Here is a 283,560-nt window from a genome sequence, read left to right as displayed (position 1 = left end):
TCTACCACTTGAGCCACTTCCCCCTCTGCAGTATTCAGTCAGACCCACAGAGGGAAAAATTACTCTTGTAGTATTTATTGACAAGTTCCAGGTAAGCCCTGCTTAATGATAATTCTTTCTTTTTTTTTTTTTTTTTGTCGGTCATGGAGCTTGAACTCTGGGCTTGGGCACTACCCCCTCAGTTCTTCAGCTCAATGCGAGCACTCTACAGTTTGAGCCACAGCGCCACTTCCAGCTTTCTCTTGGTTTTATTGGAGATAAGAGTCTCACTTTCCTGCCGGGGCTGGCTTTGAACCTCAAACCTCAGCTCTCAGCCTCCTGAGTAGCTAGGATTACAGGCGTGAGCCACCAGCGCCCTGTGCTTAACTATATTTCTATTGGATCTCCTTGTTGCTTCAATTAGAAATAAAAGGGGCAAGGCTCATTTGATCTGAGGATCCCAGTTTGAAGCTAGCCAGGCAGAAAAATGCCTCTGAGACTCTTTTTTTTTTTTTTTTTGGTCGGTCGTGGGGCTTGAACTCTGGGCCTGGGTGCTGTCCCTCAGCTCTTCAAGCTCAAGGCAAGCGCTCTACCACTTGAGCTACAGCGCCACTTCCGGTTTTCTGGTGGTTTTTTATTGGAGATAGGAGTCTCACGGTCTCTCCTGCCCGGGCTGGCTTTGAACCGAGATCCTCAGATCTCAGCCTCCTGAGTAGCTAGGATTACAGGCGTGAGCCACCAGCGCCCGGCTGCCTCTGAGACTCTTATCTCCAATCAAAAAGCCAGAAATGGAGTTGTGGCTCAAGTGGTAGAGTGCTAGCCAATGAGCAAAAATGTCAACTGAGAGAATCTATCCCAGCAAGGAGCACCTAAACCCCTGGGACAAAGCCAGTCCAGGCAAGGAGGGACTGTGGAGGGAAGTACCAGGAGATGATGTCATATCCTACATGGAGCTGCTTTGTACCTGCCCTTTCAAAATTAACCAGAGATCAAGAGAAATAGTTAATGAGAATGCCTAATGTTCACACTGAACAGGAACTTAAAGTGAGCCTTAAATTCCATTTGTCCTGGCCCCTTCCTAGGTGCCATCCATTTCTATAATCCAGGTATCCACCAAGGCCTCCTACTGGGCCCCTTAACTACTCTAATCCGGCCCCATCTTTTTTTTTTTTTTTTTTTTTTGGGTCCAGTTGTGGGGCCTGAACTCTGGGCCTGGGCGCTGTCCCTCAGCTCTTCAGCTCAAGGCTAGCGCTCTACCACTTGAGCTACAGCGCCACTTCCGGCTTTTTGCTTATGTAGTGCTGAGGAATCGAACCCAGGGCCTCATGCATGCAAGGCAAGCACTCTACCACTGGGCCACCTTCCCAGCCCCGGCCCCATCTTTTTTGTTGTTGTTGTTGGGGCTTGAACTCTGGGCTGAGCCCTGTCCCTCAGCTCTTCGCCTCAAGGCTAGCACTCTATCACTTGAGCCACAGTGCCACTTCTGGCCTTTTCTGCTTATGTGGCACTGAGGAATCAAACCCAGAGCCTCATGCATGCAAGGCAAGCACTCTACCACTGAGTCACCTTCCTAGCCCATGACTGCTTTTTCTTAACCAATCTACCCTGCTCTCCGTTACCCAGTCACTAGTATCAGAAGTAGTTAAGGGCATTTTCCACCAACTCAAAGACTACCTGGATATCAAATAGGAATGAGCCAATTCATCCAAGTTTTTTTTTTTTTTTTTTTTTTTTTTGTCGGTCATGGGGCTTGAACTCTGGGCCTGGGCACTGTCCCTCAGCTCTTCAGCTCAAGGCGAGCGCTCTACCACTTGAGCTACAGCACCACTTTCGGTTTTCTGGTGGTTTATTGGAGATAGGAGTCTCAGGGTCTTTCCTGCCCGGGCTGGCTTTGAACTGTGATCCTCAGATCTCAGCCTCCTGAGTAGCTAGGATTACAGGCGTGAGCCACGAGCGCCCGGCTTCATCCAAGTTTTAATTTTCTCCCTGAATCCTTCCTTCTGCCACTTGTGTGCCCTCTCATATTTTTCCTTGTTGCTCAGCCCCTGCCTTGTTAGATTTCTTTGTTTTTATACAAGTAAGCAAATACATGTTCACCACCAAGGAACAGTTGCCACTTCCTGCTTTCTTCCAGAACAGACAACTCCACTTTCTACCCCCTAAAGTTGATGTCCCTTGCTAGCAGGAAGTAGCCAAAGAGAATCAATGGCTTTTTATAACTATCAAAAGCCTGGAATGAGGTCAGCCTAGGAGAACAGCGCCTCCACTCTCCTCCTCCTCCTCCTCCTCCTCCTCTTCCTCCTCCTCCTCCTCCTCCTCCTCCTCCTCCTCCTCCTCCTCCTCCTCCTCCTCCTCCTCCTCCTCCCCCCTCCTCCTCCCCCCTCCTCCTCCTCCTCCTCCTCCTCCTCCTCCTCCTCCTCCTCCTCCTCCTCCTCCTCCTCCTCTTCTTTGTCATTCATGGGGCTTGAATTCTAGGCCTGGGTGCTATCCCTTAGCTCAAGGTGAGCATTCTACCACTTGAGCCACTCCTGGCTTTGAATAGCGATCCTCAGATCAAGTCCTTCTGAGTAGCTAAGATTACAGGTGTGAGCCACCAGCCTGCCAGCAAAGCAACAAGTTTGTTTTTTCTCAGTCGTGGGTCTTGAACTCTGGGCCTGAGCACTGTCCATCAGCTCTTCACCTCAAGGCAAGCATTCTGCCACTTGAGCCACAGTGCCACTTACCCCTTCCTTTCTCTTTACCGGCCTAAAACCAGTAATCACCTGGCTGTCAGTCACCTGACTGAGTCAGCAAAGGACTCCAGACTCAGGTCACTTCTTCATCTGCTGAGGTCACTTCCTAAACTGCCCTAGTCATGCCTCAGACAATGAGAGGTTCCCCAGGCTCTGAGGTCACAATCACTGAGCCTTTCCCTATATGATCCGGCTCAACACAAGTTCCTCCTCTTTTTTTTCTTTTTCCTTCCCTTTTCTCTCTCCAAACTTCCATCTTGTGTGGGCTGGCAGTTTTCTCTCCCCTCAGTAACTCTTTTCTGCCTGAACCATGTGGCGGTTTCCTTTCAGCGAACCTTACAATTCTTTTTTTTTTTTTTTGTCGGTTGTGGACCTGGGCGCTGAGCTCTTCAGCTCAAGGTGAGCACTCTGCCACCTGAGCCACAGCACCATTTCTGGTTTTCTAGTAGTTAACTGGAGATAAGTCTCACCTATGTTCCTGCCTGGGTTGGCTTTGAACTGAAACCCTCAGATCTCAGCCTCCTGAGTAGTTAGGATTACAGGTGTGAGCCACCAGGTCCTGGAGAACCTTACAATGCTTGCATTAAGAAAAACTGATTTGCTGGGTGCCAGTGGTTCACGCCTGTAAACCTAGCTACTCAGGAGGCTGAGATCTGAGGATTGCGGTTCAAAGCCAGCCTGGGCAGGAAAGACTGTGAGACTCTTTTTTTTTTTTTTTTTTGCCGGTCATAGGGCCTGAACTCTGGGCCTGGGCACTATCACTCAGCTCTTCAGCTCAAGGCTAGTACTCTACCACTCGAGCCATAGCTCCACTTCTGGCTTTTTCTGCTTATGTGGTGCTGAGGAATCAAACCCAGGGCCTCATGCATGCAAGGCAAGCACTCTACCACTGAGCCACCTTCCCAGCCCGACTGTGAGACTCTTATCTCCAATAAACCACTAGAAAACCAGAAGTGGCACTCTGGCTCAAGTGGTAGAGCGCTTGCCTTGAGCTGAAGAGCGCAGGGACAGCACCCAAGCCCAGAATTCAAGCTGCACGAACAACAAAAAAAGAAAAAAGAAAAAGTGATTTGAGGTCAAAGGTTTCTAAGAGAATTCAGTCTGCAGGGGGGAAAAAAGCAAAACTGGCAGCTTTGAAGAAACAGTCTGTGGGGCTGGGGCTGGGGCTTAGTGGTAGAGTGCTTGCCTAGCATTCATGAAGTCCTGTGTCTGATTACTCAGTACCATATAAACAGAAAAGGCAGGAAGTGGCACTGTGGCTCAAGTGGTAGAGCACAAGCTTTGAGCACAGAGAGGCTCAGGGACAGAGCCCAGGCCCTGAGTTCAAGCCCTAGGACTAGCAATAAAAAAAATAATAAAATAAAATAATTAAATAAAAGAACAGGCTCCAAAAGGTAAAGGAGGCTTACCTAGTGCCTCAAGTTACAAAGAGTTATTCAAAAATGCAAATGAATGCTAAAGTGAAGTGCTAAAGGACAGGTTGGTTAAAAAAAAAAAAAAAGCTTTGGAAAAAATTAAAAATGGGTTCCTGGATAAAGGCAATTTAAAAGTAAAATTTATATTTTTTTCAAAATGGAAAAAGAAAAAGAAAAAAATTAGGACTACCAAAATGATTGTTAAATTGCTGTTTTAAGTTTTTGCCTTTCCAGGTCTTCTGTGGCAATTACAGGCAGGCCCACAGAAAGACAGATGACCTTTTCAAGTTTGTCAGATGTAACTTTAGCTCTCAGTAAGTTCCAGGTAGGACCATGCTTAAGAGACTATTTCTACTTGTTGCTTCAATTGGAGAAGAGGGGCTTTGGTGAAGACTCAATTGATCTGAAAACTGCTATTTGAAGCCAGCCGGGGCAGAAGGGTCCCTATGAGATTCTGGTCTCTAATTGGCCAGTCTGGAGTAAATATTGCTCCTACTGACATCTGATCATTGCAACCCCTTGGTAAAATAGGCTAAGGATTTAGGTCCATGGCTAGGCAGGGTTAGCAACCCTCAGTCAGCTTAAAGAAGTTACAAAAGATGGATCTTCACCTATCCACTCCCCTTAAGATCCAGGGGCCAAAGTCATTTTTGGAAAATGAGCAGGATAGATTAAAGGAAGAGGCATAAGAAACAGTGGTTAGAAATACCCAAGTGTGGAGACTACTTGTGAAAGATGGTTGCAGACTCAAACCTTCTGTCTGCCCAGAAATCCTAGCCTTATTGGTTAGTAAAGTTGTTGCCCTGGTCAATTGCCCTGGGACACTGCCTGAAAAGTGCTTTCAAAACCAGTGGGGCACCAGTCTGCAGAGCCAGTGCACCCCAAGGAAACAACCTGGAGATTTCACTGGGAGATTTCACTGAAGCCAGGTTCCCACCTTAGGTTAAGTGTCTTTAACCTGTCTGGGTAGAAAGTTGCAGGCAACCCAGCAGGAGATGTGACAATCCATCAGACCTGGGATATGCTGCTGTAGCCCATCACTGTTAGGAAAATGGAGAACAGAAAAAGAATAGACCGGACTTGATCATCAACAGGTTAGGACTGTTTGTTCCCAGTGAAGGGCCCAAACTTTCCCTTGGATTTGGAGGTTATGCAACGGACTGGATTTGGGTCCAGGTTTATATGGTTCTTAAAAAGGAACCAGAAAATAAAAAATAGCCAATGATCTGTTGCAGGTCAAGGGTGGTGTCCTTAGCCAGGCCCAGAGTGGAATGGTCTGCCTGGGGTGAGGGGACTTTTGGCTGAGCCCAGATCAGAATGGCCTGCCTGTGGGCAAGCACATGAGGGTGTCCCTGGTACTATGGCTCAAGTGGTAGAGCGCTAGCCTTGAGCTGAAGAGCTGAGGGACAGCGCCCAGGCCCAGAGTTCAGGCCCCACAACCAACAACAGCAAAAAAAGACTTTTATCTCTCCTTTTTTTTTTTTTGTCAGTCATGGGGGCTGAACTCTGGACCTGGGCACTGTCCTTCAGCTCTTCAGCTCAAGGCTAGCTCTCTACCACTTCAGCCACAGCGCCACTTCCGGCTTTTTTCTACTTATGTGGTGCTGAGGAATTGAACACAGGGCCTCATGCATGCGAGGCAAGCACTCTACCACTGAGCCAACTTCCCAGCCCGATGAAGGTCTTTTGAGTCATGTTTCCATCCTGGCTCTTTGCTGGTTAATTAGGACATGGACTCTAGATCACCTCTTACTCCCAAGTAAAGCAATAAGGAGCTTAAATGGAAATACAATTGTTTTTAATTACATATAACACTAATATTACATGAGGTTAAGGCATTGTATGTGTCACTAGGCCTTTGTGATTACAATAATATAGAATAATGTAGAAATTGGTGTCCTTTTAGCTCTGTATCCAAGGTAGCTTACATATTAAACAGTTAAAAAAAAAAATGGTATTTGATGGGCTGGTAAGGTAGCTCAGTGGTAGAGTGCTTGCCTTGCATGCATGAAGTCCTGGACTGGATTTCTCAGCACCACATAAGCAGAAAAAAGCCAGAAGTGGTGTTATGGCTCAAGTGGTAGAGTGCTAGCCTTGAGCTGAAGAGCTGAGGGATAGCACCCAGGCCCAGAATTCAGGCCCCACAACCAACAAAAAAAAAAAGGTATTTGAATTAAAAGGTGTTCATTTGGGGTACCTTTCTGGTGGGAAGGAGGGGCGGGTCAGTCATAGGGCCTGAACTCTGGGCCTGCACACTGTCCCTCAGCTCTTCAGCTCAAGGCTAGTGCTCTACCACTTGAGCCACACCACCACATCTGGTGGTGCTGAGGAATCCAACTCAGGGTCTCATGCATGCAAGGCAAGCACCCTACCACTGAGCCACCTTCCCAGCCATAAACATTCCCTTGACATAAACATTTATGTGAATTTTGGTTTACACAATTACTTTTTTTTGGGGGGGGTCCAGTCGTGGGGCCTGGGCCCTGAGGGCGCTGTCCCTCAGCTCTTCAGCTCAAGGCTAGCGCTCTACCACTTGAGCCACAGCGCCACTTCCGGCTTTTTCCTTTTGTGGTGCTGAGGAATCGAACCCAGGGTCTCATGCATGCAAGGCAAGCACTCTTCCACTGAACCACCTTCCCAGCCCTCATGTATTACTTTTAAGACCATTTCGGTGAAGGAGTGACTGCCACTTGAAATCCCACTGTAAGGCCTTTGTTTTTTCCTAGGTGGTTGTCAAAGGGAGGGGTTTCTCCAAAGGGCCTATAGCAGCCTCCTAGAGGACTTGTGCCTTAGGGGAGAAATTAAGAATCCATAATCTAGAGTAGACTCAGGAAAGAGAAAAGAAGATTAGTGTCTGAGTCTCAAAAAAAACAAAAACAAAAACAAAGATCAAAACAAAACACTAGTTTTGGGTATGCGATCTGTCTAACTGCTACCATTATGAGGTTTTCAGGTAGGGAAAAAAAGGAGAGAAGTAAGAGAGAGAAGCTGGCCCCAGGGGGTTTGTGAGCCAGTCACTGTCAGTGAAAGATTAGTGAAGGTCCCAGAGCAGAGGCCATTTTGGTGGTAGTCTGGCATAAGGTGGCCCATTTTAGAGATTCTTGGCAGTCAGAGAATCCAGACCAGCTGCAAAGAGGAGGAATGTAGTTACAAGAGCAAGAATGGATAAAAGACTTGGGTTTACGGAACCACTGATCCAGGATGGCTAACCTTTAAGAGGGAATCTAAAGGGGTTCACTTTAGTGAGCCTGCGTCTCACTCTTAAAGGCACAAGTCAAAGGGTTGTCAGTGGGAATGGAGGCAATTTAATGGTAAATGATATTCAGGCATCAGAGGTCATCAGAGAGAGAGAAAGAAAGAATGGACAGAGAAGATGGAGCTTGCTACAAGACAGGGAAAGCTGCCTTTCTAGAGGAGAAAACTGGGAGGCTTATGGTAGAGGACTTGGTGAGCAGGACAAGAGAGCAGAGGGGGACCTCAGGAGTGGACTTCAGAGAAGGATGTGGTAGGCAGAACGGGGGTCTTTAGAGTGGAGGTAGAGGAGGGGTTGGGTGTAGGGAACCTCAGACCCCTCACCATTGGAGAATTGTTTCAGTCAGTGTAAGGAAACGCCCACCTCGCTGGCCTAATCTCTGCCCTGACAGTAGATGAGGCACCTCCCACTTCCTGCCCCCAATATAAAAGGGACCTCCAAAGAGCCAGATGGCGCCATTTTCTCCCTTTCCTCTGGAGAACTTGGCCTTGTCAGCTCTGCTGGCAATAAATCTTTCCTTCTACTTAACTTCTGTCCACGTGGTCTTTTGGGTTACTTTCTTTGGGTTACTTCCTACCCAGGTTTACATTTTCTCCTTCATTTTGGTGGCCCGTAAGGGGATGGGCTCCCCGATGGATTCACTCCCCCCGACTCCGGGACCTTACCCACAATTCTAGGCAGACCCAAAAGACTGCCGAGCTGGTTTCCTACTGACCAAATGCTTCCTACAGGTCTGCCGGTGGCTGATCAAGTCCTACCCTCCAGGTAAGTGAAGTCTAGAGGCTTAGATTTCACTGCAGGCTCCATACCTATCTCAGGGAGTTCAAGGCCCCCCCACCCACCTGAAAAACTTGGCCAAGTATCTAAGCCACATTTCTGAGGGCCTCCATGGCCAAGGGACGCCATGGAGAAAGTGAGGACATTTCCCACTGGTTGTTTGCCAATTTTTGAGCTAAATTGCACTGTGTAGGACGCTTGGCAGCAGCTTTTGGTTCCAGATCACTTACTACGGGTGGGACACAATCTAACATTCCTTAGGACTCCCCCTTGGGTTGTCTCCTAAATAATCTAGAAATGCTTAACCTTGAATCTGACATTGATTCACGGAGCTCATGCATTTCTGTACTGAGATCTGGCCCGAATATCCACTGGACAATCAGTCCACGTGGCCCATTCATGGCACACTGGATCCTGATATTATACAGCATCTATCCAACATCTGCGGACTGTCGGGCAAATTAAAGGAAGCTAGCTACGTAGATGCCTTCGCTTTCTTTCTCTCCTTCCTCCAAACTAAACTTCTTCCTGAGTCCTTACATGCGCCTGGCCACAAGGCCACCGCCTCATAATCCAGACTCTATCTGGCAGGAGAGTCGCTGCCCCTCCCCGTTGCACCAGAGGAGGTGTGACTTCCTCCAGAGGTGGCAGCCCTCAGCCCACCCGTCACCGTTCCCGCACCAACCAAGGCTAAGGCCCCCTTCTGTTGGCACCCCCACAACCCTCACAGGACAAAAACGGGCCTCGCCTAGCCACTGTGAACCAGCTGTCTCAGCTGAAAGATGCCCTGGAGGTTGTTGCGCCTTACAGAAACATTGAGTACCATCCTTACCCAGACCCAAGAGCCTGCTCCAGATCAGCGTTCTACCTCAGCTCATGTTCTCCCATTACATGAGGTGGCAGGGGCTGATGGTATAGTCACAGTGCACATGCCATTCTCATTAAATGACCTAGCACAGCTTGACAGGCGCCTGGGCTCTTTCTCACCAATCCCACTGCCCACATCAAGGAGCTGCAGCGTGTATTCCTATCCTATGAGCTAACCTGGTGTGATGTATACGTAATCTGGAGTAATACAGGGGAACAGCGGGATGTTTGGGAAAAGGCCTGTCGCTATGCAAGATGAGACCCACGGGACCACCCCTAATCACCCAACTGGGACTGAGGCAGTGCCTGACCAGGAGCCTCACTGGGATTACAATTCTCCAGGCGGCCACCAAAGGCAAAACCAATTTATTGCCTGTATAATGGAGGGACTCAAACAGGCGGGCAGCAAAGCCAACTAGGATGAAATGGCCACGGTCATAAAAGACAAAAATGACAACGTATCTGCCTTTTGGGCCAGACTGAATCAGACCCTCCTTCAATATACTAACCTAGACCCTGAGTCTGTGGACGGACAACGCTGTTAATGACTCACTTTATTAATCAATCCGCTGCAGACATCTGGGAAAATTTAAAAACTAGACAGGGGACCACTAACACCCACTAGTGAAGCTATGGAGGCAGCCTTTAAAGTATATCCTGGCGGGGAGGAAAAGGCCAAACAGCTCAAGTACCAGATGCTAGCCAAAATCTACCAGCCTCCGGCCTTGCAACCAACCCCTTCCGGAAGGGGTCCACCTGATTCCTGCTATTGTCTGTGGTTGGAAGGGGCACTGGATGGAAACCTGCCCCCTGAAGAAGCTGTGCTACCGATGTGGCCAGCCAGGCAGGCCATAGGGGCCCAGCCTGCTCACAGCCACGTGAACCAATCCAACCAGGCCCCAGGTGCAAAGCCTCAGGGCATTGGGCCGTGGACTGTCCATCATCCTCTGGGGTACGGCAGCCATCCTCTAAGGCCCCATCTCCCCCTCCTGGCACTCTGGAACTGGCAGCCAGGGAAGACAGGCAGACTGGCCCCAACCACTCCCATCACCGAGCAGGAGCCCAGGGTGACAATCATGGTTGCAGGTAGGATGACCTCGCTTTTGGTGGACACAGGTGCTATGTACTCTGTGTTCACTGAGTTCCATGGCCAGACCTACCTAGGTGATACCTCCATAGTCAGGGTGGAGGGAAAACCTTACAACCACCCCCCCCCCAAAAAAACTGTCATTTGTCTTTTTTCAGGAGTGACCTTCTGTCTCCTTCCTTGTTATTCCCCACTGCCCAGTTCCACTGCTGGGCAAAGATCTTTTGGCCAAATTTGGAGCCTCTATTACCCTATGCCCTTCCCAATTGGCACAATGTGATACTGACTCGGCCTTCCCCACAATCTCCTTGTTGATGGCTTTAGTTGGCTCACCTAGCAACCCCTCAGCTTTCCCTTTTTCACCTTCTGAGGTGGACCCCAAGGTGTGGGATACCCACAACCCCTCTATTGCTAAACACCACCCTCCTAATCATGTCTCTCTGAGGGACCCCCAGTGCTTCCCTTCACAACCCTAGTACCCCCTCCCTCGCCACAGTCTTCTGGGACTGCAACCAATTATAAGAAAAGGGCTGTTACGGGGCTGGGAAGGTGGCTCAGTGGCAGAGCACTTGCCTTGCATGCATGAGGCCCTGGGTTCAATTCCTCAGCACCATATAAGCAAAAAGCAAAAAAAAAAAAAAAAGCCGGAAGTGGCGCTGTGGCTCAAGTGGTAGAGCGCTAGCCTTGAGCTGAAGAGCTGAGGGACAGTGCCCAGGCCCAGAGTTCAGGCCCCACGACTGGACCTCCCAAAAAGAAAAGGGCTGTTACGCCCCACTAATTCTCCCTATTATACCCCCATCTTAGCAGTATGTATGGCTGCACATCTTTGCCTCCACGATTTCAGACCTTGGAATCCCCTTTGCCTCCCCCAACGCTGTCCTCTCTCCTTCAGCACCTGCGCACTTTTCTCTGGAAGTATGTGGACCAATATTAACCTAAGCCCTCCACAGTGCTCTCCAAGCCTTCCATCAAGGCTGGGACCTAGTGTACATTTCAAGAAATTACCTGCCAGGGGTACCTAGTTCCACCAAGCTCTCTGCTAAGTGGGAGGGACCCTACTCAGTAACTCTCTCTACTCTCACAGCTGTGCAGGTTCAGGGCTGTCCACATTGGATTCACATCTGGCATGTTAAACATCATGTGCCTAATGGACCCTCATATATGTCTGAGCCAACTGGACCCCTATCTCTACGGATAAAAACGATTGGACCTGGTCTTCCTCCAGTCATTGAGGAAACAGAGGACAAGTAACAACTTCATGTACAGTACCTGGCCCCCCTTCTCCCCTTATAGTGCCCCCTCTCAGCAGGCAGTAGCGACAAAGAGACCTTCGCCCATATTCCCTGCCCAGTACTCTACATACTAAGCCAAAAAGGGGGGAAATGTAAGGAAACGCCCACCTCGCAGGCCTAATCTCTGCCCCCATGGCAGCGCCTGCGCAATAGGTGAGGCACTTTCGGCCTCCAAAGAGCCAGACGGCACCATTTTCTCCCTTTCCTCTTGAGAACTTGTCCTTGTCATCTCTGCTGGCAATAAATCTTTCCTTCTGCTTAACTTCTGTCCATGTGGTCTTTTGGGTTACTTCCTACCCAGGTTTACATTTTCTCCTTCAATCAGTAAAAGTAAAATTGAAGGTTCCAAATTCAGGTCAATGGTGACCATTTGTAAGTGATATTGAGGCCAGATTTTGGTAGACAAGTCAGTTTTCTTTAACAGTAAATCAGACAGCTGGAGAGTCATAAGATCAGAACGGCCAGGCACTTGTGGCTCACGCCTGTAATCCCAGCTTCTCAGGAGGCTGAGATCTGAGGATCACAGTTCAAAGCCACCCCGGGCAGGTCTGTGAGACTCTTTTTCTTTTTTTTTGGAGGGGGGGTCCGGTCATGGGGCCTGAACTCTGGGCCTGGGCGCTGTCCCTCAGCTCTTGAGCTCAAGCCTAGCGCTCTACCATTTGAACCACAGCGCCACTTCCGGCTTTTTTCTTTTTGCTTATGTGGTTCTGAGGAATCGAACCCAGGGCCTCAGGCATGCAAGGCAAGCACCCTACTACTGAGCTACCTTCCCAGCCCCTGTGAAACTCTTATCTCCAATTAACCACCAAAAAACCTAGAAGTAGTGCTGTGGCTCAAGTGGTAGAGTACTAGCCTTGAGCTGAAGAGCTGAGGGACAGTGCCCAGGCCCAGAGTTCAGGCCTCACAACTGACAAAAAATAAAAAATAATAATAAATAAAAAAATTTAAAAATAGACCATGGGCAAGCCAATAGGATGTCTCTGGGAGACAATTTGAAAAACTTGGTGGGACTATGGGGCCTGTCACACTGTCGCAGGTACCCCCAGGGCTTTAGGAAGGCAAAGGGATGGAAACCAATAATTAAGAGAGGGAATCCCCACAGGTCCTAATTAAAGGGTATCAGGGGGGTCAGCAGAGCATGAGAGACTCCTGAGGTCTCTGGGGACCCCACAGACAGAAAGGGAGTCCACAGCTCCAGAGCAGGGAGCCTCCATCATTGACCAAGGCGGGTTACCTTGTCCTGAAGGCTTTTGGATGGTAGGTGGAGTAGGTCATCAAATAGCAAAGAGTCTCCTGCCTGGAAATTGGGAGTCGGGGGACAGGATAGGCAGAGAGAAAAGAGGGAGAGATAAGGACTCTTCTGGATTCATCCAGGGGGCAGCCGCATGGTGTGGCTGTCCAGGAGGCACGGACTGCTTATGTAGGCAACGGCTCTGAGGTCATTTCAGGCGACTGTTTAGCTCAAAGTAGGCTGAGAAGGATTTGTGTTCCCAGTGAGAAAGGCCTCAGAAAGAGAGGGAGTCTAGCAGAAAGGCTAGATGAGAGGCAGCCAGGAGGGGGTGGCCCCTCAGTGGAGGGGACCCAGTTACTCCTTGAGCTTTTCCTCTCCTGGGTCTTTTGGCACCATATGTTAGGAAAATGGAGGAGAATGGAAAAAGAATAGGCCTACAGGCTGGGACTGTTTATTGTTAGTGAGGGGCACAGACCTTCCCATGGGTTTGGAGGTTTGGGAGGGACTGAATTTGGTTTGAGCTTATATAGGTCTTAACAAGGAAGCAGAAAATGAAAAAAAAAAAAAAAAAAAAAACAGGCTATGGTCTCTTGAGTGAAAAGCCAAAGAAGAGCTAGATGCCCTGAGTTGAAACCCCAATAAGGGAGGAGAAGAAAAAGAAGGAGAAGGAGGAGAAGGAGTAGGAGGAAAAGGAAAAGGAAAAGCCGCTGGGCATTGCTGGCTCACGTCTGTAATCCTAGCTACTCAGGAGGCTGAGATCTGAGGATCATGGTTCAAAGCCAGCCTGGACAGGAAAGTCCATGAGATTCTTATCTCCAATAAAGCACTCAGAAAACCAGAAGTGGCACTGTGGTTCAAGAGGTGGATTGCTAAGCTTGACCTGAAGAGCTGAGGGACAGCACCCAGGTCCAGAGTTCAAGCCCCATGACCGACAAAAAAATAAATAAATAAAGAGGGAACAAATTAATTGAAACCCCTTTGTACACAACCTAAAGATAATAAAAATAAGTAATACTTTTTTCCTTTTTTTGGTTGGTTGTGAGGCCTCAACTCTGGGCCTGGGCACTGTCCCTGAGCTCTTCAGCTCAAGGCTAGCACTTTACCACTTGATCTACTGTGCCACTTCTGGCTTTTTCTGCTTATGTGGTGCTGAAGAATCAAACCCAGGGCCTCATGCATGCAAGGAAAGCACTCTACCACTGAGCCACCTTCCCAGCCCCATAAGTACTTTAAAAAAAAATAAAAGTGCTGCTGGCCAGGCACCAGTGGCTCATGCCTGTAATCCCAGCTACTCAGGAGGCTGATCTGAGGTTCACTGTTCAAAGCCAGCCTGGGCAGGAAAGTCCATGAGACTCTTATCTCCAGTTTACCACCAGATAACCAGAAGTGGCACTGTGGCTCAAGTAGTAGAGCACTAGCCTTGAGCTGAAGAGCTCAGGGACAGCACCTAGGTCCAGAGTTCAAGCCCTACAACCAACCAAAAACAAACAAACAAATAAAAAAAAAAAGTGCTGCTAGACACCGGTGGTGGCTGCTTTCTGATCACTGTTCAAATGCCTGGGTGTATGGTCAGAAAAGTCTGTGAGAATCTTTTATGTCCCCCCCCCAGACCTGGGGCTTGAACTCAGAGCCTGAGCACTGTTCCTAAGCCTCTTTATACTCAAGGCTAACACTTTACCACTTGAGCCACAGTGCCACTTCCAGCTTTTTCCATTTATGTGGTACTGAGGAATCAAACCCAGGGCTTCATGTGTGCTAGTCAAGCACTGTACCCCTAAGCCACATTCCTAGTCTTCCCTGAGCTTCTTTTGCTCAAAGCTAGCTCTACTACTTGAGCCACAGCACCACTTCCAGCTTTTTCCTGTTTTGTGGTACTGAAGAATCAAACCAACTACTTCATGCATGCTAGGCAAGCTCTCTACCACTAAACCACATTCCCAGCCCTCTGTGAGACTCTTATCTCCAACTAACCACCAAAATGCCGAAAGTGGAGTTGTAGTTCAAGTGGTAGAACACTAGCTTTGAGTATAAAGTCAGGATTGTGCCCAAACCCTGAGTTCAAGCCCTAGGACTGGCACACACACACACATACACACACACACACACACACACACATAATTTGCTTAAGGAGAAACTACATGTATCAAATTCTACTGCACAACTGATAGTAGGAATTCCACAATAAATACATTTAACAACTTACAATTGCTTGTATATTATTCATATTTACAGTATTTTCAGTTCTTTGCTATTGTACGTTCAGCTATAATAAGCATCCTGCGCCAGGTACCAGTAACCCGTATCTGTAAAGCTAGCTATTCTGAAGAATCAAAGTTTAAAGATAACTGGAGCAGGAATGGTCATGAGAGTCCATCTCCAATTAATCAGCAAAAAGAAGGTCTTCAGCATCAAGCGGTAGAACACCAGTTGTGACCAAGCAAGCAGGAGTCAGAGACCTTGAGTTCAAGCTCTGGTATAAGGAGATGATGTTAAAAACATCTAAATTTGAAAATGCTAATAAATGACGCTGAGGAATCAAACCCAGGGCTTCATGCATGCTAGGCAAGCACTCAATCACAAAGCCACATTCCCAGCACCTTATTGATTATATTTTGTATATTTGGTACAGAAAACATTTTATTCCTGTTTGGTTACTTACTTGGCTATGATTACAATTATATGCAAATATATTTTTAACTGAGGAGTTATTTTTGGAGATCAGGTAATGGCACACTTTTTTTCCCCAAAAGAATAAAAAAGTTTAAAGAACTGAGAGCTGGGGACTCATTCCTGTCCTACTCAGGAGGCTGAGATTGGAAGATGGTAGTTCAAACCCAGCTTGGGCAGGAAAATCCACGAGACTCAACTCCAGTTACCAGCTGAAACCTGGAAATGGAAGTGAGGTTCAAGTGGTATTTCACCAGCCTTAAGCAAAAAAACTAGGAGTGAGCACAAGGCCTTGAGTCCAAGCCACACTACCAGCATAAATTTTTTTTTTTAATCTTTAAAGAGAGTTCATTGTGAGCTGGGAATGTGACTTAGTGGTAGAGTGTTTGCCTACCATGTTTTCTGTACCAAATCCTCAAAATATAAACAATAAGGGGCTGGGAATGCGGCTTAGTGGTAGAGTGTTTCCCTTGCATGCATGAAGCCCTGGGTTTGATTCCTCAGTACCACATACACAGAAAAAGCTTGAGCTGTAGCTCAAGCTCTGAGCAAAAGAAGCTCAGGGACAGTGCTTAGGCTCTGAGTTCAAGCCCCAGGAGACTCTATAAACACACACATACACACACACACACACACACACACACACACACACACACACACACGGCCTTTTTGTTAGAACATTGCATGAGAAAAATAACCATAAAAAAACCTTTAATTGGGGCTGGGAAGGTGGCTCGGTGGTAGAGCGCTTGCCTTGCATGCCTGAGGCCCTGGGTTCGATTCCTTAGCACCACATAAGCAAAAAGAAAAAAAGCCGGAAGTGGCACTGTGGCTCAGGTGGTAGAGTGCTAGCCTTGAGCTGAAGAGCTGAGGGATAGTGCCCAGGCCCAGAGTTCAGGCCCCACGACAGGGCCCCCAAAAACAACAACAACAACAAAAAACACCTTTAATTCTGATAAATTCTGAAGTAAGCTCCTTACAATGAAGTGTGCAGAGAGTTTCTTTAGCAATACAGATAGTTGCTATTGTGTTTTTCAGTCAGGATTGCCACATAGTCCAGCTTGATCTCAAGCTCACACTCCTGCTTCTGACGCTACTCCCCTCCAGTGATGGAATTGTAGGTATTCACTAGCATGTTTGTCTGGTTCTGTGGGGGTTTTTTTTTGGGGGGGGGGTGTTTTTTTAAGCTCTGAGGGTTGAACTCAGGGCCAGGGTGCTGTCTCTGAGCTTTTTTATTCAAGGCTTGTGCTCTAGCACTTGAACCACAGCTCCACTTTCAGGCTTTTGATGGTTAATTGAAGGTAAATATCTCAAGTGACTTTCCTGCCACAGCTGGTTTTGAATGGCAATTCTTAGATCTCAGCTTCCTGGTAGGATTATAGGCAGGAGCCACCATTACTCAACCTGATACAAAACTTTAAAAGCAGAAACCCTGCCAAGCATAGGTAAACCTAGCTACTGAAGAGGCTGAGTCCTTCAGTTTGAAGCCAGGACAGAAAAGCCCAGAAACTGTCTCCAGTTAACCAGCAAAATGGGACTGGAGGAGCAGCTCAATGGTAGAGTGCCAGTCATAACCAGAAAAAGCTCTGCAGGAGCTTGAGATCATTAATTTAAGCCACAGTACCAATCCTCAACCTCCAAAAAAAGAAGAGAAACTATAGAAGTAGATAAATTTTACACATGAACTGTAAAAATTGTATACAATGTTAGAAAAATTATGAAATTGTCATCAGATTTTTCTTGCAACAAATACTAGAATATCTGCTGAATTTCATATTGTATTCAAGTTATAGGATTAAGTAGACTAATGTATTCCTTAATAACAAACTAGAAAAGACTCAGAATTGATGGTTATACTAGAACTATCTCATGTAAAAATAAAATAACATTATAGCTAGTCTAAAAAAAGTCATCATAGGGGCTGGGAAGGTGGCTCAGTGGTAGAGCGCTTGCCTTGCATGCACGAGGCCCTGGGTTCGATTCCTTAGCACCACATAAGCAGAAAAAAAAAAAGCCGGAAGTGGCGTTGTTGCTCAAGTGGTAGAGCTCTAGCCTTGAGCTGAAGAGCTGAGGGACGGCGCCCAGGCCCAGGGTTCAGGCCCACGACCAGACACTCCCTCCCCAACCCCCCCAAAAAAAAAAGTCATCATAGCCGGGCGCAGGTGGCTCACACCTGTAATCCTAGCTACTTAGGAGGCTGAGATCTGAGGATCACGGTTGAAAGCCAGCCTAGGCAGGAAAGTCCATGAAACTCTTATCTCCAATAAACCACTTGAAAACCAGAAGTGGCGCTGTGGCTCAAGCAGTAGAGTGCTTGCTTGAGCAGAAGAGCACAGGGACAGCGCCCAGGCCCAGAGTTCAAGCCCCATGACCACCACCAACAACAAAAGTCATCATGAGGGCTGGGAGTATGGCTTAGTGGTACAGTGCTTGCCTTACATGCATGAAGCCCTGGGTTCGATTCCTCAGTACCACATGAACAGAAAAAGCTAGAAGTGGCTCCGTGACTCAAATGGTAGAGTGCTAGCCTTGAGCTGAAGAGCTGGGGGATAGTGCTCAGGCCTAGCGTTCAGGCCCCATGACAGACAAAAAAACAAACAACAAAAAATAAAAGTCATCATGAGTAGAAATATGTAAGGTCTGCTCCTGGATGGCGAGCAGACTCCACCCTTCTCGCAGCAAAGTCTCCACCCAGTACCTGCGTTACCTAGGCAACTGGGACACCTGGAAGAGGTCACATCTGCATCCGCTGAGGTCACATCTGAATTTGATGTGGCCACACCTTTCCCCACCCATACCCTACATAAGGGCTAGCCCAGGCCCAGACTCTCCCTTTTTTCTCTCTCTGTTCGTTTCTAGCTCTAGCTGCTCTTTTCTTGCTCTCTTGCTCTCTCTCTTTCCCAGCCATGTGGAGTGCCAACCTTGCCGGGTCCCAGCAGGTCTACCCCTTACCTGAATACCACGTGAGTGCTACTGTTCTTACCCCTCTCTCTGCTCTTTTCTCTCTTTCCTCTCTTCCCAGCTCTCTCTCATTCCCAGGCCTTTCCCAGCCACGTGGAGTGCCACCCTTGCCTGGTCCAAGCAGGTCTACTGAATAAACCTACCCCTTACCTAAATACCACGTGCGTGCTGGTGCGGTTCTTACTCACCTACCTCTTTTTAAAAACCTAACAAAATACATTTGGGAAATGGACATAGGTGGGACACACGAATGGAGAAAGGAAGAGTGAACAAATGTAGTCATTATATTCAGAGTACATTATGTAAAAAATGAACTATATAATTTGGGAGTAGAGACTGGAGGGAAGAAATAAGGGAGAATGAAGGAAGGGTTTACATTGACCCAAAGGCATGGCACTCATAACTTATAGAATTGCAATCCCTGCCGGGCGCTGGTGGCTCACGCCTGTAATCCTAGCTACTCAGGAGGCTGAGATCTGAGGATCGCGGTTCAAAGCCAGCCCGGGCAGGAGAGACCGTGAGACTCCTATCTCCAATAAACCACCAGAAAACCGGAAGTGGCGCTGTAGCTCAAGTGGTAGAGCGCTCGCCTTGAGCTGAAGAGCTGAGGGACAGCGCCCAGGCCCAGAGTTCAGGCCCCACGACTGACAAAAAAGAAAAAAAGAATTGTAATCCCTTTGTACAACTACTTCATTATAATAGTTTAAAAAATATATTGGGAGCCAGGAGCTGGGAGCTGGTGGCTACACCTGTAATCCTATTTACTCAGAAGGGTGAGATCTGAGGATTGCAGTTCAAAGCCTGCCAGGCAAGGAAAGTCGATGAGACTCTTATATCCAATTAACTACCAGAAAACCGGAAGTGGCTCTATGGCTCAAGTGGTAGAGCACTCACCTTGAGCTGAAGAGCTGAGGGCCAGCACCCAGGCCCACAGTTCAGGCCTCATAACCAACAAAAATAAATAATGAAATAATGAAATAATATATATGGGATGAAGGGAATTTTATTTATTTATTTATATGTTTATTTATTTGTAGTAGTGCTATGTCTTGAACTCAAGGCTTGGGTACTGTACCTGAGCTTTTTTTTCTCAAGGCCATACCTCTAACCCTTGAACCACAGCCCCACTTTCCACCTGTTTTTTTTTTTTTGCCAGTCCTGGGTCTTGAACTCAGGGACTGGGCATTTCTTTTGCTCAAGGCTAGTGCTCTACCCTTGAGCCACAGCGTCACTTCCAGCTTTTTATACTTACATGGTACTGAGGAATCGAACCCAGGGCTTTATGCATGCTAGGCAAGCACTCTACCACTAAGCCACATTCCCAGCTCAACTTCCACCTTTTTTTACATGTTAATTGGAGATAAGAGTCTCATAGACTTTTCTGCCCCAACTGGCTTGAAAATGTGTTTCTCAGATTTCAACTTCCTCAGTAGCTAAGATTACAAGTATGAGCTGCCATATTTTCTTTTTTTTTTTTTTTTTTTTTTTTTTTTTTGAGTCCGGTCGTGGGGCCTGAACTCTGGGCCTGGGTGCTGTCCCTCAGCTCTTCAGCTCAAGGCTAGCGCACTACCACTTGAGCCACAGCGCCACTTCCGGCTTTTTTCTTTTTGCTTATGTGGTGCTGAGGAATCGAACCCAGGGCCTCGAGCATGCAAGGCAAGCGCTCTACCACTGAGCCACCTTCCCAGCCCTGCCATATTTTCTTTATCTCTCAATAAATGTATATTATATGTATTTGTTGAACCATTTGAAAGTAAATGTTAAGCATGAGCAGATTAGTGCCATACATTATTTTTGGTATTTGTTTTGGGGGGATTTTTTTTTTTTTTTGCTCATTTTGTTGTGGTTGTTGTTTGATTATTTTTGCCAGTGCTAGGGATTGAATTCAGGATCAAGACACTGACCCTGAGCATTTGTGCTCAAGCCTAGGGTTCGTGAGCTAGCACTTCACTTTGGGCTTTTTGGTGGTTAATTGGAGATAAGTGTTTCTTGGACTTTTTCTAGCCTGGCTGGCTTCATACCACAATCATCACATCTCAGACTCCTGAGTAGCTAGGCATGAGCCACTTGAGCTTGGTTTTTATTCTGATTTTTATTGTTATAAAATCTAGTGAGTTATCCATGCAAGAAAAGTTGAAATTCTTTCAATTATACATTCTTGTCTATTTTCCTATGTTTTGCATAGACTATTAACTGTGCAATGTTGAAGTATTTGAATTACTTTGAATGGTTTCTATTAAAGACAATACTGGTAAGAGTATTATGTGAGTCTTCTGTTACACGTGCTCATTTCTGTAAGAATGTAAAAATCTAAGTGCTGGATTTTTTTTTAGATGGCTATTTTACGAGAGGGAAAACATAAAAACAGTAGAATGAAGTATATAAAAATACTTTCCAGGATAATAGAGAATAATGGAAAGCACATAAATAAGCTCAGTGCTGACGGCTCACAACTGTAATCTTAGTTACCAGGAGGCTGAGATATGAGGATCATGATTCACAGCTAGGCTGGGCAAGAAAATCTATGAGGCTCTTACCTTTAATTAACCCATGAAAAGCTGGAAGTGGAGCAGTGGCTCAAGTGGTAGAATGCTATCCTTGAGGCAAAAAAGCTCAGGGACAGAGCCCAAGCCCTAGGACCAGCCCAAACAAACAAACATGTTAAATTAAATCCCTTATAAAACCATTTGATGTTTAAAATATACTGTCTGGTACTAGTGGCTCATGCTTGTAATCCTAGCTACTAAAGAGGTGGAAATTAGAAGATTCTGGTTCGAAGCTAGCCCAAGCAGGAAGAAGTCTGTGAGACTTCAATTAACCACCAAAAAGCCAGAAGTAGAGCTGTAGCTCAAGTGGTAGAGCACTAGCTTTAAGTACAAAAGCTCAGGGACAATATCCAAGCCCTGAATTCAAGCCCCAGTACTGACAAAACACACACACACACACACACACACACACACACACACACACGTAGAACATAAACAAATAAAAATATTTTCATTGTTTTATTAAATAGCATATGCTATTCCCTTTTTTTAAAAAAAGCATTCTGTTGAATAACAAGCAAGTATAAGTAGGGGTCTTTTGCTAAGTAGGCCATTAACTTCGAGTTCAGTCTATTCAAGTGTATTTGCTTTGACTAATCAATCAGAGGTATAAGGAATCAGGGAAAATGAGGATGAATATGCTGGGTCATTTGCTTTCATGCATGAAAATATGAAAGTAAAGCTGGTGTCAGTGGCTCACCCCTGGAATGCTTTATATTTGGAGGCCTGATGATGAAGGTTTTAAGCCAGCAGAGGCAGAAAAGCCATGAGACTTCTTTCTCCAATTAACTACCTGAATTGGAGTTGTGTCCCAAACCCTGAGTTCAAGCCCAGTACTGGCACCAAAAGAAGGAGGAGGAGGAGGAGGAGGAGGAGGAGGAGGAGGAGGAGGAGGAGGAGGAGGAGGAGGAGGAGGAGGAGGAAGAGGAGGAGGAGGAGGAAGAGCAAAAAATTTTAAAAAGCCAATAGAACAGTGAAACCTGTTCTATAAAGGAGAAGAGTAACAAGCAGGCATGGTAAGAAGAGAACAGTTTGATTGGGAGGCACAAGTTTGATTGGGAAATGACACAACTCTCCACTCTGCCACAGCTAAAAAAAGGCTAATGAAAGTTATAAAAAGAAAGAATAATTCATAACTTGTACCTATTCATGCAGAGGATTGATAGAATAGAATCAAATACCCATACATACATATATATGTATATATGTATAATAATGCATACATATACAGATGTATACACATAAACATACATTTATATGTACACACATATGTATGTGTGTGTGTATTACTCTCGCTTGAACTCTGGGTCTTGTGAGCTTACTTAAAGCTTTTTGATTAATTAGAGATAAGAGTCTCGTGGACTTTCTTGCTCAGATTGGCTATCAACCTTGATCCTTGGATCTCAACCTCCAGAAAAGCTAGTATTACAAGCCTGAGCTACTGGCACCTACCTAGAATCGTATTTCTATGAAGTATGAAAAAATTCCAAATATAGTAATATATTTTTAAAACATACAATATGCCTTAACTGATAAGAGTTGTCTGAGAAATTCAAAACTCTTTAATATTTAAAGTCATTTAATACAATTATATACATAATAATTTTTTTGTGTGGGGGCTGGTATTAGGGCTTGAATTGTGTGCCTTGAGTGCTCACTAAACTAGCTTTCTTAACACTAATGCTCTACCACTTGAGCGATACATCTAGTCCATTTTTGTTTGTTTGTTTGTTTTTGGGTCCAGTAATGGGCCTGAAATCTGGGCCTGGGCACTGTCCCTCAGCTCTTCAGCTCAAGGCTAGCACTCTACCACTTGAGCCACAGCGCCACTTCCAGCTTTTTTTTTTTTTCTGCCTATGTGGTGCTGAGGAATCGAACCCAGGGTCTCATACATGCAAGGCAAGCGCTCTACCACTGAGCCACCTTCCCAGCCCCATCTAGCCCATATTTTGCTGGTTAATTGGCGACAAGCTTTATTGCACAGGGTGGATTTTTTTGAAATTTTTTTGGAAATATCTTTAAGTAGTTGTACAACAGGATTTCAATTCAACATGTCAGATGGTGAGTACAAAGTATCTTTTTTTTTTTTTCAGTCATGGGGCTTGAACTCTGGGCCTGGGCACTGTCCCTGAGCTCTTCAGCTCAAGGTGAGCACTCTACCACTTGAGCCACAGTGCCACTTCTGGTTTTCTGGTGGTTTATTGGAGATAGTCTCACGGACTTTTCTGCCTGAGCTGGCTTTGAACTGTGATTCTCAGATTTCAGCCTCTGAGTAGCTAGGATTACAGGTATGAGCCACCAGCACCCCGGCTTTTTTTTTAAAGATAATTCTATTTATTTGGGGGGAGGGTCAGTCATGAGGCTTGAATTTTGGGCCAGGGTACTGTCCCTCAGCTCTTCAGCTCAATGCTAGCACTCTACCACTTGAGCCACAGCACCCACTTCTGGCTTTTTCTGTTTATGTGGTGCTGAGGAATCAAACCCAGGGCCTCATGCATGCAAGGCAAGCACTCCACCACTGAGCCACCTTCCCAGCCCTTTTTTTTTTTTTTTAATCTGGGGTCTAAACTCAGGATCTGACACTTTAACTCACAGGCTGGCACTGTCATCTGAGCCATGCCTTCAGATCCAGTACAATGCTTCTCCCACCCCCACCCCCACCAGTGCTGGGGCTTGAACTCAGACCTGGGCACTGGCCCTGAGCTTCTTTTGCTCAAGGCTAGCACTCCACCATTTGAGCCACAGTGCCATTTCCAGCTTTTTCTGTTTATGTGGTACTGTGGATCGAACCTAGGGCTTCATACATGCTAGGCAAGCACTCTACCACTAAGCCACATTTCCAGCCCCTCCTTACCCCTTTCTTAAAATAATTTCAACACCTATCATCACTCCATTTTTCCTACATGCCAATGCACATAATCGTCATCATTCATTCCTTTTGTAGCCCTCCTCTTCTGCTGCTACCCACCCATCATCTGAGGCTGTTGTACTTTCCTGACATTCTTTTTTTCATTGTATATTAATTGGACCTAGGGAGTTCACAATGATATTTTGAGATATGCATATTTTGAGATATATTATGTTTTGCTCAGAATAACTCACTCTGCTGCTCTCTCTCCTTCCACCCTGCTCTCTGAATTCTGTATTGATCAAGTTCTACCTGCTGTTTCATATATAGTTATTATGCATTTCAAATTATTTACTCTCTATCTTTCATTTTACCTTTGCGTTTCCTATCCATCCATACAGTCCCAAAGCTAAAGTCACATCCCAGGCATGTATTTTAGTTATTTATTTACTTTAGTGTTTTTTAAATTTTTATTATAAAGGTGATATATGGAGGGGTTACAGGTATATAAGTCAGGTAAAGAGTACATTTCCTTTTTTTTTTTTCCGGTTGGTCATGGGTCCTGAACTCTAGGCCTGGACACTGTCCCTCAACTCTTCATCTCAAGGCAAGTGCTCTACCACTTGAGCCACAGCGCCACTTTCAGCTTTTTTCTGCTTATGTGGTGCTGAGGAATTGAACCCAGGGCCTCATGCATGCAAGGCAAGCAAGGAGTCCATTTCTTTGTTTTTTTGGTTTTTTTTTTTGGTCAGTCGTGGGGCTTGAACTCTGGGCTTGGGCGCTGTCCCTGCACTCTTCAGCTCAAGGCAAGCACTCTACCCCTTGAACCACAGCACCACTTCCGGTTTTCTAGTGGTTTATTGGAGATAAGATTCTCAAGGACTTTTCTGCCTGGGCTGGCTTTGAACCGTGATTCTCAGATCTCAGCCTCCTGAGTAAGCTAGGATTACAGGTGTGAGCCACTGGCACCCGGCTTATAGAGTCCATTTCTTTTTGGACAATTTTACCTCTTCCCTTGCTCTCTCCCAGATTTCTCTCCCATCCCCACCCACAACTTGTATGGTTCATTTTCCACATAGTGTCTAGTGAGTACCACTGCTGCATTTGTTTATCCTTTGTCCCTCCATTTCTGTACCCCCCTTTACCATCCCAAAGTCAGATAAATGAACAAACAAGACAAAAAAGAAAAGAAAAAAAAACCCTTCTTTCCATTTCCTGGAGTTCATTTCAACAACTATTATTTTACATGGTCAGAGGCACATAGGTATTGCACACTGTGTTCCTCCCCTAAGCATATCCTCCTTTGGTCTCACAGTATATGAATGCCTACAGTCCTGTGTAAATTATCATGTCCCAGTGAAGTTTAGATCTAGTTTCTGCAGATGAGAGAAATAATGTGCTATTTGTCTCTCTGAGCTTGGCTTACTTCCCTTACCATGATTTGTTCTAGGTTGATCCATGTATTGTTTTAACCTAAAATTATATATCCTAGCAAGGTACTAATGACTTCTGCCTGTAATCCTAGGTACTCAGTAGTCCGAGATGTAAGAATTGAGTTTTGAAGCCAGCCCAACAGGAAAGAAAAGTCCATGATTCTTATTTCTAATTAACCACACCGTAGCCAGAAGTAGAAGTGTGGCTCAAGTGGTAGAGTATCAGCCTTGAGTGATAAAGCTAAGGGATAGCACCGAAGCCCTGACTTCAAGCCCCAGTACTAGCATACACACAGACACACATACATGAGCTATATCTGTGTGTGTGTGTGTGTGTGTGTGTGTGTGGCAACTCTTTGATATTTAGCCTAATCACTATCTTTGAGTGGAAGATGAAGTTCCCTCATTAGGATTCCATTTTCTCCAAGAAACAGATCTAGGCCAGGCACCCACAGCTCAGGCCTGTAATCCTAGCTACTCAAGAGGTTGAGATCTGAGGATTATGGTTCAAAGCAGCTTGGGCAAGAAAGTCCCCGTGAGACTCTAATCTCCGATTAACCACTCAAAACCTGGAAGTGGTGCTGTGGCTCAAATGGCAGAGCACCTAGCCTTGAGCTGAAGAGCTCAAGGATAGTGCCCAGGCCCAGAGTTCAAGCCCTATGACCGACAAAAAAAAAAAGTTTTTTTTTCCAGTTTATATTACTTAAACAGAACAACATTTTATGAACATTAGCTAATTAATCAGAGTCTCAGATTTTACACTTATTGTCGTTTTCATTTTTGCTGTGGCTATTTAATTTTATTACTTATTATTTTATGTATGTATGTATGTATGTATGTATGTATGTGTATGCATTTATGTATTTGTTTGCTTGTTCTCTAAGACATGACTTTATCTTGTAGTCAGACTGGCATGAACCTCCAAGATCTCTAAGTTCTGGAATTTCAAGTGTGGACCACCACACCTGCCTCTATATTCTTTCCCTAGATATAATTTTTCTTTACAGTTAGAAAGCAACTCTTGTTTTGTGCTGATCCTGGGGCTTCAACTCAAAGCCTGGGCACTATCACTGAGTTTATTTTTGCTCAAATTTACTGCTCTACTACTTGAGCCACAGCTCCAAGTTTGGCTTTTTAGTGGTTAATTAATTGGAGATAAGAGTCTTACAGACTTCCAGACTGGCTCTGAGCCATGATCCTTAGCTTTCAGCCTTCTGTTAGCTAGAATTACAGGTATGAGCACCGGCACCCAGCATTTATCTGTGTATGTGTGTACATGTGTACTTGTGCACGAGAGAGAGAGAGAGAGAGAGAGAGAGAGAGAGAGAGAGAGAGAGAGAGAGAGAGAGAGAGAGAGAGTGAAAGAGAGAGAGAGTGAAAGAGAGAGATAGTGAGGCTTGAACTCAGGGCCTGGGCATTGTACCTTAGCTTTTTTGCTCAAGGTTAGTCTATTACTTGAACCACTCCTACACTTAAACTTTACACATCAACTAGTAATCCTAGCTACTCAGAAGGCTGAAATCTTTAGATCGCACTTCAGAACCAGTCAAGGCAGGAAACTCCATGAGACTCTTACCTCCAATAAGCCACAAGAAAACCAGAAGTGGCACTGTGGCTCCAGTAGTAGAGTGCTAGCCTTGAGCTGAAGAGCTCAGGGACAGAGCCCAAGCCCAGAGTTCAAGCTCCATGACTGACAATAAATTAATGAATCGTTAAATTATCTTTTTTTTTTTTTGGTCTTTTCTTTTTTGGTACTGGGGATTGAACCCAGGACATTGCAATTGGTAGGCAAGCGCTTTGCCACTGAGCTACATCCCAGACCTAAATTATCTTATTAAACTCAAAGAGAGAGAGAGAGAGAGAGAGAGAGAGAGAGAGAGGGAGAGGGAGAGGGAGAGGGAGAGGGAGAGGGAGAGGAGAGGGAGAGGGAGAGGAGAGGGAGAGGGAGAGGGAAAGGAGAGGGAGAGGGAGAGGGAGAGGGAGAGGGAGAGGGAGAGGGAGAGGGAGAGGGGGGAAGAGAGAGAATCTTCACATCAGATCAAAAGGAAGAAGATTTATCTCCATTAGACTTGTTTGTTAGGTGGGGCAGAGGTGGCTCAAACACGTACTTCTAGCTATTCAGGGGGCTGAGATCCAAAGATCAAGGTTCAAACCCAATCTAAGCAGAAAAGTCCTTGAGAAGCTTATCTCCAGGTAACCAACAAAAAAGCCAGAAGTCAAGTTTTGGCTTAAATGGAGGAGCACTAGTCTTGAGTGGAAAAAGCTAAGGTACAGTGACTAATCCCTGAATGTAAGCCCCATAACGGACACAAAACAAAAACAACAATTGGGAAAAAACATAATTCTTGTGAGAAAATATGTAAGAGAAGAGAGGGTTCACATGTTAGAGCCATTGCCTAACGTGCTCAAGGCCCTGACTTCAATCCTCAGTATTGAGAAAGAAAGGTCACTAGAAGATGAATGAGAATTCCCCTCAGCCTTGCCTCTAAACTTTCACAAATAAATCACAGGTCCTTGAGACTCAATCATGAAAAGAACTTCAGGATGCCTCAAAAAATTGAGAGTTTCACAAGGTCAATATTTTCCCAAGGATTTATTTTAGTATAACAAGGTTAATGTAGGGAGAACTAGAAAAAGACAGTTCCTGCTCCCATGCAGGAAATGAGAGTTAAGAATCAAGATGATGGCTCCTATTAGTAGCTTTTATACTTTTCAAAAATGTTTTTACTATATTGTTATTATAAAGGTGGTATACAGAGGGTTAATAGTCACATAATTCAAACAAAGAATACATTTCTTTCTCATTCTTTCTTTTTCATTTTTTTGGTTTTATTTTGTTTTATGCCAGTCCTAGAACTCGAATTCAGGGCTTAGGCACTGTCTCTGAGCTTCTCTTTTGCTAAAGGCTAGAGACTCTACTTCTTGAGTAACAGCTCCACTTTTGGCTTTTTGGTGGCTTAGAATTAGAGATTTGTGGACTTACCTGTACGAGGTGACTTCAAACTGTAATTCTCAGATTTCAGCCTCCTGAATAGCTTGGTTTACAGACATGACACTAGCACCTGGCATTAATTTTATAGCTTTTCTTTCTTTTCTTTTTCTTTTTTTTTTTTTTTTTTTTTTTTGTCGGTTGTGGGACTTGAACTCTGGGCCTGGACACTGTCCCTGCGCTCTTCAGCTCAAGGAGAGTGCTCTACCACTTGAGCCACAGTACCACTTCCAGTTTTCTGGTGGTTTATTGGAGATAAGAGTCTCATGGACTTTCCTGCCCAGGCTGGCTTTGAACCAGGATCCTTAGATCTCAGCCTCCTGAATAGCTAGGATTACAGGCGTGAGCCACTCGCGCCATGTTCATAGATACACATTGACTGTTATGACTGCATTCCCTTGCCCTTCCTTTCTTCATTCATCTACCTTCCTTCCCTTGGCCTCACTACCCTGGACACCTCAAATTCCAGCTTCCTGGTATTCATTTTGTTAGACTGTAAATTGGCTGTCACCACTGGACTTCTTACCAGCATACCCCAAACTTTAGTTAATACATTTCTGTATATACACATACAATCCTGTATATGTTTACATATATATTTTAAAATTAGATCTCTATACATATGAGAAAAAACATGTATCCTTTGTCCCTCCAGACCTGACTTATTTCATATAATGTAATTTTTTTCAAGTCATCCATTTCTCTACAAATGACTTAGTATCATCCTTCCTCATGGATGAGTAAAATTCTATTTATGTATTTATCTTTCCTTTCTTTTTTTATTAATATCTTTAACTTGTTATACAATGGAGTTTTCATTTAACAAAACTGTTTATGAATACAGTATATCTTAATCCATGTCACCAATTTCAGCATTCTTACTCATTCCTCTCCTACGCTTTCCTCACTCTATTTAATTTTTTTTTTTTTTTTGCCAGCCAGGGGGCTTGAATACAAGGCCTGGACACTGTTCTTGAGCTTCCTTTGTTCAAGGCTAGCACTCTACCACTTGAGCCACAGCAGCACTTCCATCCAGCCTTTTCTGTTTATGTAGTATTGAGGAACTGAACCCAGGGCTTCACACATGCTAGACAAGCACTCTATCACTAAGCCACATTCCCAGCCCCAGACACTGAATTCTTGTCTACATTTTCCCTCTTGTCTTTTCATTCATCTATCCTTTTCTTCTTGACCCTACCTTTTATAAGTACCTACTTTCTGGTGTTTATTTTGCTTTTTTCTGGTGTTTTACTTTGATTTTGACTTTTTTTTTTTTTTTTTTTGAGTCCAGTCGTGGGGCCTGAACTCTGGGCCTGGGCACTGTCCTTCAGCTCTTCAGCTCAAGGCTAGTGCTCTACCGCTTGAGCCACAGCACCACTTCCGGCTTTTTTCTTTTTGTTTATATGGTGCTGAGAAATCAAACCCAGGGCTTCATGCATGTAAGGCAAGTGCTCTACCACTGAGCCACCTTCCCAGCCCCTTGATTTTGACTTTCTAAGGAATTGAGATTTCCCTTGAATGTACCATATTTCAGTTAATACATTTGTATACACTTTCATACCACTCAATGTATTTACTTACAAGTTTGTAAACTAAGTATAGCTTCCACATATAAGGGGAAATATGGATCCTTTGTTTCTCTGGGCCTGACTTACTTCACTTAACATAATTTTTTTCAAGACTTTACATATTAATTTTTCTTGATCCATTACTCCATTGAAAGGTATCTGGGCTGTTTCCAAAACATGGCTATGATTAATAGTGCAGCAATGAACATGGTTGTGCAAGTGGCTTTACTGTATCCTGACTTAAAGTCTTTTAGATAAATGCCCACTGGTATAACTGAATCATAGGGTAGTTCTATGTTTAGTTGTTGTATTATCGTTGTTTTCTTTTTAGCAAGTCCTGAGGCTTCAACTCAAGGCCTGGGTACTGTCCTTGATAATTTTTGCTCAAGGCTAATGCTCTACCACTTGAGATACAACTCCACATCTGGTTTTGCTTTGTTTTGTTTTGCCGTTCCTGGGGATTGAACACAAGGCCTGGGCTCTCTCCCTGAGCTTCTTTTGCTCAAGGCTAGCACTCTACCACTTGAGCCACAGAGTCATTGCCAGCTCTTTCTGCTTATGTGGTACTCTAGGGCTTCATACATGGTAGGCAAGCATTCTACCACGATGCCACATTCCCAGCCCCAACTTCTGGCTGTGTGTGTGTTGTGTGTGTGTGTGTGTGTGTGTGTGTGTGTGTGTGTGTGTGTGTGTACTTAATTAGAGATATGCATCTTATGGACTTGCCTGCCGGTGCTGACTCTGAACCGTGATCCTCAGTAGCTAGGGTTACAGGCATGAGAAACCTGCAGCCAGCTCTATGTTTAGATTTTTTTTTTTTTTTTTTTTTTTGGTCGGTCATGGGGCTTGAACTCCGGGCCTGGGCGCTGTCCCTCAGCTCTTCAGCTCAAGGCAAGCGCTCTACCACTTGAGCTACAGCGCCACTTCCGGTTTTCTGGTGGTTTATTGGAGATAGGAGTCTCACGGTCTCTCCTGCCCGGGCTGGCTTTGAACCGCGATCCTCAAATCTCAGCCTCCTGAGTAGCTAGGATTACAGGCGTGAGCCACCAGCGCCCGGCTATGTTTAGATTTTGAGGAATCTCTAAACTGCTTTCTATAGTGATTGGACAAGATTACATTCCTGCCAACAATTTATTAGAGTTCCTTCTCCTCTACATCAAGCCCAGCATCTGTTGTTATTTGTATTCTTTGTTTTTATTGTTTGGTCCTTGAACTCTGGGCTTGGATACTGTTCTTGAGCTTTTGTGCTCAAGACTACAACTTGAACCATAGCTCCACGTTTGGCTTTTTGTTGTTGTTGCTGTTGTAATTTAGTGGACATAAGAGTCTCTCGTGGAGGTTGAAAATGTGGCTTAGTGGTAGAGTGCTTGCCTAGTATGCATGAAGCCTGGGTTTGATTCTTTAGTAGCACAAAAACAGAAAAGGCCAGAAGTGGCACTGTGTCTCAAGTGGTAGAGTGCTAATTATGAGCAAAAGAAGCTCAGGAAGGGCTGGGAATGTGGCTTAGCATGCATGAAGCCCTGGGTTTGATTCCTCAGTACCACATAAATGGAAAAAGCTGAAAGTGGCGCTGTGGCTCAAGTGGTAGAGTGCTAGCCTTGAACACAGAGAAACTCAGGGACAGTGCTTAGGTCCTGAATTCAAGCCCCATGACTGGTAAAAAAAAAAAAAAAGAGTCACAGACTTTCCTGCTCTAGCCAGCTTTGAGCCATGATTCTCAGATCTCAGCCTCCTGAGTAGCTAGGATTATAGGCATCAGCTCCCAGCTCCCAGTGTAATTTGTATTCTGCATGATGGCCATTCTAATTGTGGTGAGGTAGAATCTCAGCATTATTTTTATTTGCATTTTCTTTATGGCCAGAGATGTTAACCTTTTTTTTTTTTTCTGTGTGTATTGGCCTTTTTTAACTTCTGAGAAGTTGCCATTCAGCTTGTTTGCTCATTTATTAGTAAGGTATTGATTCTTTGAAGGTTTAGTTTCTTTTTCTTTTCTTTCTTTCTTTTTTTTTTTTTTTTTTTTTTTTTTTTTTTTTGGTCATGGGGCGCTGTCCCTTATCTCTTCTGCTCAAGGAGAGCGCTCTACCACTTGAGCCACAGCACCCTTTCCGGTTTTCTGAATGGTTTATTGGCGATAAGAGTCTCACGGACTTTCCTGCCGGGTTGGCTTTGAACCATGATCCTCAGATCTCCTTGAGTAGCTAGGATTATAGGTGTGAGCCACCAACACCCAGCTGAGGGTTTAGTTTCTTGAGCTCTCTTTGTTGCTTGTTTGTTTGTTTGGATGGTCGTGGGGCTTGAACTCTGGGCTTGGGCACTGTCCCTGTGCTTTTCAGCTCAAGGCAAGCACTCTATCGCTTGAGCCACAGCACTTTGAGCTCTCTTTATATTTTGGATATTGGGCTATTCTGCACCTAAAACTGTCAAAGATGTCCCATGTTGTAGGCTGTCTTCTCCTTGTTAACTATTTCCTTTGCTGTGCAGAAGTATTTTAGCTTTATACAATAATATTCATCAATTATCTCTTATATTTACCAAGCCTCTAGAATTTTACTCAGCAATTTTATGACTTTTAAGAGGTGTGACCAGGGGCTGAGAAGTTGGCTCAGTGGTAGAGTGTTTGCCTTGCATGCATGAGGCCCTGGGTTCTATTTCTCAGTACCACATAAGCAGAAAAAGCTGGAAGTGGTACTGTGGCTCAAGTGGTAGGGCACTAGCCTTGAGCTGAAGAGCTGAGGGACAGCGCCCAGGCCCAGAGTGCAGGCACCACAACCAAAAAAAAAAAAAAAAAAAAAGAGGTGTGACCAGGTGACCAGGTATCTGTGGCTCACTCAGGAAGCTGAGACCTACCAATTGTGATTCAAAGCCAACCCAGGCAGAAACATTCCAGGCAGAAACATTCCTGAGAGTTTTGTTTTTTGTTTTTGTAAGGATGCTTTACAGAGGAGTTATAGTTACATGAATAAGACAATCAGTACATTACTTGTAGATCATTGTTACCCCTTTCCTTCCTTGTTGTTGTCCCACTATCCTTCCCCTCCCCCCAGCTCCCACACTCCTATCCTCCCTCCCCCACCTTGCCACCTGAAGTTGTAAAGTTCATTTCCAATATACTGTCCTGTAGGTATCTTCATTGCAATGGGTCATCCTGTATCCTTGTTTCAGGCTTTTGTTATTTCCCTTTCTCTCCCCAGATTAGACCTATGTATATACAAGATGCAGGATATCAAAATCGAGTACAGTGATAACAGGGGATATGCCATAGGGAAAAAAACATACAAAGGAAACAACAACAAATAATAATAATAATAAAATCACATGGTACATTTAAAACAGTAACTATAAAGACAGACTTCTTGTGTCCAAATCTTGGGATTCATTTCACTTAGCATCAACTTATATATGGTCATTTGTTCATGGTTTTGAGCTTTTCAGCTCATCTGATAAGATTATCCTATATAGATGCTAATTATTGTAAATAAGGGAAACCATGTGACCTAAATTTCTCTGGGACTGGGGAACTTCACTTAATATAATTTTTTCCAAGTCTTTCCATTTTTTAACAAATTGGGTGGTGGTGTTCTTTCTGATCGAAGCATAAAATTCCATTGTATGTATGTACACATTTTCTTGATCCACTCATATACTGAGGGGCATCTATGTTGGTTCCATATCTTAGCTATGATGAATAATGCTGAGATAAATATAGTTGTGCTAGTAGCTTTAGTATATAGCCTTGTTTGTGATCCTTTAGGTGAATGCCCAGAAGTGGGATTGCTGGGTCATAGGGAACCTCCATACTGCTTTCCAGAGTGGCTGAGTTTTATCTCCAATTAACCAGCAAAAAGCCAGAAGTGGAACTATGGCTTAAGTGTCAGAGGACAAACCTTGAATGAAAAAGCTAAGGGACCATGTCCAGCTCCTGAATTTGAGCCCCAGTACCAGGAAAAAGGGGGAGGAGGGGTTCCTGGAAAGAGTGAGAAGGGAGTTTATCTGCTTTTTCAATTTACTTCGTAGATTTGATTTTTATAATTACCCTATTTCCTCATCAAAAAGAAGAAGAAAGGAAGCAAGCAAGCAAACCAGAAAGAGAAACCAAAAAAAAAAAAAAAAAATCAGAGAGAGAGAGAGACAAAGGAAGGAAGGAAGGGAGGGAGAGGAGGGAGGAAAGGTGGGGAAGGGGGGCAGGGAGGAAAGAAAGACAGACAGAAAAGCCAGTGGCTCATGCTATAAAAGATTCAAAAGACACTTGTCTACAATTAGCAAAAAAGCTGGAAGTGTGGAAGTGGAGCTGTGGCTCAAGTGGTAGAACACTAACTTTGAGCAAAAAAGCTCAAGGACAGTGCCCAAGCCCTGACCTCAAACCCCAGGAATGGCACAAAGTAAAAACAGGAAGTGGATGGGTTGAGAATGTGGCCTAGTAGTAGAGTGCTTGCCTAGCATGCATGAAGCCCTGGGTTCAGTTCTTCAGTACTAAGGAGAAAAAGCTAGAAGTGCTGCTGTGGCTCAAGTGGTACAGTGTTAGCCTTGAACAAAAGATGCTAGGGACAGTGCCTACACCTTGAGTTCAAGCCCCAGGACTGGAAAACAAAACATAGAGGTCAGGGAAGGTGGCTCAGTGGTAGAATGCTGCCTTACATGCATGAGGCTCTGGTTTTGATTCCTTAGTACCACATAAGCAGAAAAAAACAGAAGTGGAGCTGTGGCTCAAGTGGTAGAGCACTAGCCTTGAGCTGAAGAGCTGAGGGACAGCGCCCAGGCCCCATAGTTCAAGTCCCACAACTGACCAAAAAAAAAAAAAAAAAAGATTTGCTTGCATGCAGATGTGCCAGAAGCCTGATCCAACAATTGCCAACAAATTGCATTTTAAGTTCCCCAAACCAATGCTACTCCATCATACAATTTGAAAGATTCTCAAAGGCATATGCTGAATGAACCAACCAATCTCAAAAAAATTTCATATATGATTTAATTTACATAGATTTTTTTTCTGGTACTGGAGTTTGAGCTTTCAGCCTTGTGCTCTTGTTTGGCTTTCTCTCCTTCCCCAAGGCTGAGGCTCTACCACTTGAGCAGCAACTCAACTTCTAATGAGTTTGATGATTAATTGGAGATGAGTCTCAATGATTTGCCTGCCCAGAAAGGGTGTCTGTGATTCTTAGAACTCAGCCTCCTGAATAGGTAGGATTACAGTCATGAGCTACTGGTACACACCTTGGGCTAGAATTCTTTTTGTGTGTGTGCCAGTCCCAAGCACTGTCCCTGAGCTGCTGCTGCTGCTGCTGCTGCTGCTGCTGCTGCTGCTGCTGCTGCTGCTGCTGCTGCTGCTGCTGCTGCTGCTGCTGCTTCTTCTTCTTCTTCTTCTTCTTCTTCTTCTTCTTCTTCTTCTTCTTCTTCTTCTTCTTCTTCTTCTTCTTCTTCTTCTTCTTCTTCTTCTTCTTCTTCTTCTTCTTCTTCTTCTTCTTCTTCTTCTTCTTCTTCTTCTTCTTCTTCTTCTTCTTCTTCTTCTTCTTGTGGTTCATGGGGCTTGAACCCAGGGCCTGGGCGCTGTCCCTGAGCTCTTCAGTTCAAGGCAAGCATTCTACTGCTTGAGCAACAATGCTACTTGAGGTTTTCCAGTGGTCAATTGGAGATAAGTCTCACAGACTTTCCTGCCTGGGCTGGCTTTGAACCAGGATTCTGAGATCTCAACTTCCTGAGTAGCTAGGATTACAGGTGCCCGGCCCCTGAGCTTCTTTTGTTTAAGGCTAGTGCTTTACCAGTTGAACAGTTCCACTTCGGGGTTTTTTTTTGGTGTTCAATTGGAGATGAGTCTTTCGGACTTGCCTGGGTGGTCTTCCAATCTCAATCCTCAGATCTCAGCCTCTTGACTAGCCAGGATGACAAGCATGAACCACCACCACCCAGCTAAAATCTTTCTTCTCTTCTTTTCTTTCTTTTTTAGCTGACTTAAAAAACTAGTGGGTTTTTTGTTTGTTTATTTGGTCGGTCATGGGGCTTGAACTCTGGGCCTGGGCACTGTCCCTCAGCTCTTCAGCTCAAGACAAGCACTCTACCACTTGATCCACAGTGCCACTTCCTTCTTCTCTCTTCCTCTTCCTCTTCTCTCTTCCTCTTCCTCTTCCTCTTCTTTCTTCTTTCTTCTTCTTCTTCTTCTTCTTCTTCTTCTTCTTCTTCTTCTTCTTCTTCTTCTTCTTCTTCTTCTTCTTCTTCTTCTTCTTCTTCTTCTTCTTTCTTCTTCTTCTTTTGATGCCAGTTCTAGGGCTTCAACTCAGCTCTGAGCTTTTGTGCTCGAGCCTAACATTCAACTACTTGAGCCATAGCTTGATTTCTGGCTTTTTGGTGTTTAAGTGGAGATAAGAGTCTCAGGGACTTTCCTGCCTGGGTTGTGCTAATGGGGATCCTCAGATCTCAGCCTCCTGAGTAGATAGGATTATAGATGCAAACCACAGGCATCTATCTTAGCTAAAATTCTTTTTTTTTCTAGTCCTGGGACTTGAACTCAGGGCCTGGGCACTGTCCCTAACTTTCTTTTGCTCCAGGCTCACACTCTACCACTAGAGCCACAGCACCACTTCTAGCCTTTTCTGCTTATGTGGTTCTGAGGAATTGAACCCAGGGCTCCATGCATGCCAGGCAAGCATTCTACCACTAAGCCACATTCCCAGGCTAGCTAAAATTCTTAAAATGACAAAAATTTGAGATGAATAAGTGGGTAGGTTGTAGAGATAGACTGGGAGTGAAATTATAAGAATGTGAATGGAGCCGGACGCTGGTGGCTCACGCCTGTAATCCTAGCTACTCAGGAGGCTGAGATCTGAGGATCGCGGTTCAAAGCCAGCCCGGGCAGGAGAGACCGTGAGACTCGATCTCCAATAAACCACCAGAAAACCAGAAGTGGCGCTGTAGCTCAAGTGGTAGAGCGCTCGCCTTGAGCTGAAGACCTGAGGGACAGCGCCCAGGCCCAGAGTTCAAGCCCCACGGCCGACAAAAAAAAAAAAAAAAGAATGTGAATGGAGAACTTGGGGCATGTATGTGACACTGGAACAGTTCAGTGTTTCATTGCAATGCTGGTGACACAAGCCACACAAAGTTAACATAGAATGGCATGCTAATCCCAAGTTCCTAGGCACCAGCAAACTTTGTAAAAAATGTTTCCTCTGTTTTTGTAATTTTTTGGGGGGGGGGGGTCCAGTCGTTAGGCCTGGACACTGGGCCTGGGCGCTGTCCCTCAGCTTTTCAGCTCAAGGCTAGCACTCTACCACTTGAGCCACAGCGCCACTTCCGGCTTTTTTTTTTCTTTTTGCTTATGTGGTGCTGAGGGCCTCAAGCATGCAAAGCGAGCACTCTACCACTGAGCCACCTTCCCAGTCCTGTTTTTGTAATTTTTTAAATAACAAATTTTATAGATATGTTAATAAGAACATAAAATAGTTTGCGATTTTTCAATTGGGATCCTCAGATCTCAGCCCTCTGGGGAGCTTCTAGAGAGGAGTGGAGGGAGGAAGAAAGGAGAGTGGAAAAGAAGGGAGGGGAGAAGTGGGGGGTGGAGGAGGGAAGGAGGGAGAGGTGAAGAGGGAAAAGGAAAAGAGGAGGGGAGGGAAGAAAAGAGGATGGAAGAGGAGAGAAGGAGAGGAAAGAAGAGGGAGGAAGAGAAGACAGTGAGAAGAGGGAGGAGAGGGGAAGAGAGGAGAAGAGAACAGGGGAGGTGGAGAAGGGAAGAGAAAAGGAGATGATGGGAAAGAAGAGGAAGGGAAGAGGGGAGAAGAGAGAAGGAAAAGATAGATTGAGAAAGGAGGAAAAGATTAAGTTGAGAAAACAAGAAAGGAAGAGAAGAAGGGACAGAAGGGGAGTGGAGAAAAAAGGAAAAGAGAAGAAGTAAAGGAAGAGAGAAAGGGAAAGAATAAAGAAAGGAAATACTTTATTACATGCTCCTGGGCAGGAAATGCTGAAATAACCCACACAATGGTGGAGATGGATGGAAAAAGGGAGTCATACTATCAGAGCATAAAGTCTTCTTTGCTCCATACCCTGCCCATGCCTCCATTTTGATTGTGTTAGATGGGAGGTGTCACAAGAGCTCAGACACGCAGTCTAAAGCAGTCACAATGCCCACATCCATTAAGAAAGGGACATGAAAACCATATCTGATGGTAGAAAGCTACGGATCCAGCTCAGTGTCTAATCTCCTGAGTAAGTACTAAATCTTCCCAAGAACAGGTAGTCCTATCCTTGAGCACAAAGAGGCTCAGGGACAGTATCCAGGACCTGAGTTCAAGCCTCACAACCAACAAAAAGATAAAATAAATCTTCCCAAGAACAGAAGCAAATTTCCTGAAAATTAAAGACAGGATTTAGGCTAATTCTCAATCTTTTTTTCTTTTCTCTCCCTTCCTTCCTTTTATTTATTTTTTGAACTCAGGGTTTATTACTTGAACTCAGGGTTTCAGTGAGGTCCTTTAGAGCTTTTTCCCTCAAGGCTGATGTTGTGTCCCTTGAGTCACATCTCCACTTCCAGCTTTTTGCTGGTTAATTGGAGATAAGAAACTCACAGACTTTCTTGCCTGAGCTGGTTTGAAACTGTGATCCTCAGATCTCAGTCTCCTAAGTAGTTAGGATTATAGATATGAACCACCAGCACCCAGCTATCTATGTTTGTATTACCTTTAAGTAGTTGTACAAAGGAGTTGCTTTAGACATAGCAGTTTATGATACAATGTATCTTTTTTTTTTTTTTTGGGTCCGGTCGTGGGGCCTGAACTCTGGACCTGGGCGCTGTCCTTCAGCTCTTCAGCTCAAGGCTAGCACTCTACCACTTGAGCCACAGCACCACTTCCGGCTTTTTTCTTTTTTTTTGCTTATGTGGTGCTGAGGAATCGAAGTCATGCATGCAAGGCAAGTGCTCTACCACTGAGCCACCTTCCCAGCCCCGATACAATGTATCTTGATCAATGTCATCCTTTCAACATTCTCACCCATCTTTCCCTACCCACCCCTTCCCTCATTTTTCTCAATTTTGTAGAATATGCATTCAATTTTTTACTGCATCCTTTTTTGGGAGGGAGGGGGAGTCAGTTGTGGGGGCTTGAACTCTGGGCCTGGATGCCGTCCCTCAGCTCTTCAGTTCAAGGCTAGCAGTCTACCACTTGAGCCACAGTGCCACTTCCAGTTTTCTGGTGGTTTTTATTGGAGATAAGAGTCTCACAGAGTTTCCTTCCCTGGGCTGGTTTTGAACCTCAATCCTCAAATCTCAGCCTCCTTAGTAGCTAGGATTACAGGCATGGGCCACTAGCACTGGGCTTTTACTGAATTCTTTTCCCCTCTTCATTCATCTATCTCCTCCCCTTGACAATATCCTACCCCTTTCAAATAGTGTTTCTGGTGTTTATTTTGTTAAACTATGATTTAGCCTTTCTAAGGAATCACACTGAGTTCTCCCCAGAATCTTCAGTATTTCCGTTAATATATTTTGTGTATACTTACATACCACCTATAGATTTACTTACGAATTTATAAACTAATTCTAGCTTCAAAGCATTCAATCTTTGTCTCTCTGGGCCTGACTTCACTTAACATAATTTTTTCCCAGGCCCTTCCATTTCTTTGCAAATGATGCAATATCATTCTTTCTAATGAATGACTAAAATTCAATTGTGTGTATATACTATTCTTTCTTTACCCCCCTTTTTTTTTGCCAGTCCTGGGGCTTGAACTCAGGGCCTGGGCACTTTCCCCTTTTGCTCAAGTCTAGGACTTTACCACTTGATTCACAGCACCACTTCCAGGTTTTTCTGTTTATGTAGTACTGAGGAATCGAACCCGGGGCTTCATGCACAGAAGGCAAGCACTCTACCACTAAGCCACATTCCCAGTTCTATATACTACTTTTTCTTGATCTATTCATACATTGAGGGGCATCTGAGCTGCTTCCATACATTTGTTACGATGAATAGTACTGTAGTAAATATAGTTGTGCGGGTAGCTTTACCATCTCTTATTGTATAATGTTGAGTGGAATTGCTGGATTGTAGGGTAGCTCTGTGTTTATAGTGTTTATAGTTTTGGGTTTTTGGGGGGGGTTAGTTTTTTGTTTTTTTTGTTTTTGTTTTTGTCTTTGTCCATTGTAGGACTTGAACTCTAGGCCTGGGTGCTATCCCTGAGCTCTTCTGCTCAAGGCTGGCACTCTACCACTTTGAGCCACAATACTACCTCAAGTTTTCTGGTGGATAAGAATCTCACAGACTTGGGCTGGGAAGGTGACTCAGTGGTAGAGTGCTTGCCTAGCATGCATGAGGTCCTGGGTTCCATTCCTCATCACCACATAAGAAGAAAAAGCCAGAAGTGGCACTGTGGCTCAAGTGGTAGAGCGCTAGCTTTGAGCTGAAGAGCTGAGGGACAGCGCCCAGGCCCTGAGTTCAGGCCCCATGACAAAAAAAAAAAAAAAAAAAATCTCACAGACTTTCATACCTGGGCAGGCTTTGAACTTGTGATCCTCAGATCTCAGCCTCGTGAGTAGCTAGGATTACAGGCATGAGCCACCAGCACCTGGCTATGTTTAGTTTTTTGAGGAATCTTCATATAGTTTCAATACAGCTTTCCAGAGAGGTGAATAAGTTTACATTCCCACCAACAGTGTACTAGGGTTCTTTTTTGCCCACATCTGTGCCAGCATTTGTTATTGCTTTAGTTCTCCATTCTGGCCAATCCTACTAAGGTGAGGTGGAGTCCAAGTGTCTTTTTTGTTTGTTTGTTTGTTTTTGTGTGTGCCAGTCTTGGGGCTTGAACTCAGGGTCTGGCACTGTCCTTGAGCTTATTTGCTCAAGGCTGGCACTTTACCACTGAAACCACAGCTCCACTTATACCTTTTTTGGCAGTTTACTGGCGATAAGAGCCTCCCAGACTTTCCTACCCAGGATTAGCTTTGAACGGTCATCTCAGTCTCCTGAGAAATAGGATTACAGGCATGAGACACCAACACTGAGCCTCAATGCTATTTTAATTTGCATTTCCTTTAGGGCCAGTGGTGTTGAGCATTTCGTCATGTGTCTATTGACCATTTTTATTTATTCTGAGAAGTCTCTATTTAGTGCATTAACCCATTTATTAATTGGATTGTTGATTTGTTGAGTTTACTCTTTTTTTGGGGGGGGGGGTTGGTCGTGGGGCTTGGGCGCTGTCCCCTGCACTCTTCAGTTCAAGGCAAGCACTCTACCACTTAAGCCACAGCACCACTTCTGGTTTTCTATTGGTTTATTGGAGATAAGAGTCTCACAGCCTTTCCTGCCCGGGCTGGCTTTGAACTTCCATCTTCAGAGCTCAGCCTCCTGAGTAACTAGGATTACAGGTGTTAGCTACCAGCCCCCGTGAGAGTTTAATTTCTTAAGTTCTGTGTATATTCTGGATATTAGGTCACTGTCTTATGAATAGCTGGCAAAACTCTTCTATTCTGTAGATTTTTTTTGGTTGTTGTTGATTTTGGGGCTTTAACTCAGGGCCTCAGGGCCACCCTGAGATCTTTTGTTCAAGGCTAGTGTTCTACCACTTCCAGCTATGGCTCTAATTCTGGTTCTCCTGGGATTAATTGGAGATTAAAGGCTCAAAGACTTTCTTGCTTGGGCTGGGTTTGAATTGTAATCCTCATAACTCAGCCTCCCAAGTAGCTGGGATTATAGATGTCAGCCACTAGCACTGCCAAAAATTTTTGAATTTTATCTTTTTTTTTTTTGGTCAGTCATGGGGCTTGAACTCTGGGCTTGGGCACTGTCCCATAGCACTTCAGCTCAAGGCTAGAGCTCTACCACTTAAGCCACAGTGCCACTTCTGGTTTTCTGGTGGTTAATGGAGATAAGAGTCTTATGAACTTAACTGTTCAGGCTGGCTTTGAATGGCAATCTTCAGCTCTCAGCCTCCTGAGTAGCTAGGATTACAGGCATGAACCACCAGCACCCGGCATTGAATTTTATCTTAATAAAGTATTCATTTAAGCCTAGCACTGGTGGCTTGTGTGTATAATCTTAGCTACTCAAGAGGCTGAAATCTGAGGGTTATCGTTTGAAGCCAGCTTGAGTAGGAAAGTTCCGCAGACTCTTATCTCCAATAGCTACTAAAAAAGCCAGAAAGGCCTCTGTGGCTCAAGTGATAGAGCTCTGGCCTTGAGCAAAAGCAGCTCAGGGATAGTGCCCAGGCCCTAAAGTCAAGCTAAAAAACAAAAGTAGTAATAACAATGTCCCCCTTCCTTGGGGTGTGTGTGTGTTGTGTGTGTGTGTGTGTGTGTGTGTGTGTGTGTGTGTGTGTGTGTGTGTGGTGTGTGTGTGTGTGGTGTGTGTGTGTGTGGTGTGTGTGTGTGTGTGCGTGTGTGTGGGGTGTGTGGGGTGTGTGTGTGGGGGGGGGTGTATGTGTGTGGTGTATGTGGGGTGTGTGTGTGTGTGTGTGTGTGTGTGTGTGTGTGTGTGTGTGTGTGTGGTGTATGTGTGTGGTGTATGTGTGTGTGTGTGTGTTTTAAGGCAGGGTCTTGCTATAGAGACCAGGTTGGCCTGGAACTCACAATGTAGGACAGGCTGTACTTGAATTCACAATCTTCCTACCCCCACCTTTCTAGTGCTAGGATTACAGGGATGCACTGTCATGCCTTCAATCATAATAGTTGCTTAATATGTAGTTTTCTTTTCCCCAATAATTACACTTTGAGAAGAATAGCACAATACAAACAAGATGCAGACATATACTTTATAAATAAAATTTAAAATGAGCTCAAGTGTTTTTTGTTTTTTTTGGCCAGTCCTGGAACTTGAACTCAGGACCCGGGCTCTGTCCCTGAGCCTCTTTGTGCTCAAGGCTAGCACTCAACCACCTAATCCACAGTGCCACTTCTGGCCTTTTCTGTTTCTGTGGTACTAAGAAATAGAACCCAGGGCCTCATGCATGCAAGGCAAGCATTCTACCACTGAGCCAACTTCCAAGCCCCTGGTCACACCTCTTAAAAGCATTCTTCCACTAAGTCAAACTCATGTGCTTTTTTTTTTTTTTTTTTAGCAGTTCTGCGTTCAAATGCTTCATTGGAATCAAAATGTAAGAGTATGCCAGATGTCATCTCAGGATTATGGCTGCAATCTAGCCAGGGAAAGAAAGTCTAAGAGAGTCTTATCTTCAGTTAACCACCAAAAAGCTGGAAGTGGACCTGTGGCTCAAGTGTTAGAGCTCTAACACTGAGCAGAGAACTCAAGCCCAGTACCAGCACTGAAATAAAAACAAAACAAAAAATCAGGGCTTAGACTTTCAGAAATCACCTTTAGCAAATGGACAAAACAAGGGTTATATATTCCACAAATGTGGCTCAAGTGTTAGGGTCAGCCTTGGGCAAAAAAAAAGCTAAATGCCAGTACTGTGATATATGCATACACAAAACAAATGAATAAATAAGCAATAAAATTTTATATGATTAATGAATGAGAGAGACATTATTAGTTGCTCAGCAACATGCATTGGAAATATAGATTATTTCATTTTGAATGAATTTATTCATGTTTAACTTTTTAAGTGAATGAGGATTTGAACTCAGATCCCTAGTACTTTTCCCCCAACATGTATAACACCTCTTACATAAAATCATTACAATCTGGGTGTGGAGGTTTATGCCTTTAATACTACTTACTCAGGAGGAAGAAGAAGGTTTATGGTTTTATGCCAGTGTAGGTAAAGTTAGTAAAAGGTTCTATCTGAAAAACAAACTAAAAACAGTGTTCAGTTGCAACGTAAAAGGTAAAGCATTTACCTAGCAAGAGTATGTTTCTGAATTCAACTCTCAGTACAAAGAAAAAAAGATTCTAGTACAAGACACTATGTTGAAAATGAACTTTACAACTGGCAGGGAGGAGAGGGAGGAGTTGGGGAGATGGGGAGGGAAAGGATGGTAGAGGGAAAACAAAGGAGGGGATAACAATGCTCAGTAGGAAATGTACTCATTATCTTATCTTACACATGTGACTGTAACCTCTCTGTACAGTATCTTTACAATAAAGAAAAATATATTTAAAAAAGAAAAAATTCCTTGGTAAGAAATGTATGCATTATCCTGCCCATGTAATTGTAGCCCCTCTGTACAGTATGTTCTCAAATAAAATAAAATACAATTAAAAAAAAAAAAAAAGAAAAAATTCCTTTCACTATATTTGATGTCAGTATAACATGTGGAGGAGATGGGGGCAAACAAGTCGTTTAAGGATTCAGGTGGACCTGTTGCAACAATGAGAAGTACAAAATGTCATGTCAAAACCAGCTTTACAATGTCGGTGGGGGAGGGGGAGGGGGGTATAATTGGGTGGGGGAGGGGGGAGGCTGGGAAGGGAGGTGAAGGGTAAACAAAGGAGGAGGCTGCAATGCTTGGTAAGAAATGTATGCATTATCCTGCCCATGTAATTGTAGCCCCTCTGTACAGTATGTTCTCAAATAAAATAAAATAATATTAAAAAAAAAAAGAAAGAAAAAAAAACAAAAAAAAACAAAAAACAAAAAAAAAATTCTAATTGTCACTATATAGCTAGACATAAAATCACAATAGCACAATGGGATACTGGGGATTACAGCTCAGTGGTATAAGTAAAATATGTACAAATATAATAATGTCCAAATTACTCTGCACTAAATTCTATGTGAGTAGCCAGGCATTGATGGGTTTATTCCTTTTGTTGTTGTTATTGTTGGTTGTGGGCTTGAACTTTGGGCTTGGGCGCTGTCCTTGCACTCTTCAGCTCAAGGCGAGCTCTCTGCCACTTGAGCCACAACATCACTTCCAGTTTTCTAGTGGTTTATTGGAGATAAGAGTCTCACGGACTTTCCTGCCTGGGCTGGCTTTGAACCGAGATCCTCAGATCTCAGCCTCCTGAGTAGCTAGGATTACAGGCGTGAGCCACCGGTGCCCAGCTGGGTTTATTCCTTATAATCTCAAGTTACATAGGAGGCTGAGATCTGAGGAACCAGTTAAAGCCAGCTGGGCAGGCAAGTCCACAAGACTTCTATCTCCAATTATCAGCAAAAAAAATTGAAAGTCAGCAGGGTGCTAGTGGCTCATATCTGTAATCCTAGCTACTCAGGAGGTTGAGATCTGAGGTGTTAAGCCAGCCCGGGCAGGAAAGTCATGAGACTGCTATCTCCCAGAAAACCAGAAGTGGCGCTGTGGCTCAAGTGGTATAGCACCCACCTTGAGCTGAAGAATGAAGGACAGTGCCCAGGCCCAGAGTTCAAGTGCCATGACTTCAAAAAAACAGAAGTTGAAAGTGGAAGTGTGGCTTAAGTGATAGAGCATCATCTTTAAGTGAAAAAGCCAAGTACCAGCACAGACAATAAATAAATAAGAAAAACGAAACAGCCAAGCAGCGTGCCAGTGGCTCATGCCTGTAATCTTAGCTGCTCAGGAGGCTGAGATCTGAAGATCAAGGTTCAAAGCCAGCCTAGGCAGGAAGGTCCATAAGACTCTTACCTTCAATTGAACACCGGAAAACTGAAAGTGGAGCTGTGGCCCAAAGTGGTAGAGCACTAATCTTGAGCAAAAGAGAGCTCAGGGATAACACCCAGGCCCTAAATTCAAGCTCCATAACATACACATATAATGCATATATACATGCATACATATATAGCCAGGTGCTGGTGGTTCACACCTATAATCCTAGATACTCAGGAGGCTGAGATCCGAAGATCAAGGTTCAAAGCCAGCCTAAGTATGAAAGTTCATTAGACTCTTACCTTCAATGTACCACAAAAGGTAGAAGTAGAGCTGTGACTCAAGTGACAGAATGTTCACTTTGAGTGAAAAAGCTCAGTAACAGTGACCAGCCCCCAAGTTCAAGCCCCAGAACCAACCAAAAACTAAATAAATATTCTATGTGATTTGTGAATGAGACACATTAGTTGTCCAGGAACACGCGCTAGAGATAGAGATTATTTCATTTTGAATAGATGCATTTATGCTTAATTTGTGTGTGTGTGCGTGCACACATGCACGCTTGAATATGTGTGTGTATGTGTGTGCGTGTGTGTGCGCACGTGCTGGGACTTGAATTCCAAACCTGGGCATTGTCCCTTAGCTTTCTCACCCAAGTCTATTGCTCTACCACTTTGAACCACCTGAACCAGAGCTCCATTTCTGGGGAGGAAGGGGGTGGTTAATTGGAGATAAAGAGTCTTACAGACTGCTGCCTGGGCTGGCTTCAAACCAGTCTTCAGATCTCAGTCTTCTGAGTAGCTAGGATGACAGGTATCGGTCACTGGCACCTGGTGATGCTTTTCTTTATTGTCAGTTATAGGGCTTGAACTCAAGGCCTGGGTGCTGTCCCTGAGCTCTTTTTGCTCAAGATTAATGCTCTACCACTTTGAACCACAGCTCCATTTCTGGCTTTTTGGTAGTTAATTGGAAATAAGAGTCTCATGGACTTTCCTGCCCAGGCTGGCCTTGAACTTCAATTCTCAGATCTCAGCCCCCTGAGTAGGTTACAGGCATGAGCCACCAGCACCTGGCTTTTTTTTTTTTTAATATTTATTCACATATAATTTTAGTATTTTGTCAGTATGTTTTTCAGAATGACTTCCTAAAGATAACAGATTATATTCTTGGACCTTCAAATCTGGTTCAACATTCATTTCTAGCCTTAGCTCCTACTGCCCACAGACACCCAGTGCTTCAGGAACACCAGGTTCATCTCTGAACCTGTGCTAATGTACCTCTCTTTGTTTAACAGTGCTTTGTCTCCCTTGCAGCTTTGCAGAGTCCTTCACCTGTCATGTGTAATCTCTTCGCTGGCTCTCTGAGAATCTGTGTTCTCTTCTATTCTTCAGGCTTTCTATCTGGTACATTTGTGGTTCCTATAAGAAAATACCAGAGGTTGGTATTTTATAAACAGTTTATCCAGCTTGGGCCCTAATGGCTCTTGCCTATCATCCTAACTCACTCAGGAGGAAACTGAGATCTGAGGGTCATGGTTTGAAGCTAGACCAAGTAGAAAAGTCTGTAAGAGTCTCATCTCCTATTAATTACTAAAAAGCCTGAAGTGAAGCTGTGGCTCAAGTGGTAGAGAGCTAGTCTCGAGCAAAAAACAACCTCATGGACAGTACTTTGACCCTGAGATCAAGCTCCAGGAATTATAAAAGTTAAAAAAAAAAAAAAAGAGTTTAGCCAGGCACTGGTGGCTCAAAACTGTAATTCTAACAGGAGGTTGAGATCTGAGGATTTAGTTTGAAACCAGCCTAGGCAGAAAAGTCTGTGAGATTTTTTTTTCTTTTTTTCTTTTTCTTTTTCTTTTTTTTTTTTTGCCAGTCCTGGGGCTTGAACTCGGGGCCTGGGCACTGTCCTGAGCTTCTTTTACTCAACGCTAGTACTCTATCACTTGAGCCACAGTGTCATTTCCAGCTTTTTCTATTTATGTGGTACTGAGGAATTGAACCTAGGGCTTCCTACATGCTAGACAAGCACTCTACCATGGAGCCACATTCCCAGCCCACTGTGAGACTCTTATCACGCTAAAGTACCAGTAAAATCTAGAAGTGGAGGTGTGGCTCAAGTGATAAAGTGCCAGCCTTGACTGAGAAAGCTAAGGGTCAGTGCCCCAGCCCTAAATTCAAGCCCCAGCACTCACACACACAAAATACCAGCTTCCACTAGGGATCGCTTTAATAGCTATTACACTGGAATCATTAGGAGGCATCCAGACTTTAATACTCCCCTCAACAGAACTAATGGATATCACCACATAGACATTGGGTTGTGTATTTTTTTTACTTTTCTTGTTATTTTTTCCATGTATATCAGATATTCTGAACCCTATCCAATATCTTGTTTCATTGGTTTTCAAACCTCTTCTCAATCTGGTGTTACCTATGGTATCAAAACTCAGAATATGGGCTGGGAAGGTGGTTCAGTGGTAGAGCGCTTGCCTTGCATGCATGAGGCCCTGGGTTCGATTCCTAGACACCACATAAGCAAAAAGAAAAAAGCCGGAAGTGGCACTGTGGCTCAAGTGGTAGAGCGCTAGCCTTGAGCTGAAGAGCTGAGGGACAGCGCCCTCAGGCCCCACGACCGGACCCAAAAAAAAAATTAAAAAAAAAACAAACCTCAGAATATGAAAAGTATTCTTTATCTGAGATGGCTTCTAGGCACTTTCCAAAGACTTCATGGTATTCCCATGAAAAGAATTTTCTCTTGGAAATCTCTGTTAAGAATGAAATAAGAGGGCTGGGAATTTGGCTCAGTGGTAGAGCGCTTCCCTTGCATGCCTGAGGCCCTGGGTTTGATTCCCCAGCACCACATATGCAAAAAGAAAAAAGCCAGAAGTGGTGTTGTGGCTCAAGTGGTAGAGTGCTAGCCTTGAGCTGAAGAGCTGAGGGACAGCGCCCAGGCCCAGAGTTCAGGCCCCACGACCAGACCCAAAAAAAAAAAAAAAAAAAAGAATGAAATAAGAAAAGGGGCAGTGGTGGTTCACCCCTATTTTTAAAAGATGTTTAATAATAAATAATGGCATAATAATAAGTAATGGCTCACGCCTGTAACTCAGGAGACTGAGATCTGACAATCAAGGCTTGAAGCCAGTCAAGAAAGTCCTTGAGACTCTTACCTCTAATTAACCACCAAAAAGCTGGAAGTGGAGCTGTGGCTAAAGTAGTAGAGTTTCAGACTTTAGTGAAAAGGCTAAGTTTAGGATAGCAGCACATACGCTGCACTAGCAATCAAAACCCCTTTTCTTTCTTCAATGTACTCTGCCCTCTGCTGACAAAACCCAGTATTGCTAGGAAAAAATATTGACACCATCCACGTTTATTTTCACATAGTTGGTAAGAAAGGGTGAGTTTAGAGCTGTTATACATTGATAGCAGACACAGTGGCATTAGCTGGATCCATCCATTATAGATTTTCCCACTAACACTTAACTGATGGTTTTCTTTTGTTGTTTCTGTTGTTTTGTGCCAGTACTGGGACTTGAACTCAGTGTCTTGTGCTTTTATTTTTTATTTTTTGTTTTGGCTCATGGCTGGTGCTCTACCAAGTGAGCCAAACCCTACTTGTAGCTATTTGGTGGTTAATTTGTGATAAGAGTCTCAGGAACTTCTCTGCCTAGGCCAACCTTGAACCTCAGTCCTCATATCTCAGCTTCCTGAGTAGCTGAGGTTATAGGTGTGAGCCACCAGCTCTTCTCTAGTGGTTTTCTTATCCATTGAATCTTATCTGCCTCATTATCACAGCATGTTTCATTTCGATGCAGATTATCTTGTGACTCTTCTCAAATTACTCTTATCCTTTTATTATTTGTGTGTGTGTGTGTGTGTGTGTGTGTGTGTGTGTGTGTGTGTGTGTGTGTGTCACTCAGGGTCTGGGTGCTATACTTGAGCCTTGTTGTGCTCAAGGCTCTATTACTTTGCCACAGCTAAAGTAATTAACTTGCTCATGTGATTGTAACCCCTCTGTACAGTATTTTCACAATAAAAAAATTATTAAAAAAAAAAGAACATTTCACAGGCTTTCCTGTCTGGGTTGACTTTGAACCACAATCCTCAGATCTCAGCCTCCTGAATAGCTAGGATTATAGGTATGAGCCACCAACATGGAATTCACATCATCATCATCTATAATTATTATTATCATCATCTATATATTAGTTGTGCAAGGGAGGCTCCCTCTTAACATTTCTTCTTCTTCTTCTTTCTTTTTTGCCAGTCCTAGAGCTTGAACTCAGGGCCTGAGTACTGCCCCTGAGCTTCTTTTTGCTCAATGCTACTACTCTACCACTTCAGCCACAGGGCCACTTCCAGCTTTTTTTGTTTATGTGTTACTGAGGAATCGAGCCCAGGGCTTCATGCATGCTAGGCAAGCACTCTACCACTAAGCTGCATTCCCAGCCCCAACTCCCCCCCTTAACAGTTCTACACAGGTATACAATGTATCCTACCAGCTTTCTCACTCTGCCTTATCACATTCCTCATTATCTCAAATAATTTTAACAAATTTCATTGTTTTCTGTGTGTGTGTGTGTGTGTGTGTGTGTGTGTGTGTGTGTGTGTGTGTGTGTATACCAGTAGTTTGTCTTGAGCTAAGGGCCTAGGCACTGTATCTTACGTTTTTTCTCTTTCTCTCAATGGGCCTACTTAAAAAAAATTTTATTTACTAAATTAACTTTATTACTCATCTTTATTTAATTCTCAAATATTTCTCATTTTTAAATGTGTTACAAAATTCCATTAAATCACTCAATTTCCTTATAGAATCTATGAAACTACTTATTTTCCTAATTTATAACATTTCAGTTTTACTTAGATGATTTTTGTAAACACCTTTGAAGAAAGTAGACTGCTTCCCAATGATAGGACTCATGATACTAAATACAACCACCTCAAAATTAGAGATGTGGCACAAAGGGTAGAGTGCTAAGCTTGAGCATAAAAGCCAAAGGGCCATGAGTTCAAATGAAACTAACAGCAAAATGAAAGGAAAAAGGTAAATGTCATCCTAGAATTTCATGAAACAGAAATTAGACATTATCATCTTCTTGTAGATCTCCCAATAGAGAATGTTAGAAATGGAACTTGAGAAATTTTAGAAGATGGACTTTCAGGGAAGAATGACAGAGTACTGAGAACTTTTTTGAAAAACTTTCTACATGTTTTACATTCCTATGATTTCTCCCGTGTATGTGTGTGTGTTCAACTACTTAAATTTTTTTTTAACTACTTAAAATTTAAAAAAAATTTTGTTATTATAAAGGTGATATACAGAGAAGTTACAGTTATGTATATCAGGTAAAGAGGACCTTTCTTCCTTTCTTTCCTTCTTTCATTCTTTGTTGGTTGTGGGGCTTGAACTCTGTGTGTGTGTGTGTGTGTGTGTGTGTGTGTGGTGTGTGTGTGTGTGTGTGTGTGTGTGTGGTGTGTGTGTGTGTGTGTGTGTGTATGTGTGTGTGTGTGTGTATGTGTGTGTGTGTGTACTGGAACTTTGTATTGAACTCAGGGCCTGGGCATTGACTCTGAGCCTCTTTGTGCTCAAAGCTAGTGCTCTATCACAGCAGCACTTCTGGTTTTTGAGTGATTAAGTTGGAGAAAAGAGTCTCATGGAGACTAGTCTGCTGCCCAGGCTGGCTTTGAATGTCAATCCCCAGATCTCAGCCTCCTCAATAGCTAGGATTATAAGTGTAAGCCATCAGCGCCTGGCTAGAGGACTTTTTTTTTTTTTTTTGACAATGTCACTCTTTTCCTCTCTTCCAGTTTTTCCCATCCCACCCACAAATTGTATAGTCCATTTCTGTGCTGCTCCCACTTCCCTTCCCAAAGACAAATAAAAGTACAAACAAGACATAAAGAAAACAGAAACAGCAACAGAGAACAAAATCTTCTATTTCATGTCGCTAAATATTATATTAGATGCATATAGACATTACACCTTTGTGTTCTCCTAAGAATATCCTCCTTTGTTTTCACTGTGTGTGATTATCTAGAATACTGTATGTATCTTGTCTTTTTCATTCAAGGCTGGCACTCTGCCACTTGAGCCACAGCTCTACTTCCAGCTTTTGGGTGGTTAACAGGAGATAGAAATTTCCTGGGCTAGGCTTTCTGTGACTTCCTGTGTAGCTAGGATTACAAGTATGAGCCACAAACACCTGGCTTTCATTGTACCACTTATACTCATGGAAGCAAACTATTTCTACCATATTCATCCTTCTCATTAGCCCTCCCCCATTCTGCTGATATCCACCCACTATTATTCTTTTCTTGATACAAATTATGTTTAGATTTTCCAACACTCAAAAGTGCTTTTACCATTTCTTCTTGAATTGTACTCTGAATTTTGTTTCAAATTCCTGCTTATTGAAATAAATTGATCCTTCATAGTTACAGATTCTGCATCTGTGGATTCAGCCAACCCAGACAGAAACCAAACTTATTAAATGTACTAAATTTACAGACCTTCCTTGTCATCACTCTCTACTAAATGGCACAGTATAATTATGCATTTATATTACATTGGCTATTGTAAGTCATCTAGAGCCAGAACAGTGGCTTAATGCCTGCCATACTAGCTACTCAGGAGGTTGAGATCAGGAGGATAGAGATTAGGACTCAGCCTGCACAGAACAGTCCACAAGACTCCCATCTCCAAATAAAAAATTATGAACAAAACCTAGATTGAGTTGGTGCTGGTGTCTCATGACTATAATCCTAGTTACTCAGAAGGTTGAGATTTAAGAATCATAGTTCAAATCTAGCTTGCTGGTAGATATACCTCAGGATATTGGGGTGTTGGGTAGGAATAAGGATACCAATTCAAAAGGAACTTGGCAAGGCAAAGTTTACTTCTGGGGCTGGGAAGGTGGCTCAGTGGTAGAGCCTTGCATGCATGAGGCCCTGGGTTCGATTCCTCAGCACCACATAAGCAGAAAAAAAAAGCTGGAAGTGGTGCTGTGGCTCAAGTGGTAGAGCGCTAGCCTTGAGCTGAAGAGCTGAGGGACAACGCCCAGGCCCAGAGTTCAGGCCCCATGACCGGACCGCCCCAAAACAACAACAACAACAACAACAACAACAAATCTGGCAAGCAAGCACACAGAACAGGTGGGCTGCTCTGTTTTTATCCCTAACACAGCAGGCCCTGCCCTTCTGCTCAGATTGGCCCAGCTCAGCTTCACAATCTGCTAGTTTGAAGAGGGTAAGATATACCCAATGTACAGTTTTACATATCTAGTTATAAAGTGACCAGTAAAAGACAAGCAATCCCAAAAAATATACATACCCTCTGCTACTTTCTTGAAAAATCTGAGGTGTGTCCTAACACCCTTTGCTAGTTTGGGACAATCAGTTAAAACAAAATTCAAAAATTCAAGCAGAATGCCAATGGCTCATGCCTGTAATCCTACCTATTTAGGAGGCTGAGATATAAGGATTGTAGTTCAAAGCCAGCCCTGGCAGAAGAGTTCCCATTACAAGCTATTGCACTATACTTGAACAAAAGAGCACAGGGACAGTGCTCAGGCCCTGAATTCAAGCCCCACGACCAGAAACAAACAAACAAAAAAAAACCCTTATCCCTTTCCCTTTTCTTGTCAGTCGTAGGTCTTGAACTCTGGGCTTGGGCGCTATCTCTCAGCTCTTCAGCTCAAGGTGAGCACTCTACAGCTTGAGCTACAACACTACTTCCGGTTTCCTAGTTGTTTATTGGAGGTAAGAGTCTCACGGAGCCAGGCACCAGTAGCTCAGGCCTGTAATCCTAGATACTCAGGAGGCTGAGATCTGAGGAACGCTGTTCAAAGCCAGCCCAGGCAGGAAACTCTGTGAGACTCTTGCCTTGAGCTGAAGAGCTGAGGGACAGAGCTCAGGCCCAGAGTTCAAGCCCCATGACTGACCAAAAAAAAAAAAAAAGTCTCACAGACTTTCCTGCCCGCGCTGTCTCTGAACTGTGATCCTCTGATCTCAGCCTCCTGAGTAGCTAGGATTACAGGTGTGAGCCACCAAGGCAGGCTTTTTTTTTTTTTTGCCTGTCATGGGGCTTTAACTCAGGGCCTGAACACTGCCTCTGAGCTTCTTTTGCTCAAAGCTACTGCTCTACCACTTGAGCCACAGCGCCACTTCAGGCTTTTTTCTGTTTATGTGGTACCGAGGATTTGAACCCAAGTCTTCATGCTAGGCAAGCACTCTACACTGAGCCACATTCCCAGCCCTTCTTTCCCTTTCTTTATTTGCTCATATTTGTAAGTCCCCTCCTAGAAAACCACATGGACATACAGGAGAAACAGTTTATTGCCAGCCGGGTTGACAAGGCCACCTCTCCCATTGGAAAAGGAGAAATAGCACCTGTCCTTTGTTCAGGGACAAATTTATATTCAGGCAGGAAGATGGGAAGTCCTCTGAGTGTGTTCACACTAAAGCTGGGTTTTCTGATTGCAACATTCCCTGATAGAGCTGGGGGTTTGGGTAAAACAAGGCTCTGGGAAGTAAAGTGGTAGGAACAGCCAGGACTGAAGGCCAGTTGCAGTTAGGCCTGGCCAGATCAACTGGTTTTGAGGGAGGCACCTGAGAAGGAGGGCATACTAACAGATACTGTCTTAGCAGAATAAGATATTCAACAAGAGCCAAGCCACCTGGCCAAAGCAAGCATTTTTCCGAAAAAAACAATACTCACAAGAGTGACAGAAAGGAAGCAACTCATTTGGATAGAAAAAATAGCTTTCTCAAACCACACAGGAAAATCTGTGATACTTGTTTCTAATTAATCATCAAAATGCTGGAAGTGGCATTGTGCATCAAGGGACATAGCACCAGCCTTGAGCAAAAAGAAACTAAGGGACAACTCCCAGGCCTTGAGTTCACAGCCCAGAACTGGCATCCACACACACAGGCTAGTCTGGAGGCATGGTTCAAGTTGTGTTCCACCAGCTGACCAAGTGAGAGATGAGGTCCTGCATTCATACCAGATACTGACAAAAGAAAAAAAAGTCATCTAGAGATGATATACACAAGAATGTACAAAATATACACAAGAATGTACATAAGGGGGCTGGGAAGGTGGCTCAGTGGTAGAGCGCTTGCCTTGCATGCATGAGGCCCTGGGTTTGATTCCTCAGCACCACATAAGCAAAAAGAAAAAAGCCGGAAGTGGCGCTGTGGCTCCAGTGGTAGAGCACTAGCCTTGAGCTGAAGAGCTGAGGGACAGTGGCCAGTTCTGAATTAAAACCCCAGGATTGGCACTGTGTATGTGTGTGTGTGTGTGTGTGTGTGTGTGTGTGTGTGTGTGTGTGTGTGTGTGTGTGTGTGTGTGTGTGTGTGTGTGTGTGTGTGTGTGTGTGTGTTAGTAAGGGAAGGAAAAGTTACACTGTCTCGCCGGGCACCAGTGGCTCACGCCTGTAATCCTAGCTACTCGGGAGGCTGAGATATGAGGATCATGGTTCAAAGCCAGCCCAGGCAGGAAAGACTGAGAATCCTATCTCCAATAAACCACTAGAAGCTGGAAGTGGAGCTGTGGCTCAAAAGGTAGAGTGCTCACCTTGAGCTGAAGAGCTGAGGGACAGCACCCAGGCCCAGAGTTCAAGCCCCACATCCAACAAAAAAAAAAAAAGAAGAAGAAGAAGAAGAAATTACACTGTCTTAATAACAACAGATGCTGGAGGGAATGTGGACAGAAGGGGACCCTACTGCATTGTTGGTGGGAGTATAAACTTGTTCAACCACTTTGGAAAGCAGTATGGAGGTTCCTCAAAAGACTCCAAATAGAGCTCCTCTATGACCCAGCAATCCCAATTTTGGGCCTTTACCCAAATGTTCACAAACAAGACCATACTAAAGCTACCAGCACAACTATGTTTACTGCAGCATTATTTACCATAGCTAAGATATCGAACCAATCCAGATGCCCTTCAGTAGATGAATGGATCAAGAAAATGTGGTAGTCTATACCTCCATTAGAAAGAATGACATTGCTTCATTTGTTAGGAAACGGAAAGACTTGGAAAAAAGTAAGCCAGGCCTAAAGAAACATAGGTCCCATGGTTTCCCTTATTTGCAATAACTAGTATATGTCTGAGACAAGCAGAAACGGTCAGATAACCCCAAGATAAGGATTCAAATTTTTTTTTTCTTTTTTTTTGGGTCCTGTCGTGGGGCCTGAACTTTGGGCCTGGGCGCTGTCCCTCAGCTCTTCAGCTCAAGGCTAGCGCTCTACCACTTGAGCCACAGTGCCACTTCCAGCTTTTATTCTTTTTGCTTATGTGGTGCTGGGGAATCGAACCCACGGCCTCATGCATACAAGGCAAGCGCTCTACCACTGAACCACCTTCCCAGCCCATCAAATGTTTTTTTTTTTCTTTCTTGTGATTGTTTCTAACATATTTATAAGATGATTTCTTTTTTTTATTGTAAAGATACTATACAGAGGGTTACAGTTACATGAGTGAGGTAATGAGTACACTTCCTATTGAACATTGTTACCCCCTCCATTGTTTTCCCCCACCAATAAGATGATTTCTTTGTTGCTTTGTATGTCCCTCCCCCATGGTATAACCCGTTTTCACTGTATATGATGTTGGTATAATTTGTGGAGGGGAAGGGAAAAAACAAATTGTTTAAATAGGGATACAGGTGGACCCATTGCAACAATGAGATGTACAAGACGTTATGTCAAAAAATGAACTTTACAACTTTTGCTAGGGGAGGAAGGGGAAGAAGGGGGGAGAGGATGGGAAGGGATGGGAAGGGGAAACAAAGGAGGAGGCTACAATGCTTGATAAGAAATGTACTCATTAAGCCGGGCGCTGGTGGCTCTCACCTGTAATCCTAGCTACTCAGGAGGCTGAGATCTGAGGATCGCGGTTCAAAGCCAGCCCGGGCAGGAGAGACCGTGAGACTCCTATCTCCAATAAACCACCAGAAAACAGGAAGTGGCGCTGTAGCTCAAGTGGTAGAGTGCTCGCCTTGAGCTGAAGAGCTGAGGGACAGTGCCCAGGCCCAGAGTTCAAGCCCCACGACCGACAAAAAAAAAAAAAAGAAATGTACTCATTATCTTGACCGTGTAATTGTAACCCCTCTGTATGGTATTTTCACAATAAAAAAAAAAAAAAAGAATTTACACTGTGGGAAATTTAGAGACTGATAGAATCTAAGGGTTTGCTTTTTATTATCATTTGGGAGAGAAATTTTAAACAATGTCTGTGATAAAATATTTCTCCCTGCAAAGTACTAAATAATTATTACAGGTATTATTGACTTTTGTAATCTTGTTAGCTCCAAGTTACATTTTTTATTACTTACTATCTAATGTTATTAACAATATTATAATTTATATTTTTCATATACGTTAAATTTAGAAAATTTCTTAGCTATAAAGTCAAAATCTAAAAGCCAGTTACCTGGTCCTGGAGATTCTACACTGAGCAAAAAAGATAAGTCTGTGTGGGTGGGAATAGGAGGGAAAAACAGAGAGAGCTAAGGAAGGGGTGACATTGTCCAAAAAGAAATGTACTCATTACCTGACTTACACGATAGTAACCTCATTGGGTGCTAGTGTCTTACGCCTGTAATCCTAGCTACTTAGGGGGAAGAGATCTGAGGACTTAAGTTCAAAGCCAGCCCAGGCAGGAACTTTGGTGAGACTCCATCTCTAACAAACTACTCAAAAAAACCAGAAGTGTAGCTGTGGCTCAAGTGGCTAGCCTTGAGCAAAACAAGTTCAGAGACAGTGCCCAGGTCCAGAGTTCAAGCACCAGGACCAGCAAAAAATAACGAAACATAAAATGGTAATCTCTCTGTATATCACCTTTATATGAATAAAAATATTAAAAATAAAACGATAGTCTTAACCAGTCACTGGTAGCTCAAGCCTGTAATCCTAGCTACTCAGGAGGCTGAGATCTGAGGATCGCGGTTCAAAGCCAGCCCAGACAGGAAAGTCGGTGAAACTCTTATCTCCAATAAAGCACTAGAAAACCTGAAGTGGCACTGTGGCTCAAGCAGTACAGAGCTCGCCTAGAGCTGAAGAGCGTAGGGACAGTGTCCAGGCCCAGAGTTCAAGCCCCACGACTGACCAAAAAACAACAACAAAAAAAAGATAGTCTTTTTTTTTTTTCCTAAGTGGTTTATTGGAGATGAGTCTCATTGACTCTCCTGCCTAGACTGGCTTTGAACTGTGATCCTCGGATCTCAGCCTCTTGAGCAGTTAAGATTACAGGCATGAGCCACAGATGCCAGGCCAGTCTGTCTTTATACTAGGTGTGTACACTTCTTTATCAAAAGTGTGTGTGTGTGTGTGTGTGTGTGTGTGTGTGTGTTCTGGGGCTTTATCTTAGGGCCTGGGCACTGATCCTTAACTTTTTTGCTAAAGGCTAGCATTCTATCACTTGAGCCACACATAGCTGTACTTCTGGCTTTTTGGTGCTAACTGGAGCTAAGTCTCATTGACTTTCCTACTCTGCCTGGCCTCTAACTATGATCCTCAGATCTCAACCTCCTGAGTGGCTAAAATTATAGGTGTGAGCAATGGGTGTCCAGATAACTTTGTCTTCTTGTTGCTACTTAATACTTAAACAAAAATATTTTAATTTGAACCTTGCAACATCCTATATTATCCTATTAGAAAACAGAATGTGAAACTGACAGAGGCTACCATGGATTTTAAGTAGGCAGCAAATAATGCAAGCCTGCCCTGGGAAGCTCAATGTAATGAAGGTACTTTTTTGTTTTTTTTGGTCAGTCGTGGGGCTTGAACTCTGGGCCTGGGCACTGTCCCTCAGCTCTTCAGCTCAAGGAGAGCTCTCTACCACTTGAGCTATAGCACCCCTTCCGGTTTTCTGAGTGGTTTATTTAAGAATCTCATGGACAAGATTTCTTGCCCAGGCTAGCTTTGAATCATGATCTTCAGATCTCAGCCTCCTGAGTAGCTAGAATTACAAGCATGAGTCACCAGTGCCCAGCTACATATTCTCTTTAGTTTGCTCTTACACTCAATTTAAATAACCCTGCTATCAGGCTTACATAAAGAAAATGTACCTGGGTGCCAGTGGTTTATACGTATAATCTTTTCTACTGAAGAAATTGAGATCTAATGAAAGAGGGTCAAAGCCTGCCTGAGTAGGAAAGTCTGAGATTAACCAATGAAAACGCCAGAAATGGAGCTGTGGCTCAAGTGGTAGAGTGCTAGCCTTGAGCAAAAAGTACAAGGCTTTATGGCACACATAAAACAACAAAATGTGTATGTGTAGGTACTAGAGCTTGAACTGAGAACCCTGTGTTCTCTTGGTTTCTCCCTCCTCCCACAGCTATACTTCCAGGTTTTCTTTACTAATGGAGGATAAATATTGGTTGAGTTTGCCCACGCTTCCTTAGAACCTTGATCTTCAGGTCTCAGCCTCCTGAGTAACTAGAATTACAAGCATGAACCACCAGAGCCCAATTTACTTTCTCCTTTTCTATTTCTTTCTTTTTTCTTTTTTTTTTTGTTGGTCGTGGGGCTTGAACTCTGGGCCTGGGCGCTGTCCCTCAGCTCTTCAGCTCAATGGAGCGCTCTACCACTTGAGCTACAGTGCCACTTCGTTTTCTGGTGGTTTATTGGAGATAGGAGTCTCATAGTCTTTCCTGCCCGGGCTGGCTTTGAACCGCGATCCTCAGATCTCAGCCTCTGAGTAGCTAGGATTATAGGCGTGAGCCACCAGCGCCCGGCCTCCTTTTCTATTTCTTGTTCTGTTTCTTTCTTTTCTTTGTGGTCGTTGGGCTTGAACTCTGGGCTTGGGTACTGTCCCTGCGCTCTTCAGCTCAAGGAGAGCGCTCTACCACTTGAGTCACTTCCGGTTTTCTAGCTGTTTATTGGAGATAAGATTCTTGCAGAGTTTCCTGTCTGGGCTGGCTTTGAACCTCGATTCTCAGATCTCAGGCTCCTGAGTAGCTAGGATTACAGGCGTGAGCCACGGGCGTAATATCTTTTTTTAAGTTTTTTATTGTGAAAATACTATACAGAGGGGTCACAATCACATGAGCATGGTAATGAGTACATTTCTTATCAAGCATTGTTGCCTCCTCCTTTGTTTTTCCCCTACCATCTCTTCCCTCCCATCTCCACAACTACATTCCCCCACCACCACCCTTAATTTTTTAAATCACAACACGAATTCTACCACTTTCAACCTTTTGCTGGTTAATAGGAAATAAGTATCACAGACTTTCCTGCTAGGGCTGGCTATGAACCTTAATCCTTAGATATCAGCTTCCTGAGTATCTAAGTACCTAGCACAAGTCAGCTTTCTGTTATATCCTACTCTGATTTTTTGGTCTAACAGACTCAGCTCACCAAAGGTCCTTAGGAGATTTGGCTCCCTTGATCATAGGACTCTACAGCCTACAGAACTATTAGCCAAATAATTTTCTATAGTTAATAATTTAATGCTTGTGGGGCTGGGAAGGTGGCTCAGTGGTAGAGCACTTGCCTTGCATGCATGAGTCCCTGGGTTCGATTCCTCAGCACCACATAAGCAAAAAGAAAAAAGCCAAAAGTGGCACTGTGGCTCAAGTGGTAGAGCACTAGACTTGAGCTGAAGAGCTAAGGGACAGTGCCCAGGCTCAGAGTTCAGGCCCCACAACCAGACTCCTCCCCCCCCCCAAAAAAATAATTTAATGCTTATGCTATTCTAGTGTGGCAGCTGAAACTCAAATCACAGCAGCATACTGGTGACAATTGCTACTGACAAATGACATTACTACACTAGTCATTATCAGGGAAAAGATGTCTTTCAATTTTTTTTTTCTGATCCTGGGACTTGAACTATGGGCCTGAGTGCTGTCCCTGAGATTCTTTTACTCCAGGTGAATATTCTACCACTTGAGCCACAGAGCCACTTCCAGCTTTTTTGAGTAGTTTATTGAAGATGAGAGTCTCAAAGTTTCCTGCCCAGACTGGCTTCGAATCAGGATCCTCAGATCAGCCTCCTGAGTGGCCAGGATTACAGGTATGCACCACTAATGCCCGATTATGCCTTTCAATTTTTATTTTTATTTTTTTTATTTTTTTTGGGGGTCCGGTCGTGGGGCCTGAACTCTGGGCCTGGGCGCTGTCCCTCAGCTCTTCAGCTCAAGGCTAGCGCTCTACCACTATGAGCCACAGCGCCACTTCCGGCTTTTTTCTTTTTGCTTATGTGGTGCTGAGGAATCGAACCCAGGGCCTTGAGCATGCAAGGCAAGCGCTCTACCACTGAGCCACCTTCCCAGCCCTCAATTTTTATTTTTAAATATGAATGCCTGAGATTTGTGGAAAATGTAGGACTCCAGAAAAATATAAAATATAAGGCTTTGGCCAGAGTTTAACATTTCAAGTAATCATTGTGAAGCCTTAGTTTACAAACTCACTGTGCCTCTGGCTTTGAATTTATATATGTTTAATAGAAGAGTATAATTATAACCTACAGTTTATTAAAATGTTGGTATTGCTTATTGCATGGATTTCCAACAAGTAATTGACTACTTTAAAAAATTAGTTGTCAAGCCAGGCAGTGGTGACTCATGCCTGTAATTCTAGTTAAACATAAGGCTGAGATCTGAAGATCATGGTTTGAATCTAGCCGGGCAAGAAAGTTCACAACTTTTTTAAAATCTTCAACAAACCACCAAAAAGCCGGAAGTAGAGGTGTGGCTCTAGTAGAGGTAGAGGAAGTAGAGGTATCATAGAGTGTTAGCCCTGAGTAGAAAATGCTGTAAGAGGGGCCAGGTTGTCAATTTGGAAGTGTTCATTAAAAAAAAAACACATTAAGCAGGGTGGCAGTGGCTCACGCCTGTAATCCTAGCTACTCAGGAGGCTGAGATCTGAGGTTCAGGGTTCAAAGCCAGCCCAGGGAAGGAAAATCCCTGAGAAGCTTATCTTCAAAAAACCACAAGAAAACTGGAAGTGGCGCTAAGGCTCAAGTGGTAGAGTGCTCACCTTGAGCTGAAGAGCACAGGGACAACGCCCAGGCCCAGAGTTCAAGCCCCAGGACTGACCCCCCCCCCCAAAAAAAAAAAAACCCTGAGAAAAACACAGAATTATATAATACAAAGTTGTGGGGCTGGGAAGGTTGCTAAGTGGTAGAGTGCTTGCCTTGCATGCATGAGGCCCTGGGTTCGATTTCTCGGCACCACATAAGCAGAAAAAGCTGGAAGTGGCACTGGTGGCTCAAGTGGTAGAGCACTAGCCTTGAGCTGAAGAGCTGAGGGACAGAGCCCAGGCCCAGAGTTCAGGCCCCAGGACCGACCCCAAAAGAAAAAAAAAAAAAAGCTATCCAGCACACTCCCACGAACTTTTGTCTCAAATTGTTTTGTCTGATAGTCATTGAATAGATCCTCACTTTTACCATAACTCACAAGAAGTGATATAAAGGGGATTTATTTTCTGTCTGTACTGGGGCTTGAACTCACAGCCTCGTTCTCTTGCTTGGCTATTTCACTCAATGTTGGCACCAAAACTTGGGCCATACCTCCATATATGAGCCTCACAGACTGTCCAGTCCCACAGGTTTTGAAGTCTAATCCGCAGCTCTCGGCCTCCTGAGTAGCTAGGATTACAGACACGTGAGCCACTACGGCCCGACAGATGTGTGGGTCTTTCATATTCTATTTTCACACACGGTGATGTGTGGGTCTTTCATATTCTATTTTCACACATGGTATAGCAATTTGGATTCATCAACGATTCGATTCAACACCTTCAGCTGCGATCTCAGCCAGCACTGCCAGGGCGAGACGCCGAGGCAGCGCTTTCATCTTTCCGTAGCCTGGGAAATAACAGGATCTCTGCCCCGGACTGAGCTGAAGACTTCGGGCCTCCCTCCCCGGGCCTCGGCGCCATTGGCAGCGGGCTGGGCTCCTGGGCGCGGACAGCGGCCCTCAGGGCCTCAGTGGCCGGGCGACGCGCTGCGATGGGGCGGGCGGCCGAGCGCGGCCTCCCTCAGCCGCCGACGACCCGGACGTGGCCGCGGGCGAGGCCGAGAAGGGCCGGCGTCAGGGCGGCGTCCGGGGGGCCCCAGCCTCCCCGGGACGCGAACCCCGCGCCCGGGAGCCCGCGGCTCCTCCATCTTGCTCGGTGTCGGCGGGGAGAGGCGTCGGTCCCCCCCGCCGTCGCGCCGCCCCCCCCGGGGCTCGGCGCCCCGCACGCCGGAAGCGGGGGGCCGTCCTCTGGGTCAGCGCGCAGAGCCCAGGAGAGGCTGCCCGGGGGCGAGCTTCCGGCCCCCCAGGACTGGTTTGAGCGGGCCCCAAGTTCCAGCAGCAGGTCCGACAAAATGGAGGACGGCGTCTCCTCCAGCGGCAGCCTTGGCGGGAGGTGGGGACGGCTAGTTCCCCACGGGGCGAGGCCAGGGCGGGAGCGCCTCCGCGGCCCGCAGGGCGCCCGGGAGCCCATTGTGGCCGCGGCCCCGACCGCCCCTTCGGCCTCGCTGCAGCCCGGGCCCGGCTTCGGCCCTCGCGGGGCGCTGCCAGGACTGGACAGGGAGGACGTTGGGACATCGAGGCCTCGTCTCTCCACGAGCAGAGTCGTTGACCGAGGCCGTGCTCGGCGCCGAGGCCCTAGGCTCTGCCTCAGTCACTCAGGAAGTCCACGCCCAAGAAGCTCCCAACTCCAGGGACAGACGGAGATATTCGCGGCGGTCCACGCCTATAGGGCTCCTGGCCCCAGCAGACCGGGCGGGTAGGGACGGGCTGGGCGGGGGCACGAAGGGGAAAGGACGCGGCGCTTTCGAAGGCCCGCGGTGGTAGTGGGGAGTGAAACCGCAGGGCTGGGGGGTGTGGCCTGCACGTGACGGACAGGCGAGTAGACGATCCTTCAGAGGAGGGGGTTCCTGAAGGAAGGCTGGCCTAGCCAATAGGTGTGCCCGAGGCGTTGCCGCCCGCATCTCCTTCCACCCAATGAGCGTTCGAAGGGCGGGGTTTGTTTGGGCTCGCCCGCACAGCCGCCCCCACAAGTCTTCCACCTCCTTTCAGCCGAGCAAAGCGGGCGCAGTACTGAGCGGAGTTGTGAGTGTAGTGGTAGGGGGGTGGGCCGGGGGGAGGGGAAGTTCGTTCTGCGGAGCCGCAGCCCGAACCGGGTAAGCCTATTCCCGCTGTCTTGTCTTTCCTGAGCAGGCCCGTGGAGAGTGGGGGGTGGCTGGGAATAGCGCAGCGTCGGGAGGAGGAGGAGGCGGGGAGGGTAGCCTCCCGAACCTCGCCCGGATCCGGACTTAGCCCACAGCGAGGCCTACGGTGGCCGCTGCGTGTCGGGGCCAAAGTCAGGTCAGGGGCGCCTTGGAGTGCAGCCTGAGTGCTGCCGGGGCCGTGCGGGCTCGGCCGACGGGACCGGCTGAGGCGGCCTTGGGGTGGGGGTGGGGGGGCCGCAGGGAGGTCGTCGGGTGTTTTCCTTTATCTCCTGAGGGGGACGGGGACAGGCCGAGCGGGTGCTCCCGCTCTGGGAGCTGAGCCGAAGGGCCCCATGTTTCCCGTGTCGATAACTGTGTTCCAGGGCTCCTCCGGGTCCTGCCCTCTTCTTCGAGGCTGGCTGGCTTCTGATATTTAGAACAGGTTCTAATGGCGGATCAGGAGCCATTCACCGACTGCCGAGGGACAAACCTCAGGCCCTGGGCAACTGCTTGCGGCAAATTATGCCCGGCGATGACGTGAGCCGCCCCCACTTACGTGTCCGAGCTCTAGTGGCCGAGATGAAGCTGGGTGGGCAAATGTTGAAGGCAATGTTAATTCCTTGTTGGCTTCGAGGCAGCATTTGCCCTTCCCTTACCGTCCCTGAGAACGGCTTAGACCCTGCTTGGCCAGTTTTGTAATTTGAAAAAACAAATTTGTCTCCCCATTGCAGCTACTATACGAGTGCGTGTGTATGCATACATACATACACATATATATGATTTCTACCCAGTTGAGGGGTAGTGGAAACTAGATTAGCGCAGGCACTTCTCCACTTCCTCAGGAACTGAGTTAGTACTGTGTCCAAATTGTTCATAACAAAATCTTTTTTTCTGTGTGAGACCTGGCTTGGCTTTTCCGCTCAAGACAAGCTCTCTACCACTTGAGCCACACCTTCACTTCTGGCTTTTTGGTGGTTAATTGAAGTCTGACGGATTTGTCTTCCTGGGCTGGCATTGAACCATGAGTCTCAATCTCAGCCTCCTGAATAACTAGGATTACAAGGTGTGAGCCACGAGTACCCTGCTACAAAATCTTTTTTTTTTTTTTCTTCTCTTATTCTAGGGCCAGAAATCACATTCAGACCATTCTATTGAAGCATTGGCAAAAATTAAGAAGGAAAACATCCATTGTGAGTTATACTTTGATTTCTTGTTTAAAACATGCTAGTAGAGTGTTCTCACTGTGACATTTGGTTTCTGTTACCTTACAGGCAAAGAATAACTGCTTGAGTGCTTACATACCCCCAGTCAAACCAGGATAATCCCTAGGAAGGAACTGAGAGTCCATACTGGCACTTAAAATCACTACTATTTCTTCTTTTTTTCCCCTCTCTCCCCCCTCCCTTTCTCTGTCTCTTTTTCTCTCTCTCTCTTTCTTTCTTTCTTTCTTTCTCTCTTTTGTGCCATCCTAGGGCTTTTGAAGTGAAAGCCTGCTCACTGTTTTTGAGTTTGTTTGTTCAAGTTAGTGCCACAATGCCACTTACAGCTTTTTGTTAGTTAATTGGAAATGTCTCACAGACTTTCCTGCCTATACTGTCTTGGAACTTTCTGAGTAGCTAGGATTATGGGCATTAGCCACCAGCACTTGTCTTAAACCACAACTACTTTTTAGAGTTCCAAAATAGCACTGAGTTCAATGGAATCTTATTTTTTGTTGTTTTTTTTATTTCAAACCTCAAAAACGTAATTAAGGGCTGGGAAAGTGACTCAGTGGTAGAGTGCTTGCCCAGCATGCATGAAGCCCTGGGTTTGATTCCTCAGCACAACATACACAGAAAAAGCCGAAAGTTGCATTGTGGCTGAAGTGGTAGAGTGCTAGCCTTGAGCAAAAGAGCCTCAGGATAGTTCCCAGGCTCTCAGGTCAAGCCCCATGACTGGCACCAAAAGAAAAAAAAAATGAGGCCAGGCTTTGGTGGCTCACACCTGTAATCCTAGCTACTAAGGAGGCTGAGACCAGAGGATCATGCTTCAAAGCCAGTCCAGGCAGGAATGTCCATGAAACTCTTAGCTTCAATAAAACACCAGAAATCTAGAAATGGTGCTGTGGTTCAAGTGGTAGAGCACTTGCCTTGAGCTGAAGAGCTGAAGGACAGTGCCCAGGCCCAGAGTTCAAGCCCCATGACTGACCGGGGAGGGGGGGGGGGGAAGATAAGCCTCTCATTGCACCACAGGACTGTTCCTCAACTATTCTGAGCTTAAGATTGAGAACACTGGGGCCACCCCCTTCTAATGAGAATTGTGGGGTGCTCTGTTAATTACAACTATAAGTGAAGTATAGATAGGATGATGGAAAGTAGAGGCTCTTCTGTGACAGGATTCTGGAGAGACTATAAAAAAAAATTCTGGGGCCTTGCTTCAAGTTATTGCCTAGCAAGCAAGCAGTAGGCAGTAGGCCCCTTTTGTACCACAAAAAAGTAGGCAGAGGCTGTTGGCTGATGCCAATGCCTGTAATCCTCACTTCTCAGGTGGATGAGATCTGAGGATCCTGCCAGCTGGACAAGAAAGTCTGTGTGTCTCTTATCTCTAGTGAACTGGAAAAGTGGAAAAAGCTGGAAAAGTGGAGCTGTGGCTCAAGTGGTAGAGTGAAGGGGACAAGGCCTTAGAGTTCAAGCCTAGTACTGTCACAAAACAAAAATGAATAAATATGTAAATGAAAACTACTCAATTATCTGTTTTAATGTTGAGAAAAGAGGTTTCTGTTATTAATTTCCACATCTTATATTTAAGGAAGACTATAATTTATGTACTCTAGCAATTTTCCAGGTAGCAGTAGCTCAAATAGTTATAACAGTATTCCAGTTGACCCCTGGTTTCTGATACTCCACTATGGTTAGTGAATTATTTTTTTCCTTTCTTACTGTAAAGTGTAAACTTACACCGTATTTTCTTTTTTCCCAATACACCCAGAGGGTTCAATTCAGGATCCTGTGAATGCTTACAACTGAAATTCACTTCATCCTTGCATTTATTTTCTTGAACATTTTTTCCAGACATGCTTTTTAAACTAAGGTATTTTATGTGTAGCTTTTTAAATTTTTGTTTTTTTTGGTGTTCTAGTCTCTGGGCTTGAGCTCAGGCCTGCGCTCTACCTCAGCTTCTTTTGCTCAAGGATAGCACTCTACCACTTGGGCCACATGCTACTTCCAGGTTTTTCTGTTTATGTAGTACTGAGGAATGGAATCCAGGGCTTCATGCATGCTAGGAAAGCACTCTACCACTAAGCCACATTCCCAGCCCATGCATTTGTGCGTTTAAAAAAAAAAAAAACTTTTATGCTGGGCACCAGTGGCTCACACCTGTAATCCTGGCTACTCGGGAGGCTGAGAGCTGAGGATGGAGGTTCAAAGCCAGCCTAGAAAGGAAAGTCTGTGAGACTCTTGTCTCCAATTAACCACCAGAAAACCAGAAGTTGCAATGTGGTATAAGCACTAGCCTTGAGCTGAGGAGCTGAGGGTCAGTGCCCAGGCCCAGAGTTTAAGCCCCTTGGCCGACAAAAATAAATAATAAAATTTTTTTTTTTTTTTTTTTTTGGGTCCGGTCGTGGGGCCTTGAACTCTGGGCCTGGGCGCTGTCCCTGAGCTCTTCAGCTCAAGGCTAGCGCTCTACCACTTGAGCGACAGCGCCACTTCCGGCTTTTTCTTTTTGCTTACGTGGTGCTGAGGAATCGAACCCAGGGCCTTGAGCATGCAAGGCAAGCGCTCTACCACTGAGCCACCTTCCCAGCCCCATAATAAAAATTTTTACACACACATGAATGGTAAAATTTATAATGATAGATGACAACAGATATCAATGTGTTCGCAGAGTATTCAAAGAGCTACAAGGATTCTGAATAAATTATAAATATTTGAAAAGATGAAATGAGGCATGGGTTAAGTGACATGTACAATGTCCTGGGTTCAATCCCCAGTACTCAAATATAAAAACAATAAAACAACAAAAATATTTTACCTAGATTTAAATATTATACAATATGTGTATGTATTAGAGCATTAAAAATGTTTTTTTAATGAAGTAAGCAGTGCTACCAGTGCCTATGTTCAACTTTTAAGTAGTCTATTTATAATATTTAGCATTTAATTGAATTAGTATTAAGCGAAAATTTATATTGGAAAAACAAATATTAAGCAGGGATCTGGTACCTCATGCCTGTAATCCTAGCTACTCAGGAGGCTGAGATCTGAGAATCACAGTTCAAATCCAGCCTGGGCAGGAACCTACAGTTGTATGTGTGGGCCAGCACTGGGGTACACTAACAGGGTTTGGGAACTGTCTCTTAGCTTTTTCACTCAGGGCTGGTGCTCTACCACTTGAGCCAAGTTTCATGGACTTTCCTGCCTGGGCTGGCTTTGAACTGCAATCCTGATTCCAGCCTCCCGAGTATAGGTGTAAGCCACTAGTACCTAGCAAACTCAGGTGACTTGATATAGCCAAACACTCAAAGAGTATGGCATAGGTAGATGACTAAATAAGGAGGCTGGAAGAAGCTAAACTCTTGTTTTTCTTCATGCTTTGGTGACAGGCCTTTCCTTACCCTAGCACAAGTTCTCAAATTTTGTTCTTTGGCAAGGACAGAACATAATGGGGGCAGACATGGGGACAGGGAGGAGGGATTATTTTTTATTTTTGAAGGCTTGAACTCAAGAGCTTGACCTCCCACCCTTTTTTTTTAATTTATTTTTTGGCTGGTGATACTTCAGTTTTTCAGTTTCAACTCAGGGCCTTGGTGTCTCTCTTTCTGCTTTTTTGCTCAAAGCTATGATCTGTACTGGAGCCATACTTCCACTTCCAGATTTTTGCTAGTTAAGTAGCGATGAGTCTCTCACTTTGTCTCCCCAGCCTGACTACAAACTGGGATCTTACAATCTCATCATCCTCCTGAGCAGATAGGATTACAGGTCTGAGACATTGGCACCTGGCAATATTTCTCTTTTTTAATAGGTAAAGATATAGAGAGAAATCAGATTAGTAATTGTCTTTTGAGGGTAAGGGGAGGATAGGAATGACTACTAATGGTTATAAATTTCTTTATTGGATGATGAATGCTTTAAATTGTTTGTGGTAATGGTTATATAACTCTGAATATGCTAAAAACTAAGAATTATATATTTTAAGTGGGTGAATTGTATGATGTAAATATATCTCAATAAAGCAAATTTTAATAAAATTAAAAACAAAAAATTTTTAAAAAGCAAATCTTATTTTTTTGTGCCAGTCCTTGAGCACTGTCTGTGAGGCTTTTTTGTTGTTTTTGCTAGTCCTGGAGCTTGAACTTAGGGCCTGAGCATTTTCCCTAAGCTGCTTTTGCTCAAGGCTAACACTCTACCATTTGAAGCCACAGTGCCACTTCCAGTTTTTTGGTGGTGATTTGGAGACAGTAGTCTTACAGACTTTGCTGCCAGGCTAGTTTTGAGCTGCAGTTCTCAGATCTTAGCTTCCAGAGTAGCTAGAATTACAGGCATGAGCCACCAGCACCCAGCTTCTGAGGCTTCTTTTGCTCAAGGCTAGTGGTCTACCATTTGAGCCGTAGCTCCACTTTCTGTCTTTTTAGTTGTTTTTCTTAATTTTTATTATTATTAATATAAAGGTGAAGTACAGAGAGATTACAGTTACATAAGTCAATATGTTTTAGACAATGTCACCTCTTCCCTGGCTCTCTCCCAGTTTTTCCCTCCTGTTACCACCTATAGTTCATTTTCAACAGTGTCTAGTTTTAGTAGTTTTTGATTGGAGATAAAAGAGTCTCAAATCCAAGCTGGCTTAGAACTGTAATCCTTAGATCTCAGCTTCCTGTGTAGCTAGAAGTAGGGATGTGAGCCACCAACACCCTGCCAAATTTTTGTTTTGTTGTGATAGAATGTGATCTAGGCTGGCTTGAAGTTGAGATCCTCATATGTCAGCCTCCTACATAGTTATGCAGTCATAATCCAATGGCACTGTACTTAGTTCTTGTGTGTGTTGCTGAGGATATAAGAATCTTACCATGGCCGGGCACTGGTGACTCACAACTGTAATCCTAGCTACTCAGGAGGCTGAGATCTGAGGATCACGGTTCAAAGCCAGCCCGGGCAGGAGAGACCGTGAGACTCCTATCTCCAATAAACCACCAGAAAACCGGAAGTGGCTCTGTAGCTCAAGTGGTAGAGCGCTCACCTTGAGCTGAATTGCTGAGGGACAGCGCCCAGGCCCAGAGTTCAAGCCGCACGACCAACCAAAAAAAAAAAAAAAAAAAAGAATCTTACCATGTTTAGCAATCTTACTGCTGACCTATACATCAACTTTACATTCCAGACTGTTTTGGGGTAGGTACTCAAGTACCGAACTCAAGGCCTGGGGCTTAATTGCCTCTAACCCTTTTATTCTTCATTATTTTCAGGTAGGTTCCTGCCTGGGCTTGCCTGCATTGTGATCCTACTTGTTCTTTTCCTTGTCAGTAGGAATTGTGCTCAATGAGAATTGTGCTCAGTGAGTGTCCTTCCCTATAGCTAGGATAAAAGGTGTGCATAAAAAGGTGTGCATCATTGTACCCACTCTTTAAATGTAGTCACATAAACTTTTATGTCCAGGCTCATCTCTTTTGCCCAAGGAGCTAGGATTATAATTGAACCATCTGCCTGACTCCTAACCCTTGTTACTTACCTTTGAAATAGCCTTATTAGAATATTTTTTAATTTTTTTTGGGTTCAGTCATGGGGCCTGAACTCTGGGCCTGGGCGCTGTCCCTCAGCTGTTCAGCTCAAGGCTAGTGCTCTACCACTTGAGCCACAGCGCCATTTGCGGCTTTTTCTTTTTGATTATGTGGTGCTGAGGAATCGAACCCAGGGCCTCATGCATGCAGAGCATGCGCTCTACCACTGAGCCACCTTCCCAGCCCCTAGAATATTTTAATTTGCTCACGTTAACAAAAGATAAATGAGCCAGTGCAGGTGGCTCACGCCTGTTATCCTAGCTACTCAGGAGGCTGAGATCTGAGGATCACAGTTCAAAGTCAGCCCAGGCAGGAAAGTCTGTGAGACTCTTATCTCCAATTAACCAACAGAAAACTAGAGGTGATGCTGTAGCTCAAGTGGTAGAGCATTTTCCCTGAGCTGAAGGGCTAAGGGACAGTGCCCAGACCCAGAGTTCAAGCCCCATGACTGCAAAAAAAAAAAAAAAAAAAAAAAAGATAAATGATTTGTATACATTGTACACATTACTCCCATATATTCAGTGGCTATGAGATAGCTTCTAGAGTTAGATTTCTTTGATACTTGAGTCCTGACTTACCCTTTCCAATATTGGACACTTGGGCAGGTTACTTTTATCTTCTAGTTTTAGTTTCTTTGTCAGTAAAGTAGAAACAGTAGTAGTAAAGCTTACTTATGTAAGCAGGTAATAGTTATAAGTATTTCATGGCATAGCACATATTAAGAATAAAAGTTACGGGGGCTGGGAAGTTGGCTCAGTGTAGAGCACTTGCCTTGCATGCTCGAGGCCCTGGGTTCGATTCCTCAGCACCACATAAGAAAAAAAGCTGGAAGTGGCGCTGTGGCTCAAGTGGTAGAGTGCTAGCCTTGAGCTGAAGAGCTGAGGGATAGCACCCAGGCCCAGAGTTCAGGCCCCACGACCGGACCCAAAAAAAAAAAATAAGAATAAGAATAAAAGTTACGGGCTGGGAAGGTGGCTCAGTGGTAGAGTGCTTGCCTTGCATGCATGAGGCCCTGGGTTCGATTCCTCAGCACCACATAAGCAGAAAAAGCCAGAAGTGGCGCTGTGGCTCAAGTGGTAGAGTGTTAGCCTTGAGCTGAAGAGCTGAGGGACAGTGCCCAGGCCCAGAGCTCAGGCCCCATGACTGGCAAAAACAACAACAACAACAAAAAAAAAGAATAAAAGTTACAGCTGGGCACTGATGGCTCATACCTATAATCCTAGCTACTGTAGGAGGCTGAGATCAAGTATCTCAAAGCCAACCTGAAACAGAAAAGTCTGAGAGATTCATAGCTCCAGTTAGACAACAAAAGGCTGAAAATGGAGGTGTGGCTCAGGTGGTCGAGTGCTAGCTTTGAACAAAAAAATAAGGAAAAACATAATGCCCTTCATTCAAGTCTCAAAACCCAAATTAAAACAATGAATGTTGCTGGACATGTTGATACACACTTGTAATACCATCATTAGAGGGGTTCAGTCAAGGACAGCTTGGGTTGTATAGGGAGACTATCTCAAAAAAAAAAAAAAGCAAAAAATAGGTACTTGGGAGATTCAGCTTGGTAGGATCACAATTCAAGGCCAGCTTGGATGGAAATGGACCCAAAACCCCTTCTCTTCAAAGAAGGGGAAGTGATGGTAAACACCTAGCCACTAGGGAAAGCTTAAATAGGAAGCAAAAAGAAACAAAGCACCTCCACTCAATTTGTTGTATCATTTGTAAATGACTCCATGTTCTTGACCACATATATGGTATATATATGTGCACATCTGAGGGAAGCTAGGAGGAGGGCACAGAATCAGAGGGAAATGGGAAAATATACAACAGAGGGGCCTGTCGGCTGCATTGGACATTGATGAAAACAAACTAAGCAGCAACTCAAGGGCAGCAATGGGAGGGAGGGAATGACAGGGAAAGAGGGAACAGCTTACACAAAGCAACAGGAAAAAAATGTACATAGCACCCGACGTAGAAGAAACAGTTATATTGTCAAAGCTCATAGAATTCACAAACATTATAGACCATGATAATAATTTGCCTTGTGAAGGCTAAAATGTGTTTATGACTTTGAAGTATCACTATCTCACAATACTGTGAAATTTATGTAATTACTTTATCTCAATTTAAAAAATCATTAAAAAAATAAGAAGCAAAAATACTTAGCACTAAAAAGGGCTGATGGCAAAAGTACCTGCCTGGCAAGCCATAAGGTCCCTGAGTTGAAACTTTGATAAAAATAAAAGGCTGGGAAGATGGCTCAGTGGTAGAGTGCTTGCCTTGCATGCATGAGACCCTGGTTTTGATTCCTTAGTACCACATAAGCAGAAAAGGCTGGAAGTGGGTGCTGTGGCTCAAGTGGTAGAAAGCTAACCTTGAGCTGAACAGCTGAGGGACAGTGCCCAGGCCCAGAATTCAGGCCCCACGACTAACAAAAAAATAAATAAATAAATAAAAATAAAACTTACTGTATTGAGGGCTGGGAAGGTGGCTCAGTGGGAGAGCACTTGCCTTGCATTCTCGAGCCCCTGGGCTCGATTCCTGAGCACCACATAAAAAAAAAGCCGGAAGTGGCACTGTGGCTCAAGTGGTAGAGTGCTAGCCTTGAGCTGAAGAGCTGAGGGTCAGCGCCCAGGCCTGAGTTCAGGCCCCACGACCGGACCCCAAAAGAAGAAAAAAAGAAAACTTACTGTGTTGAGATAGTAATAATGACATCATTGCACAGCAAGTAAATATTTACATAGCTAATGGGGAAAAAAAATGCCAGTCCCCTCCCTCCCCTACTTACTTTTTTTTTTTTTTTTTTTTTTTTGGGGTCCTGTCCATCTTGGGGCTTGAACTCTGGGCCTGACCTCTGTCTGTGAGCTCTTCTGCTCAAGGCTAGTGCACTACCACTTTGAGCCACTGCACCACTCCCGGTTTTCTGGTGGTTAGTTGGAGGTAAGAGTCTCATGAACTTTCATGCCCAGGCTGGCTTTGAACCTTGATCCCCAGGTCTCAGCCTTCTGAGTAGCTAGGATTACAGGCATGAGCCACCAGTGCCTGGCCCTCCTCTACTTTTTTAAACGTGAGGTTTATTATGGAATTTTAGCCATTTCCTTGAAAGTTTAGATAAGAAACCAGGCCGATGCCAGTGGCTCACGCCTGTAATCCTAGCTCCTCAGGAGGCTGAGAGCTAAGGATCATGGTTCAAAGTCAGCCTGGGCATAAATTCCCTGAGATTCCTATCTCCAATTAAGTATCAGAAAACCAGAAGTGGCACTGTAGTTCAAGTGGTAGAGTGAGTGCTAACCTTGAGCCGAAGAGCTGAGTGACAGTGTCCAGGCCCAGAGTTCAAACCCCATAACTGAAAAAAAGAAAAAGGGGGGTGGGGGCTGGGAAGGTGGTTCAGTGGTAGAGTGCTTGCCTTCCCTACATGAAGCCCTGGGTTCGATTCCTCAGCACCACATAAGCAGAAAAAGGCGGAAGTGTCGTGAAGAGCTGAGGGACAGCACACAGGCCCAGAGTTCAAGCCCCACGATGAGAAGGAAAAACAAAAGGGGGGGGGGAGTGGGAATATGGCTCAAGTGGTAGTGTAAGTGAAAAGGAAGAGAGAGAGAGCTCAAGGCTTTGATTTTAAGCCCCAGTACTGTCAAGAAAGAAGGGAAAGGGATTTTTTAAACACAGTAGAAGGGTTTGCACTCAGGGCTTTAAGTTCACTCAGTTTGTTTGCTCAGCTTGTGCTCTACTACTTGTGCCAAGCCTGCAGACCTGCCCTTTTTCTGTACAGTTCTAGAGCTTGAACTCAGGGCCTGGGCACTCTCTCAGGGCATTTTTGCTCAAGTCTAGCTCTCTACCACTTGAGCCACAGGTCCACTTACATCTTTTGTGCAGGTTAAGTGGAGAGAAGAATCTCATGGACAAACCCAGCACAGTGGTTCACACCTGAAATCCTACCTACTCAGGAGGCTGAGATCTAAGGATCAAGGTTCAAAAGTAGCTTGGGCAGGAAAATTTCTTGAGATTCTTCAATTAATCACCAAAAAATATTTGGAAGTGAAGCTGTGGCTCAAGAAGTAGAATGCTAAGCCTTTCAGGGCCAGTGCCCAGGTCCTGAGTTCAAGCCACAGGACTGTCATGCATGCACACACATGCATGCCTGCACATACACACAAAAAATGTAGACTTTCCTGCCTGGGCTGGCTCTGAACCTTGATCCTCAGATCTCAGACTCTCAAGTAGCTAGGGTTACAAGCATGAGCTGCTGCACCTAGCTTAGATCTGCTTTTTGATAGTTATCTTTGTTTTCTTTATTAGCTTTAAGTAGTTGTACAAAGGAGTTTTAATTCAGCATGTCAATTTATGAGTAAAGTGTGTTTTGATCAATGTCATCTCTTCCATCATTCTCCCCTACCTGTCCCCAACCCTACCTTATGGTTATTTTGAAAATAGAGTCTCAGGGATTTGAACCTTAATACTCCAGATCTTTGTCTCCTAATGGCTAGGCTTACTGGCATGAGCCACCAGTACCTGGCTACAAACTACCAAAGATTTGAAAATTTTACGAATGCTGTTTCAATGCAGTAAAATGAAAAAAAAAAAGTGTAATAAAACTTTTTTCTATTCTCTTACAGATTCTTTGGCATGGATAAGCATTCAGTGGGAGGATTAGAATTGACTGATCAGTCTGCTGATGTATTAGAGAATACAGCCATGGCAGCTGGTATCATGGACATAAGAAATTCATTTGGTCATCCAACTAGTCCTTTAGTCAATAGATCTATAAACACTTCAGTGGACGATGATGATGATGTTGTTTTTATTGAATCTATACACCCTCCTTCAATTTCTGCTCCAGGAATAGCCGATCAAAGAAACTTTTTGTTGGCATCATCAAAACATGAAAAGCCACAAGGAAATTATACTATAATTTTGCCTTCCTCAAGAGATTTACCTCCTCAGAAGGGAAATATATGTGACACAATTGTTATTGATGATGAAGAGGACATAGAAACAGATGAGGGGCAGGAGAAAAATTGTTCCACTTTTACTGAATGGGGACTTCCAGGAACTAAAACTAGTATCAAAGATTTGGATTTCTCCACTTCCAGTCTTTCAAGAAGTAAGGTAAATGCAGAAATGGGTAATAGTGTTTTCACTTCAGAATTGACTCTGAAATACATATTATTAATGGTACAACCTTAGAAACAGGTGTAAGCCCATATGATTACACACATGACATCACTATAGAATACCAACTTGGGAGATATCGCTAAAGGACTTCAGTCAAGTAATTTTGGTGTTAATATACAAACATACACCCCATCTTTAACTTCACAGACCAAGACTGGAGTAAGACCTTTTAATCCTGGTAGAATGAATATCGCAGGAGATGTGTTTCAGAATGGAAGATTTACAACTCATCATAATCCTGGTAAGCAGTAAATGATTTTATTTCACTTCTACTTTAAGCAAATTTATAGCTCTTCTTTTTAGTATTCAGATCTATTTACTTTTTTGTGTGTGTCCTGGTACTGGGCTTGAACTCAGTGCCTGGCTCTGTCCCTTAATTTTTGTGCTGAAGGCTAGTGCTATACCACAGTTTACCACAGTTTCACGTGCAGCTTTTTGCTGGTTAATTGGAGATAGAGTCTCATGGACTTTCTTGCCTAAGTTGGCTCTGAACCTTGATCTTAGTCTCTGAGTACCTAGGATTATGCATGAGCTACCACTGCCAGCTTATTTACATTTTTTTTGGCCAGTCTTGGGGCTTGAACATAGGGCCTGGGCTCTGTCTTTGAGTTTTTGCTCAAGGCTAGCACTACCCACTTGAGCCATAGCGCTACTTCCAGATTTTTTTGTTTATGTGGTACTGAGGAATTGAACCCAGGACTTCATGCATGCGAGGCAAGCACTCTCCCATTAAGATACATTACAGCCCTTATTACATTATTAATGAATTAATTTGTAGGGCCTTCAATTAAGACAGGATATTTAATATACCTGAACAGTATATTTGGTCTGAAGTTTGAGTAAGTTTACTTATCTAATATGGTTTATATTAAGTATTTTAATTGAAGATTTTTATAAGTACTATGATTATTCTTTCTTATTTTAATATAAAAGTGGTAGGACTGAGGGCATAGTATCTCTATGATAGAGCACACGCTTAGCATACCTAAGGCCCTTGGTCCAGTCCTTCTAGTAAACAAATAAGTTAGAATAGTGTCACAAATTATAAACTGAAAACATAAAGTAATATTATAGTTGGATTTTAATATTGTAAGTTTGGAATTTGACTTTTTTTATTTTTACTTTTTTGTGTGTGTTGTGGTGGTGGTGGTGGTGATACAGATGGTGCAGGTGGTACAGGTGTTACAGGTGGTGCGGGTCCTAGGGCTTGAACTGGGTACTGTCCCTGAGCTTTTGTACTCAACTTATCACTCTACCACTTGAGCCACAGCTCTGCTTCTGGCTCTTTTGATGCTTAATTGGAGATGAAAGTTCATAGATTTCCCTACCCTGGCTGGCTTTGAACCATGATCCTCTTAGATCTCAGTCTCCTGAGTATTATCAGATTACAAGTGTGAGCCACTGATACCTGGCTTTACTTTGTGTGTGTGTTGGAGGTGGTAGGGATGAATCCTGGGGTTTAAACTTAGGACCTTGGTGCTGTCCCTGAGCTTTTGTACTCAAGTCTTACATTCTACCCACAGCTCTACTTGGGATTTTTTTTTATTTTTGGTAGTTTATGGGAGATAAGAGTCTCACAGACTTTCCTGCCCAGAGTAGCCTTGAACTATGATTTCAGCCTTCTGAGTAGCTGGGATCATAGGTGACAGCCACCAGTACTTGGCTCATTTTTGCTTTTGTAGTGTTTACTTTGGGGGAACTGTCAGATTTTAGGTGTTTTAATTGTTGTGTTTTTTGTTTTTTCTTTTTGTCAGTCGTGAGGCTTGAACTCTGGTTCTGGGCACAGTCCCTCAGCTCTTCAGCTCAAGGCTAGCGCTCTACCACTTGAGCCACAGCGCCATTTCTGGCTTTTTCTGCTTGTATGGTGCTGAGGAATCGAACCCAGGGCTTCATGCATGCGAGGCAAGGACTCTACCTCTGAGCCACTTTCCCAGCCCCTTTGTTTTTGTTTTGTTTTGTTTTGTTTTGAACTGAGGTACACTATAGCACTTAAGCGTCACTCCCACCCACCCCCTCCCCCCTAGCTCTGTTATACTTTGGTTGTCTTTCAGATATGGTCTTGGGTTTTTACCTTGGACTACTATCTTCCTACTTGTATCACTGTGCTCAACTTACTTGTTATTATGGTGTTCTTAGTAACTTTTTGCCTTGGTGAAATCCTTTTGATCTTCATTCCAAGTAGCTGGCCTTAACAGCTGTGATCCTCTGGGTCTAGATCTAGTTTAAATTGCTTGATTTTAAAAGTTGAGTTTTTTTGGTTTTAAGTCAGAACTATACTGAAAAAAAAAATTATTTTTGGCCAGTCCTGGAGCTTGAACTCAGGGCCAAAGCACTGTCCCTGAACATGTTATTTTCTGAAGGCTAGCACTCTTACCACATGAGCCATAGCACCACTTCTGACTTTTTTTTTTTTTAACGTAGTACTGAGGAATCAAATCCAGGGCTTCATGCATGCTAGACAAGCAGTTTACTACTAAGCCACATTCCCAGCCCAATACTGAATTTGTTTAATGTGATAGTCTTGTTCTGATCAAATTGAAACAAAAAGTCAAGTCGGATGCTGATGGTTCATTTCTAATCCTAGCTACTCAGGAGGCTGAAATCTGAGGTTCTAGGTTGTAAGCTAGGTGGGGTAGAAAAGTCCAAGTGACTATTTATTGCCAATTAACCAGGCAAAAGTTGGAAGAGGTCTGGCTCAGGTGGTAGAGAACCAGCCTTGGGGGGGGGGGGGAAGCTAAGGAACAGTGTCCTGGCCCTGATTTCAAGCCCTAATACCAACACCCACACACCTACACTCGCATGTTTTGGATTGAATAAGAACAATTCCTAGCTGGGATGTGGTGAGACACATTTATAATTTCAGCACTAGAAGCGGGGGAAGCAATTGAATTATGAGTTTGAGACCAGCCTGGGCTACATAGTGAGACTATCTTAAAATTTTAAAAGATAGTCATCAGTTCATCTACCACTTGAACCATACCTCTATAGCCACACCTCTACTTGAGGCTTTTTGGTGGTTTCTTGGAGATTACAGTTGGATGGACTTTCCTGCCCAGACTGGCTTTGAACCTTGATCCTCAGATCTTAGTCTCCTCAGTAACTAGGATTATAGGCATGAGACACTGGTGCCTACCTCCTATAAAACTTGCCATTCAGTAAAATACATAAATTTTCACCTTTTTATGATTTAGTGTCATTATGAATTGATTATTTGAAAAATTATGATTTACTGAGAGAGAAACAGATTTTGTAAATGCCACCACTTTAGGAAGCTATCAAAGTCACAGTGATAGACACAAATTTCCAGAAATTCTCATTTTCATTTTTAAAATTTAAAATTTTATACTGATAAATAATGTCAAGTTTTTCATGTTACAGCTTTTTTTTTTTTTTTTGTGGGTCATAAGGCCTGAACTCTGGGCCTAGGCACGGTCCCTTAGCTCCTAGGGCTTAAATTTAGTTATCAGCACTGTCCCTTAACTTTTTTGTTGTTGTTTTACCACTTGAGCTCCACACCTGGTTTTCTGGGGGTTAGTTGGACATTAATTTTATTAAATGAATGTATCCTAGTAACCTAAGTTTAATCATTCTTTCAACGAAAGTAATATTTCCTGGTATGTGTGTGTACGTGTGTGTGTACATGTAGAGGGGCTTAACATGAGCCACAGCTCTGCTTTTGACTTTGGTGGTTACTTGAAGATAAAAGTCTTTCAGATTTGTCTGTCTGGACTGGCTTTGAATCAGGATCCTTAGATCTCAGCCTCCCAAGTACCTACGATTATAGGCATGAACCTTGCACTCAGCTTCTGCTGTTCCTTAAGATAACCAATCTTCTGGTGTTAGGATATCAGAATTGGTGGCTTGGCTTTAATGGTGGAATGCCAGCCCTGAGCAAAAATGCTGAGTGTGAGTACAGGACCTGGAATTCAAGCCTCAGTACTGGCAGAAAAGAAAAAAATTAGTATGTCATAAAAGGCTAAAAGTTAGTAAAATTAATAATTTTTACTACTTTGGGCTAAGGTATGTAGTTCTTTGTTAGAGCACTTTCCTACCATTATGAAGTTCACTCTCCAGTAAAAATGAAGGAAAAAGTTGGGTGTTGATAGCTTACACCTGTTATCTTAGCTACTCAGGTGGCTATTAATAAATGTGATTCAGAGATTGTAGTTTGAAGCCATCCTGGATTGAAAAGTATATAATACTCCCATCTTCAATTAACCAGCAAAGGCCTGAGCTAGTGGCATGGATTCTTGTTTGCTGAGCAAATTCAAGGCCCTATGTTGAAACCCTATTACTGACAAAAAAAAAAAAAAAAGACCATAAGGTGTTCCTCAGCACATGAAAATTGCCTTTGTTCTTGGTTCTTCAGAGGAACAATCTGATATATCCTTAGAATTTTCTGAGTACTAGAAATGTCTTTGCTGTTTTTTTTTTTTTTTTTTTTTGGGGGGGGGTCCGGTTGTGGGGCCTGAATTCTGGGCCTGGGCACTGCCCCTCAGCTCTTCAGCTCAAGGCTAGCACTCTACCACTTGAGCTACAACGCCACTTCCAGCTTTTTTTTCTGCTTATGTGGTGCTGAGGAATCGAACCCACGGCCTCAAGCATGCAAGGCAAGCGCTCTACCACTGAGCTACCTTCCCAGCCCCATGTCTTTGCTATTTTTTAGACCCTTGGACATATTTGATGATGAGCTGTGATTAAAGAGGTTGTAGCTCAAATTTATGGGGAGAGAATTGGCATGATTGAATTTAGTCATGTGGTCATTGATATCATCAGTTATGCCTATGAAATGGAATCCTGGAAATCTCTAGACATAAGAGCTCAGTGTATCCTCTTAGTTGTTGAACATATCAGTATGCCAAGAGGATGATGCTTGGAATCCTCTTAAGACCTTGCCCATCTCTTCATTTGGCAGTTCTTGGTTTATAACTTTTGCAATCAGTCTGTAATATAGAGCTTTCTTAGTTATGCAAGTCTTCTAGCATATTATCAAATTTTAGCAAGGGTGGAAGGTCTTGGAAATCCCTCAGATTTAGAGCCAGTTCATCAGAACCTGCTGGATCTAATGTTAATGCTGAATAGTTAGCCTCAGAATTATATTGTAATTGAAATTAGAATAACATCTAATAGTAAAGGTGACATTTTCTTCTTAGCGTGTATTGGAACAATTTGGGTTCACTGCTCAGATTACCTTTTTGTGCTGTCACCAACACAGTCAGAAATAAATCATGTGTTCTTGCCCCACGACTGACAAAAAAAAAAAAGGAAAAAAAAAAGAAAGCCTTCTATTTGTGAGGCATCTAGCAACTAATGAAAGATTCTTAGGAATCTTTGATTTTAAATATTTATATTAAGGGGCTGGGAAGGTGGCTCAGTGGTAGAGTGCTTGCCTTGCATGCATGAGGCCCTGGGTTTGATTCCTCAGCACCACATAAGCAGAAAAAGCTGGAAGTGATGATATGGTTCAAGTGGTAGAGCGCTAGCCTCGAGCTGAAGAGCTGAGGGATAGTGCCGAGGCCCAGATTTCAGGCCCCACAACCGACCAAAAAACAAACAAACAAAGCCAGCCGGCCAGGAAAGTAGTCCGTGAGACTCTTATCTCCAATTAACCATCATCAGAAAACTGGAAGTGGTACTGTGGCTCAAGTGGTAGAGCGCTAGCCTTGAACTGAAGAGCCGAGGGACAGCACCTGAGCCCAGAGTTCAAGCCCCACCACTGACATACAAAAAAAAAAAAAACTAAAATTTTAACTTTATCACCTATAATAATCACATTAACTTTTACTTTGCTTTTGGGGAGGCAGATTAAAATACAACTGGCACTAATGTGGTGCTGACTGAGTACTCCACATCAGCTGAGCTCCATAATGTCCAAAAAGTATTTAGTTTTTTTAATTTTTGAAGCTGGGCACCAGTGGCTCATGCTTGTAGTCTAGCTACCCAGGAAGCTGAGATCTGAATATTGTGGTTTGAAGCCAGTCTGGACAGAAAAGTCTTGTGAGATTTTTCTCCACTTAACCACCAAAATGCCAGAAGTGGAGCTGTGATTCAAGTGGTAGAGTGCTACCCTTGAGCAAAAAAGCTCATGAACAGCTCACTCAGGCCTTAAGTTCAAGTCCCAGGACTGGCACAAAAATAAATAATTAGAATTTCTTTTTTAAAATTTCTTTTGATTTTTTGATTTTTTGATTTTTTTTTAGTGCTAGTGTTGAGGCTTCCACTTAGCCTAGGTGCTATCCCTGAGGATTTTTTGCTCAAGGCTAGCACTCTACCATTTGAGCCACAGCTCCACTTGTAGCTCTTTGGTAGTTAATTGGAGATAAATCTGCCCAAGCTGGCTTCAAACTGCAATCTTCAGGTCTCAGCCTCCTGAGGTATATTATAGGTGTGAGCCACCAACACCCAGCTTTTTTTTTTTTGGGGGGGGTGGTCCGGTCATGGGGCCTGAACTCTGGGCCTGGGCACTGTCCCTCAGCTCTTCAGCTCAAGGCTAGCGCTCTACCACTTGAGCCACAATGCCACTTCTGGCTTTCTTTTTGCTTATATGGTGCTGAGGAATCGAACCCAGGGCCTCAGGCATGCAAGGCAAGCACTCTACCACTGAGCCACCTTCCCAGCTTTTTTTAATTTATTTTTTTTTACTCATTTCTTTCTTTTTTTTTTTTTTCAGTTGTGGGGCTTGAACTCTGGGCCTGGGTACTGTCCCGCAGCTCTTCAGTTCAAAGCTAGCACTCTATCACTGGAGCCATAGGCCACTTCTGGTTTTCTGGTGGTTAATTAGAGATAAGAGTCTCACAGACTTAACTGCTGGGGTTGGCTTTGAACCATGATCCTCAGATCTCAGCCTCCTTGAGTAGCTAGGATTACAGGAGTGAGCCACTGGCCCCTGGCTTTTTTACTCATTTCTTTACCACACATGGTCAAAACCACATTTAATACATTTTTTAAAACGGTTGTTTTTAGGGGCTGGGAAGGTGGCTCAGTGGTAGAGTGCTTGCCTCGCATGCATGAGGCTCCGGGTTCAATTCCTCAGCACCACATAACAGAAAAAGTCAGAAGTGGCTCAAGTAGTAGAGCACTGACCTTGAGTTGAAGAGCTGAAGGACAGTGCCCAGGCCCAGAGTTCAAGCCCTAGGACCGACAAAAAAAAAAAATTGTGTTTACTCTGTACATAAAGCATTTCAAAGTAATTGTCTGAAGTCACCAAATAGTTAATGTGATCTGGCTCGTCTATAGATCCAATATATATCCTTATATACTTCTGAAAAAGTACATTAGAATTAAGTGAGGCCAGGCATGGTGACACACAGCTGTTAATCCCAAAGATGCTGGAATCAAGAACTGGAAAAAGTTCAGAATTTTCTACCTGAAAAACAAACAAGAAAAATGCTAGGAACAGGGATCAATTACCTAAGTATTTTAAAGTGGAAATAACAAATATAGCACCTACTAATAGTCTGATGTCATGGGAAAGTAACATGACAAAGTCAAATACACTTTGTGTGTTTGTTGTAGGCCAGTCCTGAGGCTTGAATTCTAGGTCTGGGTACTGTCCCTGAGCTTCTTTTGCTGAAGGCTAGTACTCTACCATTTGAGCCACAGCTTCACTTCTAGCTTTTTTGGTAGCCTATTGAAGATAAGAGTTTCATAGACTTTTCAGCCCAGGCTGGGTTTATCTATGAACCTCAGATCTCAGCCTCCTAAGTAGCTAGGATTGCAGACATGAGCTACTGGTATCCAGCTCCAATTAATACTTTTTTAAAATTTAAAATATACTTTTTTTTTTGTTTTTTGGTCAATCCTGGAGGCTTGAACTCTGGGCCTGGGTACTGTCCCTTGTTCTTCAGCTCAACGCTAGTGCTCTACCATTTGAGCCACAGCCCACTCCCAGTTTTCTGGTGCTTTATTGAAAATAAAGAGTCTTATCGTCTGTCCTGCCGGGGCTGGCTTTGAACCACAATACTCAGATCTCAGCCTCCTGTGTAGTTAGGATTACAGGTGTGAGCCACCAGCACCTGTCTTTTTTTTTTTTTTTTTTTTTGGTCGGTCGTGGGGCTTGAACTCTGGGCCTGGGCGCTGTCCCTCAGCTCTTCAGCTCAAGGCGAGCGCTCTACCACTTGAGCTACAGCGCCACTTCCGGTTTTCTGCTGGTTTATTGGAGATAGGAGTCTCACGGTCTTTCCTGCCTGGGCTGGCTTTGAACCGCGATCCTCAGATGTCAGCCTCCTGAGTAGCTAGGATTACAGGCATGAGCCACCAGCGCCCGGCTCAGCACCTGTCTTAAAATGTAATTTTATTCCTAAGAAATTTACTTTACCTGAGTACCAGAGACTTGTGCCAGTAATCCTAGCTACTCAAAAGGCTGAGAGCCACAGAATGGAACTCAGCCCCATTATACAAGTCTTAGAGACTCTTACCACAAACTATAAAAAGCTGGAAGTGTTAGTGGCTTAAGCCTGCAATCCTAGCTACTCAGGAGTCTGAGATCGAAGGATCAAGATTCAAAGCCAGCTAGCTCGGGCAGAAAAGTTAGGGAGATTCTACCTTCAATTAAGCACTAAAAAAGCCAGAAATGGAACTGTGGCTCAAGTGGTAGAGCACTAAACGAGAAAAAAAATCAGTGATAATGTCCAGGCCCAGAGCTCCAGGACTAGAACAACAACAACAAAAAGCCTGTGAGAAGCAAGGGATTACTGGCTCATGCCTGTAATACTAGCTACTCAGGAGGCTGAGATCTAAGGATTGATTGCATCTGAAGCCAGCCTAGGCAGCAAAGTGTGAGACTCTTTTTTTCTTCTTTCTTCTTCTTCTTCCTCCTCCTCCTTCTTCTCTTCCTTCTCCCCTCTTCTTCTTCCCCTCCTTCTCCCCTGTTCCTCCTCCTTCTTCTCCTTCTTCTTTTTCTTCTTCTTCCTCTTCCTCTTCATCCTCTTCCTCTTCTTCCCCCTCCTCCTCCTCCTTCTCCTTCTTCTTCTTTTTGTCAGTCCTAGGGCTTGAACTCAGGACCTGGTACTGTCACTGAGCTTCTTTTGCTTAAGGCTAGCACTTTAGCCACAGCACCACTTCCAGCTTTTTCTGTCTATGTGGTACTGAGGAATCAAACCTAGGACTTCATACATGCTAAGGAAGCACTCTACCACTAAGCCACATTCTCAGCCACTCTGTGAGACTCTTATCTCCAATTAACCACTAAAAAGCTGGAAGTGAACCTATGACTCAAGTGGTAGAGTGCTAGCCTTGAACAGAAAAACTCAAGGATAGTGGCCAGGCCCAAGTTCAGGCCCCCAGAGCCATCACCAGAAAAAAAAAAAAAAAGGCTAGGAGAAGCCAGGAATTAGTGGCTTATGCCCTGTAATCCTAGTGACCCAGCAGCTCAGGAACAATACCCAGGATTTAGTTCATGTCCTAGTACCAGCAAAAACTAAAATCTTTATAGAAACTTAAGTACATTGTAAATTTAAGAACATAGGCAGTACGGGCTGGGAAGGTGGCTCAGTGGTAGAGCGCTTGCCTTGTAAGCATGAGGCCCTGGGTTCGATTCCTCAGCACCACATAAACAGAAAAAGCCGGAAGTGCTGTGGTTCCAGTGGTAGAGCGCTAGCCTTGAGCTGAAGAGCTCAGGGACAGTGCCCAGACCCAGAGTTCAGGCCTCATGACCGGCAAAAAAAAAAAAAAAAAAAAAAGAACATAGGCAGTGTGTATATATATATATATATATACATAAGTGTATATATATACATATGTGTGTATACTGTATAAGCACATACATACATTAATCTCACTTTGTTGCCCAGGCTGATCTTAAACTCAATCCTCCAGTAGGAGGTTGGTGTCACTGTACTAGCATTTTGTTTCATTTTTATGAATGGGTATTAAGGTATTAAGGTGAATTATTTAGTGCCTTTAAGTTCCCTTTTACATTTTCCCATCAATAATGGCTAAATGTTATCCATCACTCCTCCTTAAAGTACCTAACTTCTTTTAAAAGGGAATGGAGAGTCAAAGTCAGTCAGTGGCTATTTCTTGTTGGTGTAGAGAATAGGCCTTGTTCAGGAGTCTTTGCCCTTGCTCTTTGTCACTGTGACATCAGGATTTTCAGATTTTGTTTGATCCAGGGGTAGTTTTTTTTGTTTGTTTGTTTTTGTTTTTTTTTTTTTGGGGGGGGGGGAGTATATCCTTTGGAGATCATAATCAGTGGTAGTTGTGTTTAAGGAAGATAAACACAGAGAGCAAGAAGTTAGGACCAGCTGGGTAGGTAGCTCAGTGGTAGAGTGTTTGCCTTGCATGCATGAGGTCCTGGGTTCAATTCCTCAGCACCATATAAGCAGAAAAGGCCAGAAGTGGTACTGTGGCTCAAGTGATAGAATCCTAGCCGTGAGCTAAAGAGCTGAGGGACAGTGCCCAGGTCTAGAGTTCAGGCCCCACAACCAACAAAAAGAAAGGAAAAAGAAAAGAAAAAGGGGGAAATAGGTATAGGCACCAGAGGTAAGGGAAGCAAAAAATAAAAATAAAGTTAGGACCAGTGAGACAGCAGTAGTAAATTCAGCAAAAGAGTATGATTTCCCAGGCAGGTGATTTTATTTTATTTATTTTGTGACAGTACTGGGACTTGAACTCAGAGCCTAGACACTGCCCCTGATCTTTTGTGCTCAAGGCTTTTGCTCTACCACTTTGATCCACAGCTCCACTTTCCACTTTTTACTAGTTAATTAGAGATACAAGTCGGCCACTGGTGGCTCATGCTTGTAATCCTAGCTACTCAGGAAGCAGAGATACAAGGATGAGATACAAGGATCATGGTTCAAAGCCAGCCCAGGCCGGGCACCAGTGGCTCACGCCTGTAATCCTAGCTACTCAGGAGGCTGAGATCTGAGGATCGAGGTTCAAAGCCAGCCTAGGCAGGAAAGTACGTGAAACTCTTACCAGAAGTGGCGCTCACCTTGAGCTGAAGAGCTGAGGGACAGCACTCAGGCCCAGAATTCAAGCCCCATGACTGACAAAAAACAAAAAACAAAAAACCAGCCCAGGCAGGAAAAATAAGAAGTTGAGCTATTGCTCAAAGTGGTAGAGCACTAGCCTTGAACAAAGAAGCTCAGGGACAGCACCCAGCCCCTGTGTCCCGACCCGCAGGACTTCAACGAGGGCAGTGAACCTAAGCGAGAAGGAATGAAGGGACAAGAGACACAAAGAATGACAGCAAGACAGGGATTCTGATCAAGCTGCTACTGCTGCTAAATTTTATTTTTCACACAGCTGTATATATATGCTTGGAATCATTGGCCATTAAGGAAGCTTTTTCATTGGCCAAAGCAGCTGTAGGATGTTTGCTTAGGGCAAGGTGAAAAAGGTGGTCGGTCTTTAGCAGCTGCAGGGTGTTTACTTAGGGCATGGTGAAAAGGTGGTCTTTAGCACTGCAGGGTGTTTACTTAGGGTGTGATGAAAAGGTGGGATTCTGTAAACTCAGCCTTAAGATGTTCCAGTGAGATAGTTAAGCCTATTATGTTGAGAGACTCAACTTTTGGCTCCCAACACCCCTGAGTTCAAGTCCCATTACTAAAAGTCTCATGGACTTGCTTGCTGTGCCTGCTTCAACCCATGATCCTTACAACTCTGCACCCACCACAGATGCAGATGATAATGAGGAATGAGTAAAACATTATTGTTTTCTTTCCCCATATGAATTCAAAGGACCAAGATGACAGGAGATTCCCTGAGTTCATAGTACAGTCAAGATGTTGCATTGATCTGGGCTCAGCTACATTTGCTGAATTATCTGAAATGTGAACATATTTGACTATAATTATGGCATACATCTGGCCCTGTATCCCAGAATATTGAGGGCCATTCATTTTGAAGTATTGCCTATCTCAGAGAAATAGTTCTAGTACTTGAAGCTATGGTTTTCCTTGAGTTTATGTTCATTTCCCAAAAAATCTGCTGTGAAAGTCAAAGTATGTGCATGGGCGCATGCACACCGTTAATGGAACTTGAACTTAGAGCCTGGGCATGGTCTGTTTTAGCTTTTTCACACAAGACTGGCATCTACCATTTGAGCCACAGCTCTACTTCTGGCTTTTTGGTAGTTAATTGGAAATAAGAGTTTCACAAACTTTCCTGACTGGATTATCTTCAAATCAGGAACCTCAGACCTCAGTCTCCTAAGTTACAGGCATGAGCCACCAAGTGTCAGGTGAAAGTAGAAGTTTTGACAGATACATTGGGGCCTGAGAGAAAGTCATTGGTAGAAATTCCCTTAAAGCCTTTGAGTTAGAATGCAAACGTCATCCAGAGCTCAGATGAAGTTTTTCATACAAAAATAATAACCAGCATGTGTGAGACCCTGATTGTTGTTGTTGTTGTGTTGGGGTTTTTTTGGTGCTGAGGACTGATCTTAGGGCCTACACTTGGTAGGCAAGAGTTCTTTCACTGAGCTAAATCCCCGGCCCTGAGATCCTGGGTTTGGATTTCCAGTGCCATACATAAGCATATACTAAAAAGTAATCAGAAATAAGATGCAGTAAGGTCATATGGCAGAAAATCAAGCAGGGAAGAGGGGCAAGACAATAGGGTTATCAGGTACAAAATGTTAAAATAGAAAACAGTATGAGCCCAGGCATCAGTGGCTCATGCCTATAATCCTAGCTATTTAGGATGCTGAAATCTGAAGATTGTGTTTCAAAGGGAGACCAGGCAGGAAAGTGAATGAGACTCTTTAGTTAACTATCAAAAAGTTGGAAGTAGAATTGTATGTGGCTCAAGTGATAGAATGCTATCCTTGAGCAAAAATGCTAAGGTGAACATGAAGTTCTTAAGTTCAAGTACCATATGGCACATACATACATACATACATACAAAATCCTAGGTTCTTGGAAGACAGAATGGATTTTAAGTTCAGACTAGTAAGTAAAAGTTTTTGAGATTTCCTTCTCAACCTCATAGCTGACACAGTGGTGTCTGTCTGACATGCCAAACTACATTGTTAAATCATGATACCAAGCCAGTCTGAGCAGAAAGTCTGCAAGATTTGGTTTCCAGTTCTGACACAGTTATATAGGCTTGTGATCCCAGTTAAGTTGGGAATTCTAAAAGTTAAGCAGATCATTAGTTCCGTGGCAAGCGAAAACTTACCTTAAAAATAGCCCATGGTAGGGGGAAAACAATGGAGGGGTAAAAAAAAAAAAAAAAAAAAAAAAAAAAAATAGCCCATGCGAGCCAAGCACCAGTGGGTCATGCCTGTAATCCTAGCTACTCAGGAGGCTGAGATCTGAGGATTGTGGTTCAAGCCCCCTGAAACTCTTATCTCCAAATAACCACTCAACAGCCAGAAGAAGAGCTCTGGCTCCAGGTGGTAGAGTGCTAATCTTTAGCAAAAAGAACCCAGGGACAGTGGCCAGGTCATGAGTTCAAGCCCCACAACTGACAAGCAGAACAAAACCATGAGATCCACAAAATAGAAATATCCTTTGTTTTTGTTGTTGGATTTGGATTTTTTTGGGGGGGGGTATTCTTTTTTTTTTTTTATCAGTCCTGGGGCTTGAACTTGGGGCCTGGGCACAGTCCCTCAGCTCTTCAGCTCAAGACTAGCACTCTACCACTTGAGCCACAGCACCACTTCTGGTTTTCTGATGGTTAATGGGAAATTGGAGTCTCAAACACTTTCCTGTCCAGGCTGGCTTTGAACTGTGATCCTCAGATCTTAGGCTCCTGAGTAGCTAGGATTACAGGTGTGAGCCACCAGCACCCAGCTCTTTTTTTTTTTTTTGGTCTAGTCGTGGGGCCTGAACTTTGGGCCTGGGTGCTGTCCCTCAGCTCTTCAGCTCAAGGCTAGCACTCTACCACTTGAGCAACAGCACCACTTCTGGCTTTTCTTCTTCTTTTTTTTTCTTTTTTGCTTATGTGGTACTGAGCAATCGAACCCAGGACCTCAGGCATGCAAGGCAAGCACTCTACCACTGAGCCACCTTCCCAGCCCCTCTTTTTTTGTATTCTTAAGGAGGGGGGAAAGGGGCATAAAAATCAAAAAAGGAAGGGTAACATGCAGTTAGAATATTAAATATACAGCCGGGCGCTGGTGGCTCACGCCTGTAATCCTAGCTACTCAGGAGGCTGAGATCTGAGGATCCCGGTTCAAAGCCAGCCCGGGCAGGAGAGACCGTGAGACTCCTATCTCCAATAAACCACCAGAAAACCGGAAGTGGCGCTGTAGCTCAAGTGGTAGAGCACTCGCCTTGAGCTGAAGAGCTGAGGGACAGCACCCAGGCCCAGAGTTCAAGCCCCACGACCGACCAAAAAAAAAAAAAAAAAAGAATATTCAATATACACTATGTAAAAAACCATGGAACTTGTGGGCAGGCACAGGAGGGGAAAAATGGAGATGGAAGAAAGCAAAGGAAGGAGTGACATTGTCCTTATACTCATTACCTGATTTATGGAATTGCAATCCCTATAACAAAAAATGATGAAGGATTTAACACTCCAAAAAAGTACATATATATTCTATGAGAAATGCTTGGAGACATGGCTCAGCAGCTTTTATTTGAGATCATTAGTCTCTTGCTACATGCAGTGTAGATGAACCTGAGTAGCCAGGATTGGAAGAGATGTAAGCTACTTGCTCTGCTCCTGGTCTTTTTTTTTTTTTTTTTTTTTTTCCTGTCCTGGGGCTTGAACCCATTGCTTGGGTGCTGTCCCTGAGCCTTTTTGTGTTCAAGGCTACGCCACAGCACCACTTGAGGCTTTTTCTGAGTAATTTTTTGGAGATAAGAAAGAATCTCATGGATGGGGCTGGGAAGGTGGCTCAATGGTAGAGCACTTGCCTTGCATGCATGAGGCCCTGGGTTCGATTCCTCAGCACCACATAAGCAAAAAGAAAAAAGCCCGAAGTGGCACTGTGGCTCAAGTGGTAGAGAGCTAGCCTTGAGCTGAAGAGCTGAGGGACAGCGCCCAGGCCCAGAGTTCAGGCCCCACGACCGGACCCAAGAAAAAAAAAAAAAAAAAAGAATCTTATGGACCTTCCTGCCTGGGCTGGCTTTGAACTGTAGTCCTCACTCAGATCTCAGCCTCCTGAGTAGCTGGGATTATTGGCATGAGCCACTGGCAACTGGCAGCTCTAATCTTTTTTCATGTGTATGCATGCTGGTACTGGGGCTTGAACTTAAAGCCTAGATGCTGTCCTTAAGCTTTTTTACTACTTAAGGCTAGCACTCTACCACTTGAGCCACAACTTCACTTGTGGCATTTTGCTTGTTAATTGGAAATAATAGTCTCCTGTAGTTTTCCTGAGTAGACTGGCTTCAAACTAGGATCCTCAGCTCTTAGCCACCTAAGTAGCTAGGGATTGATTACATGCTTGAGCCACCAGCACCTATGCCAATCTGTCATTCTTAAAAGAGGACTGGGAATGTGACTCAGTGGTAGAGTGATTGCCTACTATGCATGAAGCCCTAGGTTTGATTTCTCAGTAACACATAAACAGAAAAAGCCAGAAGAGGCACTGTCACTCAAGTGGTAGAGTGCTAGCCTTGAGCAAAAGAAGCTCAGCAACAGTGCCCAGGCCCTGAGTTCAAACCCCAGTACAGGCAAAAGACAGCAACAACAAACTTTTTGTTCATTCTGATTTGATTTAAACTGTAAAAAAAGAATTTGACAATGTTCAACAAGAAAGGTACTCATTACCTTACTGCTGTAACTGTAACCCCTCTGTACAGCATCTTTATAAGAAAATAGAAAAGAATTTGAAGCTCTGGCAGAAGTTAGAAACAATAGATGACACTTTGAAGTGAATATGATGCTATTTGTAGTATTATATTTTACATTACATTTCTTAAACTATTTTTTGTATTTTTCTTTATTGGTACTGGCGATCAAACCCAGGAACTCAGAGCTGAGATTATGGTTATAAACCCTAGCAGGGTGCTGGTGGCTCACGCTGGTGGCTTGAACTCTGGGCCTGAGCACTAACTAGCCCTCAGCTCTTCAGCCCAAGGCGAGCACTCTACCACTTGAGCTACAGCGCCACTTCTGGTTTTCTGGTGGTTTATTGGAGATAGGAGTCTCACAGTCTTTCCTGCCCAGACTGGCTTTGAACCTCGATTCTCAGATCTCAGCATCCTGAGTAGCTAGGATTACAGGCGTGAGCCACCAGCGCCTGGCTAACACTTCTTTTTGTTGTAGTGCTCAGTTGTGTGTTGCTAAGTAAGCACTGAACTACTTAGCTACAATCTTAGCCTGCCTTATCTTAGTTTTCTCAGATATAAATTACAATTATGTCTAATTTACTAGTGTTAATAGGCAATAAATAAGATAATGCTGTGCAAGTGCATTGCTACTGAGCAACATCCCAGCCCATATTAATTTATTTTTCGTGCTGATATTAGGGCTTGAACCCAGGATCTCATGCTCTCTTGATTTTTTTTTTTTTTTTTTTTTGCTCAAGGCTAGCACTTTATATTGAGCCACAGTACTACTTCCAGCTTTTCTGTTGTTAGTGGTGATGGTAGTGATTGTCATGGGGCTTGAACTTGGCCTGGGCACTTCACCTCAATGCAAGTACTCTACCACTTGAGCCACAGTGCCACTCTTGGTTTTCTGGTGGTTAATTGGAGATAAGAATCTCATGGACTTTTCTACCGGGACTGGCTTTGAACCATGATACTCAGATCTCAGCCTCCTGAGTTGCTAGGATTACAGGTGTGGGCCACTGGTGCCCAGCCACTTCCAGATTTTTAGTGGTTAATGGAAGATAAGAACCTGATAGACTTTCCTGCCCAACTGGCTTTGAACTATAATTCTCAGATCTCCACCTCCTGAGTAGCTAGAATTATAAAATGTGAGTTATCAGTGTCTGCTTATCTAAAGCATTTTGAATGAAAAGTGTAATGTTACAGTTTTCTCAAAATACACAAAGCAGAAAAATTGTTGGTTTAGAGAGATGAAGATGTGGAAGGAAGTTATGAGGCAAAAGCAGTAAAATAGTGTCAGTTGGTACATATATGGATCTTACGTGTAAAAGTTTCTCAGCGTCTTCATTTTACATTTTTCATAATGCTCATGAAGTAAGTAGATAGCATACACACACTACCAGTATTCCTCAAATGTTCTAGATAGCTATTCTTTCACTACACTTATCTATTTATTTGCATTATCCTTTGCTTCATTTTATAAATGTATAACTTCCTGTTAGGAAGAAAAAGTTTAATGTTTTGAGTGTGCCATCTAACAATCTACTAAATTCAGAGATAATGTTTTTTCGGGTTTTTTGTTGTTTTTTTTTGGGGGGGTCTGGTCATGGGGCCTGAACTCTGGGCCTGAGCGCTGTCCCTCAGCTCTTCAGCTCAAGGCTAGCACTCTACCACTTGAGCCATAGCGCCACTTCCGCTTTTTTCTTTTTGCTTATGTGGTGCTGGGGAATCGAACCCAGGGTCTAAGGCATGCAAGGCAAGTGCTCTACCACTGAGCCACCTTCCCAGCCGCAGAGATAATGTTTTAAATCTAAGAAGCTCAACTAGCTAGTGGCCATCATGTTTCACAGTTCTAGGGGCCATTTATTAGTGGCACATAGAAATATATGATGCCTTAGAACGCAAAGTGCTTATGTTTCTTGGATTATAAGACTGGCTGGCTGCTTCATCTCTGGATTCTTTTTTTTCTTTCGTTTTTTGTCGGTAGTGGGGCTTGAACTCTGGGCCTGAGCACTGTCCCCGAGCTCTTTACCTCAAGGCTAGCATTCTACCACTTGAGCCACAGTACCACTTCTAGTTTTTGATAGCTTATTGGAGATAAGAGACCCACAGACTTTCCTACCTGGGCTAGCTTTTTGCCGGGAACCTCAAATGGCAGCCTCCTGAGTAGCTGGGATTACATGTGTGAGCCACCAGCGCTGTCTCTAGATTCTTAAAACCTTAAAATTTAAACATATTCCCAATGTGTATTTGTATTCTATAACTTTTTCTTGTGTTTAATTTTTAAGATTCTTGGATCTCCCAGTCAGCATCATTTCCTCGAAATCAGAAACAACCAGGAATGGATTCCTTATCACCAGTGGCCTTACTTCCTAAACAGAATTTCCAAACTACAGCCCAACAACAACTTAAACCAGCTAAAATCACTTGTGCAAACTGCAAAGAGCCTTTACAGAAGGGACAGACAGCTTATCAACGAAAAGGATCTCCTCACCTTTTTTGTTGTACTACCTGCCTTTCTTCTTTCTCACGTAGACGTACTCGAAGGACACGGAATATAATATGTAAAAAGTAAGCAATACTTTTCAATGTTTCTTTGTTTCACTGAATACTAATAGTGAGCTTGAAGGATTCATGAATAGAATTGTTTTAGGGATGTTTTCAAGCCAAGTGTCAGGGCACGCCTGTAATCCTCCCTTCTTGGGATGCTGATATCTGAGGATTCTGACTCAAAGCCAGTTTGGGCAGGAAAATCTATGAGACTCTTATCTCCTGTTAACCATCAAAAAACCAGCAGTGGGCTGGGAAGGTGGCTCAGTGTTAGAGTGCTTGCCTCATATGCCTGAGGCCCTGAGTTCGATTCCTCAGCACCACATAAACAGAAAGGGCCAGAAGTGGCACTGTGGCTCAAGTGGTAGAGTGATAGCCTTGAGCTAAAGAGCTCAGGGACAGCGCCCAGGCCTAGAGTTCAAGTCTCACAACCCAAAAAAAGAAAGCAGTGGAGCTATGGCTTCAGTGCTAGAATGGTAGCCTTGAGTAAAAAAGCTAAGGCTCTGAGTTCAAGACCCAGTATTGCACGCAAACACACACACACACACACACACACACACACACACACACACACACACACAAAGGTGTGCTAGAGCTAGCTGTAGGCTCATTTATGCTGTACTTAATCTTGGTAGGAAAATGTTGCCTTTGCCTCTGCCATTTTTCTTAAACCTTAGTTCTGCTAAGTGGCTTTTGCTATGTTCAAAAGTTATAGCTGTTTCCTAGGATTGAATAAAAGGAAAAATGTCATTGTTTATGTAAGTATGACTTACTAATATGCATTTTTTCTAAATTGCATGTCTTTTCCTTGTCTTTCAGAGATACACCAACAAAGAAAGCTACTGTTCTTCCAGTAGAATCAAGCAGATCCTCCCAAGGATTTTATAGCACACCTTTGTCTCCCTATGAAGACAACCAGAATATTAGAAAAGGAATTTATATTAAGTCAAGATGTATAATCTGTAGTAAATTAGGAGAGGTCTGGATTTTTATACCTAAATTATTTGGGCCAATGGATAATTCTAATTGTTTTTGAAAGTTTTAGGAAGGATATATATATATATATATATATTTTTTTTTTTTTTTTTTTTTTTGGTCCAGTCGTGGGGCCTGAACTCTGGGCCTGGGCGCTGTCCCTCAGCTCTTCAGCTCAAGGCTAGCGCTCTACCACTTGAGCCACAGCACCACTTCCGGCTTTTTTCCTTTTGCTTATGTGGTGCTGAGGAATCGAACCCAAGGCCTCAGGCTTGCAAGGCAAGCGCTTCTACCACTGAGCCAACTTCCCAGCCCAGGATATATATTTTTTATTTATTTATTTTTGTCGGTCATGGGGCTTGAACTCTGGGCTTGGGCTCTATCCCTCAGCTCTTCAGCTTACAGCAAGCCTTCTACCACTTGAGCCACAGCACCACTTCCAGTTTTCTAGTGGTTTATTAGAGATAAGAGTCTCATGGACTTTCCTGCCCGAGCTGGCCTTGAACCATGATCCTCAGCTCTCAGCCTCCTAAATAGCTAGGAGTACAGGCATGAGCCACTGTTGCTCCGCTTAGGAAGGATATATTTTAGTAAAATAAAGTAAGGAGAAATGGAGAAAGAGAACATTTTTTGCTCCCCAGCAGAAAATAGGAGTTAAAGACTCCGGTAATTTTTTAAGTGCTTCCATCTATGTAATGCACATATCCTAGTTGTACATCATGATGTGGAAAGGAAGAATAAGGATATGCTAGGTCAGGGGCTGGGAAGGTGGATCAGTGGTAGAGTGCTTGCCTTGCATGCATGAGGCCTTGGGTTCGATTCCTCAGCAGCACATAAGCAGAAAAAGTCAGAAGTGGCACTGTGGCTCAAGTGCCAGAGCGCCTCCTTGAGTTGAAGAGCTAAGGGACAGCACCCAGGCCTAGAGTTCAGGCCCCATGACTGACAAAGAAAAAAAAAAAAAAAGATTGCATTTGAGCCTTGCACTGCTGGCTCACACCTGCCACTAGCTACTCCAAAGGCTGAGATCTGAAGATTGGGGTTCAAAGCCAGTCTTGACTTGTGAGACTTTATCTCTAACCTCCAGAAAACAGGAAGTGGAGCTATAGCTCAAAATGGTAGAATGCTAGCCTTTAACAAAAAGATTCAAGGGCAGCGCCCAGGCCCTTTGTTCAAGCCCTCCTGAAAAAAGATTGCAGTTCAAGCTAGCCCAAACCAAAAAGTCTGTGAGACTTGTCTAGTTAACCAACAAAATGATTTGTCTATTTTATTAAAGAAGATACTACAGGAAGTGGCACTGTAGCTCAAGTGGTAGAGCGCTCGCTTTGAGCTGAAGAGCTGAGGGACAGCGCCCAGGCCCAGAGTTCAAGCCCCACGACCGACAAAAATAAATAAATAAATAAATAAAATAAAGAAGATACTACATTTAATTTTATTGAAAACTAGAGAAATGGTAGTTCATATATTTAACAAATGTCGGGTGGTTTTGTTTTTGTTTTGTTTTTAGATTCGCCATGAAGTCAGTGTTAATAATGTAACACATAAACTGTGCAGTAACCATTGCTTTAATGAGTACCGATTGGCCAATGGTCTAGTAATGAACTGCTGTGAACAGTGTGGAGAATATTTGCCCAGTAAAAATATTGGAAACAGCATCCTGATTGGGGGTCAGCAGAAGAGGTTTTGCTGCCAAAGTTGTGTTAATGAATATAAACAGGTAATTCTTTTTAATGTGATTTAATGGTCAAGTAAATAGTAGATTTATCCTGTTGGCATACATTAACTAGATTTATCATGAAACTTTAGTTCCATTTTGTCATTATGTCATTGAGTTGATTCAGGTAAATACTTCATTGTTGTATATTTGTTTTAAAGGTTTGCTTTTTGTTTAATTTTGCTTTTTTGTTAAAGACAAGAATGTTTTTCTCCTTTGTGCCATTTTTTGTTGTGTTCCTAATACCTTGATAGTTCTAGTTAATCCACATGCCAATCAAAATTTGATATTGTGGAAGTGTGGCTCAGAGTGGTAGTGCACTTGTCTGGCATGTGCAAAATACTAGGGGTCATAGCTTATTAACTGTCCAACATTCCTAGCAAACATAAGGCTCTGGGGGTTCAAACCCTAGTACTACCTTCTCCCTGCTTCCCCCGCCCCCCCCAAAAAAAAAAAAACATTAGCAAGGTGCCAGTGGCTTATGTCTAACTACTCAAGAGGTAGTGATTGGAAAGATTGCCATTTGAGGCCAGCCTAGGCAAAAAAGTTCAAAAGACTCTATCTCATCTAGATCTAGTTTCATAGTTTTTGCCTTTGTGCCTAGACTGTTATACTGTTTATGCCTGTGAGATGATAAGCATACATGACCATGCCCAACTTTTTTGTTCAGATGGGAACCTCTTTCCCAGTCTTCACCTTCAGAGAAGCTGTGAACCACTGTATGTGACCTAAATGATTGTGTGTGTGTGTGTGTGAGAGAGAGAGAGAGAAAGAGAGAGAGAAAATGTGAATATGTTGGTCCTATGGCTTGGACTCAGGGCTGAGCATTGTCCTCAAGATTTTTTGCTCAAGGCAACTCTGTTCTACTTGAGGCACAGCTGCACTTCTGGCTTTTTGCTAATTAATTGGATTTTTTTGCTAATTAATTGGATTTTCCTGTCCTGGCTAGATTCAGACTGTAGTCCTGAGATCTCAGCCTCCTGAGTGGCTAGGATTCCAGGCATGAGCCACTGGCACCCAGCTAAATAACAACTTTATTAAGGTATAATTAATCTACAATGTGTTCACTTACTCCAATAGAATCTTCTTGTTTTATCAATAGTCAGTCATGTCCATCTTTTTTTTTTTTTTTGGTGCTGGTCCTGGAGCTTGAACTCAGGGCATGGATGCTGTCCCTGAGCTTTTTTGCTCAAGGCTAGTACTTTATTACTTGAGCCACATCTCTACTTCTGGCCTTTTTGCTCATTGTAGATAAAAGAATCTTATCAACTTTCTTACTGGACTGTCTTCAAACCTTGGTCATCAACTCTCAACCTCCTGAGTAGCTAGGATTACAGGCATGAGCCACTGGTGTCCAGCTCATTTCTGTCCTTTCTTCTTCCAAAAGTCCTAGGCAGTTGCTAAGCAACTACCTTTTGTCACTATAAATTTGCCTGTTCTTGGGGCTGGGAAGGTGGCTCAGTGGTAGAGTGCTTGCCTTGCATGCATGAGGCCCTGGGTTTGATTCCTCAGCACCACATAAGCAAAAAGAAAAACGCCGGAAGTGGTGCTATGGCTCAAGTGGTAGAGTGCTAGCCTTGAGCTGAAGAACTGAGGGACAGCACCCAGGCCCAGAGTTCAGGCCCCACGACCGGATCCCAAAAAAAATAAATAAACTTGCCTGTTCTGGACATTCCAGCACAAATGGACTCATGTCGTTCCTTATCACTATCTTCTTTCACACTTCATACTGTTTTCAAGATTTGTCAGTCCTTCATTTGTTACTTCATATTTCTAAATGGAAAATTCAGCATTTTTATCTATTCATTTGTGAACAATTCAGTTCAGGATGTTTTCTATTGTGAATGATGTTGCTATGAACATTTATATATAATTGCTGGGGCAGGGGGCGCTACTGGAACTTGAACTTAAGGCCTATGTTCTTGGTCAGCTTTTTGTTTTGTTTTGTTTTGGTCGGTCGAGGGGCTTGAACTCTGGGCTTAGGTGCTGTCCCTGCGCTCTTCAGCTCAAGGCAAGTGCTCTACCACTTGAGCCACAGCGCCACTTCCAGTTTTCTAGTAGTTTATTGGAGATAAGAGTCTCACGGATTTTCCTGCCCAGGCTGGCTTTGAACCGCAATCCTCAAATCTCAGCCTCCTGATTACAGGCGCCTGGGTTGGTCAGCTTTTTGCTCATGGCTGGCACTCTACTTTTTGATTCACACATCTAGTTCATGTATATAATTTTTATATGAAAATAAATTTTAATTGCCCTTTTTCTTTGGCAGTTCTTGGGATTTAACTCAGTTTCACACTCATTAGGAAAACACTATACTACTTGAGCCTGATTGTTAGTCCTTAATTTATTTTGGGTATATACATTGGAGTAGAATTGCAGGGTCATGTGTAATTCTCCTGTTTCTTCTCAGATAATGGAAACAAAATCAAAAGCATTATCAACACCAGAAATCAGAAAAAGGAATTCCATTACAGAGGAAAATGAGACAAAATCATTTGGATCATCAGATGTGCTTTTGGAAAAAATAGATGAAATACCAGAAAAAAAGGAAAAGGCTACAGAGCTACAGGTTTCTGCAGAATGTAGTCCAGATATACTACTGAGTGAACAGAATGTGAATTTACCTTCCATGTCAGCTATAGCTGATAAATTTCAAAAGCAACTGGAAAACAAAGAATCTGAAGACCCCATTATACCAATTGTGCTTTCTGCAGATCCAGGTACATGGCCCCGAGTTTTGGACATTAAACAGCGAGATGCTCTTATTGAAAATGAGCCACCTCAAGTAAGAAATTTTAACTTTCCAAAAGACAATACAGGGAGGAAATTTTCAGAAACTTATTATACAAGAATTCTTCCAAGTGGTGAGAAAACTACTAGATCCTGGTTACTTTATTCTGCCTCAAAAGATTCTGTATTTTGTCTGTATTGTAAACTCTTTGGGGAAGGAAAAAACCAACTGAAAAATGAGAATGGGTGCAAAGATTGGCAGCATTTATCACATATCCTTAGTAAACATGAAGAAAGCGAAATGCACATAATCAATAGTGTTAAATATTCAAAACTAAAATCTGAATTGGAAAATAATAAAAGCAATGAAAGTGCAGAACACAGATTATATGAAAATGAGAAAAGTGATGGTGTGGTACTTTTGTACACATAATATCCTGATGTGTTTTTGAGATAACATTGACTTACATTACACAGAAAAAATCTGCACTCTAAGTCAGAACCTTTATGTTGTGAGACTCCTACAAAGAGTAACTTACAACAGCTATGAGCAATAAGTCTAGTAGCAAATAAATACCGTTTCTGTTCCAAATGCAAAATAATTCAATAGTTGTTATTACAGGTTTTAGTAAAGCTAATTTTTAATTTTCTGAACCTTAAAAAAAAGTCAATTGGAAACTTCTAAATATTGATTTGGAGGGGTTAGAGATATAATTCATTTAATAAAGTTAGCACTCGACCAGTGAGCAAAAGTAGCAGACACCAAGTTCAAGTCCTGGTCTTGACCCTTAAGAAAAAAAAATTTGATGTTTGAGATTTGCCATTTTAATAGAATTAGTTAATACTCTGTTGGTGAACAGAATGGGGTCTGAACTACAACTTTTTGCTATTAAACCAAATACTTATTTCTTTTGAGCAAAACATTTTTCTATTTGAGCAAAACAACTTCATTTGTTTTATAAAATGATTAAAATGGTTAATTTGCATTTTATTGGTTTATATTTTTGTTTTTAATTTAATTTGTAAATGTTTTTGCCTTTATTATTGTATGAGAACTTTAAGCATAAAGAATATATGCCTATTTTTATGTTGTTACAAATATAAGAAATATTAAAAATATATTGTTAACCTTTCAACTGTTGTAGATTTTTTTTCTTACATGTGAAATTTGAGAAATAATGTATCTAAATATTTAAATGACCAACCAGTTTCATTATCACTATAAATTTAGTAATTCTCCCTTTGTCTCCAATTTCTGATTCAGTTTCATCATGTATTGAATTCTTACATATACTTGGGCTTAATTCCTTTCAGGGCTTTTCGTATGAAACAAAGTAGTATATGACAATAGCTAAGTAGATGCAGTCTTCCAGCTGGGCTGAAATAGTAATACCTACAAATTCAGTGTTATACCAGGGCAAAAAACTATTTCTTGGAATAAACCTAAAACCATTCTCACTAAATTAATCATTCTCATAAAAATATCATGAGGATTTTGTTGCTTTTTTTTGTATGTGTGTGACAACTGGATCATTTAATCTTTCAGACTTGAATTTGAATATGGCTCTGAGATGTCTTTTAAAAATCTAAAGTGGCTGGGTTCTGGTGGCGAATGCTTGTAATCCTAGCTACTCAGGAGGCTGAGATCTGAGGATCATGTTTCAAAGCCAGCCCAGGCAGGAACATTGTGAGACTCTAATCTTCAATTAACCACCAGAAAACCAGAAGTGGCACTGTGGTGCAAGTGGTTGAGCACTCTCCTGGAGCTGAGGAACAGCACACGGGCCCAGAGTTCAAGCCCCACGACCAACTAAAAAAAAAAAAAGAGAAAAATCTAAAGGGTTTAATAAAAATGTCAAATTGATTCATTAAGAAAATATAGTTAGATCTTCACCTTAATTCTTTATCATACTACATGCATACAAGATCTCATAACTTCATAATACTGAGCTAAAGGGAGAAAACATGCGAAATCTTTCCTGGCACCCATGGCTCATACTGGTAATTCTGGGTACTCAAGAGGCTAAGATCGGAGAATCACAGTTTGAAGCTAGCCCAGGCAGAAAATACATCTCCAATTTATTACCAAAAGTCTGGAAGTAGATCTATGGCTGAAAGTGATAGAGCAGCACTAGCCTTGAGCACAAAAACTCAGTGACAGTGCTCAGGCCTGACACAAAAAGAAAAGGGACTAAAATTTCCAAAAGTGGCAGTTTCATAGGTATACTTCCTAGCTGTAGTTTTTAATGTGTTGAGCATAGCTCAGTAAAGCTCTAGGGGACAATATTCAACCCCTGAGATCAAGACCCCGTACTGGGACCAGGAAAAAAAAAAAAACAGCCAGGCTTATGCTCATGCCTATAATCCTAGCTATTCAGAAGGCTGAGATCTGAGGATAGTGGTTTAAAGCCAGCTCTGGCAGGAAAGTACTATTCCTGAGTGAGGTAGAGGAAATGTTTCCTAATTTCCCTACTTTAACCTTGTTATACTAAGATAAATCCTGGCTAAAATTTTCTTTTCTTTTTTTTTTTAAATCTCGTGGTTTTGATCTCTGGGCCTGGATGCTTCCCTCAGCTCTTTAGCTCAAGGCTAGCACTCTACCATTTGAGCCACAGCAACACTTTCCAGTTTTCTTTTTTTTTTTGGGGGGGGGGGGGGTCCGGTCGTGGGGCTTTTAACTCTGGGCCTGGGCTCTGTCCCTCAGATCTTCAGCTCAAAGCTAGCGCTCTACCACTTGAGCCACAGCGCCACTTCCAGCTTTTTTCTGCTTATGTGGTGCTGAGGAATCGAACCTAGGGCCTCGTGCATGCGAGGCAAGCACTCTACCATTGAGCCAACTTCCCAGCCCCCACTTCCAGTTTTCTAGTGGTTTATTTGAGATAGTTTCACGGACTTTCCTGCCTGGGCTAGCTTTGAACCGCAATCCTCAGATCTCAGTCTCCTAAGTGGTAGGATTACAGGCATGAGGCACTGGTGTGCCTGGCTGTGGCAAACACTTTTTTTTTTTTTCTTGGTCGTGGGGCTTGAACTCTGGGCCTGAGTGCTGTCCCTCAGCTCTTCAGCTCAAGGCAAGCGCTCTACCACTTGAGCTACAGCACCACTTCCGGTTTTCTGGTGGTTTATTGGAGATAGGCGTCTCACGGTCTCTCCTGCCCGGGCTGGCTTTGAACCGCGATCCTCATATCTCAGCCTCCTGAGTAGCTAGGATTACAGGCGTGAGCCACCAGCGCCCGGCTTGGCAAACACTTTTTTAAAAAAAAAATTTAGCTAACTTAGAGACTTGAAGGAAAATTTTTTTTGGGGGGGGGAGTCCGGTTGTGGGGCCTGAACTCTGGGCCTGGGTGCTGTCCCTCAGCTTTTCTGCTCAAGGCTAGAGCTCTACCACTGGAGCCACAGCGCCACTTCCAGCTTTTTTCTTTTTGCTTATGTGGTGCTGAGGAATCGAACCCAGGGCTTCAGGCATGCAAGGGAAGTGCTCTACCACTGAGCCACCTTCCCAGCCCAACCTGAAGGAAAATTTTGAGTGTAGTACTTGGAATTTACTTTTGTCTTTTTTGTGCTAGTTTTTTTTTTTTTTTTTTTTTTTTTTTGGGTCCAGTCGTGGGGCCTGAACTCTGGGCCTGGGCGCTGTCCCTCAGCTCTTCAGCTCAAGGCTAGCGCTCTACCACTTGAGCCACAGCACCACTTCCGGCTTTTTTCCTTTTGCTTATGTGGTGCTGAGGAATCGAACCCAGGGCCTCAGGCTTGCAAGGCAAGCGCTTCTACCACTGAGCCAACTTCCCAGCCCTTTTGTGCTAGTTTTAAGATTTAATTCAGGGCCTGGCTATTGTCCCTGATTTTTTTGTTCAAGGCTAGCACCCTACCACTTGAGCCACAGCTTCACTTTCAGCTTCTTGGTGATCAGTTTGGAGATACAAACTGATCTGGCTTAAAAAACTTGATCATCCTGAGCTGGCTTAAAAACTTGATCATCAGATCTCAGCCTCCTGAGTAGCTAGGAATACAGGGGTGAGCCACCAGCACCCAGGCTAATAAAATTATTTTATTTTAAAGCCAGGCACCTGGATTAATAAAATTATGTATTAATAAAGAATAAACTAGGTGTTCAGACTAATAAAATTATATTTAAAATGAATAAGCCAAATTATTTTTATTTATTTTTTTTTTTTTTGTCGGTCATGGGGCTTGAACTCCGGGCCTGGGCGCTGTCCCTCAGCTCTTCAGCTCAAGGTGAGCGCTCTACCACTTGAGCTACAGCGCCACTTCCGGTTTTCTGGTGGTTTATTGGAGATAGGAGTCTCACGGTCTCTCCTGCCCGGGCTGGCTTTGAACCGCGATCCTCAGATCTCAGCCTCCTGAGTAGCTAGGATTACAGGCGTGAGCCACCAGCGCCCGGCTCCAAATTATTTTTTAAGGGGTACATTGTGCCAGGTGCCAGTGGCTCATGCCTGTAATCCTAGCTACTCAGGTGGCTGAGATATGAGAATCACAGTTCAAAACCAACCGAGGGCAGGTAAATCGGTGAGACTCTTTATCTCCAATTAACCACCAGAAAACCAGAAGTGGCACTGTGTCTGAAGAGGTAGAGCACTTGCCTTGAGCTGAAGAGGTCAGAGACAGCACTCAGGCCCAGAGTTCAGGCCTCACGACCAGACCCCCTCAAAAAAAAAAAAAAAAGCTCAACTTCTCTTTTTCTTTTTGCTCTTAATTTATATTTTTATTGTAAAGATATTGTACAGGGCTAGGAAGGTGGCTCAGTGGTAGAGTGCTTGCCTTGCGTGCCTGAGGCCCTGGGTTCGATTCCTCAGCACCATATAAACAAAAAGAAAAAAGCCAGAAGTGGCGCTGTGGCTCAAGTGGTAGAGCGCTAGCTTTGAGCTGAAGAGCTGAGGGACAGCGCCCAGGCCCAGAGTTCAGGCCCCACAACCGGACACCCCCCCCAAAAAAAAAAAAGATACTGTACAGAGGGGTTACAGTTACATGAGCAAGGTAATGAGTCCATTTCCTATCGAGCATTGTTACCCCCTCCTTTATTTTTCCCCTACCATCCCTTCCCCATCCCCCAACCCTTCCCTCTCCTACCCCCCTCCAAAAGTTGTAAAATTCGTTTTTAACATACAGTCCTGTACATCTCATTGTTACAATGGGTCATCCTGTATACTTATTTCAGTATTTTGTTATTTCCCTTTCCCTCCCCAAATGAGAAAAATGTATATACAAGATGCAGGACACTGGAATCAAATACAGTGACAACAGGGGTTGTACCATGGGGGAAGATAGTACATTGTAAGTACATCAAAAAGAAAAACAAAAAATAAAATAAAAAGAAAAACAAGAAAGATAGAATCTCTTGTGTCCCTATCTTGGGACACACATATATATATATATAGCTTTTGACTTCTTCTGCTTGTACTAGACGTATACTAGTTATTGCATATAAGGAAAACCAACCCCAAAAAACAGAATCAACAAAACAAAGAATTGGTTCTTTGAAAAAATTAACAAAATTGGCAGACCCTTAGCAAATTTTATTAGGAAAAGAAGAGAACACACCCATATAAACAAACTCAAGATGAGAATGGAAACATAACCACCAAAACAACCAAGATTCAGAACATTATAAGGGAATACTTCTCAAACCTTTATGCTAATAAGCTTGAGAATGTGGAAGAAATGGATGAATTTCTAGCAAATACTGACATGCCCAAACTAAATCAAGATGAGTTATACCAACTTAACAGACCCATAGCAAGCACTGAAATAGAGACCTCCCACCCAAGAAAAGCCCAGGACCAGATGGATTTACAGCTAAATTCTACAAGGACTTCAAAGCAGAACTCCTCCAACTCTTCAATGAAACTGAAAGTTCACTACCAAACTCCTATGAAGCCATCATAACCCTCATCCCAAAACCAGGCAGGGACTCATTTAAAAAGGCACCAGTGCCTTATGCCTGTAATCCTAGCTACTCAGGAGGCTGAGATCTGAGGATCACGGGCAGGAAAGTCCACATGAGACTCTCCAATAAAAACCACTAGAAAATGGGAAGTGGTGCTGAGGCTCAAGTGGTAGAGCGCTTGCCTTGAGCTGAAGAGCTGAGGGATAGCACCCAAGCCCAGAGTTCAAGCCCCACAACTGACAAAAAAAAAAAAAAAAAAGAACTTCTCAACAAAATTTTGTCTGACTTCAACACTCATCAAAAAAATTATACACCATGATCAAACAAGACTCATTTCAGGGATGCAAAGCTGGTTCAGTATAAGCAAATCAATATAATTCATCACATCAACATGACCAAGGAGGGGCTGGGAAGGTAGCTCAGTGGTAGAGCGCTTGCCTTGCATGCCTGAGGCCCTGGGTTCAATTCCTCAGCACCACATAAGCAAAAAGAAAAAGCTGGAAGTGGTGCTGTGGCTCAGGCGGTAGAGCACTAGCCTTGAGGTGAAGAGCTGAGGGACAGCACCCAGGCCCAGAGATCAGGCCCCACGACTGGACCCAAAAAAACAACAACAAAAAGAAAAGAACATGACCAATGGGGGGGCTGGGAAGGTGGCCCAGTGGTAGCATGTTTGCCTTGCATGCATGAGGCCCTGTGTTCAATTCCTCAGCACCACATAAGCAGAAAAAGCTGGAAGTGGCATTATGGCTCAAGTGGTAGAGTGCTAGCCTTGAGCTGAAGAGCTGAGGGACAGTGCCCAGGCCCAGAGTTCAAGCCCCACTACTGACCAAAACAAAACAAACAAAAAACATGAGCAAGGATAAGAACCACATGATTATCTCAATAGATGCACAAAAAGCAACACCACTTTATGATGAAAGCTTTGGAAAAACTAGGAATTCATGGAACATTCCTCAATATAATAAAGGCTGTGTATGACAAACCTACAGCCAGCATTATACTTAATGGCAAAAAGCTAAAGCCATTTCATCTAAATTCAGGAACGAGACAAGGATGTCCACTCTCTCTACTTCTCTTCAATTTAGAATTAGAATGACTAACAAGAGCAATAAGACAAGATCCAAACATAAAGGGGATCCAAATAGGGAAAGATCAAGTAAAACTCTCCCTCTCTGCAGATTACATGATCTTGTAAAGAACCCCATGGACTCCACTCCCAAGTGACTTGAGCTGATTCGAAACTTAGGCAAAGTAGCAGGATACAAAATTAACCCTCAAGAATCAATGGCTTTCCTGTATGCCAACAATGAGAAGAATGTGGCTGAAATCAGGAAAGTAACTCCTTTTGTACTAACTGCACAAGAAATAAAGTATCTAGGAGTTAACTAAAGAAAGAAGTGAAGGACCTCTATGATGAAAATTTTAAAACCTAAAAAAGGAAATTAAAGCAGAAATGCTCAACTTCTCTGGCCATAAAAGAAATGCAAATCAAAACAACATTGAGATTCTACCTCACCCCATTTAGAATGGCTATAATCAAAAAATTTCATAATGGACTGGGAAGGTGGCTCAGTGGTAGAGTGCTTGCTTTGCATGCATGAGGCCCTGGGTTCGATTCTTCAGCACCACATAAGCAGAAAAAGCTGGAAGTGGTGCTGTGGCTCAAGTGGTAGAGGGCTAATCTTGAGCTGAAGAGCTGAGGGACAGTGCCCAGGCCCAGAGTTCAGGCCCACAGCAGACAAAACACACACACACACACACACACACACACACACACACACACACACACACACACAAATCTAATGACAGATGCTGGAGGGGAGGTGGTCAAAAGGGAACTCTACTGCTCTGTTTGGTAGGAGTGTAAACTTGTCCAACCACTCTGGAAATCAGTATGGAGGTTCCTCAAAAGACTACACATAGAGCTCCTCTATGACCCAGCAATCCCACTTCTGGGCATTTACCCAAATGATCACAAACAAACCTATACTAAAGCTACCAGCACAACTATGTTTATCACAGCATTATTCACCATAGCTAAGATACGTAACCAACCCAGAGGCCCCTCAGCTGATGAATGGATCAAGAAAATGTGGTATAAATATATATATAATGGAATTTTATGCTTCCATCAGAAAGAATGACACTGCCCCATTTGTTAGGAAATGTAAAGACTTGGAAAAAAATCATATTAATTGACCCAGTCCCAAAGAAATTAGGTCCCATGGTTTCCTTATTTGCAATAATAAGTATGTATATAGGATAATCTTATCAGATGAGCTGAAAAGCTCAAAAGCCATGTGCATATGACTATATAAGATGATGTTAAGGAGTTGGGAAAGTGGCTCAGTGGTAGAGTGCTTGCCTTGCTTGCATGAGGCCCTGGGTTCAATTCCTCAGCACCACATAAGCAGAAAAAGCTGGAAGTGGCATTGTGGCTCAAGTGGTAGAGCGCTAGCCTTGAGCTAAAGAGCTGAGGGACAGTGCAGGCCCCACAACTGGCCAAAAAAAAAAAAAAGGATGATGTTAAGTGAAATGAACTCCAAGATAGGGACACAAGAGGTCTTTCTTTTTTTTTTTTTTTTGGTTGGTTGTGGGGCTTGAACTCTGGGCCTGGGCGCTGTCCCTCAGGTCTTCAGCTCAAGGCGAGCACTCTACCACTTGAGCTACAGCGCCACTTCCGGTTTTCTGGTGGTTTATTGGAGATAGGAGTCTCACGGTCTCTCCTGCCCGGGCTGGCTTTGAACCGCGATCCTCAGATCTCAGCCTCCTGAGTAGCTAGGATTACAGGTGTGAGCCACCAGCACCCAGCTACAAGAGGTCTTTCTTACTGTTATTGTCTTAAATGTACCATGGTGATTTTATTTTTTGTTGTTGTTTCTTTTGTATGTTCTTTCCCCTATGGCATATCCCCTGTTGTCACTGTACCTGATTTTGGTACCCCGCATCTTGTATATCCTTATGTCTAATCTGGGGAGGGGAAGGGGAATAACAAAATGCTGAAACAAGGACACAGAATGACCCATTGCAACAAAGATACCACAGGACAGTATATTGGAAACGAACTTTACAACTTCAGGTGGGAGGGGTGGGGGAGAGGGAGAGGATGAGGAGGACTGTGGGAGATAGGGGAGGGGAGGGATAGTGGGACAACACCAAGGAAGGGAAGGGGTAACAATGGTCGACAAGTAATGTACTCATTGCCTTAGTCATGTAACTGTAACCCCTCTGTACAGCATCTTTACAAAAAAAAAAAAAAAAACTGCTAAGAAATTTTTTTAAAAAGCGTGAAAGGGATTGTGAAAATGGAACGGGCTCCAAGAAAAGATGGAGAGCTGGCACCAGTGGCTCACACCTGTAATCCTAGCTACTTAGGAGGCTGAGATCTGAGGATCACGGTTCAAAGCTAGCCTAGGCAAGAAAGTCCTTCAAACTCTTCTGGCTTTTTTCTTTTTGCTTATATGGTGCTGAGGAATCGAACCCAGGGCCTCTGGTATGCAAGGCATGCGCTCTACCACTGAGCCAACTTCCCAGCCCCTCCTTCAAACTCTTATCTCCAATAAACCACCAGAAAACCAGAAGTGGCGCTGTGGCTCAAGTGGTAGAGTGCTAGCCTTGACCTGAAGAGCTGAGGGACAGTGCCCAGGCCCAAGAGTTCAAGTCCCACAACCACAAAAAAGAAAAGAAAAGGAAAGAAAAAAAAAAAAGAAAAACACGAAAAGATGGAGAATCAGTGGAGGCAATTTCTAAACCATGAAAAATTGCAAACAAGTGTGGAGGTGGGAAAGGGACTGGGAAATGATGCAGTGTCTTTTGCTGCGGCTTTGCTCCTCTACTTTCTATGCCCTAGGATCAAGTTCACTGGTTATGGTGACGTGCAACACAGGAAGGTATAGGGAAGCAGCCTGACAGAACCCATTCATGTTCTCCAGGTGATCCCAGTTGTGTGACAGAATCCAGGAACGGTGACTTGTGAAACTGCACCTATCCAGCTAAATCCACCCTTCCTCCAATCAAACTGATAGGGTTCTGGTGGGGAGGGGCTGCAGGAGCAGCTCTTAATTGTGACTTTATCATTCATCTAATCAGGATCACAAGATTCTGGCCACACATCCTATTTTTCATGTTTCTCTCTGACCAATGGAATACAAGAATTGAGGCCATACCCACATTCCATGCTGCCTTCCCTCTATTGGCTTACACCATTACTAGCAGTTGAGGGAGGTAGAGGTGCTGAGTGGGGAGTGAGAGAATTGTGGTGATTTTGGAGATACTGTAGGAAGCAGACATGGTTTGGTGGTGATGGCAAGAATAGAGGTGATTTCAGAGAGCCTGGGAATGTGGGCCCCCCACTAGCCCATCCAAGTGGTGGGAAATCTGAGCAAACAAGATGGAAAAAAATTAGCTGCCAGAAATAAACTACTGCAAAAATATTAGCAGCGGCATTGTCCTGATAGACCTGCAGAACTCAAGAAAAAGAGAAATTAAAAAATAGGTAAGCCACCGGGCGCTGGTGGCTCACGCCTGTAATCCTAGCTACTCAGAAGGCTGAGATCTGAGGATCACGGTTCAAAGCCAGCCTGGGCAGGATAGACTGTGAGACTCCTATCTCCAATAAACCACCAGAAAACCGGAAGTGGCGCTGTAGCTCAAGTGCTCACCTTGAGCTGAAGAGCTGGGGGACAGCGCCCAGGCCCAGAGTTCAAGCACCACGGCCGACCAACAACAACAACAAAAAAAATAGGTACACCCAAGACAAACACCACTGGAGACTGTAATTCAACTGAGGGTATAGCCAAAGACCACATTGGCCCTGAGCCTTCTCCATCTTTGGGCACTGCCAGAGCTGCCAGGGTCAAGAGTGTCACAGATCCCAATAATGCTGACAACCTGGAAAGGCACTACCAACACTTGGTGCTTGCCCTGGACTCCAGCAGAATGAGAAACCAGCAGAGATCAAACAACTGAAGCAGGAAAAGAAAGACCTGTAGGATCAACAGAGCAAAGAGAATGAGAAGATGGTCTGTGTGCAGGAATCACTCACAACAGAGCTGGAGCTCCACAAGCTAGCAATACAGATTACTGGGTTCAGAAAATTTTGATTTTCTATCTGCTCTGGCCCATGTGCATCAGGTGGCCAATGAAAGAGAACTGAAGCATAAGGGTCTTGCCAGCCGCCTGCAAACTTCACAGCAGTGTGCTGCAAAGCCAGAGATGACACTGTCTACAGACTCTACTGCCACGGACCGGGTTCTGTCGGGACGACGGAGGACACCTAGGGGAGGAACCTGGAATATGATGGGGAGATGGCAACCAGACAACTCACACAACAGAGGAGTGGGTGCTGAGTGCGATTTAATGCAGAGGATAACAGACTTTTATAGCAAAAAATCTCCATAAGAAAGGGCAAAAGGTTACATAATCTTGCTGCAGGGCTTCATTCTTGGGCGGTTACCAGCTGGTCGCCTGAAAGGGCAAAAGGTTACACAATCTTGCTGCAGGGCTTCATTCTTGGGTGGTCACCAGCTGGTCGCCTGGTAGGCACTTGTTTCCGGCTTATCTCTAAGAAATATAATGGGTTTCGATGTTTGTCACCAACTAACCATTACCTTATTTCTATAGAGGCCTTAACTGTCCCATAAGATCTTTCCTGTTCCTTCTTTAATAGTAAACACCAAGGAGACCTAGATCTAGCAAGTCTCTTAGTAAATAAAAGAGAGTAATAGGAAGTTCTTTCTCCTAAGTAGTTATTTCAGCAATTGCCATACATTCTTTCTGTTCTAGCCGCGCCTATAGCTTCTTGTAAATCTCTTACAAACAATTCCTTCTGCTGAAGTGACTTTGTGAAACCCCCAATACTTTTATATTTACTTATGACTTGTCTACTAGCCTCCATAAGAGGGGTTTCAGGGTAGCACTTAACTCTGGTGAGTTAGTCATATTTTTTAAGACACTCATCAGATATTGGAGTCGTCAACACTCTTAAGAAAGAGCTTTGAATAAGGGAACATTGACAATGAGTAAGTACAAAGAGCAGTAGAAACAGTAAAAGATTAATAGGCACTCTTATACAGTGAGGAAAAGAAAGGCAGAAACACATCTTTCCCAGGGGTTTACCAGCCTTTCCAGGAGTAGGCCTCTTTGAAGCCCTATTCTCTGAGGTAGACTTCGGTGAAGTCCCAATACTCGGAGATAGGTCTCTGTAAAGCCCCATTCTCTGAGGTAGACTTCGGTGAAGTCCCAATACTCAGAGATGGGTTGAAGAACACAAAAACACACACACACACACACATATGACAGCACCTAACAGCCATTTTTGCTTCTGTATGAATTGCTTTGTACTGGATGATTGTATGGTTTTTGTATGATTTTAACTGTGACTGGTTTTAGTTACTTAGTAGTGGAATGTCAGCCTGGGAGCCTAGAGTTGCTTAGTAAAAGACTTCAAAGGGTTTACAGCCCTGACCAAGGGGGCAAAGTCCTCAGAATTATCCGCACAGCTGCAACGCCCCTCCTGGAGGCCGAGGCAGTAAGGCCCTAGGGAAGAATTATAATGTTTTAAGAAACCTAAGCAACTCCATTTTTGTTTAACACTCCATCTCAGTTCTGCGACTTGACTGTGATCCACTTTAGCCCCAATGCTAGGAATTTATGACAGAAAGCCATGCACAATTCTTGGAGCCATAGATGGCATTTGCTTAAGGCAGGTGTTAGCCCCCAAGTGGTGTTGCCCCCCACCCACCTAGGACTAAGAGTTGTTAACCAACCCATTCTTCAGAGCCCGGGGCAAGACATGCCATGCATTCTGTTGGTCCAGGTGTGACTCGCATCCTTTTTTCGGTCAAGCTATGGACCAAGGACATTTTTTCTGTAAAGGTCAACCAATCATTATTTGCCCAGTTTAGCTTGCTTTAAATGTAAATGTTAACCAATCATGTAATTTCTTAAGTAAAAGTTCCTTAAAGTTGTTTGTTCAATACTATAAAAACTGCACTGATTCTATGCTCAGGGCCTCTTAGCGTCACCGGGTTACCATGGGCGTGAAGGACCAAGCTCGAGCTTGCAATAAACCGGCTCTTTGTTGCTTACATTGATCGTGGTCTCTGGTGGTCTTCTGGGGGTCCCCGAATTTCGGTATAACAGGGTCTCTGAAGCCCCATTCTCAGGTCTGAAAGCTGGTTACCCATGCTAAGCAGACTCCACTGGAGTAGGCGTGGCACTCTACCATGCAGAATGAGACTGACAAGAGCAACCTAGAGCTCATTAAAGACCTGGATGATGTGAAGCTGCAGCTCCTAGGAAAGACCAGAAGCTATGATGACCTGGATGAAGAGAACACCAAACTGCGGGAGAGGCTGGAGGTGGTCCTGACACAGAAGGCTGATACGAAGATCAAAGCACATGAGTTGCTAGGCACTGGTCGCTCATGCTTGTAATCCTAGCTACTCAGGAGGCTGAGATCTGAGGATCAGAGTTCAAAGCCAGAAAACTCCCTGGGCAGAAAACTCCCTATGAGACTCATCTCCAATTACCCACCCAAAAACTATAAGTTCTGGTAGAGCACTAACCTTGAGGGCAAAGAGGCTCAGAGACTACACCCAGGCCCTAAGTTCAAGCCCCACCCCACCCCCACGCCAAAAAAAATGCATGAATTACAACAAGCACTAGGGGAGTGGGCAGAGTTGGAAAGACAACTAGACCACATGAAAGAGGTGGTGACAGAATTAAGTTGGAGAGAGATACTTGTACAGAGGACCTGAGGGTGGAGAATTCCATATGGAAGGAAAGGTCCAGTAGCTCTTAGAACAGATGAGCCAACTGAGAGAGGAGAAAGAGCAAGGGATGAGGGATGAGGCAATTGGATCTAGATACTGACCTGGTGGAATTGAGAAAGCAGCTGGTAGAGATGCTGGTTCCACAGCCCCCCTGAGGATCATCTCGGGCTGATCAGCAGCTGCAGGCCCAGGCCTACCAGATGCAAAGGAGCTAAAGAACTGGGAGGAACAACTTCCTATCCAGATATAGGAAAATGAGAGCCGTGGTCTCCAGAACCTGGAGCAACAGAAGCAGCTGTAGACACTGGAGAAGAAGGCTGAGGAATGGGATAAGCATGCCGAGGATTGGCACAAGATTCTAAAGACAATGGAGAGAGACCATGAGATGCACACTTGTGCACAACATGTTGAAAGATCAGCTAGCCCAGCTTCAGGATGCCTTCCACAGGCTGAGTGGTGAGGAGGAGCTCACCCAGCATTCAGAGCAGCAGGTGAAGAAACATCTGCAGGAGAAGCTAGTCCAGCTAGAGGAGAAGTTAGGAGAATGGAAAGAGAGGGTTGAGTTTAAGAGCCAAGTGGCTCAAAATTTGCATCACTAGTACCTGGCTCAGTTGCAAAAGCTCAGAGCCACCTGACAACAGCACATGGCTTCTAATCAGCAGCAGACCTCAGAGAAGGAGGCCCTGAAATGGCACCTGAGGCACACCAGTTGCTGGAGCAGCTTACGCAGGAGCAGGTAAAGAGCAAATTTAAGAACCAGATAGTGCCTCAAAAGTTGTAGGACTCATTGAAGTGCCTGGAAGCAACAAGACAGAATGAGCCAGGCACCAGTGGCTCGTGCCTATAATCCTAGCTACTCAGGAGGCTGAGATCTCAGGATCAGGGTTTAAAGCCAGCCTGGGCTGAAAAGTCCCCAATTAACCATTCAATAACTAGAAGAGGAGCTGTGGCTCCACTAGCCTTTTAAGCAAAAGAGCTCAGGGACAGTGCCCAGGCTGAGTGCAAGCCCTATGACCGACAAAACCAAACAAACACAAAACAAGAAAGAATGAACAACTGGGGGCCCAGCAGAGCTTCCTGGCTTTGTGTAGAGAAGGCGAAGGAGCAAACAAAGAAGAAGAAAAGAGTGAGGAGGTGGCTCCATCTGATGTGACTGTCCCAGAGGATGTAGACAATCCACAGTCGTGGGAATTTTTATCTTGAAGCACTATGAGTTGCTGAGTCAAAAAAGGTGAAATTCAGCTGGCATCTGTAGGAGCAGCAGGCTAGCTGAAGATGCAGCCCAGTGCCATAGAAAGCTGGAGCACCAGGCCCTCCTCCCCAAGAACTAGAACCATGGCATGTCTGGAGACAGGAAGCAGGACACACAAGTGCTCAAGGAGAAGCTGAAAATCAGCTTCACCCATGACCTGCCTGGCAAGGTGGATTACCAGAATCAAACATCGGTACAGCCAGCTATCCAAGCATATCATTGCCATTGAAGAGTCCACAGTTATCTATAAAGAACAGATGGGGGAGGGCGGACCTGGGAAGGTGGCTCAGTGGTAGAGTGCTTGCATGAGGCCCTGGGTTCGATTCCTCAGCATCACATAAGCAGAAAAAGCCAGAAGTGGCGCTGTGGCTCAAGTGGTAGAGTGCTAGCCTTGAGCTGAAGAGTTGAGCAACAGCCCCCAGGTCCAGAGTTCAGGCCCCACTACTGATGGAAAAAAAAAAAAAAAAAGAACAGATGGCAATCCAGAATGAGCTGCACTCCAGATGAGTGCATCAACCAGCTGTCCTAGAAGAAGAGGGAGAAGGAGCTGCAGGAACAGCTGTTGCACCATGCAGGTAAAGGTACTGAGTATCAGTACAAGATCCTGGCAGCCACCCACAGCCCAGCTGCTGATGTCACCTCAGACCTGTTAGGTTCCATGAAAATGGAAGTTATGGAGGAGCAGCAAAGTTTTGACGAGGTGCAATTTGGAGGCAATGTGCCTTAACCCCTTGGAGAACTCCAACACAGAGCAGATCATGCTGCTGCTGCCCAATATCCAGTACCACCAAGAGCCCTCCTCTCCTTACTTCTCCAGACTGATGCAAATGATGAGTTTGAGATAATTACTATCTAAAGACCTGGAAGCTACCACCTGGAGAGTGGGCTCCTATCATCTTTCATGTACCTTGGGACCTGGCAGCTGGGTAGCATTCTCTCAGGCCTTGTTATAATGGGCTATGGGAAGGAATAACTGTAGGCCAGACAGTGCAGAGGCTACTGGTAGGTGGCCCAAATGGTGCCCATGTGATGATTATTACAACCGGAGATGGGGAGTGATGGCATAGTTTTTTTCTATTAGTATATGTATTAATGATATTATCTTATAAACTACTCCCATATTAGCATACTCATATTTTCTATATATTCTTTTGTTGTTGGTGGTGGTGGTTATGGGGCTTGAACTCTGGGCCTGGGTGTTGTCCCTCAGCTCTTTAGCTCAAGGCAAGTGCTCTACCACTTGAGCCACAGAGCTACTTTTGGTTTTCTGGAGATGAGTCTCATGGACTTTTCTGCCCAGGCTGGCTTTGAACCACGATCCTCAGATCACAGCCTCCTGAGTAGCTAGGATTACAGGTGTGAGCCACCAATGCCCAGCTTCTGATATATTCTTATGCTGATTCATGGAGTAGTTTTCATAATTCTCTAGGTTTTTTTTTTTTTGTGCCAGTCATGGGGCTTGAACTCAGGACCTGTGTGCTGTCTCTAAGCTTCTTTTGCTCAAGGCTAGCACTCTACCACTTGAGCCATAGCAACACTTCCAGCTTTTTCGAACCCAGAGTTTCATGCATGCTAGGCAAGCATTCTGCCACTAAGCCACATTCCCAACCCTCTAGATTTTTTTGGAGGGGTGGGGAGGGTTGGTCACCAGTTTTCTGGGGTGGTTTATTGGAGATAAGAGTCTCATGGACTTTCCTGCCTAGGCTGGCTTTGAGCTGTGATCCTCAGATCTCAGCCTTCTGAGTAGCTAGGATTACAAATGTGAGCCACCAGCACCTGGTGCCCTCTAAATTTTTTTACAGAACAACTTATTTTCTCAAATGAGTTATTTCATTATTTAACTTTATATGTTGGTATATTTCATGTATTTTTAAAAATTGTACTCTGGGTCTGGGAAGATGGCTCAGTGGTAGAGCGCTTGCCTTGCATGCCTGAGGCCCTGGGTTCGATTCCTCAGCACTACATAAGCAAAAAGAAAAAAAAGCTGGAAGTGGCACTGTGGCTCAAGTGGTAGAGCGCTAGTCTTGAGCTGAAGAGCTGAGGGACAGCGCCCAGGCCCAGAGTTCAGGCCCCACGACTGGACTCCCCCCACCCCCCAAAAAAAAAATTGTACTCTGTACCAACAACACTGAATTTACTTGTTTGTGTTTTATTAATTTTTTTTTGACTGTCATGGAACCTGAACTCTAGGCCGGGGCGATGTCCCTCAGCTCTTCAGCTCAAGGCTAGCACTCTACCACTTGAGCCACAGCACCACTTCCAGCTTTTTCTGCTTATGTGATGCTCAGAATCAAACGCAGGGCCTCATGCATGTGAGGCAAGCACTCAACCACTGAGCCACTTTCCCAGCCCCATTGTTTGTATTTTAATACACCATGATGGTAGTACCTTAAGGTGAAAAAACAGTAAAAACTGTGTAAGAGAAGGTTATTAAACCTGACAGTTTGGAAAAAAGAAAAAACATTAATAGAACAAATGGAGACATCCTACAGTGGAAAACGTGCAGCATAGAAGTGTTGAAATGTAGTGCAGAATGATATAATACACAATTATAGAGCATCTATAGTGAGAATATCAAGCATCTCAATTTTTTTTTAAGCATCTCAATTTTTAACTTATGAATTGTTCAAGTTATAAATGTGGCATATTAAGCCAGGTACCAGTGGCTCATTCCTGTAATCCTAATTGCTCAGGAGATTGAGCTCTGAAGATCACAGTTTAAAGCCAGCCTGGTCAGGAAAGTCTGTAAAACTCTTATTTCCAATTAACCACCAGAAAACCGGAAGTGGCTCAAAGGGGTAGAGTGCTAGCCTTAAGTAGAAAAAACTCAGGGACAGTACCCAGGTCCTGAGTTCAAACCCCAGGACCATATTTCTGTTGAATCAACTAATATATTAAAGGTAAAAGAATGCATGGTGCTGTGGCTCAAGCCTGTAATCCCAGCTACTCAGGAGGCTGAGATCTTAGGATCATGGTTCAAAGCCAGCCCCAGGGAAGGAAAGTTTCACAAGACTCTTATCCCCAATGATCCATCAAAAAGCCAAAGTGGAGGTGTGGCTCAAGTGACAAAACCACTCACCTTGAGTGAAAGAGCTCAGGGACAGCGACCAGGCCCAGAGTTAAAAAATCCAGGGCTGGGAAGGTGGCTCAGAGGTAGAATGCATGCCTTGCATGCATGAGACCCTGGGTTTGAGTCTTCAGCACCACATAAGCAGAAAAAGCCGGAAGTGGCGCGATGGCTCAAGTGGTAGAGTGCTAGTCTTGAGCTGAAGAGCTGAGGGACAGCGCCCAAGGCCTAGAGTTCAGGCCCCATGACCGACCAAAAAAAAAAAAAAAAAGTAAAAGAATAAGCTGGGCTGGGCGCCGGTGGCTCACGCCTGTAATCTTAGCTACTCAGGAGGCTGAGATATGAGGATCTCGGTTCAAAGCCAGCCCGAGTAGGAAAGTCCGTGAGACTCTTATCTCGAATAAACCACTAAAAACCAGAAGTGGTGCTGTGGCTCAAGTGATAGAGCGCTCACCTTGAGCTGAAGAGCACAGGGACCGTGCCCAAGCCGAGTTCAAGCCCCATGATGAACAACAACAATAAAAAAAGAATAAGCTGGGTGCTTGGTGGTTTATGTCTGAAATCCTAGCTACTCAGTAGGCTGAGATCCGAGGATCAAGGTTGGAAGTCAGTCCAGGCAGGAAAGTTCATTAGACTCACAAATTAACCACCAAAAAGCTGGAAATGGAGTTGTGGCTCAAGTGGTAGAGCACTAGCTAAAAAGCTCAGGGACAGTATCCAGGCCCTGAGTTCATATCTTAGGACAGGCTCTCTCTCTCTCTCTCTCTCTCTCTCTCTCTCTCTCTCTCTCTCTCTCTCTGTATCTATAGTTATCTATATCTATTTCTATATAATTTTATTATTATTAAAGAGCTGTACAGAAGGGTTAAAATTCCATGAGTCAGGTAGTGAGTACAATTTTTCTTGGATAATATCACCCCTTTCTTTGCTTTTCCCCCCTTTCCTTCTCCTGTCCCAGCTTACAAGTTGCATACTTCATTGTTTACATAGTATATATTGGATACTGTGTATTCTGTGTGGTACTAGGGCTTGAACTCAGGGCCAGGGCATTTTTCATTAACATTTTCACTCAAAGCTAATGCTCTACCACTTGAGACATATCCCCACTTCTGGCTTTTGGTAGTTAATTGGAGTTTCATGGACAGCTCTGCCTAGGCTTACTTTGAACTGAAACTCTCCTATCTCAGCCTTCTAATAGGATTATAGGTATGAACCAACAGCATCTAGCTTAATTTTTTTAATAAGCTAAAAACTAAATCACAATATCAGGGTGAAATTCCATACCATTAGGTTAGAAAAACCTTGGAAGGCTGATTAAATTGTAAATTGAGAAATTCTTCTTGATGGGGCTGGGAAGGTGGCTCAGCGGTAGAGCGCTTGCTTTGCATGCATGAGGCCCTGGGTTCTATTCCTCAGCATCACATAAGCAGAAAAAAACAAAAGCTGGAAGTGGCCCTGTGGCTCAAGTGGTAGAGCACTAGCCTTGAGCTGAAGAGCTGAGGGACAGTGCCCAGGCCCAGAGTTCAGGCCCATGACTGGACCCCCCCCCCAAAAAAAAAATTCTCCTTGCTTACATTAGATTGGAAAGACTTTGTAATATGAACAAGGTATTCAGTAGAGAGCCCAGAAGTGTCACATTCTGGCAGTATGGCTAAATTAACTTTAAATCACTGTGTCATAAAATATTTTCAGGAAATCTGCAAGGTCAAAATATTTTAATAGGGGGCTGGGAATGTGATTTAGTGGTAGAGTGCTTGCCTAAGATGCATGAAGCCCTGGATTCAATTCCTCAGTACCATATACACAGAAAAGGCCAGAAGTGGTAGTGTGGCTCAAGTGGTAGAGCACTAGCCTTGAATAAAAGAAGCTCAGGGACAGGGCCCAGGTCCTGAGTTCAATCCCCAGGACTGGCAAAAAAATTTTTTAAAAAATATGTGTATATATATATACATATATGTATATATATTAATATATATACACACATATATACACATATACATATATGTATATATATACATATATATATAAAATATATATATATATATATATATATATATATTAATAGGGCTGGGAAGGTGGCTCAGTGGCAGAGTGCTTGCCTCACATACATGAAGCCCTGGGTTTGATTCCTCAGCACCACATAAGCAGAAAAAGCCAGAAGTGGCGCTGTGGCTCAAGTGGTAGAGCACTGGCCTTGAGCTGAAGAGCTGAGCAACAGTGCCCAGGCCTAGAGTTCAAGGCAATGACTGGCAAAAAAATAAATAAATAAAATATAATTAATTAATTAATAATGGCTCCAAGATATTGTTGACCTTTTGACTGGATATTTGCACTGATTAAAAAAAAAAAAAAACTATTGGTACCTTAGTTTGAATCAAGGAATTGAATGATTGTCATCATTGTTATCTTCAATGTTTGTACACTAGCATCCCAGTAGCTGGGAGGCTTGTAAAGAAGATCATGAAATTAGGGAAGAGGTAACACTGTTCAAAAAGAAATATACTCATTACCTGACTTTTTTTTTTTTTTTTTGGTCAGTCCTGGGGCTTGAACTCTGGGCCTGGGTGCTGTCCCTGAGCTCTTCAGCTCAAGGCAAGTGCTCTACCCCTTGAGCCACAGTGCCACTTCCAGTTCCCTATTGGTTAATTGGAGATAATAGTCTCAAGGACTTCCTGCCCAGGCTGGCTTTGAACATCCATCCTCAGATCTCAGCCTCCTGAGTAGCTAGCATTATAGGCTTGAGCCACCAGTGCCAGGCTTCATTACCTGACTTATAACTCCTCTATATCACCTTTACAGTAACAATAATTTTTTTTTAAAAAGAAAAACAAGAAAGGATTGCCCGGGCCCGGGGGGGGGGGGGGGGGGGGGGGGAGGGGTCGGTCAACAAGGGCTCGAAGAGGAACTGACCTGAATGAGAGACAAACCAGACATGAGGAAGGAGACCAAGACAGGGTTCTGATCAAGGTCTCAAACTTTATTTTTTACACAGCAGTATATATAGCACGCAGAGCAGGGTAATTAGCATCAGCAGGTCAATAGGGTTGCTAGGCACCAAAACTGCAAAGTATATCTTTTTTTTTTGGGTCCGGTTGTGGGGCCTGAACTCTGGGCCTGGGCACTGTCCCTCAGCTCTTCAGCTCAAGGCTAGCGCTCTACCACTTGAGCCCTAGTGCCACTTCTGGCTTTTTTCTTTTTGCTTATGTGGTGCTGAGGAATCGAACCCAGGGCCTCATGCATGCAAGGCAAGCACTCTACCACTGAGCCACCTTCCCAGCCCCGTGCAAAGTATATCTTGCAAAAGGTCATAGGTGGGGAATCTTCAGAAGGCTCCAAGCAATGTTGTCAAACAGGACATAGGTAAGTTGTAAGGCTTAAAGGCTCTTATGCAAAGTGGTGGCAGTTCTTATGCCAAGTGGTGGCTCCCAGCAATGTTGTCAAACAAGGTATCAATAGGCTCCAGGGCTTAACAGCTCTAATCGAAGGTAGTAGCTGTATTTTCTAGCAAATAGCACTTGGTTGAAGGTAGTAGCTGTATTTTCTAGCAAACAGCATTTGGTTCCCGGCAAAGGATCATGAGTTTGAAACCAATCTGGACTACATAGTAAATTTCAGGGCAGCCTAGTTTATATACTAAGACTGTTTTTTTTTTTGGGGGGGGGTCTGGTCCTGGGGCCTGACTCTGGGCCTGGGCGCTGTCCCTCAGCTCTTCAGCTCAAGGCTAGTGCTCTACCACTTGAGCCACAGTGCCACTTCCGGCTTTTTTCTTTTTGCTGAGGAATCGAACCCAGGGCCTCATGCATGCAAGGCAAGCGCTCTACCACTGAGCCACCTTCCTAACCTCACCAAGACTGTTTTAAAAAAAAATTATTAACTGGGGGCAAGTGGCTTAGGAGGCTGAGATCTAGAATCACAGTTTGAAGCCAGCCCAGGCAGACAAATCTGACTTATTTTCAATTAACTATCAAAATTCTGGAAGAAGCCGGGTAGTTCATGCCTGTAATCCTAGCTACTCAGGAGGCTGAGATCTGAGGATTGCAGTTCAAAGCCAGCCCAGGCAGGAAAGTCAGTGAGACTCTTATCTCCAATAAACCACTAGAAAATGGAAGTGGCACTGTGGTTCAAGCGGCAGAGTGCTTGCCTTGAGCTGAAGAGCTGAGGCATAGCACTCAAGCCCAGAGTTCAAGCCCTGAAACCGACCAAAAAAAAATTTTTTTTTTTTTTTTTTTTGCCAGTCTTGCACTGTCCCTGAGCTTCTTTTTGCTTATGTGGTACTAAGGAATTGAACCCAGGGCCGCATGCATGTAAGTATACCCTCTACCACTGTGCCACCTTCCCAGCACCCCGCCAAAAAAATTCTTGAAGAGGAGGTATGGCTCAAGAGGTAAAGTACAAGCTGGGTGCTGGTGGCTCACGCCTGTAATCCTAGCTACTCAGGAGGCTGAGATCTGAGGATCGAGGTTCAAAGCCAGCCCGGGCAGGAGAGATGGTGAGACTCCTATCTCCAATAAACCACCAGAAAACCGGAAGTGGCACTATAGCTCAAGTGGTAGAGCGCTTGCCTTGAGCTGAAGAGCTGAGGGACAGCGCCTAGGCCCAGAGTTCAAGCCCCATGACCGACCAAAAAAAAAAAAAAAAAAAGAGGCAAAGTACAATCCTTTGGAGAAAAAGCTAAATATTAAGCAAGGGCATGAGGCCTTAAGTTCAAGCCCTAGTACCGGAACGTATACACACACACACGTGCAATTAATATCAAATATTATATCTTCATAACATAAACAGTTGTTATATATAGTGTGAGGAAAAGGTATTTTAGTTTGATTTCTGTTGCTATACCAGAATCCCTTGGCCTATATAATTTATATTTAAAAAGCACATAGGAGGGATGACTAGTGTAGGGTTTTTGTTGTTTCTTTTGGTACTGGGGATAGAATCCAGGGACAGGTTCTCTACCACTTGAACTATGACCTTAGTAGACATAAATGACTTAAAAACTTATCTTTATTTACTTGCAGTGCTAGAAGCTAGGAGTCTCAGATCAAGGTGTGGTTAAAAGTTGTTTCATCTGAGTTTCTTGACAGTCTTTCCTTTGTCTTTGAATGGTGGTCTCCTTTGTGTGTATTTATGTCTTAATAGTCTTCCCTCTTCCTTCTCCCCATTCCTCTACCTCTTTCTCCACTACTAGAGATTGAATCCCTGGCCTCTGGAATGTTAGGAAAAGTTCTCTGCCATACTTGGAGTCTTAATCTTGTCTTTTTTGTTGTTGTTGTTGTTGGTTGTGGGGCCTGAACTCTGGGCCTGGGCACTGTTCCTCAGCTCTTCAGCTCAAGGCTAGCACTCTACCACTTGAGCCACAGCACCACTTCTGGCTTTTTCTGCTTATGTGGTGCTGAGAAATCAAACTCATGCATGCAAGGCAAGCTTTCTACCACTGAGCTACCTTCCCAGCCGCTTGTCTTCTTATTATGACATAGGTCATGTAAGTTTAGGGCTTACCTTCTTGGCTTTATTCAATTTCTTTTCTTTCTTTCTTTTTTTTTTTTTTTTGTTGGTGGTGGGGCTTGAACTCTGGGCCTGGGCACTGTCCCTCAGCTCTTCAGCTCATGGCTAGCACTCTACCACTTGAGCCTCAGCCCCACTCCTGGCTTTTTCTTTTTATGTGGTGCTGAAGAATTGAACCCAGGGCCTCATGCATGCAAGGCAAGCACTCTACCACTGAGCCACCTTCCCAGCCCTTAATTGTCTTTTTAGAGACCCACTTTCCAAATATATTTGCATTCTTAGGTCATAGGAATTTTGCATAGATATGTTAGTTTTATAAGAGTAGAAGCTGGACAATAATTAGTGAAGGGTTGATCCCGCCGTATTTCTCCAGGTCAAGCAAAAAAACCAGGTGTGCGCATGCACAGATGTGCTTGACCGTATACCTAGCCGAAAGTTCCTGCTACCCCTAACTGAAAGTATCCACACCTAAGCCTCTAAGTAACCACAGCCTGTTTTTCTATTTTCTTTCTTCATTAAGACAAAAGAAGCCTGACCCCAACTCCATCTCCTTGCAAATCCTCCATTCCCTCTGGGGAGGTTGCTGCCCCTTGCTGTGCTTTAATAAATGCTCCTTGCCCTTTGAAATAGAGTCCAGCCTGTTCTTTCTTCTTCATTTTCTTAACAATTAGAATAACAAATTATTAGATAGTAATTAGTAGTTATTAGGCAATAATGTTGTCTTAAAATGTTTGTGCTCAGGACATATTTTGAAAGAAAAGCCAATGTTTTTGCTGATTAGATTCCATGTGGTTAAAAAAAAATATGACCAGCCGGGCGCTGGTGGCTCACGCCTGTAATCCTAGCTACTCAGGAGGCTGAGATCTGAGGATCGAGGTTCAAAGCCAGCCTGGGCAGGAGAGACCATGAGACTCCTATCTCCAATAAACCACCAGAAAGCCGGAAGTGGCGCTGTAGCTCAAGTGGCAGAGCGCTCGCCTTGAGCTGAAGAGCTGAGGGACAGTGCCCAGGCCCAGAGTTCAAGCCCCATGGCCGACAAAAAAAAAAAAAAAAAAAACATGACCTACAGACTTTTTTGTCAGTCGTGGGGCTTGAAGTTTGGGGCTGGGCGCTATCCCTGAGCTCTTCAGCACAAGGCTAGCATTCTACCACTTGAACCACAGTACCACTTCCAGCTTTTTCTGTTTATGTGGTGCTGAGGAATCAAACCCAGGGCCTCATCTGTGTGATGCAAGCACGCTACCACTGAGCTACCTTCCCAGCTGATGTACTGGGGCTTGAACTCAGGTCTGAGAACTTACTACAGAGTCTGAGCACTACCCCTAATTCCTACCTTCCTCTTCTCCTCAATGATAACACTGTACCACTTGAGCCACATCTCCACTTCCAGCTTTTTGGTGGTTAAGAGAAGAGTTTCACGGACTTTTCTGGCTGGCTTAGAGCCATGATCCTCAGATTTCAGCCTCTTGAGTAACTAGGCTTACAGATATGAACCACCACTGACTGGCAGATTGTCTTAAAAATAAACAAAATCTTCTGAAACAAGTAGAAATAAAATAGAAATTTGGTACTATTATATATTAAATGTGCAATTTTTTTTTTCCGGTTGTGGGGCCCGAACTCTGGGCCTGGGCGCTGTCCCTCAGCTCTTCAGCTCAAGGCTAGTGCTCTAGCACTTGAGCCACAGTGCCACTTCTGGCTTTTTCTGCTTATGTGGTGCTGAGGAATTGAACCCAGGGCCTCATGTAGGCAAGGCAAGCATTCCACCACTGACCCACCTTCCCAATCTTTAAAAAAAATTAATTCTAGTATTGGGAGTTGAACTAAGGACAGTGTCCTTTAGTTTTTTCTGCTCAAGTCTAGTGCTTTTACTTTAGCCCCAGCTCCAATTCTAGATCGATCGATCCATCTATCCATCTATCTATCTAATTGAAGATTGTCATAGACTTTCCTGCCTGGGCTGGCTTTGAATCTTGCTCTTTTTTTTTTTGGTCGGTAGTGGGTCTTGAACTCTGGGCCTTAGCGCTGTCCCTCAGCTCTTCAGCTCAAGGCTAGCGCCCTACCACTTGAGCTACAGTGCCACTTCCGGTTTTCTGGTGGTTTATTGGAGATAAGAGTTTCACCGAGTTTCCTGCCCAGGCTGGCTTTGAACCGTGATCCTCAGATCTCAGCCTCCTGAGTAGCTAGGATTGCAGGCATGAGCCACCGGCTCCCCAGTGCCCGGCTTGAATATTGTTCTTATCTCAGTTTCCTGAGCTGCTAGAATTACAGTTACAGGTGTGAGCTACTGACTGATTCCTTCTTCCTCTCCTTCTTCCTCTCCCTCTCTCTATACACTCCCTCTCCCTCTCCTCCCCGCCCCCCTTGAGCCTAATTGCTGTTCTTGAGCTTCTGTACTCAAAGCTAGTCCTCTACCACTTGAGCTACAGCTCCACTTCCGGCTTAAATTTTTTTTTTTTTAATTTTTCCCCCCAGTTTAGTTGAGATAAGAATCCCATTTACTTTCCTGCCTGGGGTGGCTTTGTACCACGATTCTCAGATCTCAACTTCCTGAGAAGCTAAGATTACAGGTGTGAGCCACTGGCACTGGGCTCCCTTTCTCTGTCTCTCTATCTGAGACAGTCCTGGGGATTGAACTCAGGGCCTGGGCACTGAGCTTCTTATGCTCAAGGTAAGCTCCACTTCCTGCTCTGCTTATGTGGTACTGAGGAATCCAACCCTGGGCTTCATGCATGCTAGGCAAGCACTCTACCACTAAGCCATATTCCCAGTCAATCTCTCTTTTGAGACCACTTATTAGCAATGTAAGCTCAGGTTGGTCTGTCATTTACCACATTGCCTTGCCACACCTATACTTGTAGGTATTCGGGAAGCTGAGATCTGTGGATTGCGATTTGAAGCCAGCCCAAGAGGAAAATCTGAGAAACTCTTATCGAACTAATAAGCTCAGGGGCGGAGCCCAGGCTCTGATTTCAAATCCCAGAAAGGGCCCACACATAAACAACAATAACACAACATACGCTGCATTTTTCATAATCATTGAAAATAATCTTTAATTTCAGGGTTTTTTTTTTTTTTTTTTTTTTTTTTTTGCCACGGCAGTACTTCTAGTTTTCTGGTGGTTAATTGCAGGTAGGAGTTTCCCCGACTTTCCTGGCCAGGGAAGGTTTTGAACTGTGATCCTCAGATCTCAGCCTCCAGAGTAGCTAGGATTGCAGGCAGGAGCCACCGTCGGAGGGCTGAATTTTAGTAGCTTTAAAAAATAAAGAGATGTCACACAGTACTGCACGCAGCAGACGATTTATCTCGTAAGTAAAATCCGCACTCTCCTTTAAGGTAGGATGATAATCCGTATTACTCCAGACAACGCGGCACGTTTGGGCGGTAAAGCGCTCACCCTTGTGCGCACGCGCGTTACGAATCAACGTCTCCCGCCGCAGACCGGCCTGCGCAGGCGCGTCGCGGAGGGGCGGGACCGGCGTCGGCGTCTCTTCTTCCAACTGCAGATTGTGGCAGCGCCATTTTGAACCCGCGGCTGCTGAGGGCGTGAGTTTCGGGAGGCTGGGCTACGGCCTCGGTTACCGGGCGGTGTCTCCCCTCACTTTCTCTGGTGTGTTTCCATAGATACTTGTGGAGACGTATCCGTCTTTACATCTAGGCTGGTATCCAGTGTCGAGGCGGACTCGTGGAAGATGATGTTACGAGGAAACCTGAAGCAAGTGCGCATCGAGAAGAACCCGGCCCGCCTTCGCGCGCTCGAGTCGGCGGCGGGCGAAGGGGAGCCGGCGTCCGCGGCGGCCATGGCGCTGACGCTGGCGGGGGAGCAGGCCCCGCCGGGCCCCGCGCCCTCGGAGGAGCACGCCGAGGAGGAGGTGGGCTTCACCATCGACATCAAGAGTTTCCTGAAGCCGGGCGAGAAGACGTACACGCAGCGCTGCCGCCTGTTCGTGGGGAACCTGCCCACCGACATCACCGAGGACGATTTCAAGCGGCTCTTCGAGCGCTACGGCGAGCCCAGCGAGGTCTTCATCAACCGCGACCGCGGCTTCGGCTTCATCCGCCTGGTCAGTCCGCGCCCGCGCGGCGGCCCCGGGCCCGGGCCGGCTGGGGGGGCGGGGCGCCGCAAACGGCGTCGGCGGTCACAGTTTCCTTTTTCCTTTCCTTTCCTTTTCTTTTCTTTTTTTTTTTTTTTCCGTGTCCGGGTCTTAGGGCTTAAACTCAGGGTCTGGGCTGTTCCATGTTCCAGGGCTGCTGCTGCTGTTGCTTCCCTCCCCCCCCCCCAATAGCTAGTGCTCTACCACTTGAGCCCACACATCCACTTTCTGGCTTTTGAGTGACTAATTGGAGATAAGAGTCTTTTGACTTCCAACCCCGGCTGGCTTTGAACCATGATTCTCAGATCTTAGCTCCCTGAGAGGCTGACATTATAGGCATGAGCCACCTGCTCCCAGCTGTAGTGATCTCTCTTCCCCTCCCCTCCCCTCCTTCCCCTCTCCTCCCTCTCCCCCTCCCTCTCCCCTCTTGCCAGACCTGGGACTTGAACTCAGGGCCTGGGCGCTATCCCTGTGCTGCTTTTGCTCAAGGTTCTACCACTTGAACCACACTACCACTTACAGCTTTAACTGTTTATGTGGTACTGAGGAATCGAATCCAGGGCTTCATGTATGCTAGGCAAGTACTCTACCACGAAGCCACATTCCCAGCCCCCAGAGTGATATCTATATCTATATATTTTTTTGGTCGGTCGTGAGGCTTGAACTCTAGGCTTGGATGCTGTCCCTGAGCTCTTCAGCTCGAGGTTAGTGCTCCACCACTTGAGCCACAGTACCACTTCCAATTTTCTGGTGATTAATTGGAGATGAGGGCCTCATGGTCCGAGATCCTCAGATCTCAGCCTTCGAGTATCTAGGATTACAGGTGTGAGCCACAGGCCCTCGGCCAGGAGTGATAATTCTTTTTTTTTTTGGGTCTCCTCGTGGGGCCTGAACTCTGGGCCGGGGCACTGTCCCTCAGCTCTTCAGCTCAAGGCTAGTGCTCTGCCACTTGAGCCACAGCACCACTTCCAGCTTTTTTCTTTTTGCTTATGTGGTGCTGAGGAATCGAACCCAGGGCCTCATGCATGCAAGGCAAGCGCTCTACCACTGAGCCACCTTCCCAGCCCTGGAGTGTTAATTCTTGAGAGATAAAATTAAAAGTTAGAGCGAAAGCTACACTATCTAGCTCTAAATTTCACAGAATGTGAGATTCCAAGCAGCAGACCTGCTTCTCTTTGCTCTCCAGCAGAGCCGCCATGCCTTTGGCACTTAACATGGTTATTTCTTGCCTCCAGCTCACTGTGCTTTTTACCTCTTACCGCTCAGCTGCCTCAATCTCTGCCAGGCCAGTAATGGCTTAATGTTTGTTTGTTAAGGAATCTAGTGTTTTTTTCCTCGTGTTCTTGGGATTGTGAATGGGGGTAAAACAGGATGGATGATGATATACTACTTATGTACCCCAGAATTACAATATTGTGCAACCTACCCCTTCTAATTTGAACTTCAGAAAAGATGTCTAATAATTTGTGCCTGTTTAACCTTTCTGTTTTTGGGATAGAGGTAGTTTTGAGGTTCGAATTTAAGGCCTTGTATTTAGCTTTACAGGCTGATGCCCTGCCACAGGAGTCACCCCGCCCCCCCTCATCCCCAGCCCTATCCTTAACTCCCCCGCCCCCCAAGCCCTATCCTTAACTTTTTTTTTGTCGGTCGTGGGGCTTAACTCTGGGCCTGGGCAAGGTCCCTCAGTTCTTCAGCTTAAGGCTAGCGTTCTACCCTTTGGGCCACAGTGCCACTTTTGGCTTTCTATTGGTTTATTGGAGATAAGAGTCTCATGGACTTTCTTGCCCAGGCTGGCTTTGAACCACGATCCTCAGATCTCAGCCTCCTGAGTAGCTAGGATTACAGGCATGAGCCACTGGCATCCAGCTATCCTTAACTTTTCTATGTAGCATTTGTGGGGGTTATACTCAGGACAGAAATTACTTTTTAACATTTTCCTGTACACTTTGTGGTGAAGATTTTTTTTTTGTGTCGGTCATGTGGCCTGAACTCTGGGCCTGAGCACTGTCCCTCAGTTCTTCAGCTCAAGGCTAGTACCCTACCACTTGAGCCAAAGCACCACTTCCAGCTTTTTCTGCTTATGTGGTGCTGAGGAATCGAACCCAGGGCCTCGTGCATGCAAGGCAAGTACTCTATCACTGAGCCACTTTCCCAGCCCCAAGATTGTTGATTATACAGTGCTTTTCTTTTCCTTCCTTCCTTCCTTCCTTCCTTCCTTCCTTCCTTCCTTCCTTCCTCTCTCTCTCTCTCTCTCTCTCTCTCTCTCTCTCTCTCTTTCTCTCTTTCTCTTCCTTCCTTCCTTCCTTCCTTCCTTCCTTCCTTCCTTCCTTCCTTCCTTCCTTTCTTTCTTTCTTTCTTTCTTTCTTTCTTTCTTTCTTTCTTTCTTTCTTTCTTTCTTTCTTTCTTTCTTTCTTTCTTTCTTTCTTTCTTTCTTTCTTTCTTTTCCTGGTACTGGGGCTTGGACTCTGGGCCTGGCTGCTGTTCCTGAGCTTTTCAGTTCAAGGCTAGCTCTCTACCACAGTGCCACTTCTGGTTTTCTGGTGGTTAATTGGAGATCAGAGTCTCACAGACTTTTACTGCCTGGGCTGTCATGAACCATGATCCTCAGATCTCAGCCTGCTGAGTAGCTAGGATTACAGGCTTGAGCCACCTGCGCCTGGACAATCTACATTTATTTTTTATTTTTTGTCAGTCCTGGTTCTTGAACTCAGGGCCTGGGTGCTGTCTCTGAGCCTCTGTGCTCAAGGCTAGTGCTCTACCACTTGAGCCACAGCACCACTTGTGGCCTTTTCTTTTTTCTTTTTTCTTTTTCCTGGTCGTGGGGCCTGAACTCCGGGCCTGGGCACTGTCCCTTAGCTCTTCAGCTCAAGGCTAGTGCTCTACCACTTGAGCCTCAGTCCCACTTCCGGCTTTTTCTGCTTATGTGGTGCTGAGGAATCGAATCCAGGGCCTCATGCATGCAAGGCAAGCACTCTACCACTGAGCCACCTTCTCAGACCAAACTTGTGGCCTTTTCTGAGTAGTTGTTTATTGGAGATAAGAGTATTACAGACTTTCTTGCCTGGACTGGCCTTGAACAGCGATCCTCAGATCTTAGCCTCCTGAGTAGCCAGGATTACAGGCAGGAGCCATCAGCACCTAGTTACTATTTCATAAGTTAGATAATGAGTACATTTCTCTTTTTTTTGGACAATGTTACCCCTTCACTTTCCCCCTTGTCCTCCCTCCATTCCTGTCCATAAGTTACAAGTTTTTTGTGTTGGAAAGATTTGTCTATAAGAAATTAACATAGGGCTGGGAAGGTGGCTCAGTGGTAGAGCGCTTGCCTTGCATGCCTGAAGCCCTGGGTTCGATTCCTCAGCACCACATAAGCAAAAAGAAAAAAGCTGGAGTGGCGCTATGGCTCAAGTGGTAGAGCGCTAGCCTTGAGCTGAAGAGCTGAGGGACAGCGCCCAGGCCCAGAGTTCAGGCCCCACGACTGGACCCAAAAAAAAAAAAAAAAAAAAAAGAAATTAACATAGGGGGCTGGGAAGTTGGCTCAGTGGTAAAGTGCTTGCCTTGCATGCATGAGGCCCTGGGTTCAATTCCTCAGCACCACATAAGCAGAAAAAGCCAGAAGTGGCGCTGTGGCTCCAGTGGTAGAGCGCTCGCCTTGAGCTGAAGAGCTGATGGACAGCTTCCAGGCCCAGAGTTCAAGCCCCACAACCAGCAACAAAAAAAAGAGAAAAAAGAAATTAACATAGGTATGGGAGGAAAAAACTGGGAGAGAGCAAGGGAAGGGGTGACATTGACCAAAAAGAAATGTGCTCTTATGTAACAGCCCCTCTGTATATTGCCTTTATTTATTTTTTTTATTTTTATTTTTTTTTTTGTCGGTTGTGAGGCTTGAACTCTGGGCCTGGGCATTGTCCCTCAGCTCTTCAACTCAAGGCAAGTGCTCTACCACTTGAGCTACAGTGCCACTTCCTGTATATTGCCTTTATAACAACAATAAAAAATTTAAAAAAAGTCAGCACACAGGTAAATACATTTATTAATTTATTTTTGGTGTCAGTCCTGAACTCAGGGCCTGGTTGCTGTCCCTGAGCCTTTTTGCTCAAGGCCATCACTCTACCACTTGAGCCACACCTCTACTTTCTTTTTTTTTTTTTTTGGGTCCGGTCGTGGGGCCTGAACTCTGGGCCTGGGCGCTGTCCCTCAGCTCTTCAGCTCAAGGCTAGCGCTCTACCACTTGAGCCACAGTGCCACTTCCGGCTTTTTTCTTTTTGCTTATGTGGTGCTGAGGAATCGAACCCAGGGCCTCGAGCATGCAAGGCAAGCGCTCTACCACTGAGCCACCTTCCCAGCCCCTTTTTTTTTTTTTTTGGAGTCAGGTCATGGGGTCTGAACTCTGGGCCTGGGCGCTGTCCCTCAGCTCTTCAGCTCAAGGCTAGCGTTCTACCACTTGAGCCACAGTGCCACTTCCGGCCGGCTTTTTTCTTTTTGCTTATGTGGTGCTGAGGAATCGAACCCAGGGCCTCATGCATGCAAGGCAAGCGCTCTACCACTGAGCCACCTTCCCAGCCCCACACCTCTACTTTCCACTTTTTTACTGGTTAATTGGAGATGGAGTCTCTTGGATTCTTCTGTCTGGGCTAGCTTTGAACTTCAATATTCAGATCTCAATCTTCTGAGTATTTCTCAGCTTCCTGAGTAGTTAGGATTATAGGGGTGAGAGACACTTGTGTTAAGCTATTTTTAGTTTTCTGAGGAACCCTCCATATTGATTTCAATAATATAGTAATTGCTGTAGTTTCATCCCCACCAACAGTGTATTTTACCCCACTCCTCATCAGGATTTGTTTTCTAGCTCTCTGTGTGTGTACATGTGTACCTGTGTACGTGTACATGTACGTGTACTAGATCTCTGTTTCACTCAGCTTTTGTTTAAGCTTTTTTATTCATGATTGAGCTTTACCAGTTTGCCGTACCCCAAGTTCAGTTTTTTGCTGGTTAATCAGAGATAAATCTCCGGGATTCGTTTGCCCTGGCTGGCTCTGGTTTTACCCACTAGTAGGTAGTGTGCGTGCTTGTGCACGTGTGTGTGTGTGTGTGTGTGTGTGTGTGCATACACATGCGTGCGCGTGCACCTGTGCCAGTAAATGGGGCTTGAACTCAAGGCCCCCATTCTTTTTTTTAAGCGGTTGTGGGGTTTGTACTCGGCCTGGGAGCCGTCCCAGCTCTTCAGCTAAAGGCTGCCACTCTACCACTTGAGCCATAGCGCCACTTCCAGCTTTTTCTGCTTATGTGGTGCTGAGGAATTGCAAGCACTCTGCCACTGAGCCACCTTCCCAGCCCAAGGCCCTCACATTCTTTCTTGGCTTTTTTGATGATACCTAGTGCCCTACTGCTTGAACACCTTAAAAGCTCCAGCTTTTTACTGGTTAATTGGAGCTATGAGTCTAATGGACTTTTCTGCCTGATCTGGCTTTGAACCTCTGTTCTCAGTTCTTAGCCTCTTAAGTAGCTAGGATCTCAGTTGTGAGCCATTAGCACCTATCCTTGGTTTTTGTTTTGTTCAGGATTTAATTCTGGATCCTTCTGTCTCAGCCTCTTGAGTACTAGGATTACAAGTATACACTATCCTGTCTGCTAAATTTTGCTGTAGTTTTCACATTTTCTACCCATTTTCATATGTCAATTTGTGTGTGTGTATACAGACATAAGTATGGAAGTATATATGTGTGTTTGTGTGTGTATGTATGTGTGTGTACGTATATGTACACAGTAAACTGCACTTTTGGAGACAGTGGTAAGACTTAAACCTAGAGCCTTGTACATGCTGTGTAGGCATTCTGCCATTGACGTATATCCCCACCACCCAGAACTACATATTTTAATTGTACCAGTTGATAAGTTTTACATCTGTTAAACTTGAAACCCTATACAAAAATATATTTTAATGCCCCAAGAAATTTCCTCATGTTCCTTGCTATTCCCAAGTCTACCTGACAGCATTTTAATTCAAGCCTCCATTCCTAAAATCTAGCTTTCAGAATTGTTAGATTATATGGCAAATTAGGTAACAAAGTGCCTGACTTTTATTCATTAAATGCTTGCTATGACTCACAATGTTGAGTTAAAGAAAAAAAAAGATTATTTTGTTCATTTATAAAAATATTTCTATAGATAGATTGGTATTTGTTAAGGGTACTCATTTTGAGCCATTGTGAACATTTTAGGTACTGAATAAAGAGACAGTTTTTCATTGGATATTATTGTCTTTGTACTCTTCTCACATAAGCATATAAAGTTTTTAAGTCTTCTGGAAGCTGGGTGCCGGTAGCTCTTGCCTGCAATCCTAGCTACTCAGTAGGAGGCTGAGATCTGAGGATCACGGTTCAAAGCCAGCCTGGGCAAGAAAGTCTGTGAGACCCTTACCCCCAATTAACCACCAGAAAACTGGAAGTGGCGTTGTGGTTCAAGTGATAGAACACTTGCTTTGAGCTGAAGTGACGAGGGACAGCTCCCAGTCCCACAGTTAAAGTCCCATCACTGACCCCCCCCCAAAAAAAAAAAAATTGAATGATAAACCACTATTTTAAATTACTTATTAAAAAACTTTTTTCCTCTTAAAAAGGAATCCAGAACACTGGCTGAAATTGCAAAAGCAGAATTGGATGGCACCATTTTGAAGAGCAGACCCCTCCGAATTCGCTTTGCTACACATGGAGCAGCCTTAACTGTCAAGAACCTTTCTCCCGTTGTTTCCAATGAGCTTCTAGAGCAAGCATTTTCCCAGTTTGGTCCTGTAGAGAAAGCTGTTGTGGTTGTGGATGATCGTGGTAGAGCTACGGGAAAAGGTTTTGTAGAATTTGCAGCAAAACCTCCTGCACGCAAGGCTCTGGAGAGATGTGGAGATGGGGCATTCTTGCTAACAACGTGAGTTAAATATCTTTTTGTTCATTTAAATGTGAGTTCTTCCTGTTTACTTTCTTTTTTTTTTTTTTGTCTTCTCGGTTGTAGGGCTTGGACTCTGGGCCTGAGCATTCTTTTTTTTTTTTTTTTTTTTTGGGGGTCTGGTCGTGGGGCCTGAACTCTGGGCCTCTTCAGCTCAAGGCGAGCGCTCTACCACTTGAGCCACAGCGCCACTTCCGGCTTTTTTCTTTTTGCTTATGTGGTGCTGAGGAATAGAACCCAGGGCCTCAGGCATGCAAGGCAAGCGCTCTACCACTGAGCCACCTTCCCAGCCCCCTGGGCATTCTTTCTGAGCTTTTCAGCTCAAGGTTAGCACTCTATCACTTGATCCACAGTGCCACTTCCATAAATGTTAGTTCTTGTATCTTTTCTTGTAGTTCCTACTACTGTTTTAACATATGGTAAGTAGGTGTTGTGGCAATATTCAGTAAAAATAAGAAGTTTTTGTGTATTACTAGGAATCGTGAAGTAATCTTTTCGGAAATGTTAGCTTTATTGGGGTATAACTCATATTAAAAAGCACTCCTCTGTGTAAGTGCGTATGCTAGGACTGGGGCTTAGCTTTTTCCATTTAAGACTAGCTACAGCTGAGTGTCAGTGGTACACACCTTTAATCCTAGCTACTCAGGAGGCCAAGATCTGAGGATCGAGGTTCAAAGCCAGCCCAGGCAAGGAAAGTCCAGAGACTCTTATCTCCAATTAACCACCAGAAAACAGCAAGTGGTGCTGTGGCTCAAGTGGTCGAGCGCTGTTCTTGGGTGCTTGAGCACCCAAGCACCCAGGTACAACAGAGTTCAAGCCTCACAACTGACAAAAAAAAAAAAAAAGACTACACCTCCACTTCTGGCTTTTTTACTAGTTACATGAACATAAAGTGTTTTGGATTTATCTTCTCAGGCTGGTTTCCTTCCTCCCCCCCTCCCCCCTCCCCCCTCCCCCCTCCCCCCTCCCCCCTCCCCCCCTCCCCCCTCCCCCCTCCCCCCTCCCCCCTCCCCCCTCCCCCCTCCCCCCTCCCCCCCCCTTTCTGTGTCTAGGCCTGGCTGCTGTCCTTCAGCTCAAGGCTAGCACTCTACCATTTGAGCCACAACGCCACTTCCGGCTTTTTTCTTTTTGCTTATGTGGTGCTGAGGAATCAAACCCAGGGCCTCAGGCATGCAAGGCAAGCGCTCTACCACTGAGCCATGTTCCCAGCCCCTCAGGCTGGTTTTCTAACAGTGATCCTCAGATCTGAGCCTCAGTAGCTATGATTACAGGTTTGAGCCACCAGTGCTCAGCAAGTGTACCTTTTTAAATGTGCTCAATGAGTTTTAATATTTTTAGTATTACCACGATAAGCAAATTGGAAAATTCCATCATTCTACCTAAGTGGGTTTTTTTCTTTTTGGTTGGTTGTGGGGCTTGAACTGTGGGCCTGGCCACTGTCCCTCAGCTCTTCAGCTCAAGGCAAGCGCTTTACTACTTGAGCCACAGCGCCACTTTCCAAAGTTGTTCTGTTATTCCATTCTTTCCCTGTTATTAAAATTTTATCTAGAGTAGTATTAAATGAAATGATATACTGTACATTGTTGTGTCATATGGTTTCTGTTTGCCATAACAGTAATGAGATTTCAACCATAGTGTGTGTACAGTACTTGGTTATGTTTATGGCTCATTCTACTTTATGGAAATAACTATAGTTTCCCTGTGGCCTGTGTTAAGATAGTTGAGGTTTTTTTTTTTTTTTTGGGTCCGGTCGTGGGGCCTGAAACTCTGGGCCTGGGCGCTGTCCCTCAGCTCTTCAGCTCAAGGCTAGTGCTCTACCACTTGAGCCACAGCGCCACTTCCGGCTTTTTTTCTTTTTGCTTATGTGGTGCTGAGGAATCGAACCCAGGGCCTCAGGCATGCAAGGCAAGCGCTCTACCACTGAGCCACCTCCCCAGCCCAGTTTTTTTTTGTTTTTAAGGCTGGTCCTATGCTTGAATTCTGCGCCAGGGCACTGTACCTGAGCTTTTTTTGCTCAAAACTAGCTCTCTGCCACTTGAGTCACAGCTCTACTCCTGAATTCTCCGTGGTTAGTTGGGGTTTAGAGTCTCTCAGACTTCTGCCTGGGATGGCTTTGAATCATAATCTTCAGATGTCAGCCTCCTGAGTAGCTAGGGATGAGCCACCAGCACCCAACTTGTTCATATGTTTGATGATGGCTAATCTTACTGGGATGGGATAGAAACTAAGTGTTTTGACTTGCATTTCCTCTATGGCCATAATTATTGACCATTTCCTCCTGTGTTGACCTTTCTTTTGAGAAGTGTCTATTTAACTCCTTTGCCCATTTATTGGATTGATTTTTTAGGGGAGTTTACTTAATTTAGCTCTTTGATATTTGGTATATTAGGCCCTTGTCAGATGTCTAGCTGCTAATGATCCCCCATTCTGTAGGTTCTTTCTAGCCTTGTAACTATGTCCTTTGCTGTAAACAAACTTTTTAGCCAGTTGCAATCCCATTTGTATATTCTCAGTTTGCTGCTCAGAAAATTCCTGCCTTGATATTCATTCTCTCTCTCTCCTCTCCCTAACTTGCTTCTTGAATGTTCTGTTTTCTGCCCACCGGGTTTTCCCTTTTGCTGGCTGCTTTAGGTTACATTTTGGGCTTTAGCTTTGTGTGTTTGTGTGTGCACATTGTCCCTTAGCTTTTTGTTCAAGGCTTGAGCCATACCTCCACTTCTGGCTTCGGCTTTAACAAATACTATTCTGAACAGTGAGAGTGACAAGCAGAGATGAATGGTTTGAATTGAATTGTGAGATGTGATGTGATGATAGTGATTACATATATAGAATGTGGTAGATATACATTTAAAACTTAGTTGTTGGTCATGGGGCTTGAACTCTGTGCCTAGGCACTGTCCCTGAGTTCTTTAGCTCTTCTGCTCAAGGCAAGTGCTCTACCACAGCGCCACTTCCAGTTTTTTGGTGGTTAATTGGAGATCAGAGTCTCATGGATTTTCCTGCCCAGGCTGGCTTTGAACCTCAGTCCTCACATCTCAGCCTCCTGAGTAGCTAGGATGATAGGCATAAGTCACTGGTGCCTGGCCCCATTTAAAACATTTTATTCAACTTAATTATATTGGTTTTGCTGGCTCATAATTAGTGACTTATGTACTTCAGTGTTTATTCACCTATATCTGACTCAAAGTGTTTATTGACTGATTTTATGAATATAGAATACTTGCTGAGACATTTTTGTTAACCCAGACATTTTTCCAAGTATATATCTTTAACAGAAGATGTTTGGAAGAGGGATTGGGAATGTGACTTAGTGGTGGAGTGCTTACTTAGCATGCACAAAGCCCTCTGTTCAATTCTTCAGCCCCACATAAACAGAAAAAGCTGGAAGTGGTGCTGTGGCTCTAGTGATAGAGTTGTAGCCTTGAGCAAAAAGAAGCTCAGAGACAGTGCTCAGGCCCTGAGTTTAAGCCCAGGACTGACAAAAAAAAAAAAAAAACAACCAAAACCAAACAAAAACAAAAGATGTTTGGAAGAGATTATTCATGTTAGACGCTATATTGTTATTAATGCCTTTTTTCTTTTCCAGTACCCCTCGTCCAGTCATTGTGGAACCCATGGAGCAATTTGATGATGAAGATGGTTTGCCAGAGAAACTAATGCAGAAAACTCAACAATATCATAAGTAAGAATTGAATAATAAAGAATATTTGGGATGGGGGAGGACTTGGTGGGGAGAAGATGGGAAGGGATGGGAAGGGGAAAAAAGGAGGAGGCTACCATGCTTGATAAGAAATGTACTCATTGGGCTGGGAAGGTGGCTCAGTGGTAGAGCGCTTGCCTTGCATGCCTGAGGCCCTGGGTTCCATTCCTCAGCACCACATAAGCAAAAAGAAAAAAAGCCGGAAGTGGTGCTGTGGCTCAAGTGGTAGAGCGCTAGCCTTGAGCTGAAGAGCTGAGGGACAGCACCCAGGCCAGAGTTCAGGCCCCACGACCGGACCCAAAAAAAAAAAAAAATGTACTCATTATCTTGCCCATGTAATTGTACCCCCTCTGTACAGTATTTTCACAATTAGAATATTTGGATTTGTGCTATTATAATTGTTACCAAATATTATTGATTTTAAGGTGTTCTGTTTAGTTATATAATCTGGTCAGTAGAGTAGTTTGGAATAATTTATCCATTCCCTTCGTTCCTCTCTTCCCCTTTTACTTGCTTCTCTTCTTTTTTCCTTTGTTTTCTCGTTTCTCCCCTCCTTATTTGCTAGGCAAGCATTGTACCATTTGAGCTACACCCAAGCCCTTTTTTGCTTTGGTTACTCAGGGAATGAATGTATCAAGCTTTTACCTGGAGCTTTTATCAGACTGCACTACTACTTAAGGCTTTCTGTGTAGTTAGGACCACATGTACATGTCACCATGCGTGCCTTATTAATACAGAATTGAGTTCATTTGGATTGGCCTCCTGAATATCTGGGATTACAGGCTGTTATACCTGGCCTTTTTTTTTTTTTTTTTTTGGGTCCGGTTGTGGGACCTGAACTCTGGGCCTGGGCACTGTCCCTCAGCTCTTCAGCTCAAGGCTAGCACTCTACCACTTGAGCCACAGTGCCACTTCCGGCTTTTTTCTTTTTGCTTATATGGTGCTGAGAAATCGAACCCAGGGCCTCAGGCATGCAAGGCAAGCACTCTACCACTGAGCCACCTTTCCAGCCCAAAATAGTTTTTTTTTTTTTTTGTCGTGGTTTTTTTTTTTTTTTTAATTATATATAAGGCCTGGATGCTGTTCTTGAGCTTCTTTTCCTCAAGGCTAGCACCCTACCATTTGAGCCACAGCACCAATTCTGGCTTCTTCTGTTTATGTGGTGCTGAGGAATTGAACCTAGGGCTTTATGCATGGTAGGCAAGCATTCTACCACTGAGTCTTATTCCCAGCCTCTGCCTGGCTTTAAAAAAAGTATGAGTAAAATTTAACTGTTTGTTTTCATAACTGTAGCAGGGCTTGATGGGTAGGGGGAGATTCAGAAATCATTGAAATGTACATCATGTGAGTATAATTCTTCACTTTATATGCTTCAGGTGTACTGGAAATTAAAAGGACACTTTGGGTGGATGGGAGGAATAGAATGGGGTCTGACTAGTTAAATAACCTGGCATAGAGGAAAAACTCTTTTTGGAAATTAAAAAAATAGTTTGTCCTTGGCGACAGTGACTCACACCTATAATCCTAGCTACTCAGGAGGCTGAGATCTGAGGATGGTGGTTTGAAGCTAGCCTCGGCAGGAAAGTCTAGACTTTTTTTGTTGTCAGTTGTGGGGCTTGACCTCTGGATTTGATCGCCATCCCTGACATCCTCAGCTCAAGGTGTTCCCTCTATTGCTCTATCAGCTTTCCTGCTTATACTTGTCTCAAACTGGGATTTTCAGATCTCAGCTTCTTCAGTAGGTAGAAGTACAGGTGTGAGTAATTCACCTTGCTTTATCTTTTTTTATCACTAATAGAAAAACTGATTTTAAGGCAGTTAACATAGACGTGTGTGTGTGTGTGTGTGTGTGTGTGTGTGTGTGTGTGTGTGTGTGTGTGTGTGTGTGTGTGTGTGTGTGTGTGTGTGTGTGTGTGTGTGTGTGTGTGTGTGTGTGTGTGTGTGTGATTTATGGGGCTTGAACTTGAGGCCTGGGTGCTGTCCTTGAGCTCTGTGGCTCAAGATTACAGCTCTACTTCCAGTTTTTGAGAGGTTAATTGGAGATAAGAGTCTCATGGGGACTTTTCTGCCCAGGCTGGCTTCTAATAGCAATCCTCAGATCTCAGCCTCCTGAGTAGCTAGGATTACAGGCATGAGCCATTGGTGCCGGGCTTGATCTGTGTGTTTTAGACCCTCCCCTTCCTCCATGTATGTTGAATGAAATTCCAAAGGCTTTATCCATGCTAAGGTCATGGCATGTTGTAACATTAAATGCATAGGTTTAAATTCTGGTTCCATTACTCACTAGATAGGCATTCCTTAATCAGTTTCTCAAACTCATATTCACTGAATCCATATCTTTACCATGAAATAATTAATCTGTTGGATAGAATGCCTTGAATATAAAATAAGTGCTCAACAAATGGTAGTTGTTGTTATTGTTGGTTATTTTTCTTTAGTATATATTTCTTTTTTTTTTTTTTAATGTAATTTTAGGGAAAGAGAACAACCACCACGATTTGCTCAACCTGGGACATTTGAATTTGAGTATGCATCTCGATGGAAGGCTCTTGATGAAATGGAAAAACAGCAGCGTGAGCAGGTTGATAGAAACATTAGAGAAGCCAAAGAGAAACTGGAAGCAGAAATGGAAGCAGCTAGGCACGAACACCAATTAATGCTAATGAGGCAAGGTAAAAAAGGCCTTTCATACAGATGTGATTTTTTTTTCCTCTCCATAAAAGGATATTTGTGTTCGCCGGGCACCGGTGGCTCACGCCTGTAATCCTAGCTAATCAGGAGGCTGAGATCTGAGGATTTCCTTGGTTCAAAGCCAGCCCGGGCAGGAGAGACCTTATAAACCACCAGAAAACCGGATGTGGCGCTGTAGCTCAAGTGGTAGAGCGCTTGCCTTGAGCTGAAGAGCTGAGGCACAGCGCCCAGGCCCAGAGTTCAAGCCCCATGACCGACAAAAAAAAAAAAAAAAAAAGTATATTTGTGTTCTACTGATAGGTATTACTATTTGAACTACCTTGTAGGATTCCAGTGTTAGAAGTGATTATAGTAACAATAAATTTTTTTTAGCTAGTTCTGAGGTTTGAACTCAGGGCCTGGGCACCTTCTCTGAGCTTCTTTTGCTCAAGGCTAGCATTGTACCACTTGAGCCACCTTATTCTGTTTATATGGTGTTGAGGAATCAAATCCAGGGCTTTATAAGGCAAGCACTCTACCACTAAACTACATTCCAAGCCCCTCCTCCCCCTTTTTTAAAAAAATTAACGGAAGAGAGGTCCTGTTTATTTATTTTTTGTTGGGTGGGGCTTAGTGGAGGCGTGGACACTTGTTAACCCCCATTTCTTCTGCTCAAGGCTAGCGCTCTACCACTTTGCACTACAACATCACTTCTGGTTTTCTGGTGGTTAATTGGAGGTAAGAGTCTCTTGAGGGTTGGGAAGGTGGCTCAGTGGTAGAGCGCTTGCCTTGCATGCATGAGGCCCTGGGTTCGATTCCTCAGCACCACATAAGCAAAAAGAAAAAAGCTGGAAGTGGCGCTGTGCCTCAGGTGGTAGAGCGCTAGCCTTGAGCTGAGGAGCTGAGGGACAGTGCCCAGGCCCAGAGTTCAGGCCCCACGACTGGACCCAAAAAAACAAACAAAAGAGTCTCGTGACATTCCCGCCCCAGGAGGTTTTAAATCTCAGTCTTCAGATCTCAGCCTCCTGAGTAACTAGGATTATGGTGTGAGCCACCAGTGCCCAGTGGGGACCTCTTTACGAATACAAAAAAATCCCCAACAACCCAGAAACTTCTCATTGAAAATGTATGAGATCAGAAGTCTTTCATATTTTTGAGTTCTAGGTTTCAGTTTTTCTTTTTCTTTTTTTTTTTTTTTTTGCTGGTCTACCACTTGAGCCATAGCACCAATTCCGGCTTTTTCTGTTTATGTGGTACTGAGGGATTGAATGCAGGGCCTTATGCATAAAAGGCAAGCACTCTACTACTAAGCCATATTCCCAGCCCTATGCTAGACTTTCCTGTCCAGACTGGCTTCAAACCTCCATTCTGGTTTTGTTTTTTTTTTTGGTTGGCCGTGGGGCTTGAACTCTGGGCCTGGGCGCTATCCCTCAGCTCTTCAGCTCAAGGCGATCGCTCTACCACTTGAGCTACAGCGCCACTTCCGGTTTTCTGCTGGTTTATTGGAGATAGGAGTCTCACCATCTCTCCTGCCCGGGCTGGCTTTGAACCGCGATCCTCAGATCTCAGCCTCCTGAGTAGCTAGGATTACAGGCATGAGCCACCAGCGCCCGGCTCCTCCATTCTGTTTTTATTGTTGTGATAGTAATAAATTATAATATTAAATATAGATTATAATAATAAATTACTATTAATCCTGTGGCTTGAACTCGGGGCTTGGGCACTGTCCCTGAGCTTTTTTTTTTTTTTTTTTTGCCAGTCCTGGGCTTAAACTCTAGGTCTGGGCGCTGTCCCTCAGTTCTTCAGCTCAAGGCAAGCGCTCTATCACTTGAGCCACAGCACCACTTCTGGCTTTTTCTGCTTATGTGGTGCTGAGGAATCGAACCCAGGGCCTCATGCAGCATGCAAGCACTCTACCACTGAGCCACCTTCCTAGCCCCTCTGAGCTTTTTTACTCAAGGCTAGTACTCTTTTCTCATGGACTTTCCTGTCTTGCCTGTTTTGGAACCATAATCCTCATCATGTCTCAGCCCTCTGAGTAACTTGGATTATAGACATGAGCCACTGGTGTTTAACTATAGCTGTCTTTTGTTTTGTTTTGTTGGTGGTGGGGCTTGAACTCAGGCCCTGGGCACTGTCCCTCAGCTCTTCAGCTCAAGGATAGCGCTCTATCATTTGAGCCACAGCAACACTTCCCGTCTTCTAGTGGTTTATTCGAGATAAGACTTTCATGTGCTTTCCTGCCTAGGCTGGTTTTGAACTACAGTCCTCAGATCTCAGCCTCCTGAGTAGCTAGAATTACAGGCATGAGCCACCGGGGCCTGGCTAGTTGTCTTTTTATAGCCATTTATATTGTTGCAGCTTTTCCCTTGTCCTTAATTTTCCAAAATTTTCTTAGTTATTCCTATCACTGATGTTTTTCACTATATATATTTGTTCTTTTTTAAAATAAACATCTGATTAATTGCTACTTCGTCCTTACAGTTTTTGCTTTTTTGTCTTATTTTAGAAGGATCTTGCCATATACAGCAGACTCACTCTTGATGTTTATACTTCAGCCTTCCTAGTATATGTTGCTTTTTATTCATTTATTTATTTTTTTGGTCGGTCGTGGGACTTGAACTCTGGGCCTAGGTGCTGTCCCTCAGCTCTTCAGCTCAAGGCAAGCGCTCTACCACTTGAGCTACAGCACCACTTCCGGTTTTCTGGTGGTTTATTGGAGATAGGAGTCTCATGGTCTCTCCTGCCTGGGCTGGCTTTGAACCGCGATCTTCAAATCTCAGCCTCCTGAGTAGCTAGGATTACAGGCGTGAGCCACAAGCACCCAGCATTATGTTGCTTTTTAAAATTGTACATACCCCTGAATGATAGAACTGGGGCTTGAACGCGTGGCTGGTTCTCTGTCACTTGAGCCAGTTCTCAAGCCTTCATTTTCCCCTGGTGTTTTGGAGATATGAATCTGGGGGATTTTTCTATGTCTGCTGGCTTTTGAATCTCAATTCACAGATCTCAGCCTACTTAGTACCTAGGATTATTGATATTAGCCATAGGCACCTGCTTCTGTTTTGTTATATTTAAGAGATAGGATCTTACAGTGTTGCCCAGACAGGCCTCAAATGACAAGATTCAGATGATTTGCTGCTTGTCACCTGTTCCCATCTTTGGTACTGGGAACTCACGGTCCAGTTATCTCCCTAAGCATTTTTTTGCTTAAGTTAGAGCTCTACCACTTGAACCAGTTCCTGCTTTTTTGGTGGTTAATTTTGGAGATGGGATTCTTACGGACTTTTCCTGCCTGGGTTGGCTTTAAATAGCAACCCTTAGATCTCAGCCTCCTGAATAGCTTAGATACAGCATGAGTTACTGATGCTCTTTTAACTTTTGATCATTAATACAGAAGCTAGTTTTGTATTTTTTTTTTTCTTTTTATTTGGGTCCAGTTGTGGGGCCTGAACTCTGGGCCTGGGCGCTGTCCCTCAGCTCTTCAGCTCAAGGCTAGCGCTCTACCACTTGAGCCACAGCACCACTTCCGGCTTTTTTCTTTTTGCTTATGTGGTGCTGAGGAATTGAACCCAGGGCCTCATGCATTCAAGGCAAGTACTCTACCACTGAGCCACCTTCCCAGCCCCTTTTTTTCTTTTTTTTTTTTTATTGAACTTTACTGTTATTTTTTTTTGGTTGGTCGTGGGGCTTGAACTCCAGGCTGAGGCGCTGTCCCTGCACTCTTCAGCTCAAGGCGAGCGCTCTACTGCTTGAGCCACAGCACCACTTCCAGTTTTCTATTTATTGGAGATAAGAGTCTCCTGGAGTTTCCTGCCTGGCCTGGCTTTGAACCGCAATCCTCGGATCTCAGCCTCCTGAGTAGCTAGGATTACAGGTGTGAGCTACTGGTGCCCAGCTACACAGTGTACACTAACTTTATATCATTTTTTTTCTTGGGGTACTGTCATGGGGCCTGAATTCTGGGCCTGGTTACTGTCCCTCAGCTCTTCAGCTCAAGGCTAGTGCTCTACCACTTGAGCCACAGCGCCACTTCTGGCCTTCTTCTTTTTGCTTATGTGGTGATGAGGAATTGAATCCAGGGCCTCATGCATGTAAGGCAAGCACTCTACCACTGAGCCACCTTCCCAGCCCGAGCTATCATGTATTTTGTTACTACTTTTTCCCCTTCCATTATATTCTTGTAGATTATTTTGTTTGGAATACCTTTGTACTTATAACTCAAGTAATAGAAGTATGTGTATATACTTTAAGTGATAATTCCTAAGCAAAAGAAAATAGAGCTATGTTTGTTTCATCATTTTCCTTTTCCTCTCTTCTCTTTTTTAAAAAAATTTCCAGTCTGAGACTGAGACTCTTAACTCTGTACTTGACATTTTTGCTCATTGGTTAGTGTTCTACTGACTGAGCCATGTCTCTAGCACGTGTGCCCCCCACCCCCCCATGTATGCCTGGCCCACCCTGTGTATGCCTGGATGCTGTCTCTGAGCTCTTTGGTTCAAGGTTAGCACTCTACCACTTTGAGCCACAGTTCCACTTCTGGATTTTGAGTGGTTAATGGGAGGTAGTCTCAAGAGGACTTTTCTGCCTGGCTGGCTTCAAACCATGAGTAGCTAGGATTATATGTGTGAGCCACTGGTGCTGGCTTTTTTTTTTTTTTTAAATAGTGCTAGGTTTCAAACAAAGAACCCCCCATGCTGTAGTAGGCATGTGTTCAATACTCAACCACGCCTCATAACTTCTTGTCTGCTTGTCTCCCTTTCTCCCTCCCTCCCTCCCTCTCTCCGTCCCTTCTTCCTTCCCTCCTTCCCTTCATTCTTTCATTCTTTCACCAGTCATAAAGCTTGAACTCAAGGTCTGGGCACTGTCCCTTAATTTCTTTTGCTCAAGGTTAATCCTCTACCATTTGAGCCACAGTGCCACTTCAGGCTTTTTCTGCGTATGTGGTACTTAGGAATTGAACCCAGGGCTTCATGCATGCTAGGCAAGCACTCTACCACTAAGCCACATTCCCAGCCTCTACTTTCATTTTTCATTTGTTGGGATTTCTGACATTGATTTAGTATTTTTTACTGATAAGCCTCATACAAATTTCAGCCCTGTTTTTTTTGTTTTGTTTTGTTTCTGATACTGGGGCTTGCAAATAAGGTGCTGTCTCTGAGCTTTTGTGATAAATGCTAATGCTGTACCACTTGAGCCACAGCTCCACTTTGGAACTCTTTGGAAGCTCATTGGAGATAATAGTCTATGGACTGGGATTGTAAGCATGTCCCAGTTGGTAAGAGTGCCAGCCAACGAGTGAAAGTGGTTGCAGGTATCCAGTTCAAGTCCTAGTCTCGGACATGGGAAAGAGGAAAGAAAGAGTCCTGTGGACTTTGCTGCTAGGCCAGCTTCAAATCCAGTTCCTCAGATCTCAGCCTCCATAGTAGCTATGTTTATAAGTGTGAGCCACCAGTACCTGACTTCAACCCAGTGTCAAAGTAGGCTGAGGTATGATGTTTTTCTTTCTTTTATTTTTTTTTGGTCAGTCCTGGGGCCTGAACTCTGGGCCTGGGCACTGTCCCTTAGCTCTTCAGCTCAAGGCTAGTAGTGCTCTACCACTTGAGGTACACTGCCACTTCTGGCTTTTATTTGCTTATGTGGTACTGAAGAATTGAACCCAGGGTCTGATGCATGCAAGGCAAGCATTCTACCACTGGGCCACCTTCCCAGCCCATGATGTTTTTCTTGTTTTTCTTTTTGCCAGTCCTGGAACTTGAACTCAGGTCCTGGACACTGTCTCTGAGCTTTTGCTTAAGGCTAGCACTCTTATCACTTAAGTCATAGTACCTCTCTGGTCTTTTCTGTTTATGTGATACGGAGGAATTGAAACCAGGGCTTCATGCAGCTAGGCAAGCACTCTGCTACTAAACCACCTTCCTAGCTCTCAGGCATGATTTTACTGTATGTCTTCTCACTGATCTTTCTGATTTCTTTAAGAATAGCATACAAGCAGTATTTCTTGAGCTGTTGGATGTTTTAAATTTATAAAGTTGAAAGGTATAAAGTTCCTGTATTTTTTTTCCTTTAAGTGATTAATAGTTTTATTACCTTCTTGAATTAGTGTTTCTGCAGTGGTGCTAAAAGCAATCCTGAATTTGTATTGTACTTCATTTATTACATCATTCTGCCTATCTTTGTAGTTTATGTCTTGTTAATCATAATATCTCAAATTTTCCTTGATACTAACTAACCTTTCAATCTTTAGTTTCAGATTTTACAGATTAGAACTGTTAGATCAAAAGGTATACATTCTGTTTTCATGAAGTGTAAGATATTAAAAAAGAAATTTCTCATTCTAGGAAATCTGTTTTATTTTATCTAGACCAGTTTTTAAATATGCTTTACTGGTATCAGCCAAGGAAACTTTTTGGGCTTTGTGTTTGTTGCTAATTTCTTTCTTCTTCTAATTTTTTGTTTTGTTTTGTTGGTCACAGGCTTGAACTCAGGGCCTGTGTGCTGTCCCTGAACTTTTTTTTTGCTCAAGGCTGAGTACTGTACCACTTTGAGCCACACTGCCAATTCCTGTTGCTGATTTTTTGTGTATATTCCTTTCTATTCCCTTTTGCCTTTTTTATGTTTATGATATATTGAAATTTGTTGTGTAAGGATTTTAGATATTATTAACTAGTAACAAGTAATGATTGTACAACTAATGCCTTCACATCTGTGGATGCTTGTGAATTATTAATTTCCAACTTGTCGTTTTTCAGATTGTAGGATTAAAAACACCTCTGGTAACCATAGTCTATCCCCCCTTTTTTTTTTTTTTTTTGTTGGTCGTGGGGCTTGAACTCTGGGCTTGGGTGCTGTCCCTGCGCTCTTCAGCTCAAGGTGAGTGCTCTACCACTTGAGCCATAGTGCCACTTCCAGTTTTTTAGTGGTTTATTGGAGATAAGAGTCTCACAGACGGGGCTGGGAATGTGGCTCAATGGTAGAGTGCTTGCCTTACATGCCTGAGGCCCTGGGTTCGATTCCTCAGCACCACATAAGCCAAAAGAAAAAAGCCGGAAGTGGTGCTGTGGCTCAAGTGGTAGAGCGCTAGCCTTGAGCTGAAGAGCTGAGGGACAGTGCCCAGGCCCAGAGTTCAGGCCCCACGACCGGACCCAAAAAAAAAAAAAAAAAAAAAAAAAAAAGAATTGTTGCCCCCCCCTTTGTTTCCCCTTCCCATCCCTTCCCATCTCCCAACCTCCTCACCCCCCCCCCACCTTCCCCCTCTCTGTTGTTGCATTGCCCCAAGGATTGAATGAAAGGCCTTGAGTATGCTTGGCCAGAGCTCTCTTACTGAGCCAAACTCCAACCCTAATGCAGTTTTCTCAAATGGCTTGATTTAAAAGTGTACAATTTAGTCAGGAGTTGGTGGCTCACGATTGTAATCCTAGCTACTCTGGAGGCTGAGATCTGAGGATCAAGGTTCAAAGCCAGCCCAGGCAGGAAAGTTCATGAGACTCTTATCTCCAATTAACCACCAGAAAACTGGAAGTGGCACAGTAGCTTAAGTGGTAGAGCACAATCCTTGAGCTGAAGAGTTGAGGGACAGTGCCTAGGCCCAGAGTTCAAGCCCCACAGGTGACCCTCCTCCTCCCCCCAAAAGTATAAAATCTAGTTGTCACAAAGGACACAATTTATGTTCTTATTACTTTTCATAGAGGAATAAATATGTATTTTCATATTGTTGTAAATGGTAGATTAGTACAGAACAAATCCATGGATAAAATTGTTATAGGATGTGTTGTTTTAACTTTTTTGGATTGTTTATACTAATAGGACAAGTCTCATACTGACATTTGTTGAAGTATTTTCCTTTTGAGTGTGCAACTAAGTTGCAAATTTCTTTTTTTTTTGGTCAGTCATGGGGCTTGAACTCTGGGCTTCAGTGCTATCCCTGCGCTCTTCAGCTCAAGGCGAGCGCTCTACTGCTTGAGTCACACCACTACTTCCGGTTTTCTAGTGGTTAATTAGGGATAAGAGTCTCGTGGAATGCTGGGAAGGTGGCTCAGTGGTAGAATGCTTACCTTGTATGCATGAGGCCCTGGGTTCGATTCCTTAGCACCACATAAGCAAAAAGAAAAAAGCCGGAAGTGGCTCTGTGGCTCAAGTGGTAGAGCGCTCGCCTTGAGCTGAAGAGCTGAGGGACAGCACCCAGGCCGAGTTCAGGCCCTACAATCGGAACCCCCCCCCCCAAAAAAAAAAAAAAAAAGTGTCTCATGGACTGTTCTGCCCAGGCTGGCTTTGAACCGTGATCCTCAGATCTCAGCCTCCTGAGTGTGAGCCACCAGTGCCTGGCTTAAGTTACAAATTTCTAGTAAAATCACTAGGTTTCTCTAGCTAAAATCCATGATAGTTTGTGTGATTGATTCTCAGTGTTCATACACATAAAAAAATCTAGATACCATTGAGCATAAACATACTTGATCCATATTCCTGGAGGTTTTGATATGATTGGTCCTAGAATAAAAAGATTTTAAGTCATTCTAATGAATAGTTATTTGCTAACTAATCAATACATAATTTTAGCTGAGCACTGTTTCACACCTGTAATCCAGCTACTTAAGAGGCTGAGATCTGAGGATTGTGGTTCAAGCTCTACAACTGGCCTCCCTCTACCCCTTTTCCCTCAAGTGTGTGTGTGTGTGTGTGTGTGTGTGTGTGTGTGTGTGTGTGTGTGTGTGTGTGTGTGTGTGTGTGTGTGTGTGTGTGTGTGTGTGTGTGTGTGTGTGTGTGTGTGTGTGTGTGTGTGTGTGTGTGTGTGTAAAATTCCAATGTCAAAGGCCTATTGAATGCTTTTTTATCCCTTCCTGATCCTGGGGCTTGAACTCAGGAACTTGAGCCACAGTGACACTTCCGGCTTTTACTCAGACTAATTTGTTGGAGATAAGAATCTCACAGGGGCTGGAAAGGTAGCTCAGTGGTAGAGGTAGAGTGCTTGCCTTGCATGCATGAGGCCCTGGGTTTGATTCTTCAGCACCATATAAAGAGGAAGTGGCACTGTGGCTCAACTGATAGAGCGCCAATCTTGAGCTGAAGACCTGAGGGACAGCGCCCAGGCCTAGAATTCAGGCCCCACAACCAACGAAAAGAAAAACAACAAGAAAAGAATCTCACAGACTCTTGCCTAAATGGAGATCCTTAGATCTTAGCCTTCTGAGTAGTTTGGAATATAGGGGTGAGAAACTAGCTCCCAGCTCATAATTTAACTTGCATTTCACTTCTGAGTGTAAGAATTTATTTTAAAAACACTCTGTTGAACTAGGTGCTAGTGGTCTTTAATCTCAGGAGCCTGAGATTTAGTATTGCAGTTCAAAGCCAGTCAAGTTTTGAAAAGTTGCTGAGACATTTTTTTGTTTTTTTTTGTTTTTGTTTTTGTTTTTTTCTAATGCAGGTCCTGGGGCTTGAACTCAGGGCCTTACCTCTGTCCCTTAGTTCTTTTTTCTTACTTCTTTTTTGGTGTTGGTCATGGCCCTTGAACTCAGGGCCTGGGTGCTGCTCCTAAGCTACTTTTGTTCAAGGCTTGCACTTTACTTCTTGAGCCACAGCCTCACTTCCTGTCTTTTCTGAGTGGTTGATTGAAGATAAAGAGTCTCATGGGGTCTTTTCTGTTCAAGCCTGCTTTGAACTGTGATCCTTAGATTTCAGCCTCCTGATTAGCTAGGATTACAGGTATGAGCCACATATGCCTGGCTCTGAATTTATTTTCATCTTACTTTGGAACTCCTATTCTTGTTATGTTAGGGATTAATGATAGTAGTTAAAGCCTGGGGTATGGTATAAGATTTTGTCTCAAAAAAGCAAAACAAAAAAAAGTTGCTTTTCTTTGTTTTTTTTTGTGTCCAGTCGTGGGGCCTGAACTCTGGGCCTGGGTGCTGTCCCTCAGCTCTTCAGCTCAAGGCTAGCGCACTACCACTTGAGCCACAGCGCTTTTTGCTTTTTTCTTATGTGGTGCTGAGGAATCGAACCCAGGGCTTCATTCATGCAAGGCAAGTGCTCTACCACTGAGCCACCTTCCCATCCCTGCTTTTTTTAATATTAGTATTCAACCTTTTTTTTTTTTCTTTCAAGGATTTTTCTTCATTGCCCTTTGAATAACATTGATTAGTGTAAAAATGATCTTGTGCTGATTGTGTTGGGAGGGATTTTATGCCATGAAACTTTTTTTTTTTGCCAGTCCTGGGGCTTGAACTCAGGGCTTGAGCACTGTCCCTGAACTTGTTTGGCTCAAGGCTAGTCCTCTACTAATTGAGCCACAGCGCCACTTCTGATTTTTTTTTTTTTTTTGTTGTTTATGTGGTACTGAGGAATCAAACCCAGGGCTTCATGCATGCTAGCAGTCACTCTCCCACTGAGCTACTTTCCCAGCCCTGCCATGAAACTATTTTATTTCTGCTTTTTGTGGTTTCTTGGTTTTGTTATGTTTTGGTTCTTGTTTTATGTGGTATTGAGGTTTGAATTCAGGATTTGTCACTTGCTAGACAGGTGCTTTGCCACTTCAGCCTCCTATCTAGTTTTATTAATAGATCTGCTGACTGTGCTGATCCTAGTTCTTAAATAAGAACTAAGTATTTTTTTTTTTTTGGGTCCGGTCATGGGGCCTGAACTCTGGAATTGGGCACTGTCCCTCAGCTCTTCAGCTCAAGGCTAGCGCTCTACCACTTGAGCCACAGCACCACTTCTGGCTTTTTTCTTTTTGCTTATGTGGTGCTGAGGAATCGAACCCAGGGCCTCAGGCATGCAAGGCAAGTGCTCTACCACTGAGCCACCTTCCCAGCCCCAAGAACTAAGTTCTTAAGCTTTACTAGTGACACTTATGGTTAACATTTTGATTTTCGAGTTTGCTGCTAAAAATCATTGTGGTCTTAAAGTTGTAAATGAATGTGTTAATATAGCTACAATTCATAATTTTTGTGTGATAGTTTATTTTTCCTTCTCAGAGCGGATAGATTGATTGATTGATAGATAGGTCGATAGATAGAACATGCTAACTTGTAATTCATTATCTTCCACAGCCTATCTCAGCATTAGGATTATAGACACGTGCTGCCATGCCCAACCAAACCACAAGTGTTTTTCCCTTTTTTTTTTTTGTCAGTCATGGAGCTTGAACTCTGGGTTTGGGCGCTGTCCCTGCAGTCTTCAGCTCTAGGCAAGTGCTCTACTGCTTGAGCCACAGCACCACTTCCGGTTTTCTATTGGTTTATTGGAAATAAGAGTCTCAGGGAGCCCGGCGCTGGTGGCTCACGCCTGTAATCCTAGCTACTCAGGAGGCTGAGATCTGAGGATCGCGGTTCAAAGCCAGCCCGGGCAGGAAAGACCGTGAGACTCCTATCTCCAATAAACCACCAGAAAACCGGAAGTGGCGCTGTAGCTTAAGTGGTAGAGGGCTCGCCTTGAGCTGAAGAGCTGAGGGACAGCGCCCAGGCCCAGAGTTCAAGCCCCACGACCAACAAAAAAAAAAAAAAAAGAGTCTCAGGGACTTTCCTGCCTGGGCTGGCTTTGACCTGCAATCCTCAGATCTCAGCCTCCTTGAGTAGCTAGGATTACAGGTGTCAGCGCTGATGCCTGGCTACAAGTGTTTTTCTTTTCTCTTTCTGTGTGTATTTTGTGTGTGTGTTGGGGAGTGGGGGTATAGGAAACAAACTCAACAGCATAGTGGGCAAGTGCTCTATCATAGTTATATCCCTAGCATTTGTACCATGCTTTATGTTGAAACAATTAGTACAATTTCTAACATAAAGAAGAATTCTACTATTTTGAAGAAACTAGTGCTGAAAAGATAGTTTGATTTGTGTAGCTTTTATAATTAAAAGAGTTATAGGAAAAATGTTAATATTAAGTTACTAAGTATCTTGTCATTAATAGACTATACTTTTTGATATAATAGCAAAAAAAGGCAAAATAGTAATATACAGTTAATATTTTATAGATCTAATGAGACGTCAAGAAGAACTCAGACGCTTGGAAGAACTCAGAAACCAAGAGTTGCAAAAACGGAAGCAAATACAGCTCAGGTAAAACATCGTTTCTTGATCATATGTAGAAGATTTTGCCACAATTTAACACAATTCTGTGTTGTTCTTTGGATTTTTTTAGCTGGCAAAGGGCATTTTGATTGCATATAGTTTGAAATTAAATAATAACAATGGTAATAATTTTAGTGTAAGAATATTTAGTGATTGAAACCATTTTTCCAGAAATGTTTGAGTTGACATTAGTTTTTAATCTTTTCTCACATATAAAACTACTATGCCTTTATGCAATTTTACAATTGCTTAAAAATATTTGTGGTAGGGCTAGGATGTAGCTCAGTGGCAAAGCAATTGCCTAGCAAGTGCAACGTCCTGGGTTCAATCCCCAGTACCAAAAAAGAAAAGACAAGATTAGCCTGCTGTGAAAGTTAAGGAGATTTGAGAGTGGTTGATCCAAAATGTACAAATAAACACATGTTGACATTGACTGTTATCTCTACTTACCTCTACTTACATTCAAAATTTTCCTTTGTCTTCAGTATTTCATTCTGAAATATAATGGAATAAACATTACTCTCATAATGCTAAAGTTATAAGAAAATGTTCTAAACAATATACGATAGATAAAGCAAACTTATTAATTTTGGTTTTGAAAAGACAATAAAGTACCTAGGGTATAGTTGGCTCATGCCTAGTAATCTGAGCTGCTCAGGAGGTTGAGATCCAAGTATCAATCAAGGTTTGAAACAAGCTTGACAGACAAATCTGAAAGACTTTTTTTTTTTTTTTTTTTTGGTCCAGTCGTGGGACCTGAACTCTGGGCCTGGGCGCTGTCCCTCAACTCTTCAGCTCAAGGCTAGCGCTCTACCACTTGAGCCACAACGCCACTTCGTGCTTTTTTCTTTTTGCTTATGTGGTACTGAGGAATCAAACCCAGGGCCTCACCTCATGCATGTAAGGCAAGTGCTCTACCACAGAGCCACCTTCCCAGCCCCTGAAAGACTCTTATCTCTAAGCATCATAATTCTGGAAGTGAAGTGTGGTTTAAGTGGTAGAACTCTAATGTGGAGCCTGTTAGAAAAAGCTAATCAAGAGTGCAAGGCCTCAGTACTGGCACAAAATACATACATACATATACATACATACATATATACATACATACATACATACATCATACACACATACAGAAAGAATTATGAGGTTGGGTACTGGAGTTGGGCTCTTAGCTATAATTCTTACTCAGGAGGCTGAGATCGGATGATTTTAATTCCAGGCCAGCTCAGACAGGAAAGTCCATGAAAACTCTTACGTTTACTTAATCACCAAAAGAAGTTTGTAATGGAGTTGTGCCTCAAATGATGAGTGCTAGCTTTTAGTGCAAAAGCTCCCAGGACAGTCCCCAGGCCCCAGTATTGGTCAAAAGAAAGTTCTTGTGTGAAAAGCTGCTAAAGTAGGGAGTGGTGAGTAACTATAATGCCATCACTCTGGGATTGTAATTCCAGACTGAAAATTTGAAACAAGTCTTGGTTGTATAGTAAGATTTTATTAAAAAAAAAAAAAAAGTTAGCTGGGTGCCTGTGGCTCACATCTATAATCCTAACTACTTAGGAGGCTGAGATATGAGGATCATGGTTCCCAGCCAGCTGGGGCAGGAAAGTCCTTGAGACTCATCTCCAGTTAACCACCAGAAAACTGGAAGTGGTGCGCTTGCCTTGAGCTGAAGAGCTCAGGGTCAGTTCCCAGGCCAAGAGTTCAAGCTACATGACTAACCAATTAAAAAAAAAAAGGTCTTTGCTAATTGAAAATAAAAGTGAACAAAATGAAAAACCATAGGTAAGTCTAAGGTTTCCCATGGTCAACAGATATATAATATTCAGGGTTTCCTTTGTTTTTGTTTTTAAATTGGTTTGTTATATTTTATTATTTTGAGACATGTAGTCTTGGCTGCCTTGAGCTCCCTATCTTCCAGCTTCTGGGTATTGGGATTGCAATCATGTGCTACTAAGCTTTGTAAATATTCAGTATATTTTTGTGTCCTTTTTCCAAGTTTATACCTGAGAATATCAGTTTATGTGTATTTCTGTTTTGGAATTATTTTATTCAAGTCATTCTCAAATTCTAATTCTTAGAAAGGCATAGAAAATGTAAGCTCTCAAGCCTCCCTCCAGAACTACCAACCCAGAGAACTACCAACCCAGAAATTCTAGTGGTTGATTTGGAACTGTCCAGGTGTTCTGATGTATCCTAAGGTTTTAGAACAACTATTGTTGTTCTCGTGCATCTGAAATCTTGAGGTATATCTTTTACCTCCTAGGACTCTTCACCTTCTTCAATTGCTTGTTTGTATTTTTAGTCAGTGTTCAATCGTATCTCTTCTGCTTTTACAAATAGAAAGAAACCTTTCTTCCCTAAGGCACAAAGCTTTATTCTGAATCCAGCTTTATTTTCTTGTACCTCTACTTTGTTGCCAAGCTTTCTCAACAGAATATTGTCCAGGAATTTTCCCCTCCCAAATTTCTAGATAGTTAAAATCAAATACAGTGTGAGGAAAGAACCCAGAATAGGATATTAAAAGTTTAACTGAGTACTGTTTGCTGTTACTTACATTATTACCCTAGGAGGTTGTGGAGAAGAAAACGAAGAACGTAAATATTTTTGAAAAACAGTATTTTTACTGGTTATTCCCAAGAGTAAAGACTAAAACAACCATACATACTTTGTATAATTTACATATATGTATGAATTAGCAGGTGTCGTGTGTGTGTGTGTGTGTGTGTGTGTGTGTGTGTGTGTGTGTGTGTGTGTGTGTGTGTGTGTGTGTGTGTGTGTGTGTGTGTGTGTGTGTGTGTGTGTGTGTGTGTGTGTGTGTGTGTGTGTGTGTGTGTGTGTGTGTGTGTGTGTGTGTGTGTGTGTGTGTGTGTCACTTGAGCCCACAGTGCCATTTCTGGTGGTTAATGGGAGATACAAGTCTCACAGACTTTCCTGCCCAGGCTGAGGCTGGCTTTGAACGGTGATCTTCAGATCTCAGCCTCCCGAGTAGCTAGGATTACAGGCATGAGCCACCAGCACCCAGCTTCGTACGTACACATGCTGATCTTAAGGTTTGAATTTAGGCTTTGGGCTTTCTCTCTCTTACTCTGCTTATGTGTATCTCTCTCTGATTTTCCTAATTAGTCAGCAATTTGCCTAGGCTGACTTCAAATGAAGATCTTCAGATCTCAATCTCCTGGGTAGCTAGGATTATAGGTGTGAGCCAATGGTGCTCTGTTTCTAAAACTTTTGTGTGCTAGCTGGGCTTAAACTCAGGGCCATGAGCTCTTGCTTGGCTTTTTCTGAGCAAGCCATGCTTCTGTTTTTAGCTTTTTGCCAGTTAATTGGTGATAAGGTTATGTAGGTTTTGTCTGCAGAGGATTTGTCCACTGGGGTTAGCTCCAAATCTCAATTCTGAACTCTGAGCTTCCTAAGGAACTTGGATTATTGGAATGAGCCATCAGCATTCAGCTTCTATTTTTGTCATTAAAAAAATTATTATTGTAAATGTGATATACAGAGGATTTACAGTTACATAAGTGAGCTAATGAGTAAATTTCTTATTGGGCAGTGTTACCCCTTCCATCACTTTCTCCCAATGTTTTTCTTGCATCTCCACTTACAAGTTGTATAGTTCATTTTCAACATGGTGTCTAGTAAATATCACTACTGCATTTGTTTGCCCTTTGTCCCTCCCTTTCTGTGCCCCTCCCCCTTTACCATCCCAAAAGACATAAATGAACAGACGGAAAGAAAACAAAAACAACAACCAATAGAAACACCTTTTTTTTTCTTCTAGGATTTCCTGTGTACTCTAGGTTGTTGAACTTGAGGTATTCCTACTTTAGCCTCTTAAGTGCATTTGTGTGAACAAATTTTTATAATTAAGTGAACAAATTTTTAAGTGTAGATACTGAACCTTAGGTTTTTTTTATTGTTCCAGAAAGAAGTGTGTTAAAATTAAAATGGATCCTGTGGTGCTGGATTATACAGTATGACTTGTGTGGTTTTGTAATACTGGAAAATAGGTGGAGTTGGGCACTGGTGGCTCACACTTGTAAATTTACCTACTCAGGAGGCTGAGGTCTGAGGATCACAGTTGTAAGGTATGAAAGACTCAGGAAGGGGAACTGTGGTTCAAGTGGCAAAGTGCAGGCCTTGAGCAAAAGAAGTTCAGGGACAGTACCCAGGCTCTGAGTTCAAGCCCCAGGACTGCCAAAAGACAAAAACAAAAAAGGCAGTGTTCTGCCACTTTGAGCCACAGCACCACTTCTAGTTTTTTGGTGGTTAATTGGAGATAATAGTTTTATAGACTTTCTTGCCCAGGCTGGCATCACACTGCAATCCTCCCGAGTAGCTAGGATTATAGGAGTGAGCCACTGGCGCTCAGCTGTAACTTAGCTATTGTGACTAATGCAGGAATGAATATGGATATGCAGGTATCTTTACTATATCCTTATTTGAACAAGTTTTGGGTAGATGCCCAAGAGTGGTATGGCTGGATCATATGGAAGTTCTTTTTTTTTTTTTTAATTTTATTTTATTATTTTATTTTATTTTTTTATTTTTTACATATGGAAGTTCTATGTTTAGGTTTTTTTTTTTGTGTGTGTGGGGGGGTCCGGTTGTGGGGTCTGAACTCTGGGCCTGGGCGCTGTCCCTCAGCTCTTCAGCTCAAGGCTATCACTCTACCACTTAAGCCACAGTGCCACTTCCGGCTTTTTTCTTTTTGCTTATGTAGTGCTGAGGAATCGAACCCAGGGCCTCATGCATGCAAGGCAAGCGCTCTACCACTGAGCCACCTTCCCAGGCCCCCTCTCCCCTTTATTAGTTGGTTGTGGGGCTTGAACTCTAGGCCTGGGCACTTCCCTCAGCTCTTCAACTCAAGGCTGGTACTGTACCACTTGAGCCATAGTGCCACTTTCCGTTTTCTGGTGGTTTATCGGAGATAAGAGTCTCAAGGACTTTCCTGTCCAGGCTGGCTTTGGACCTCCATCCTTAGATCTCAGCCTCCTGAGTAGCTAGGATTATAGGAGTGAGCCACCGGCACCCGGCTGTTACTGTTTTTTTTTTTTTTTGTGTGTCGGTTGTGGGACCTGAACTTTGGGCCTGCGCGCTGTCCCTCAGCTCTTCAGCTTAAGGCTAGCACTCTACCACTTGAACCACAGTACCACTTTCGGGCTTTTTCTGCTTATTTGGTGCTGAGGAATGGAACCCAGGGCCTCATGCATGCAAGGCAAGCACTCTACCAATGAGCCACCTTCCCTTCTTTTTTTTTTTTTTGTCGGTCGTGGGGCTTGAACTCTGGGCCTGGGCGCTGTCCCTCAGCTCTTCAGCTCAAGGCAAGCACTCTACCACTTGAGCTACAGCGCCACTTCCGGCTTTCTGGTGGTTTATTGGAGATAGGAGTCTCACGGTTTCTCCTGCCCGGGCTGGCTTTGAACCGCGATCCTCAGATCTCAGCGTCCTGAGTAGCTAGGATTACAGGTGTGAGCCACCAGCGCCCGGCTCCACCTTCCCTTCTTGAAGTTGGCCACTCTAACCAGTGAAATGGAACCTCTAAGTTTTTTTTTTTTTTTTGCCAGTCTTGTGGCTTGAACTCAGGGCCTGAGTTTGTGCTCAATGTTAGCACTCTACCACTTTGGCCACAGCACTATTCTCTGCTTTTTCTGTGTATATGGTACTGAGGAATTGAACCCAGGGCTTTGTGCATGCTAGGCAAGCATTCTACCACCGAGCCACCTTCACAGCCCATTCCAAGTTTTTTTTTTCAAAGTTGTTTCAGTTTGGATTTCCTTTATATCCAGGGATTTTGAGTATTTTTGAGTGTGCCTGTTTTCCATTTGTGTACTTCTGAGAAGTGTCTTTTAAGCTCCTTTGCCCGTTATATTGATTGGTTTATTAGTTTAGAGGTGTTGTTAATATTTTGGGCTCCTTATATTTTAGATATTAGGCCTTTGTTGGATATATTGCTGTTACAGTCTGTTGCCTGTCTTTCTAGTTTACTATTTATTTTTATTGATTATTTATTTTTGAGCTGGGCTTGGGGCTTGAACTCAGGGCCTGGATGCTATCCCTGAGCTTTTTGCACAAAAGCTAGTGCTCTGCCACTTTGAGCCACAGCTCTACTTCCTGTCTTTGTAGTTTAGTAACTATGTTCCTTTTTATTTTTATGTTATTCCATTTGTCAAGTCTCTCTCATATCTGCTATGCCCATTGAGAGTCTTTTTAGAAAGTTTCTGACTATTCCTGTGAATTCTAATGTTTCTCCTACTCCATCTAGTTTCTGGTCTGATGTTTAGGTCTTTTAGTTTTCTATATATGAATATCCAGTTTTCCCAACATCAGTTATTGACAAGGCTATCTTTTTCTGTATAACTTTGTCTCCCTTGTCACATATCAAATAACTGAAGGTATATGCCTTTATTTCTGGTCTTTTAGTCTGTTTCATTGATTTTTAAAAAATTATTAATACTTTATTTTTAATTGTGAAAATACCGTACAGAGGGGTTACAATTACATGAGCAAGGTAATGAGTATATTTCTTATCAAGCATTGTTGCCTCCTCCTTTGTTTCCCCTTCCCATCCCTCCCCTTTCATCCCCCCCACCAAAGCTGTAAAGTTCGTTTTTCAACATAACGTCTTACACATCCCATTGTTGCAATGGGTCCCCCTGTATCCTTATTTGAACATTTGTTTTTTCCCTTCCATTCCCCAAATTATACCAACATGAAATACGATGAAAACAGGGGTTATACCATGGGGGAAGGACATACAAGGCAACAAAGAAATCATCTTATAAATATGTTAGAAACATTTATCTTGGGGTTCATTTCACCTAGCATCAACTGACTTTCTGCTTGTCCCATACAAGCAAATAGGGGAAACCATGGGACCTATGTTTCTTTGAGCCTGGCTTACTTCACTTAATATAATTTTTTCAAGGACTTTCCATTTCCTAACAAATGGGGCAATGTCATTATTTCTGATAGAGGCATATAATTCCATTGTGTATATATACCACATTTTCTTGATCCATTCATCTCTGAGGGGCATCTGGGTTGGTTCCATATCTTAGCTATGATAAATAATACTGCAATAAACATAGTTATGCTGGTAGCTTTAGTATGGTCTTGTTTGTGATCATTCAGGTAAATGCCCAGAAGTGGGATTGCTGGGTAATAACGGAGCTGTATGTGGAATCTTGTTTTTGGGGGCGGCGGGGGGGCGGGGTCCGGTCGTGGGGCCTGAACTCTGGGCCTGGGCGCTGTCCCTCAGCTCTTCAGCTCAAGGCTAGCACTCTACCTCTTGAGCCACAGCACTACTTCTGGCTTTTTTTTTTCCTGCTTATGTGGAGCTGAGGAATTGAACCCAGGGCCCTCATGCATGCAAGTCAAGCAAGTGCTCTACCACTGAGCCAACTTCCCAGCCCTCTATGTGGAATCTTTTGAGGAACCTTCATACTACTTTCCAAAGTGGTTGAACAAGTTTACACTCCCACTAACAATGTATGGTTCCCTTCTGTCCACATCCCCTCCAGCATCTGTTGTTATTAGAGTTCTTGATTATAGCCATTCTAACTGGGGTGAGGTGGTATCTCAGTGTTGTTTTGATTTGCATTTCTTTTATGGCTAGGGAGGTTGAGCATTTCTTCATGTGTCTATTGGCCATCCTTCTTTCCTCTTCAGAGAAGTTTTGCTGTAAGTCTTTAGCCCACTTATTTATTGGGCCCACTTATTATTATTGGGCAGTTGTTTTTTTGAGAATTTGTTGTTGAGGGCTTTAATTTTTTGAGTTCCAGGTATATTTTAGATATGAGTTCATCTCCATTGTATGGCTGGTGTGTTTCATTGATCTTTGGGCCTGTTTTTGTGCCAAGCTATTTGTGTCATTCTAGCTCTGTAATAGTGCTTGAGGTCTGGGATCATGATACTACCTGTTTGACTTCCTTTGGCTGGTCCTGGATACTGTCCCTGAGCTTCTTTTCTTTTCTTGGGTCCGGTGGTGGCGCCTGAACTCTGGGCCTGGGCGCTGTCCCTCAGCTCTTCAGCTCAAGGTTAGCGCTCCACCACTTGAGCCACAGCACTACTTCCAGCTTTTTTCTATTTGCTTATGTGGTGCTGAGGAATTGAACCCAGGGCAGCTCAAGGTTAGCGCTCCACCACTTGAGCCACAGCACCACTTCCAGCTTTTTTCTATTTGCTTATGTGGTGCTGAGGAATTGAACCCAGGGCCTCAGGCATGCAAGGCAAGCGCTCTACCACTGAGCCAACTTCCCAGCCCCCTGAGCTTATTGTTACATTTCATCATTGTTGTTAATCTCTTTTTTTTTTTTTTTTTGGGTCCTGAACTCTGGGCCTGGGCGCTGTCCCTCAGCTCTTCAGCTCAAGGCTAGTGCTCTACCACTTGAGCCACAGTGCCACTTCCGGCTTTTTTTCCTTTTGCTTATGTGGTGCTGGGGAATCGAACCAGGGCCTCAGGCATGCAAGGCAAGCGCTCTACCACTGAGCCACCTTCCCTGCCCTAGTGCTTTAGCTTTTTAATGCTGGTACTGGAATTTGTAGTGAAGAACCATGCTCTTAGCTTAGCTTGGTTTTCAGTCAATGCTGGCACTTTATGACTTGCGCCACCGTTCTGCTTCTGGTTTCTTACCAATTAATTGAGGAGACTCAGGATTTTTCTGTTGTGGCTGGCTTCAAATAGTGATTCTCAGATCTCAGCCTCCTTAGTAGCTAGTTTTACAGTTATGTGCCACCAGCACCTGGGTAAATATATAGAAAACCACTTAAACTACATCTTAACTTCCTAGCTTTAAGCTGTAGAAAATAACAATTACTTAAAGTAGAATTCCAGTTGATGAATGTACAAGTATTGAAGAAGAAAGTTACTGATAATAACATTGATGGGCAAAAGCTTGGGAAACAGGATTTTTTTGTTTTTGTTTTTTGTCTGTCGTGGGGCCTGAACTCTGGGCCTGGGCACTGTCCTTCAGCTCTTCAGCTCAAGGCTAGTGTTCTTCCACTTGAGCCACAGCACCACTTCCAGCTTTTTTTCTTTTTGCTTATGTGGTGCTGAGGAATTGAACCCAGAGCCTCATGCATGCAAGGCAAGCACTCTACCACTGAGCTACCTTCCCAGCCCGGAAACAGGGTTTTTAAAATGTAGTTTCAATACAAGTATCATATAAGAAATATATCCAGACAGATGGAAACATAAATTTAAAATAGAGAAACCTAGCAGATAACTCTATAACCAAGTGTTAAAATTTCATATCAACCATAGTGAAACTGTTTGCATAAGGCATCCCTTGATATTATCAGTGAGAAGAATATAGCATATAATATCCTTTGTGTGATATTCTTACCAAATATCCATAACTTCTTTTCAGTCATGAGAAAACATCCACAGAACTCAAATTCAACATTCTCTAAATAATTCTCCTTCAGTGAGATTTATGAAAGCTTGGAAGACCAACCTGTTAAGAGTATAAAAGATTACAAGACATGTGACAACTTGTCTTACAATTAAGCAGTTTTGTACCATGTATCAAAGTAAAGAAAAACAGTTCTGTTTAGGACTTAGTATATGCATTGTATGCAATGATGTGGAATTCTTATAAGGTCCTGAAACAGGTGGAGGCTATTAGTAGAGAAATGAATAAAACAAATGGGTCTGTAGGTATAATTTTGTACCCCAGTTAATTCTTGTTTTTCTAATTGAACAATGATTAAGTGTAGTTGATAAATGGACATAGGAATTTTTTTTTTTGGTCGGTCGTGGGGCTTGAACTTTGGGCTTGGGCGCTGTCCCTGCACTCTTCAGCTCAAGGCGTGCTCTCTACTGCTTGAGCCACAGCACCACTTCCGGTTTTCTAGTGGTTTGTTGGAGCTAAGAGGCTCACAGAGTTTCCTGCCTGGGCTGGCTTTGAACCGTGATCCTCAGATCTCAGCCTCCTGAGTAGCTAGGATTACAGGCGTCAGCCACTGGCTAGGATTTTTTTTTTAAACTGGTTTATAATCTTTCTGTAAATCTAAAAATGTTAAAAACTAAAGAAAAAAAGGACTTTGGTGTTGTAGAGATGTAAAGTAAGTTGTAAAAGAAGCAGATTGCACTGTGGAACTTATTTATTTTTGGCAGTCCTGGGGCTTGAACTCAGGGCCTGGGCACTGTCCCTGAGCTGCTTTTACTCAAGGCTAGCACTGTACCACTTGAGCCACAGTGCCACTTCTGGCTTTTCCTGTTTATGTGGTACTGAGGAATCCAACCCTGGCTGGTCTTCATGCATTCTAGTCAAGCATTATACCACTAAGTCACCTTCCAAGACTAAAATTACAAAATTTTAGGTAGACTTTAGAATGATCAAATTATTAGAAAGCCAAGTGCACAGAATATATACTTGAATTCTAATCCAGTCATACATTGAAGTATTAGTTGCCTGATACGATAAGTATTCTCTACATGTAATTAACTTTTTGGTAGTATTGGAGTTTGAACTCAGGGCCTTAAGCTTGCTAAGTACGTACTCTTTTTTCCCAACCCTTTTTGTTTTAGGATTTTGGGTGGGGTAGCCTACTTTTGCCTTGTCTAACCTTGAAGCAAGATTTTTCTATTTATGTTCCCAAATAGCATTCACTTTGTCTACCCTACACACCTACATGATAACTTTTTAGTACACTTGAAAAAAATTACATAATTGTACCTGCAGTAGTGTCAATTTCAAATTCAGTTAATTTGAGTCTGGGCATGACGTTGTACATCTAGACGAGTGAAATTTGGTCTCAACACTCTTCTCCTGTCCCACAAATAAAAATTCAGATAATTAAATATCAATAGTAAATATATTTGGAAAGAAGATAATATAGATAATTCAGTCATTTTATTTTTGGCTAAATTCTAGAAAATGTAGAAAATCTCATTATAATCTTCCTTTTACCTGGTGGCTGGTTAATTTCTTTTAAAATAAAACATCTTGATATAGGAAATGTGACAATTTGTCTTAAAATTAAATAGATTTGCACCATATATCAAAGAAAACAGTTCTGTCGTAGGACTTAGTTTTTGCTAATGATGGTAAATTATGTCTCATAATTTCAAGACAAAACAAATAAGGAAAATTACAATAATGTAATGGAAAAGATTTATGTCTTAGCCTGCTACCATGTGTAATACAACTTTATTTGTTGAATTAAATAAACTTTTTACCTTAGTGGGAAGATAGGAACAAACTGTCTTATGAAAGTATATTTTGAAAGAAATTAAAACATTTGCTTGTTTTACACAAATTTTTCATTTTTCTTTTAATGCTGCAAATAAACTACTTAACTTTTCATGGGTTATTTAATACTTTAGAGGCTGTGGTGGTACAGAAGGAAGACCAGGGCAAGGCACTAGGTGAGCTGTTTCTACCTGTGACATGACAACTTAGTAGTTGTTCATTTGTTTTGTTCACTCATTTATTCCTTCTCTTTTCATCACCGTACTAACCTGTCAGTCTGTGTACTTATCCATTTCCTTAAGTCATTCAATATAGTTATTCTTTATATTATTATAAAATCCTTATGACTTATTTGGTCCTATGATATATTTGAGGCTATATAATACAAGGCAACTTTATCCAGTAGGCATCATAGTTTTGTGCCTGGGAACCTCTTCATCTTTAATAGGTCATTTTATATCGACACAGTTGATTATAGGATACTGCCCCAGATTTTCACTGAGTAGTGGTGGTGGTGGTGGTGGTGGTGGTGGTGATGATGATGATGATGATGATTAAGAAGAAGAAGATGGAGTTATACAAAGAGGTTTCAATTCCATGTCAGATTTTGAATACAATGCATCTTGGTCAGTGTTACTCCTTTCAATGTTTTCCCCCATTTGCCCTTTTCCATCTCTACAATCAACTTATGTGGTTCAATTTTTACATAATATATTTTAGATGTAATGACTACTTTTGCTTACCATTTTTCCCTCCATTTGTGTAACCCTGCTCATTGTCCCCCTACCTCAAATATATTTCCTCTTTCACTAAGAATTTCAGCAATACTGTTTTACTGACCTTTTTCAAAATCAGGAAAGTTGACTTTGAAAACACATTTGGCCTTATGGTCAGTTGTGGCAAAATCTTGGTACATTTTGTGCAGTTACATGAATATGAAAGTATTTACTTAACAGTAAATTTTATCAATAATGTCAGTGTGTACCAGAAAGATATCAACACTTTTGCTTGAAGGTTATTTTGTTTTGTTTTGATTTTAGGCTTATAGGCATGAGCCATCAGTTCCAGAATGAAGTTTTTTTTTTTTAAGTGGACTATAATAGACCTACATTTTGGAGAGTTAGGCAGCAGTCTGAATATAATTCATATTTTGCTTGAAATCTCTTAGGAACAGTCTTTTTTCATGAGGTTTGATGTGAAGTTTTAATGATTGTTTTCACTCTGACTATGGAAGAAATAATTTAGTGTATTTGTGTTTACGGAGGGAGTTTTACAACAAATAGCACAGTATCTTGAAATTTGAGAATTACATTGTAATTCTTAATGTAGGAGTGTGTTTGTTTAATATGAGTAATCTAGAAGCTAGGTATTGTGGCCTATGCCTGTGAGCCCAGCATTTGGAAAACTTGAGGCAAGAAGGACTTGAATTTGAGGCTAGTAGTGAGTTACAGGCCAGCCTGGGTTACTTAAGAGAGACTATGTCTCACGAAAGAAAACAAAAAGACCTTCCAAAACTAGAAAATTAGGCCTGTTGAAGGTGTATCAACTTGATACAGCTTTTGCTGTTTAAATTACTATTATACATTTTGTGTGTTTGTGTGGACACATAGTTGACATTGCATTGACTTGTTTCCAGTATTGAGATTGTTTCTTCAGTGTTATTATGAACATTTACTCTCTTGATCATGTTATAACTTAATTTCTGATTTTTTTTTCCATTGTTCTGTTGCGGAGCTTGAACTCCAGGCCTGGGCGTTATTGAGCCACTCTGTGCTCCAGGCTAGTGCTCTACCACTTGAGCCACAGCACCACATCTGGCTTTTGAATGGTTAATTGGAGAAATGAGTCTCATGGGGACTTTTCACCTGGGCTGGCTTCGAACTGCAATCCTCAGATCTCAGCCTCTTGAGTAGCTAGGATCACAGGTGTAAACCATTAGTGCCTGGCTTAATTACTGATTTTATAGGGATTCTTTTTTTTATTAGAAATTTTGCTTGCTCTGGGACAGGGTACACTTTTTTTTTGTTGGTTGTAGGGCCTGAACTCTGGGCCTGGGCACTGTCCCTCAGCTCTTCAGCTCAAGGCTAGCGCTCTACCACTTGAGCCACAGCATCACTTCTGGCTTTTTCTGCTTAGGTGGTGCTGAGGAATCAAACCTAGGGCCTTATGCATGCAAAGCAAGCACTCTACCATTGAGCCACCTTCCCAGCCCCCACTTTTTTTTTTTTTTAAAAGAGGACAAAGTAGTAAATATTTTGGACTTTGTAGAGTTATATGATCTTCATTTCAACTTTTCAATTCTTTCTGCTGGAAAGTAGCATCCATAGATTGTAAATGACTGTTCTATTAAGTTACAAACTTATTGCACCAGTGGAACAGTGGGGTGATGATAAAGGGAGCCATATAAGAGTTCTGCAGGTAATCAAGTTTTGCTTTTTGGTTTTGTTTTGCCAGTCCTGGGACTTGAACTCAGGGCCAGGGCACCATCTCTGAGCTTCCTTGCTCAAGGCTAGCACTCTTATCACTTGAGCCACAGTGCCACTTCTGGCTCTTTCTTTCTTTCTTTCTTTCTTTCTTTCTTTCTTTCTTTCTTTCTTTCTCTCTCTCTCTCTCTCTCTCTCTCTCTCTCTCTCTCCCCCCCCCTCCCTCCCTCTCTCTCTCTCTCTTTCTTTTTTGGTCGATCGTGGGGCTTGAACTCAGCCTGGGTGCTGTCCTTGCACTCTTCAGCTCAAGACGAGTGCTCTACCACTTTAGCCACAGTGCCACTTCTGATTTTCTTGTGGTTTATTGGAGATAAGAGTCTCATGGACTTTCCTGCCCGGGCTGGCTTTGAACTGCGATTCTCACATCTCAGCCTCCTGAGTAGCTAGGATTACAGGCGTGAACCACCAGCGCCCGGCTACTTCTGGCTTTTTCTGTTTATGTGGTACTGAGGAATCAAGCCCAGGGCTTCATGCATGCTAGCTAGGCAAGCACTATACCACTAAGCCACATTCCCAGCCACATAATCAAGTTTTTATCTATATGATGTGCTCATGTTAGCTTAAGGCTGTGCCTTACCTCTTGAGCTATGCCTAATGTGGTCATGTTAAGTGGCTTTCTGGGTAAGTTTTGAGGGTCTTTGAGAAAAGAGCTTTGCCATGCCGGTTATAGGTCCCAGAATTCCCTTTTATAATGAGGAATATATATGTGTCATACACTTTTTTGGATTTTAGATTTCATTTTTACATGTATAAAACCTTTTTCAAATGTTTTACTGACTTTATAGTAGAATCTTAAACATTTGTAATAGCAAAGGGTTGTAGTGTAGGAGTAATTTTTGTAGAAATTTTGGTAGTAAAGCCACCCAACCAAAGAAGCAGATTGTTTTTTGTGTTTGTTTTTGTGCAGTATTGGGCTTGAACTTTGGGCCTCACACTTGGCTAGGGTTGGCATTCTCCCATTTGAGCCAGGTCTCTAGCACTCTGGATTTTCTTGTTTTAAATTCTGGGGATTGAACATGTTTTGTACATGTTAAATGCTCTGCTATTGATCTGTGTTTTTAGTTTGCAGTTTTTGAGATAAAGTCATGATATGAACCTCAAACTGGTCTTGAGTTTTCAATTCTCTTGCCTCCATCTCATTGCTTGGATTACATACAAATGAGCACCAATACATCTAGTTACATTTTTTAAAATTTTAATTATTTTTTTTTCCGTCGTGGTGCCTGAACTCTGGGCCTGGGCTCTGCCCCTCAGCTCTTTACCTCAAGGCTAGGTGCTTTTCCACTTGAGCCATGGCACCACTTCTGGCCTTTTCTGCTTATGTGGTGCTGAGGAATCGAACCCAGGGCCTCGGGCACTCTACCACTGAGCCACCTTCCCAGCCCACCTGGTTAGATTTTTTAATATAAGCATAGTTTATGTATGATTTGTATTTTGGTTTATTATAGTTGTTACTTTTTTGTTTATTAGGTTTAGAGCAAAATAGAAGAAAGATAAATCTAAGATACCATAATCCTTAGTCACAGAGTAGGCATAATAAAATTTATATAATTATTTTGTTTTCCATAAAGTAATGTTGCTGACAATGATGCAATTCTTATTTAAATAATTTTCAGACATGAAGAAGAACATCGTCGTCGTGAGGAAGAAATGATTCGACATAGAGAACAGGAGGAACTGAGGCGACAGCAAGAAGGCTTTAAACCAAACTATATGGAAAATGTAAGTAAAATATTAACTAAAATATTATCAAATGGGTGGTATATCTTTGGTAAATTAAAAATTTTTGTTTATATAATGTATTTTCTAATTTTTATGAATTTCATGCAGTTGCTAAACTAATGACTTTTCTTAATAGTAAATCTTGTTTTTGAAGTAACGTATTTTATGGAATAACTTAACAGTTTTTCTATTTCAATGGAGCTTTTGAAACTATACACTACCAAGTTTGAAAAGTTTGAAATCTTGATGTATGCATCATCATTACTTGACTAATTACCATATACTATTATTAACAAGTCTTTATTTGGGAAGATTTCAGACATACAAAAGGAGACTGGTATATGATCATCATTCAAACATAACAACTAAACACATGGCTGATCTTTTTCATCTTTTAAGTTCACCCATTTTCTTACTATTGTATTTGAAATAATTTGACTTCAAGTATTTTCAGTATGTATCACTTAAAGATCTCTCTCTTCTTTTGAATCTTAATCATTTCTTAGAATTGTCAGTATGTTAATATTATAATAAATTAATTTGTACAGGTGATTTTATTTGGTGCTGTCCTGGAGCTTGAACTCAGCATCTGAGTACTGTCCCTGAACTTTCTGAATTAAGGCTAGTTTAAGGCTAATGCTTTACCACTTAATGCTAATGCTCTACCACTTGAGCCATATCTCCACTTCCAACATTTTTGTAGTTAATTGGAGATAAGGGTCTCTTGGACTCTCCTGCCAGGCTGGCTTCAAACTGTGACTCTCAGCTTTTAATCTCCTGAGTAGCTAGCATTACAGCCACTAGTGCCTGGTATACAGTTGGTTTTGTTATGCTTAACTGTTTTATAGGTTTTTCTCTTTTTTTTTTTTAAATAGTTTTTTTCCCCAGGGTTAGGGCATCATTGTGTAGACTGTCACATCCAACATTTTGTTGGTTAAATCATGGCGTTTATTCATTTTTTTACCCCATCATTTCCTACAATCTAGCATTAGTTCAAAACAGTCTTGTCCAGACTTTCACTCTTAGGGGGTAAGATAGAATAAATCAGAATACATAAAAAATTAAAAGTATAACTTCTTAATGATAATTGACAAAAAGTTGCACTTTTCATCTTGAAAAAATGCCAGTGTAACTAATTATTTTGAAAAATACTTTTACTTTTTGATGTGGAAAGGTACCCCCTACCTCTGCGCGCCCCCCCCCCCCCCCCCCAGCTGCCCTGGCATTTAAGTGCTTAGTGCCTTGTATTTCAGTTGCTTTCTCATAGCTGGCACTCTACCCCTGAGCCTAATTAGAGATGTAGTCTGGCAGATTTTTCTGCCTTGGCTGACATGCCATAATCCTCCAGGTCTCAGCCTTCTGAGTAGCTCGGATTACAGGCATGAACCACAAGTGCCCAGCTAGTTGGTTAAGTTTTTAAGTTTTTTGAACTTCAAAGTTCTTTTCTCTTCCTTTCATACTAAATACAGTGTCATATCTTTGCTTTCATCATGAGTTTTTCAGCTATATGTGTATATCAGTCTGTTGTTTTTATCAACATAATATAAAACTGTTTTTCCAGGTCCATATTTAAAAATTAGGAAATAATCTTAGTGTTTTTATGTTCAGTAATTTCATGTAAATCATGTGTGATACATAAGGCAACTGCTATTGAGATTTAGGAAATTCTACCGATTCCTCTTATTTACCTGAATATTTATTGAAGGATTTACTTACAGTAAAATAATTCAAACATTCTGCATATTTTTTTTCTGACATGTGCTTTACAAGTTTTAGAGTGAGTGTATAGCTGTTGATGATGATGTATTTCTAAGTAATCACATTAGTAAACTAGAAGAAAATAATTAGGTAAAATCTATTCTTATGCTTAATTTGATTAAGTTGGTCATATGATAAATCTTAGAAATAATTTACAATTGAAAGTTAAATGAGTTTTTTTCCTCTTGTCTCCAATAAACCACTAGAAAACCAAAGTGGTGCTGTGGCTCAAGTGGTAGAGTGCTCGCCTTGAGTTGAAGAGTGCGGGGAAACCGCCCAGGCCCAGAGTTCAAGCCCCATGATGACAAGAAAAAAAAAAAAAAGAAAAAAGCTTATCTATCTATCTATTTATTTATTTTTGTGCCAGTCCTAGGGATTTTACTCAGTGCCTGGATGCTGTCCCCTGAGCTTTTTTTGCTACAGCCTAGTGTTCCACCACTTGAGCCACACTCCCACTTCTGGCTTTTTTGGTAGTTAATTGGAGATAAGCGTTTCATGGACTTTTCTGCCTGGGCTGGTTTTGACCTTGATCTTCAGATCTCAGTCTCCTGAGTAGTGAGATTGTAAGTGTGAGTCACTGGGGCCCAACCTGAATTTTATTGTTTTGTCTTAAAATGTATTTAGAAAGGAAATATGATAGCACCTGCCTGTAATCCTAGCACTTGAATGTTGAGATTGGAGGAATGTGAATGGACTTCAGTAACATTTCTGGCAACATTTCAGGCCAAGCTTCAACTATATAATGAGACATTGTCTCAAAACAACGAACACACACACACACACACACACACACACACACACACACACACACACACACACACACACACACACACACACACACACACACACACACACACACACACACACACACACACACACACACACACACACACACACACACACACACACACACACACACACACACACACACACACACACACACACCCCTATAGATAGCCCTTCTTATTATTTGGAAGTATTTTGCTTTCAAAATTTAGTTAATATAGCTACTCAGGAGGCTGAGATCTGAGGACCGAGGTTCAAAGCCAGCCGGGGCAGCAAAGTCCGTGAAGCTCTTATCTCCAATTAAACCACCAGAAAACCGGAAATGGTGCTGTAGCTTAAGTGGCAGAGCTCTAGCCTTGAGCTGAAGAGCTGAGGGACAGTGCCCAGGCCCAGAGTTCAAGCCCTAGGACCGACCAAAAAAAACAACTTTTTTTTTAGTTGATACATAAAACTTTATTAGTATTCACTGGACTTCAGGAATAGATGAATTTGATCATTTGTTGTTTTACAAAATTACACTGTTGAAAAGGATTAGATAATATACATAAATAGTAATATACCTTCTTTTCAAGTTTTTACAAAAGTATGTATTGGATACATTATGTAACAATGTAATTAATTGGGCTAGAGTAGAGCAAATTATAGCCTGGGACCACTGTCCATTACCCAAGTACAATTCTACTACAGAAAAAGGGATGGACATATGATTTTAAAAAGCTTATTGGCAACAAGACAAAAGGAAAACTGGGAATGGTTTTACTTACCTGTAGTCTTGGCTAAGGCAGGAAGATTAGTGAGTCCAGAAGTTTGATGCCAGTTTGAGCATGTTAGCAAGACCTGGTTTCAAAACAAAAATTTTAAAGATTATTTTTATTTTTTTATTTTTTATTTATTTATTTATTTATTTATTTTATTTTTTGGTCGTCCGTGGGGCTCGAACTCTGGGCCTCGGCGCTGTCCCTCAGCTCTTCAGCTCAAGGCGAGCGCTCTACCACTTGAGCTACAGCGCCACTTCCGGTTTTCTGGTGGTTTATTGGAGATAGGAGTCTCACGGTCTCTCCTGCCCGGGTTGGCTTTGAACCGCGATCCTCAGATCTCAGCCTCCTGAGTAGCTAGGATTACAGGCGTGAGCCACCAGCGCCCGGCTTTTATTTTTTTATTTTTATTTTTTTTTTGTCGGTCGTGGGGCTTGAACTCTGGGCCTGGGCGCTGTCCCTCAGCTCTTCAGCTCAAGGCGAGCGCTCTACCACTTGAGCTACAGCGCCACTTCTGGTTTTCTGGTGGTTTATTGGAGATAGGAGTCTCACGGTCTCTCCTGCCCGGGCTGGCTTTGAACCGCAATCCTCAGATCTCAGCCTCCTGAGTAGCTAGGATTACAGGCGTGAGCCACCAGCGCCCGGCTAAGATTATTTTTAATACACAATTAAAGAGCATTTGCTATCTGGTCCTTTATTTAAAAAAACTTTCTGGCTGAGCACCAATGCATGGGCTACAATATTTGCTGTTTTTTTCCCCATAAGTTAGTATTTATATTAGGCTGCAAAAAGGCTTATTAGTATAAACTAATCAAGCACTAAGAGAATTCTTAACAAAAGTTCTTCATACATCTCGACTGCTAATAGTAAAACATCTTGATAACATATGTACACTAAGGCAAGTTGTCTGAATTGTCCTTCATTTGCTTTGAAAGCTGTCTTTGAAAGAAATTGCGAACAATTTTTTTTTTTTTTTTTGGGTCAGGTCGTGGGGCCTGAACTCTGGCCTGGGCGCTGTCTCTCAACTCTTCAGCTCTCAAGGCTAGTGCTCTACCACTTGAGCCACAGTGCCACTTCCAGCTTTTTTCTTTTTGCTTATGTGGTACTGAGGAATCAAACCCAGGGCCTCATGCATGGAAGGCAAGTGCTCTACCACTGAGCCACCTTCCCAGTCCATTTGTGAACAATTTTAATCCTTGTTTAAAGCTTTGAAATGAGGTTTTCTTCATTGTTCAATTTAAAAGGAAGAATGAGTTGTAAATTCATTGCCCAAGTAATAAAAGTAAAGTTAATTTTTATGGCTAGTTAAGACTTCACCTCTCATTTATTATTCTTTTTTTTTATTGTGAACATACTGTACAGAGGGGTTACAATTACATGGGCAAGATAATGAGTACATTATCATTTATTATTCTTTAATATATTCTTACTCAGGCTGAGAATGTGGCTTAGTTGGTAGAGTGTTTGCCTAGCATGTATGAAGCCCAGGGTTAGATTCCCTAGTACCACAGAAACAGAAGAAGCCAGAAGTGGCGTTGTGGCTCAAAGTGGTAGAGTGCTAGCCTTGAGTAAAAGCAGCTCAGGGACAGTGCCCAGACCTTATGTTAAAGCTTCAGGATTGTTCTCCCCCCCCTCCCCCCTTGCAAAACTTGCTACTCAGGAAATTGAGTCCTAAGGATTATAGTTCAAAGCCAGCTCAGACAGGAAAGTCCATGAGACTCTCTTTAGCCACCAAAAAACTGTACATAGGGCTGTGGTTTAAGTGGTAAAGCACTAGCTTGGAGCACAAAAACTCAGGGACAATGCTCAGCCTCTGAGTTCAAAGGCCCACCCCACCATTGTGCTGGGATCAAAAACAAAACAAAGATTTGGAAATAAGGCATATTAAATGCTGTAGCATATTAAATGCTGTTAGAGATGCTACATTGTTAACATTTTGGAGTTTTTGATACTGTAGTAGCCTATGTGAGACCCTGGTTTCAATCTCTTGGCAAGGGTTGGGGAATAAATACCCAGAAGCTACGGAGTTTATGCCTCTTCCAAAAACTGTTTTTCAAACACCTAAGGAGCTTTTTAAAAATGTGAATCCCTGCTGGAGTGATGTTATGCACCTGAAATAACTACTACCCTGGAAGCTGAGGATGGAGAATCACAAATTCTAGATCAGTCTGACAACTTAAAAGAAGATTTCTCAAAATTAAAGCTTAACCAGGCACTAGTGACTCATGCCTATAATCCTAGCTACTTATGAGGTTAAGATCTTAGGATATCTATTTGAAACCAAACTAGGCAAGAAAGTTCATGAGATTCTTATGTCCAATTAACCTACAAAAAGTGTGATGTGGGCTGGGAAGGTGGTTTAGTGGTAGAGTGCTTGCCTTGTATGCATGAGGCCCTGGGTTCGATTCCTCAGCACCACATAAGCAGAAAAAAGCCGGAAGTGGTGCTATGGCTCAAGTGGTAGAACATTAGCCTTGAGGTGAAGAGCTGATGGACAGCACCCAGGCCCAGAGTTCAGGCCCCACGACCAACATAAAAAACAAAACAAGAAGTCTGAAGTGGAGCCTTGAGCATAAGAGCTCAGGGACAGTGCCTGGGCCTTGAGTTCAAGCTCTAGTACTGGTACACACACACACATACACATACACACACTCTCTCTCTCTCTCTCTCTCTCTCTCTCTCTCTCTCTCTCTCTCTCTCTCTCTCTCTCTCTCTCTCTCTCTCCCTCCTCTCTCTCTCTCTCTCTCTCTCTCTCTGGCAGATGACAGATCTCTCTCTCTCTCTCTCTCTCTCTCTCTCTCTCTCTCTCTCTCTCTCCCTCCTCTCTCTCTCTCTCTCTCTCTCTCTCTCTGGCAGATGACAGAGGCATAGTGTTGGAGTGCTTTTCTAGTATGCTTGAAGCCCACTCTTAGTACTGCTTCTCCCAAAATTGGATTTTTAGATATAATGCAGAAATTTAACTACTTTCATGTGTGATCAAAGTAGTTTCTGACGTGTTTTCTATTGATTTCTTTTTTATTCTTTTCTCCCCTCCCCTCCTCCCCAGTCCTGGGGCTTGAACTAAGGGCCTGGGCACTTATTTTGCTCAAGGCTAGCACTCTACAACTTGAGCTAAAACACCACTTCCCGCTTTTTCTGTTTATGTGGTACTCAGGAATAGAACCCAGGGCTTGGTGCATGCAAGGCAAGCACTCTACCACTGAGCCACCTTCTCAGTGCCCCCCCCCCCCCCGCTTTTTTTTTTTGGCAGTTATGGGGCTTGAACTCTGGGCCCGGGAGCTGTCCCTCAGCTCTTCAGCTCAAGGCTACGCTCTACCACTTGAGCCACAGCGCCACTTCCGATTTTCTGGTGGTTTATTGGAGATTAAAGTCTCACGGACTTTCCTGCCTGGGCTAGCTTTGAACCATGATTCTCAGATCTCAGCCTCCTAAGTAGCTAGGATTATAGGCATGAGCCACTGGCACCTGGCTAAGGTATATTAATTTTTAGTCTTATAATCATATCTGGGCCAGGGTCAACAGATAGTAGGGTAGCCTAGGCTTAATCTTATAGGCCTCTTTTTGTAAATACAATTTTTGTTGTTGTTGGTTATAGGGCTTGAACTCAGAGCCTGAGTGCTCTTCCTGAGCCTCTTTGTTCTCAAGGTTACCACTCTACCACTTGAGCCACTTCTGGGTTTTTTTGAGTGGTTAATTAGAGATAAGAATTTCCTGGGTACTTTTCTGGCCTGGCTGGTTTTGAACCATGATCCTTAGATCTCGCCTCCTGAGTAACTAGGATGACAGGTATGAACCACCAACACCCGGCTGTAAATACAATTTTATTATAACAGTAGTTAACATTAACATTATAATGACTTCTTTGCCTTACAAAGGCTGAGTTTGGTAGTTGTAACACAACTGTTTGAGACATACAAAACTATAGTATGTTTCCTGGCTTCTGATATAGAGCCAATTTAATAATTAGGAAAAGTCTGTTAAAAATGGCTGTTAAAAAATACTGGAGTTAAAATACAGGTGAATGAGTCTTGTTCGTTTTCTTTTTGTTCTGGTACTAGGCCTTTAACATTCTCCCTTGGTTTTTTTGCTGCAGACTGGCTGACATTCACTTGAGCCAGGCCTCTGTTTGCAGCCTTTTGGTGGTTAATTGGAAAAAGTGTCATGGATCTTTCTGCGGGTGCTAACTTTGAACTGGGATCCTACAAATTCTTTATCCCTTACAAGGCATTTTATTGTATTGTAGATTTGTGTGTGTGTGTGTGTGTGTGTGTGTGTGTGTGTGTGTGTGTGTGTGTGTGTGTGTGTGTGTGTGTGTGTGTGTGTGTGTGTGTGTGAAAAGATGGGAAATGACTTATTTCTGGTAAAACATGTCTAGTGTATTGATAATCTCACATTTTTTATTAGCACATATTGTACAGTATCAAGTTTCATTGTGTGATATTTCAATACATGCTTATAATGTACTTTGATCATATTTACCCTACTGTATTACTTTTTCTTATCCTCTCCTTTCATTACTCTTTTTTTTTTAATTTTTTTTTTTTATTTTTTGTCGGTAATGGGGCTTGCTTGAATACTGGGTCTGGGCTCTGATGCTGAGCTCTTCAAAGAGCTCAAGGCTAGTGTTCTACCACTTGAGCGGCGCCATTTTCAGCTTTTTCTGCTTTTTTTTTTTTTTTTTTTTTTTTTTTTTTTGGCGGTTGTGGGGCTTGAACTCTGGGCCTGGGCGCTTGTCCCTCAGCTCTTCAGCTCAAGGCGAGCGCTCTACCACTTGAGCTACAGCGCCACTTCCGGTTTTCTAGTGGTTTATTGGAGATAGGAGTCTCACGGTCTCTCCTGCCCTGGCTGGCTTTGAACCGAGATCCTCAGATCTCAGCCTCCTGAGTAGCTAGGATTACAGGCGTGAGCCACCGGCGCCTGGCCAGCTTATATGGTGCTGAGGAATCGAGCCCAGGGCCTCATGCATGCAAGGCAAGCACTCTACCACTGAGCCACCTTCCCAGTACCATCTTTTTATCTTTTTTATAATTCAGAGGACATTGTTTTTTCAAGATGTTTTTGTGGTCTTTGTCATACTGAGGAAATAATTGCAGAGCTATATGCTTTAGGATTTGTGTTTAGACATAGGTGTGATCTGTTGGTCATTTATTACCTATTACCTTAAACATGGCATTTTCCACTGGTTAGGAAAGTCAAAATATGTAACATTTATATTGCAGTGGTTGTATGTCCTAGTTGTGAATAGTCTTGGTTAATTTTCATTTACTCATTAATGTAATTGATAAATACGATGAACCAAGAATTTCTCTGAATACTTGACTGTAACTTGAATTTGGTGATCAAATGAAAACAGAATTTTTTTTTTAATGTTTACACATATTTTAGGGAATATTCTTTGATGATTGCAAATTTACATTTAAGGTTTATTGTCAGTGTTTCTTTTTCTTTTTGGTCAGCTTCCAGGGCTTTAACTCTATAGAGAATCAAGCTCCTTCTCCGATTTCTTGATAAGAAACTAGATATGAGTTCTCAGACTTTACTGCTGGGGCTATTTAACCACAATCCTTCAGTTCTCAGCTATCAGGACTCAGGACTCTACCACTTGAGCCACAGCACCACTTCCAGTTTTCTGGTAGTTTATTGGAGATGAGAATCTCATGGACTTTACTGGCCTGGCTGGCTTTGAACCACAGTTCTCAGCCTCCTGAGTAAGATTACAAGTGTGAGCCACCGGCTCCAGACTTAAATTACTTTCTAAGATCAAACATAGAATGGGCTTGGCTAGGCAAACCTGGTTATATGGTCAACCTAATCATACGTTATGATTTTAACATCTCATGGGTTTTGTGTTTTATTATGTCAGTCATTCCAGGGTATAACATATAAGTCTCAGTAATTATTTCACATGGAATTGATTAGTCTTTTACACTATATATTCTTATCTGAGGACTTTGTACTGGATTTTTCTAATAATTTTTTTCGGGGCGGGGGGAGGTGGGGTAGGTCTTAGGGCTTGAACTGTGGGCTTAGGTGCTGTTCCTGAACTCTTCAGCTCAAGGTAAGCTCTGTACCACTTGAGCCACAGCAGCACTTCTGGTTTTCTGGTGGTTAATTGTACATAGGAGTCTCATAGACTTTCCTGGGGCTGGCTTAGAACCACAATCCTCACATCTCAGCCTCCTGAGTAGTTAGGATTACAGGCATGAGCTACCAGCTCCTAGCTTCTAAGACTTTTTTTTTTTTTTTTTTTTTGGGGGGGGGGTCGGTCTTGAGGCTTGAACTCAAGGCCTGGGCACTGTTCCTGAGCTTCTTTTGCTCAAAGCTAGCACTCTACCATTTGAGCCACAGCACTGCTTCTGGCTTTTTCTGTGTATGTGGTACTGAGGAATCGAACCCAGGGCTTCATACATGCTAGGCAAGCATCTACCACTAAGCCACATTCCCAGCCTCCTAAGACATTTTTAAGATAGAGGACTCTAGTATCTTTTTTTAAAATTAGTTCTCCCTCTTTTAGTTTTTTGGAGAGGTTTCTAATCAAAAGAAAAATTTCCTTATCTCTTTTCCTGGAGAATATCTATATAGATGCAGTTCACCTTAATCTGAGTGCACAACTTATACCTGTGATCTTTTTCTTTTTAATATACTTTTATTACTCATCAAGTCGTGTTCTGGTCATTTTTTTTACTTCATTACCCACAAATTGTGCCCAGGGAGTTTTTGTGTGTCGGGAAATGTGCATTTATCCTAAATTAGATATAAATTAAAAGAATCAGGTAATTTTTTGATGTCTCTGTTTTTCAAAGGCCAGGACTGATAGAGGGATGTGGGTAAATTCCTATAATCCTAGCACTCGGGATGTGCAAGAGGAATGCGAATTTGAGGCCAGCCTGGGTTACAAATTGAATAGAGCCCAGTCTCACTTAAAAAAAAAATCAGCCAGGCGCTGGTGGCTCACTGTTGAAATCTTAGCTACTCAGGAGGCTGAGATCTGAGGATCATGTTCAAAGCCAGCTGGGGGAAGGAAACTCCCTGAGACTCTTATCTCCAATAAACCACTAGAAAACCAGAAGTGGTGCTGTCTCAAGGGGTAGAGTGCTCGCCTTGAGCTGAAGAGTGCTGGGATAGCACCCATGCCCAGAGTTCAAGCTCCATGACTGACCCCCAAAAAATAAATAAATAAAATGCCAGTTCAGCTCAATCATGATTTTTTTTTCAGTTTTCTTTATGGGCTACTATACTTGATGATTGAATAGTAATGTCATATGTAATAATTATTTGTTATTTGAAAAACAGTAGTGTTGAGGAATACTTATCTGTTTTTCATAGACTTTATAGTAAGTAATAAACAGTGAAATAACCAACAATTTTTTTTTTTTTGTGCTTGGTTTTCAGCACACCTAACTTTTCAATCTGAGGATCTCACTTGAATATCTCTTCAGAGTGTTAACACTTACAGGACTGCTTTCCATTACAGGAAGAGGTTTTCATTTAGGAGGAAAATCTTGTTTCCTGTTTCTGGTGTTCAAAACATAGTGCTGAGCATTATAGAGAGTATTAGGGAATATTAAGTATAGAGAACTTTACCCAGAGAACTGAAGAGATACAGCAAAATGATTCTGGGATTTTGGAGAAAAGAAATTCTCTACTGGAGAATGTTATATATTTTTGAGGAATTTTGATTGGTTTCTTCCCCATCCCCACCTTTTTATTATTCTGCTGTGTTGTAGGTCTACCTCATGTCTTTTCATATGAAATGGTAAGTTTAAAATTTTTGGTTTAGAATGGTAAGATCTTTTAGCCTAATATTCATGTTTTCTGTGGAAATGGAGGTGAGGAAAGTCAAGATTGCAGAAGTGATTAAGCTAAATATATTTTATGAAGTATCTAATATGTGCAACATACAAAAGGTTTGCTTATTAAGTAATATGAATTGATAGTGATTCCTGGAAGCTATTTATATTTTGTTATTTCTGCATTAGTACTTGAATTGTTTTACATGGTGATTATTATTTTAAAATGTTCTATACTTAAAATTTTTCCTGAAATGTCAGTTTTATTTTAAATTATATTAAATAAATGCATTATATTCATGTTTAATACCAACTGCTAACAGTAGGGCATAGGAACTTGTGGTCCTAAGCATGCTCTCTGTACTGATAAAATGCATTTATAAAGTGAGATTGCTGTATTATTGTAACAGATAACTGAAAGTATATGGGTAAGGTTTTTTTTTGTATTATAATGCCTTCTATTAATTGTACGATGTTTTAAACATTGTCTTCTTTGTAAACTTACCATAGTTTTTGTGATATAACTTCTTCTTTTAGCATAACATTGCCTTTTCGAAATCTTGATTTTTAAATAATGGATAGTGTGTGTGTGTGTGTGTGTGTGTGTGTGTGTGTGTGTGCGCGTGCGCACGCATGCACGCGCGCTCTTGGGCTTGAACTCTGGGCCTGGGCATTGTCCCTTATCTCTTCAGCTCAAGGCTAGGGCTCTACCACTTGAGCCACAAATGCCATTTCCTGTTTTCTGGCAGTTTAGAGCTCAGCCTCCTGAATAGTTAGGATTACAGGCATGAGCCACTGGCACCCAGCTAATGGATAGATTTTTAACAGCTTGTCTTATGGTTAAAAACTTTAAATATCTTTGCTTTTTTGCTTCCACCTACCACTTAAAAATTACACTTAATTGGTTATTTTGAATTATCTACCTAGAAAAAAAATATTCATTTTTCAAAATGTCAAGGTTCACTCTGAATATTTGTTGGTCAATTCTTTTTTTTTTTTTTTTTCTTGGTCGTGGGGCTTGAACTCTTGTTGGTCAATTCTTGATAAGAACCAGACTTTAGTCCACCTAACCTGTAACACAGACATCTTGAACAATTTCAATCGCCAATAAAGAACTATATCATTAAGAAACAGTGGGGTATTTTTAAGGAGTTGCAAGACTTACCATGAGTGTAAACTCTTCAAATAGTGCCACTGGTGATACTCAAAGATGGCAGCAAGCTTTCAACCCAGGAGCCTTTGGACCCTATTCATGCTTCCCAGATGAAGAAGATGACATAAAGGGATGGCAGAGATGTCTGGTTGCAGTCCTAATGGACCAGTTGATCAAATCAAGAGGACAGCAGAGATAGGGACTCAGAGCTCTAAACCCAAGGAGTGGAAGGATCTATCCTGGAACCATCCACTAACAGATTTTGGCTGAGTGAGAAGTTAATGTCTGCAGTGCCTAGCTGCTTTTATTGGGGATAGAATCATGCATTTGGGGCTGTAACGGAGGTGGGGGGACCTATGGAAGATGAGGCATAGAAAACATGCCACCTGCACATTGCAAAGTTCGGGCCAATGGCTCCTCTTTCTCCTCTCACTGAGAGTCAGCCTTTGGATGGTCGGCTGGGGAAGGAATATCCAGTATCACCAAAAGGCCAGAAAATCCCCAAGCCAAATCTCCTCTATCAGGCTGATTATTTTTCTTCCCATAACTAGCAGCAGGTATTTGGCTGTGTCCATTAAAAGCCATTTCATGTTCCCTTGACAAAGGAGATTTGTTTGTTTGTTTGTTTGTTTGTTTGTTTGTTTGTTTTGGTTCTGGTCGTGGGGCCTGAACTCTGGGCCTGGGCGCTGTCCCTCAGCTCTTCAGCTCAGGGCTAGCACTCTACCACTTGAGCCACAGTGCCACTTCCGGCTTTTTTCTTTTTGCTTATGTGGTGCTGAGGAATCGAACCCAGGGCCTGAGGCATGCAAGGCAAGCGCTCTACCACTGAGCCACCTTCCCAGCCCCATACAAAGGAGATTTTTATTTAGTGCTGTGAGATCAATAATGAAGCATCTCATGTGAACTATTAAAATGGGAAATGTTAAAAAAAAATGTCAAGGTTCTGGAAACTATTAAGATAACTTCTCTAAAATAATAATTTATGTAAAGCCTGTTAATCATAAAAATTATTTTCTCCTCTATGTGTACTTAATTTTTCATGCACTGGACATTTATGTGCTTTTTTTCTTCTTCCATTACTTCTTTTCATCAATCTCTGGTTCATCTTTTATATATTGATTTTGTCCATTATAATAGCTGTTTAACTTTGGTAAGAAATTTTTTTTATATGGAAAAGGATTATGAATAAGATGCAGACCAGTCACCAGTACTATCTGAGCTTTTATTAATGGTATTGTGTCATTTTCTCATGAGTTTGGAATGAACTCAATTAGATGAATATATCTGATGAAATCTAGGTATTAAAAGTACTGTTTGGGCTGAGAAGGTGGCTTGCCTTGCATGCATGAGGCCCTGGGTTCCTCGGCACCACATAAGCAGAAAAAACCAGAAGTGGCGCTGTGGCTCAAGTGGTAAAGCGCTAGCCTTGAGCTGAAGAGCTGAGGGACAGTGCCCAGGCCCAGAGTGCAGGCCTCATGACAGACAAAAAAAAAGTACTACTTTAGCTGAGAAGCAGCTAAAGAAGCAGCACTTCAGAGTTTGCCTTGATAGTTGAAAATGATAGTCAAGTACATGTATTAAAAATAGGATACTCAGCTGAATAAGTTTGTTTAAAGTTAAGCATTCCCTTTTGTCTTTGTATGCTATATCTTATGTAGTTTCTTTTCATAAGTACTCTATTCAAAAGCAGTTGTTAATTTTTCTACATACATACTGAGGATTTTCTTTCTTTTTCCAAGATTGGCTTCTTTCATTTAGCAATAGGTATTTATGTTTCCTCCATGTCTTTGTATGGTTTGATAGCTTATTTCTTTTTAGCACTCAGTATTCTGTTGGGTATACTGTAGTTTATCTGTTTTTCTACTAAAGGAATCTTGATTGTTTCCAAGTTTTAAGACTTATAAATTAAGATGCCATTAATATTCATGTGCAGATTTTGTGTGGACCGAAGTTTTCAACTGCTTTGGTAAAAAGCAAGGAGCATGATTGGTGGATCATATGGTAAGAATATAGTTTTGTTAAAAAGCAAGGAGCTTGATTGGTGGATCATATGGTAAGAGTATAGTTTTATAAGACCTGCCAGAGGGCCTTCTAAAATGGCTGTACCATTTTGCATTTCTCCCAGCAAGGAATGAGGATTCCTGTTGTTCCATATCCTTGCCAGCATTTGTGTTGTGAATGTTTTGGGACATTGGTCATTTGAATTAATATATAGCATTATATTGTTTTTCAGTGTGATATTTGTAAATAATATGATAGGATATTTAACAATTATAGAACAAAAAGACAGTATCCACATGGATAGGGGTAATTTGGAATGCATGTATTCAAATAGAGGTGGGAAAACATAGGTTATGATACTAAAAGACTGTCTTACATTTCATAAAATATTTTCCCTTTATCTAGCAATGAGATAATGTTCTAGAACTTGTTTTTAATTACTTTGAATTTTGTAAAGTTTGCATACTGCTACTTGCATCAATGGGGAACATGATTCTTAACTCCTTTTTAGTTAAAAATAATTTTATCTTTAAAAATTTAATATGCTGGGGCTGGGAAAGTGCTTCAGTGGTAGAGTGCTTGCTTTGCATGTGTGAGGCCCTGGGTTCCATTCCTCAGCACCATATAATCAGAAAAAGCCAGAAGTGGCACTGTAGCTCAAATGCTAGAACACTAGCCTCGAGCTGAAGAGCTGAGGGACTGCGCCTAGGCCCAGAGTTCAGGCCCCACAACCTAACCTCCCCCCCCCCAAATATATATATAATAGTCTGTTCAGTATCTTGATTTTTTTTTATACAAGTGAACAATTTCTTAGCAAAAAGATTTGTCTTTTGAGGTTTTCTTATTTTTTTGGTGGTCCAAGGGCTTCAACTTGGCTTGAGTGCTGCCCCTGTTTTTTTTGTCCAGAACTAGCATTTCTCACTTGAGCCACATTCTGTTTCCAGCTTTTGTGGGTGGCTACTTGGAGATAGGATTCTTGTGGACTTTACTGCCTGGCTTGCTTTGATCAGTAATTGTCAGACTTCAGCCTCCTGAGCAGCTAGGATTGTAGGTGTGGCTCATTTTGGTTGAAATGTTCAATGGGGAAATCTTTTTGCTGATAATTTAGAGAGAGAGAGGAGAGAGAGAGAGAGAGTGTCTAACTTGAAAGTCATGATTTTCAATTAGATTTCTTTAAAAATGTGGTCTAGATACTTTAAAACCACAGATTGGAATCCCAAGTATTAAATATTTTTTGGGGGGGATGCATCCCTTTTATTTTCTGAACAATACAGTATGCAACAATATACATTGTATTAGAGATTTACATTGTATTACATTGTATTAGAGATTGTCAGTCATCTATAGAGATTTAAAGTATGCAGAGAATATATATAACAGGTTCTATGTATATTAGTGGGTTAATAGCATTTTAGAAATGGGAAAAGAATCTGAGGAATTAGATAACCAAAGGGGTTCTAGAACAAATCCCTCACTAATCCCTTTCACCAAGTATTAAATATTAAAAGAAAAAAATGTCAGATGGCATGTTTACCACATATATATGCATATTCCTTTTTTTGAGGGGGGAGGGTCAGTCCTGGGCTTGAACTCACGGCCTGCGCATTGTCCCTGAGCTTCTTTTACTCAAGACTAGCACTCTATCACTTGAGCCACAGCTTTTTCTGTGTATGTGGTACTGAGGAATCGAACCCAGGGCTTCATGCGTGCTAGGTAAGCAAGCACTCAGCCATTAAGCCACATTCCCAGCTCTGCTTACCTTTTGAGAAGTAGGTTAATTTAGATTAGTAGTTTGTGTGTGTGCGTGCGTGTGTGTGCGTGTCTGTGTGCAGGCACACATTTGTGCATGCATGTGTACACTGGTACTAGGGCTTGAACTCAGTGCTTGGTGCTGTCATTAATATTTTTCATTCAATGCTAGTGCTTTACTGCTTGAGCCACAGCTCTCCTTTTTTCTTTCTTTCTTTTTTTTTTTTTGACTAGTTAACTTGAGATAAGACTCTTGGACTTTTCTGCCTGAGCTGGCTTCAAACTTTAGTCTTTAGCTCTCAGCCTCTTACAGTTGTGAGCCATTGGTACTCAACATTAGTTGAAAAATTTCTATTTTTAGTTTTCATTAAAGAAGACACATTAAAACTTTAATAAGGATGTTCCTCAAACTTTTTTTAAATTTTTCATCAGTCGTGGGGCCTGAACTCTGGGCCTGGGTGCTGTCCCTCAGTTCCTCAGCTCTTCACTTCAAGCCTGTACCTCTTGAGCCACAGCGCCACTTCTGGCCTTTTCTGCATATGTGGTTCTGAGGAATGGAACCCAGGGTCTCATGCATGCAAGGCAAACACTTTACCACTGAGCCACCTTCCCAGCCCTCCTCAAATCAAACTTTTTTTTTTTTTTGGTCCGGTCATGGGGCCTGAACTCTGGGCCCTGGGCACTGTCCCTCAGCTCTTCAGCTCAAGGCTAGTGCTCTACCATTTAAGCCACAGCGCCACTTCCGGCTTTTTTCTTTTTGCTTATGTGGTGCTGAGGAATGGAACCCAGGGCCTCATGCATGCAAGGCAAGTGCTCTACCACTGAGTCACCTTCCCAGCCCTTCTGAAACTTTTTGACTCACAGATTTCTTTACATTATTAAGAACACTGAGGACTTCAAAGAGGTTTTGTTTAGGTTATATCACTATTTGCTGTGTTAGAAATTAAAGAAAATTTTAAAGGAAGTGCATTGTAAATGGAGAAGTGTGATTTTTTTTTAACCACTATAAGGTCTTTATTATTTGACTTCAATGTAGTGAGTGGTATTGTTTTATGTGTGTACATTAAAAAAATGTTTAATTCTATTGAAAATGGTTGACTTCCCATATTTGCCTTTGTATCTTTATCTGGTACCAAAAAAAGTCTTTTGGTTAAAATCCATGAAAATTTCTCATTTGTGGATGAGTAGTGAATTAATATTTTTTAAGACAGTTGTAGGTAATCTACAATTTACATGTAATACTTAAGTAGTAATGACTTAAAAGTACTCTTTGCAGTAAAATCCATTGGTCTAACTTAATGTTTTAGTCAAGCATAATTTATATCACCATGTGCCAATTATTAGAAAACATAGTAAAATATGATAAATACTTTAGATAATTCAAATGTTAATGTATTAAATTTCACTACTTCTAGGTACTCATCTGAAAAGTACAAGTTGTATTTTAACTGTATATGTCAAATTCTCTGTCGGTTGAGATTCTCTATTTGTAGATCAGTTTTTTTTTTCTTCCAATTATTCCTTTGTGCTATTCAATTTTGGTCATAGTATTAGGTAGAGTTGTGGCTCTAGAGGTAGAGAGAGCACTTGTCAAATAACTGCCAGACCCTGAGTTCAGCTATCAAGATTAGTTCATCATCCAGACTAGTATAGTATTATATATAACTCTTAGTGTCAGTGAAACGGAACCATTGTAACTTTGTGTATTTCCCTGACAGAGTTGTGGTGTCTTCTAGCACTTTGAGATCTTTTGTTATTATGGGTTGTGCTTTGACATATGTTCTGTGAATCAACTATACTTTGCTTCCTTTTTTCAGTTGTCAATTTATAGTTCTTTTTAATCTGAAAGTACAGAGTTTTATAAATTCTGTAAGTTAATATTCTTAACTTTTACTAGGTTTCTACTGTTGGGATTCTTAAAGAATGAAGAATGCATCATGTGAAGGTGTAATTTTGTCAACTTTTCAATCGATAACTTCTATCTGTTAAACTTTTAATAACTCCGTGCCTTAGTTTTATTATCTCTGAAATGGGATAATAAGACCTTCTTGTGGGGTTTAATCAGTACTTTTAAACTTGAGTTTTCATCATTTATTTTATTGCATTGAAGTCTTTTGAAATGTTGCATACAAATTATTTTGGCTTAAACCACAACTCTTGCTTGATAGTAAGTGTTATCATTTATTTTTGAGAAATCTCATGGATCAATTCTAACTTAAAATATATTAAAGGTAATTCATAAGAGAAATCAGGGTCTTTTGGATGGCTACATAGTTGTGGATCAAGTGGTAAGATAGATCTGTCCATCTGAAAAATACTGCCTTAATTCTACTTTATAAAATCCACTTAATTCTACCCACTGTTTCATTTTAGTAGAAATATTAATAATGGTTGGAAAGTTGAACATATGACTGACTAGGAAGCTGCAAACTTCTTTTACTCCCTAAGTTGTTATAAAATGGTTTATCTATCATCAAATTACACTATATCTTCTTAAAGTTCAGAATAAAGCTTTGTAAATTAGGGTTCCTTAATTTTCCTTAATGTATTTGTTAACATTACTAAACACAAGTATTATATGTATACTAAGTGGACAAAACTATACTATTCAACATAAATGGGTGTTTTAGTACAGTGAGATGCTTTATTAATATGGAATCTAAAACATTCTGATTATTTAATCTAAAGAAAGGTATTTTAGGCCTTGAACATGTTTCTAATACAGCACAAAAAAGGAATGCTATTGTTACTCTGAGCACTATTAACTTAAAACACTTGCTTTCTTCAGGGTGTTAACATTTCTCAAGAAAATCTAATGATGAAAATGGAAAAGAAAGTAGTTTCCTTTTTGAATACTAATAGCTGGTAAACATTGTTATTACAGAAAGATACTTAGAACTCAAATATTAGAGCCGTATAAAGTCTGTCTCCTAATACTCATCCTTGTCACCCCTGTAATTTCATAAGCCTTGAGTTATAGTATTGAGTATATAATGGATATTTGAAAGTCTAAAGCAGTAAAAGTATCTTTCATTTACCAATACCACTGACATTGTATTCCTAACCTCTCATTGTAAAGACAAATCTAAAGAAACGTAAATTAAACCCATGCTCCAAAAAAGCAAAAATAAGATCCATGTATTTTACTGTACAGCACTTGTATGCAAATAGCTTTTCAATAACAGATAAGATACCTGATATAAATTACATATTGGAGATACTTGATATACTGGAATATTATTCCAGTAATTTGTAAGTAAGTTCTAAGTTGTGATAAGGAGTGTTTGATTTAGAATAGTTAATTTTTTTAACATATAATTTTATTGTTATTTTTAATGTTTTTGTCAGTCACTTTTGTCTTAGTCTGTGTTGTATTTTTTGTAGTTTAATAATAGTATCTATTAATACATGAGAGTTGTGAGAAGAAATATTTTTATGAAAGTTAAAAATAACTTTTAGAGCTGGGCTTGGTGGCTCACACCTGTAATCCTAGCTACTCAGGAAGCTGAGATCCAAGCATCACGGTTCAAAGCCAACCTGGGCAGGAAAGGCCATGAGACTCTTATCTCCAATAAACCACCAGAAAACTGGAAGTGGTGCTGTGGCTCAAGTGATAGAGTGCTAGCCTTGAACTGAAGAGCTGAGGGACAGCACCTAGGCCTAGAATTCAAGCCCCATGACCGACCCCCCCCACCCCCCCCAATCAAACTTTTAGAAAGATAAATCATGTGACATATCTTCCCGATAGTATTTTTATTATAGTGTACTCACTGTACCACGTATTTGCTAAAGATTACCTTTGGGTATGTTTGGGCAGTGTTTTAAATTTTCCGCTTCCTTGTTAGGGTCCAATGTCCAGAGCTTCTTTGAATGCTAAACAATACTACTGAGTTACATGCTCTTTTATTTTTAAAGGAGCCATTTGCTCTTTATGACTCTTAGGTTTCTATCACCAGATAGCTTTTTATGTCCTTTATTTTTAATTTCATATGTGCTTCTCACAAGTATTATATCACCAAATAGAATCTTCAGCATTTAGATTTTAGTAAAATGGCTTTAAGGTGTAGTAAATATGCTCTCATTAGATTTAAATATTCATCATTTTTTCTTTTGTGCTGGTGCTGGAACTTGTACTGGTACAGGGCCTAATGCTGTTGGTGAGCTTTTCCCCTTAAAGTTGGTGCTCCAGTCTCTTGAATCACACTTCAAATTATGGTTGTTTTTTTTTTTTTTTTTTTTTGTGCCTGTCCTGGGACTTGAACTCTGGACTTGGGCACTGTCCCTAAGCTTTTTTTGCTCAAGGCTAGCTAGCATTCTACCACTTGAGCCACAGATCTACTTCCAATTGTTTGGTAGTTACTTAGAGGTAAGCATCTCCTGAGCTTTACTGCCTAGACTGGCTTGGAACTGAGATCCTCAGATCTCGGCCTCTTGACTAGCTAGGAATGCATGTATGAGCCACCGTCATTGGGCCATTTCTGGCTTTGTGGTGGTTAATTGGAGATTAGCATCTTTTAGATTTTCCTGCCTGGCTTTACCTTAAACCATAATCTTCAGATCTCAGCTTCTTGGGTATTGAGAATTATAGCCATTGCTTCTTGGTTTAATTTCACTATATTTCATGATTACATTTAGTACATTTGAATAGAACAGTCATCAAATCAAGTAAAAATTGCATATGTTAATTTCACCCACAGAAAAATCTTTAGGTTAGTTAGTTGCATGTATTGTTTGAAGTAGTGTCTGTAATGATATTCAAAGGTTTTGAACATTTCTTTGACATGTTGTATTACAGTTATCCTTGATAATGTATTGTTTCAGAACCGTCCAAAGAGTAACACTTCATTCAGGTTTTAAAGAAAAGCAGTATGTATTCTATGAATATTCAGTATTTCTTGTATAAAGTCTTTTTTGGTATATAAATAGGCTGACAGTGAAATTTTACTTCTGTAGTTAACTAAAATTCAAGAATAAATTGCCAACTTTTAAACCATGGAAATTGTCTAAGACTTAGGAAACCTGAGATGAAAAAATATATTGGTCCTAACTTGTAATTTTTTTATGTTGTTGCTGTTTTTTGGCCAATCCTAGGAATTGTACTCAGGGCCTGGGCACTGTCCCTCAGTTTCTTTTGCTCACGGCTCGCACTCTACCACTTGAGCCACAGCACCACTTCCAGCCATTTCTGTTTATGTGGTATTGAGGAATCAAATCCAGGGCCTCATGTGTGTTAGGCAAGTTCTCTTACCACTAAGCCACATTTCCAGCCATAACTAGTGAATTTTTCTTGAGGTTTTAGGTATGTGTCTTTGAATAAAAATAATCTGTAATAGATTTTATGTAATGTGGATAATTTTGAATTTAATCTTACAATATAAATTAGGTATAATAAGCACTTGTATTAAGCCTAGGAGGCTGAACTTTTTTCATTTTTTGGTGGTATTATGTAAATAAGTTGGAAATTTTTAAAGATTTTAATGGAAAGTGATGTTGCAATTCACTCTTTTCTTTTTGATTTTAGATGAGAAATGTAAAGTCATAAAATCGATAGGTTGACTGTGACAACTATGTTTACTTACAGAGAGAACAGGAAATGAGAATGGGTGATTTGGGTCCCCGTGGAGCAATAAACATGGGAGGTAGGGATTTGAAGCAAAAGACTTTTGTAATTTACTTGTGATTCTTTGGGGGAATTGTATATGCTGCTTGTGATATCTATCTATGCACTACTAAGAAACTAAAATATGGAATGAATATTTTTGGAAATGAAACCTTTTAGAAGTTACTATTTTAAAATGAATGCCTAGGAAGACTTTGACAGCCAAAATACATATTATTCTTTGATAACTTCTATGGTAGAAGTCTATAAATTTAAATTTTGATATATACTGAAACTTGTTCAGTCATTGCATGATATAATACAGTGCTGTTGTACTTCACATATCTTGTTTTATTGGCTTTTCTAACCTTAGAAATTTATAGCTTTTGAGTTGTGTTTTTAAATGTTTTTAGAACATTTTATAAACTTTTCAACTAGTAATGCTACTTGAAGCTATTTTTCTACTTTCCAGTGTTAACTTTTTCCCCTTATCTCCAGTATATGTTGGAGACTATGGTGACTTGTTGAGGAAATAAGATGTCTTTTTAATACGCACCTTTAGAGTTGATATAAAAATTTCAAGAAAGTATATATACTAGCAATTTTAATATTAAATTACTGTACGAAAGTAGTAACACATAACTAAGGAAGGAAAAGTAAGTGGACTATTATAGGTCTTAATAAAATTTGGAATGTTATGCTTTAGAGATAAGATAATGAGTCTATATAGCTCAAATGTCTTTGTATTACTAGAACATCCACTGAATACCCATCTTATATATATATATATATATATATATATATATGTTCTTAAAATATGTGGTACATGAAACAAAACTTAGAATATGTAGCCTTGTTTTTTTTAAGCCTCTGGTACTAGTTCTTTTACTCTTTTAATCAGAATCTGGTATTGCTATTTATTGGTCACTTTGCTAATGAAAAGTAGTGAATTAACATCTCTGAAATATAAAAGAAGAATGAAACATGACCATTATTCAGAGAAGCCTTGATCATGATGTCAGTATATGGACACATGGAATAATTAAGAATATAAAAAATAAATTATGAATAGCTGAATTTATGATGGTGAAATAATTTAGTATTGTTTATTTTAGGTTCTGGGTTTTAAGGACAGTAAGAATAAGATTATTGTGGATTATAGAAAAATTTGAAGACTCCTGTAGTCATTAGATTGTGTTAATATCAGAACAAAACTTTGAAATGGTATAAAATTTACTTTATTTATTTATTTTTTTGGGTCCGGTCATGGGGCTTGAACTCTGGGCCTGGGCACTGTCCCTCAGCTCTTCAGCTCAAGGCTAGCGCTCTACCACTTGAGCCACAGCACCACTTCCGGCTTTTTTCTTTTTGCTTATGTGGTGCTGAGGAATCGAACCCAGGGCCTGAGGCATGCAAGGCAAGCGCTCTACCACTGAGCCACCTTCCCAGCCCCTGAAATGGTATAAATTTTAATTCAGCATAAATTCTAATACCATTTCTTGGGTTGCAGAAAGTCCTGAAAGTGTTCTTTTTGCTTGATGAGCAATTTTATGAGAATATTCCTTTCTGTTTTGTGTGTGTGTATGTGTATGTGCATGCATTTCTGTCCTGGGGCTTGAACTCAGGGCCTGGGTACTGTCCTTAAGCTTTGTGGCTTTACCACTTGAGACACAGTTCCACTTCTGGCTTTATTGGGGGGCTGGGAAGATGAGAATCTCATGGACTTTCCTGCTTAGGTCGGCTTAGAACTGTGTCATCTTCAGATCCCATCCTTGAGTAGTTAGGATTATAAGCCATCAGCACTGGGCTCCTTTTGTTAGGAATTCCTTTATGTTTTTTAGTTGTGAATTCAACTGACTAAAAGTTTTTATGGAATTTTATTCACCATATTTATATTTTAAGTACTTAGCTGTTCTAATGTCCAGTTCATTTAATAGTCTCTTCATCTTTAGTCTTCAGTGTGAGACTTTTAATGGTTTATTGGAGTTATCCAGTCAATTTGCTGTTGAGCAGGTGATACTGTCCTGTCCCATCAAGTTACATCCATGGTGCTGGAGTATGACCCAGTGGTAGAGCTCATGCTTAGTATGCTCTAGACTACCCTGGGCTTGGACTCAGCAACATCCATGCATGTCCCCCCTACCCAACTTACTAGTGGCATTTGCAGCAAATATTTCTGTTTATTGCCAGTGGGCAGACCATGTAAAATACAGATTATAAAACTTTTAAGATAGCCAGCTAATGGCCCAACAGTTCTTAGATTTAAATTTTATTCATTTATAGCTAGGCCACTGGACAATGTAAGTGCTAAAAGTCAGTGTCTTAGTCAACTACTTATAGTTGGAAATAAAATTTTTGAATTTTAAAATACTCAATGTTTTAGTTAGCATCCAGACTAGATAAGTGTAACAGTTATAGTTTCTTAAAGAGAAAGGAAGCCAGGTATGATCAGGTGTGGTGGCACATGACTTTGATCCCATACTGGGAAGGTGTGAATGTTGGGGTCAAGGCCTACTTGGGCTATATAACAAGGTCCCTTCCCCCAACACGGAAGGAGTAAAATAACACCCTTAATTTGTTCTTGTTAGGGTAAATTGGGTAAGATATCTGTATAAACTGTCTTCCATACTATTACCTTAAAATTATGTCTATTATACACTTAAAGTGAGAAAGTGAAATATTCTTGTTTAGAGTATAGGTTTATCAACAAGAATATTTTAGAGATTAAAGGAATTATTTCTTCCTTTGAAGTTGCTTGTTTTCTGGGACTGCATTCAAAGAGTAGTAAGTGAAGTCAGGCTCTGGCAGGGGTATAGTACCATTTCTTTCTTTGATTTGGTCATTGTATTTGACCACTGTGTAGACTTCAGTTGCTTTTATGTATTCTGTAGTGGGTCTGAATGAAAACTATTTCATAGTGTATTTTAGCCCTATGTGTTAAGAGAGTTGACTTACATAATGAAATAGCAGAAAACCCTAAATTGAGCCTATCTTAATTATAAGCAAGTGAATATTTTAAAAGGAAACTGATTATAAATAAAATGCCTAATAATATTGTGTTTAGAATTACCTGTAGTATTAACAATTCAAACACTGCTGCAATTAACATGAGGTATGGATACCTTCTTTTGATGAACTTGAAGTATATCTGAGTATTCCCTTTTTCAGGATGTCACATGCCAAAATATCCATGTAATGATTTTATCTGTATTTGAGTGCAGTTGTGTTCTAAAAATAAGTTTCAGATGCCTGTAATCCTAGTTACTCAGGAGGCTGAGATCTGAGGATCAAGCAAACCCAGGCAGACAAATTCTTGAAATTCCTATCTCCAGTTTACTGCCAAATTGCCAGAAGTGAGCTGTAGTTCAAGTAGTAGAGTGCTAAGTCTTGGGCACAAGAGGCTTAGGTGTAGTACTTTGGTTTAAGTCCCAAGACTGAGCCACATATGCCATATACACACATGTACCCTCTCCTCCTGACTTGCACAAAGTTTAATCATGATGTATCATTTCAATTTTTTTCTATTGGATAACTTAATCTAATGTGAAAAAATCCCACAATTTTGAAAGGAATTAACTACGTAAAAGACAAGATATTTATTTAGAGTCAACTTTGTATATATTCAGGGAATAGTTTATCCTCTTATAACTTAAGGTCTATACATACAAATATTTAGTCAGGACTTTAAGACAAGCAAGTGTCTCAAAGTGCTATTTCTTTGCTGTTCACTAAAACTGATAGAAGTGCAGTCAGACTCAAATGATTTGAAACTATTACAGTTTCAATTATCCTAAAATAGTTAAGATACCTCTTTTGTTTCATGTATATTTGTTTTAGGGATTTAAGTTCTACCTATAGGTAATAATCTGTTTTAGAATAGATAATTGAGTGTTCCATCTTCAAGGATGAAAGTGATTTTGATACTAATCTGCATATAGATTGCATACATTTTGTAAAATTGTTTTTGTTTACTATACTAAGATAGGACAGCTCTAAGTATAGATTGTTTTACATAGATGCGTTTAGCCCAGCACCTGCTGGTAACCAAGGTCCTCCTCCAATGATGGGTATGAATATGAACAACAGAGGAACTATACCTGGCCCTCCAATGGGTCCTGGTCCTGCCATGGGACCAGAAGGAGCTGCAAATATGGGAACTCCAATGATGCCAGATAATGGAGCAGTGGTAATGTATCACAAACATTATTTTGATTATATTTAGTAACATACTTCTGCCCCAAAGATAACTTCACACTTAACATAATTTGGCATCATTTGGTTTGGTGTGGTAGGTAGAGATGGACAACCAATGAAGAAAAAGTAATTAGTGACGTTAAGTTTTGATTATGAGACAAGTTTTAAATAGCCTAAGAGTTAGGATTAACATCCTTGGCATGCTTTTGTACTTCAGTGCGTGCATGTATACGCACACACACAAACACATACACATAGTTATTTTTGATCTTTTTAATTGGTATTCTCTTACCAGCAGTTATTATAGTGATTAAGTATTTGTGACTGTTCTTTTTCTGTTTGAACTCTTTAACTTTTGGAGACCGTAATACTCCAATTATGTGTGAAAACACAGTTTTCAGTAAACAGTTTTGATAACATTACTTGTGATTTATTTCAAAGTATTTTCACTGTGAACACTTTTGGTTTTTTCATCTGCGAGTGTGAAGATATCTTTGTATGGGTTAAATATTTTAAAAAACAAGGTTTTTCAGTTGTAATTTCTGTTATGTTTAAATGTTAAATTGTCAAGACTGATACCTTTTATTGTTTGCCACTATTTAAATGAGGCTTTTTACTAGGAAAATGCTTTCTTATGTGGTCTTTCTTTTCAATAGATTTTTTTTCTAAATGACATTTGTAAAGGAAAATTGATAGAAAATTTTGAATAATTATTATGGCACTGTTACTGGCTTAAAAACAAAGGAAAAACTATCAATTAAAATGAGACATTGCCATCATTTATATATTCATGGTGATTAAGAAGATACTATGCCAGATGCTGATGGCTCACACCTGTAAATCTGGCAACTCAGGAGCAATCTCAGGAGTCTGAGATCTGAGAATCACAGTTCAAAGCCAGCTGCAGGAAAGTCTGAGACTCTTTGTCTCCAATTATAACTACCAAAAAGTTGGAAGTGCAGCTGTTGCTCAAGTAGTAGAGGAGCCCAAGCCTTGAGTACAAAAGCTCATGGACAGCGCCTGGGCCCTGAGTTTAAGCCCTACGACCAGCACAAAAGAAAAAAAAAACAAAGGCATTGAAATTAAGACATTGTGCATCTTAGAATTGATTAAAAAAATCTTCAGAATTTAGAAAATTTGGACAGCTGGAGTTTTTTTTTTTTTAATGATAGTTTTTTCAGGGTGGTAATGAGGCAATGTTACGATACCCTCTATAAACAGATGGTACATAATTCAGTTTAGTGTATTTCCTCCTTTAGTAGATTCTATGTTTTTGTAGTAAAATGGCTGTGAAAGGTAATAAAAATATTTTGATTCAGTTTTTTTAACATGTAATCATCAATAGTAACATGGAAGTAAATTAACTCTCATGTTTCTATCCCATTTCCCAAAATTGTGAACTTCATTTAAAATATTATCCTTGGTGTTTTTGCACCTACATTTTACTGCTGTACTTAAGGAATATGTTATTGTGTAATTATTGCAAACCTTTTCAAAATAAGTTATTCAGATGTTCTATGTGTTATTATTAGTTCTAGTTCTATATTATTAGTAATCAGTCAATCTTAAAACCTAAGTCGATTTTAAAAGTGTCCATATTGAAGTAACCATTCATTATGTGTTGTTTGTACTAGTGCTCTGTTCCTTAAAAGTATTGATATTTAAGTTTTTAGAATGGTTGTGCTTTTTAGAATAGAAGGTGATGCTGGGTCCCCAGTTTTATTTCTCTGATTTCTTTTTAAAAAGTATTTTTGTTTCTGGGCATGGTAGCACATACTTGTAATCCTAGTACAGGCAGGCAGATTGTGAGTTGCGAGATGAGTTTGGGCTATATAATATAACAAGATTCTGAAACAAAAATCAACCAAAACCCCCAAAAAGGAAAGATTGATTCATTGTATTTTTGTTTTTTACAGCAGTTTTTTGTAATACAAACTTTTCAAAAAGGGATCAGAGCAGAATTAATATACTGATTAGGTTTAAGATGGCATTTGCTTATGTAAAAAATCAGGTTTTTTTTTTTCATGAAATTGGGGCATAGAATTAGTTTGTAAATCATCAGATGCTGCTTTTTTTTTTTTTTTAAACATAGTAACTAATTAAATTGCTCCTTTCTTCCTTCTATGTGTGATCCTGATTCTGCTGGACTTTCTGCTGAACTTCATGACACCACCACTTGGGATTTTGGCAATTTTTCTTGTCATTTAAATTTGGTGTGTTCCAAAATGGACTTGATATTTATTACTGTGGTATTATAGCACAATGATAGGTTTTCTCAAGGACCACCATCCCAGATGGGTTCACCTATGGGGAGTAGAACGGGTTCTGAAACCCCTCAAGCACCAATGAGTGGTGTAGTTCCTGTGAGTGGTGGGCCTGGTGGCTTTGGTAGAGGGAATCAAGGGGGCAGCTTTGAAGGTCCTAATAAGCGTCGTAGATATTAAATATTCTTTCATTCCTGGCTATTTAGAAGAGAATATTCAGTGGTATGCCTTTACACTTTTACCTGTTATCTGGAAGAAATAGTTTTATTGTTAACGTTCGTAGAGTTAAACTTTTTTCTTATGTAAACTTGAGGTTTTTGTATTTTTCTTTATTCATAAGCTTTGTAGATTAGAATGATGATGCTTATCATTGTGAATGTTAAAAATGTGTTTGTGATTTTAGCTAACTATAACTATGCCACAGTACTGTGAAATTTATGTAGTTACTTAATCTGAATAAAGAAATCTTTGGATAATTTAAAAATGTTATTAGTGGTATTCCCTTACAGTTTTACTAAACTTGCTGTAATAGTAATATTTTGGTTGCTCTAATCTCATCCATTTAAAAGTGAAAATGATTTCACTTTATAGTTTGCATAAGTAGCCCTGAAGATAGAAGCTTAATGAAGATAATGTCCAAGCAGTAGGTAGAGAAATATATTTGGGGGTGGGAGGGCATGAGAGATTAATTTGTATAAACACTTGCTGTTCTGTTAAATTGGAGTTGTTGCTTACTTTCAGAGATTCTGAGTATTCAAATATTCTTAGGATTATTAAGGGTATCTTTGTCCTGTGCTGATTTTCCAAAATAAATCTTTTGAATCTTGAAAAAAACTGTTTGAAGGCAAATCTCTTTGCTTAAAAAATAATGTTTTAATTTACCTGTGATCACTTACTTGGTATCAATATCCAGATCTTACCCATTATCACTATAGTTAATGTTAATTTTTAATTAAAAAAATCAAACAATATTGTTGTGTTAGCATGTAACTTCTCTAATGATCAGAGGACTGAATCTAAGAAATACAGTTCAAATGGGGCTTTTAAAAGCAGAGTTTACTTCAGGCTGATTATAATTGGAAGGCTGAGGCAGGAGATTTGTGAGTTTTAAGATAGTAGAGACCCTGTCTCAGAAACAGGCTAAAACAAAGAATTTAGAATGGTAGGATTGTTGGTATATGATTTATATCACTCTTCCTCAAAAACCTGTTTTGTATTTGATTTTTGATGTTAGGGGCAATGATAGTAGGATTGTTGGTATATGATTAGATCACTCTTCTTGAAAAACTTGTTTTGAAATTTGATTTTCAGTACCGAGGGAAAATTATTTTATTATATTGTAATATTTATTTCAAAATATACTCAGCTATATTTAAAAATTTGGTCATGTTGATCATGTATGTTTAAAATTACATGAAAGAATCTCATATTTGACCTGCAGTATCTAATTCACTATCTACTGATCATAGTAGTTATCATATACCTTTTCAGTGTGTTAAAATATCCTGCTTTTACCACAATTCTGAAAAATAACATGCAATTTTAAACTAGACAATATGTAAATAGTTCTGTCTTTTCTGTTTTTGGCAGAAGTGTATTTTGGTTGAGAATCTTTCATAAAAGCAGTTAGTTGTAAAACGTAATTGAAGTGTTTTCTTTTGTTCCAAATACTCTATTGTGTGTGTGTTTTGTTGTTGTTATTTAAGGTACAACAGTGGATAAATGGGATTTTTTAAAATTTGCTATTCACAGGCTTTTGTTTGTGACAATTCCTTGAAAGTCTAATTAGAAGATGATGGTAAACACAATAGCTGAAGACTTTTCTCATTACGTTTTCCATAATATAAGGTGATGGGAGTAAGGTTTGTTTTAATTTGTGACATTAATTTGGGTATGAGAAGTTTTAAGGTTCAGTGTATTTATTTCATTTAAATCTACTTTCCCATCATGTGTGTTTTAGGCATATAATCCTTTGGTATTTATTAGCATTGTATTTTATCAAAATCTGAGTTTTGATTGGGAGAAATAATGATTCTTTGATGTTAATATCAATTAGCCAAGGCTGTGAAATTTTGTATGCTTCATCCAAGAATATTTGAAAGTCAGTGCACAAAGAGATATCCCAATCTCCTGAACATCCTAGTGCCGGGGCTCAACTCTGTCTCCAAGAACAAATTTCTACACAACTTTTCCCCTGCATCAGGAAAATCCTTGTTCCAGTACTTACAAGTTTATCCTGGGAACAGTCAGCTTCTGACAGTCAAGTGGAGCATGTCTGAACTTATAGTTACTCAGTTTTAGTATTTTTGTATAGCTCAACAAGTTTGTGATTAGTTTACTCAGTATTTTTTCTTATGAATTAGTATAACAAGAAAGTTTTAAATGTCATTTGGCTAAAAATAGATTAAAAAATAGAGCAAATTTGTTAGCATTGGTTTTTCCAAAGTGTGAAGTTGTCATTACTACAAAAGGCAATATGAAACAGTATTAATATTACAATACCAACATCTTATATTTCTTATTGTGCCACAAGTTTAGGATCTTGGAGGATTTAACTTTCATATGCTATGAGTATATGTAAAAGAGCATTCATTTTTCTAAGTCATTTTTTCCTCCAACAGCATGTTTTCTTGATTTTTCTTTTTCCTTTTAAACAATTTTTAAAGTAAATACATTGGACTTTTTCTTGAGCAATGAAGTATTTTAAAAATTGGTTTGCCTGTGTTTTTAGTTTATTGCATTGAGGATTTTGGGTTTTCTATCTACAATCTATACTTGGTGTGAAGTATTTGGTAAAAGAGAAAAATATTATTTTGAATCCTAACATGTCAGCATATTGGTGGAAGCATACTTGTTGAATATTTCAGGAACTGATAAAAGGCTAGAAAATTGCTTAGCATCAATGTGAGTAATCAATAGTCACTAATACATCAGGGGCTGACAATTAGTGGAATATAGGTTATGAATGAGAAAAAAGAAAGAAATGTGTGATTGAAGTAAGATTTCATTTCATTGAAATGTGATCAAGTTTATGGTAAAAGCTTAAAAGGGTTGAAATTTTATGGAAATGGTACTTGTCACAAATAAATGGGCTATACTATTTTGGAAAAGTAGAGGAAGTTTCCTGGAGAATAGGATGGTATTCAAATGTTTTAAGAGTTTGATTAGATATTAATATATTAAAGCATTCTTACGGTCTCTGAAGGTAGTGATTTTTCAAAAACAGTTCTGGGCTTTTTGGGCTATTGCTCAATACGTGTTTGTCTATCATGTACAATGCTCTTTACCACAAGAAAATGAAAAAATAATTAGAATTTCCATAAGAATAAGGCACGAAATACCTGTCTCTTAGATTCAACAGTTATTATTTTTTTGAATTTACTTCTTAGATATTTGTAGGCATGGGCTTCTTCTAGAAGAGGTGAGAAAACTACTCACGTAACAGGTCTTATGTCATTTTTCCTCTAAAGTGTTTCAAGACATTGCTTTTTTTCTCACCACTGTCTACCACTTAGGACATACCTTCAGTTCTGCTTTTTTGCTGGATAATTGAAGGTAAATATTTCATAGATTTTTGTCTTTGACTGGCTTAACTTTGATCTTTATATCTCAACCTCCTGAGTAGTTAGGAATATTGGCTACAACTTTAAGAACACTTTTAGATAGTTTCATATTACAGAATGTTAATTTGCTCATTCACATCAAATATGCATCCCAGATTGGGAATGTTACTTACAGGTAGAACACTTGCCTTATATGTATGTTGCTATGGGGTCATCTTGAGCGCTGTCAGAAAAAATATCTCGCAGTTCCATAGTCCAATATGGTTTTATTTCGTTATATGCTAATACAAGAGTATGATTTCATTTCTAACAGTCTTTATTACTAAATTTCTTGATTACTAAATAATTTCATATTTGAAATTTGAAGCTTCACTTAACATTATGAAGGTTGAAGACTTAGCTCAGATCAGATTATCCTAAGTGTAAATACTGAAATGTTTTTTTAAAGGTTCTCTTGTAAATCTCAGTAAGAGATCTTTTCTTAGGATTTTACTCAGTTAATTGCGATTTTTTTGTAAACAGTGTCTGATTGAATATCTCTCGAAGTTCCTGTTTAGTAGTTGGTTATATTTTCATTTACATGATGAAATAACAATATTTATTTTCTCTGTTTTATATTTGTTTTTGACTAACAGAAGCCTATTTCCTGATTGAGGGTACTGAATAAATTTTTTATAGTTTATTTTTCAAATTTAATTTTATTGTCAAGGTGATGTATAGAGGGGTTTCAGTTACATATGTAAGGTGATGAGTACATTTCCTTTTGAACATTGTTCCCCCCCCCCCGTTTTTCTCCCGCTTTCCCTTCTTCCCAGCTCCCCCCACAAGTTGTAGTTTCCAACATATTGTCTTGTGAGTATTGCTGTTGCATTGGTTCACCCTTTGTCTCACCATTTTATTGTTCTCTTTTCCTTCCTCAAGTTAGATAAACATATATAAGACACAGGGTGCCAAAATAAAATACAGTGACAACAGGGGATAAGCCAAAGGAAAGAAAAAAAGAATAACTTCACACAGTACATGAAAAACAACAACTAAGAAAACCTGCTTGTTTCTGTTGTCTTTGGAGATCCTTTTGATTAGTATCATCTTATATGTTCATATATACATAGCTATAGAGCTATTGTAATCCTTAGCTAGGACTCTCCTAGACATATACTAATTATTACAAATAAGGGAAACCATGGAGCCTATGTTTCTTTGGGACTAGCTTACTTGACTTCATATGATTTTTTTTCCAAATCTTCAATTTCCTTATGAATGGGACTATGTCACTGAATGAAATTCTTAAAGAAATATAGCCAGATTTCAAATGTTACACATTGAAAAATATCCACAAATGTTGTTTTTTTGGAAGTGGGGGGGGGGTCTGGTCATGAGCTGTGGGCCTGGGCGCTGTCCCTCAGCTCTTCAGCTCAAAGCTACCACTCTACCACTTGAGCCACAGCACCACTTCTGGCTTTTCTTCTTCTTTTTTTTTTCCTTTTTTGCTTATGTGGTACTGAGCAATCGAACCCAGGGCCTCAGGCATTCAAGGCAAGCGCTCTACCACTGAGCCACCTTCCCAGCCCCACAAATGTTTTTATGTCTTGAATCACTATTATCGCTACCAGTTTGCTCTCCAGAAACAGATACTGTGTTTTTGTGACTATTACAAAACAACTGTCTAGTCAGGCATCATTGCTTAGAGATTGGCAGGGTAACAGTTACATTCTAGACTAAGTAAAATGTTTACAAGTCCTCCCATCTCACCTAAGCAGGATGGTGTTTATCCTAATGCAACAGGATTACAGTCCAAGCTGATTTGTACAAAAAGCAAGGCCAAAGCCTAGTAGTACTATTTAAAGTAAATAGGCTGAGTCAGTTAGAATTTTTCCTTTTCAATTTGTTTTTCAATTTTTCTCAGTGTACCTTGTTTAGTTTTAGAAGACAATATTCTGTTTACTCACGTGTATAAAATTTCAATTTTTTCTTAAAGGATATCATGCAAATTTCATGTGATGAACTTAAGAACTTTTCACCACAAATTATAACAAGAATTAGTAGAATTAAATGGGAATATGCTTATTTTTGGATATATACTTAATTCTTAAGTAAGGTCAATAAAAATTGTTTTGAGGTTGGAGGCATGACGCAGGTGTTTACGTTGCCTGCCAGTGAACGAACGCGTCAGATACTGAGTTTGAGTCCTGGTCTTGAACCAAAAAATATTGTTTCAGTAATGGATTTGGTACTTGCCTTGGTAAGAAACACCACTTGAATGACACTTCCAGCCAATGGAAAATTTTTATGCATTGTACTCAGGGTGGTAAGGTAAGTGGACCTTATATTTCTTCTTGCCTCGTGAGTATGCCTGTGTGTGTGCGCGCACATACGTGTGCATGTGAATGAATGTGTGCACACACACATGTGTGAGTGTGCCATTCCCAAGACTTGAACTCTTAGGGCTTCGTTGTTCTTTCTTTGCTGTCTCCTCCCCCCCCCCCCCCCCCCCAGCTCATCTAAAACATTTCAACACTCAACTTTTGTCCTTTTGGCTTGCATTATGTTACTTGAGCCATGCCTCCAGTGTGGGTATTTATTTATGTCTGTCATGGGATGTAAACCTTAAGCTCTTTTAATTAAGGCTAGTGCTCTACTTGAGCCACAGCTGCACTTTCAGCTTTGTATACGTGGGTGACAGTGGAGGAGGAAGTTAATTGGAGATACAAGTCTCACAGACTTTCCTGCCTGGCATGGCATACAACTTGATTCTCAGATTTTAGCCTCCTGAGTAGCTAAGATTACAGGGGTGAGCCACTGGCACCTGGCTTTCCTGTATTTTATTTTGTTGATTAATTGGAGATGAGTGTCCTGGACTTGTTAGCCTTGGTTGGCTTTGAACCTCAGTTTTCAGATCTCAGTCTTTAAGTAGCTATAATTATATAACCAGTGGTACTGGAGTTTGATTGGGGTCTCATCTGTGTTTTTATGTTTTAAATGTTATATGTAAGTGGCTTTTGGTGGTGTTGAAGATTTTTGAAATGATACTTATATCTAGTTTTTCTTCTAGGCTTTCCTAGCTCTTCAGTTGTTCTAAGTGACAACTTCACTATACACACACACACACACACACACACACACACACACACACACACACACACACACGTTGTACATCTCATGAAAGGTATGTGTAATGAGCTAATGTCAAAAACAAATAGTCTTGGTCATTCATTACATTTTATGCCTTTTCTTTTACTGAATCTCTGATATCTTTCCTCATATTGCCCTTTAGTCAGTTTGGCTTTTGTCAACATCAGTAGGATTTTATATGTTTTTCAGTTCTATGAGGACTATGTAAATATAAGCATGCCTATTTTGCCATGTTTAGACCATGAGTTATCTATATTTTTATTTCTATATACCTATATAATTTCACTTTTTTCTCTTAAAATTTTTAAAATATAATTATGAAAATACAGAAATTCTTTTACCTTAATGCATATTTTTTGTCAGAATAACTAGCTAATTTTTCCTCCAGGTATTTTTACATTGTTAGATCATGTTTCAAATTTCATAGGCTCCTTAGGTTTAAAAATATATGTTGCCTAGTGTTTTATATAATAAGAAAAAATAAAAATTATCCATAGTCATTCTAACTTTTAGAAATTCCTGTCTTTTTTGGTATTTAGAGGGTGTAGCAGTAATTTGCACAATGGTTATTTTATCTGTTAATTTTTTGAGTTGGTTACAATGTTTTACACATTCATATGAAGATTTTATACATTAGTATAGTTTAGGGCAGAATGATAGTTGGGATAACTTAGTCTTACAGGATTTTTAGTGAGCACAATCAGAATTTCACTACATCTGTTAATCTAACATATTGAAGTTTTGTACTATATACTCAGTACTCTTTAGGAATATGAAACAACATTGGGGAAAAAACCAATAGCAATAGATACCTAAAACAGCACCTCTCAAAATTTCAGCTCCATTAGACTCTCATGGGAGGCTCATTAAAACAGATTACTAGGCTCTCCATCCCACAATATTCCATACGTATTTCATTCCTGAGAATCTTTTCAAAAGAGGTCCAAGGCTGGGGTGTAGCTTGGCAGTAGAACATTTGTTTAGAATGTATGGTTTCAGTCTTAGTACCATTAAAGTTTTTTTGGAAAACATTTTTAGTGGTTTTTGTTGTTACTGTCTCATTTCCTGGTATCTTGAGGATTCCTAGTCACTTATTCAGTAGGTCTAAAACATCTCCAAGGATTTCTATCTATTGTTAACTGACAAGCACAGCAAAAGTTTATTTTTACTTGGAAGTATACTAAATACTTCTTTTTATGTAGTACATTGTATATATTATCCATTTTTATTAGCCAAACTTACTGTGTTCACAGACTTATATGATAAGAAGTAAAGAAAGATGATAGAAAAGTACATTTTGAAAATGGTAAAAAGTATTATACCACTGTAGTTATTTATGCTTCTTCCTGATGGATGATGGTGCTGGAAAACTGTCTTGATCTTTGTTTACATCCTATTAAATTAGCATAGAATGATAGCCTTTTGATTGGCTAAAAAAATGGCTTGACTTTTTTTGGGGGGTGGAGGGAGTGTCACTCGTGGGGCTTGAGCTGGGTACTGTTCCTGAGCATTACAGCTCAAGGCTAGCATGCTACTACTTGAGCCACAGCGCCACTTCCAGCATTTTTTTTTCTGTTTACGTGGTGCTGAGGAATCGAACCCAGGGCCTCATGCATGTGAGGCAAGCAGTCTACCTCTGAGCCACCTTCCCAGCCCCTGGTTTGACCTTCTATGTGAGTTTATCCTTTACTCCTCTAGATTGAATATAAAAAATTGATAAGATTATTCATAATCATTCTAAAAGGTAGTGCTCATTTAAGAGCTTGAACAAATGGAGATTAATAGTTTTATTATGGTCTGCCTTATGAGGCTTTCAGAGATTGTATGATGTATGTGTAATAAATAAATCCATTCATAATTATGTAGTGTTTAAAAAAAAGTTAAATTGATCAGTTTTGAGAACAAAACCCATCATTGCTATATTGACAGTATTTTCCCCAGAAATTTAACTATTATTGTATAAACAATTACCTGCTTTAACCCTTGTAATACTAGGTAGTTTCTGTCACATTGACTTTGTTGCATTCATGCTTAGAATATCTGTGTTCAGGAAATATTTAAGTGTTGAGATTTGTTTCTAGTTTGAGTTGTAATGCAGATATCATCTAAGGGACCTCTTCTCAAAGAATATCATGCTTCTCAAAGATTATAACCATGTTATAAAACATACTGTATTTTCACTTCCTTAGAAATTCCTGTTAACAAAGCATTTTGTAGGTTTTCAAAACTGAAGATGATTTTTGGCTCTGTGATGATACATTTATTTCTGATCCAGGAAGTTATCTGCTTTTATCCTTTATCTAAATGCATGCCTCCCTCATTTTTCTGTTCAGGAGTCACATTTGCTTGTTCTTGAAACCTAGGAGGAAGATACTTAGAGGGATATCTCAGCCATGCCTCTACCCTGGCATTTTACTGGTCATTATTGGAGATGGGATCTTACAGGCTTTTCTTTCTAACTGTAGTTCTCTGGGCCTCATCCTGGGTAGCTATGATTACAGGTCTGACCTACAGTGCTTGGATTAACTATTGTCTTTTTAATTATCTTCACTTTCTTAAAAAAAATTACATAGGCCAGGCGCTGGTGGCTCAAGCCTGTAATCCTAGCTACTCAGGAGGCTGAGATCTGAGGATTGCAGTTCAAAGCCAGCTTGGCAGGAAAATCCATGAGACTCCAGTTAACCACCAGAAAACTGGAAGTAGAGCTGTGGCTCAAGTGGTAAAGTGCTTCCCTTGAGCTGAAGAGCTGAGGGACAGCATCCAGGCCCAGAGTTCAAGCCCAATGACCGACCCCCCAAAAATTACACAGGTCCTAGAATTTTTTTCTTTTTGGCTCTGGTGAATGAACTCAAGGCCTTATTCTTGGTAAGCAAGAATTTGAGCCTAGTCCTTTTGCTTTTATTTATTATTTTTTTCAGATCAGGTCTCTTGCTTTTCCACTTGCCAACCTCAGACCCTGATCGCCCTCCCCCCCCCCCCACTTCCACTTCCTGAGTGGCTCAGGTATTGCCCCCTACTTCCACTTCCTGAGTGGCTCAGGTATTGCTAACTTTTGCCCAGATTGTCTTTACCTTCAATCCTGTCTCCTTCTTCCAAGATACTGCAATTTACTGATGTACATAACCCAGTTTCACACTAGGGTTTTTTTTTTTTTTTTTGCAAAATTTTGTTAGATTACCTGTTATTAAATTCCTTCAATCAAATAATATTTTTAACTCCTGTGACATTAAAATGAGTTAATTTCAACAAAAGTCACTGCTTCACTTTGTAAATGCCAAAAAAAATGTTGTTTTGCAGTGTCTGGTACTTGCTGGGCAAGTGCTCTATCAAAGGTATATAATCACCCCAAAGATAAAGAGAGGTGTGTGTGTGTGTGTGTGTGTGTGTGTGTGTGTGTGTGTGTGTGTGTGTGTGTGTGTGTGTTCACAGTTTGAAGCCATCCTGGACAGTAAAGTCTGTGAGGGTGTGTGTGTGTGTGTGTGTGTGTGTGTGTGTGTGTGTGTGTGTGTGTTCTGTACAGCATTTCTTTAGTATGTGCATGCCATGGAATCAGGCTCCAGTAGTCTCATGGGAAGAAAAAGAAATGAAATTGAGACTTTAGATTTTATCATCCTCTATGTTATTGAAGTCTTATAATTCAGTATGTGTTTCCACTTCCTCATCCACATGTACATTTGACAGTCATACCATTATTATTTTTTTTTTGAGGGGGGGGTCCGGTCGTGGGGCCTGAACTCTGGGCTTGGGTGCTGTCCCTCAGCTCTTCAGCTCAGGGCAAGCGCTCTACCACTGAGCCACCTTCCCAGCCCCACCATTATCTTTATTGGCAAATTACAAAAGTTCAATTACATATTTTTTAGTGCTAATATATAGGTTTTTGTTTAGTTTAATGAGAGGAAGATCAGAATTTTTTGCAAGTTGTATACTCCAAGTTTGACTGGGAAGTATGATAGAAAAAATTTTTTTTGCCCTACAGTAGAATGTTTTTAACTTGGGTGCTAATTGTGCCACACATTTTAGAGATAAAGTACATTCAGACCCCTGTATGAGGAGAAGGGAGTAGTTATTGATATTGATTACTTAACCTGATGCCTTAGTTAGGTTGGTTGAAAGTACAGATCTCAAGTATATGTTAGTTTGGAAGAATCTGAATACTATGGATAAAGATTTGCCTCTCACAACTGGTTTTTATTATAAGTGAAATATAGCACGAGGACCATTAAATTGAATAACATTTCAAACCCTCTCTGTTGAATACTGATTTCCTACAGTTGCTAGTCTAACAGTAGTCTCCTTCCTCCCTCCCCCCTCCCTCCCTCCCCCTCTCCCTCTCCCTCTCCTACCCCCCTCTCTCCCCCCCTTCCTTCCTTCCTTCCTTTCTTTTTTTTTGGTCCGGTCGTGGGGCCTGAACTCTGGGCCTGGGCACTGTCCTTCAGCTCTTCAGCTCAAGGCTAGCACTCTACCACTTGAGCCACAGCGCCACTTCCAGCTTTTTTTTTTTTGTTTTGCTTATGTGGTGCTGAGGAATCGAAGCCAGGGCCTCAGGCATGCAAGGCAAGCGCTCTACCACTGAGCCACCTTCCCAGCCCTCTTTTTCTCTTTCCCTTCCTTCCTTCCTTCCTTCCTTCCTTCCTTCCTTCCTTCCTTCCTTCCTTCCTTCCTTCCTTCCTTCCTTCCTTCTCTCTCTCTCTCTCTCTCTCTCTCTCTCTCTCTCTCTCTCTCTCTCTCTCTCTCTCTCTCTCTCTCTTTCTTTCTTTCGCTAGACATGCCTAGGAGTATACTGTGCCAGTCCTGCATCAATGACATTTGTGTTCCATGTAGTTACAAAGGCAGAGGAAATGACAACTATTGTTTTATGTAAGGGAATACCCATCCTAAGTAAGAAAGGGGAAAACATTAATTTAGTATCTGATGACTAAATAAATGTTGAAGAGGTAAATGAATGCTGTCAATCTGTGGAATTGTGCAGTTATATTGAGTCTTTGAAGGAGATTATAAAGCTGGATTACCGAATTTTTATTTTTATTATAATTGACAAATCAGGCATGAATGCATATTAAATGTACTTGGAACAACATAGGTATTCATTTTCAGTTGTATGTATTAAATAATTTTGAAGAAAATTCAGCATGTGAATTAGTTATACAAAGACTTAGTATAAAAATGTAAAACATCTTAATTTTGACTGTTGGAATTATAATTTGGGTATATTGGGTTAAATAAAAATACTATTATGCTAATTTTATCTGTGCTTTTTTTTCCTTTCATATGGCTTCTAGGAAATTTAAAATTGCTTATGTGTGGTTCATGTTTTCTTCTGGACACTGCTAGTTTAGCAGAGCAACTTAATTATTTTTCTTTTCAGAATTGTTGTCCCAATATCTTGTTGTACATTATATTATGTAATTCATTATAACCTCTTAAATAATGTAGAATTGAACTTTTAAGTTTTTAAGTCGGGCTGGAAGGTTGCCCAGATTGCTTGCCTAGCCTGCCCAAAGCTTTGGATTTGAACTCTAGCGACACAAACAAAAGTTTCTAATTATGTATCTTACATGTTGATAGGAGATCAGCTTTTTTCTGTTTTGTTTTCCCTTTCTCTTTTTTTCCCCACCTTGACAGAGTATTTCTGCATTTCAGGCTGGCCTAAAACTACATAGTCTAGGCTGAAATAGGATCTCAGTTTTCATGCTTCAGACTCATGAATGCTGCTATCGTAGGAATCATTATGCCTGGCTCAGATCAATTTCTTGTATTGTTATCACTGGTGATTGCTATAGTTCAGGAAAGAAATTTGTGAATCAGTCCTCAGGAAATAAATTGTATACAATGTACCTTTTTAGTCATTTTTCTTTTGTGTATATTACCTACTTGATAATAGCCATAAAAATTTTAGCAAATTCTTCCTAAGTATCATACAAGGTTTCTTTTTAACATTCATGTGGCTTGATCTTGTATATATAATTGTTCATTTTGTCTCACTAGAGAGTAGGAACTTTATCATGTAATCTGCTTACTCTGATTTCCAATTAATTTTCCGCTCCCTTTCTGCCAATCCTGGGGCTTGAACTCAGGTCCTGAGCATGCTGTCCCTTAGCTTTTTTGTGTTCAATGCTAGTGACTGAACCAGAGCTCTACTTTTGTTTTTTTCATGGCTAACTGGAGATAAGGAGTCTCACAAACTTTCCTTCAGCCTGGATGGTTTTGAACGATGATTTTCAGATTTCAGGCAGAAGCCACCAGTGTCTGGCCCTAGTAAGTTCTTGTTTGGTGAAGGACAGGCTTGGTATTTACTAAGTGAGTATGAGCATGTGCATGTACTCATGCACATATGGATACAAACACATACACATGTAGAGAAACAACACAGTATAGCGTTTAATGTTTAAAGGGTACATGTAGAGTTGTAAAGGAGCTATAAGTATAGTAATAAAGGATGTAGAACTGCTTTATTTGGGGAAACAAGGCTTCAGCAATAGTAACTTTTGAGCAGATTTTAAGGGTAATAGCTGCTTGGCAGTTACAGGAATTTTGGAGGGAGAAAATAGGGAGGGTTGTGGTATAACAAGATTATGTAGTCAAAAGGGCTAATGAGAACAGATTTCACGAAATTGTGGTAAGCTGTCCTAAGGTGAAGGGAGCTAGACTGGTAGAGAAGTAAAGTTCAGGGTGGGAAATGTAGCTTAGTTGTAAAGCTTATGCTTTTTAACGCTTTATTCTCAGTACATGTGCAAAAAGAAATAGAAAAGTAAAATTTAGATCTTTATATATTAGATGAGTTGGGGGCCAGACCAGTTTTGAGTTTCAGAGTGACCTGATTACTATTAATGTTCTAGAAAGCAGAGGGAACACATAGATCACTGATTCATACACTTAAACCATCCACATGATCTTTTAAAGGGTGTTTAGTGGCAATGAAAATTATTTTCATTCCTTTTGGGGGGGGGCGGAGGGTGTTGGTCATGGATCTTGAACTCAGGGCCTGGGTACTATACTTAGCTCTTTTGCTTAAGGATTGTGCTCTACTACTTTGAACCACAGCTTCATTTCTGGTTTTCTGGTGGTTAATTAGAGATGAGAGTCTTAGAGACTTTTCCTGCTCGGGCTGGCTTTCACCTATGAATGATCCTTAGATCTCAGCCTCTTGAGTAGCAAGGGTTACAGGCGTGAGGCACCAGCATCTGGCTGTTTTGATTTTGGGGGGGGGGGGACAGTCCTGGGGCTTGAACTCAAGGCCTATCTGAGTAGTTATTGAGTAGTCTCCCGGGGACCTTTCTGACCAGACTGGCTTCAAACCTTGATTGATCCTCAGATCTCAGCATCCTCAGTAGTTAGGATTACAGGCGTGAGCCCACCAGCACCAGGCTCAATCTACCTTTTCAACCTGTGATGCTGTTCCCCTTTCTGCCGCATCTATCTCCCAGTAGTTCTGTAGGTCTCTTTTCAATGGAATTTCACAGCACTTTGTTTGCATGTCTTTTTGTCAGTGTGTATTTACTTTCTATATCAGTATTTTATTCACCTTGTCAATATGTATGAACAGTGCTTTTTTATTCACTTACACATTTCAAATTTCATCAATTCAATAAAACTTGAATTAAAAACTTAAAAAAAATCACTGAAAAGCATATACTGGTGTTGCATGCTTGTAATCAAGACTGAGATCTGAGGATTGTGGTTCAAAGACAGCCTGGGCAGAAAAGTCCATGAAACATCTCCAAATAACCACCACAAAGCTGAAGTGATAAAGCACTAGCCTTGAGCAAAAAAACTCAGGGACAACACCCAGGCCCTTATTTCAAGCACCAGGACCAACAAGCACACACACAAACAATTTTAATGAGCTTCAAAGTTTGGTATAGCATTAATGCCTATAATTCCAATACTCAGGGAGTTAAAGCCCCTGTGGTACAGCAAGTTCCAGGTGGTCCTAGGCTACTCTGTCAACAAAGAAGGAAGAAAACTTTAAACAGAGCTTAAAACAGTGTCGCTTTCATTGAATTGTGTGGATGAGAATCTCAGATCAATAATAAATTTTGCCTGTGCATATAACAGTGAAGAAAATATAATGAGTCATTCGTTGAGTTTGATGCCTTGAAGGTAGCAAGAGAAATATAGGAAGAAAGTCTATAAACAGATAATTAGGGGCTGGGAAGGTGGCTCAGTGGTAGTGTTTGCCTTGTATGCACAAAGCCCTGTGTTCGATTCCTCAGCACCACATAAGCAGAAAAAGCCAGAAGTGGTGCTGTGGCTCAAGTGTTAGAGTGCTAGCCTTGAGCTGAAGAGCTGAGGAACTGTGCCCAGGCCCAGAGTTCAGGTCCCACAACCAGTCCCAAAATAAATAAAATAATAGACAAGTAATTCTGCCATTGTATTGGAAGGTCAGAGCAAAGACAAACAACTCCGCCATTGTACTGAAGAGTCAGACCAAGAAGAGCCAGCTGAGAATGTGAACTAATCCAGTTTTCAATAGAATTTGGTACAAGAATATGCACACTGTCCAAAGAAAAGGCGCAAGATTGGGGGTGCATTAATGGGAATCAAGACATCTTGCTCTGAGACTGAAGTGTGGATAAGGTTGGCAATATGAGAGAAGACATTTCCAATCATTGAAATAAAGTTGAAAACAAAAATCACAGTGTTCTGTGTATTGGCTCTACCACACACATGGTGATTGTTATTGGATCCCTAGGTGTGAAGACCAGAGGACCCAGAAGTAAGTTTTAAAGACCTAATATCTCTCCAGGAAAGGGACCTTTTTCATAATTGCATGTAAAAACTACTGGTTTTATAAGATTTTGAAGTTTAGTAGTTTCCTTTGCTTCTTAATTGAAGAGAATATTAAAATTAACAAGTTGATAAGGTTAATTTGCTAAGAAGACCTTTTTAGGAAATACTGTTGGGTGATGTGATTATATACAGATCCTGTATATGATCATCTGCAGATGATGATGATCTAGCTAGTATGATTATTTTTTGTAGTTAAAAATGACAAACTTGTTGGATTTCTTTAAGAAATACCAAGGTTGCCTGTTTTGAATGGAACACAATCTTCTTTCAGGTTTGGTTAAGTTGGGAATTGTACAAAAATAAGATAGAAAAATTGTGTTCACAAACTTTAGTTTACATTGAAAAAATTGTTATTCCCAAAATATTCCTCTGAATTTGCCTTCTTTCAAGTGAACAGCTATTAAAATACTCTGAAGACTTACCAAGTTTTTTTCTGTCCCATACTTTTTTAGCTGCTTGCTTTCTTTATTACAGTCTTTGGGCTGTACTTGATTGTATTTCTGGAGACAACTCATCCCCTTGCATTTTGCCCTCAAAAGTTGCTGTGTATTACTAATATTACTACATAACTTGGTGTCATAAGGACTTAAAAATTACTTAATAACTTTTCTGAATTGCTTCTACAACAATTTTAAATACTTCTATAGTTAATATTTTATTTTTTATTGTGTTTTAATATGTTGTTTCACAAGTATACTTATTTTTATCACCTTGGACTCTGAAAATGCCATTGAGTCTGGGGATCTGTATACAGTTTTCCTATTTGGCCTTTACTTTTTTCCTTGACTTCAGTTTATGAAAAATTGGGAGAGAAATGTATACAATAAAACATTTGGAGAGGCTGGGAATGTGGCGTAGTGGTAGAGTGCCTGCCTAGCATGCATGAAGCCCTGGGTTCAATTCCTCAGTACCACATACACAGAAGTAGTGCTGTGGCTCAAGTGGTTAGAGTGCTAACCTTGAGCAAAAGAAGCTTAGGGACAAAAAAATAAAAACTGTAGGGAATTTACATTTTTTAAAGTTTATATTATGGCACAACTTGCATTAATAAGCTTCATTTTATAGTGGTATATACATTCAAGTACATTGGTACCATGTCAAGTTAGCCAAAATATAATATTTATCTATAATACGTAATATGTGATGTGTAAATATATTAAATATATCTAATAAATCTACTGAATTTTCTGCCCTACTTATTGGAATTTGAATAACATTGTTAGGTGTTTGTATTGTTCTGCAAATGTTTATATGTATTTTTCCATAGCATTGAGGATATTTACTGTTTCCTTAAATTTCTGTGTTCTATTTATCATATTGTTATTTGGTTCCTAGCCTCACTTCCAGCTTCCCTTTGGAGAAGCTTTCCCTTTCTGCTTGTCTAAACTGCTTGTGTGTCACTATACCCTTAGCACTCCAGCACTGTGTGGGTAGAACTGTGGTTGGATTTGTATTAAAGGAAGACAATTTGCTTGGACAGTTAACCATCTTTCCTGTTTTGTTTTTGTTTTTGTTTTTAAATAACTGCCTTTGTATAATGCAAATGCAATATAGCATGGGTGTAGGGGTAATACAGACTTTTTTTCTTTTTTCTTTTCTAAAAAGAATTCATTGATGTAGGTTGTACATTCCTAATCTGAAATTCAAAATGCTTACAGATCTGAAACTTTGGAGCACCGACCTGATGCTGAAGTGCAAACTTTCCACTTGACCTTGCCTTAGGATCACAGTCAAGATATTACCTAGCATTATTGTTAGGCTGTGTATTTGTATGAAACACTTCCCAAGATATCTAATTTTATAAGTAAATTCTCCAGAATAACAACTTAAAAAAACAGCAAAAAATCCAAAAATACTTAAGGTCCCAACCATTTTTATAAGGGATACTCATTTAATATGAATGTTAGGTTGTTGTCATGATACCCAGATACAAACCAGTAAGCTAACATTGTATTTGGTCAACAAAACATTACTTTTAAAGATTGTATAGGGTCCATGAAGTGATGGTAAGCAAATACACATTTGCAAAGAGAATAGACTGACTTGCTTCTGAAGATACTTGAAGCCAGATGTAATGGTCCACATCTGTAATCTCAGCATTTGAGATGATAAGATGATGACAAGTTCAAAGTCTGGATTCCATAGTGAGTCTGTCTGGCAGCCCACTCTTTCCTACAGTATTGGTGACATAGCAAATATTTAAGACCAGGGTAGGCAGTGCAGAATAGGTGGGAGGTGCTCCTGTTTGCTAGAAGCTGCAAACTACTGGCAGAACACAGCAGAGTAGTCGTAATGGAGGCAAGGTTGAAGGGAGAACAAGAAAGGATGGTAAACATCAATGGCCATAGTATCTCAACCAATTTGAGATGTGAAATACAGGAATTGGGAGGCAAACAAAAAGTTAAAGAATACTAAAAAAGGGCTGGGAAGGTGGCTCAGTGGTAGAGTGCTTGCCTTGCATGCCTGAGGCCCTGGGTTCGATTCCTCAGCACCACATAAGCAAAAAGAAAAAAGCCAGAAGTGGCGCTGTGGCTCAAGTGGTAGAGCACTAGCCTTGAGCTGAAGAGCTGAGGGACAGTGCCCAGGCCCAGAGTTCAGGCCCCACGACTGGACCCAAAAAGAAAACAAAAAACAAAACAAAAACAAAAAAAGAATACTAAAAAATAAAAAAAAAAGATTGAAATGTTGTGTATTAGGCGAGTTAAGAAATGGCCAGTGCCTTTTGACGAGTGGATATGACCACTAATAGGAAATTTTGAGAACTGGTAACAACTGAAAATGAGACCTGAACACCTTTTACATGGCTGCACTATGGAATCATAGTGATTTTTGGCAGAATTGTGGTGGTGGGCTGGGAAGGTGGCTCAGTGGTAGAGCGCTTGCCTTGCATGCCTGAGGCCCTGGGTTCGATTCCTCAGCACCACATAAGCAAAAAAGAAAAAGCCCGGAAGTGGCGCTGTGACTCAAGTGGTAGAGCACTAGCCTTGAGCTGAAGAGCTGAGGGACAGTGCCCAGGCCCAGAGTTTAGGCCCTACGACCGGACCCAAAAAAAGAAAATTGTGGTGGTCGCCAGGCGCCAGTGGCTCATTCCTGTAATCCTACCTACTCAGGAGGCTGAGATCTGAGGATCGTGGTTCAAAGCCAGCCTGGGCTGGAAAGTCCATGAGAGTCTTATCTCCAGTTTACTACCAGAAAACCGGAAGTGGTGCTATGGCTCAAGTGGTAGACCTGTAGCCTTGAGCTGAAGAGCTCAGGGACAGCGTGCAGGCCCAGATTTCAAGCCCCATGTCCGACGGGAAAAGCAAAAAAATGTAGTGGTCAAGCCAGGCATATTGATAGATCTATAGTCCCACCCACTTGGGAGGCTGAGGCAGGAGTTCAAGGTTAGTCTGGTCAATCTAATGAGATCCTTTAGATAGCAAGGGAGTAGTCAGATTGGTATTTCACATAACTAGCAATTTGGGGAGAGACAGATAAACATTTGAAGTTCTAAGGTTAAACAGCTAAGGTACAGGCAATAGGGCTGGAGAGGAAAGGCGATTTTAAGACCTATTAGTTGGAGTTGGGATGTGGTTGAGTGGTAGAGTGTTTTGGTAGCATGCATGATGCCCTGGATTTACCAATCCCTAGGAATATAAAAACTTGCTAATTACGAAGCAGTTTAGGTGTTGTGTGTATGGAGATGGTGGTGGGGAGGGTGAGTTATATGGAGGGAACAAGGCAGGAGTTACGAGATGTTTTTTTAAAAGTAAGTGATACGATTTTGGTTGCTATCTATTTCTAAGAATAATTAGGAGCAATGTCAGGATGGAAGGAATCTGTAAAAGAGAAAAGGATTTGTTTGCCAGTACAAGACTGATATAGCTTAAGGACACTAAAAAAATATTTCTCCAATATAATATATAGATGGAGTCCCTTAAGTAGCCCATGCAAGGCTATGTTAACAATCTGATATGTAAGTCTCATGCACAAGGCTTTACATGGAGAAGACTGAAATTACATTCATTAGTAACAGAAACAAGCATCTTTCAGGAAAAAAGAACACATTCATTATAGTTGATTTTATTTGAGAAACAAGCATCTTTCAGGAAAAAAGAACACATTCATTATAGTTGATTTTATTTGTACTTGGTCATTGTCCTCCACAAAGAAATGTGGAAACATAGGTGGTCACACTCCTGTTGTGTTCTTACTTTTTAAACTTAAGTTACCTGAACAGTCCTTCTGGTACATAAATTTCTCTACCGTCTACTGGTCATTCAGATTCTGTGTCGAGGGGTACAGCTATTGTGTGTCTTTCCTGAAGTTTTGGTGCAGGCAGGGATCTATTTGTATGTATATGTCATATATACACATCTGCATCACACTGTACACACTTGTTTAATTTATGTTCCTCCCCTGTTACATACTTGATTATGTCTTTGGACATGTGTTATGGAACACATGTATGAATACTTTCATATGACAAAATTTATTATTGGTTGTATGCATATATAATGAATATATATATATATATATATAAATTTCAAATGCTGCCTGTCTTAGCTGTGAATCATAAGGATTAAATTTTATTCCCTGCAGTTTCCAACCAATAAAGTTCAGTAGAAGATCAGCTGTCTGTTAAGACCAGAGTACTGTTGTAACTGATAGTAAGACTATCACCAGACTATCACTAAGACTAGCACCAGGCACTGGTGGTGGCTCACTCCTTCAATCCTAGCTTCTCAGAAGGCTGAGATCTGAAGATCATGGTGGGAAGCCAGCCCAGACAGGAAAGTTCATAACACTTTTTAAAAATATACATATTTTGGGACTGGGAAGGTGGCTCACTGGTAGAGCGCTTGCCTTGCATGCATGAAGCCGTGGGTTTGATTCCTCAGCACCACATAAGCAAAAAAAAAAAAAAGGCAGAAGTGGTTGCTGTGGCTCAAGTGGTAGAGTACTAGCCTTGAGCTGCAGAACTGAGGGACAGTGCCCAAGCCCAGAGTTCAGGCCCCACGACCGGACCCCCCCCAAAATATATAAAATATGCACATTTTTACTGTTACTGTAAAGATGATGTACAGAGTTAACCCAAATCAGATAATGAGCACACTTTTTTGAATTGTCTCCCAAGTCACCAACAAGAGTCAGTAGAACCATGGCTTTAGTGGCAGAGCACTACCTACCTTTGAACGTAGCTAGGCTCTGAGTTCAAGCCCCACCTATGGGTGCGTGCATGTGTGCACGCACACACGCACTCACTCGCAAAATCAAAAGAATAGAAATTTCATATGATTAAACTTGGAGATTTAAAGAAGTCTGACATTAGCTAGTAAGAAATTGTAGAAATCATATACTTAGGGCTGTGATTCTAGCTCAATGCTTGCCTAGCATACAGGAAGTCCTGTGCTTGGTCTCCACTCGGTGGGGGGGAGGGTGGGGAATGCATGCTCACACAAGTAAAATGGTCCAGAAAAGAGACAGACAATATACTTTGCTGTAATAGGTCCTCTTCCAAGTACTGGTGATCACAGCTAAAATGTGTGTTTACATGCCTATTTCAGCTCAAATAACCAAAACACTGAAGTTACATTTGAGCTGAGCTCTGAACAATAGAAAGCTGGATTTAACAAGTTGTATGTATTGCAAGTGAGCAAGTTCCAAAGTAAGGGATTATTTTTTAAGTCAAGCAGTGCCTTGTGGCAGAGAACTTGACAAATCACCTTATTCCTTCCACAAAGCCCTGTTAGACTTTTTCCCCCTTGTTGACCCCTCCAATGGAACTTTGACATCCCAAGTGGTTGTTTTTGGGGTTTTTTTTTTGGGGGGGGTGTCCAGTCGTGGGGCCTGAACTCTGGGCCTGGGCGCTGTCCCCCAGCTCTTCAGCTCAAGGGTAGCACTCTACCACTTGAGACACAGTGCCACTTCCGGCTTTTTTTTTCCTGCTTATGTGGTGCTGAGGAATTGAACCCAGGGCCTCATGCATGCAAGGCAAGCACTCTACCACTGAGCCACCTTCCCAGCCCACTGCTTACTTGTTGTATCTGTGATACATACAAAATTTTTTTTTCATCTTTAACCCCAACTGCCTTTCTCTCCCCTTGGGGACAGTGTAGGTCTGCTGAGAATCCAAGATGCTTTATAGTAAGTAATTGAGTTTCTTGTTTGTAAGTGAAATGGGAAATCTTTAGAGAAGTTTGGGTCAGATAGAGATGGTATATATATTAGAAAAGAAATATTAGTGCTACCTATAGTGTTGACTGTGAGAACAGCCAGAAAGGATAAAAGCAAGTAGAGATGGCCAGAACACTGAGGGGGTAACATTGTATAAACTGACATGTTGAATCAAAGTCTCTGTACAAATACTTGAAGATAATTTTCAAAAGTTTTAAGTTTTTTGTTCTTGTTGTTAAAGATAAATTATCAGGGGTAAGAGCTGATACCAATGTGGTAAAGACATTAATAGGTACATAAAATGGGAGAAAATGAAATATGTCCCCTAGGAGCAGAGACTGGAGGATGGTTGGTTCCATTCCAGCCTGGGCTACATAGCAAGGCTCTGCTACACCAAATGGTCATTTGCATACTAAGTAGATAAGAAGGTAAAAATGTAAGATAGTTAAAATACTGAATATATTCCAATGTCTCATTTGATTGTAATATGAACATACCCAATTTCATGCTTTCTATTCCAGTGCTCTGGAATAAAACCTGATTAAACCTTTTCTTCATCATTGTATCTGTCTTTTTTTTTTTTTTTTTGCCAGTCCTGGGGCTTGAACTCAGGACCTGAGCACTGTTCCTGAGCTTTTGCTCAAGGCTAGTGCTATACCACTTGAGCCACAGCACCACTTCTGGCTTTTTACATTTATGTGGTATGGAGGAATCAAACCCAGGGCTTCATGTATGCTAGACAAGCACTCTACCACTAAGCTACATTCCCAACCCTTGTATTTTTCATTAACTCTGATTGACACTTTTCTGTTCCTCTTCTTGGGGGCATAGTGACCTCCTAGAAGTACTTACTGTACTGTTGAATTAATAACCAGGCAGTTTGTTTATGGCATATTGGGATTCAAAGCAGAGACAAATAAGATTTCTTTGTTCCATACATTTTAGGCTCCAAGTAAAATTATTAGGGATGCCTTAATAAGCCCCGATTGTCCCTGGGAGTGGGAAGTAGCACTTAGGCAGGTGCTTCTGCTTTCCCAGGTGCTGAGTGTGAGGGCAATGAGTGTATTGAGGGCATTTGCTGATAGAAGGGTATTGCAGAACTGATGGGGCAGAAACTATACATAAAAAGAGGAATATATAACACCTGGCTTATATGTTGATTTTTTAAATTGTTGAAGTTCCCAAAAACTGGTCCCAGAGGACTAAATATTTTCTGATCCTGGAGAACAGCTAAGTGACACAAATATGAGTGGGGGGATAAAGGTATTATGATAGTCTCTTAGCTGAAATTTTGGGGGGGACAGGAGATTACAGTGGTTTTGTCATGTACTTGCCAGGCAGGCACTCTAACTGTTAGCTACATCCCAGACCTTTCTGAAATATCATCTTATATTTTGAATGGGCAAGACTGGCCCAAAATCCTCCTATTGAAGATGATAAGGATCATAACATAGCTGGGATAAAATGCAGTATTGATATTCCACACCCAATTTCTTAGGTGTTCTTTTGTTGTTTGTTGGTGCCAGTCCCTGTGGCTTGAACTCAGGACTGGCTTTGTACTGTGATCTTCAGATCTCAGCCTCCAGAGTAGTTAGGATTAACAGGCGAACCACTGGCACCCAGCAAGGATTTATTTTCTTTGACTAATTTCACTTTGTATAGAGCTTGAAAATTTTACAAGAGGGTAATTGTGGACTCTCAATTTTGAAGTGCCTCTAGGAATTGGGAGACAGAATAATGTTGATGATTTTAGTGTTTTCTTTACTTTCTACTACAATTTTCCTTAGCACAGTGCCATATAGATAAAACAGTGGGATGTTTTAAGCCCAATCCTTTTCACTCTAGGTATCTGAAACTGATTTTTCTCCTCCTTGGAAGTCATTAATTACATTTGTGTATGCCCTACATAAATATTACCTATGAACTTTAGAGGAAAAAATGATTATACTCTACCTTCTACCCCCAAGAACCGCCCCCCAGTGTTTATTTTTATGTTCTAGTTTTCTGCTTTAACAGTAATATATAGTATGTCTTGGCTTTGTAGATATGTGTGTGTGTTGGTCCTGAGCCTTGAAGTCAGGGTCTAGGTGAGGTCCCTGAGCTTTTTTGCTCAAGGCTAGTGCTCTACAATTAAGCCATAGTTCTGCTTCTGGATTTTTGGTGGTTGATTAGAGATAAGAGTCTGAAGGGGCTGGGAATGTGGCTTAGTGGTAGAGTGCTTGCCTAGTATGCATGAAGCCCTGAGTTTGATTCTTCAGTACCACATACACAGAAAAACCTGAAAGTGGCTCTGTGGCTCAAGCCACAGGGACTGGCACCAACAAACAACAAAAGAACACCTAAGAAATTGGGTGTGGAATATCAATACGTGCATTTTATCCCAGCTATGTTATGATCCTTATCATCTTCAATAGGAGGATTTTGGGCCAGTCTTGCCCATTTAAAATATAAGATGATATTCCAGAAAAGTCTGGGATGTAGCTAACAGAGTGCCTGCCTGTCAAGTACATGACAAAACCACTATAATCTCCTGTCCCCCCAAAAATTTCAGCTAAGAGACTATCATAATACCTTTATCCCCCCCACTCATACTTGTTAGTGTCACTTAACTGTTCTCCAGGATCAGAAAATATTTAGTCCTCTGGGACCAGTTTTTGGGAACTTCAACAATTTAAAAAATCAACATATAAGCCAGGTGTTATATATTCTTTTTGTCTCGGCGCTTAAGAACCAGAGTTGAGGCCAGCCTTGGCAGCATGTGCAGCCCTGTCTCTTTAAAAATGTGGGGAGTGAGCTGGAAAGGTGGCTTAGTTGGAAGTGGCTCTGTGGCTTAAGTGGTAGAAAGCTAGCCTTGAGCTGAAGAGCTGAGGGACAGCACCCAGGCCCAGAGTTCAGGCCTCAGGACCTCCCTCCCCGCTCCCCCCCAAAAAAAAACCACGAAGGGGGACTAAAAGCATATGATTAGGGGCTAGGAAGTTGGCTCAGTGGTAGAGTGCTTGCCTTGCATGCCTGAGGCCCTGGGTTTGATTCCTCAGCACCTCATAAGCAAAAAGAAAAAAGCCGGAAGTGGCGCTGTGGCTCAAGTGGTAGAGTGCTAGCCTTGAGCTGAAGAGCTGAGGGACAGCGCCCAGGCCCAGAGTTCAGGCCCCACAACTGGACCCCCCCCAAAAAAAAACAAAATAAAAGCATATGATTAATATTGAGTTGGCATTATTTATGTTTGTTGTGATTCTTGTATAGATTTCAATAAATTATAGATTCACAATTTTATTGTCAGCATTAACTTTACTAATGTAAAACTTAAATATATATGAAGAATCATGCAATGTATGGGTCATGTGTAACACATATATGAAATACGTACACGTAACCAGTTTGTAAAACCAACTTAAGAATACAAATGAATGGGGATAGAAATGTGGCTTAGTGGTACAGTGCTTGCCTAGCATGCATGAAGCCCTGGGTTCAATTCTTCAGTACCACATAAACAAAAATCCAGCAAGGGTGCTGTGTTTCAAGTGGTAGAATCCAAGCCTTGAGAAAAAGAAGCTCAGGGACAGTGCCCAAGCCCTAAGTTCAAGCCCCAGGAGAGGCAAAAAACAAACAATGAATTCAACAGCTGAACTCCAATAAATAGACTACCATCGTGAGTAAAATATACAAATGATTTTTAGTTGATTTATACCAAACTTAGTTTTAAGAATCTTTAAGGATTTGCATAATTAATAAGGACCATAGTGTCACTGAGGACTTTAGGAGAACTATGAATCCCTATGAAGTAAGTACTCACAAAATTTTAATGCATATTATTGCAGATATATATGTTATGAAAAGTTTTAGGGCTTCATATCAGATAAATTTGAAACTCATTTGAGTTTTGAAAATGTGATTTGTTTAGGGTAGAGATTTCTAATACTTTGTGATCATGTCTACCCGTAACAGGTTAAAAATTAAACACAAATCAAGATGTATATTCATACGTTGCAAGTATGTTCTGCTGCATTAAGAAGTCAGGTATGAGGCTGATGCTGGGAGTTAGCACCTGTAAATCCTAGCTATTCAGGTGGCTGAGGATTGTGATTCAAAGCCAGCCAATTAACTACTAGACAACTGGAAGTGGCACTGTGGTAGCACCACAGTGATAGAGCACTCCTTTGAGTGAAAAAGCTCAGGGGCAGCCCCCTCACCCTGAGTTCAAGCCCCATGACCAAAAACAAAACAAAATAAAAGAAGTCACATATGTGAAAGCATAAAATTTTTCAGGAAGTAGAATACTTGCCCAGCATATGCAAAGCAACTGGTTCCAAACCCTAGTACAAAAAGGTAAAATAGGGCCTGAGAAAGTTGCTTAGTGGTAGAGTGCTTGCCTTGCATGCATGAGGCCCTGGGTTCAATTCCTCAGCACCACATAAGCAGAAAAAACCGGAAGTGGGACTGAGGCTCAAGTGGTAGAGCGCTAGCCTTGTGCTGAAAAGCTGAGGGATAGCGCCCAGGCTCAGTTCAGGCCCCACGACCAGAAAAAAAAAAAAAAAAAAGGTAAAATAAGTCAAGTCCATATTTGTAAGGATCAGATGATGGACATGAACCTTTGTGCTCTTTGGAAATTATTGTGCCCACATAGTTCTATGGTAGGAGTCTTCTGATGAGTCACAGAATTACACTTAGTCCCTGCTTGGTACAAGTAATACTTTTTTTTTTTTTTTCTTTAGTCATGGGTCTTGAACACTGGGCCTGGGCACTGTCTGTCCTTGAGCTCTTTAGTTCAGGGCAAGCCCTCTAACACTTGAGCCACAGCACCACTTCCGGTTTTCTGGTAACTAATGGAGATGGGTCTCACAGATGTTCCTTCCTGGGCTGGCTTTGAACCATGATCCTCAGATCTCGGCCTCCTGAGTAGGATTACAGGTAGCCACTGGTGTCCAGTCAGTAACAGATTTTTATAACATTCAATGCTAAAATATAAAAATTGATCTAAATTTTTTAAGTTAGTGTTCTTCGTGGAAATGGGGAATAATTTGAAGGAGAATTCTTACTGGAAACCAATTCTTTCATCAAGCCATGTTGTACAAAGTGATGTGTTAACAGAATACTGATTATTGTAAAGAACTTAGAGATGAGTTAAAAAATTTTAGATACTTCATGAAGAAAAAATTTTAAGTCTTAGGGGTGTGTGTGTGTGTGTTTGCATGCATATGTGTTCATGTGTGCATGCTCTACTCCTCAGCTGGATCTTAAGGCCTCTGGGTGCTGTCCCTTAGCTTTTTTTTGTTGTTCAAGGCTAGCACTCAACCACTTGAGTCACACTTCCACTTCCTGCTCTTTTGGTGATAACAGTTTCATGAACTTTCCTGCTGGAGCTGGTTTGAACTGCAGTCCTCAGATCTCAAGTCTCCTGAGTAGTTAGGACTACTGGTGTGTTCACACTGATGCTGAACTCACATAAAATTTTTAAAGGCTAAATCTTATTTTGTTTCCTAGGAAGATAAAAGAAAACATGGATGAAGCTACCAGAGTTCAGCTTGTGGTGTGATTCAGACCAGAAATGCTAGAATCCATCTTTAAGGTCAGCATCATTATTTTTCAGGTTCTGTTTCCTCCTAATGCTGGGTTTTATGAGTGTTTGGGGGCTGGGAATGTACCTTAGTGGTAGAGTGCTTTCTACCATGCATGAAACCCTGGGTTCGATTCCCTAGTACAATGTAAACAGAAAAAGCTGTTAGTGGTGCTGTGACTGCTATCCTTGAGAAAAAGAAGCTCACGGACAGTGCCCACGCACTGAGTTCATGCCCCAGGCCTGGCAAAAAAAAAAAAAAAAAAAGAAGTGTTTGGTTTGTTTGAGGCAGGGTCTTGCCATGCAGCCTAGGCTTGCCATCTTTCTGTCTCAGCCTCCCAAGTTCCCACGTTATAGTTTTGAGACACCCCACCCAGTTTTTTGATTGGCACTGTTAGCGACCAAATTCATGATCTTGTGCATGCTAGACTATCACTCTACCTCTGAACTATATATAAAACCAAAGCCCCAAGTCAATTTTCCTGTGGTTTTGTTTCTTTATTTGAGAATATTTGAGAATAGTTTATAGCTAAAGCTCAAATCTGAGTTGAAATGATCTGATAGACTATGGATAGAAGGGGACCTGTAGCTCCAAATTGCTGTCTCCTTTTTTTCACTTGTAGTAAAGTCTGTATTGATTGTCTTCAGGTAAAATTGAATTAGAAATGATTTATTTAAAAGGCTTTATTTAACCCTATGTTGAAAGTAAAGTACAGCTGGTGGGTGGAGACAGGAAGGAGTAACAGGGACAGTGACAGAAAGGGTGACATTGTCCCAAAGGACTTACATAACTGCGAGCCCTCCGTATGTCATCCTTATAGTACCCGTAATAAAATAATGAGAAGGAAAAAAAAAGGCCTCATTTAAATAATGCCAGGTATGATGATGTTGGCCTATAATTCTGGCTACTTAGGAGGCAGAGATCAAAAAGAATATAGTTCAAGGCCATCTTGGCCAAAAAGTTAGTGAGATCCCCAGCTGGGCATGGTGGTCCACATCTGTAATCTTAGCTACTGAGAGGAGGACTATAGTCCAGGGCTGTGAAGTATCCCAATTTCCCAGGGCTGTGGGACCGACGATTGGCAAATGGAGTCACCAACACTCAGTCAGTTGGGCCAGGAATCATTTATTAGCCACGGCGACTGATCTCCACTGTACCAAGAGAGTGAAGACCAGCAGTGAAGTCAGATAGCTCAGGGTATTAAAAGGCAAGATCCATGGGCGCGGGCCCTTTGCAGGTGGTCAGTGATAGTTTAGTAAAGAAGCAAGTTACAAAAGCGTAACTCGAAGTTTGTGATTACAAATGGCATCACAGCTGTAAGGTCTTACATTGGCCTTGCAGGTCTTATGCAGATACCTCCCTACTTCTTGGCTAATTTTGTGCCCAGTATCTGTGTTACCTAGGTAACTGGCACACGTGGAAGCAGTCACCTCCCCCTCCTGCTAGGTCACATCCTGGGCTGCCTCTGGTCACATGCCTCCCATCTGACCGTAGGAGGGTTCTAGGCCCTGAGGTCACATTGGGATCCAGTGTGGCCACACCTTTCCCCTACCAGGCCATACTTCTTCCTGTCCTTGGTCTAGATAAGTCCTGGCCTGGGATTGGGTCCCCCCTTTCAGCCAAGCCTCTCCATCGAGCTTGGCAGGGCAGAAGTTCAGTTAGTAAACTTCTTTTCCTGCCTGAATACCGCGTGGTGTTCTCTCTTCATCAACTACCTAATGAAACCTGCCTATTTAATACACCTTACAAAAGTAAAGTAAGGTGGCTGAGCCCAAACAATTTCCTGCAGACCTCCTGGTGCCTCTGCAGGAGATGGGTGCTGTGCACCCAGTTCCAAGGCCTAGAGATAAGACAAGCCTTCCTTTGAAGTGCCACATATCTGGCTCAGTGGGGTGTGAGTAGGAGGGCTTTGCTTTAGAGAAATGAAGATGTCATAGCCTTAGGGAAATATTACCTCCCCAAATAGTGGAAAGCATTGACCCAAAGGGTCTAGAGATGAGATAAGCCATCTTTAGAAGTAGCCATCCTGGTACTTAACTCTCTACTCAAGCCTTTATCATTGAAATTTAACATTTGGCCCTATTCTTTTGTTGTTGGTGGTGGTCATGGGGCTTGAACTCTTGGCCTGAGCGCTGTCACTCAGTTCTCTTCAGCTCAAGGCTAGTGCTCTACAGTGCCACAGTGCCACTTCTGGTTTTCTGGTACTTTATTGGCACTAAGAGTCTCAGAGACTTTCCTCTCTGAGCTGGCTTTGGACTGTGATCTTAAGCTCTCAGCCTTCTCATTAGCTAGGATTACAGGTGTGAGCCACCTGGGCCAGCCTGATCCTATTCTTAATCAATACAAATGGTCAAGTTTCAGTAACTGTCTGACTAGTCTTGTTCTATTCCCAAGGTCTGTACCTGTTTCTCAGGTTACCTGAGTCTTGTTTGTCCCAGTTAAATTTCCTTCTTCCCTGGTCTAATTAATATCCTATCTGCTTAATTTTGACCTGGTCCTAACAATTTCACATTTTATATTTTTGGGGGGTGGAGGGTCATCATAGCTGGCCTCAGGATAAAAAGAACTGAGCACCTTGTTCAGGTAGGCAAGCCTTGAGGTCAAATACCATCAGTAGTTTTTACATTTTTACAAAGGAAAAAAAAAGTACTGGTGTTTAGTGATCTATCAAGTTTATTTATTTCTTGGGGCTGGGAAGTTGGCTCAGTGGTAGAGCGCTTACTTTACATGCATGAGGCCCTGGGTTCGATTCCTTGATTCCACATAAGCAAAAAGAAAAAAGCCAGAGTGGCGCTGTGGCTCAAGTGGTAGAGCGCTAGCCTTGAGCTGAAGAGCTGAGGGATGGTGCTCAGGCCCAGAGTTCAGGCCCCACCACCAGACCAAAAAACAAATAAATTTATTTATTTTTGTGCCAGTACTGGGGCTTCATTTCACTCAAGGCTAATGCTTTGCCACTTGAGCCACAGCTCCACTTCAGGCTTTTTGCAGGTTAATTGGAGATGAGTCTTGTAAGATATAGTAAATAGATAGGTTTCATTAGATAGCCGATGAAGAGAACACCACACGCTAATGAGGCAGGAGAAGATACTTATTTACCCAACTGCTGCCTCCACTGTGCATGGTGGAGAGGCATGGTTGAAAAGTAAAAGGGCAACCCACCCCTGGGCCAGGACTTATCTAGCCCAGGGACAGGAAGAGGTGTGGCCAGATGGGGGAAAGGTATGGCCACACTTGATCCTGATGTGACCTGAAGGTCTGGGACCCTCCTAAGGTCAGATGGGAGGCATGTGACCAAAGGTGGCCCAGGATGTGACCTAGCAGGAGGGGAAGGTGACTGCTTCCACGTGTGCCAGTTACCTAGGTAACAGATACTGGGCGGAAGTTTAGCCGAAGTAGGGAGGTGTCCTTGTGCAGACCTTACAAGTCCTCATGGATGTTTCTACCCATTTTGGCTTTAAACTGTGATTGTCTGTCATGGCCTCTAAAATAGCTAGTATTAACAGCAAATTTTAGTTTTAATCTTGCTCAAGCCAAGTATCTTAAAATAATATAAAAGTAAAAGCCATCCATGCTAGGTATACTAGCTCCATTTCCCCTTGTTAGGTTTTTAAAAAGAGGTAGCCGAGTTAGAACAGCACCACGCACGCACGTGGTATTCAGGTAAGGGGTAGAGAACTGCACCAGCACGCACGTGGTATTCAGGTAAGGGGTAGGTTTATTTAGTAGACCTGCTGGGACCAGGCAAGGTTGGCACTCCACGTGGCTGGGAAAGAGAGAGAGCAAGAGAGAGAGCTAGAATAGAACAGAGAGAGCAAGAAAAGAGCAGCAAGAGCAAGAGAAGAAGAGCAAGAGCAAGAGAAGAAGAGCAAGAGCAAGAGCAAGAGAGAGGTAAGAACAGAGAGAGAGCAGAGAGCTAGAAACTAACAGAGAGAGAAAAGGGAGAGTCTGGGCCTGGGCTAGCCCTTATCTAGGGTATGGGTGGGGAAAGGTGTGGCCACATCAAATTCAGATGTGACCTCAGCAGATGCAGATGTGACCTCTTCCAGGTGTCCCAGTTGCCTAGGTAACGCAGGTACTGGGTGGAGACTTTGCTACGAGGAGGGTGGAGTCTGCTGGCCATCCAGGAGCGGACCTTACACCCCTCTTATTCCTCTTAAAAGAGCGCGGGGGGGGGGGGGGTCATCAAATTTTGTTCTTTTATTTTGCCAGCAATTAAAGTATTATATAAATAAATTATGTAATTGTTATACTGAAATTCGGGGACCCCCAGAAGACCCCCAGAGACCACGATCAATGTAAGCAACAAAGAGCCGGTTTATTGCAAGCTGGAGCTTGGTCCTCCACGTCCATGGTAACCGGTGACGCTAAGAGGCCCTGAGCATAGAATCAGTGCAGTTTTTATAGTATTGAACAAACAACTTTAAGGAACTTTTACTTAAGAAATTACATGATTGGTTAACATTTACATTTAAAGCAAGCTAAACTGGGCAAATAATGATTGGTTGACCTTTACAGAAAAAATGTCCTTGGTCCATAGCTTGACCGAAAAAGGATGCGAGTCACACCTGGACCAACAGAATGCATGGCATGACTTGCCCAGGGCTCTGAAGAATGGGTTGGTTAACAACTCTTAGTCCTAGGTGGGTGGGGGGCAACACCACTTGGGGGCTAACACCTCTGCCTTAAGCAAACGCCATCTATGGCTCCAAGAATTGTGCTTGGCCTTCTGTCATAAATTCCTAGCATTGGGGCTAAAATGGATCACGAGTCAAGTTGCAGAACTGAAATGGAGTGTTAAACAAAAATGGAGTTGCTTAGGTTTCTTAAAACATTATAATTCTTCCCTAGGACCTTACTGCCTCGGCCTCCGGGAGGGGCGTTGCAGCTGTGGGGATGATTCTGAGGACTTTGCCCCCTTGGTCAGGGCTGTAAACCCTTTGAAGTCTTTTACTAAGCAACTCTAGGCTCCCAGGCTGACATCCACTACTAAGTAACTAAAACCAGTCACATTTAAAATCATACAAAAACCATACAATCATCTAGTACAAAGCAATTCATACAGAAGCAAAAATGGCTGTTAGGTGCTGTCATTATATATATATATATGATTATTTTTTTGCGTTCTTCATAATCTTTGGTATTTTTTTTCCAGTCATAGGGTATAGGCACTGTACCTTGTAACCGAACAGAGAAGCCACCTTTTTGAGAGGTGGAATTGTGAGTCTTTATTGGAGAGTGGGTGTCTGCAGGTGGACTCTGGTTCCACAGACTCATAGGCTACTACAGAGCTAGCATAAAGCTTTTAAAGACAAAAATAACATGTTTGGGGTGGAGACTGAGCCTTAACAAAAGTAGATCTTACAAGGGGAAGTAGCTCAATCCCATATAGGAGATGTCTCAAACCTTCCATAAGGGACTCATACCATTTAGGGAGATAATGTAGGACAAGCATTTTCTGTAGCAAAAGCTCCCCTAAGGCCGAACAGCATGACATCTGCAATTCAATGAATGGCTTCCCTCACCTCTAGGTTTTTCAGAGCTGGATGGAAAGCCCCCTCCACCCAGCAAGGCACAAGGGTGGCTGTGAGAACAAGGTGTGATATTACTTAGACTAAGCAGTCTCCTTACTTTACTGCTCAAAGCTAGCACTCTACCACCTTGAGCCACAGCTCTGCTTTATTTTCTGGTTTTTAGTGGGAGATAAGAGTCATAGGGACTTTCCTGTCCTGCCTGGCTTTCAAGAGTCATGCTTAGAACTTGCCTCCTGAACAGCTAGGATTACTGATGTGAGCCACCTCTGCCCAGCTTTAGTATTTTTATTAGTGTATATTGCACAATATAACTGAGTATTTAAATGCATTTAATTCCTAGCCACCTCTCTGATAATGGCAGATAATTGTTCTGTTCTGTTTTTGCTGTTACATGTGCAGCACTGAGGACCAGGAATGTCGGTGGAGCCTGAAGCCTGGGAACAGAGGTTCTGTGGACAGCAGAATCTACTTCATTAACGAGACTCGGAAAACCTGTTATCACTTGGTGTGAGCAGCATTGTTGCAGTTTGAATCTTTGAGAAACTTGTTTTTTTAGTAGGTATTTGCTAATAACTCTTTTTTTGTTGTTGTTGGTCGTGGGGCTTGAACTCTGGGCCTGGGCGCTGTCCCTCTGCTCTTCAGCTCAAGGAGAGCCCTCTACCACTTGAGCTACAGCGCCACTTCGGTTTTCTGGTGGTTTATTGGAGATAGGAGTCTCACGGTCTCTCCTGCCAGGGCTGGCTTTGAACCGCGATTCTCAGATCTCAGCCTCCTGAGTAGCTAGGATTCCAGGTGTAAGCCACCAGCGCCCGGCGCTCATAACTCCTTCTGCAGTCCACATCTGAGCACTAGTCTGTTATCCAGCTCCAAAAGTCTTCGCTTTGGTTCACAAACCTCCTTTGTGCCCGTGTTACTCATCACCTGGGAATTTGTGAAGGAAACACCATTTTGGCCCTAGTCATCTGAGTGAGGGTTGGAGGCTGCCCTTTTTTGGAGTGGAGCAGTGAGGGAGGGGAGAGTAGTGCTGAACTCAGAGCGTGGGCACTGTTGCTCAAGGCTAGGGCTCTATCACTTGAGCCACAGCTCTACTTCTTTTTGATGGTTAACTAGAGATGTGTCTCATGGACCTTTCTGCCTGGGCTGGCCTTGAACCATGATTCTTAAATACTGTATGAACTACCAGAATCTGGCTGTTTTCATACCTTAAAGCCCTTCAGGTGATTCTGGATACTAGAGAACTACTGACCTAGGAAATTACTAAAAGTTTATAATTGTCCTTTGCTTTACATATCATCGTTTAGTTATATGTCAAGAACAGAGAAACCCTATTTTGAGAGGTTGAATTGGGAATCTTAATTGGAAAGCTGGCAAATGTAGGCAGACTCTTGTCTCAAAGACTGCAGCCCTGCAAACACTTAACACTGTCAGAAAATTGAGCCATAAGAGCAGGAGAGGAAAGAAAAAGTATCAACACACCAGATAAAGAAAAATATCAATACACTAGATCAGCTCCAGTGGAGAGCTGAAGTGGCACATGATGGTAACCAGAGGAGAGACACAGGACACAGAGTATGGCATACCTGTGCCTGAGCTGGTCTAGGCCTCAATAGGATCATGTCAGGGGGCGGGTCACAGGGAGCTTGATCGTTTCTGACCCAAGACTGACAGTTCAGTAACCCATTGTCCAATTCCTCCACCCTGTCTCTATGAATTCAGGCACACTCATGAACTTGGGAGGTGGGACCTCCCTATCTCTACCATGAAGACAAGAGGGTGCCAGTTAAACCCAATGCACTATCATCTACCATGTGGCCAGTTAGATTCAGCATCCCTACTTCAGTTTCCTGTATCCTATAGAATCTTGTTGGGATTAAAATTTCAAATTACAATCTATCTAGGTTCTTTCCTAAATAAAATTTGAAGCAATTATATTAAGTTATATGGATATAGATAACAGCCTATTAGGAGGTACCCTATTAGATTGACAAACCTAGAGAGGGAAAGGACAGATTGTGTGTGGGGGGGGCGGGGGGTTTGTAAGAAAACTTGGCAGAACCTCTTTGAGTTAACAAGTGGACAAAAAGATTAGGGCTGGGAAGGTGGCTCAGTGGTAGAGCGCTTGCCTTGCATGCCTGAGGCCCTGAGTTCGACTCCTCAGCACCACATACGCAGAAAAAAAAAGCGGGAAGTGGCGCTGTGGCTCAAGTGGTAGAGTGCTAGCCTTGAGCTGAAGAGCTGAGGGACAGCGCCCAGGCCCAGAGTTGAGGCCCCACGACCGGACCCAAAAAAAAAAAAAAAAAGATAAGCAATACCTTGTGTGAGCTCCTGGTTGCCAGCACCAGGTCTTAAGGAAAGGACAAATTTTATAAGCCAGTCAAGTTAATTTGTCTTTGGGTAAATTAATTTGTATTACAGGTTTTATTTTGTAAAAAAGTTAGTGAAGAGAAACGGATTCATTCCAGTGACATATATAAAGTTAAATTATCTGGGGATAATGCTAACAGGTGCTGACTTCTCATGCCTGATATTCTAGCTCTGGTGGCTGCGATCGGGTTTGAAGCTGCCCAGTTTGGAAAGTCCAGAGATTCTTATCTCCAACTCACCACTTAGTTGGAGCTGTGGCTCAAGTGGTATGCTCCTAGCTTTGAGTTTAAAAACCTAAGGGACAGCATCTTGGTCACATTCAAGACCTAATGTCCACACCAAAAAAAAAAAAAGGCACAGAACTGAAACCAATTTTTTTTTTTTTGTCATGGGGCTTGAATTCTAGGCCTGGGAGTTGTCCCTCAGCTCTTCAGCTCAAGGCTAGAGCTCTACTTCTTGAGCCACAGTGCCACTTCCAGCCTTTTCTGTTTATGTGGTGCTGAGGAAATGCACGCAGGGCCTCATGCATTCGAGGCAAGCACTACTGCTGAGCCACCTTCCTAGCCCTGGAACAAACTTTTATAGGCCATTTCCATCTAGTTTCCTCCTTTAGTTTTTGCCTTGCCATGATTGAAGGATTTCTCTTTCCCCTGAGCCCAATCTTTTTTATATATCTAAAGATGGAATATGAAGGATTGATTCCCACCTTATTCCCCCAGGTCAAGCAAAACACCTTCTGTTTCTTGTTAAAACCCATATAAGGGGGCTGGGAAGGTGGCTCAGTGGTAGAGCGCTTGCCTTGCATGCATGAGGCCCTGGGTTTGATTCCTCAGCACCACATAAGCAAAAAGCAAAAAGACGGAAGTGGCGCTATGGCTCAGGTGGTAGAGCGCTAGCCTTGAGCTGAAGAGCTGAGGGACAGCGCCCAGGCCCAGAGTTCAGGCCCATGACTGGACCCTCCCCCCAAAACAAACAAACAAACATATAAGCCCGAAGCCAAATCCAGACCCCCTCTCATAACCTCCATACCAATGGGAAGGTCTGTGCCCCTCGCTGGCAATGAACAGTCCTAGCCTGTTGAGAATCTTGTCTAGTACATTCCTTTTCTGTTCTCTAATTTCCTAACAATGATGAGGATGTATCCTAGTGCTTGAATGCTGCAAGTGTCTTTCCACTGACTTGCAGCCTCAGTTACTGAGTGATTTTTTTTTTTAGCATCTTATACCACAATGCAGCTAAAGATGGAGGAGTGGCAGATCATAATGGTTAAACACTTGTATAGTGTGTCCAGAGTCCTGGGTTCCATATCCAACACCCAAATAAAAACAAGTGTTGTTAGGAAAAAATTGTCCTTTTTTTTCATTATTTCCAAGTGTCTCACTTTGAAGGGTTGAAGGTGTGGCTCAGCTAGTAGAGGGCCAGGTAATGAAGGCATCAGGTACTGAGTTTGATTCTGGGTCTCAGACAAAAGTGTCTCATGTTGAAAGATTTGGAAATTCAGATTTAGGCTTGAGAAAGCATATCTCAACACTGGAACATTTCCAGAATTAGTGCTTTTGAATAGTAACTTTTCCAGGTACTGAAGAGTTAAACACAAAAGCTACTGAATTAGGGAAAAAAAAACTTTAATGGGTGAGATGCTACTACTTAGATGATAAATATTTTAGTAACTGCTCTACATTAATTCATTAGGACTGAAACTCTTCACACACACACACACACACACGAATATTAGTTTGTTTACTAATAATGAATCCGTCTCTTTTACAGGTCAAATTCTAAAGTCTTGGAGTCAGCTTGCAGATTAAGTCCCTGCCCTGTGTCCCTGTTTACAAAAATCTGTTGTTTCCCCAATGCTGTACTGTTTTTCTGGTGTGACATGCAAATTCCTTTCTTAGGAGACTTGCACCCCAATTCTCATCCCCACATAACACCTCCTTCTCAGAACAGACTCACCCCCAATTCCTACAGTCCATGCAGTGTGACCCATGTAACTGCCCACTAAACTTTTAAATTTTGTCCACTGTTGTCTACTGCTCCTGCATCCATTCCCACTTGAAGCAGCCTTGGCAGATGTCTGCCCAATAAAGCTTTGAACCCATGTTGGTCACTGGCCTCTCATTTCTTACACAAATCACTGTGGAAAATCTTTTAATGACTCAGAAGAAACAGAAAACACATTTCATTTGTATGTATGTTAGATTCATGGAATGGAGATTGCCATGCAGTCATTCAGGCAGAAAACTATTAGGGATAACTGAACTGCTGGCCCACATGAGAGGGGAGATAGGGAGAGGGTGAAGACGTGTGGCCAGTGACTTCAGTGAAGGGTGGGAAGGAGGTGCATCCACAGGGATGACCTCAAGAGCCTGAGGGAAGGGCCATATGTGCCCAAGAGGCACATTTTCTGTAGTGAAAATGGGATCTACATTTTAACTGATTTCCTTATTCTATACTTACTGTACTGAGTTTCACTGAAGTGTTTTCACATATGCATATAACGTAAAATTTGAGGCTTTTAAAATATTTAGATATATTTTGTGGTCTTGTTGGGAACTCAACCAATTGAACCTACCTTTTCAATTGTTTGTGAGCATCTAAAGATTTTGCTTATCTTCTGTACCCTGAAATTTTGGAGCAAGAAATTTCATATTGGGCCAAGCATCAGTGGCTCACATCTGCGATTTTAGCAATTTAGGAAGCTGAGATTGATAAGATTTTGATTTTAAGCTAGCTTGTGCAGCAGAGTCCACAAATCTTGTTAAAGGAAGATGACCATGGTGGCATTTGTCTCATCCAAGTATTCTGGCTCTTACCTAACAAGTATTCTGCCTGAAATAGCCCAGGCCCATCAGAGGAAGAAGTGAAACCCTCAGAAATATTTAGAGCTGGGCTACTATGGCTCACACCTGTAATCCTAGCAACTCAGGAAGCTGAGATCTAAGGATCTTCATTTAAAACCAGTTGAATAGACAAATCTTCAACTCTTTTTGTTGTTGGGCTTGAACTTTGGGCCTGGGTACTGTCCCTTAACTCTCTTCAGCTCAAGGCTAGCGCTCTACCACTTGAGCCACAGCACCACTTCCAGTTTTCTGGTGGTTAACTGGAGATGAGTCTCACAGACTTTACTGCCTGGGCTGGCTTTGAACCACCATCCATAGCTAAATCTTCAACTCATCTTCTGTCAACTGGCAAAAATCTGGAATGAACATATGGCTCAAATAGCACCTCAGCTTTCAGTATGAGAGGCTTTCAGTATTGGTACCAATGTAAAAAATTCAAAGGTCTTTATCCTGGTATTTTGTTTTCTACCCCTTCTGTTCTAGACTAAACCTCAACCTCAGTAGGCAATTAATTGCTCTACCACTGGTATCCTCCTTTGTTTCTGTGGCATGTTAAGTAGCTTGCATTTTAAGTGTTTCATTGGCCCGTTGCTGTGAATGCTAAACCTTGCCTGCACTGGCATGTTCCCATTCTGAACTTTTTTACAGCATAGTACAGGTATAGAGTAGAACTTTACAAAGCAGCACCTGATATGTGTTCTGTGCCAAATTGTACTGATTTAACAATCAAGGTAGAATTGACTTAAGGGGACAGAGCATACATTAGAGTCCTATGTACCTGAACTGAAGCAAACGACTACCTGGTCCTAAGCCTTTTGGCAACTTAAGAAAAAAATGTTATTTAAATGTCTAAGTAGCATTGTTAGCTAACAAGATAACTGTTTGCCAGCAAAAAAAAAAAGGCTTTACGGGTACGGTGAGGATTTTATTTGGTTCAGAAAGTCATTGTCATCCTTGCTGACTTTTACTTGTGTGTAAATGCATAGGTGGGCTTTAGGTCCAGCTGGGTTAGAATAAAATAGCTTCATGAAAATATATGACTACATTATATCCCTAGTGGATGTACCATAGAACTTATTGGCACATCTGTGAGAAGCTCAAAATGCAACAGTCCTGATAGCACACAACTTGCCCATTCCCCAACCACTAAATTTCCTCTGCTCAAAGGTCTTGTGTTTAACTAACTTCCTTCAACTCTCACATTTTCAGCCCAGACTCTTAAAAGAAACTGCAAATTTCCCACTTGGCTTTTTTTTTTTTTTTTGGTTGTGGGGTTTGAACTCTGGGTCTGGGCGTCGTCCCTGTGCTCTTCAGCTCAAGGCTAGTGCTCTGTCACTTGAGCCACAGCGCCACTACTAGCTTCCTGGTGGTTCATCGGAGATAAGAGTCTCACAGGTTTTCCTGCCTGGGCTGGCTGTGAACCATGATCCTCAGATCTCAGCTAGATCTCCTGAGTAGCTAGCATTACAGGTATGAGCCACCTGTGTCTAGCTCTATTTAGCTTTCTTTATATCCCTGTTTTCTTGCTAAATAGCATGATTCTGAGGACAAATTTTACTTAAAATCCTTTTTTTTATTTATTTTTTGGTCGGCCATGGGGCTTGAACTCTGGGCCTGGGTGCTGTCCTTCAGCTCTTCAGATCAAGGCCAGCGCTCTACCACTTGAGCTACAGCGCCACTTCCGGTTTTCTGGTGGTTTATTGGAGATAGGAGTCTCATGGTCTCTCCTGCCCGGGCTGGCTTTGAACCGCGATCCTCAGATCTCAGCCTCCTGAGTAGCTAGGATTACAGGCGTGAGCCACCAGCGCCCGGCCTTAAAATCCTTTTAAAATATGTATTTGGCTATTTTTAACCTACTGCTCCTGAATTTTCCCCAGAAAGCTATGAAACCAGATAAAGCCACCAGTACAGGATTGAGTTCAGTTGAACTCCTAGCCTGTTTAGCTAAGAAATGCACACACTTAGTATATACCTTTGATGTATGGGGTCTTAAGACAAAAAAGACAGACACAGTTGAATTTATTGAGAAAACTTAGTTTTAAAGATGTGAGCTTTACAGAGGCAGAATGCTTATCTAGCATGTGCTAGGATGTGAGTTCCATTCTTAGTAGTGGGGTGAAGAGAAAATGTACAAACACTTCTGAACAACTTAAAATTTGGAGGGGTATGGTGGCATACACCTCCAATCCTGGCTGCCTGAAGATGAAGACAAGATTGTGAATTCAAGGGTAGCCTGGGCAAAGTGAGGGAGACTACCTCAAAAACAGAACAGAGGGTTAGCTCAAGTGACAGAATGTGCCGAACAAAGGTAAAAAAATAATACAATTAGAAACCTTTATATTTTCCCATGATTTATGCTTGACAATGTCTTTGATAAGCATATATATATGTATATGTGTGTCTATATGTATATATATATATATATATATAGACATACATACATATATATATATATATATTTTAAAAAAACCAGGCCCATTTTCATCTCCTTCAGTCTGTGCACCAACCTCACCCAACACCCAGGTACTGCTTCAGAAATGCTCTGTAGCCAGCCAGGTGTTGATAGCTCAGGCCTATAATCCTAGTTACTAAGGAGGCTGAGATCTTTGGATCTCTTGATAAATATTTTATTATAAGAGGCTGTAAATGTGAGGCAGTAGTGTTTTCATGCACAAGGCACTGTGTTCCAACTGATGCAACAGAAAGCTTAGCTGGGACCCAAGGCCAGCATTTCCTAATCACAGGAGCTGCCTATACAGGAAAGACTGTTCACAATATTCCCTCATTAGCCTCACAATGTCTTGGATCACTTGCTGGGTCTTTTGACCTTGTTCTCTTCTGAAAAGATAACCAGCAACTGGGCATTTATAAAGGCATCTCCCCCTTGGTGGGTGTCAGTCAGCTGGTCAGTCCTCTTTCAAGGCCATCAAATTCAACTTCATTCCAACAGGAGGCCTCCTCACCCTCTTGCTGTAAGCACCTGAATTTAACAAAAGTCCCAAGGGCTAGTAGAAAATTTCAAGTTAAAAAGTCTTCTTTAATTTTGTTAAATAGTCCTATATATACCATTCCACATGGTGGAAAAATTGAAATATGCAGTCTGGATTCAATGCTGAAACTTCTGATTACAAATAATGACATCTAGATTTTACTTATGTTAGAGCTACCATATTGCACCTTACAGACTATAACACATGACGGAAAAGGCTTGCAGGTGAAAATTTACATTTGAAACTTTTAGATGTGCCAGAATTCCAAACTGCATTAAAGAGAATATTTAAGAATTCATCTGAAAAGAGTTCATCATGATCCCGGGGTCACTGCAGTTGCACTCTGTATGCACCTATCAGCAACTTAACCTGGGGAAGGAAAAAGGCCCGTCAGTACACAACTGCAAACTCTCCTCTCACAAGAACATGGCCAGCATTTGCTTGAATGGGACAGTATTTTAAACCTGGTTATCAACTTAGTAAGTTACTGACATTTTCATAAAAAGTTCAAGTATAATGTGGTTTCATTAGAATATTAAAAATCATATATGATATCAGAGCAACTACTTTAACTAACTTCCTTTCACATGGAATGGTTAGTGACAGCCTAGACAGACATGGGCAGTCAGTACCAATACCTAAAAAAAGACTCAGACTGTTCAACAGGGGGTTTCCTCCTCTCATTCACTCAGTCCACTCCCTCCCTCCACACGGCTTGCTTTGCTGCTTACATCTTAAAACTCATCAGTTCACCAGCATTACTGTCCTAAGGAGTACTGTCCCCACAACTGACATTTCTGAAGCCAAAGTAACCTGCTGGAATATTTTTCTAATGACAACATAATTGGTAGCAATGATATTCACCTTAGTAAAGGGTGCTTCTGTCAATCTTATAAAGAGCTTATTAGGGCCTGCAATGGGGCTGAATGAGTAAACAAAATGACTATCCTGGAAAAGAGACAAGAAAATAAGGTTAGCTTTTTTCTGCTAAACTCAACCTCTATGTAGTCTAGGTTGAGTGTGGAATTTGCTATGTATCTCAGGCTACAGACTCCCAGTCCTCCTGCGTCAGGCTCCCAAGTGATGGCACTGCAGGCATGTACCACCATAACTGGTTAATACATATGATATGTTTTCTTTTCTCTTGATTTATTAAAATGATAAAGAGAAAAATACCCAGACAAGTATTTCAAGTTAAAGTATATGTAGTTCATAACCAAGTACAAATTTTAAAAATGACTGTAGGTGGGGGGGAGAAAAAAAAAAAATGACTGTAGTCAGATCACAACTCAAAGCCAGCTCGGGCTTAGAAAAGTCTTTGAGACTCTTATCTCCAATAAACCACTAGAAAACCAGAAGTGGTGCTGTGGCTCAAGAGGTAGAACGCTCACTTTGAGTTGAAGAGCACAGGGACAGTACCCAAGCCCAGAGTTCAAGCCCCATGACACAAAAAAAAAAAAAGACTGTACTCAAGTAATAATGCTTAGTTGTGCCCAAGGGAAGAATTCTAAAAGTGGTGAAACAATTATGTATAAAAATTTGTGGAGGCTGGGGCTGGGAAGGTGGCTCAGTGGTAGAGCGCTTGCCTTGCATGCCTGAGGCCCTGAGTTTGATTCCTCAGCACCACATAAGCAAAAAGAAAAAAAGCCGGAAGTGGCGCTGTGGCTCAAGTGGTAGAGCGCTAGCCTTGAGCTGAAGAGCTGAGGGACAGCGCCCAGGCCCAGAGTTCAGGCCCACGACTGGACCAAAAAAAAAAAAAAAATTTGTGGAGGGGCTGGGAAGGTGGTTCAGTGGTAGAGCGCTTGCCTTGCATGCTTGAGGCCCTGGGTTCGATTCCTCAGCACCCATAACCAAAAAAAAAAAAAAAGCCAGAAGTGGCACTGCGGTTCAAGTAGTAGAGCATTGGCCTTGAGCTGAAGAGCTGAGGGGCAGCGCCCAGGCCCAGAGTTCAGGCCCACGACCAGACCCCTCAAAAAAAAATTTGTGGAAATGCAGTGGTCTTTAAAACCCAAATTTGATTAATACCCCCCCAAAAAAAAACCACCCTAAACCACATAACAGCATATATACCTTGAATTTTATAAATGTTAAGATTCCTTTATGGCCAGTCAGCACCAGATGTATTTTGATACAGAAGAGACTAAGTTGCATTAAAAAAATGTGTTTCTTGTTGCTTTTAATTTTTCAGAAAGAAAAAAATGGTGGAGAGCATCTCTTTGTGATGTCAGAAATGAGCACGGAATGAGCACAAATAGCCAGGCATGATGGATGCCTGTAAGCTCAACATGCAGTAGGCTGAAACTCTCAAAAAGCAAAAGCTGGGTACCGGTGGCTCATGCCTATAATCCTAGCTACAGGTCACAGTTCAAAGCCAGCCCGGGAAAGGAGTCCATGAGATTCTTATCTCGAGTAAATCATCAGAAAACCGGAAGTGGTGCTATGGCTCAAGTGGTAAAGAGCTAGCCTTGAGCTGAAGAGCGGAGGGACAGAGCCCATGCCCAGTTCAAGCCCCATGACCAAAAAAAAAAAAATGTTTAAGGTATAGCTCTATACTTGTTTTGTAAGTGTGAGGCCCTGAGTTTAAACCCGTTACATACATATATACCAACAAACAAAAAACAAAATGAACAACATAAATACAAGCAGTGAAAATATTAGTTGCAGGACTGGAGACATGGCTCAACTGGTCGAGTGCTAGCTGAGCAAGCTAGTTCAGCAAGCATGACATACCTGGCAATAAACACATTGACAAATTCAGAATAACTGTACTCTGATTATAGGTACTATCTCATTGCCAACAACTGGACCACTTACTAGTAATCATATTTTATTTACACCTAACTGATCAAGTAGACTTTCATTCAAATTTTCGATTTTGAACAACAAATCTTACCAGAAAAACAGGAAGTTGAAATATATTATTTAAAACTACTGCTTGTACACTGCATGGGCCACAGAGCCGAGCAATAACTTCTTTACCCAAAAAATTCGCATGGAAAATAAAGAGCAGGATGCCAGAGCCTGAAGGAGGAAGAAAGGAAGTAGTTCACACACAGGCATTATCAGTCCCTGAGGGGAAGGGCACTTCTGCAGCCTGGGTCAGCCCATGGGAGAGCGAACTTACCACTTGTGCCCAACCTTCCAAAATCCGCTGATGTTACCTTGTAGTTTCTATTCCACAGAACTCAGTTTTTTGTCCATGTAACTCCTACCAATTGCTCTTAGAAAGACTTAAACATGATTGTGTGGACTGAGGTAAATATTCAGTCAGAAAAGAGAGCATTATTTAAAAGTTGAAGCTAGCTGGGCATTAATGGCTCACACCTATAATCCTCACTACTCAGGAGACTGAGATCTGAGAATTGCTGTTTGAAGCTAGCCCAGGTAGGAGTCTGTGGAACTCTTAATTCCAATAAATTTCCAGAAAGTAGTGGAGGTTTGGTTCAAATGACAGAGAACTATCCTTAAGTAAAAATCTCAGGGACACTCCCCCACAGTATAACCCCTGCTTTCACTGTATTTGATACAGGTGGACCCATTGCAACAATGAGATGTACAAGTTGTTATGTCGAAAACAAACTTTACAACTTTGGCTGGAGGACGGGGGGTGGGGGGTGGGGGGGTGTAATGGGGGAGGAGGTGGGAAGGGATGGGAAGGGGAAACAAAGGAGGAGGCAACAATGCTTGATAAGAAATGTACTAATTGCCAGGCACTGGTGGCTCACACCTGTAATCCTAGCTACTCAGGAGGCTGAGATCTGAGGATCGCGGTTCAAAGCCAGCCCGGGCAGGAGAGGCAGGAGAGACCATGAGACTCCTATCTCCAATAAACCACCAGAAAACCGGAAGTGGCGCTGTAGCTCAAGTGGTAGAGCGCTGGCCTTGATCTGAAGAGCTGAGGGACAGCGCTCAGGCCCAGAGTTCAAGCCCCACGACCCACCAAAAAAAAAAAAAAGAAATGTACTCATTATCTTGCCCATGTAATTGTAACTCCTCTGTACGGTATTTTCACAATTTAAAAAAAAAAAAAAAACCCTCAGGGACAAGGCCCAGGCCTTAAGTTTAAATCCCAGGACTGGCACACACAAAAGTTGAAGCTAAAAGTATTCACTCATCTACATCCTGAGACTAAAGCCCGCAGAAATATGAAGGTGGTATTATTACATGCGTGTACATGTGCTTTTCCATTTTCTGCCACATACTGGTTCGCGTCTATTTTTTTTTCTTAGTGCAAAAAGAAATCTTACTGAAAAATGTTAACATGCAATGTGATGCTATATCAAATATTTAAACTATTATTTTAATGTATTTTTATGCTAGTAGTAGGGGCTTAAACTCAAGGCCTTGTGTTCTCACTGGCCTTTTCTGCTTAAGGATGGCATGTTGCCATATGGCATGAGCTATAACCACACTTCTGGCTTTTTGGTGGTTAATGGGAGATAAGTATCTCATGGACTTTGCTACCTGGGCTGGCTGTGAACCTTGATCCTCAGATCTCAACCCCTTTAGTATCGAGGATTACAAGTCATAAGACACCACTGCCCAGATCAAAATACCACTTTATTTAATACCCCAAAACTGCAAAAGCTAAACACTGGAAGATAATTTAGATCTAGTAAACTAAAAACTAACTTTTTTTTTGGTTGTGGGGCTTGAACTCGGCCTGGGCGCTGTCCCTCAGCTCTTCAGCTCAAGGCAAGTGCTCTACCACTTGAGCTACAGTGCCACTTCTGGTGTCCTGGTGATTAACTGGAGATAAGAGTCTGACGGACTTTCCTACCTAGGCTGGCTTTGAAATGTGATCTTCAGATTGCAGCCTCCAGAATAGTTAGGATTACAGGTGTGAGCCACTGGCACCCAGCTAAAAACCAATTTTAATGTGACAAAATGTCATTGATACAGGCCAGTCATCAATAAAAGGACACTCTAGAAGAGACCCAAAAGAAAAGCATCCATGGGCTGGGAAGGTGGCTCAGTGGTAGAGTGCTTGCCTTGCAGGCATGAGGCCCTGATTTCAATTCCTCAGCACCACATAAGCAGAAGGAAAAAAAAAAGCCGGAAGTGGTGCTGTGGCTCAAGTGGTAGAGCACTAGCCTTGAGCTGAGGAGCTGAGGGACAGCGCCCAGGCCAAGTGTGCAAGCCCCACGACTGACAAAACAAAGAAAAGCATCCATGACCTTGACTCTTTCCCTTTCCCTTCCCCTCTCCCTTCAGGCTATTAGAAGTATAATACAGAGTTTGCTTTTTGGCTTCATAATGCAGCTCCCCTTGCCTAGAGCACCACTAAAAATATTAGGACAGCGTTCACTCTCTTCAGCTCTTCTAAGTAGGAGGCAGCCATGGATGTAAGGCTGGAGGTCTGAGGACCTGGTTACTATCATGTAGGGAGAGACAGCCATGTGAGTACTGGTGGCTTTTTTTTAGAGGGCAGACTATTAGTAGGCTTAGAATCTTTTTTTTTTTTTTTTGTCCGTCGTGGGGCTTGAACTCTGGCCCTGAGCGCTGTCCCTCAGCTCTTCAGCTCAAGGCGAGCGCTCTACCACTTGAGCTACAGCACCACTTCCGGTTTTCTGGTGGTTTATTGGAGATAGGAGTCTCGCAGTCTTTCCTGCCCGGGCTGGCTTTGAACCGCAATCCTCAGATCTCAGCCTCCTGAGTAGCTAGGATTACAGGCGTGAGCCACCAGCGCCTGGCTTAGGCTTAGAATCTTGAAAGTATGTTTTAATGAAACTCAATAAAATCAGTATTATTAGGACTCAATTCCCCTACAATTTATACAGAGGGAATAGTACTTCGTGGCATCACCTGGAATCCTGGGAATCGGTCTCTATTTTGTCAGAGTTACTGTGCTATTAATTATCTTACCTAATTTTTACACATTTGCTTAAGATTTTATTTAAAGACAGGCTTCTAATAATTAACATTCATAGTGTACACTTCAACAGAATCAGGCTAAGCATAGGTTTACCTTCTGGTATATTCTGTGGGGGGTTGTAATTGAAATCTGTTGAGAAATCTGGCCCCTCACAGAGGCGATGACATGCTATTGGGAAAACAGGTTCCAACAGAGCAAGGCGAGCTTCAAAGTAATCTTTGATTGTCTCTTCAGCCACTCTGGAGAGCCTGGGAAGAGAAGACAGATCATTAAAATTAATGTGCATATATTAAAATGAATAGAAAGCTTTTTAAAACAACTTGAGGGAAATGCTAACTACTCTGATTTCATCATTAAACACAATTATACATACATCAAATTAATGTACTATTTCTCATTTATATAATTTAAAATTTCAATGCATGAATGAATGGAGAAAAAAAGACATAATTTACAATACTGTCCAATGCTAGACCTGCCCTGTTCTGAAATAGAACTACAATTTTGCCTCACCCTAATTTTTTTTGGGGGGGCCGGTCATGGGGCTTGAACTCTGGGCTTGGGCTCTGTCCCTGTGCTCTTCAGCTCAAGGCAAGTGCTCTACCGTTCACAGCGCCATTTCCAGTTTTTGAATGGTTTATTGGAGATGAGTCTCACGGACTTTCTTGCCTGGGCTGGCTTTGAACTGCGATCCTCAGATCTCAGCCTCCTGAGTAGCTAGGATTTCACGCGTGAGCCACCAGCGCCGGCTACACCCTAATTTCTTGTGCCACATTAAGATGTCTTCTGTTTCACTAGCTCCTGTTTTTTTTTGAGACAATCTATCTCCTTGACACCAAGGCCAATCTTGAACTTGGTTCTCTTAGTCTCCCACCTGCTGGGATCACAAGTCTTCTGCCCACTGGTGGTTAGAGCAGCATCTGGTGCAGGACTATGCTCAGTACATGTTTGTCTAGTGAACCATAAGAAATGAGACTCCCCCAGTCCTGGGCAAACAGGATGGCTAGCTGTTCCACTGTCTGGCTCTGTAGCTACCCCACGTGGGTAGAGAAGCCACAGCCAGCTTCTCTGCACTGCTTGGAAGGCACCTGGCACAGGCTATCAGGAGAACAGACTAGGTATGTGCCATCCATGAAACACTTTCTACCTTCTGCTTCTGGATCCTCTACCTGCAACTGGAGTGACCATATTGCAGCTCATAACTCAGACCGACCAGTGTGGTGGGGACAGGAGACATGAAGAAGCACTTATCCCAGGCCCTCCCTCCCCCACCCGCACGCCCCCAATCACACCTCACCTGCCCAGTCAGCTATTACTGTAGTATTTCTGACAGGCATTGCCAGAAGAATTTATTCTCATGTAGGAGTGAGGACGGAACCTCAAGGCTCATATCCATGCCTCAAATCTACCACTGAGCTAGAGACTGACAATAGCACAATCCTTTTCTGTGTAGGCACGCACAGGTCATTCTAATTATAATATGCCCAAAGGAACAGAGATGTCATGCTTTGCGACAACCTAGGCACTTTTTGCACTTACGTCTCCAAATGGCTCTTCAGCAATTCGTACACAAGCATGTTGTTACACTGCTTTGCAAAGTAAAGCGCATTATTTTGGTGCTTTGACAAAATGTTGCAGTCGGCTCCCCATTCAATCACAAGCCGCACAATGTCCGAATTTCCTTTTTTACAAGCCTAGGGCAGAAAAATCATTATACTCTTAACTGTAAACTACAAAGTACCAATTGCCATCTGCTTCCTCTTCCACATTTGCCTGGGAAGAAGGCAAAGTATGATGGAGAAATGGCAAGAGACCCTACCCTGTGGCCAGGGTTCACAGGTGCTAGCAGCTGTGCAGAATTAAATGATAGAACACCAGGCTTCCCTGACATGGTGCTCCCTGCTCCGGTGCTGTTCTGCTTCTGATACTTCTCCCCCAGGCTCTCCAGGCTCGCTGTCCTCATCTTTGCAGAGCAGTCTTCTTTAGTTTTAGGCTGGATCTCTAGCCCAGAGCTCTGTCCTGAAGGAGCCCAGGACTTTGAGGCGCACTCGGCCTCCTGCTGGTACCTGTGTTCTCTGCACCTCATAACTCAGGCCGACCAGGCAACACTGCTGTTCTCATGTTCTGTGAATCCTGTGTCCTCAAAGGTTGGTGACCACCTCATTTTTGTCCCTCTATACCACTTGAGTACAAATTACTACTACAACATTTACTTTCAGGGCTCTCCTTACAAGTCTGCACATTTCCTGTCTTTTACTCAATCCGTGGTTCCTACTTCGGCAAAAAGCAGTAAGTGATCCCTTTAAATCTGGATCTCTGTCTTGCGCTTTCATCTTCCAGTGGCTTCCAACTGTCCTCAGTCTCCTCTCAGCCCTGTAGCAAGGTGTAGGAAGTGCCTACGCCCCAACCCTCCCACATTTTCTCCTCTCAATTGCTGTACAGATGCATGCAGTGACCACTGCGTCTCCCTCGAAGACAGTGGGCAGAGATGAACACCAGTGCTCTGCATGTAAGTCAGTAATAGATACTAAAGCAATGCTAAAAGATACCTAAAGACCTAACCAATTGAACAATTTCACAAACTACAAACGGTGGGGGAAACCCCAAAACTACAAAGTAGGTAAGTTCTACATTGTAAATGTGGCCAGAGGCCAGAAAAACCCTGCTGAGAAGAGTAGGGTTCAAAACAAAACAGTGCTGGGCCTGCTGCACAGTTCCGGGCCACACTGCTCACACCAGATATAGCCTGGAACGAGGAGCTGGAGACAGATCCCTGTGTGGACCATGGTTTATGTGAAGCTGTATCTCAGAGAGGGACCTTCCATGTCCCAGCAGCACTTCAGGGCCAGAAGCTGGAATTGCCACAAAGGAATATGCCAGAGTGGGCTGCCCTGCAGTACAAGGAACGCTCAGTGTGCTTGGGTGCAAGTAGCAAGAGGCTTCACTAACCTTCACCATGAAACATTTGCAAGCCACAGTGCCACACAAGACATACTCACCAATACAAAACAGTGATGACCGTAGGAAAGACGCCATGCTTTCCTACTCTCAGGCCTGGGCAGCCATGAGCACTGATATACAGCTCCTCCTTCATGGACGCAGCCAGGTTGGCTGTAACTCCCACTGGACAAACTCATAAAGGCAGTGAGCTGAGTGTGGTGCTGGGCACTGACATCTATTTCTTTTTTTTTGGGTTGTGGGGCCTGAACTCTGGGCCTGGATGCTGTCCCTCAGCTCTTCAGCTCAAGGCTAGCGCTCTACTACTTGTAGCGCCACTTCCAGCTTTTTCTGCTTATGTGGTGCTGAGGAATTGAACCCAGGGCCTCATGCATGCAAGGCAAACACTCTACCACTGAGCCACCTTCCCAGTCCCTGACACCTGTTTCTTAACTGCCACTGAACATGCCAGTAGGCCAATAGCTTTTGAGAAAGGTCAAAGACAGGTTGGTCTTGGCTTTTTTAATTGCCGGGCCTGGAGCTTGAACTCAGGGTCTGGGTGCTATCTCAGAGTTTTTGCTCAAGGCTAGTAGTCTACAGCTCCACTTCTGGCTTTATGGTAGTTACTTGTAGATAAGAATATCAATGACTTTCCTACCAAGGTGGTTTTGAACTGCTATCCTCAGATCTCAGCTTCCTGAATAGGTAAGATTACAGGTGTGAGCCACCAGCACCAGATGCCTTGAGTCACTTTTATCTGCTCAGTTTATAAACCCTTCCTCCTCTTGCCTTGGAATTTGGGATCTACATCTCTTGTTAGCATTTAAGACATGCTTCTGTCCTTAAGTCCCCAGTAAATTGCAATCTGTACAATCTGAATTTGTCTGCCTCTTTTCTTCAACACCTTCCACTTCTGGCAAAAGAGTTGGTACATACTGAGACTATAGTTTTCCCCCCTAAAAATGCAATTCTTTCTTGACACTGTCCTGCTAGCATAACTGTTGTTTTAGGACACAGGTTGGCACCTGCTATATCCCATCCCAAGTCTTGCAATAGGTTCATAAGGCGGAGCTCGGGGGCACATCCCTGTGGCAGTGACATACACTAACTGATGTTCTGCTGGTCTACCTTGACCCACCCATGAGCAGTGGACTCTGACAACTGGCTTTCCTCAGGAAATCCCAGGGTAGGCACCAACTGAAACAGTTGCGGAGACCAAAGAACTTACCTTCATAAGTGCGGTCTCGCCATTGCTCTGCTGAACATTTACAAAGGCTCCCGCTTCCAAAAGAATAGCCACAGTGGTTAAAAAGTTCTATTTACAAAAGGAAAATAGGAAATTTTTAGAATTCTTTTTTTTTGTCAGTCATGGGGCCTGAACTCTGGGCCTGGGCGCTGTCCCTCAGCTCTTCAGCTCAAGGCTAGCACTCTACCACCTGAGGCACAGTGCCACTTCCAGCCTTTTCTGCTTATGTGGTGCTACAGAATGGAACCCAGGGCCTCATGCATCAAGGCAAGCACTCTACCACTGAGCCACCTTCCCGGCCCTTAGAATTCTTTAAGGCATCTTTTTTGAAAAAAAAGTCTTTTTCATTAGGAAAAAGACTCAGCAGATAATACCCCAAATGGGTGATGGGCCACCATGTTACTGTTTCTTCAATGGAGGGTTGTTGGAAGCCCATGTGCTAAGCCAAGCTCTTTGGTCACTGGCCATGCAGCCACATGCTGCTCTACCCAGCATTGGCCACCTACACCTATAAAGAGTACTCAGGGCCTGGTGTTCATACTTGGCCTTTTTTGCTCAAGGCTGGTGCTCTACCACTTGAGCCATACCTCTACTTCAGCATGGCTTTTTGCTAGTTAATTGGAGATAAGAGTGTCTCAGACTTTCCTGCCCAGGTTGTCTTCAAACCTTGATCCTCTTATCTCTCAGTCTCCTGAGTAGCGGGGATTACAGGTGTGAGCCACCAGTCCCCAGCTCAAAAGAAATTCTTAATTTCAGTTGTAAAAGTTTCAAATTGCCTGTTGCCTAAGACTGAAAGTAATATTGATACATTGAAGATATATAAATTATTCCCAACTAGGTAAGTCACATTTTGAAATTATGATTACAAAATATTCCTGATAAGAAAATCCATTCATGTGAAACATAAAAGTGCAAAGTTATATGACCATATGACCATTACAGTTTACTACTGAAACAAATCCTGAATGTCCTGATACAGTGACGTCTTGGACCTTTTCGGCGGCATGGATGAGGGCTGTGGTGCCATTCTTCTGCTGTCCGTTCACTTTGGCCCCTTTAGTGATGAGGAGCCTCAGGAGGTCATCCTGCCCTCCTGCTGCAGCAAGCATCACCAGTGTCATCCCACTGGAATCCTGTGTCAGTTTATTAACAAAGAAGCTGGTTAGAAACAAGTCTCTCTCTTTAGACAGAACTGACTTAAGCATCTACTAAGAAAACATCCTAATAAACAGAAGGGCACCAGTGGCTCACGCCTATAATCCTAGCTACTCAGGAAGCTGAGATCTGTGGATCAAGGTTAGGAGTCAGCCCAGGGAGACAAATCTATTGAGACTCTATCTCCAATAACCAGAAAAAAAGGAGAGAAAGAGAAGAGAGAGAGAGAGAGAGAGAGAGAGAGAGAGAGAGAGAGAGAGAGAGAGAGAGAGAGAGAGAGAGAGAGAAAGGAAAAGAAAAAGCTGGAAATGGAAGTATGTCTCAAATGGTAATAAGACAAGAGCAGGAAGCCAAGTTCAAGGCCCAGTGTATAAATTACACATGCGTGTACATGCACATGCACACACAAACACACACAGAAACTAACATCATTTAATAATTTTTTTCTCACGAACGTTTTCAATAAAATTTACAAATTTCTTATCTTAAATTCTAATAATGGCTTGAGGCCAGATGGGACAGGAAAACTCATTAGAGTCCATCCCTAAAATAACCAGTAAAAAAAAACGGCTGGAGAGTGGCAAAGAACCCAAGAACCAGCCTAGCAGGCATTAGGCACTGAGTTAGAATCCAGTACCATCAAACAAAACAAAAAACCCAAAACCACATCAAGTGAACAGTGAATTCTTTTGGAGCAGATGATCGAATCTTCTAACGAAAAGTGAGCTGAGAAGAAGAACTGCCTTAAGTGATTGAAAACCAGCCCAATGTGCCCCCGCCATGTGCGCACACACATACACAAACACACACACACGTACGTACATACACACACACACAAGCACACCAATAACTTCACCTTCTATTACTAACAACCAGTTAGAAAACAAATACAAGTGATAAAATGACCACAGTAAAGTAATAAAAATTACTATGAAACATATAGGAATATATCTAAAAGAAATGTGTAAGGGCTGGGAAGGTGGCTCAGTGGTAGAGCGCTTGCCTTGCATGCTCGAGGCCCTGGGTTCGATTCCTCAGCACCACATAAGCAAAAAGAAAAAAGCTGGGGGCTGGGAAGGTAGCTCAGCGGTAAAGTGCATGGCTTGCAAGCATGAGGCCCTGGGTTCGATTCCTCAGCACCACATAAACAGAAAAAGCCGGAAGTGGTGCTGTGGCTCCAGTGGTAGAACACTAGCCTTGAGCTGAAGAGCTGAGGGACAGCGCCCAGGCCCAGAGTTCAGGCCTCATGACCGGCAAAAAAAAAAAAAAAAAAACAAAGAAAAAAGCTGGAAGTGGCGCTGTGGCTCAAGTAGTAGAGTGCTAGCCTTGAGCTGAAGAGCCGAGGGACAGCGCCCAGGCCCAGAGTTCAGGTCCCACGACTGGAACCCCCCACCCCCCCCCCAAAAAAAAGAAATGTGTAAGTCCTACATGAACAAAAAATGCACAGAACTTGTCTTAGGTATATAAACCAGGAATTAAATACACAAAGTTATTGAGCTTATGATGAAAAGGAAGGACTTAATACATAGAATTAAGACAAGCAACTGAGAAAATAAATTTTTTTTAATTTTTAGTGCCAATACTGGGTCTTGAATTCAGGGCCTGGGAACTGTCCCTTAGTTTTTTTTCTCTCAAGGCTGGTACTCTACCATTTGAGACACAGCTACAACTCTGGCTTTTTGCTGATTAATTACAGGAAAGAGTCATTTGGATTTTCCTACCTAGGTTGGTTTTGAACTATGATCCTCAGATCTCAGTGTCCAGACGCTGGTGGCTCATGCCTAAAATCCTAGCTACTAAGGAGGCTGAGATCTGAGGATCACAGTTCAAAGCCAGCCAGGGCCATGAGACTCTTACCTCCAATAAACCACCAGAAAACCGTGGTAGAACACTCGCCTTGAGCTAAAGAGCTGAGGGACTGAGGGACTGAGGGACAGAGCCCAGGCCCAGAGTTCAAGCCCCACAACTGACCAAAAAAAAAAAAAAAAAAAAAAAAAAAAAGAAAAATGAATAAATTAACAGATGTTAAAATATTTATTTACTTTTACTTAAAAGTAAAAATCCTCAAAGCAATATAAACTCAAAATACAAAACCTGAAAACTAGGAAAGTTACTATGTTTCCATTAAAAAGAAAAACAACATAAAAAAAAACAACAAAGAATGTCACTAAGGAATCACCCCCACCCCCACCCCAGCCCCAGCAATAACAGGAAGCTAGGCCACTGGTATATATACATGGACCAACACCAAAGGTACAATTTCCTCCTCAAAATGAGAGTCCTTTTACACTCCTCACTGTTCAGAGTAAGATACAAATTCAGACTGGTCAAAACTATAAACTATGAGGTCAAAAAAGGGTGACACAAAAATGGAAAAAAGATGAACAAATACAGTCATGGTATTCAATATATGCTATGTAAAAATTGGGCTGGGAAGGTGGCTCAGTGGTAGAGTGCTTGCCTTGCATGCATGAGGCCCCGAGTTCAATTCCTCAGCACCACATAAGCAGAAAAAAAAAAGCTGGAAGTGGTGCTGTGGCTCAATGGTAGAGTGCTAGCCTTGAGCTAAGGAGCTAAGGGACAGCGCCCAGGCCCAGAGTTCAGGCCCCACAACTGACAAAAAAAAAAAAAAAAAATTGAAGTATGTGGCCAGGCGCCAGTGGCTCATGCCTGTAAACCTAGCTATTCAGGATATCTGAGGATCAAGGTTCAAAGCCAGCCCAGGCAGGAAAATCTGTGAGACCTTTATCTCCAATAAACCACTCAGAAAACAGGAAGTAGTGCTGTGGCTCAAGTGGTAGAATGCTAGCCTGGAGCTGAAGAGCTGAGGGACAGTGCCCAGGCCAGAGTTCAAACCCCACCACTGACCAAAAAAAAAAAAAAGTATGCACCGTGAGGGCAAGACAAGAAGAGAAAACTGGGGTAAGGGAGGGAAGAAGTGACTTTTGTCCAAGAATTATACTTATTACCTGATTTATGAAACTGTAACAACACCTTAATAATAACAATAAAATTATATTTAAAAACCCACATGGTCAATCTAAGGAGGTAAGAATTATAGGGGTTGTAACTGTCCATTTATAAAGCTCTACAATGTATAAGTTTTACATAGCGAATATGCATATGTTTTAAGTAATGACAAGTATCGGCAGGACTCAGGTGGTAAGAGTTCTTGCCCTGCAAACATGAGGCAAAGTACAATCCCTAAAATTCGCCCCCCCCAAAAAAATGAAGACATCTTATTAAATCATGTCAAGCATTTCATAGTCTCTTAATGAGATACTTCAAAGGCACATTACCTCTTGCTCCAAATCATAATCTTCATCTGAGTTGAGTGCAACCTTTACAGTAATATAATCCCCATTTTTCACAGCATCCCTCAACAAATCTAAAAGGAAGGGAAAAAGTGATTGGGCTTTATATATCTAGATTGGTGAAACTGAAATGAATAATTCCAAAACCACTCACTATTTGGAATTACATTCACTGTGCTAAAAGTCTCATCTTCCCCATCAAGGTGCTTTTGAAAATCTTCTAGTTTCATCCACTCCAGCTGCAGATCCATGCCCAAACTTAAGATCTGGTGCCTACCATCTGGTGAAAAAAAGGGCCTTATTAACACACTTTCACATGGTCTATTGGCAAAACCAATATGCTGCTTATAAACTTATACCTTGGGCTGTAGTGGGGTTTGAACTCAGAGCTTCACACTTGCTATGCAGGCACTGCACTTGAACTATTGCCTGCCAGTCCCTTCTAGTATTGGTTATCTTCAAGATAGGATCTTACTCTATGCTTAGACTAGCACTGACTGTGATCCTCTATCTAGAGTGCTTCCCTTTGCTGTTTGGATGACAGACATATCACTGTGCCCAGTCACCGTGCATCCCCTTGTAACTTGGAATAACAGGAACATGCCAACGTGTGTCTCCCACAGCTTGAGATGAACAGGTATATGCTACCAGCCATGGATCAAGTGGAATCTCATGGACTTTCCTGCCTGGGCTTGCTTCAAACGGTGATCCACAGATCTTAGCCTCTTGACTTAGCTAAGATTACAGGTGCCTAGCTTTAACAGAAATTTCATGTACATTTAACACACACTATTACATAACTCTTTTTTTGGGGGCGGGGGGTAGCACTAAGGCATGGACTAAAGGGTCAAGACTGTTACTCTACCACTTCAGCCTTACCTCCACTTCTGGCCTTTTGCTGGTTAACTGGAGCTAAGTCTTTTGTGCCCAGGCTGAACTGTAGTATTAAGATCTCAGCCTAATCTTTAGTAAGCACGTGTGTGTGTGTTTGTGCGCGCGCGCGCGCGCGCGCGCGCACACACACTAGTTCTAGACTTATAACTCAGGGACTGGGCACTGTCTCTGAGCTTTTGTGCTCAAGATTAGTGTGCTACCATTTTGAGCAACAGCTCCATTCCCACATCTCCATTTTGTTAGTTAACTGAAGATAAGAGTCTCACGGACCTTGAGTTCAGGCTCCAGTCTCATACATAAAAAAGCTTGGAAACTTGGCTGGGAAGGTGGCTCAGTGGTAGCGTGCTTGCCTTGCATGCATGAGGCCCTGGGTTCGATTCCTCAGCACCACATAAGCAAAAAGAAAAAAAAAGCCGGAAGTGGCGCTGTGGCTCAAGTGGTAGAGCACTAGCCTTGAGCTGAAGAGCTGAGGGATAGCGCCCAGGCCCAGAGTTCAAGCCAACGACTAGACCCCCCCCCCCCAAAAAAAAGAGTCTCACGGACCTTGCTTTCTGAGCTGGCTTTGAACCATGATCCTCAGATCTTAGCCTCCTGAGTCATTAGGATTACAGGCATCAGCCACTGGTGTCCAGCAAGCACAGACTCCAAGTGTTCACTAGCTGAATGGTTACTGCGTATAATCAGATGGACTCTGTCCTGGAATTTTGGCTTAACCTTACTGTTTAAGAGTAATGTCTATCTTATACATTATTACAAGTACACTTTGTGTAATCACTTACAAAGTTACTGGCGGTCAGCATTAATAGTCTATTCCCTCAGTCATGTACTTTCTCAGTTATGTATAAATTGTTTCAAAAATCACTTTCATTTAAACTTGAATTCATTTCATCTATGTTATTATATAAAATGAAAAACAAAAATCATTTGATAGTCAGCCTTGGATTTACACCTAAAACGAATTTCACAAACTATGTTCTTATAGATAGGGATATCACAGAACTATAGAAATAAAATTGTGTAAGAAATATGCAGGTGCCGGGCGCTGGTGGCTCACGCTTGTAATCCTAGCTACTCAGGAGGCTGAGATCTGAGGATCGCGGTTCAAAGCCAGCCCGGGCAGGAGAGACTGTGAGACTCCTATCTCCAATAAACCACCAGAAAACCAGAAGTGGCGCTGTAGCTCAAGTGGTAGAGCGCTCGCCTTGAGCTGAAGAGCTGAGGGACAGCGCCCAGGCCCAGAGTTCAAGCCCCATGACCGACAAAAAAAAAAAGAAATATGCAGGTAAGAGAAAGAGCTTTGTCCTACAGCCTCAACACAAACTAACAATTCCCTTCACTAACTCCAGGAGCACAGCATCCTGGGTATTAACACAATGTTCTATACCCTGGCTGTGTCCCAGCTGCCTATGAACTCATTGTGTCACATAATTCTCAACAGCAGCAGTAGTGGTAGTAAAAGCACCTAGCATACATTCACAGAACATGTTGCACAAATATCCTACAAATGATGTTACAGATAAGGAGACAGGCTAAGAGTGGCTCTGAGGTTTGTCAGGAAGTATCAGACTTGGTTTTAGCACTGATCCTGTCTGTCTCAGTCAACAGCAGAAGCCCCTACTTCCCACTCCAACCATAAGAGACAAAAATGACTGCTCAAGGAAAGATAGTGGGATAGAGCAGCTGAGAGTCCAAGGAAAATGAGGTAAAGGCAATACCCTACTTTAGAGAAATATTTAAGTAGCAGAAAGAACTGAGCCAGATCAGAAGTGGCAGAACTGCAGATTTCTATGGTAGCTCAGATTTTGGTCTGATTCTATGCTCATTCCTATCATGTGCTAACTGCCTCCTCTGCACAAGGCAGTTTTGTTTTTTAAATAAAAAAATGAGTGCCGGGCGCCATGGCTTACACCTGTAATCCTAGCTACTCAGGAGGCTGAGATCTAAGGATCGTGGTTCAAAGCTAGCCCAGGCAGGAAAGACCGTGAGACTCCTATCTCTAGTAAACCACTAGAAAACCAGAAGTGGTGCTGTAGCTCAAGTGGTAGAGCGCTTGCCTTGAGCTGAAGAGCTCAGGGACAGCGCGCAGGCCGAGTTCAAACCCTATGATTGACAAAAAAGAAAGAAAGAAAGAAAGAAAGAAAGAAAGAAAGAAAGAAAGAAAGAAAGAAAGAAAGAAAGAAAGAAAGAAAGAAAGAAGAAAGAAAGAAAGAAAGAAAGAAGAAAGAAAGAAAGAAAGAAAGAAAGAAAGAAAGAGCTAGATGTCAAAGGATGACTGTATGTTATGAAGTAAAACAAGTACAGGCCTGTATGATAGCCCAGTCTTAAGTTTCAGATGCCTGTAACTTCAACACTACTGCCTCCTTTATGGTGTATTTACATCCAGCCTATGTTGGACATTGTTCATGCTTTAATAGTTTTACCACTAGTAAATGTATCAAACTGGAGGAGTGGATTTAGAAGAAAATTAGACACAACTAAGAAATCCCAGTGAGTGTGTAAGGCACTGAGGTCAAATCCCAGTATTGATGTTAAAAAAAAAAAATCACAAATAAGCCAGGAGCTGGTGGCTCACACCTGTAATCCTAGCTATTCAGGAGGCTGAGAGCTAAGGATCATGGTTCAAAGCCAACTTTCCAGGCAGGAAAGTTCATGAGACTCTTATCTCTAATAAGCTACTCAGAAAATGAGAAGTAGCACTGTGGCTCAAGTGGTAGAGTGCTAGCCTTGAGCTGAAGAGCTGAGGAACAGCACCTAGGCCTGAGCTCAAGTCCTATGACGGACCAAAAACAAAAATTACGAAATGTTCTTTAAATACTTTGGCTATTAATCCTGTCTTTCAATCCAGTAGCTTTGATTAACATGCCACACTTTGTAGCAACTTTATCCTTTAATTTTATGGTGCACACGATTGTGGTGTGCATGTGTGCATGCATTAGGGCTTATACTTAGGGCTGGGCTTTTTTACTCAAGGCTGGCACTCTACCACTTGAACCATGCCCCGCCCCTACTTCTGGCCTTTTGCTAATCAGATCTGAGTCTCTTGGATTTGTCTGCCTTGGCTAGATTCTAGTTACTATCCTTGGATTCCTGGTGTTTTTCTGTCTTGAGAAATCTTTCCCTATCCCAAAGTCATAAAGATCCTCTAAATCCTAATATCCAAATGCCTAATATCTAATTCTCTAGTCCTAATTCTCTCATCCTAATATCTAGCAATCTTCTAAATGCCTAATTTCCAACTACTCCCTGTGCAGTTGAGGCCTCATTCCGCCAGGATCTGATTTCCACAAACAGGTGCTATCTGTGTAGATAACCACCTTGAAACAGTGAGATTCTCTTTCCCGCCCATCATCCAGCTGCCACAGCCGTCACATGTGCACTGCAGTACTAGTCAGTCTCCATTCCTAGTGCCAAGCAAATACCAGATACTCCATCAACTGTTCCAGTTTTAGAAAAGGGGTATATTATTGGAATAATTGGGTTTGCTCTTCTTGAGTCTTCCACATGATTCTACAATTAGTAATTGTAAATTCCACTAATACCTTTTTAAAATTTTTTTGCAATATGGAACTCAGGGATTTTCACGTACAACGCATACATGGATTTTAATGACTTTCAAGATGGAATTTTCTCTATACAGACTGTATTATCTTTTACTGGTAATATTCTTGGCAATCTTTTAAATGTGTCCCCCCTCCTCCCCCTCCTCATCATGGGGCTTGAACTTGGGGCTGGTGCTGTCTCTTGAGTTCTTCTGCTCAAGACTAGCATTCTACCACTTGGAGCCACAGAACCACTTCTGGTTTTCTGGTGGTTAATTGGAGGTAGGAGTCTCAGGGACTTCCTTGCCTGTTTGGGCTTTGAACCATGACCCTCAAATCTCAGACTCCTGAGTAGCTAGGATTACAGGCATGAGCAACCAGCGCCAGGCCAATGTTTTCATTTTTGAATGGTGGTCCTGGGGCTTGAACTAGGGGCCTGTAGCCTGTCCCTAAGCTTTCTCAGGGACAGGTTGGCATTCTACCCCTTGAGCCACAGATCCATTTCTGGTTTTTTGGTTGTAAATTGGAGGTGAGAGCCCAGGCTGGCTTAAAACCACAATCATCAGATCACAGCCTCCTAAGTAGCTAGGATTACATTGCCGATATACAGAAAGTACACAAATTTTTCATGTGGACCTTATATCTAGTCACTTGGCTGTAATTGCAGTAGTTCTAATAATTTCTAGATTCTTTAGGGTTTTCTACAAACAATAACAACTGATTATGACAGATTTTAAAAAATTATTTCTGGGGGCTGGAAAGGTGGCTCAGTGGTAGAGTGCTTGCCTAGCATGCATGAGGCCCTGCGTTCAATTCCTCAGGACCACATAAACAAAAAAAGCCGAAAGTGGTGCTGTGGCTCAAGTGGTAGAGTGCTAGCCTTGAGCTGAAAAGCTGAGGGCCAGTGCCCACGCCGAGTTCAAGCCCCATGACTGACAACAACAAAAATTATTTCTGAGTATCAGTGATCTAACACATTCACAACAACAAAAATTATTTCTGCAGTACCAGTGATCTAACACATTCTTTTGTACCTGCTTGGCAAATACTTGATGACAGCAGTTTTTGCCCATCCTCTCCAATGCTTAAAACTTCTCAGATTTTGTCCTTGCATTCCATGCTTAGCCTCTCGGTGTTATTGTGTCAGTATCCCTCATTAAAATGTTGAAAGACAATGGTGACAGTTTCTATGTGCTGGTGCTAATTTAAGACACGGATTTCTAGTGTTTCACAATTAACAAAAGATTTATCAACAGTGTAATTTTCCTTATTGAGAAAACTACCTTTTTTCACAGTTAGCTTTTTTTTCTTAATGCACAAGTGCTGTTAAAGCTGAACACTACAGTAACAAAAAACAGCATGGTATTGGCACAAAAACAAACCCAAATGGAACAAAAAAAAAACCTCTACCAAAATAAAACCACACAGCCAGAGCCATCTGATCCTTGTCAAAGAAGGAAAAAAAATATATTGGAGAAAACAGCCTCTTAAATAAATGGTGCTGAGAAAACTGGTTATCCCAGAAGACTGAAACTAGACCTAAAATTCTCAGTCTATAAAACATCAACTCCAAATGGATCAAAGATTCTAAGACCTGAAACCTTAAATTTACTACAGGAAGAGGGAAAACCCTGAAAATCATAGCACAATTAATTATTTTCTGAATAGGATTCCAAGGGGAAGAAGAAGAAGAACAAAGAGGAAGAACAAAAGGGATTGCATCAAATTGAAAGGCACATCCATCCATCACCAGAATGCCCCCACAGAATAGAACATCTCTGCCAACTATTCAACGGACAAAGAACTAAAATTCACAACACATAAAAAGCTAAAAACAAAACAAAAACTAAAGAACAAATAACCCAATTAGTAAGAAGAAACACAAATAGTTACTAGATACATGAAGAATTATTCAACAATCTTTAGCCATAAATGAAATGTAAATCAAAACTACACCAATGCTGGGCAACAGTGTTCATACCTGTAATCCTAGCTACTCAGGAAGCTAAGAACTGAGGATCGGGTTCAAAGCCAGCCTGGACAAGAAAGTCCCTGAGACTCCAATTAACTGCCAGAAAACCAGAAGTGGTGCTGTAGCTCAAGTGTTAGAGCACTTGCAGCTCAGGTATAGCGCCCAGACTCAGCGTTCAAGCCCAAAGACCGACCGGAAAAAAAAACAAAAAAACAAAAAACTACATCAAGATTTCATCTCATCCCATTCAGAATGAGAATCAAGTAAATAAACTAGGCATTGGTAGCTGACATCTAATTCTAACTACTCAGGAGGCTGAGATCTGAGGACCAGGATGCAAAGCCAGCCCCAGTAGTAAAGTCCATGAGACTTTTATCTCCAATTAAGAACCAAAAAATGCCAGAGCTCTGGCATAGTGATACAGCACTAGCCATAAGCAAAAAAGCCAAACTTCCTGTGTTCTAATTTTGCTAGGTAAAGCCAATTGCGATTTTGTTTGTGCTTATATGGCTTGAACTCAGGGCCTCATGTTTTTAGCTTGGCTTTTTTCCACTTAAGGCTGACACTCTAGCAACTGAGCTACACCTGCACTTCTGGATTTTTGCCAGTTAGAGAGAAGTCTCATAGACTTTCTGCCTTGACCGGCTTTGAACCCAAATCCTCAAGTTTCCTGAGTAGCTAAGATTACGAGTATGAGCCACCAGTACCTGGCTTTTTTTGGTTTTATTTTTAAAATAAGATGATGTAATTTGCTCATGCTTAGTTTCAATTTTTCACATTTAATTCAGTCTGCATTCATTTTCTTTCCTTACATAGTTTTGGTAATAAAAAGTTACTATGGTCCCACAAAATGAATTAATGTGTATTTTTAGGAAGAATTTTTTTCCCTCCGGAGTGAAGTCCGCACTATGTAGCCCAGACTGAAGTAGCGTAACTATGTAACCCAACCTTAGGCTTCCAAATGCTGGGATTACAGACGTTTGCTACCACTAGGCTTTTGCTCAGTTTGGTAGATTTACAATATAAAACCACTTGGGCTTGGTGTCACATCTATGAAGCTTATTCATGAAGTTATATTTGGTCATGAACAGTTCTGTTCATTTTTGCAGGAATCTCACCATGTCATTCAGTTTTCAAATATTCATAAGAAATTGTTCTTGAATCCTTTTATCTTTTTAATGTTTATACAATCTGCAATTTTGTCTTTTTAGCCTTGTTTTTTCCCCTCTATCATGGTCAGATGATGATCTATTTTCCTTACAGCACCAGTCTTTATTTCATGCTCCTACAGGCTCATTTTTTTTTTTTTTTTTTTGTTGCCAGTACTAGGGTTTGAATTCAGAGTCTGGGGGGGCTATTACTTAGCTTTTCTGATCATGGCTGGCATTCTACTACTTGAGTCAAAGCTCTTGGTGGTTAATTGGAGGTAAGGGTCTCAGGCTTTCTTTTCTGGACTGACTTCCAATCATGATCCTCAAATCTCAGCCTCAGCCTTTCTGTCTTTGGCAGCTGGCTTTTACATCTTTTTTTTGGGGGGTCCGGTCATGGGGCCTGAACTCGGAGCCTGGGTGCTGTCCCTCAGCTCTTCAGCTCAAGGCTAGCACTCTACCACTTGAGCCACAGAGCCACTTCCGGATTTTTTCTTTTTGCTTATGTGGTGCTGAGGAATTGAACCCAGGGCCTTGAGCATGCAAGGCAAGCACTCTACCACTGAGCCACCTTCCCAGCCTTTTTTTTTTTTTTAAATCACTAACTGCTTGGTAACTTAACTTCAGTGCTGGTCTTTGACATTTGCCCAGAGGGAAAAGTCCTCTTCCTTTCCTATTAGTCCTGGAAATTATCCCAATTTCTTGCATGTAAGCTCAGCAGTACATTCAAAGTATACTTGGAGCCTCAGAAATCTATACAGGGTCCTCCTCAGCCCCAGGATAGCATTAATAAAACCTTATTTGTATTTGTTATTACTGCCAAGTTAAAAGGGAAGAAGAATTAAGTCTTTATGTGACTGCTTTTGTTGTTGTTGGTTATGGGGTTTAAACTCTGGGTCTGGCTGCTGTTCTTGAGCGCTTGCTCAATGGAAGCGTGCAAGCGCTCTACCACTTGAGCCACATCGCCACTTCCAGTTTTCTTGTGGTTAATTAGAGATCAGAGTCTCATGGACTTTTCTGCACAGGCTAGCTTTGAACTGCAATCCTCAGATCTCAGCCTCTTGAGTAGCTAGGATTATAGGCATGAGCCACCGGTGCCCAGCTATGTGACTATTTTTTAATGTGACTTTCCTAAAAGAAATCTAAGCCCAGTGCCAGTGGCTCAAGTCTGTGATCCTAGCTACTCAGGAGGCTGAGATCTGAGGATCATGGTTCAAAGCCAGCCTGTGCAGAAAAGTCCATGAGACTGATCTCTAATAACTACCTGAAAACTGAAAGTGGCTCTGTGGCTCAAGTGGTAGAGTGCTCAGCTTGAGCTGAAGAGCTGAGGGACAGCACCCAGGCTCAGAGTTCAAGCCCCACGACAGGAGGGAAAAAAAAAAAAGAAAAAAAACAAATCTAAATATATATCATCAGTATAGAAAATCAGACTATAATTTCCAAATGTACAGATAAGCACATTTCAGGAAATTAGAAATTATTTCATGCAACCACAGGTCCAAGCATGACTCAAGACTTTAATATAAAAAGTTATTTATTTAGGTGATACAAATAAATTTTTGTAACTTTCTGATCTGAGATCAGCATTACACAGTATGAAAGAGTAATAATATAATGTGCACTATCTTGAAATCATCTGTCAAACCATGCCAAACTCACCTGAATTCTCATCCATTTGGCATACACTGTCCAAAACTTCCTGATCACCTTCTGCAGCAATGTATGCCCAAGTGTCAGTTTCATCTCTGGTATTTTTCTTTTCATTAGGTGAATACTTGCCTTCCTTCATTTTACAATCTTCTGTGGTTTTACAATCCAGTGACACTTCTTTTTTCTGATTAATTTCAGGCACATCATTTTTTTCTTCTGTAGTTTTTTTAAGTAAATCAAATGCACTTTTGATTTCCTTAATTGCTAGTGCTAAAATTGTAAGTAATATACAGTATAAGTCATAAGTTTATTTTATAATCAAAAAATCTATTAGTATTAAAAATACTTAATTTTTTTTTACTGTATCACCTTTGGTTACAAACATGATCAAATCTACAATCAAAGTCACAAAGTCATTTTAACAAATCTTCATACTGGCTGTTAAGCACCCGATGGAAAATGACAAGGACAAAGGACTACTCAAGTCTGCTTAGTGTTAACTTTCTTCCATAGATCTTCAATTGTTTGTTTGTAAGGTGCTGTGATCATTCCCAGGTTTTTCCATATTTTAGACAAGTGCTCTACCAATGAGCTAGACCTCAAGCCCAGCTCTTTGTATCTTATAAGCAAGATGTATTTAGGTCTTTTTTTTGCTGGTCCTGAGGCTTGAATTCGGGGTCTGGGGCCAACTTTTGAGTTTCTTTTGCTCAAAGCTAGTGCTCTACCACATGAGGCACGGCACTTCTCCAGCTTTTTCTGTGATTAACTGGAACCACAATCCTCAGATTTCAGTCTCCTGAGTAGTTAAGATTTCAGGTGTGAGCAATGGGCCACTGGCTGGTTTTTGGTTGTTTTTTATTTGGAAGTAATGGGTTTAAACTCAAAGCCTTATGTTTGACTTATTTATGACTAGGCAAGCCTAGACTGCCGCAATACTCCTTAAGCTTCCTGGTAGCTGGAATGAAAAGTGAATGCTACCATACCCAGAGCTTTTTATTAATTGAGATGGGGTGTTAACTTTTTGCTGGGGCTAGCCTCCAAATGCAATCCTAGCATCTGCACCTCCCAAGTAGTTAGGATTACAGAATTAAGCCACTTTACCCAGCTCAGTTTCAGGTACATATTTGTTAGGAACATACAGTTGTTAAGTATAACTACTGTTCGATTCCCTTACAATAGTACTCACTGAAAGTCTGGTTTTCAGTTTCCTTGGTTATTTTCATTGCCTCTCTCTCTTTCTCTCCGTTATTTTTATGCCTTCCTTCCCCCCCCTCCCCCCCTTGCTGGCTTCTTTGGTTGCTTGCTTGCTTACTTTTTCTTTTGTATCTCTCTTTCTCCTTCTTTCCCATTTTCTGGTAGTTACTTGGAGATAAGAGTCTCAAGGACTTTCCTGCCTGGGCTGGCTTTGAACCACAACTCTCAGATCTCAGCTTCTTGAGTAGCTAGCATTACAGGCTTGAGCCACTGGTGCCTAGCTACTCCCAGCTTTTCTTTTTTGTAGTACTAGAAGTTGAACTCAGAGCCTATGCTTGCTAGACCAGCCACCTACCATTTGTGTCAGGTGTTATTTCTGAGGTAAAGTCTCACAGTATGGCAGTGCTGGCATGGGTTGCAATCCCCCTACCTGTACTTCCCTATTTCAATGTGGATGACAGTAATATGCCAACACGTCCAGCCATTGGTTGAGATAGAATTTCTCTCTCAACTTCTTTGTTCCCAGGCTAGCCTCAAACCATGATTCCACAATTGCTACCTCCTAGATAGCTAAGATCACAGACTTGAGACCACACACAACTTTTTTTTTAACTGTAGTTCAAAGTTGGTGGCATTGGGCAGTTTTACCATAACATTGTCAGTGTTCTGCCACTTGCTATTTATTTAACTCAGTCCCTGAGCTATTTCTGAAAGAATTCCAGGATACACTTGTAGAAAAGACTCATGTCTTTGGCAATAGGTGGTTAGTGGTATCACTAGAATAATTCTGAGGCTCCTACCAGAGTAATCCTTTTTGTGTATGCCTGTACTAGGGCTTTAATTCAGGGCCTCAGCTCTGTCCGTCAACTTTTTTTGCTCAACACTGGCTCTACCACTTAAACTATATCTCTACTTCTGGATTTCTGCTGGATAAATGGAGATAAAGAGTCTCATGGACTTTTCTTTCTGCCTGATGATCTATCCTGTCTCAGCCTGCTGAGTAGCTAGAAATATAGTTGTGAGCCACTAACACCCAGCCTCAGAGTAATCTTCTGTCACAACTTCAGGGGAATAGAACACCTGGTCAATCAGCAAGCTTCCCTCTGGATGCTCTATAGAGATAATATTTTAAATATCAAATCACCCTTTGAAATACAGTGGCTATTAAGATCTTTCACTGCTTTGAACAGATTTAGTCCTTAGGTTATAGTTATCTAAGACATTATCCACTGAAAGCCACTGCTTTTTCTTTTCTTTTCTTTTTTTTTTGGGGGGGGGGGGGTCCGGTCGTGGGGCCTGAACTCTGGGCCTGGGTGCTGTCCCTCAGCTCTTCAGCTCAAGGCTAGCGCTCTACTACTTGAGCCACAGCGCCACTTCCGGCTTTTTTCTTTTTGCTTATGTGGTGCTGAGGAATCAAACCCAGGGCTTCAGGCATGCAAGGCAAGTGCTATACCACTGAGCCACCTTCCCAGCCCGAGCCACTACTTTTTCTTAGTTACTATTGCTCTAATTATTTACTACAACTGCCAAGCTCAGTCTAGGTGTAAGACAAAATTATAGTCTTTATGTCTGCAGATACAGCTCAGTGGTGGACTGCTTCCCTACCACGCTCTATGTTCTATTCCCAGCACCACCACTCCCCCCTCACAAAATTGCTAGTGAGTACCAGTGGCTCATCACTGTAATCTTATCTATACAGGAGGCTAAGATTTAGAGGATTGTTTGAGGTCAGAACAGAAAGAAAAGGCCCAGACATTCCATCTCCAAATAACTAGCAAAAGGCCCAGGTTGACCTGGTACCAGTGGTTCACACCTGTAATTCTAGCTACTCAGGATGCTGAGATCTAAGTATTGCATTTGAAGCCAGCCTAGTCAGGAAAAGTCCAAGAGAATCTTATCTCCAGTTAACCACCAAAAAGCTGGAAGTGGAACTGTGACTCAAGTGGTAGAGTGCTAGACTTGAGCACAAAAGTTCCAGACAGTGCCCAAGCTCTGAGTTCAAGCACCTTGACCAGCAAAAAACCAAAACAACAACAAAAAGCCCAAGTGTGGTTCAAATGGTAAAAAGCCTGCTGTGCAAACAAGCTGAATGTGAGCCTCCTGATCAAATCCAACTCCAGTACTTGCAAAAACAAACAAACACTATCAAAAACATACAAATAATATTGAAAGTTTACGTAGTAATTCAGCTAAAGCCTTTGTGACAAAATCCAGGAAAAATATAGGGGTTGGGAATGCGGCTTAATATTACAGTGCTTGCCTAACATGCATGAAACCCTGGGTTTGAGACCTCAGTACCACATAAATTGAAAAAGCTGGAAGTGGCGCTGTTGCTCAAGTGGTAGAGCACTCAGGAACAGTGCCCAGGCCCTGAGTTCAAGCCCTAGGACTGGCAAAAAAAACAAAAACAAAAACAAAAAACCAACTCCATAGGAAATTATGTTTCAATACTTTTGCCTTATTTAACGACAGTAATGTTAATTTCTAAAGTATTTGGTTCTAATAGTGACTTGCCAAATGATAATTCTTAATTATCATTTATTTTTAAGTGATCCAAAACTGTATTCAATGTTGTATCTATACAAATGACAGTTAAGGGCAATTAATATATTACACAAAATTATATTTAGCATGCACTTATCCTGTCTAGCACAATTAATTATGACTTTGTAATTTCAACTTATGATATACTATATATACATCTATACATAATTTAAATTGCTATGCAGGTAGAGTATCCCTAAAAATCTAAAATCTGAAACTTTCTGAGCTTTAATATGATTCTACATTGAACCTCATGTGACAGGTCACAGTCAAAACTCCTGAAGGCCATGTGGATATGGTCTGTATAAAACAAAAATTAATTTCATGTGTAGATTTGGTTCCTAGCCACAAAGTACCTCACTATGTAAAAGCAAATATTCCAAAATCAGAAAAAAAGGAAAAGTCTGAAGTACTTTTAGTACTAAGCATTTCAGGTAAGGGATATTCAACCTTTATTTTTAAATATAGCTAAAGCTCTAAATTCCCTCAGCAAACAAAACTCTCTTAAATTCTATGACATTTCAGGTTAGAAGAGATTACTTCAGCATAAACTCAATTCCTTATATAAAGAGATATGGGGGGCTGGGAAGGTGGCTCAGTGGTAGAGTGCTTGCCTTGCATGCATGAAGCCCTGGGTTTGATTCCTCAGCACCACATAAGCAGAAAAAGCCGGAAGTGGTGCTGTGGCTCAAGTGGTAGAGAGCTAGCTTTGAGCTGAATAGCTGAGGGACAGCACCCAGGCCCAGAGTTCAGATCCCACGACCGACACCCAAAAAAAAAAAAAAAGAGAGAAGATATGGGAAAATGTTAGTATTTGTACTTACTCCTTAATCCCTTCGGCTCTTCCTGACCTTTTTCTTCCTTGTCTAAATCCGGTTTTTTCTGAGATTTTTCTTTGAGGTCATTTTTTGGGGCCTCTTTTTCCTAAAGATATAAGATCACAAGAAGATTGGGTGAAGAGCTTATACAACCTATTTGGACATGAAGAAACACTGGTTAGTAGCATCAACACTTGTCTATGTAAACTAGAGTACCTGACTGCTGACACAAGATCATAGCTTACACATCTAGCTTACACAACATCATATTCAAAACCCAATGTCTCCAATCTCTTTTAACAATTGTTATTAAATATATTTGAATATAATAATCAAACTTCTTTATATACACAAAATGTCATAATGAAATACACCATTATTATTCATTACATATTTCCATATGCTAAAATAAACTGCCAATAGTTATAAAATATCAAATTTTTATTTTATTTTACTTTTTTTTAGGTCTGGTTGTGGGGCCTGAACTTTGGGCCTGGGCGCTGTCCCTCAGCTCTTCAGCTCAAGGCTAGCGCTCTACCACTTGAGCCACAGTGCCACTTCCGGCTTTTTTCTTTTTTTGCTTGTGTGCCAAGGAATCGAACCCAGGGCCTCATGCATGCAAGGCAAGCGCTCTACCACTGAGCCACCTTCCCAGCCCCTCAAATTTTTTTTTTTTTTTTTGTCGGCTGTGGGGCTTGAACTCTGGGTCTGGGCGCTGTCCCTCAGCTCTTCAGCTCAAGGCGAGCGCTCTACCACTTGAGCTACAGCGCCACTTCCGGTTTTCTGGTGGTTTATTGGAGATAGGAGTCTCACGGTCTCTCCTGCCCGGGCTGGCTTTGAACCGATCCTCAGATCTCAGCCTCCTGAGTAGCTAGGATTAACAGGCGTGAACCACCAGCGCCCGGCCGCCCCTCAAATTTTTAAAACATTCATGTAATCTTACTATAAGCTGGTTATTTTTATTATTCCACACTCCTTTTATCCTTATAACTCTGGAGATAACTCATTTTAACTTACATTGCATATACTGTTTTCCATTTCTTAACTTTTCCCCATAGCTCATTGACTATTTTTCTTTTTTTTTTTTTTGGTCAGTTGTGGGGCTTGAATTCAGGGCTCGGGTGCTGTCCTTTCTCTTCAGCTCAAGGCAAGCCCTCTACCGCTTGAGCCACAGCACCACTCACAGACTATTTTTCAATAGAACAATACTGTTTTTCTTTTGTGCTGGTCCTGGTACTTGAACTCAAGGGCTTGGTTCTGTCTCTGAGCTGTTTTTTTGTGTGTGGGGGGGGGGGGGGGGGATCTATTGTGGAGCTTGAACTCTGGGCCTAGCCAGTCCCCAAACCTCTTTGTGCTCAAGGCTAGTAGTGCTCTACCACTTGAGCCACGGTGCAACTTCTGGTTTTTGAGCGGTTAACTGGAGATCAAGAGTCTCACAAATACTTTTCTGCCCGGGCTGGCTTCCAACCTGAGCCTCCGGAGTAGCTAGGGTTATAGGTGTGAGCCACTGGTGCCTGACTTGTCTCTGAGCTTTTTTGCTCAAGGGTAGCAGTCTACCACTGAGGCACAGTGTCACTTCTGGCTTTTTGGTGATTAATTGGAGATGAGTCTCATGAGCCATTAGCACTTGCCTTGTTTCCCCTTTTCCAGACTCATCTTACTATATATGCTTTCTCTGGTTTGGAGCTAATTATGTAGCCCATACTGTCCTCAAAGCCATAATTCTTTTGCCTCAGCCTCCCAAGTGTTAGGACAGATTATAAGAAATTCATCTTGGTGTATGTGTGAGCCAGTACTGGAACTTTAACTCAGGGCCTGGGCTGTCCTTGAGCTTCTTTGCTCATGGATAGCACCCTACTACTTGAACCACAGCTCAAGCTCCACTCCTGGCTTTTTGGTGGTTAACTAAGAAATATGAGTCTCCTGACTTTATTGCCAGGGCTGGCTTCAAACCATGATTCTGAGATCTCAACCTTGTGAGTAGCTATATAGGTATAAACCACCAATGTCCAGAGAAGTTTGTGTTTTTATCGCCTTTATTTTCATAATCCTAAACATTTTCATTTTGAAAAAATGAGACAATTAAAAGTTTTATAAGAACAAAGATTTATAATGTAATGCGTTGTGTAGTTCTAATTAAAGTGGTATATTAAAATGAATATGGAGGGCTGGGAAGGTAGCTCAGTGGTAGAGCGCTTGCCTTGCAGGCCTGAGGCCCTGGGTTCGATTCCTCAGCACCACATAAGCAAAAAGAAAAAAGCCGGAAGTGGTGCTGTGGCTCAAGTGGCACAGCGCTAGCCTTGAGCTGAAGAGCTGAGGGACAGCGCCCAGGCCCAGAGTTCAGGCACCATGACCGGACCCAAAAAATAAAATAAAATAAAATAAAATGAATATGGATATAAAAATAAGCTCATGAAATCATACAATGAGTGCTACATTATAACTCAGTATCACTAAAAATACTCTGACTCTTGATAAATTAGCCTTCTATTTTTTTTTTTTGGGGGGGGGGTCCGGTCGTGGGGCCTGAACTCTGGGCTTGGGTGCTGTCCCTCAGCTCTTCAGCTCAAGGCTGGCGCTCTACCACTTGAGCCACAGCGCCACTTCGGCTTTTTTCTCTTTGCTTATGTGGTGCTGGGGAATCGAACTCAAGGCCTCAGGCATGCAAGGCAAGTGTTCTACCACTGAGCCACCTTCCCAGCCCTCGCCTTCTATTTTTTAGTCATATTTCACCTAAAAGAAAATTACATTGGAGCCAGGAGCCAGTGGTTCATGTCTGTAATCCTAAACTACTCCGGAGGCTGAGATCTGAGGAGGCTGAGATCTGAGGATCACGGTTCAAAGCAAGCCTTGGCAGGAAAATCCGTGAGACTCTTATCTCCAATTAACCACTAGAAAACCGGAAATGGAGATGTGGCTCAAGTGGTAGAGCACTCCCCTTGAGCTGAAGAGTTCAGGAACAGCGCTCAGGCCTAGAGTTTAAGCCCTGCAACCGACAAAAAAAGAAAAAAAAAAAAAAAAGTTGGAGACTTAAGGCTGGAGGGCCAAAGGCTAGAAGATCTTCAGTACTGCTACCTACCTACATACCAGTAAGTCACTCCCTAATAACCACTTCAGCAGTACTAATCTGTACTGAACACTCCTGTACTACTCTAAGTTCTCCCTAGAAGATCTTACCTCCTCTACTGAGTCAGATGGCTGGAGGATCTTGTCTTCACCAGCCGATCTAGAAGTCTTCTGTGTTTGGGCAGACAAATATGGCATTAATTTATCTAACTCTATGTCACTTGGCTTGATTCCCTGATTCCTCTGCTTTTTAGGCACAGTTTTCTTCTCTGCAAAGGTCTTCTTGTTTTCTAGCATTATGATCTCTTTCACTTCCTCAGCCTTTTTCAGTTTCTTTTTTTTCCTCTTGCCTTTGCCATTATCATCCTCATCCGCACTGACAGTGTCATTCAGCTGTTTCTCAAAAATACCATCTTGATTTGCATCCTGCTCTACTCTATCTTTTGTACTTTTTAGTGTTTGTTTCTCTTCTTTGTTGTCAGGAGGAAACTCTTCCTTATCATCCTCAGTAAGTGTACTTGATTCAGATTCCAGCTGACTGTCAACACATTTCTCTTTTTTTGTTTTTCTGTTGTCTTTGGGATCTTCTTTTACTTTATTCTTTACATCTCTTACATCTGCCTTTTTACCTTTTCTTAATTCCTTAGTTTCTTTTATTTCATCTTTTCTGGTCTTTTTGGAGTCCTTTAATTCTTCTTTGGCTTCCAAAGTTCTTTTCTTTGTCCTTAAATCTAAAACTAAACTTTCAGAGGCACTCCCCAGCTCTGATTTTACTCTCAGTTTGCCAGTCTTTGTTTTTCTCTTTTTCAGACCATCTGGGCTTTTATCTTCTTTGGACCTTAATTTCTTTTTCTTCCTCCTTGGGGAAGAATCTTCTTTTGTTTCACTTTGCTGATCACTATCAGAATTTGCTTCAAATATGTCGCTATTTAAAGACAATCTCTAGAAAATACAAAAAAAAAAAAAGTTAAAACACTAACAATTTTAAGAGTTTTGAAAAGCAGCATAATGAAACCTGGTGGAAAACCATTCTATTTATTTACTTATTTATTTTGGTTGTCATGGGGCTTGAACTCTGGGCCTGTGCACTGTCCCTCAGCTTTTCAGCTCAAGGCAAGCCCTCTACCACTTGAGCCACTGGCTTTTTCTGTTCATGTGGTGCTGCGGAATCGATCTCAGAGCTGCATACATGCTAGGCAAGCACTCTACCACTAAGCCATATTCCCAGCCCAGAGAAAGTTATTTTGAGCAAAACACAATATACTCACATCAGAAATACCATGGTGAAAACCTCTGGTACAATTTTAATATGCATTAAAACAAAACCTATTACAAAATAAAGTAGTTGGAGCTGAAGGTCTTCTTTGATCTTCAATATTACACCCTTCCCCCAAATGGTGTACTGTTTAATTTTAACTGGTAGAAAAAGGTAGTTAAGACAGGTTAACGGAGATTAAACACGAAAGCATATATTCTGTCAATGACATACTGAGCAATATTTTCCAAGTATACTAAAACAAGTTGCTCACATCATCTTGGACAAACAAATGAATTTACGATACATCTTTCCTTTCTCTTCCCCTTTCCTTCCTCTTTCTCTCTTTTTTTGGCCACTACCAGGGCTTGAACTCAGAGACAAGTTGACCATGTTCAACTTTGTTCAAACTTGTGCTAATTTAAGCCATATGTTTTCCTTCACTTTCATGATTTTTTTTTTTTTTGGCCAGTCCTGGGGCTTAAACTCAGGGACTAGGCACTGTCCCTGAGCTTCTTTTGCTTAAGGATACCAATCTACCACTTGAGCCACAGTGCCACTTCCAGCCTTTTCTCTTTATGTGGTAATGAGGAATGGAACCCAGGGCTTCAGGCATGCTAGTCAAGCATTCTACCACTAAGCCACATTCCCAGTGGCCTCCCTGCCTTTTTTCTTTAACAGTACTAAAGATTGAACTTAGGGCCTTGTCCGTGATACACAAGTGGTCTATCACCAAGCTACACACTCAGTTTTTCTGTCTTACCTTTCACATAAAAGAAAATATTAACTAATTTATCTTTCATAATTTGGATGCTGAATGTCTCCCAAAGGTCTATGTGTTTAAAGGGGTGTTACCAGGGGGTAGTGGGACTTTTACTAGATCAGGCCTAGGAGGAGATCCTTAGGTCATTGGGAAGATATCCTCAAGAGGATTAGGGACCCTCATCTCTTTCAGCATTCTAGCTTATGCACATAAGGAGTGTGCCACGTGCTCCCCAACACTGCCAGCCAGCATTTCTACCAGAGGTATACACAAAAAGAAAGCAATGAGTCTGCTGGATCTTGAACTAGAACCTCAAAAATAATGAGCCAATTTAAACCTTTTCTGTGTATAATTAAATTATCTCAGATTTTTTATGACAGTGTTAGTTGAGTGACACAACATTCTTCAATGCTTATTTATTAACTTATTGTAGATTGACTATGAGAACAAATAAGCAAAAATCACTGAGAGCAGTCTATATAAAACTTTCACTAAGTGCTACTATAAACTTTATTTTAGAAATGTGGCTCAAACCAGATAAGTAGAATGCCTACTTAGTAAATGCTAGGCCAAAAGAGAAAAGTAAAAACATTCTGTTGGAACGTTCTGTGTGCTGGTAGCTCATACCTGTAAGCCTACTCAGGAGGTTGAGATCTGAGGATCACAGTTCAAGTCTGTGAAATGCCAGTAATCCTCCAATAAACTTCAGAAAAAGCCAGAAATGGTACTGTGGTAGAGTATTTGTCTTGAGCAAAAAGAAGCTCAGGGACAGTTCGTAGGCCCTGAGTTCAAGCCCCAGGAGTGAAACAAAAACAAAGAACAACAAAAAAATTTTGTTGAGATACCAACACAAGGTGGGTAGACAAACAGAGGGTGAATAAATGTGACTGAAGAAGGGGAAAGGGAGTGAAGAAGAGTGATAGAGGGGCAAGTTTGATTGGAATACGTTGTATGCCACAATGAAAATACCATTTGGGAGGAAAATGATAGAAGGGATGAAAATGGGCTGGGAAGGTGGCTCAGTGGTAGAGCGCTTGCCTTGCATGCATGAGGCCCTGGGTTAGATTCCTCAGCACCACATAAGCAGAAAAAAAAAGCCGGAAGTGGTGCTGTGGCTCAAGTGGTAGGGTGCTGGCCTTGAGCTGAAGAGCTGAGGGACAGTGCCCAGGCCCAGAGTTCAGGCCCCACAACCGGAACACCCCACACCCAAAAAAAGGGATGAAAATGACTAAAATGAATTGAGGCTGGTCACCAGTAACTCATGCCTGCAATGTTAGCTACTCAGGAGGTTAAGATCTGAGAATCACAGTTTGAAATTAGCTTGGGCAGAAATATCTGTAAGAATCTCATCTCTAATTAACCAGCAAAGGAAGCCAGAGTACAGGTATGGCTCAAATGGTAGTGATAAAATGCTAGCCTTGAGAGAAAAGCTAAGGGACAGTGCCTAGACCCACAGTTCAAACTCCAATACTGATACATACACTAAAACGGGCACTGTAAACATAAAGTGGTATGTTGACTTGAAACCAACACATGTACAACTACTTAAAGATATTTAATTTTTTTTTCTTTTGCCAGTCCTAGGGCTTGAACTCAGAGCTTCTTTCACTAAAGGCTAGCACTCTACCACTTGATCCATAGCACCACTTCTGGCTTTTTCTGTTTATGTGGTACTGAAGAATCGAACCCAGGGCTTCATGCATGCTAGGCAAGCACTCTACCTCTAAGCCACAGCCCCTAAATATTTTTTTAAAACCCCACTGCTTTATACAACTAAGTAAACTATTTAAGAAAATCATTTAAAAAAGAAGAAAGAAGATGAGGTAAAACACAATACCTGAATATCCTTTTTGAATGCTTTAGCCTTGTTCTCTGAAACTTCCTTCTTAAATTCAAGAAGAACTTCTTTACAGTCCTCCAGGTGAATCTCAGGTTCCCAGGTGTCATCATCTGATGTATATCCTTTCCATCGAACTTTATAAAGGATCTTACCCTGTGGGATAATTAAAAACAGGCTTATTGCTGACTATGTTGCTAAGAATGTATAACTGCTGAGAACTTGAAAACTGCTTCAAAATGGAAATATCACATTATTATGTATATTTATACCTCTCCTGAAGCAAATGCCTTATGGAAAATCAGTATCACTTAACCTATTTTTTCCAAATCAAAGACCGAAGTGTTTTTTCCGATTATATAATACTGGAAAAACAACTTAAAAAAAAAGAACAAAATGTCACTCAAAGATGGTAATCTGGTTGAGTTCCTTCCAATGATTGCATTATCATATATTGGAGGTTTTAAGATACTTATTTACTTATTGTCAATTATGGGGCTTGAACTCAGGGCCTGGGAGCTCTTCTTGAGCTTTTTCTGCTTCAGCATAGTACTCTACCATTTTCAGCCACAGTGCCACTTCTAGTGGTTAACTAGAGATAAACTCACAGACTTTGCTGACCAGGCTGGCTTAAACTGTAATACTAAGATCTCAGCCTCGTGAATAGCTTGAGCCACAGGGCTTGGCCCATTTTTTATTTTTGACTGACTCAATTTATATATATATTTGTTTGTTTGTTTATTTATTTATTTATTGGCCAGTCCTGGAGTTTGAACTATGGGCCTGGGCACTATCTCTGAGGTTCTTTTTTTTTTTTTTTGGTCTGGTCGTGGGGCCTGAACTCTGGGCCTGGGCGCTGTCCCTCAGCTCTTCAGCTCAAGGCTAGCACTCTACAACTTGAGTCGGCTTTTTTTCTTTGTGCTAATGTGGTGCTGAGGAATCAAACTCAGGGCCTCTGGCATGCAAGGCAAGCGCTCTACCACTGAGCCATCTTCCCAGCCCATCACTAGGTTTCTCTAGCTAAAATCCATGATAGTTTGTGTGGTTCTCAGTGTTCGTACACATGAAAAAATCTAGATACCTTTGAGCATAAACATACTTGATCCATATTCCTGGAGGTTTTGATATGACTGGTCTTAGAATAAAAAGATTTTAAGTAATTCTAATGAATAGTTATTTGCTAACTAATAAATACATAATTTTAGCTGAGCACTGTGTTTCACACCTATAATCCAGCTACTTAAGAGGCTGAGATCTGAAGATTGTGGTTCAAGCTCTACAACTGGCCTCCCTCCACCCCTTTTCCCTTAAGTGTGTGTTTGTTGTGGGGGGGGGGGGCTTGGGTACTGTCCCTCAGCTCTTCAGCTCAAGGCAAGCACTCTACCACTTGAGCCAGTGCCACTTCCGGCTTTTTTCTTTATGTGGTGCTGAGGAATCAAACCCAGGGCCTCAGGCATGCAAGGCAAGTGCTCTACCACTGAGAGACCTTCCCAGCCCCTCCCTGAGGTTCTTTTGCTCAAGGCTAGCACTTTACCACTTGAGCCACAGGACACTTCAGACTTTTTGTGAGACTAATTGGAGATAAGAATCTCAGGGCCTTTCCTTCCAGGCTGGCTTTGAACTACAAACCTCAGATCTCAGCCTCCTGAGTAGCTAGGATTACAGGCGTGAGCCACTGTTGCCCAGCTTACATAGTATTACCTTCCTAATACCTTAAATATAAAGTATGAATTTTAAGATAAGGTCAAAGAAATAGATCAAATTATTATCTTTGGGGGCTGGGAAGGTGGCTCAGTGGTAGAGTGCTTGCCTTGCATGCATGAGGCCCTGGGTTCAGTTCCTCAGCACCACATAAGCAAAAAAAAAAAAAAAAAAAAAAAAAAAAGCCGGAAGTAGCGCTATTGCTCAAGTGGTAGAGTGCTAGCCTTGAGCTGAAGAGCTGAGGGACAGGGCCCAGGCCCAGAGTTCAGGCCCTATGACCCGATCCAAAAATAAATAAATAAAAATTATTATCTTTGGGTAACTTATTACTTAAGGAAAAAACAAGATTAAAAATTATAAACAATACTGTATGAGAGGCTTTAAAGAAAAGCTTTCAGGACCTATGTCAATCAATACCTATGCAAAATATCTGAACAAGAGCTGACCGACTGACTGCTAAGTTTTCTTGAGAACATCTTTGAAGATCTTAAGTATTTTATAGAAACCAAGCCATCTGTCTTTAGTCTCTGCATTTATGGGTTAATCTGTGTTGATCTCACTTGGACCTGGATTTTAAACACAAATCTTAAAAATTTGCTATCGATGACTTAGAATGACCTGAATTTGATGATGACATTATTTTTCTCTTTCTAAACTTACTCATTAAACTCTTATGAGAGAGATTACACTTAAAACTGAGTAAATTATTGCTGTGAAATAATGCCCAAGTAAAAAAATAAGAAAAATACTTTTTTCTTTCTTGGTTGTGGGGCCTCAACTCTGGACCTGGGCACTGTCCCTGAGCTACTCAGCTCAAGGTTAGCACTCTACCACTTGAGCCACAGTGCCACTTCTGGCCTTTTCTGCTTATGTGATGCTGAGGAATCGAACCCAGGGCCTCATGCATGCGAGGCAAGTACCCTACCACTGAGCCACCTTCCCAGCCTCTATAGTACACACTTTTTAAGAAAAGTATTCAGAAGGCGGGGCAGGAAGATTGGGTGTTGGGAGGCCAGCCTGGGCTAACAAAATTACAGGCAAGGGAAACAATAGAATGTTAAATTCAAGCTTACCATATAGTTACAATCATAATGTACAAATTTTTAAAAATTATAGGTTATTGGGGACCTGGAAAGGAACAATACTTGGTTTTGAACTCAGGGATCTCTACTTGCGAGCCAAGCCTTTAGGGTTTGTTTGGCTTTTTGTGTGTGCTGGTACTTGCAGTCCAAACTCATGGCCTTGAGTTCTCAATGGGCTTTTCGATGGTTAACTGCTAAAGAGTCTCATGGACCTTATCCCAGGCGTTGGCTTCAAACCTGATCCTCAGATCTCAGCTTCCTGAGCAGCTAGGACTACGGGTTTTAGCCACCAACCACCTAGCCCAAACCTTTAGGTTTTAAGGGCTCTTAACACTCGCTGACTTGCTAAGACTGGGATTTTATCCTGAAAACGCACGAAACTCCTTATTTTTAAGTCGTGTAATTTTGGTTTTAGAAAACACCGTAACGACGGAGAGTACACTGACTCTTTTCTGGGCTGCTCCCAGGCCCTGAGTTCAAGGAGCGTTAGTAAACATCGCACATCTGACTTCCCTAGTAGGCATCTGGCACCTTTTCACGACCCTCCCATCACCCAAGCGGTTTCACCACCTTCGCAGACGGAGAAGGCGGGTCGACCGTTTCTCTCCTGGCCGCCAGTGGGCAGGCCCCGCAGGCTTAGTGCGGCGGCCCCGGCGCTCCCCGCCCCGGCCTGGCCCTCACTCCAGGACCCCGCGGCCCTCCCGACCCTCCCCTGCCGGGGCCCTCCGTTCTCCTCCCGCACCCAAACCCGGCTCAATCCTCCCGCGCGGCCCCGCACGCCAGGCCCTGCGGTCACACGCACCGCCTCGGTCTTCATGTCTAGAATCTTCTCCACCTCGAACACATCCTCTCCGTCCTCCTCGCTTTCCCCAACGGCCTCCGCTTCTTTCGTGGCTGCGTCCACTTCGCCATCTCCGCCATCTCCTCCTTCGACACCTGGCCACTCACCAGAGCTGTCGGGCCCTGACACAGGTGCTGCGGCCGTGCTCGCTCCCTCCACACTCGGCGCCTCGGTCGCCATCGCGGTGGCTCTCCAAACAACCGAGAAAAACAATCTACACCACCTTAGAGCAGCCTCGTGCTCCGCGAACACCTCTTATCCACTACTGCGGAGTGACACGGCCTTGAAGAACATTAGCCAATGGTGGACTCGGAGCCCTGGAGTGACACGTACACTATCCAATCACGTGAAGGCGGGTGAGCCAGAGCCACGCGGAGCGTACGGGAAGTGGGTGGGCCGGCCAGGGGCGCCCGGGGCGGAAGAACGCCGCCGGGGGCGGGGCGCAGTGGGTGGCTGGGCGGGAGTAGGTGGGGCTGCCCCCTGGCCTGACCTCCGCTGACGGCAGTGACGGGGCGGGGCGAGGGGCGGGGCGGTATCGGGGGCGGGGCGGGGCTACCTCCTGGCCTGGCCTCCGCTGATGGCGAGGGTGGGGTGGGGTGGCGTCGCAGAGTAGCTCTGCTACGTGAGTCCGCGGTAGCCTACTTCCGGGAGGGGGTCGGGGGGAGGGGAGACCCGGGGACTTCCTCCCGCGGATCGGATTCTCTGTGGGGGGCCTCGGACCAGCGGAGCACCGGAACAATGACCAGGAAGTCATCTGTATACATACACATATGGAGGGCTTTGATTCGCTCGACGCGTTTATACATCACCTGCAGCTTGTCTGGTTTAGTACTGTTTAAAGAGTAGGACGTTTGGTGTGGGTGACTTCAGAGCCTCTGCTTGCAAGCCCAGAGTTTAAGCCTCAGTTCCACAAACAAAAAACAAAAAAAGTTAAGACTAAAATCAAGTGAACCTTTTTTTTTGGCTGGTGCTGGCACTTGAACTCAGGGCCTGGGCCCGGTCCCTGAGCTCCTTTTGCTCAAGGATGGCGCCCTGCCGCTGGGGTCACAGCGCCACTCCCACCTTTGGAGTATCGGAATCGTTTATTGGAGATAAGAGTCTCCTGGACTTTTCTGTCCAGGCTGGCTTTGAACTGCCATCCCTAGGTCTCAGTTCCCTGAGTAGCTAGGATTATTGGCAGAAGTCACCAGGGCCCTGATCTCCCTTCTTCCCCGCTTAAAAAAAAAAAAAATCGATGGCTCTTGCGTATAAACCTAGCTACTTAGGAGGCTGGGCTCTCCTCAACCTGGTTCCAAGCCAGCCTTGTCAGGAAAGTTTTTGAAAGACTCTTATCTCCAGTAAATCACTCCTCAAAATCCAGAAGTCGAGCTGTGTGTGGCTCAGCTTTGAGCAAAAAAGCTGAAGGACAGCACCAACGCCATAAATTGAGTTCAAGCCCCAATACCAGCACACACACACAAAGTACTTTGTAAACTATGCCTGTTTTCTCACAGCACAACAATCACTTGGGCAAGGTGAAAAGGGGTGTTTTTCTACTATATGCTCCAGTCTAGACCAAGGAGAACACACATTGTACTTATAATTAAGTTATTCATTAATACAGTGGTTTGGGTTTTTTTTAGCTCCTGGATTTTGAGTTCCATAGCCCATTTTTCCTACTCTATCCTGTTTCAATCGTACTTAGCAATTTAATGGTGTTTAACTTTTTCTTTCTTGTTTACTCATGAACTCAGAGCCTAGGAGCAGTCCTTTAGTGGTAGATTAGCTCTCTACCACTTGAGCCACACACTCATTTCTGGGTTTTGTGGTTAAATGAAGATGAGTCTTAAGGACTTTCCTGCTTTGGTTGGCTTTGAACCATGATCCTCAATCTCAGCCTCCTGAGTAGCTAGAATTACAGGAACAAGGTACTCGTGCCACCTTTTCATCCTCCTTTTATCCAATTCCTTAGTACAAAGAGTTGATCTTTCAAACTGCAGAAGCAGTTTTCTTTCGAAGAGATTACAGTTTATCTTCAAGATAGTGAAAAGCCACTGAGAGACTTTAAGTGGCAGAATGATATCACTAGGTATGGATCAGTATGGAAACTATATTGGAGGGTTTAAAGACAGGAAGCTTAATGAAGAGATATCAAAATGTTGGTACTTGTTCTACCTACTCTGGAAGCTGAGGTAGGTGGATCATTTGAGCCCACAAGTTTGAGGACAGCCTGAGAAACACAGTAAGAGCCTGTCTCTCTAAATATAACAAAAATAAAATTATTCAGATGGCATTGACTAGAAGTAAAGTGAAATGGATATATTTGATAGCCATTAGTGAAGTAAAATCAAGAATACATGGTTAATTTGATGTAGGGAGAGAGTAAAAGGTGATCTTTATTTCTAGTTGAAGCTGTAGATAGGGTCATGGTTTTACCATTTTACTGGATAAGGAATATTGTAAAAAAGCAGGTTTTGATATTCATATGGTCCAGTTTAGACCAAGGAGAGCACAAATTGTGCTTATAATGAAGTTATTCATTAATATACTGTTTTTCTTAGCTCCTGGTTTTTGAGTACCATAGCCCATTTTTCCTAATCTATCCTGATTATGTCTTACTTAGCAATACTTAGCAATTTAATGGTTCAAGCCAGGATGCTGTTCTTGAATTTTTTCTGCTCAATGTGCTTTACACTTGAGCCACAGCTCCACTTGTGGCTTTTTTTTTTTTTTTTTTGTAATTCATTGCAGATTACAGTCTCATAAATTTTTCTGCCCTGGCTGGCTTTGAACTGTGATTCTCAGATCTTAGCACCTGAGTAGTGAAGATTAAAAGTGTGAGCCACCAGTACCCAGCCAGTTTTGATATTTTTAAGAAGTAACAATGAATATTGATGTAAGTATGACCCTCACTCCCCCTGCAAAACACCAATTTAACAATAATAGATGGACAAAATTACCTTCAGAGATTGCATCATCCAGAAGGACACAAGGCCAAAAAGAAATTCATTGAAGCAAGTAAGAATGTTCTTGGTTTCACTTGTCTTTGTTAAAGAAAAGCAAGAACAATTTTGTTCTTAACAGCAAGGGCAATGGAGATTTATAAATAAGAAGCAGGGTGTGGAGCAGAAGATGCAAAGTTTATATGAAGAGATCTTAAAGCAAGAGAGAAGCTAGCCATAATGGCATACACCTATAATCCTAGAACTAAGACCGAGGCAATAAGTGTAAGGTCCGCTCCTGGATGGCTAGCAGACTCCACCCTCCTCCCAGCAAAGTCTCCACCCAGTACCTGCGTTACCTAGGCAACTGGGACACCTGGAAGAGGTCACATCTGAATTTGATGTGGCCACACCTTTCTCCGCCCGTACCCTAGATAAGGCCTAGCCCAGGCCCAGACCCTCTCTCTTTGCTCTCTCTGTTCTTTTCTATCTCTAGCTCTCTGCTCTTTTCTAGCTCTTCTCTAGCTCTTCTCTTTTCTAGCTATTTTCTCTCTTTTCTAGCTCTCTCTTAGCTTTTTCCCCAGCTCTCTCTTTCCCAGGCCTTTCCCCACCGCATGGAGGAGCAAGATGGCCTGGTGCCAGCCTGAACCAGCTGCGTGGAGTGCCAACCTTGCCTGGTCCCCAGCAGGTCTACCGAATAAACCTACCCCTTACCTGAATACCACATAAGTGGTGCTGTTCTTACTCGGCTACCTCTTTTTAAAAACCTAACAATAAGAACACAAGTTCAAGGCCAGTTTGGGCTACATTGTGAGACCATCTCTAAACAAAACCAAAAACAGTAATAAAAGGTTTTTATGTGTGTTTTTGTGTAGATGTGCCAGTTCTGAAGTTTGAACTCAGGTACTAGGTGTTTTCTCTGAGCTTTTTCTCTGAAGGCTAGCACTCTACCACTTAAGCCACATTTCCACTCCCAGCTTTTCTGGAGGGGGGGGCGGCGGGAGCTCAGGGGTAATTATAGATAGTCTTATGGGCTTTCCTGTCCTGGCTAACTTCGAACCCGCTAGCTTCGAACCCCAACATTCAGATTTCTTCCTCCTAAGTAGCTAGGAATACTGATGTGAGCTTCCAGTGTCTGGTGAGATTTTGGAGTGTGTGTGTGTGTGTGTGTGTTGGTACTGAGGCTTGAACTAGTGTCCTTTAGTTTTTCATTTAGTGCTAGTGCTCTACCACTTGAACCACACTTCCCAGCTTTTTTCCCCCCTGGTTTATTGGAGATAAGAATCTTAAGAACTTTCCTGCTTGTGCTGGTTTTGAACTTTGAGCCTCTGATCTTAGCCTCCTGAGTACCTAGGATTACAGGTTTAAACCTGACTGGATTTTGATGTCTGATAAAAGTGAGTTGACTGGGTTTATGTTGAAGGCAGGTCAGTGTGGTTAAATCTCAGCGGAGCTGGTGGAGGATGATTAACTATTGAGGAGGATAAGGTAAATGGAGAGTTCATACTAATTTGATTTAGCAAGAATCTTGTTAAAACTAAGATGTAGTTTTGCATCACAGAGATGAACACAAAAGCTTTTCAAGGTGTAGGCACTGTTAGGCAGAGGGCTCAGTGATATCCTATTCAAGATCAGGCCAAGACTTTTACTCTAGCCATTGTGGTGTGATTAAGAAAAAATTTCCCTCTTTTCCTTTGGGAAGAAATAGAGAGGGAGCCATATGTCTGATGTTTAAGCTTTTGAGGAGATCTTGAGGAGTAAGTTTCAGTGTTTCATTCTTTCCTGATTTGGAGTGCAATCCAGTTTTTAGGTTCACTATGAGATTTACTTAATGTTTAGGGAGAACATAGGTAAGTACAATGGCCTTTTAAAGGTGACAAACTGTAATGCCATAAATGGGGGAGGAAGAGATTGCAAAGTACAGGAAATTATCAAACATCTTTTTAGTTAATTTACAAAGGGCCTGGTGCCAATGGCTCACAATTGTAATCCTAGATACTCAGGAGGCTGAGATCTGAGGATTATGGTTCAAAGCCAGACCAGACAGGAAAGTCTGTGAACCTCATCTCCAATTAATGAGCAAAACGCCAGAAGTGGAGGTGTGGCTCAAGTGGTAGAGTGCTAGCTGTGAGCAAAAGAAACTCAGGGACAATGCCCATCCATGAGTTCAAGCAACAGGACTGGCAAGGCTAGCAAAAAAAAAAAAAGTTAAAGAGGTAAAATTTATATTATTATTTATTTTTATTTTTTTGCTGGTCGTGGGGCCTGAACTCTGGGCCTGGTCGCTATCCCTCAGCTCTTCAGCTCAAGGCTAGTACTCTACCACTTGAGCCACAGTTCCACTTATGGCTTTTTCTGCTTATGTGTTGCTGAGGAATCGAACCTAGGACCTCTTGCATGCAAGGCAAGCACTCTACCACCGAGCCACCTTCCCAGCCCCAATTTTATGTTATGTGCAATTGAAAAATTAAAAAGTGGCAGAATGGGCTGGGTGCTGGTGGCTCACATCTGTAATCCTAGCCACTCAGGATGCTGAGATATGAGAATCATGGTTCAAAGCCAGCCTGGGCAAGCTCCAATTAACTATGCAAAAAGCTGGAAGTGGAACTGTGGCTCAAGAGGTAGAAAGCTAGCTAGCCTTGAGTAAAAAAGCTTAGGGATAGCACCTCAGCCATGAGTTCAAGCTCCAGGAGGCACATACACACATACACAGACACACACACAGGTAGCAGAATGCCAATATAAATATTTGAGTCAAGAACTCAAGAGAGAAAAGGCTTGACATATAAATCAGAAAACAGTCCAATTGCACAAGGGAAGGAGGACACTAGAAAAGTTAGGTGTTTGGAGCTGACCATCATTTAGGAATTGACAAAGGAAAAAGAACTGCAAGTTGCCTGAGAATTAAGGACTAAACCTTAGAAGAAAGCAGACACCAAGAAAGAGGCCATGGTATATAAACCACATAACTGTGTCCATTAATAAATATAACCATTCTCCCTGATACAATGCTTGGGTAGCACTACTCACAATAGCCCCTGAGTGGAAACTACCCTAATGCACATTCACAGAATAGGTAATTAATAACTAAGTCAATAAAATGAATATCAAATTGTGGTGTTTTTTTTTGTTTTTTGTTTTTGTCAGTTGTAGAGCTCGAACTCTGGGATTACAGACATAAGCCATGTTTTTTTTTTCTTTCTTTAATTGTGTGTGTATGTGTGTGTGTGTGTGTATGTGTGTGTGTGTGTGTGTGTGTGTTTGTGAGAGAGAGAGAGAGAAAGAAAAAGAGAGAGAAAGAGAAGAGCGTGAGCGGCTTTTAGGGCTTGAACTGAGAAATTGGGTGCTATCCTTTGCCTTTTCACTTAAGGCTACAGTTGTACCACTTGGATTGAGTTGGCTCTAGTTCTGGCTTTTCAGTGGTTAATTAGAGATGAGGCTCATAGACTTTTCCTGCCCTGGTTGTGTAATAACCCACTTTTTTTCATTCCTTGATAACTCCCAATTCTAATCTTGAATCTCTGGCCTCCAGAATGCTGTCTGCCTGGTCCTGACCACAGCTGAAGAATAACCCCCACCACCAATCATCTTTGAGTGTCTATAAACTGCCACCTGTGTGTAGTTCTGATTTACTTAAACTCTGCCATGTGGGAGGTTGGGGCTGTTCTCAGTCTTTCGAGATGAGGCAATCATGGCTAGCCAAATAAAAACTCCTTGTCACCTTTGCCTTTGCCTCTGTGGATTCTCTCGACCCTAGGGTCATTACAATTGTCTTTTTGTTTTTGTCAGTTCTGGGGCTTGAACTCAGGTCCTGGGTAGTGTCCCTGAGCTTCTTTTGCTCAAGGCTAGCACTCTACTACTTGAGAAAACACCAATTCCAGCTGTTTCTGTTTATGTGGTACTGAGGAATCAAACCCAGGGCTTCATGCATGCTAGGCAAGCACTCTACCACTAAGCCACGTTCCCAGTCCCCCTGGTTGTCTCTGAAACTAATCCTCAAATCTAGTATTAGAGGTGTGAGCCAATGGTACTGGGCATGAGTGATTTTTAATACAATAAGCTGGTTGTTAAGCAAAAGGTGCCAGACATAGGCAGGGTGTAGTTTGGAGGACCTGAGTGTGTATCTCTAGCATTGCCAAAACAAAAACAAAAGCCCCCAAACAACAGGTCACATATGTTACACACATATATCACACTATATATCTGATTATCAGCTATTATGTATTATTTTGTGACTGTGAGTCCACCAATATCAAGTACATGAAAAGATCCCTCACATCCATCCCAGGGGACCACTTGAAGGCAGGCAGGAGGTTTATTAGAGGAGCCATATTTGCCCCAGAGAGAGAGAGCACATGGCAGCTTCCACTATCTAGGTAGCAGCAGGATCTGGTGGAAGGAAGTGAGGTAGATGGGATTCAGGTGGGTCAAGGGAGGGAGGGGCCAGCTGTATAGTGGGAACTCCATGGCAGGGAAGGAGCTGAGGACCAAAGGTGGGCATGATGCTTACATTCCCTGCTCGGTTGTTTAATAAAAATAGGAGGTATCAGGCCCGGGATATGGGTGGAGGTCATTTCTTCTGGAGCTACTTCCTGCTGTAAATGGGAGAAGTAGTTAGGGGTCCCTGCTTCGTTGCTAGGGCAGGTACCATCCAAAAAGCATCTGCTTGACAGTGGTTGGTAAAAGTCCTCCTTTTTTGTATAACAATAGTTATCTAAAATGCAAGACACTGGTGGGGGTTGGGGGGTGGAGAGGGGAAGGGATGGTATGGGGAAACAAAGGAGGAGGCAACAATGTTTGACAAGAAATGTACTCACTCTCTTGCCCATGTAATTGTAACCCCTCTGTATGGTATTTTCACAATAATAAAAATAAATAAATAAATATTTCAAAAAAATGCAAGACACAATAAATAAAAAAATTGTCGTTAGTATCCCAAGAGAGGAATATGTGTGGATGGATTGATTCCCAGAGGGGGCTATCAAAGACCTGAAATTGCCTTTTTTTTCTTTTTCTTTTTTTTGGTCCATCTTGGGGCTTGAACTCTGGGCTTGGGCGCTGTCCCTATGCTCTTCAGCTCAAGGCGAGTGCTCTACCACTTGAGCCACAGCGCCACTTCCGGTTTTCTAGTGGTTTATTGGAGATAAGAGTCTCACAGACTTTCCTGCCTGAGCTGGCTTTGAACCATGATCCTCAGATCTCAGCCTCCTGAGTAGCTAGGATTACAGGCATGAGTGCCCAGCTTTGAAATTGCCTTTTCTGTCTGGGATTGGAGATATAGCATGGTACTTGACCCCCGGCATCCTGGAGGAAGGGGAGTAAGACTTTTCCTGCTTTAAGATCATAGTAAGGAGGATGTAGCAAAGATATTTAAAGGTACCAAAGCCAACCAGTGTCATGGGCTCTTTTAGCTACTTTCTGCTGGCCTGGGGGCATCAAGGAATCCCTGGAGCTGGGGTCTTTAGGGTCCAGGTCTGTGCTGGGCAAGGCAGGGCAGTGTAAGTGATGTCTCTGGTTGCCTGTAGGAATAGGATGGCCTTGACTTGTTTCCAGGTGGTATCCTGGGCAGGAGATGTTATCCTGTTGAAAGAGACTTTTGGAAAGAACAGGCAAAAAGCTGACAAGGTGACAAACAAGGTCAGTTAACATGAATGACATAGGAGAACACACACTGGCCATGGGCCAGAAAAGTTCCATTTGGAGTATAAGACCAATT

The 283,560-nt window shown here is 42.3% G+C and overlaps 3 protein-coding genes across 12 annotated transcripts; 2 read left to right on the top strand and 1 right to left on the bottom strand.

The window, feature by feature from the left end:
• The first annotated feature begins 62,629 nt into the window (after positions 1-62,629).
• On the top strand, positions 62,630-99,907 carry Zmym5 (zinc finger MYM-type containing 5). Of its 6 annotated transcripts, XM_070003153.1 has the most exons (9): positions 63,103-63,190; positions 64,341-64,407; positions 74,573-75,065; positions 75,279-75,372; positions 93,097-93,379; positions 94,178-94,337; positions 95,838-96,047; positions 96,994-97,086; positions 98,452-98,538. In XM_070003153.1, the coding sequence occupies exons 3-8, from the start codon at positions 74,583-74,585 to the stop codon at positions 97,048-97,050; spliced, it is 1,287 nt and encodes a 428-aa protein (XP_069859254.1). In that variant the 5' UTR covers positions 63,103-63,190; positions 64,341-64,407; positions 74,573-74,582; the 3' UTR covers positions 97,051-97,086; positions 98,452-98,538. The 6 variants fall into 6 exon arrangements, with proteins under 6 accessions (XP_069859252.1, XP_069859251.1, XP_069859254.1 ...); XM_070003151.1 differs by lacking the exons at positions 63,103-63,190; positions 96,994-97,086 and adding an exon at positions 62,630-62,793 and having other exon boundaries at positions 98,452-99,907; XM_070003150.1 differs by lacking the exon at positions 96,994-97,086 and having other exon boundaries at positions 63,036-63,119; positions 98,452-99,907.
• A 25,876-nt stretch (positions 99,908-125,783) lies between these two features.
• Pspc1 (paraspeckle component 1) lies at positions 125,784-232,360 on the top strand. Of its 3 annotated transcripts, XR_011367914.1 has the most exons (11): positions 125,784-126,330; positions 132,980-133,281; positions 136,886-136,981; positions 139,475-139,671; positions 151,629-151,713; positions 163,052-163,093; positions 167,017-167,122; positions 181,298-181,365; positions 222,291-222,375; positions 228,295-228,450; positions 232,030-232,360. XR_011367914.1 is itself a non-coding variant. In XM_070003147.1 (10 exons), the coding sequence occupies exons 1-10, from the start codon at positions 125,959-125,961 to the stop codon at positions 195,349-195,351; spliced, it is 1,614 nt and encodes a 537-aa protein (XP_069859248.1). In that variant the 5' UTR covers positions 125,785-125,958; the 3' UTR covers positions 195,352-196,005. The 3 variants fall into 3 exon arrangements, 2 of the variants coding, with proteins under 2 accessions (XP_069859248.1, XP_069859249.1); XM_070003147.1 differs by lacking the exons at positions 181,298-181,365; positions 222,291-222,375; positions 228,295-228,450; positions 232,030-232,360 and adding exons at positions 188,696-188,753; positions 192,730-192,899; positions 195,166-196,005 and having other exon boundaries at positions 125,785-126,330; XM_070003148.1 differs by lacking the exons at positions 163,052-163,093; positions 181,298-181,365; positions 222,291-222,375; positions 228,295-228,450; positions 232,030-232,360 and adding exons at positions 188,696-188,753; positions 192,730-192,899; positions 195,166-196,005 and having other exon boundaries at positions 125,786-126,330.
• Positions 232,361-235,104: 2,744 nt separating this feature from the next.
• Mphosph8 (M-phase phosphoprotein 8) lies at positions 235,105-275,222 on the bottom strand. 3 transcript variants are annotated; one of them, XM_070003143.1, is made up of 14 exons: positions 274,885-275,222; positions 271,300-271,455; positions 267,556-268,386; positions 264,385-264,484; positions 259,832-260,092; positions 250,774-250,899; positions 250,605-250,693; positions 247,143-247,283; positions 246,133-246,219; positions 243,507-243,661; positions 242,061-242,215; positions 238,986-239,113; positions 236,957-237,040; positions 235,105-236,461 (listed from the first exon to the last, which is right to left on the bottom strand). In XM_070003143.1, the coding sequence occupies exons 1-14, from the start codon at positions 275,101-275,103 to the stop codon at positions 236,420-236,422; spliced, it is 2,574 nt and encodes an 857-aa protein (XP_069859244.1). In that variant the 5' UTR covers positions 275,104-275,222; the 3' UTR covers positions 235,105-236,419. The 3 variants fall into 3 exon arrangements, with proteins under 3 accessions (XP_069859244.1, XP_069859246.1, XP_069859247.1); XM_070003145.1 differs by lacking the exon at positions 236,957-237,040; XM_070003146.1 differs by lacking the exon at positions 250,774-250,899.
• Between the last annotated feature and the right edge of the window lie 8,338 nt (positions 275,223-283,560).

The sequence above is a fragment of the Dipodomys merriami genome, unplaced genomic scaffold (assembly GCF_024711535.1).
Source record: "Dipodomys merriami isolate MVZ:Mamm:240054 unplaced genomic scaffold, mDipMer1.0.p SCAF_6, whole genome shotgun sequence".
In the NCBI taxonomy this organism is placed as follows: domain Eukaryota; kingdom Metazoa; phylum Chordata; class Mammalia; order Rodentia; family Heteromyidae; genus Dipodomys; species Dipodomys merriami.
Note: the sequence above shows the minus strand (reverse complement) of the source record. Positions and strands in the feature narration are given on the sequence as shown.

Bases quoted from the DNA above. Each gene is read 5' to 3' on its own strand.
- Pspc1 (XM_070003147.1), top strand. From the start codon at position 125,959: ATGATGTTACGAGGAAACCTGAAGCAAGTGCGCATCGAGAAGAACCCG. The intron at 136,982-139,474 runs GTAAGAATTGAA...ATGTAATTTTAG, and splicing joins AAAACTCAACAATATCATAA to GGAAAGAGAACAACCACCAC. The intron at 167,123-188,695 runs GTAAGTAAAATA...GTTTACTTACAG, and splicing joins AACCAAACTATATGGAAAAT to AGAGAACAGGAAATGAGAAT.
- Zmym5 (XM_070003151.1), top strand. From the start codon at position 74,583: ATGGATAAGCATTCAGTGGGAGGATTAGAATTGACTGATCAGTCTGCT. The intron at 75,066-75,278 runs GTAAATGCAGAA...TTAACTTCACAG, and splicing joins CCAGTCTTTCAAGAAGTAAG to ACCAAGACTGGAGTAAGACC. The intron at 93,380-94,177 runs GTAAGCAATACT...CTTGTCTTTCAG, and splicing joins CGGAATATAATATGTAAAAA to AGATACACCAACAAAGAAAG.
- Mphosph8 (XM_070003143.1), bottom strand. From the start codon at position 275,103: ATGGCGACCGAGGCGCCGAGTGTGGAGGGAGCGAGCACGGCCGCAGCA. The intron at 246,220-247,142 runs GTCCAAGACGTC...TTTTGTAAATAG, and splicing joins TCATCCATGCCGCCGAAAAG to AACTTTTTAACCACTGTGGC. The intron at 239,114-242,060 runs GTAAACCTATGC...TTCCTCCTTCAG, and splicing joins CCCACAGAATATACCAGAAG to GCTCTGGCATCCTGCTCTTT.